The sequence below is a fragment of the Balaenoptera physalus genome, assembly GCF_965194825.1.
Source record: "Balaenoptera physalus genome assembly, chromosome: 4".
NCBI classification, from domain to species: domain Eukaryota; kingdom Metazoa; phylum Chordata; class Mammalia; order Artiodactyla; family Balaenopteridae; genus Balaenoptera; species Balaenoptera physalus.
In genome coordinates, this window is record NC_138891.1 from 32,192,386 (window position 1) to 32,473,294 (window position 280,909).

Below are 280,909 nucleotides of genomic sequence, written 5' to 3' on the forward strand. Positions count from 1 at the left end.
GCCGCGATAGCGAGAGGCCCACGCACCACGATGAAGAGTGGCCCCCACTTGCCACAACTAGAGAAAGCCCTCGCACAGAAACGAAGACCCAACACAGCCACAAATAAAATAAATAAATAAATAAATAAATAATAAAATTAAAAAAAAAAAAATTGGGTTGGCCAAAATGTGCCTTTGGTTTAAAAAAAAAAAAAAATGCAAGGAAAGAAAATGGATGGATTTGCTAGATTGCCTCAAACAAACCTGATTAAGGTGGTAGTTTCCCAAGTAATTCATGGTTCCTAGCAGTCTTGTTTGACTAGTGGTTGGGGCCCTAGCACATATTTTGTACGAGATTCTAGTCCAATTTTCTGATCTCCCTTTACCCATAGCCGTGGGCTCTGGCTACAGAAGTGGTAGCGTTCCATTGTTTCTTCTAATCTCATACATACATTGTTTGTGCACCAACAATGTGCTTGTCACCCTCAAGTAATTTACAGCCAAGTCAGAAGCAGACAAATTAAAGAGTCATTCAATTTAAAATAAGGAACTCTACAGTTCTTTAAACTCTATAGTTTAAAATAAAAAGCTCTAAAAAGGAAACGCTACTACACTGTTGGTGGGAATGTAAATTGGTACAGCCACTATGGAAAACAGTATGGAGGTTCCTCAAAAAAATAAAAATAGAGTTGCTATGTAATCCAGAAATCCCACTCCTGGGCATATATCTGGACAAAACTCTAGTTTGAAAAGATACATGCACCCTTATGCTTTTTGGGTTTTTTTGTTTTTGTCATTTAATTAATTAATTAATTAATTAATTTTTTAAATTTAATTTAATTTATTTTTTTATACAGCAGGTTCTTATTAGTCATCCATTTCATACACATCAGTGGCACCCTTATGTGCATAGCAGCACTATTTACAATAGCCAAGATATGGAAATGTGCTTATCAACAGATGAATGGATAAAGAAGATGTGTTACATATATACAATGGAATATTACTCAACTATAAAAAAGAATGAAATAATGCCATTTGCAACAACATGGATGGACCTAGAAATTATCATACTAAGTGAGATAAATCGGAAAGAGAAAGACAAATACCGTATGATATCACTTATATGTGGAATCTTAAATATGACGCAAATGAACTTATCTACAAACCGGACTCACAGACATAGAGAACAGACTTGTGGTTGCCAAGGGGGAGGGGGCATAGGGGAGGGATGGCTTCGGAAGTTTGGATTAGCAGATGCAAACTATTATATATATAGAATGGATAAACAACGAGGTCCTACTGTATAGCACAGTGAACTATATTCAATATCCTATGATAAACCATAATGGAAAAGGATATGAAAAAGAATATATATACATATATATGTGTATATATGTATATATATGTGTTTGTATATATATATTTATAAAACTTTACTGTACACCAGAAACTAACCCAACATTGTAAATCAACTATACTTAAATAAAATAAATTTTAAAAATAAAATAAAGAGCTCTACAGTGTCTGATTGAGAACCTCAGTCTTTGGGGCTCACAAAAAAATCTCTTGGAGGAAAAGACATTTAAACTAAACCCTTAAGGAAGAGTAGGAGACAGCAAGGGGAGGGGGTGAGGAAACTCATGTAAGAGGTGAGAAGGCAAAAGAGTGAGTTCAGGGAAGAGGGGTTGGCTCTGGAGCAGAGTGTGTAAACGATGGGATGGAGGTAGGGGAGAGGTGGTGAGAACAAGGCTGGAGCAGTAAGCAAGGGCCAAGATCATAAACAATCTCAAGTGCATACTAAGAGTTTGGAGTCATATCCAGAGAGCAATTATAAAATATTAATTTTATGTTTGCTTTGGCTGCTCTGTGGAGAATGGAGTTGAGGGAAACAAGATTGCAAGCAGGGAGGTCAACCTCAATGCAGGCCAAGGGTTAAGGCAGCCTTAAATAGAGTAGAGGGAGTGGAGATGAAGAAAAAAGAATTCAAGACTCACCAGGTCAGTATTCCAATGTTGCAGGCAGTTCTTGCTGGTCCCCTTCATCGGGTTACCATTTCCATGTTGGCTTTGCCCTGTTTCACTCACCCCTGAGCTGCAGGCACTGAGAACATAAGGAAGACCCACAGTTAGTAAGAACAATTGTTGGTTAAGCACCGTGAGTCTGCAGAGGGTATTTTTTAGGGTCTCAAGTGAAATCGCCAAGTGTTTGTAACTATGTTTCATTTCAGGCACCAATTCTGATGGGAGAGGCTGAGACAGGTGTTGGCTGTTTGTTTTAGGACACACAGGAAAACAGGGAAGCAGAGGGAACCATCTTGACAGTGACAAAGCCAAGCTTCATGGAGCACTAAAATGTTCCTCAAGACACCACAGTCCCCCAAGAGGCTCAGAGCAGTCTGGTAGCCAGGATTTCTCTGCCTCTGCTTTTATTCCACCATCAGCTGTAATACCAACTCCCTGGGTACCTCATGGCTTCTGCTTACTGCCTGTGTGTTGGCCTCGGTCTCTACTGCTTTTTCCCCCACACCTCGGCAGCCCTAGCTTATATCATTCCAGGGTCCCCAAAGGCCAGAGATCATCCTCTTGGATGGTTCAAGCAGAAAACTACTAGGGAAGATTATTAGTGGTTCTTTTTGGGTCGCATACCTATATCCCTGAACCAATCACTGAAATTAGGGGGACAAGAATACATGTGCAGCTGAGGACTGGGGGGTCCTACCGCAACTACATCTTATGGGGAGGAGTTCTTCACAAAGTGGTAATCCATTAGCAGCCCAAAGCAACTTTTCTGAAAAGAAAAAAGTGTCATTGGCAGGTACCTTGGGCTTTGTGGCCTGTCCTGAAGATATTTTTCTAAATATAGGTAACTGCTTTCACAACTTCGAGTTTCAATTTCTTCTGCTAGAGAACAAGAATTTGTCAGGTTAGATGTTAGTCAGTTTTTTAAGTAAATCTCAAATCTATAGATTTACCCATCAGACGTTGGGGTATGGGCAGAAAGAAACAAAACAAAGAAAAACTACTATATACTGTCTTTTTCTCAATCAAGAGTCTTTTAGTAACAGAGTGTACCAGTAGTGTTTCTTTGATTGCAAGCAACAGAAATCGACACTGGCAAACCTAAGCAAAATAAAACGTATTGGGAGAATATTGGAAGGTAACAGACAGGGCATCTCTGAAGGCTATGAAACAGGAATCATAGGATTGGTAGACTTTGTAGCAGAAAGAGTATGTCAGAGAATACCACTGGGATGAAGATCTCCAGATGCACACATAGGTGATGAAATTATAAAGAAAAGCAGGAAAATCATCTTCATAAAAGTCAGGATAATGGTTACCTCAAGAAGTGAAGATAGGACCAGCTACCTAATTTGCAGGGCCCAGCGCAAAATGAAAATGCATGACTGCTTGGTTAAAGATTATTAGGAATTTCGAGATGGCGACTGCAAAGCATGAAACGAAGCCTGGGACACTTCTGAGCATGGAGCCCTGTGCCACTGCACAGGTCGCATACCCGTGAAGCTATCTCTGAATGAAGGAGAGGGTTTCAATTGGTGAGGGACACACAGGAAGCTTTAGGAGGCTGATAATCTTGACAGTGGTTCTCGCTTTCAATTATTTATAAATCTTTCATGTAGTTTTATGTACTCTTCCCTAAGTGTCATTATATTTCACAATTAAAAAAAAAATCCAACCACATCTTCTGTCCCACGTCCACCATACAACATTCAACATGCCAGGAGAAAGAGTGAGTGGCAAAGTTCAGGTCAAATGCCAATGTCCCAGCTGCCATAGGAGGATAGTAATCTAATAATAATAACAAAAATGGGAAGGCAAACAAGAACAAGATGAAGAAGAACAATAATAGGAAGTAGACGAGCTAATACTACTGAGCAGTCACTACATGTTTCAGATGAATTAACTCAGTAAATACACATTACAACCCTATGAGATTGGGACTTCCCCCTACGGCTTCCAGAGTGAGAAATGGGCAATTGGACTTATTGATCACTAAGATCTCACACCTTGAGGGAGAGAGAATTCTCTAAAAGGAAAGTGGATATGTTGGGATATAGAATGTGTGTGGATAGCCAAGAAATGCCGAAGTCCATTACACAGGTCAATGAGAAAATAGGGCTTTGGTACAGGCTGTTCTTTTTTGCATTTAATAATCATCGGTTGGTTTTCCAAGTTTAATGCCCTATGGTAGGTAATATACAGAGAAAACAAAGCGGAACAAGAGAGTGGCCTTCAAGTTACAATACGTCACTTAAGAAAAAAAAGGGGAAAGAGGGAAAAAATACCTCTAAGGAAAGTTCACGTACATGGAAATAATATATAAAGTGCTCAGGCTCTAAGGAAGATGAGTGTTGGATGTGTCCAGAGGCATTATTATCATATGACTTATTGCCTTCTTAAGGTAGCTTCAGCCCTGCAAAGATGGACTCAGAAACCTAACCCTGCTAAGGAGGCCATTTCTTCTACAGTGAGTCTGCCTTCAGAGTTAACCTGACCACAGACATCATCACTTTTTTGCCAGACTGGAACAGCTGAAGAGCATGACTACACACATTAGATTCATGGATATGCAAGGCTGCCAAGTGGGGACTCATCAAGACACAGAAATCTGGAAATCCCATTAGCGACAGATGCAGCCCAGCATGCGTGTCTGGGGAGGCCTTGGCTACAGCTCTTGGGACAAAGACGGATTCATCTTGGATCATGACAGCCATTCCAGGCCAACCTGAGATCAGTGTGAGGAGGAGACATGTCACAAGGAGGGAGAGGATAAAGCCAGGCAGATCACAGCCATCCACATGCCCCAGGGCAGGGCAAAGAGGCCAGTTGTTGGAGACAAGGGTTCAAATCCCTGGAGGTCCCCTAACCCAGTGTTTGAATTAGGAACCTGAATGCCTGAGTTTGAATCCTACCTCTGCCACTTCAACTTGAGCAAGTTACTTCGCCTCTCTCTGCCTCGGTTTCCCATCTGCAAAATGGGGATGACACATCCTAGGGTTGTTAGGGTTAAATGCAATAACCCCTATACACTGGCAGTGGTGATTATTGTTACTGGTGGCCTGTATAAAGTGAGGGATGGAATAAAAGGGTCTCTAAGTCCCTGTCTAATGCTAACATTCTGTGACAATCTTAAAGCAAAAGTATTTATGACTTTGGATTTCTATTAACGGAACTTGTTCAATTGAAGGCACTACCTGTGAGTGTATTTTTGCTTCTATTTTTATGTCTATTCAAACCTCTGGTGATAGTCATGCACTGGCTCATGTAAAAGACGAGTATTTTAACCTAACCGCTTTAACATTTATAATCAGTGAAGCCAAGTGTTGAATAGGGAGGGAAACTTGGAGACCCTTATTTGTCTATTTTTACTCAGCCCTACCTTTTACAAAGAGTTCATTCAGGAAGGGCTGAATTGAAGCTGAAAGGGGCACACGTAAATGTGAAGATGGTCATATGACAGGAGAATTCTAGGTTTAGAAGTTCAACGTGGAGATTATACTTGCTGAAAATATTCTTAATGTATATTTTAGTGGTAAATTGTTAACATTCTTTCCATATTTCCTGACCTCAGTTATTCCCTTTCCTCCACTGTGGTTAAGGGTAAAATTCAGGAATGGATAACTTTCAGAGAACCGAGGAGACAGAACTTTGCCTGTGGTCAGAATAAAAAGCGGGGGGAAATTTTAGTTGCTTCGAAGTTGGTTTATGAAAAGTCAGGGGAAGGAAGGCAGTGGGAGGAGGCGTCTCCGGGGGCCCAGCTGAGGCTCCAACTCCCCATTTGTCTTAATTTGGCTTGTGGTTCTGAAGGCCCAGGGAAAACACAGACTTCCACTAATGTAGCCCAGGCAAAATATTGGAAGAAACAAAGCTTAGACATTTTGTACAAACTATAGAAAGTAAAAGCAATAAACTGCAAAAGCAGATGAGACCTTCCTGATGGAGGTACTGTAATATCTCAAAGCCAGTAAAAGAGTCCTTCAAATACATCCTCAAAGCAACTAGACTATTTATCGTGGTGTCACATTTATGACCCACATAAGTAGCAGTCAACTAATATCATTATAAAACTCTGATTTATAAGCACTTACATTGGATTTTTCCTCCTACTGGGACCTCAAATTTGACAGGACCACCTCCCTATTTGCATGAGGAATTCCTGTCATAATTGGGGACCGTGGATGTCCTGCAGTCAAGATGGTTCCTGTTGATGACAGTTTTACATATTCCATTTTTTTCCAGGGGCAAAAGTCACATGCATACGGTTGAATTCTTGGTAGGGGCTCTTTCAGTTTCCATTATGTTGATAATCAGATACAGAGAATTTCCCTGGGAAAAGATCTCTAATAAAATTATGAATAAATCACTTGGACTGATCCCAGATGGAGAACCCAATGTGATTTTTAGAAGTTGAAACCTTTAGATTCTTCGGCAACATTTTGGTAAATCCATTTTTTAAAACAGCAGCAAGTCACACATTGGTTTTGTGAATTATGTCTATCACCAGATTTGTGAGGCCGGGGACTAGGAAAAGATGACGACAGTAACCCCGCAAATGTTTCATTTCTACCCCCGACTCCCACCCCAAAGGAACAACTATACTTTCAGAGCCAAGTCCTGACTTCAAGGCTGCCCACAGTCTCGCTCTCTGAAAACCCTGTAGAAAACTACGGGGTGGAAGGCGATCATTTAAAAGAGATCACATTCAGTTTTATTAAAAAACCAAAACAGCTGGGGCATTGATTTGCAAGCTCTGTAATGCCATTGGTATGCCTGACCTGGCCAAGATATTAAAAAGATATTTAAGGCAATGTCAGTAAGTGTCTCAGGCACAAGCTTTGGCATATTCCAACAGCATTATGGAGCTGCGGGTGATTCGTCTTCCTTTATGTTTCGCTATGCAGAGAGAAGGGGAGGGAACATTTACAAAATGATTTACTGTGACACATCCATTCTAATGAAAGCCTGTGCCGCCCGCCAGCGCTCCTGGCCGATCTGCCCCCTCCCAGATGCTCGGCCATATGTCCCATGCTTGGCGTGAGCGACAATTGTGTTGGTGGAGAGCGATTCCTGGGATCTGGGTGTTTTTAATAACAATCCCAGAAAGCTCTGAGGTTGCTGGCTTGGGTAAGAAGGGCAGCAGGAAAGGGCCCATTCGTTTGGGGCTAAGTGTTTTTAAAGATGCTCCAGCGGTATAACCACAGGATGGAGTAAGATTTACTGTCTCCTCGGGGCCTGGAGGATTGCTGGCAGAGGAGTTCCGGCTTCGTTGGTACAGGTTTCCACCATTGCTGGCCTCCCCCGCTCAGGTTCTCCTCTTTCTTACCCTCCCCCCAGCTGGCTTCCCTCTGACTTCCTGCAGCAGCCGCATTCCTCAGTTGCCAGAAACTCACATCCTAGCTCTGTCTCAGCTGCACTGTTACTTACCGCTTGCTTCCTGGAAGCAGCTGCTGCTTTGACCACGTGCATTTCTAGCCCCCTGCCTATTGCGACACTAGCTTAATTGCCTTTGCCTCTTGGAAGGAAATCAACGTTTATTGAATACCGACTATATATAAGACATCATGCTTGGCCCTGTGAAAAATAGAAAGAAATCTGGTGTAAAGATGGGTCTTTGTCTCAAAAAGTCTACAGTCTGCGTGTGAATTAATGCTCCCAGCTTAGTCTTTGGGCAAGTTTCTTAACCTCTCTGTACCTTAGTTTCTCCATCCATCAAATAGGGAGAATAGTAATACATAGGACTGCTGTAATTAAATTAATGTGTGCAAAATGCTTAGAATAGTACATGACACGTGATAAGCATTTAATAAATGTTAGCTAGTTTTGAGCCCTAGTTGGAGGAAAGAGAAAACAAGAGAAGTAACATAATATTTATCTGCCATACCCTATAATAAGAGTTTTATAGATGTTAACTTAATCCTCACAATACTATGTAAGGTGGGTATTACTATTACCCTTTCATTTTGGAGTCAAGGGAGATTGCCAGGTTAATAACTTATGTGAGTTTCCACTGTTGACAGAGCTTTCAGTCAAGGCCAAAACTACTTGGTGCCAAAGCCCATGATTATGAAAAGTCAAATGATTTAAAATGTAAATAATGTTTCCAAAATACTAGAGGATGTATGGCAAGGTGATATGTCATTGATTTCCCAATAACTTGCACAAAAAGACATTCCAACAAAAACATCAGGGAGGAAAGACTAACTGGAAAAGGTGGGGCTGGAGGAGAATCTTGAGGGATGAGTGTAATTTTGGAAGCGGGCAGCAGAGGCCCGTTTACTGTGTGAGCAATCACAGGGAAGGAGAAAATTGCACCATCTTTCAAGAAATGGAGCACAAACCGGTTTGACCAAACCTGAGAGCTCTGGAAAGTCTAAAGATGGCATGTTTGAATACTTTCCTATGGAGGGATGGGGGCAAACTGAGTGTCTTAGCAGTGCTTTGGAAAGATTTGCTCCACAGACATAGAAATCAAACTTTTGGTTACCAAAGGGAAAAGGGGGGGAGGGATAAATTAGGAGGTTGGGATTAACATATACTCACTACTATATATAAAATAGATAACCAACAAGGGCCTACTGTATAGCACAAGGAACTCTACTCAATATTTTGCAATAACCTATAAGGGAAAAGAATCTGAAAAAGAATATATATATGTATAACTGAATCATTGTGTTGTACACCTGAAACTAACACAACATTGTAAATCAACTATACTTCAATAATACATACATGTATAATTTTTTTTTTAAAAAAGAAAGGTTTGCTTTACAAGAGAATACAAAATAATCTGGAAAATAAGAGTCAGTCGGGGGCTATCATAGTCCTCTTAGCAAGAACTACCAGGGTCTGCCTGAGGGTGGTAACAGGGGTGACAGGTAAGCAGGAGACAGATGGCATCCTCAGAAGGGGTGACTGAAGGGGGTGAACAAAGAGACTCTTTGCAGAGGGCCGGGTAGGGCTGGACTCTACCATCAAGGATAGCGTCATCCTCTCGAGCTAGCAACAGGGAGGAGCTCTTTCCATCAGGTTGCCTGAAGGGGCTGAGGTCAAGGAGCAATTCCTGGACTCAGGGAGAGGAGCTGGATGGGGAGGACTGCCTAGCGGGAGCTGTGGCTCTGGGCAGAGGGACACAGCCAACCTGCTGTAAACAGCAGACAGGCGCCAGGAAAATAAGTACCCCGTCCTTGTCTCCTCCCTCCTCTCTCTTGCCAGTGCCCCTGGGCAAGGGAGCCCTTTGCTGCAGTCCATACAGATCATGGTTCGATTGTTCCTGAGCAGAGAACAGGATGGAGAAGAGTAGAGGGAAAATTTGGGCATGCAGATGGAAGATACCCAACATGAGAGGTTTGTTACAGGATTAGGTAATTGACATGGCACTGCGCCGGGCACACAGAGGATACTGAACACTTGATGGTTAGTATTATTTCTTATTGTTTTTCCTGCTTTGGTTGGCTTGGTACCCATGTGTCCAGCTCAGCCCCTCTGGCCTCACCACAAAAGAAAAAGTTTTCAAATCCCTGCAGAAGCATGAGAAGTGACACACTAAAAAGTCAACTGAGTTTTTTTCCTGCAATCTTGGGCCTCTAATTTTTTTTTTTTTTTAAAGAAAAAAAAAAGGAGGCTTGGAAATCATCTTTTTTAAACACAACCATTGTGATTTGTTTTATTGGAAGTTCTTAACAGAGGAAAGGGATTTGTTTGTTTAGATTGCTATGCAACAGGAAGCATTGAGTAAATGGTTTCTCAGTTTTTATTATTTTAAACTTCACCCAGGAGAAAATCGATCCAAGTTTAAGAAAGAGAGGAGGAAGGGAATATAGGCTCTAGTGTTTTCAAAATTCTAAATGGCATTGCAAATAATAGAGGCTTGAAACAAACATTCACAGATAGAAAACTGCCTTCATAATTCTCACTTTCAAGGTAAAATCAATAGATAATGTCTTCATCCAGCCAAACATTTTTTTCCAGCCAATTTATACACTACCTGATAAATAATCACTGAAAACTGAAAATGTATCACTTTCAAGCAAATATCAGCAAAAGGTTAAGTGGCTCTAGAAGAATTCTTTTTCATCGCCTTTCCTGGCTCTTGACATGCACAAAGCACAGCTAGGCAGAAACAGTCAGAGGTCAAAAGAGAAGAGGGGCAGATGCCTCCTCAAATTCTCACCCTATTTTAAGCTCCATCTTCAGTTTTGTTTACAAAAGCTTCAAATTCCCCCCATTGAACTATTTCTCATTATGCCTAGAGGTTTCTGGTTGACATTCACACTGATGTTAACTCTATCAGATTGGCAGCCTTCATGTAGTTTCTGAATTTTCTGTACAAGCTAGAGGGGGAAAATGTACGTGAGTTGAATGCCCTGAACTTGGTTAAATCGGACATCTGGAAGCCCATGGTGAGGAAAGAGAGCAAAGGTTAGGAGAAAACTAACAGTAGCAACCAGCAAAACAAACTTTTGTCTGGAGCAACAAGAAGGCACTGCAAACAGAGATCAGCCCCTATGGCCCAGCTCATCATTTAAAACACAATGTCGTACTGCTTTATCTAATATCAGAATATACCACAAAGTATAAAGGAGTCAATAAAAGTATTCAAATACAGCTACCCAAAGACTGCCAGTACTGACACTTTGATACATTTCCTCCCAAGTTTTTTTAAAAACATGTATATATTCTACATGCATATGCATATAAGTTAAGATTGCAAAGAAACACAATGAATATTTTTGAAACTAAAAAACAGGATTATTTTACACATGCAGTTTTATGTCTTGCATTTTAGGCTTAACATTATATTTATGCATTTTCCCATGTCATTAAATATTTTCAGAATGGGTATTTTTTAAAATTAGCTACATAATAGCTTGTCTTGCAGAAGTAGCATAATTTATTTAACCAACCTCATATTGTTGGCATTCATGTTGTTTCCAGCTTTGACTGTTACAAATAATATTTTGATGAAGATCTTTAAAAGAACATTTTTTTTTTTTTAATTTATTTATCTTTGGCTGCGTTGGGTTTTCGTTGCTACGCGCGGGCTTTCTCTAGTTGCGGCGAGCAGGGGCTACTATTTATTGTGGTGCGCGGGCTTCTCACTGCATTGGATTCTCTTGTTGCAGAGCACGGGCTCTATGTGTGTGGGCTTCAGTAGTTGTGGCACGTGGGCTCAGTAGTTGTGTCTCGCGGGCTCTAGAGTGCAGGCTCAGTAGTTGTGGTACACGGGCTTAGTTGCTCCAGGCATGTGGGATCTTCCCGGACCAGGGCTCGAACCCGTGTCCCCTGCATTGGCAGGTGGATTCTTAACCACTGCGCCACCAGGGAAGCTCCTTAAAAGAATATCTTGTAATTCTGTCTAAAGGGATACATTCCTAGAAGTGAAACGACTGGGTGAAAAGCAATTAAAACGTAGAATCCAAACTGCCATCTAGAAAAGTTATGCCAACTCTTGGTCTTGTGGGCAGCTTATGAAAACACTCATTTCATTACACCCCACCATTCCTGCAAACTGTCATCTTTAAAACACTTTGCCTATTTGAGGGGTGGAAAATGGTGCCTCGATATTTTAAAATTTCATTTTCTTTCTAAACCTTTATTTGCCATGCCAAACCAACTTTTGCCACCTTTGAAAAATCTGATTTTCTTTTGAGTGGACTTTGGAATGCCAACTCCCTGGGAAAAAACTTCCATGAGACATGTGAATACAACCCTCTTAATATAAATGTCACCAAATCTCTATCAGCCTTCATTTTAATAATAATGCCAAACAATGGATTCTTTCCTGTCACGTTTGTAATATAGTCATACCAGCTTTCAAAGGCTGGTGCATCCTGGGACTGCAAGCAAGAGACACTGGCGGTTCTCCAATCCGGAATGACAAGTGAGCATGTCTGTCACTCTGAGCCCACAGGGTGATGGAACAGACACATGGGATCGAGTGACATGCGTACCCATCAGCAACCTGACACTCATTCACCCCTCATATGTCAGGGATTCCCAATCTTCATGCCAAGGACCCTTTTGACAGTCAGATGAATTCTACAGATCCCTTCTCGGAACAATGCCTTTAACTGCATAAAATAAAATACCAAGGATTAGAAAGGAATCTAATTATATTGAAATTTTGTTTTCAAAATACTTATAAAAATCTGTAACATAGCCAAATATGTGCTTATTTATTAAGCACTAAATAACAAACTCTAGTGGCAGATCGAGTAACTACCATAATTGCAAAGTGGTAGTGAGGGTAAGGATATTCCAAGATATCTACCAAACTAATATAATATGAGAATATTTATTATTTCTATTAGTGACAAAGTCCAAGTTCTGCAAATACTGTCTTGGTTTGTTGCCTACATTCATGATGAAGGAAATGCTGTCTTTCAATGAGAGGTTAGTAAAAGATGTAATTTTTTTTTCCCCATCATGGAATGCCTGAGCTCTCTCCATGGATCCATGGTTACATGAAGTGTTCTGAAAGTAGGAAATTATGTAAAGGCATTATCTGTACCTCCTCCCACTTCTAGAACTGTGACATTCTCTCTGGGCCCTGTCCATTATTTTTTTTGCTCTAATTACTACGGTTCTGGGAAGCTGTTGGAACAGGGCAGGAGGGTTGGCCACAGTGGAAGATCTTAGTCAAAGGGTTGAAGCCATGTGTGAAAAATACCGTCCTTGACGAAGTTGCAGACCTGCACTCCGATCGCATGCCATGTCTAGGACTGCTCCACCAAGCCTGGGAGCCAGGAGCTCAGGGTTCTAGCTACAGCTTTACCACTAACCTGTGTGTTACTATGAAAAAGCCCTTTGACATCCCTGAGCCTCAGGTTTTCTTAACTCAAAAAAAAAAAAAAAAAGATTTGGAAAAAACAGTCTCTAAGTTCCATCTCGCACAATCTTTGACTTTAAAACATTCAAAAACTTCCATTGTATTTTGATGATTAACGTAGCTTTCCAAAAGAGTTCTCTAGTATCCAGAACAGAAAGCCTTACCTGTTTTCTAAAATAAAGTTTATCTCTCTTTATCTGTCACTGTCAGTCCCTTTTTCCATTTCTTCCTCATCCTCCTTCTAAAACAGAGACTTTTTCTTTTCCTGAGAGCAACGGAACCTGAACTCTTGTGTTGATTCTAAAGTAGAACTAGAAGTTTCTCTGGAAACCACTTCTCCCCACCAGGTCTGAGTGCCTAGGACAGGCAGTCTCCATGTCAGCATCGGTTCTAATGGTCCCCAACCTCTGCTCATAGAACATCCTTCCTTCCCCAATAGATAAGTTTCCCTTCTGTGCTTTATCCCCTGAAGCACTAGGCAGGGACTTAACTCTCCCTGTGTTGTTGCAGTGAACAAACTGAGTAAAGTATTCTGTTCTCCTACTCAAACAGAGTTCACAGAGTAAATATTTCTCATGGATTTTCCTTCCTAATCGCCCAACATTTTAAAACACTTGGCATTCTGCTCCATTCAAGTGGTCGGGGCCAGATTCAGGGAGAGTCTGAGCTTCAGGTGTCCGAGTAAACAGGAGTGCTGGGTGAATGAGGGGGCCTGGTAGGAACATCCTGGGCCCTGTGGGCCCTAAGAATACTAACAAGGCTGAAGGGAAAGGCTCAGAGGCAGCCCTGCTCTTGGCAAGCCCAGGCAGGGTTCCCTTTGATGTGAAGTCTTGCTTGATATTGCTTTGTGTGTCTGCATTTGTCCTTGGCAGGCAGAAGGCAGTTCCTTTCCAACAATGAGGTGCCCTTGTGTATTGCTGCCTTCCACTGAAACAGTGATGCATGCAAGCAGCTCCCAGGGTGACAGGCAAGTGCAGGGGGGAGGCTGGGGCTGGTGGGAGGGGTGGGGAGGACGCTCAAGGAGAGCCCAAGTGCCAAGGATGTTAACAAGGGAGCTGAGACAGGCCTGGGAGTTTGCACCAGAGCTCTCAAAACATTTTACCTTGAAGTAGGAACAATTTGAGAGAGATACAGAGTAATTAGCAGCAAAACATTGAAAGTGATTTCCTTTGACTGAAACACAAAGAGGTTTAGAAATATGAATTGCAATTGCCTCAAGTTATTCTGGATCAAATAGTGGCTTGTGAATATTAATAGTCACAACTGACTAGACTTCTCTTAGGTTTTGTGGATAATATTAGTCCTGTTCTCTACATATTTCCAGTTCTCCACCCTTTCAAGCAAAGTGGATTGCACTTCCTGGTCTCCTTGCGGTTGGGTAGGGCCATGTGACTAGTTCTAGCCAGTGAGTAGAAGTGCCATGGGTCTCTTCCTGGCTGGAGTATTGAAATACTGATGTAAGGCTCTCTGGAATGGGGACCATCAGTATTTGAGATGGTAGTTTCTCTATCAGCCTGAGCCTTTAAATAACTATAATATCAGAGTCCCCCTGCCAACCTACAAGGGACAAGTAGCATGAGCAAGAAATCAACGCTTTTGGTTTAAAGCCACTCATATTTGAAGGCTGTTGGCTACAGCAACATAACCTGGACTATTGTAATTGCTGAAGGCACGGAAGATGCTCCTTTCCTTGTCCTGTTACATGGAGATTAGATATTGAATTGTATCAAACTGATCTTGGACTTCCATGAGAAAGCATCCTCACTTTATTTAGGCAATAGGAGCTTTCACAGCCAGGGAATTTCTCTAGGGAGTGGCATTGCAAGTCAGTTGTCTATGGATGCATCTCTAAGCCTTAAGCTTGGGAAGCCCAAAGTGTCGTAGATAAGAGCCATGATAGGTCCCAGAAGGTGCAGAAAGATGTTCATTGGGTCTCACTTAGCTCAAAGAGAGCCAAGAGAGAAACTTTATCAACGGAATGCATGAATTAAGTGTCTCTTTTCATATCTTTCTATGGTCAGAGGGCTTCAATCCCTGAGCCACTTTTAATGTAAGAGTAGAAAAAGTGGAAAAGGAAAAAATATGGCTGGAGAAAACTCACAGATGAAAAAGAACTCTGAAAGAATACTGGCAAAACTGGAAGAGATGTAATTTACATTACAGAAAATAGTTTACAGCCCTGGTAAGGCACAGAAGAAGGGAGATTGGTTGGGGCTTCATGTGAGGTGTACAGAGGGCTGCAGTTAGTCCAAAAAAGCTTCAAGGAAGTTGTTCTCAAGAACTACTGGACTTTTGGAAGGAAAAATAGAACGGAGGGTCAGGAGAAGGGCGATACAACCTGAAGCCCTTCTAGAAGCCAGATCAAGGTGACTCTACAAGAAGGCATTATAGAAATTTGGCCTGAAGGGTCTGGTGGGGTGTTCCATTTTTTGGTAGACATAGGAGAGGGAAAATTCAGGTGGTCAGAGGTAGGCTGATAGAGAAAGAATTTTAAAATAATTAATGCTAGGAGAAGTACTCCAAGCGAAATACTCCAGGTAGGGGGAGAGGGTAAAGTGACAAAAAGTGACAAAAGCAGTAGCATTAAGATTATAACCTGGGATGGGGATGGTGTTGGGGCCTGAGGCAGCAAGAAAAGGGAAACCGCCAGCCTCCATATGAGGGAAGACTGAATGTTTACAGTGATGTGACTGGGAGCGCTAACTCTCCTCCTATATCCTTCCTTGCCCCCTTCCTTAACGGCACTCCCTGTTTTTAGCTGAGTATACAACCGTGCAGAATAAAGATTACCTTGCTTGCCTTCCTCTTCAAATAGATGTGACCATTTGAAACAAAGGACATTGGTGCCCTTAGTAGTGCCAAAGGACCTCCAACTTCAATTTCTTTTCTCCCATCCCACAATGACTTATCCTTGAATGACTATTTCCCTCTGCTATGCAAGTTTCTTCATCTCTTGTTCCTGTCAGCGTTCAGTGCAGGAAACAGAAACCATTTTAGGTACCTCAAGTAGAAAGGAATTTAATACAGGGAACTGAGTGCTACAAAATTATTGGAAGAGCTAAAGGTAAGTGAGGAAGTCCTGTTAGATGGATAGCTCGTGCCTCTGCTAGGTTTTGAGGTTATAACCCTGTAGCTCTGAACCAGAGGTCAGGAAATCTCTGTCAACACCCAGAGGTCAAGGAACTGCTGCCAATTTTACAGTTGCCCCATATCCGTGAAGCTGGTCACAAGAAAGTGGGATGTGAAGTCTGTCCACAGCAAAAACTCATTTCTGCCAGAACCTGTCACTGCTGCAGAAATAAAATTGGCCTTCACCTGTATTTCACCTTCCAAATCTTATGGGAGGCATCTGAAACCCTGGCAGCAAGGGAGCCTGAGAAATGTAGCTGTGCCAACAGAGCATACCTGATCCACCCCTTGTTTGTTCCCCTGGAGATGTCAGACATTCTCAGTAATTTTCTTAGATGGCTTCCCTGCTCATGTATTTCTCTAATAGCCAATTAAAAAAATATTGTCATCTATTTATTACATGCTAAGACTATGTTGGGCACTTCAAAGTGAACAGAGTGATAGCTTGGTTCCTATCATCTGAAGCCTCTTCCACTCGAAAAACATGTGTTCCGTTTCTGTCAGGTACTCAAGAAGCATCGATAGCTTCTCATTATCTACCAAATAAAGTCCAAGTGCCTTCATTTAAATCTAACAGACTCTCTAGAATCTGACCTCAACTCTTGTTTTCATTTTTATCTCTCATTTTTCCACTTAATGAACTCTTATGGACCAGAAAAACTGGATTGTTTTCTATTCTCTATACATATGCCTCTCTTTTCTGCCACCAACACTTTAGCTACACTGTTTCTCCTCCTTAGAATGTTCTTCTTCCCGATGTCTCTCTAGGTCAAAGCACCACTGATCCCTTAGTATCCAGCTCAGATGTCACCTCTTCTAGGAAGCCTTTCTCGATGCCGTACAGCTGGGATACTCCTTCACATAGCAGAATCCCTGGAACTTGATCTATATTCCTGCCGTGGAACTTAAAACAGTTCACCTTGTATTACAGCTTTTTTGTATAAATATCATTTCTTCTCTAGTAGACCATGGACCATAGAGGAGCAAGGATTATATTTCTTATTTATTTTTGATCCCCCATAGAGCCACAGAGTTTACTGAGTGAATAAATGTAAACCTGGAAGACAGTCATTATTCTCAAAGATTTTATAATCCAACAGTCAGATATTTTTTAAAGTACCTTCACTCTCTTTTTCTTAGCATGTGAAATCTGAAATTCTTTGCTCAGAATTTCATGCTCTCCAGCTAATTGGCACCCCTGACATCCCATCTCATAATTCTTTAACTTTCAGTGACAATAAATAAGCTTTTTTGTTCTCCCCACATGTCTTGTTCGTCTTTCATTTCCTGTTATTCCCGCAACTTAGTGTGTAATTTATATGATGTCATTTTCCATTTTCTTCTAAACACCAAATAAGATGGGAATGCCTCCTTAATGTCTATAGCAATAAAAAAACAATTAGCAGATTGTATTTCTAATCTAAACCAACAATTAATGCAAAAGATGTAGCTTGATTATACATGATGAAGAATATATTTCAACAGTATATTTTAAAATTCCATGTCAGGTACCTCTATTCACCAACTCTTTTTATTTATGGAACACCTCCAATTATAAAACAAGTCATAGGCCTTAATCTTTTTTATCAAACAAAAGACCTTAGACATGGAATTAGACACAAAAACATTATAATTTAATTGTACCTTTTTTCTGCCTTACGTCGAATTTACCCTTTATTAAAACAACAGCGTTTGTAAATGTTTTGGTTTCCTTTCTCAGATGCAATATGCCCATCCCCACAACTAGTTCACAGGTTCTTCAAGGGAAAATACATCTTCCTTCCCTTGAACTTTTATCCTCTAGTGTCTAACCCATTGCATCTAGTATTCCAGTCTTTAAACAATAAGAATTCAAATAATGCTTATTTCAAGCCATTACTACTAAAAACAGAATGAAGGAAGTTGTCATTGATTTCTTTGTACAAAGTTGTCCCTCCAGATATTATCTAAGTAACCTCTACCCACTGTTCAATAAAAGAATACTTTTTCTAGATATTTCTGAGAACATACCTGTCTATTATATGAAAAATAACATGGTCTTGGGCTACAAAATGAGTAGGCTTATAACCAGTAATAGAGCTACATAAATCTGGACTATACACGCTATCATGGAGATGGAGATGCAGCGCTAAGGGAATAGAGTGGAAAGAATGATTACCTCTTCTTCTTGGGACTCATCTTCACCAGTCAGAGAACATTTATCCATCATGCATACGTGCTGGTTATGCTTCTGAATTTGTAGAAGGAGCACTTAACCCTCCCCTCTCACTAGCAGGTTGTTAAAGCACCTATGTCTGCTCTTATCAGCAGTGTAGGCTTTTATGTTCCAGGTAGGTTTGTGCTGGAGATTACAGCCTTTAACTCCCTGTGGTCTCATTCTAATTCAAAGTCCAGTTGTGAGAAATAATATTTACAAAGGAGCGGTACAAGGACATCGCTGCCCATACATTACACTAGCTAGGCTAAATGTTGCCCTTGGATTAACCGAGATCATAACAGGGCTGTGAACTTGAGTTCTGATTCCTTGTAGACCTCCCTTTTCCAAATTTGTGCCTTAGCCTAAGCCATCAGCCTATAGAGAGAAACATGAAGTCTCATGGAACGTGATAGTGCTTGCTGCTGCATTTTCTGCATGCATTGATGTTTAGGGCATAATCTGAGGAATCACACAGTATCCTCCTTTTGAGGACACCCAGAAGTGAGGCTGCTCTACATCAGGAAAAACTGTTCATATTGTCTGTAGAAGACACTAACCCAAAGCCATTCCCAAGGCCCTTGCTCGCCCTCCTTTCTCTGTAAAGGCCAAAAAGTCAGATGTTCACTTTTCCAGTCTCTCTTGTAGTGAGGGGGAATTCATATGATCCAGTTGTGGACATGAAACATAGAAGGAAGTCTGCAAGGAAGCAATGGCAATTGGCAAAAGGAAGGGATGGCAATTACTTTCCTGATGAAAAATACATGTGGGAGGAGAGATCTCTAGCCTGTCCTTACATCTTCTCTCTACCTTGGTCATGGATGTGATGTCTGGAGTTGTAGCAGCCCACTTGAGGCAGTGAGGCTACAGAGTGATAAAAATCAACACCCTAAGGATAGTAGGGAAGACAGATAGAAAAAGCCTGGGTCTCTGATAACATGACTGAACAAGTGCCCACCTCTGGACTTCCTGTTAGTGAGAAAAATAACCACTGATTCATGTAAAGCATTATTAGCTGTGTTTTCTGTTACTCGCAGCCTAATATATAATTAGTTTTTGTTTTATAAAATGTTATAAGTCTTGTAATTAAGCCTGTCTTTGTCTTAGCTTTGGCTACCAGAAAGTTACAAAATTGTAACTAACGTCTACCATGACATATGTTCTGCTAATTTTTGTCTCCGGATTTTGTGGGCTTTTTACTCATGTTTTTATTTCACCCTGATTCCTCCAAGTACTTATTTTGTTATTTTGTATTATATGCATTTTACAAGTCAAAATTTTTTTCTAGAACACAGCAACATATAAATAATACATAAACAAAAAATCCAACTCTGCCGGAAGATTGAAGAAGTCATGTTTGAATAAAGATTTCCCAGAGGGACAACATCTGTGCCTCACTCTTTAGTTAAATTCAGTAATTACAGTAATTCCTAAGGTTGTAACTGAAGTGAATCAGTAAGTAGTTTAAATAGTGGCCTATTAAACATTGTTCTCTATTAAAATTCAGAACTCTAAGATCCTAAAGTAGGGGGAACACAGACTTCAGGAGATCTATAAACCTTTTGACATAAACACAATTTTGTTTGTACACACAAATGTGCGTTTTCTGGGGTAAAAGCCTGAGACTTTCATCAGATACGCAAAGTCTGTTATTCGGAATAAGGTTAAGAACTTCTGGGTCAAGTTACATTTACTCTTTTTGAGTCTTCCTCCCCCTGAATCACCATTGTGGTTCATTTGGGGTTTTGCATTTCTGTCAAGACCCTGAACTTCTGTCACGATGCTGATGCCTGCTTCATCCTGAGAGTACACACTCTCCATCAACGTTAGTTGACTTGCATTGATATGTAATTATTTACACTGCATTTGGTGTCTGGAATGGCAATCTCTTGTTGATCATTCTGGAGGCTCTGAATCCATCGGCTGCATCCCAGTGGGCTCGGTGTGTTGTAGACACACAAATCAAAGTAGTGTGAGGGAGGAGAAAATCATTCCCTTCCAGGATAATGCATTTTTCATGAGAAACAGGTCATTAAGAACCATTGCCTGGTGCTTGCTCTCATTCTATCTTTTCATCCTTCCTCTCTTGTCAAATTATTTGGCCTCCTTCTTCTTCTCTCTGTGTTTCCCCTCAGCTTAATTCCTCTGCATTTGATTATTTTACCATCTCCTTCTTTTTAATATATTTAAATGATTTCTACCTGATATGCATCTTTGAACTATTTTCTTGCCTGACTTTTGTTCCTTTTCCATCACGTGGCATCTGTCTCTTCATTTGCTGTTGTGCATTATACTCACATTCTAGCTGATATATTGCACAGATTTTCCCAAACTTATAATTTCAGTTCCCAATACATAAACAGACAATGCTCTTACCTGTTTTTCCATGATACTTTGATTCTCCCTGAAGATTTAATTTTACTGCCCATTGTCATATTTTTCTATTCCCTTTTACACCTGTGAATACAGACTCAATAATTTACTTGTGCCAATTTTCTATGCTGTCATACAAATTCTGTGGCAGTTTCCTCCCAAATGATGGACTTGAAGTGATCAATCCATCACATGTCTTAGAGCAACTTTCTCTTTTCCGGTTAAAATCAGGAGTGGGTTTAAGTGAGCCAGAGATTTTTGAAGAAGGAGATTTCTGTCATGAGAGGAGTGACTACCGTGAGGGGAAAAATATCTCAGTGAAAACTTCTTTCATGTTTCTGTTGACAGTTCTTTTTTTAAAGCAACTGAGTCAGTTATAATTTTTAGCAAAATTTAATTACATGCAGAGAGTAAACATCTGGAAATCATCTTGGGTAATCAGTGTGAACTTACATGGTAAATCAGAGACTTATATGCCAGAATTTAGAGATTATAATCTTAATGATCATTATTCATAAAAACCTTTGTTTTCAATCTGTCTTTAAGAAATAATTAGAATTCAAGGCATTCATGAAACAGGAAACTTGCCACTTTATTTCTTACTTTATGTATATCTATCTCCCTCAAGACAGTGGGGTTTTTGGAAGAGGGAGTTAAGTACTGGTTTGTTTTTGGTGTGTAAGCTTTTTTCTTTAAGTCATTTATTTGTGAAATTTAAGAAGCAGTAGGGATTCTAAGTCAAGCAAGTAAGCTGGAAAACAATAAAACTTGAAAATTACCCAGGCGTGAAATCCCCTTGAACTAAGGAATGCTTCCAACATTAAGTTCTCCATAAGCATGAACTATAAATGATAACATTCCAAAATTAGTTTTTGAAGGAAGGCTCATAACAGGAAACTTGATCATCTGAAATTAACCCAACCTACCTTCTTACTAACCTAAAATAATAGCCTCCGCCCCTACCCAATATGACCTAAAAATAATAGATTGCATCTCACCCCAGTGTAACTTGGCTTGAGCCCAAGGATTAATACATACATGACACTCAGAATTGCATCCAGAAGAAGAAGCAGCATTCTCTTTCTTGTGAGCTGTCACAGGGCGGTAAGCCTCCCTGGCTCTGTAATCCTAATTAATGTTCGTCATCTACACTGTGTTCCAGTGTGAAATGCAGAGCGGCCACACTCTTTGCTGGGAATCGGTCTCTCAAGAGGCTGCAGTTTCAGAAGGTGTGTCTCAAACTCTCTATTCTGAGTCTTCCATTCTCAAAGGGATTATGTGTCTTCACTCTGAAAGCTGATAACCCAAGGAATTAAAAGGCTGAGACAGGAAAGAAACACCAGGAAAATGCTTGTTTTTATTTTTTCATTTTACACGAGATGGTCATATGGATATAGACCAGAAAATGCTAGAGGTAGGAGAATAACCGGTTTAAAATAGTAAAGAGTGGGGAGAGGCAAGGAAGAGATGAAGGTGTAGAAAATAATGGAAAAGAGAAAAAGTGACCAAAGGGGAGAAGCAGATAGCAGGGCTGCATTCTGACTTTTGTGGGCCTTGGGAACTTTTGCCTTATGGGTTTCATTCTCCATAAGAAAATATTAAAGATTAGATTTTACTACAGCGTTGGAATAAAGGTGAATATACTGATATTTGTATTAAATTGTTTTAACCTGAAAGGTCATTTTTTTCTTCTGATTTTAAAAGAAATGAAAACATTTTTGTGTGCTTCTAAATTATTATGGGCCCAAGGCACCTTTCCCCTCTGCCTAGTGGAGAGGTGGGCCTTATAGGTAGAGTGAGGGAGAGGGAGTTAGCAAGAACTCTGCTCAGAAGTGAGGGGAAGAGTTTAAACTAGCAATGTAAAAATTAAATAAATACAGATATCAGTGCCTCACCATAGTCTAGATCTAAATTATGTGTTATTCCGAATCACTCCAGCTAACCGGTATTGAACAATTACCATGCGTTAAACACGTCACATGCTTTATCTCACTCATTCCACACAACAACCTGAAAGTTAAGCAGACAAAGATGTGCCTTGAAACCTTAGGGCCCCTCACTTGCTCTGCTTCCTTCCAAACCTCTGTACCCAGTTTTTAAGAGGGTCTCTCAAGATTGTATATGCGTCAAGCCCTCCAAACCTGAACCTGTTCGTATAGGTGTATATGTATAGTCGGCGTATGGACAGACAATATCCCCCCAATTCACTGTTCAGCTCACTGAAACACAGAAAGGCTAAATGATTTGTAGATTGTTCAGAGTCACAGGGCTACTTGTTAAAGGATAGACTTAGGGAGATTGAGTTTGGCTAAAAAAAAAATCTTGATTCATAGGTTAGAATCAGATTGGATGCAAAAATAAGTGTAAGGTGCCCAGAAGTCCATTCTCAGCCTACGTTTCCCAGGTAATCTCCTTAACATCTCCGGCTTTAGCTGTCACCCCATGGCTGGTGACCATCAGATGTATAGCTTCAGCCGTTTCAGTTAGGATGCTTTCAACTGCCATTAATAAGATCCTCACCCAATGATCATAAAAGATACGAAAACGCTCATGTGAGAGGCCATCCAGCGGTAGCGTGAGCTTCCAAGATGGCTGATGCACAGATTCAACAACATCTTCAAGGAAACAGGTTTTCTCTCTCCACTCTGCAGTCTTCAGTGTTGACCTCATCCTGTGGCTTAGTACCTTTGCGTCTATAGGAAAGATGTCAGGAGTACCAGAGCTATAGGCTTCCTCATCCAAATCCACTGAGAGAGAAAGCCTGGCTTCCCATGCATTTCCAGAAGCCTCCTTGCCTCTCATTGATGGGAATTAGATCACAAGCCTATTCCTGAACTAATTTCTGGCAAGTAGGATGATTTGGAGATCAATACTTTTAGGTCAATCAGGCCTACCTTTGAGATGAGGTCAATTTCCTAAATCACTGAGAAAGGAGTGGAATGGGTATTGCAGAGTCGGCAACAACGTCGGCAATATCAGCTCCAGAGCTGGTCTGGGAAGTGCCCAGCAAGCATCTCCCAATCTTACCATCCACAGTCATATTTGGTGCAACATGTCCAAAGCTGAACTCATGGTCTGCTTCTAGAAACTGCTCTTCCTCCCATGTGCCTTATTTGGAAAAATACAAAACCAGAACTCAGAAAATAACCTTCAACTCCTCTTACTTCTTCACCCTCCCCATTACCCAGTCAGTCATCAAGGCTACCCCTCGCCAGTATCCTCGGCACCACCCTATTTCATCCCCTCAATACTCCTTACTTGAATTATTGTAATATCCTCCTACATGGCCTCCTTTGACCCATAACCCCATTGCTACCAGCAGTTTGTTTCCAGATGGAGTAATAAGGGAAAGAAAACTCATGTCATTACTTTAAATAACTTCCATTAGTAGCTCCCCATTAGCTTCTGGATACGACTCATTTATTCATTTATTCAATATATACTTACTTGGGGTCTCCATAAGTCAGAATCTGGGCTCAGTGAGATGGATAAAAGGATGAATAAAATCAGTGGGGTCCCTGCCTTCACTGGGGTTTACAGTCTAGGGGACTTTGGAGGGCATGGATAGGAGGCGCCTGGAGGGAAGTCCTGATACAGTTTTTATAGGAAATCAGCACTTTGAGCTTGCACGTGGGAGGGAGCTGGGAAAAGAGCAAATAGCAAGCAGTGTCCCCAGCTCCCAGTGTCCCCAAAATTTCCTGAACCTTAATAAATTACTCATTGTATTGTCCTCATAAGTGTTTGATTATGTCCCCATCTCTCCCTTTAGACTATTGTCTTGTTCAGCTTTATATCCCCAAAGACTAAAATGTCTGTGCAGCTTCTTTTTTCATTTCATCAACCGTTTATTTATACCCTGCCTTGGTTCCCCCCCACCAAAAAAATATATGGGGCTGCCTGATCCACAGTAGAAATGCAACAAATATGGAACACTTTTACAAGTAAAAAGACCCCGAGACCCAGAAAGCTTAAACCTGTTGACCAAAGTCAACCAGGTAAAATTCTTCTGAAAACTTTTCCTGTGAAAGTTGGAAGAGTTATCACGAAAGGTGAGTTCTCAATCACAGGAAGTATCTGAAGACAGGCTGGATGTTGTGCGTCATTGGTTATTCTTAGGTTCTTGTGGTCTTGTCCAGGCTGTGATTCTACAAAGCACAGTACAGGTAAGTGATTTACAATCACTTAGAAAATTTCTTAACTTTAAATAGGTTTTACAGTGATTTTTATCTCTCAAGTTCAAGATTTTAGATATTTTAGGGAATTTTTGGTTAATACCTATAAATAATATTTATATAAAGAAGTTTAATAGTCTCCAGGCCAATACATACTCTAATGAGAATCCAAAAGTATGTTTACCTATATAATGTAAATTTACCTTTTAGAATATGAATGTGTATAATAAAGATAGCACATTTTGAATTTTGTCCACGAAAGCAGTTTCAAGTGAGTGAGTTGTGCTGAATACCTTTAAAGAATAATGCAACTTCTGGAAATCCTTGGAGGCAGCCAAAGTTGTCAATGAAACAAGAATTAACCTTGAGGGATATTTTAATATACGAATGCTCCTAATGAGTATGCTAAAATCATGTGAAATATCTCTCATCAGTATCAACAATTTGTGAGGCTTATCACGTGGATGGAATACTGAGGATATGAAGGCATTACATGTCCAAAGGCATTGCCTTAGGATGCCCCTTGGATTCTTAAGTACAATTTTTACTTAATTGGAGTTCATAACTTTTCACTGGACATTCTACCTCCAAATTATAATTAAAATAATTGTGAAAATTATTGTTCTTATTTTGACTGTGTGACCAAAATTTCTCCATACATCTTGTATGGAGCAGGGTGAAATTATTCTTTAAAAAAAAAAAAAATTAAAAAAAAAAACTTTGAAAACATTTTGATAGAATTTACCTCTCCTAAAAACTTTTTGGTCTAATCCATGATATCTAGCTGAATAGCATTGCCTACATTCTTCTTTATAAGTTAAAGAGCTATTTGTAGACTCTATGATGAGCCTTCTCCTACCTCTCTAGAAACGCCAGAAATACTACTAAACCCATTAGATATAGTAATATTTTTCTAAAAACCACCTAATCAAATTCCTCCTTTCCAGGCGTTTTCTGCTTTGTGGAAATGAGCTGCAAAAGACCTGGCAATTCAACTCTCAATTATAAACAAAGCCTACTTATCTTAAAACTTGGTCAAGGCAGAACTCAGTCCACAAATCTCTTTTCAAATTGTGCCTAGTAATTTGCCTTGTGTTTGTGGAAAGACACAGCTTGTTAATAGTAGGGCTCAACTGCTAAACTTAGAAAGAGAGTCCAAGAGGAAGAACCCAAGGTAAACAGAAACTTCCAAAGTTGTAAATAACAAAAGACACACAGATGATGTGTGTTTCATTGAGTTGCCACATCATAGGCTCATAGTAAATGAGTACAACATGGCTCAAGATCTATGTGTACAGTTTCTCCTATTACCTAACGCAATGTAGACACACTTATCACACTCCAATCCTTGCCTTCAACTAAGAAAAGTAAACAGTGTCATGACATCATTCACAGCCAATCACAGCACAGCCACAAGGACGAAGGAAGTGTTGGGAGAGTCCTTTTGCAACTGAGAGACAAGGTGAGAGACAGTATGTTTGATAAGTTGTTCTAACACATTCCTGGGGGTTCTGAGCTGTATTTATAAAGTAACATTTGTTGGTGGCTCAAAAACTGTCCTAGGAGGCGGGCAATATGTCACGTTCCACAAGAGGAGTGGTTGTGGTGATGGACCTAAGGTGACCAGGAACAACCTTTGTTCACTGTTCCATCACATGGCTCTATAATAAATATTAGTCATCCAGTGTACACATAGGATGTGGTGAGGCTTCCTGTTGAGGGCAAAACCTTCTTCCAGAGATCAGAGTACACTCCCTGTTCTAGGCAGATCCCTAATCAGATTTACTATCTTTACCTTGGAAAAAAACCACAGCTTTCCATTAAGTAGAAGCTGTCACAGAGCAGCAGCGTTGGCGCCTGTATATTACAGTTGCTTTCAAGTTCTCCTTTTTCCTTCTGAGTCTCAAAGAGTTCATGGTTTCCTGGTTTTGATTAAACCAGATTGTATTTTAAAGTTGTGCTTCTCTCCCTTATCTAGCCTCCCCTAATTTAATGTAAAATGTTCCAAATGATCTCACCTTGTGGCTTCATTGACTAGAGATACTGCAAAATCAGAAGGCACCTCTATTATATAAGGAGGCACACGCACATTTTATCAGACTCTATCTCTTCTGTTCTCTACGAGAGCACAGTTCTCTCAACACAGGTTTGTAGATCCTTTACCGGACTTCAGCAGAAGTTTAAAAAAAAAAAAAAATAGACACTATGATATCATCAACAACACAAAATATTGTATTATTTCTTTGGCTGATCTTTACTTAAAAATATAAATATAATGTGGTTTTGACTTTTTCCCTGCAATAGAATAGCCCATTACCTTAAAAATTCTCAATATATAGGACACATCATATGCTATCTCTTCCTATTCAAAAAAGCAACAGTGAGTTAGAACTGACAGAAAGAACTGACACTTGATACCTACTTGGGATTTATGGAGAAAAAAAAATAACTTGGTATATACACAGAGCAAATCCTCTGAACAGCTTTACTGACCAGCAATACACCCACTTTATAGATACTGCCTCATAGAGGATGAAGCCTGATCCAAGTTAGATCCTTTCGTTGTGACTGTTGCCTTTCTAAGAAGGATTGTAGAGTTTTAAGGAAGGCCAGCACCCTGTTTGGGCAGCCTGGTGACTGTAGCAAGACTTTCTCTTAGACCCCAGCCCATCCTTCACTCTCACCAAGCACTTCACACTTGCTCCAATCCTCCTAGATGGAGCGAAATATTAATAATTAGAACTCATTGGGTAGCTGGAGTCTCTTGGTATAGTTTAAATTCCTCTGCCTTCAATGAAAAGCTCTCTCAGTGACACTGGCATTTAATAAGATGTACAGCTGGTTCTGCATATAAGGTGCCTGAAAGTTGCCACTGTGTCCTAACAACAAGTAAAAAGCTGAACAGACTGAAAAATCAACAATTCTTCTTGGATCCTTAAGAGCGGGGAGGACACAGGGCTAATCACTGTTCCCAAAATTGAAGAGAGAGACATGCAAACACAGGGAGCTGCTGATTACCAGAACAGACTCAGGAGTACCTCTGGGTAGGAAAATTACCTGATCTGTAATTAATGAATTACTGGAGGCTGAGTGAGAACAAATCTGAGAGTTAAAAACTTTAGGGGCACCCAGTCATACGGGGACCCCAACAATATTGGAAGATTTACCTCCAGGAGCTTGACCAGTTTCCCACAGTAAATTTGGGGGGAAATCCTCTTGTGCGCCCTGCAGGAGGAGGGGAAAAGAAACCATTTTGAAATATGCCAGAGCATTTTGTTCCTAACAAGGCCTGCCCTCAGGGGGCACTATTTAACCAGACCCTACCTGCTAGGGTATTACCACAACCTAACTGACATGGGGAAGGGAAATACCCAACTCCAGCCCACTCTAGCCATCCTGCCCCACCTAAGAGGGGAGAAAAATACAGAGAAACATTTGTGAAGTCCATAGTCTAGAAACATAGGCTCACTGAAAGACTGAGACCTAATCATAGGAGTATAGAGCACTTCCCCTCTCCCCACACTGTCACATTACTAAAGGTTTATTTACAGTAGTTCCTTTTATCTAGCACATTATGCCTAGCTGTCAACAAAAATATACAAAGCATACTAAAAGACAAAAAATTTGAAGAGATAGAGCAATCATCAGAACCAGAAGTGGCAACTGTATTGGAATTATCAGACCAGGAATTTAAAACAACTATGATTAACATGCTAAGGGATCTAATAGATAAAGTAGAACAGATGGGCAATGTAAGCAGAAAGATGTGAATCCTAAAAGAAGAACCGAAAAGAAATGCTGGATATCAAAAATATTGCGACAGAGATGAAGAATGCCTTTGATGGGCTTATTAGTAGACTGGACACGGCTGAGGAAAGAATCTCTAAACTTGACGATATCTCAGTAGAAATCTTGAAAACTGAAAAGCAAAGAGAACAAAGACTGAAAAGAAACAGAACAGAATATACAAGGACTGTGGGATAACCAAAAAGGATATAACACATGCATAATGGGAATATCAGAAGGAAAAGAAAGAGAGATAGGCACAGATAAATATTTGAAATAATAATTTCAAATTACTGAAATTCAAAACTGAGAATTCAAAAACTGAGAATTTCCCCAAATTAATGTCAACACAAACCAGAGATCCAGGAAGCTCAGAGAACACCAAGCAGGATTAAAAACAAACAAACAAACAAAAAAAACCCAAAACTATACCTAGGCGTATCATTTTTCAAACTACAGAAAATCAAAGAAAAAGAAAAAAAGTCTTGAAAGCCAGAGAGAAAAAACCTTGCCCACAGAGGAACAAAGAAAGATAAGAACTACATCCAACCTCTTTAGAAACCATGCAAGCAAGAAGAGAGTAGATACCAACCTAGAATTCTGTACCCTATGAAATTATCCTTCAAAAGTGAAGGAGAAATAAGGACTTTCTCAAACAAAAATTGAGAAAATCTGTTGCTAGTAGACCTGCCTTACAAGAAATGTTGAAAGAAATTTTTAGAGAGAAGAAAAATAATATAGGTCAGAAACTTGGATCTACATAAAGAAAGGAAGATCATTGAAGAAGGAATAAGTGAAGGTAAAAAAAAAACCCTTTATTTTACTTATTTTTAATTGATCTAACAGATAACTGTTCAAAATAATAATAGCAACAATGCATTCAATTATGTATGCATGTGTATATTGCTCATGCATATATATGCTTATGTATGCTTATATATAAATGAAATGAATGACAGCAATGATAAAAGGGATGGGAGGGAGGAATTAGTATTATTTTGTTATTATAAAGTACTCACACTACCCATGAAGTGGTAGAGTGTTATCTGAAAGTAGACTTGGATTAGTTGTAAATGTATATTGCAACTCTAGGGCAATCATTAAGAAAATGGAAAAGAAAAAGCATAACTGATATGCTAAGAAATAAGAGAAGATGAAGTCACATAAAATGCTCAATAAAACCACAAAAGGCAGAAAAAAGTGGAAGACAAAAATAGGAACAAAGAACAAGGGCAACGAATAAAAAACACAGTAACCAATATAGTAGATATTAATCTGACTATATCAATAATCATTTTGAATGTCAGTGGTCTAAATGCACCAATTAAAAGACAGAGATTGTCAGAGTGGATCCAAAAACAGGACTCAACTATATGTTTTCTACAAAAATTCCACTTTAAATGTAAAGATGCATATAGATTAAAAGTAAAAGGATAAAGAAAAATATACCATGCTAACATCAACCAATAGAAAGCTGGAGTAGCTGGAATTCCCTGTTGGCGCAGTGGTTAAGAATCCACCTGCCAATGCAGGGGACACAGCTTCGATCCCTGGTCTGGGAAGATCCCACGTGCTGCAGAGCAACTTAGCCCATGCGCCACAACTACTAAGCCTGCACTCTAGAGCCCATGAGCCACAACTACTGAGCCCTCGCTCCACAACTACTGAAGCCCGCACACCTAGAGCCCATGCTCCGCAACAAGAGAAGCCACCTCAATGAGAAGCCCGCACACCACAACGAAGAGTAGCCCCCGCTCACCGCAACTAGAGAAAGCCTGCATGCAGCAACGAAGACCAAACATAGCCAAAATTAAATAAATAAATAAATTTATATTAAAAAAAAAGAAAGCAGGAGTAGCAATATTAACTTTAAACAGAACAGAAATCAAAGTGAGGAAACTTATTAGCAATAAAGAGGGGCATTACATAATGGTAGGGGCCAAGTCTCCGAAAAGACCTAACAATCCTTAGTGTGTACGCACCTAACAGAGCATCAAACCTCATGAGACAAAAACTGATAGGAGAAATAGATGAAACTACTATCATAGTTGGAGATTCAACACCCCTGTAGAAGAAATGGACACACCTATCAGACAGAAAATTAATAAGGATATAATTGAACTCAATACTGCTATCAACCAACTGGATATAATTGACTCTTTCATAAAACAACAGCAAAATATATGTTCTTCTCAAGCTCACATGGAACATTCCCCAAGGTAGACCACATTCTGGGCTATAAAATACACCTTAGCAAATTTAAAAGAATAGAAATCATACAATATCTGCTCTTGGACCACAATGGAATTAAGTAGAAATCAATAATAGACAGATAACTGGAAAATCCCAAAATACATGGAAATTAAACAACACACTTCTAAATAACACATGGGTCAAAGGAGAAATCTCAAGAGGAATTAAAAATGAAATTTACATCTACCGCACACCTAAAATCCAGGATTGTTCTTGGCCAGAAGTCACTCACAAGCCTGAGCAGTTCAAAGATCACTGTGATCCATCTATGGACAATTCCATCTTACCTGTACCTTAGTCCTCAAGCTAGCCACCACTGTTTCCTTTACCTTGGCTTGCCTACTTCCCTCTAATCTCTGGGAAACTCTTCCTACTTTACTGATCTCCCTCTGTTCTCTATAACGCGAATGTCATGTCTCAGACCTCCAACCACATATGCTATCACAGTCAGGACCAACACCAGGATGCTAGGACGCCCAGGCCTAACTATCAACCCTCATCTCCTCCAGCTTTATAAGCACTGCTCTGAGGCCATTGTAGATTTGCCCATTTGACTTTATTCTGATCTTGTGTCCAGAGTTTAATGGGGGGAAGGTGAAGGTACCTTCTGTCAACCTCAAAGCCTATGGTCCTCAGTCAAAAGGATTTCAGGGACAACTGATCCCAGAGAGCATCCACTCTTTTCCATTCTTACTCCCAATCCAAGATTTTATCTGAGCATCATAAAATAATATCAACAGCCCTTCTCTGTTTCAGTCAGTTCAAGTCAGTGATTTAGTGATTTTGCACTTCCTGATACTTTAAAGGACTTTTGAAAGAGAGTCCTAAAATTTCTTTTGACCTTGTTAAAAGAGTTGTTTTGGAACAACTTTAGAAAAGATTCCAAGATGGGAGTGGGAGAAAAGAGCTATAGGCATAATATGTCTTATATTCAGAGTTTCTTCATATCAGATAAGATTATTTTATAGAGAATTTCTTTTTCATATGCTTATTTTTTAAACCACATTTTGCTTGCTGAGATGTGTCCAATGGAATTATTGAGCCCTAAACTTCTTTCCTACAAGGGGCAGAAAGTGCACTTCCTAGAGAGAGATGACATCTCCGAAATGGAACTATTTGTGGAAATTCCTAAGTCTCTCAGGGGGAATTTTTCTTTCACTCAGAAGGATGGACCACAAAGCAGGTGGTCCATGCTCTGGTGAGTTCCAGGGCTAGCCTTTGACAAAACTGAGTAACTGGCAAAGTTAGACTTTGCCAAATCCTCCTATACATCCACACCCACTGCCCAGACATACACCAAACACCACAAACCCTAGTCTGGCCAATGTCCAGAAACCTCCCACCTTCCTTCTCCCCTGTCTGTGAAAATATCCCCTCAGGAGGCTTACCTACTGTAAATAGAGAAAATAGGATCACATTACAGAATGTTGAAAGTCATTGGAGGTTTTAGAGTTTTAAAAACACTAAAAGTCATCTAGTAGAATTATTTTCAGAGTTGTTCATTTGTAATATTTCAGCTGCAAAACTCTTTCTTCAAAAGAAAACTTGAAAGGAAGAAAGCAATATATAATACAGATTATGAATATATATCAAAGAAAAGCAATATATACACGAAAAAATCAATACATAAATAAGATAATCAAGAGCTGCTAGAGCCCTCTCCTTTCCTAGAGGGGAACCTGAACATCCCCAGACTTAGAAAACTACCAATCTAATCCAGTCTCTTCAATTCACAGATGACGATCTTGAGCCCCAAATTGAACCAACTTGTCCAACATTGCCCAATGAAACGATGACAAGGGTCAAATTCTCTTCAGGGGCATGTCCTTACTATCACCGAGCCTGACACAGGCACTCAGGGATCCTGCAATAAATGTTAGTTATCTGAATTCAACAATTTATGCTATGGTGTTAATGGCTGGCACCATCTTTATACATTACCCCTCTTAGCAGTGTTTGCTTTCATTTGAACAGGATTCCGTTCCTTAGATCAAAGAAAGGAATATCTAAGAGCAAATATGCAGATGTCACGATAGGCTTGTTGGTGCAGAAAACTGAGTGTAGAATAACAAAACCTCCAGAGAGGGCTATGCTGTCATTTGAAAATCATGTACAATTTTATAATATAATTTGTGTGCTGGGTCAGGGGCAGGAGAAGAATCAAAAGCAATACTTGTTGTTTTCATAAAAGTATCTAAAATAAGAAAACCTAAACCAAAGCATACTGACTGGTCTGATGGGCTAAAGTTAGAATGAGGAAGTATTCAGAGTTGGCCCTTCAGGGTAGGACAAATTTGTTAGCTCCTTGTGATATTAGCACCCATGTGGTACCATATACACTGTTCTATGTCATAACATGAGCAGAATATTTTCTGTTTCAAGATGAGTGTAAGTTTTATTTTAAAGTTTGCCTTGATATTACAGTAATAGAGTACAAAAATAAGGCTTTCAGGCCTTCAAAATGTATTTCTGTCTCTTATTCTACTTCTTCCTGCCCATAAATTGAGAAAGTTGCAAGAAATAAGTGGGGGTTATCGAAGTAAATGATGGCAGGTATTATACTGTGAACAAATGCATCAATGGAAAATCAACAAAAATTCAATTTCTTGGAGATTTAGAAAAATTGAGTCTTTGGAAAAAAACCAACTATACTACCCATCACCACCAGCAGCCTCATTCATTACTCAACCAAGCTGACTATGTACTTTCCCTTCAGTCCTCCTCCTTTTTACGTTGTTACTATTATTGGAGTGTGGCTTGTTATAACGGGAAGAAAAAAAGAAACTCATGTCAATTATGGTTTCTCATTTTTGCAAAAAAAAAGAGATTCAACTTCCCAGTGTGTTGTAAATCCCAACACTCAACAGCTCTGTGTGACTATCATCTTGATAGTCAAAATCATGCAAATCTAATATAAAATGCTATGAAGTTGTTTATTTTTCTTCAAGTCACCAGTGTCGGCAACACATGAAATTGAATAAGGAAGTCACAAGAGTGGTGAAAGTGTTCTATCTTGAAGTTAGAAGTTAAAAAGAAAAATCCATTTTACATTCTGTGTTCTGTCAGAAGTATAGCTGGTGAGAAAATTAAGAAGAAATTCCAAGTTATTTTCCTGTCCAATTCTACCATCAAATGACGAACATCAGTTTTTGCCCTCAGTCAAATCATTGTCCTTTTCAGCCATTTTGATGGCTCCATCAAAAGGGTGTTCTGTTCAACTGTTTGCTCATGTGTCCAAAGATGGTGGGGAGGGAAAAATGCTATAGTGGATCCTTAGACAACATGGGTTTGAACTGCATGAGTCCACTAATACTGGATTTCTTTTCAAAAGTAAGTACTACAGATTACAGTACTACATGATCTGTGGTTGGTTGCATCCAGGGATTCGGAACCACGGATACAGAGGGCCGACTGTGGAGTTATACTGGATTTTCAATTGCCCTAACCCGCACCTTGTTCAAGGGTCAGCTGGATTTTGTGAACTATGCGAGACTATCATTAAGGCTTAAAGTAAAAATGATTAGAATGTCCGCGGAAGGTGCTGTGACCATCAGAATTCTTGCTGAAAATCCAAGAACAAACGTTAACTTTTGTTGCCAAATATCAGCCTCCAAATGTGGCCAAGGCATCTGCAGGAAGACCTCAGCCTTGCTTCCAGAGCACTAGACTGTCTAACTTGCTTTGTGAAGATCTGCATACTTGTCACATATCTCTAGCTTTTGTTGAGTTCTAGATTTTTTGAGAAATATGATTGGCCGCATTCAAGAATTGAAAGATTCAGTTGCCCTATTTTTGGAATGCAGAGAAAGGGCTAGGAATAAGTCTTCAAAATACTTAATAATCAGTACTGCATGGGCAAGGACAAGTGAGGACTCAAGCTGGCCACAAATAATAGGTATGGCTGCACTGGACTGTGTGTAGTGAACACCTATTTTTTCACCCTTCAAAAATAACAATGAGATCGAAACATAGGTATCAACATGGAAAGATGTCCAAGTTAGAGACAAGTGAGAAAATAAAGTTGAATGACACTATGTATAGCATGGCTCCATTTATAAATGTTTAGAAGCATCTAAAGAGACTTACAAAATACTCCCATAGAATTTTTTTTTTAATTCTTATTTATTTATTTATTAATGGCTGTGTTGGGTCTTCGTTTCTGTGCGAGGGCTTTCTCTAGTTGCGGCAAGCGGGGGCCACTCTTCATCGCGGTGCGCGGGCCTCTCACTGTCGCGGCCTCTCTTGTTGCGGAGCACAGGCTCCAGACGCACAGGCTCAGTAATTGTGGCTCACGGGCCCAGCTCCTCTGCGGCATGTGGGATCTTCCCAGACCAGGGCTCGAACCCGTGTCCCCTGCATTAGCAGGCAGACTCTCAACCACTGCACCACCAGGGAAGCCCTCCCATAGAATTTTGACAAACATGTGCAGAACCTTGGGCAATAAGATCTCCTGAGTCTGATTCCTAAATTCTAGTCCTGATTCTACCATGTTGCTTAAGCCTTTCATGCCTCAGGTTCTGTACAATCAAGGAGTTAGATTAGAAAATCATTACACCTATCTACAGTTCTAGTTTGCTGTGAGTGTAAGAGTATTCTTCCTTAGTTTCTTTTTGTGAAATAAGGGGTTAAAAATAGCTTCCTCAAAGATTATTGTGAGGCTTTAAACAAGCAGGTTTGTAAAAGTCCTTGGTAAACTTTATTATATTATATTACATTATATTATATTATCATATTATATTATATCAATAATAATCCATAGCCTTAAAAAGCCTCCACTACAATTTATTAGTTGTTTGTACTAGTTCTTCCTAACTTCAGCTCAGTTGGGGATATTACCTACATATATGCTTCATCATAAAACAAAGAGCTTTAGATTTAAGGTTATTTCAGGGGCTGAACCATATCAAATGTCAGCCTCAGGAAGAAAAATCTATTGCAACAAAGTTGACAATTAACCTCTGAAAAGTGAATCCCATTTTCCCACTGATGTCCTTAGTGAAATCAGAATCATGTTTCCTAGAAAATATTTCAGTGGATTAGGTGATAAACTCATTTTCCTATTTGAAAAATTATAGAAGTCAGATTAATCTTTGCAGGGTCTCTGTCAACTAAAATAGTCTATGGTTCTGATTCTATTTTAGGATTCAGTCCAGGAGGTACTCTCCCTCAAACTGAGATGCCAATGAATGGGAGCCGCTCAGATTTCCATAGTGTCTTAGGAATGTGTATCCTTTCTTGATGTCAATCCAGTAAAGTTGAGTTTATTCCAAATTTGCTTCTTATTAAACTGTGTGAGAACAGAAATAGGATTTGGTGATGGATGTCACTGAGTAAACAATTTAATGTAAAGAACTTCCTAACAACCAGAGTTGTCCTATATACTGGGTTGGCCAAAAAGTTTGTTCAGTTTTAAGTAAAAATAAAAGACATTTTTCATTTTCACCAAGAACTTTATTGAGCAATGTATTCATTAACCGAATGAACTTTTTGGCCAGCCCAATAGAACTACCCTGCCATTGGATGAATTGAGTTCCCTGGGAGGAGAAACAGTCAGGAGAGGGATCTCACTGCTTGTTGGGGAAGATTGTCTACTTTGTGTAGGGTACTTGCGTTCATCTTTCAGCTCCTCTAATGAATTGTCATCATGCTGAGAACAAGTTTTTTCCTTTGGCTTGTTTCTGGATTTCTGGACACATTGTAAACTTGCAATGAATATATCTTTAAAGAATGAAGAAATAACACAGAGAGGAAATGTGCATTTATCAAGAGGGGTATAGAGAAAGTTTAAGATCTCTTAATTGTGAAATTCTTGGAAGGGTTCATCGTCCCTTGGAAAAGTAAATTCAGTAGTAAAAGTGCAATGTCACAGTGACTGTTTTGAAATTTTTCAAAGTATTTGCTACCTACAGACAGTTGTCCATTTTTTCTTTGAGTTGTCTGCTTAGACTATTCACTTTCTTTATAATTTCAGGCCCTAACTTTATACTTGGACCTTCTGGAACTAAGAAATCATTCTTTTCACTGCACCATGTATAATATTTAAAGGAGCTGTACTGCCAAATCATCTTTTACCAGTGGAAGCCACATATTGATAACAAAAAACACTTGATTCCAAAAAACTTTGAAGTCTTACATTATGCCAAATAAATCACAAAGTTGGTAACTTCTGAATTCTACAAAACTTGTCTGATTCGAATAAAATATTCTTGAATCTCATGTTTTTCTTGAGTCCATTCAGTACCCTGATTTGCTCATGTCTGTGTTTCACACCCTGAGTCTCAACTCTTTAGTTGGTGGTAAAATCAATTTAATGGGTTACAAACCAGAATTTTTGAAAAAAAAAAGAGTGAAATGGCAAATATCAGAATGCATCATATCTAGTAAGAAGAAGTATTTTTTCACAAAACTTTTATTTTAGTAATTTAGATTTATGTGTATGTGTGTATATATGTGTGTTGTGATGTAGAATAAATTTCTTACAATGGATCATGAGTGAAAATCGTTTTGAAAACCACTGGTTTACAGGCTGCTCCAGGACCCTTAAAATAATGTCAACAGTATGTCTCTGGCTTAAAAGGTCTACTCACTATTCAATTTTCTCAGAAGATTCTTTTGATAGATAATCAGGCTTATACATGGTAAAATTACTCAGTTCAAAATTTTTTATCAGCAGTAGGAGGAACAGATGACCCAGTTCTCAAAGTTCATGCACGTGAGCCAACTGGAATGAAAATAAGAAGTGTAAGATGTTATTTATTTTACATCATCCACAGATGAACGGAAGGTCAAGTGCTTCATAGCGCCAAGGGTCTCGACATTTATGACCTGCTTCCTTCTCTGGTGTCTATACACAGGCATCCTTCCTTCCCTGGATTTATCTTTGTTGCCTTTCTTCTTTCCATCTTAATAGCCCACTATCACAGTCTCCCTTATATCTTTTTCTCAGGCACTTGGCAAATATGGGAGGCAAAGTTTACAAGAGTTAAATATTTCCAAGAATCTTACTTTTAAAAGGTTGTTAGAAAGGAGCCCTTTCATCTACCCTCCTGACTTTTTTTTCCTTCTCTTCCCCCACTCTCCCAAAACCACAAGAGAAGTGGTTAAGGCCACTCCTGTTGTTTAAAGTGGGCTCTGTCTCCTCTAGAGTGGAAAAGATTCTATGTGTGCTGGCAGTAGTTGGAATAAGTCAAAATTTAAAAAAAGATAAGTGAATGTAAACAGTTTTAAATTACCTTTTTAAATTTTCTTTCAGTAGCTTTACATAGCTATAAATAATATACAGTTCATAAGAAGAAGAAAGTTGATTCTTATAAATATTTTATTCTTTCAACAGAACTAAAATGTTGAACACTTTTCACTTGGTAATATATTCTCCATTTAGTGGTGCTTTTCAAAAAAGCTTTTTTCCCCCCATTTCCATCTTATCAGTGTGGTGCACAAAGAATATTTTACTTGAGGCTGAATCTATTTTCCCAATTTTTTTTGGAGTGTCTATTCTCTAAAGAAAGTATTATTAAAAGCAGACTTCTTCAAAATGGACTTTAACAGTAATTATTTTCTTTGAATTTGAGAAGGATATTTTGATTTCCCAAATGCACGTTAACTGAATTCTTGAACTGGATCCTTTTGTGGCTGAATTTTCTCTATTTTTTTCTGTAATAGAAACATGACATTGCCTCCGAGAGAATGCTAAAGCTTAAGACTCCTTGGTACGTGTCTTGCATGAACTAAAGCCGAGGATATCAACTTCATTTTTCTACTCTGCTGTAACTTCTAGAAGTCACCAGTAACTTTTGAACTATGGACATGCTCAGTTTATCTTCTTGTCAAGCTCCATGAAACCGCTCTTCAGAGACAGCAAAAGCAACTCAAGTTTTCTGTGAAGGGACCTCTGATGGTGGAAAAGACATTTTGCTTTTGGGGGTCTCAGTAACTGCCACTGTATAAAGTAAGAAAGTTAGCTAGAATAAACTCCAAGGACTTTTTTTTTTTTAACTTTCTAGCTCTAAAAACGCTTTGATTCTGTTAACCAATACTTAATCGTCAAGTTGACACAACCAATTTTTACATTATTGTTGTGCTACAAATACATTAGCCTATTTTTACGCTGCCTAGAGTGGACTTCTTAGAAATATATTGAATTTCATTGTATTTTATGTAAATCTGAGCATTTGTCAATGGGAGAAAAAAGAGGAAAGCTAACACTGGCTCAATTATTAAATAAGCAAAGCAAAGACACTGGAGGAGTGTGAGAAAATTTCACAAGGCCAGAATGAAGACAACCTTTGAATTTCTTCTCTCTTTTGTTGAGACAGATGACCTGTAAAATGTTCAAGATCAGAAAAGACTCACAAATCAGATGCTCAGGACAGTGGCAGCCCACGCCCACAGGACACAATACAATTTGGTCAAGGTACAGTAGCTCGGTTGTTAAGAATCTTATCTTTCTTCTAGTAGCTATATAAACAGTTTGATGTGTTTGCTTTTTTTCAAAGGCTCAAAGAAAGGAAAAGTTGCCAACATGATTCCCAAAATAATTAATGAAAACCCGGCTCAGTCAGCAACAGCTGATTTGAGTTGACCCGCGTGTACCTCGAGGCAACAGGAAAAAAGATCCTTGCAGCCCTCTCCTCAGGCAGGAATGCTGCCATTATCTTGTTCCCGATGGAGAACCACCTCCCCACACATTCCCATGGATTGCTGAAACTAAAGGTCATTTTCCTCCAATCTAGAAAACAAGGTAAAGGGAACTAAGGTAGGGAGCTCAAATGTAAGTTTTGAGAAGCTTCCAGAAGCCTTCACTTCTGCCTAGAAACTCCTCAAGAGGAGGCCTAGGGCTAGGGAGATAAACAGTACTATCACCTTACTGATCCTGGAGATGTTTTCCCCACTCCCATTTGTCTTTGAAGTAAGGTACCCAGAAGCAAAAAAAAAAAAAAAAGAAAGAAAGAAAGTAAGAAAGAAAAAGAAGACAACAACTTGGGAAAGACTCAGGAACTATATTACATAGATCCCTATCTCCACCTTACCAATCTTTTTTTTAAAGCTTATATATTGAAAATTTTCAATATACAAAAGTAGAATAGTATAAAGCATCCCCATGTACCCATCACTCAACTTCAACAATTGTCAACTCCTGGCCAGTCTTGTTCATCTCTACCCTTCCCACTACCTGCCCCCCTCCCAGATTATTTTGAAGCAAATCTCACACATCACATTATTTCACAGATTTTAGAGATGACTTTTCTTGATGACTTAATTCTAAGTCTTTCATTTTTCGGAGGTCGGGAAATCCAAACGAAGGAAGCAAAATGAAAACTTTAGGTAAAATTATGACTGTGATTAAAATAAATTATATAAACTTGTTATAACCTAAGGGGAATTTTCATTATATCCAAGAAATGGATGTCTGTTAACCATCAGTCAGTCAACAAATATTTATTGAGTATCTCTTATGTTCCTGGTTCTGAAACCATGCACCTCAGATTGGGACTTGAACTCATGTGCTGGGACTCGAATCCAGCCTAAACCTTGACTGGGACTCGAACCCGGCCAAAACCCACGGTCTTCCAACTGAGATCACACACCTGGTTTCAGGACTTAATGAAGTTCAGGTTCTTTTTTTTTTTTTTTTTTTTAATTTATTTTTGGCTGTGTTGGGTCTTCGTTTCTGTGTGACGGCTTTCTCCAACTGTGGCAAGTGGGTGCCACTCTTCATTGCGGTGCGCGGGCCTCTCACTGTCGTGGCCTCTCCCATTGCGGAGCACAGGCTCCAGATGCGCGGGCTCAGTAGTTGTGGCTCACGGGCTTAGTTGCTCTGTGGCATGTGGGATCTTCCCAGACCAGGGCTCGAACCCGTGTCCCCTGCATTGGCAGGCAGATTCTTAACCACTGCGCCACCAGGGAAGCCCGAAGCTCAGGTTCTTGATGTCTCATTGCAGAAAGAATTCAGTGAGAGACAAAGTGATAGGTAGGAAGTAGATTTACTTAGAGAGAAACACACTCCACAGAGTGTGGACCATCTCAGAAGGTGAGAGAGACCCGAGGGTATGGGGTTGTCAGTTTTTATAGGAGTGGGTAATTTCATAGGCTAATGAGGGGGAGGAGTATTCCAGCTATTTTAGGAAGAGGTGGGGATTTCCAAGAATTGGGCCACCACCCACTTTTTGATCCTTATGGTCAGTCTTGGAACTGTCATGGCGCCTGTGGGTGTGTCATTTAGCTTGCTGATGTGTTACAGTGAGCGTATATTGAGGCTCAAGGTCTAGTGGAAGCTGACTTCTCTGCCATCTTGGACCCATTTGGTTCTAATCAGTTTATGTCATGTCCTTGGGCTATGCCATTCTTTCAAAGGTTGTACCCTGCCCCCTTCCCTCCTGTTTCAGTTCTGTCAAATCACAAAGCCTTTAAAAAAAAGACCAGTGGCTCTGATATATGAATATACAGTTATTTTCCTAGGAACAGACCAAAGGGGGGGAAAAGTGGAAGTACACGCACATCATCAAAGAAAACAGGTCTTTGTGGTCACAAAGTTAATGAGCTTTTATTATTTATTAGAACTCAAAAACAACATGAACTTAATTTATTAGACATTCTCAGGGATAATAAATAGAAGATCTGAGATCACCCTTAGACATTTGGTAAGGTTTTTCGGTAGATTTTTTATCTAGCAAAAATAAAATATCTCAGAAGACAAGGCCCTCCTGATTTTAATAGGGCTACCTTTTCCCAGCTAGCCTGCCAGGAGCAAATGCAATCTTGTCCACACAGACTTACATGCACCTACATTCCTGGAAAGAGTGCAATAAAGGTAAAGATGGGACTTCCCTGGTAGCACAGTGGTTAGGAATCTACCTGCCAATGCAGGGGACACAGGTTCAAGCCCTGGTCTGGGAAGATCCCACATGCCGCGGAGCAACTAAGCCTGTGTGCCACAACTACTGAGCCTGCGCTCTAGAATCCGCGAGCCACAACTACTGAGCCCACATGCCACAACTACTGAAGCCCACACACCTGGAGCCAGTGCTCCGCAACAAGAGAAGCCACCACAATGAGAAGCTCGCGCGCCACAATGAAGAGTAGTCCCTGCTCGCTGCAACTAGAGAAAGCCCGCGTGTAGCAATGAAGACCCAATGCAGCCAAAAATAAAATAAATAAAATAAATAAATACAAATTTTTTAAAAACCGTTTCTTTAAAATAAATACATAATAAAGGTAAAGATGAAGAAAGGCCTCATTATGGGGCCACTTTACATCTTTACATTTCAAGATGCAGTTCTTTATAATCTAACAGCCTGTCTTTACAAGCTAGTAGTGAGGTTTTCTTTCAAAAAAAAAAAAAAAAGCTTAAGAATAAAGATTCTCTTATCTAAAAAATTTATTTTTCTTTCCTTTCCTCAATATCAATATTCTATTTTCTGATGAGTTGAAGATTTCTCCTGTCCTAAATTGGCTCATTAAAAATATCCATAGGCTTCCAAATTTACTTTAACTTGAAAAAAGTTTTACTTCAGTTTTGAAAGAACTGTCTCCTCCAAACATTCCCACTTCTTCTGAATGTTCCCTACCTCAGGGAGACCAAAGTTTCAGTAACTCTGAGCACAGCTCTCTGCCTCAGACAAGACCCAGGTTCTCACAAAACCAAAACAGAGACGGGATGGGACAAGGAATTCTCATGAGGTCTTACTGAGAAACTCATATGAGACCCTTTCTGATGTCTTCTAGATCTTAGACAGTTTGGACACAGTTTTGTTTTATGGCAGAATCTGTATTAACTGTTAAAGTTCTTAGATTCACAATCATAAGCATTTTTCAGTGTTCATTCATTGAACCAAAGTAGAAATTTAAAGCTTTTGGGGGGAAAGTTTATTTATATTATAAATAATATATTTTCATCATCCTCAAATGTCTTGAACACAAACTGAATATTTACTAAATAATGCTTTGTTGTCCTTGAGTCAAATATTACTAAAACTTGATATGTTGAGAAAATTGAGTAAAGGAAGCTCCAAGTCAAGGGGAAGAAATACTTCAAGAATTTTCCATGAGTTGGTATGTCTTCAGATTGAAAAATATGTAAATATGAACATCTTTGACCTCTTCATGAAATAGATGTTTTTCTTTGAAAAAGAATTATTCATCCAATTAGTTATACCATAAAGAAATCTCTTTAATTCCATCTTTGCTAGTAATTACAGGGCTATTTTTCATTCCCACCTCCAATACTGACATACCATGACATGCAACATGCAGCCTTATAAAATCAAAATGTATTCAAAAGCCCTACAGAGAAGGACCTGGTAGTCAAAAGGGGAGCAATCCTTGCAGAATATTCTGATGATAAAAATAATGCCAGACTCATAGACTCTTCAGGGACTTAATGTCCAGTTTATATAGTTTATAAAGTCTTACATTTATAAATGAGATAATTGGGACCCGAGGCATTATGCTGTCTACCTAAAGTTGTAATGGCAAAAACCACTTGTTTATACCAACAAACCTTTACTGAACATCTGTTCTATAGCTGGCGCTAGAGATGTTTTGGAATAAAGAGATGCAAGCCACAGTTCTTGCCCCTACCTTCCCTGCCCTGCCCAAGGGGTTCACAATCCAGCAGAGGTGACTATCTAGGAAGCAGAGGTGACTATATAGGAAGCAGACATACAGAGTGATAGGCGTCTTGATGGAGGAATCCACAAGGTGAATCCCAAGACCCAAAGAACAAGAAATCAGGTAAAACTTTCTGGATGTGGTGGGCTTTGAGCTGGAAGTAAAGGAACTGGTCAAGAAAGGAAGAGATCACAAGAAGAGGGACCGGCTCCTTGGGTCTTTCTGCATTCACATCAGACCACATCTACTATTAAAATATTTGGAGTCTGAGTTTGATTCTTGTCTGTGAATGATTGTTTCTCTAGGTCAGAATATGGCGCTAAAGGAGCGAAAGCCATAAAGGGAAAGAAACCCAAACTAGCCACTTAAAAAAAGTCTCCCACTGACCACAAGGGGGAGAAGATTAGAGATGGCTGGGTTCGGGCAAATCACTCATCACTCTTGCTAAAAACTACCAGCAAGCAGCTTACATGGGCAGAACCTTCCTGTAAATGACAGTTTGCTTCCTGACTTATTCATTTTATCAGTCTGCATTCTTTTCAACAATCACTTTGACATGTACGTAGAAAATAGGAAATCTTCAGGATAGAATGTGTAAACCACAAATTCATTAATTCAAGCATTTATTGAGCTCCTGTTATTTGCCATGTCGATTTTTTAATGATATTTTAAAAACCTTTTTAAAGGGGTCTTGGTCTTCGGATTTTCCCCATTTATTTATGTGTTTATCCAGCCCCTACCTTGAAGGCATTCCTAGTCTAGAAAGATAGTTGCACAAAGAACTCCAGGACGATACTGTGAAAATTACATTGCCCTACGGAAAAGAGTGGATCAACATATAGAGGACGGAGCCCTGTGGATTGAAGGAAACCAATAGACTAAGTACTGATGAAAGACAAGAAGAAGAGTGGTTGCAGAACACCCTCAGAACAGCCATAAATGACACAAAGTTACCAAAAGTGGGATTTCTGGATATTTTAAATTTGTGTGTAGTGCCAGAATGTGTAGTGTTGGAGAGTGGTGTCAGAAGTTTATTTATTCATTTATGGAGGCTGTGGCCTCTTCCCTGTCCTCTAGGCTCTAAACAACTGGCAATCTTCTGGACCTCTGGAGGAGAAATCTCATTTCTGACCAAAATTTAGGACCCATGGTCTGACAAATATATGAGGAAAATACATCAAAGATTTTAAGTCAGGATTGTCACAGAAAATCCAGGGTGTATGGTTGCAATGGCCAGCAAAATTTTGTGGGCTTCCTGAGGGGGAAAAGAATCGGGAATTCCCTGGTGGTCCAGGGGTTAGGACTCAGTGCTTTCACTGCCGAGGGCCAGGTTCAATCCCTGGTCAGGGAACTAAGATCCTGCTAACCGAGTGACACTGCCAAAAAATCAAAACAAAACAAAATAAAACATTCCTCATGGGCAAGGAAGTCCTTTGGCCTAAAAATAAATGTGATAAACAGAAACTTATGAATCAATACTGGGTCACTTCAGACCTAGTTCAAACTGACTCCCTGTCAGTTGCACTCATTAGGCTCAACTGAGCAAAGTAATTTTCCAGTGTCAATGGATCCCACATTAAGACAATATTATAAAGACTTAGCAAAGAGTTCTGGTTGCTGGAAAATCTAGAAGTTGCTTTTGCTTGTTTTTCTCTAATCTATCCCAGTCTAAAAATATTTATATTTTCACCAGCATTTACTAGAGGAACTATTCACCAGATATTTCCAACTCTCTGCAATCTGACATGTGGTCATATTGCACTTTCTCGGCCCTTTCTGGTTGGCTCAGGCCATGTGACTATTTCTAACAAACAAGATGAAAAAAATGAAATAAATCAGAGCATTTAATTTTTGTTTTGAGAGTCCTCAGATCACTCTTCTTTTTGGCACAGAGGTCAGCTATGTTCAAGATGGCAGCTGCTCTGTTAGCCAAGGTCAATGAGAGAAGACAAAAAATTTAACCTTTGTCTCGGCGTCTGCAGCCAGACCTAATTTCCTTCAAGACACATTCCCACAGCCTGGTGTTTTCAGTGACTGCCATTGCCTTTCTTATATCACCCCAAGACTGAGCAGTCTCTTCACCTCACTTCTCTCCCTTAAAATGACAGGCTATCATCTCCAAAGATCAAATTCATTTATGTCCCCAGTTGATTTCTTAGAAGTGTCTTTACCTATATGGGAGATACTTTTCCTTCTCTTTGGTCTACAACATTGACTAAATGTCAGAACAGAAGCTGTACTAGGCAGTAAAATGACAGCCAGCGGGGGTAGCACAGAAGGAACACGAGAACACTTTAAGTACTACTTTGGTTCTGAATTCTCATGACAGAAAAGAAAAAAGTAGAGAATTATAATTACTAAAACTTACTGAGGCCTTACTGTGTGTCACGCACTGTTCAAAATGCCTTTCATTTAACCCTCACAACAACTGTATAGATAGGTATATTACTACTGATTTAACAGCTGAGGTTATCAAGGCTCAGAGAAGTTGGGTAACTTGCTCAAGATCACCCAGATAGTAGAATAGTGTGACAGAATTTCATCCAAGATAGCCTCGCTCCGTAGTGCATGCTTTTGGCCATCACTCTACACTCACCACCTCCTTAGGAATTGGGTGGGAGATGGGGAATATGTTTTTTATATTTTGGTGTAGCATTATTAGGCTTGAAAAGTTATTGGGCTTGAGGAGAGGCTGTGTTCTAACTCCTTTGTGAATGATTTTTATTTAATTCCATTTACTTATCTCACAGTTTTGTTTTTACTTAACTTCCATATGCTTTTTGTCTTGTCTCTGTAACAAGCTTTTAACCTCCTGAAGACAACCTTTTGAAATCCTCTAGTGCCTAGAACAGTGCCCCTTGCATAGGTCAGGTATTAGTTGCTGATCTGAGTTTCAATGAGCACGATTCCATCACAACTTCCTTTCCTCCCTCCCATCTTGCCCTGGGCTTTTTTTTTTTTAATCTTTTTTTTAAAGGCTTTACCTTTTTAGAGAAGTTTTAGGTTTACAACCAAATTGAGAAGGAGGTACAGAGATTTCCCATATACCCCTTGCTTCCATAACCTCCCCCATTATCAAAATGTACCATATCACTCACCAGAATGGTACACTTTTTACCAAGGATGAACATACCTTGACACATTATAATCACCCAAAGTCCATTGTTTACATTAGGGTTCACTCTTGGTATTTTATTTCTTTGGCTTTGGACAAATGTATAATGACATATATTCTTCATTAGAATATTGTACAGAGTATTTTCGCTGCCCTAAAAATCCTCTGTGTTCTGCCTATTTATCTCTCTCCACCGTTCCTACCAACAACAGCACACCCACCCCATCCCTGGCAACCACTGATCTTTTTCTTGTCTCCAAAATTTTGCCTTTTCCTGAGTGTCTTACAGTTGGAATCAAAAAGTATGCAGGGTTTTCAGATTGGCTTTTTTCTGTTAATAATATGCATTTAAGATTCCTCCATGTCTTTTCACGACTTGACAGCTCATTTCTTTTTAGTGTTGAATAATATTCCATTGAATGGATGTACCACAATTTGTTTATCCATTCACTTACTGAAGGACATCTTAGTTGCTTTCAAGATTTGGCAATTGTGAATAAAGCTGCTTTAAACATCCTTGTGCAGGTTTTTGTGTGGACATAAGTTTTCAGCTCCTTTGGGCAAATACCAAGGAGCATGACTGCTGGATCATATGCTAAGACTATGTTTAATTTTGTAAGAAACCACCAAACTGTCTTCCAAAGTGGCATTTTGCATTCCCACCAACAACATATGAGAGTTCTTTTTCTTCACATTCTCGCCAGCATTTTGGCTATTCTAATATGTACGTAGTGGTATCTCATTGTTGTTTTAACTTGCATTTTCCTGATGACATATGATGTGGAGTATCTTTTCATATCCTTATTTTCTATCTGTACATCTTCTTTGGTGAGGTGTCCGGTAAGGTCTTTGGCCCATTTTAAAATTGAGTTGTTTGTTTTCTTATTTTTGAGTTTTGTGTTCTTTGTATATTTTGGATAACAGTTTTTTATCAGATGGGTCTTCTGCAAATATTTTCTCCCAGTCTGTGGCTTAACTTTCCATTCTCTTAATGGTATCTTTTGCAGAGCAGAAGTTTTTAATTTTAATGAAATTCAACTTATCAATTATTTCTTTCATGCATCTTGACTTTGGTGTTTTACCTAAAAACTCATTGTCAAACCTGAGGTCATCTAGATTTTCTCCCATGTTATCTTCTAGGAGTTTTATAGCTGTGCATTTTACATTTAAGTCAATGATCCATTTTGAGTTAATTTTTGTAAAGGGTGTAAGGTTGTGTTTAGATTCATATTTTTGCATGTAGATGTCCAGTTGTTTCAGCACCATTTCTTGAAAAGACTATCTCTGTTCTATTACATGGCCTTATTATATTGCCTTATATTCTTTGTCAAAGATCATTTGACTCCATTTATGTGGGTCTATTTCTGGGCTCTTTATTCTGTTCTACTGTTTCTATTTGTCTATTCTTTCACCAATACCACACAGTCATGATTACCATAGCTTTAGAGTAAGTCTTGAAGTTGAGTAGCATCAATCCTCCAACTTTGTTCAACTTCAACATTGTGTTGGGTCTTTTCCTCTTCATATAAACTTTAGAATCAGTTTGTTGATGCACATAAAATAACTTGCTGGGATTTTGATTGGGATCTGGGACTCTTTTTAACTCATCCTTTAACCTCCTGGGTAGGGAGACTTTGGGATAAGTGCTGTAAACATATTTTAGAGAAGTCCTCTCTTCTCTTTTCTCCTCCCTTCCTTTCCTTTTCTCCTTCTCCTCCTCCTCTTCCTCCTTTCTTTCTCTCTCTCAAACTAGTTGTAAGACCAAGAAGAGGGTAGGACCAAAGGGACCGTAAAAACAGTCCATGCCTGCTAGACTTAAAATTTTAGCTGCTTTCTCAGGGATAGGATGTGGAGGTAACTGCAATAGAGTGAAAAGAGAAATGATCTAGGAGTCAGGACACAAGGTGGAGTTTTGCTAAATATCAGGATGTGCTGTACAAGTCACTTGGTCAACACAGGCCTCAATCTTTCCATCTGTAAGAAATAATGATAGCTAATATTTGTTGAACATCTATTATGATTCCTGATACTGTCCTAAGAGGTTTAAATGAAGGAGGATGAATAGATCGGTGTTTTTCAAACTTTACTTTTATTCAAGGGAACCCTTTCTTAAAATAAAGTCTCACATGGCTCCCCAATACATAGAACAGCTAAAAGGGGAATACCACTTTTATTTATAAGTTGAAAAGTATAACATTTCCTAATGAGACAACTGAAGAGATCACAATTTGTGACCACCACTGCATCCAGCTTTGATCTATAACACATTTGAATAGCATGCATATTTTTAGTTTTAAACATAACTAAAAATAAGTTCACTCAAATGCTTGTGGATCCCTGAAAGCAGTTTTGTGGGATCCTTGGTTTCCACAGAGCACAGTTAAGAAGCCGCTGGATGAGTTTATCTCTGAAGTCCCTTCTGAATTTCATGTTCTTTCTGCATCTGAGCTTGGCTCAGATGGCAAAAAACGCTGCCAAGAATACACACAGACCAGTCACTTTTCTCCGCATGAAGGAAGATGCCTCCTTTTCTATTTCCCCGTAGACCAATGCCCAACACTAAAAAACTATCACTATGACTAGTCTTAATTTAGTCTCCCCTTTAACAAGTGTTGGTGACCAGTAGTAATGCTATAGCTGTGACAGTCATGACTGCTTTGGGTTTCAGCGTGGATTCCGCCTGTATAAATCTGGATATTTCCAGAGGCATCAATTCAAGCTCAATACACTTTTGGTTGCCGTCAGACCTGAAATCCAGGGAGGAGGAAGCTTGAAATAATATCGCATCATGAATGTCAACAATGCTGCTGGGATGGAAAGAGGAGTCCCCATCCCACTATTTACCTGTGGGATCCTGGCTTGTCATTTTATATTTGGGGGCCTAGTTTCTTGAACCAGAGATCAACTCCATGTCCTTTGCAGCTGAATCCTTCTTTATTCTCTAAGTAAACATCCTTCTGTGATCAACTGCACTGCCTTGTATCTTCATTGCTTCTCAGTTATCAGCAGGGCTGGCTTCGTGGACAAGCATCCTGTGCATACAAAGGGCCTCACAGTCAGGTGGCCCTGTGCTTGGTTTAATGCTATGCCGTTGCCATCTTGAAATTCTTTTTTTTTTTTAATATATTTATTTATTTATTTATTTTTCGCTGTGTTGGGTCTTCATTGCTGCACGCGGCCTTTCTCTAGTTGCGGCAAGCGGGGGCTACTCTTCTTAGCGATGTGCGGGCTTCTCATTGCAGTGGCTTCTCTTGTTGTGAAGCACAGACTCTAGGCATGCAGGCTTCAGTAGTTGTGGCACACAGGCTTCAGTAGTTGTAGCACGCGGAATCAGTAGTTGTGGTTCGCGGGTTCTAGAGCACAGGCTCAGTAGTTGTGGCGCACAGGCTCAGTTCTTCTGCAGCATGTGGGATCTTCCCGGACCAGGGCTCAAACCCGTGTCCCCTGCATTGGCAGATGGATTCTTAACCACTACACCACCAGGGAAGCCTGCCATCTTGAAATTCTTAATAATTTAATCTTTCAGCTGTGTTTTGTAAGTGAAGTTCAATGCACATAAGCAGAAGGGATACAGGAAAGATGTATGTCCACCACTGTTCCTTGCCACCCCATTAGCATAGCCTTCAAGATGCCCACTGGCACAGAATCCCAGTGAACCCACAACGCATGGGAGTTCAGTAAGACCTGATGCAAGTACAAAGTGTGTTATGTCTATGACTGAGTAAGCAGGGGTGCTCACAGCTCTGAGAAGCTAAGCTTTCTATTCAAATCAGAACTTGCTTTAAATGCAGAAAGAAGGAAATGCCACTCTAAAGCACATAAACGATCAAGGAATACTAACATATTTGTTGTTACTCATGTTATTTCTCTGCATTAGCTAACCACTTATGCTGGAAATGATGACAAAGAAGGAAAGGGGAAGATAGGGAAACCCATTATGTCTTTTTTCTTTCAGTCCTTCCTTGCTCATCAGTAAGAGGAAGGCAGAGAGTGTTAGTAGAATGCGTGAGTATCAAGAAGTGAAATAAAAGCAGCTGAACTAATTTTGTAAAGCTTTTCCACTGGTCTGGCAAGAGCAAAATACATATGCAACCATGAACTATGAAATACAAATTGTATAATTTTGGTTATTCCACGTATGAGTGAAGTGTTCTTATATTTGCATTTAAATCTGGCATTGCATGATATAAAACGAATGTTAAAATTCATAATAACATTTTAATTTTTCTTTACTTAGAACATTAGATAGCAAATAAAAAACACAAAGATATGAAATACATAGGTATAAAGCTAACACAATATGTATAAGATCTCTATGAGGAAAACTACAAAATTCTAATAAAAGAAATTGAAGTAAGTAAATAAAAGGAGAAATATTCCATGTTCATGGATAAGACTCAATACTGTTAAGATGTCAGTTCTTCTCAGATTGATCTATAGATTCAATGTGATCCCAATCAAAATTCCAGCAAGTTACTTTGTGGTGATTGACAAACGGATTCTAAAGTTTATATTGGAAAGACAAAAGACCTAGAATGGTAAACTTAATACTGAAGAAGAAGAAGAAAGTCAGAGGACTGGCACTGTACCACTTCAAGAGTTACTATAAAGCTACGTTTTCAAGAAAGTGTGGTGGTGTTGAAAGAACAGATAAATTAAATAGAATAGAAAGCCCAAAAATAGACCCACACAAATATAGTTGACTGATCTTTGACAAAGCAAAGGTAATTCACTAGAAAAAGCATATTCTTTTCAATAAATGGTACTGGAGCAAGTGGACATCCACATGTAAATTTTTTTAAAAAAGAATTTAGACCCTGACCTTATATCTTTCATAAAAATTAACTCAAAATGGGTCATAGACTTAAATGTAAAATACAAAACTACCAAACTTCTAGAAGATAACATAGTAAAAAAAAAATTAGGCATACAGAAAATCTCCCCTGGATTATCCTTTATTCTCACACTACTACCACAATTCACTTCACTTTTGAAACCAGATGTGTGGGTTTTCCACACATCAAGCAGTTCTCTGACAACTGGGCATCCTACAATTTAACTCAATTCTGACACTATCTACCTGGAGACCGCATCAGATCTCACAGGTTAAGGACTCAGCCCTACAAGACTGCCCTTGCCCCAACTTCAGATGTCAATTGAAATTCCCAAGTTGTCACCTATACTTCTGACTGACCTGCTATAAATCGAGGTTCCCACAACCCCCTTTTTGGGTTCAGTAATTTGCTAGAATGGCTCACAGAACTCAGGAAGACACTTACTTACATTTACTGGTTTATTATAAAAGGATACAGATGGAAGAGATGCATAAGGCATGGTATGTGAAGGGTCCTAATCAAAGGAGCTTCTATTCCCATAGAATTGGGGTAAAATACCCTTCAAGCATACGGATGTGTTCAACCAACCCCACTTTGGTGATTTTTATGGAGGCTTCATCATGTAGGTATGATTGATCATTAACTCAGTTTCCAGCCCCTCTCGCCTTCCTGGAGGATGGGGGTGTGAGGCTGAAACTCCAAAACTTCTCATCATGGCTTGGTCTTTCTGATAACCGGCCTCCATCCTGACATTATGAAGGAGTTAACCAAGAGTCAGTTCATTAGAACAAAAGACAGGCCTATCACCCAGGAAATTCCAAGAGATTTGGGAGCTCCATGTCACAAACTGAGGTCAAAGACTAAATATTAGAACTAATACTAGAAATACTAGACAAAAGAGTTCCTAGTGCTCTTATAACTTAGGAAATTACAAGAGTTTTAGGAGTTCTGTGCCAGGAACAGGGGCAGAGACCAATATATATATTTTTCTATTATTTCACACTAGATGACCTTGGGTTTGACAATGAGTTTTGTTTTTGTTTTTGTTTTGTTTTTTTATTTTTGGCTCTTTTGGGTCTTCATTACTGAGTGCAGGCTTTCTCTAGTTGCAGCGAGTGAGGGCTATTCTTCGTTGCGGTGCACAGGCTTCTCATTGCAGTGGCTTTTCTTGTGGAGCACTGGCTCTCGGTGCACAGGCTTCAGTAGTTGCAGCACACGGGCTCAGTAGTTGGGGCATGCGGGCCCTAGGGCGCGCAGGCTTCAGTAGTTGTGGTGCGCAGCCTTGTAGTTGTGGCTCGCGGGCTCTAGAGCACAGGCTCAGTTAGTTGTGGTGCACAGGCTTAGCTGCTCTGAGGCACGTGGGATTTTCCCAGATCAGAGATCAAACCCGTGTCCCCTGCATTGGCAGGTGGATTCTTAACCACTGTGCCACCAGGGAAGTCCCGACAATGAGTTTTTAAGGTGTAATGCCAAAACAAGATGAAAAAATAATTGTTAAGTTGGATTTCATTAAAATTTAAAACTTCTGCTCTCTGAAAGATACCATCAAGAGAATGAAAAGACAAGCCACAGACTAGGAGAAAAATATTTGTAAAAAACATATCTGAGAAAGGACTTGTGTCCAAAATATTCAAAGAACTCTTAAACCTCAACAATAAGAAAATAAACAACCTGATTAAAAAGTGCATACAATATCTAAACAGAGGGACTTCCCTTTTGGTGCAGTGGTTAAGAATCCGCCTGCCAATGCAGGAGACACAGGTTTGATCCCTGGTCCGGGAAGATCCCACATGCCGTGGAGCAACTAAGCCTGTGCACCACAACTACTGAGCCTGCGCTCTAGAGCCCACAAGCCACAACTACTGAGCCTGCGAACCTAGAGCCTGTGCTCCGCAAAGAGTAGCCTCAGCTCACCAAAACTAGAGAAAGGCTGCACGCAGCAACGAAGACCCAACGCGGCCAAATAAATAAATAAATAAATTTTTAAAAATATATATATCTAAACAGACACCTCACCAAAGAAGATATACAGATGCAAATAAGCATATGAAAAGATGCTCAATGTCCTATGTCATTAGGGAATAGCAATTTAAAACAACAGTGAGATACTTCTACATACATATTGAAATGGTGAAAATCCAAAATACTAACAACATCAAATGCTGGCAAGGATGTACAGCAATGGGAACTCTCATCCATTGCTAGTGGGAGTGCAAAATGGTTCAGCCACTTTTGAATACAGTTTGATGGTTTCTTACAAAGCTAAACATGGTCTTACAATAGGATCCAGCAATTGCATTTCTAGGTATTTATCCAAATGAGTTGAAAACTTATGTCCACGCACAATAAAATGCTGCAAATGAATGTTTATAGCAACTTTATTTATAGCTGCCCAAAACTGGAAACAACCAAGGTGTCCTTCAATAAGTGAATGGATAAACAAACTGTGGTACACTCACACATTGAAATATTATTCAGCAATAAAAGGAAGTGAGATATCAAGCCACAAAAAGTCTTGGAGGAAGAATCTTAAATGCTTATTGATAAGTAAAAGAAGGCAGACTGAAAAAACTACATTTTGTATGATTCCAACTATATGACATTCTGGAAAAGGTCAAACTAAGGAGACAGTAAAAAGATCAAGTGGTTGTCAGGGATTTGGGGGAGCATGGAGGAGGAATGAATTGATGGAGCACAAGCGAATTTTAGGGCAGTGAAATTACTCTGGAGAATATTGAAATGGTGGATACATAACTATGCATCTGTCAAAACCCATAGAACTGTACAATGCTAAGAGTGAACCCTAATGTAAATTGTGGACTTAGTTAATAATTATGTGTCACTATTGATAACAAATGTACCACACTAATGGAAATAAATACATTAATAAAAGAGGAAACTGGGGGTGGGGGAGGGGTATATGGGAACTCTCTGTACTTTCTGCTAGATTTTTCTGTAAACCTAAACTGCTCTAAAAAACATAAAATCTACTAGTTAAAAACAAGAACAACATCACAACCAGTCAAGAAAGAGAGGGCAGGGAATAAAAGAAATGCTTTATATTTTAACACCTTCAATAGTATTTTTCCCTGCTTTTTGAACAAGGGACCTGACATTTTTACTTTGCCTTGGGGCCTGAAAATTATGTACCTGGCCCTGTTTATCACTTTGTGTGAATAATAATAACTAATGTTTATTGAGCACATACTATGCACCATGCACAGTGCTAGGTACTTTTAATATATAATTCCATTTAATTTTTACAACAACCCTATGAGGTAGGTCCTATCTTCATGCCCCCTTAGAAATAAGGAATTCAAGGCTTGAAGAGTCGAGTGTCTTGATCAAAGTCACTCAGCTTGTAGGAGAAAGAATCAGATTTGAACCAAGCTTTCTGATTCCAGAGTCGGTCCCAGGTCCTGACCACCAACTATAACCACTGCCATCTTAGATTTCAAGCTTTCTGAGCTACTTCTTTAGCTATGCCATTGACTGCCAAATATAAACCTCACTGACTGCAACGCTCAGGCATCTGCCAAGATGACAGTCTTGCAATTTTAATCATCTTGGGCGTAATGTGAATATTCCCAACCAGCAGATACTTTTAACAAAGCCCCTTAAATTCTTTGGATGATGCAAGCTGTGTAAATGCACAGGAGTCTTGTGAACATCTTCATGGACGGTACTTCTTTAGACACATAAATCATGAAGGATTTAACTTTCTCTAAGAAAACATGCAATAGATACATGCTTTTATAAAGCCGACCTCGACAATTTTGATTCTGAACTGAGAAGACACCCGCAAGATTTGAACAACAAGAAAAAAAAATCAAAATGAATCCTCTCAGCTTCTTTGCATAAGTTTTTCCCATACTTACTCCTGCTTTTTTTTTTTTTTTTTAACTGGCTCAGCACATAATTATGGGGTTAAGCAAATGAGAACTTGTCATCTGCATGGGTTTTGAGGCACAGTTGTCTGTACAAAGTTCAGGGCTATGACCATCCCGTAGGCCTCAGCTGTGCAACACAGATGTGTGCCTCAACTTACCAGATCAGGTCAGCTCTGCAGAAACCAATCTCTCTCATAGTAACCGCTGATCTTTAAAGGATCTGATATGAACTGGTCTGCTGAAGTGGGTTCTGTTCTTCTGATAGAAAGCCAGATATAACTGAACGGTCGAGGCTATCGTGAGAGCCTTTAGAAGTTTGAAGTAGATGTGTTTAATCCTGCTGTGATAGAGTGAGGTAGCCCATACATCTCTGCTTCTTTGGTGCATGATGGAAGCATGGGGGATATGTTATGATAAAAATCCCAATTATGCCTTCCACCATCTGTTAATAGCATGTGCTTGTGGACACGTTGCCAGGAAATATCGAGAACAAAGGAATGAGAGGCTCTCATTCCACAGAAATGAATCTCAGCTCCCACTGACGCTTGCTGGTTTGGTTACAGATGTGTCCGTGGCCTCAACGCCCAGCCCCACACAGCCCAGAAGGCCGCCTTGGGGAAGCTAAACCAGGCCAGGTCTGTTTGCAAGATGGATTCAGTGGAAGGCAACATTGACGTTTTTCTTACAATGTCTCAAAAATACAATTAAAACAGAAAGAAGCAACTAGCTCCCACTTCACATACGTATATGACTAGCTCACTGATAAAGTCATTAAACAACCACAGCACTCTTTGAGGAAAAGGCATGCACATGGCATGTTTTGAATCAAGTTTTATAAAAAGATTAAAATGTACTATTTAAAATATGTAGTCTAAAAAAAAAAATATGTAGTCTGGAACCGTCATATCTTATTCCATCAAGAGAATTTTTTCTTCCAAATGATTGAGAATAACTGTAATAGACATAAAACAGTCTATAGAAATAAGCAAGAACTTAATATAACTAATATCTATTATATTATAGATATATAACAACTAATACATTATTAGAACCCATATACAAAGCAATGCACCTAACTATTAGTTTCCACCTCTATCTAACTAAACTGGTATCAGAGTTAACCAGTAAAAATTCTACTATATTTTTGAGATTTGTCTATTTTATAATGTGATCCTAGAAAATACCTGGATTTTTAAGAGATATGTCTAAAGTACTACAAGATGGAAATTATTGAGTTCCGGGAAACCGATAGCACGTATGAGATGTTAGAAGATGCGCGATTTGCTCATTATAACATATAACCAGGGATCTTAGAATGCAGACCACATGCAGAAATTCCTTGGTAGAAGTTAGAAATACATCTGTGAAAACACGAACTCTTCATCTATGTATAAAATAAAACAAAACTGAAATCTTATTTTTGTCCCCAAAAATCCCTTTGATAATACCTTTGAAAAGTTTTTTAATTAGGAAAAAGTTTCCTTCTAACATCATCACTAAATAACACCTTCCTACGCTCCCTTGCCAAAATTCACTTCCTTCCTCTCCAGCAAACATTCCTTCTCTGGAGTCTTCTGGTACTGCATTTCCCTTGTCAGGGGAGCTGCATGCTGCCCCCCATCTACCCTCAAAGCTGGCTGTCCTCAAGAGGAAGGTCACACAGAAGATCTTGATTAGAATGAAATTCATGCATCGTTTTCTAGTGTAACCTACTCACTTTAGAGATGAAGAAATTGATGCCCCCAAAGTTAAACGATCATCACGTGGCTTCTTACTTTAGCTGCTAGAAATAGAATTTCTGATTCTCATTATAGTGTTTCTTCTACTACATTTGCTGCCTTTCTTTATCCATTTGTCTTTCCACCTCTCTACTCTTCCCCTCCCCACTCCTAACAGAACCCCTAGCCCGAATCAAACTGCGATGGTTACTCTTCAACGCCATTCTCACTGGACTGAAAGGAGGAGAAAGGGAACGCCCTCCCCTTCCATTCTTTCTTCCTGTGTCCCTTCCCTCTGTTCCCTCTGTAAACAAGATTTTAAAAGGGTTAATACCTAGGCACATCATTTTAATGGATTTTTAAATTAAGAAATTAACACCTAAATCTTGTAGAATACTTGAAGGATACAATTATAATGAATAAGACAAAAATCACCTCTAAATCCACATCGCAAAGATAACCCCTGTGAAGATATTGATCTATTTTCTTTCTAATATTTTTTCAACACATAGCTCTGTTTTAATATTCTTGAGACTATCTTAGAGATAAGGTTTTAATTCCAGCTTTTTTTCTCATGTCACTAAAAATAATTTAAAGCATAATTGTTAACTATTGCTTGTATTTTATTATACACTCCATATTGAAAGGATTGCTGACTCCTGGTTAATCATTATAAGGGACTCTGTCTTAGTGGAGTGCTGGTAAACTGGCTTTCTGGGAAAAGAGCCCTGATTTGCAGCATTTGCCAATTTCCATGGTGTAAATACTCCTCCTATGACTGATTTCAAGCTACCAAGATTTAACAAATGACTCCCAGACATTTCTGAAATTTTAACAATAGCTTTTTTTTTTTTTTTTTTTTTATTTATTTTTGGCTGCGTTGGGTCTTTGTTGCTGTGCGCGGGCTTTCTCTAGTTGCGGCGAGCAGGGGCTCCTCTTCGTTGTGGTGCAAGGGGTTCTCATTGTAGTGGCTTCTCTTGTTGCAGAGCACGGGCTCTAGGTGCACGGGCTTCAGTAGTTGCAGCACGCTGGCTCAGTAGTTGTGGCGCACGGACCTAGTTGCTCCGCGGCCTGTGGGATCTTCCCTGACCAGGGCTCGAAACAGTGTTCCCTGCATTAGCAGGCAGATTCTCAACCACTGCGCCACCAGGGAAGCCCTTTAACAATAGCTCTTGCAAGCTGGTATGAGCCAGGGAGCACACACCATGGACTGGGTGTCATATCTCTGCCCTCAAGACACCAACACTTAAGTAGGGTGGCAAAGAGGTCCTTGATAAGCAAAGAAATAGCCTTAAACCCATGGCTGTCTTAGTCTTCTCCTTAGTGTTTTCATCTAGCTGTGTTCCCCGCTGATGGTCTTCACTGAGTAATCCGTCTCTACTAATGACCTCAGAAAAAGACTGGCAAACAGCGTGGAATATCCTTCTCTACTTCTTTTCACATTCCTTTCCCTGGTTCCTCAAAATCACCTTCCCTAGGCTTTGCTTCCTACTCTCTGTTGCTTTTCAATCCTAATGGTTTCCAGCTGTGTAACTTCTATTCAGGTGCCGTTACATATGTTTTAAACATGGAAGAACACAGTTAATCTGAAATGAAAAAAAAACAACTGACATGTAACTAACCTTGTGGGTAGGTGGAATAAGCTTTCAATCAGCTTTTTTTTTTCATCTATTCACTGACCTGTTCTTTTTAAAAAAATAAATCTTAAGACTGTGACATTAGGATCAAATGCAGAGCTTTTCTGAAAGTTTGATTGCCTAGAATGGGATTCTGTTGTCCATGAGCTTCAGAAAAAATATGCTGAATTTGAATTTGAAATGTTTCATGTATCATCATATTGTTATTACTCTTGGTCTTTTTAGCTAAGTAAAAAATTAAGTAAAATCTTCAGATATTATCTGAATTCATCTCATTTCCCCACAAAGCTTAAGTGCAGAGCTTACGTGCAATAACATTGGTTATACACTTGTTAACTGTTTGTTAATAAACATTTGTTAAATGAATGAAGACTGACATGGGGCATAAAATGAATAGCAGTAGAGGACTTCCCTGGTGGCTCAGTGGTTAAGAATCCGCCTGCCAATGCAGGGGACACGGGTTCGAGCCCCAGTCCAGGAAGATCCCACATGACTACAGAGCCTGCACTCTAGAGCCCGCGAGACACAACTACTGAAGCCCGTGCGCCTAGAGCCCGTGCTCCGCAACAAGAGAAGCCACTGCAATAAGAAACCCGTGCTCCGCAACAAAGAGTAGCCCCAGCTCGCCGCTACGAAGACCCAACGCAGCTAAAAATAAATAAATTAATTAAAATAAATGAATGAAGTAGCAGCTCTCTATAAAGTAATATCTGCCCTTTAAAAAAAAATGAATAGCCGTAGAGAAAAGGTCAAATATTACAGTGTTAATTGTGTCATAAATAAAGCTTAGGAAGTGAAAGGACCTGGGTTGAAATCCCAGTTCCCTATTTACCAGCTGTGTGACCTTGAATGAGTCATTCAATCTTTCTGCGCCTCTGTTTCCTCATCTTAAATAGTTGGATAATGCTTATTTTTGTAGGGTAAGATTGTGAGGTGTTTCAGTGATTTATCTCCATGTAGCCAGCTACCAAAACTTAGTGCTTTAAAACAGCCATTTATTTTGCTTTTAATATTGTAGGTCAGGAATTTGGGGAAGGCTCAGCTGGGCAATTTGTCTCTGTTCCACGTGGCATCTGTTGAGTTGGCTGGGCTGGCGGTCAGAGATGCATGTCATAGGTATATATATATACCTTCATGTGCATTAGTGCCTTAGTGCTTCCTGGCCTTTCCCTCTCATCCTCAAGGTTGGGGGGTGGTGGATGGCAAACCTTTCCTGTAAAGGGCCAGACAGTGAATATTTTAGGCTTTGAGGGCCATATGTTCTCTGTCACAACTATTCAACTCTGTCATTAGTGTAAAAGCAGCCATAGCCAATAATGTAAACAAATGGCTGTGTTTCAATAAACTTTATTTATGACATTGACATTTAAACTTCGTATAATTTTCACATACCACAAAATATTATTCTTTTGATTTTTTCCCCCAACCATTAAAAAATTAAAAGCCATCTTAGCTCAAAGGCCCTGCAACATAGGCATTGGGCTAGATTTGGCCCATGGGCTATAGTTTGCTGACTCCCTATGCCTGGGCCTTTATATACAGCTTGGGCTTCTTGCCGCATCATGGTCACACTTCTTATATTAATATAATGGCGGGCTTCCAGCAACAAGTGTTCCAGAGACAGGAAGTGAAGGCAGCCAGGCTCTTAAGGCCTGGGTCCTGAAACTGGCACAATGTCACTTCTGCCATATTCTCTTGGTCAAAGCAGTCAGAAGGCCCATGGAGATCGAAGGGGATGGAGAAATTAACTTCTCTTGATGGGGAAGTAGCAAGGTCACAGTGCGGAGGAGCAAGTGGAAGGAAGGGAGAGGTATTGTGGCTACAAATACAATCTACCACATGAGGATCAGGAATAATGTTTATAAACTTCCTTATGATGTGCACGCAGTGTATGATGACTCACGTTACTATTAATAGTATCATTGTTAACTCTGAAAGGAGAGCAATTAGCGTTGAGATTCACACTGAGTTTCTTATAGGAGAAATGTAGTGAAAATTGTCCAAAATTAGGCTTTTAAGAATTTCTCACTTGTATTTTCCTCATCTGCAGTAATGGGGCTTATAAGAAGAGTACCTATATTGCAGAGTGGTTTTGAGACGCTAATGCAATAAAATATGAATATTGCTTAGGTAGAACAGGCCTGGTATGAAGGCAATTACTGTTGTTATTATTATTATTGTTATTATTATTTTACGGTTTGAAAAAAACGTATTGTTTTCAGTTATCTAGGCTTTTCTAGGACTTCTAAAACCTAGACTTTCCAATGCAGCAGACTCTCAAATGCAAATGCAAGGTGCCAAATCACCTTGCTAATAACTTCAGGGACTGTTAACTGATACGTTGGGGAAAAAATGTTTAAAAACTGGGTTTGCCTTATTGAAAATTACACATATAAAAATACGATAGTTACAGATATACACACCCATTCATGTACACATTGCAGATTTCGAGATAAATTTGCTTTACATTTGTTTAACGACTAATAAACATGTTTTAGATGCATTTTACAGAAATGAAGGGCTCAGCAAATTTGAAATATTGACATTGATCACTGTAGTAGCAATGGCAAAGGAAGAGAAACAACAACAAAAAAAGAAAAGAAACTGATTCAGAATGGTAAATAGGGTGCAAACTGAAGCGTTTGGGGTTTTGTTAATTGGTATTGTTTTCAGTTGGTGAGCTTCTAAAATAAGGTGGCAACTGGGTAAAGGGATCAGGACACAAATGAGAGGTCTAAACAACTGCAAATAAACTAGATTCCTGAGTAATAAATCTTGAATCTTGCTGTTTGATCACCCTTATCAGGCAGAAGCCTGAGAAAATAGAAGAGCTCTCCATTCCGCCCAGAAGGTCAAGGACGCACTTATCATCAGCTCCACATTCCTAAGGGGACGACCCTTTACCGAGAATGCAGAAAATGGCTCCTTGATCTGGATCAAACCCTGGCTTATGGGGCTGGATTTGCACTGGACCATGGCAAGGCAGCATGCAGCAGCTTATGACTTGGACTTTGATGCCATTCAGCCATTGAACAAAATCTTTGTTGATGTGAGAAAACAGCCCCAATAAATTAAGTGAGAAAAATATGTGCAAAGCTACGGGTATAATGTATACAATTTTTATCAAGAAACACACAATGAATATATGTGAAAAAAAAATCACAAGGCCTCACCAAACATGACACAGACTGTCTCTGTGTGAAAGGATTTAGGATGACTTATATACCTGCTTCCTTGGAGTTTTTCTTTGTTTTCCAAGTTTTCTGCTGTATGTTACTTCTAAGACAGGAAACAGTTATTTTAAAATATAACTAGAATAGAAAGAAGTAAAACCAACGATTAAGTGATATTGAGAGTAAATAAGACAATCTATTTGACAGTGCTTGCTAAATAAATCAATGCTCTATCTCAATACATAATATCTCAATTCAGTCACAATACACTATGTTAAAGATTTAATTAAAATTGGTATGTGGGGCTTCCCTGGTGGCACAGTGGTTGAGAATCTGCCTGCTAATGCAGGGGACACGGGTTCGAGCCCTGGTCTGGGAAGATCCCACACGCCCCGGAGCAACTGGGCCCGTGAGCCACAACTACTGAGCCTGCGCGTCTGGAGCCTGGGCTCCGCAACAAGAGAGGCCGCGATAGTGACCGGCCCGCGCACCGTGATGAAGAGTGGCCCTCGCTCGCCGCAACTAGAGAAAGACCTCACGCAGAAACGAAGACCCAACACAGCCAAAAATAAATAAATAAAAATGCTGTGAACAAAATCAATCATAAAAAAATAAACAATGAATTGTTTAAAAAAAAAAATTGGTATGTGAGTGAGGCTCAATTAGGAGGTATTATAAATACTGTGTAGCTATCAGGTACTACTATACTTAATTAAATAATAAAAACTTCTCAAGAAAAGTGCATATGAAATTGCAGTTTCCAACAGAGAGACTTAGAGCAAACTTGATCCATGTGACTTACATCACTTAAGGATCTTCAGCAAAAATACCATCATGTTGGAGACCACGACATCATCACGTCTGAATCATGGGTCTATTCGAAGAGGTTGTGGGTGGAGTGAGGTCAGGGGTGGGAGCAAGGGACTAGACCAACCAACACATGTGTTACCCCTTCAGGGACAAAAAAAAGATCATCGTAGGACTGAATTTCTTTGTTTCCCTTAGGTTGTGATGGCATCACAAAATCCTCCTTCCACAAGGCAGTTGCTTCATCCTTTATTTCTTTATCTCCAGTACCTAGCGCTTGGTGCATGGTATTGCCCACTAAATAGGTGTGTGATGAAGAGGGCACATTGTTACAGGTAGGGAATGTGCTAAAAGCAATCCCAAAGTCGGTATTGTAGAAATACTGCTTTCAATTACAGTTGTGCCGACACACAGCACACTTAATTACTATTCAACTGATATGATTATCCCTGTTGATAAGAACTAATCCTCGTTTCCTTACACTTGTCTGTGCTTGCTTAGCCACTGACCAGTCATCAGTCACAGGCTACACAAGTCAAAAGGAAAAATGAACTGCTTGTTCATGCTGTAAATTCTCTACCAATACCTGTGTCGTATTTTCATCTTGTCCCCTTCACCTTTCAGAAACTCCCCATTTAACCAATCATGAAAAAGAGAAAGTCTTTTGGTTTAGCCTTATAGTCCCTGACTGGACGGGGAAAAGAATGGTTTTGTTTCTAATCAGATCTGTATGTCAATTTGGGAACACAAATTCTCGAAAAGAGTGATTTTGCTCTCTTTGTATCTGATTTTGTTTGAACCTCCTGCGCTGCCTCGCCTATACGGTTACTGACCCAGGACTGTTCTGAATGCCTGGCTTGATTGCTGAAGGCCCTTGATAAGTGATACACTTTTGTCCTTAGCGAGTTTGCTGTTTGGGAGCATTCTGTAACCTGGGAACTTGGCTTGTGAGTGTCAATTCCCCATGGATCCTCAGGAATTAGGGACTGACCCTGTGGTTCCTATATTAACAGCAAATCCAGGAAGAAAGAACCCTTCATGTGCACGCGTCCCTTCAGCTCATTCCAGAAGGGGAAACATGCAGATCACTCAGGGTCCCTTCCAGCTTCACTGAAATTTGGGTTAATTCCTTTGTGCACTGATTCAAGAAATATTTAAGTGCTGACAATATACAGACCTCTGTGCTAGGTTCGGTGGGGATATTCAGTTGTTAAAAGACACACCTCTAACCCTCAATAGATTTATATGCCATGCCAGTTTGCAATCTTGTTGGTACAGGCAAATTCTCTTCCAAATAAACAATACAAAAAGGAACGCTTCCATACCGAGTCAGTGGCCTACCTATTTCAAGAAATACTTGAAATTGTGTAACATCTACATGATTCTTTTTTTTTAAGTGTATTGGCAGGGTGCCATACAGAATATGTGAATCGTTAATGCCTAGGCACAAATTAAAGTTCCTGCTGTTCTTTGTTAGGACACTAGGTGTCTGGGAACCTGGGGCCAGGTTTTATAAAGGGAAGCTTGACCCATGTGGACAGTGTGATGTGGCTTCTCTACAGTAAAATAGTAATTCATCAAAGGAATGCAAGACGTCATTTAACACAGCTATTAGGGATCTTGAAGACACGGCCCCTGTGTTTTTCACTCAGATTTAGATTTCCTTAACCAGTAGGATATTTCAGTTCCTTCTTTGTTTCTCCATTCCTTAACCCTCTCTCTGTGACATCCTTACCCTTTGACTCAGACTGCTGCACCATTAGTTCTCTGATGTTTTTGGCAACACTGTCTAATTTCCTTCACAAATCATTAGAAGCTATTAAATGTCTATTCCAGAAACTCCTCCAATGCACATGTCATCCAGGCGGGGAGAGAAGTACATTTGCAGAGGACATCCAGGAAGAAGAGCTCTGAGAGCCAACTTTCCAACCCCACAAATGAAAGGGGAGAGTAGGTCCTCTAACAAATGCAAACAACTGTGGTTAATGATCTTAGCCCAATTGTTCTTACCATCTGGGTTTGGTCTTGTCCATCCTGTTGATTAGATTAGGCCAAGCCATTAGGGCGGATTATAAAATGAATAAATGATTGCGCTAACTTCTCTGAAAGCATCAGGGAGTTGCCGTCACCTCCTCTTCTCCTGACCACCTCCCAGTTCAATATAGTAGAGTCAGTGTAGGCAAAAGTCTACAGCTGTCAATACTTTGACATTGACACCCCCTTTAAAAGCTGTCACTTTCTCTTACCATTTGATAAAATCATTCAATACAAAGGATGAGGGACTTATGTGTTTCCCCTCATGTGTCTTTGTAGAGCAGTTTTACGTTCACAGCAATATTGAACAGAAGGTACAGAGATTTCCCATACACCCCTGCCCCCACATCGATATCTCCCACTGAGCTGTACATTTGTTATAATTGACAGACACACATGGATATGTTATTATCACCTAAAGTCCATAGTTTACATTAGGGTTCACTCTTGGTGTCGTCCAGTCTAAGGGTTTTGACAATGTGAAATGACATGTATCTATATCTACCATTGTAGCATCATATGGAAAAATGTCCCTGCCCTACAAACCCTCTGTGCTCTGCCTATTCATCTCTCTCTCCTCCCTAAGCCTGGCAACCACTGATCCTTTGACTGTCTCCAAAATATTGCCTTGCAAAGAATGTCAGGTCATTGGAATCATACAATACGTAACCATTTCAAATTGACTTCTTTCACCTAGTTACGTGCATTTAAGGTTTCTCCATGTCTTCATGATTTGATAACTCATTGCTTTTTAGTGCTGAATAATATTCTACTGTGTAGAGGTACCAGTTTATTTATCCATTCACCTACTGAAAGATCATCTCGGTTGCTTCCAAGTGTTGGCAACTGAAATAAAGTTTCATAAACATCTATGTACAAGTTTTCGTGTGGCCATAAGTTTTCAGCTCACTTAGGTAAATACCAAGGAGTGTGATTGCTAGATCGTATGGTAAGAATAATGTTTATCTTTGTAAGAAATTGCCAAACTCTCTTCCAAAGTGTCTGTACCATTTTGCATTCCCACCAGCAATGAATGAGAGTTCCTTTTGCTCCACATCCACACCAGCATTTCACGTTGTCAGTATTCTGGATTTTTACAATTCTAATAGGTGTGTGGTAGTATCTCGTTGTTTTAATATGCGATTCCCTAATGACAAATGATGCCACGCATCCTCCCATATGCATATTTCTCATCTATATATCTTCTTTGGTGAGATGTGTGTTCAGGTCTCCTGCCCATTTTTTAATCAGGTTGTTTGTTTTCTTACTGTTGAGGGGTTTTCTTTAATATATGTTTTGGATAATAATCCTTTATAAGATGTGTTTTTTGCAAATATTTTCTCCCGGTCTGTGGCTTGTCTTTTCATTCTCTTGACCCTCAGGTATCTTCAAATGGAAACCAGAGGACAGACAGTGCTTAATCCAAAGCAGAATTTCTCAACCTCAGTACTATTGACATTTGGGGCTGGATAATTCTTTGTCATGGGAGCCTATCCTAGGCATTGTAGAATGTTTAGCAGCAACCTGATCTCTACCCACTAGATGCCAGTAGCCACACCCCTCCCAGTTGTGACAGTGAAAAATATCATGACATTAGTAAATGTTCCCTTGGGTGGGGAATGGGATTAACCCCTGACTGAGGACATCTAATCAAAAGGAATGAATCAGTACTGATGAAATTTAAGTCATCAATGAGGAAAGGGAGGTACAGAAATATTTTGACTCAGAGGCCTTCCCAGTGCCCCAGGAACCATTGCTAGTGGGTTCCTACTAATCCCATCCTATTAACTACAGTGATCATACATCTTGATTTATTTAGGATATGTTGACACCTATGGCCCCAGCAAAACTATTCATTGTGCCCCCTTTCACTCTCAGAGATATCTCAGTTCAGAAAATAAATTATAAATAAAGCCCATCTGGAATCTACAGGAGCTATAATCCCAATGTGGGCCCTCCTTGACTGTCCTCTGGTCTGGGGTGTCTGGAATAACTAGTAACTATCGGGGTACGGATAGGGATCCTGAAGAAGTAGACAATCAAGAACTTTCCCATAAAGCCTTGACTATGTTTTGTTTGTTTATTTGTTTTGTTTTTTCATAAATTTATTTATTTATTTTTGGCTGCATTGTGTCTTCTTTGCTATGCATGGGCTTTTCTCTAGTTGCGGAGAGCGGGGGCTACTCTTTGTTGTGGTGCACGGGCTTCTCACTGCGGTGGCTTCTCTTGCTGTGGAGCACTGGCTCTAGGCGTGCAGGCTTCAGTAGTTGTGGCACGCGGACTCAGTAGTTGTGGCTCACGGGCTCTAGAGCACAGGCTCAGTAGTTGTGGTGCACAGGCTTTGTTGTTCTGTGGCATGTGGTATCTTCCCAGACCAGGGCTTGAACCCGTGTCCCTGGCATTGGCAGGCGGATTCTTAACCACTGCGCCGCCAGGGAAGTCCATTGGCTATGTTTTTAAACAGCACTGGAGTACCAGCAAAAAAAGGAAATGTCAATCAATATTTTGTGTTTGTGTATCTGATTTCATGAGTACTCATTAGTGCCTAAATGTTGATTTTCTTCCTGTACACTAGCAGCAAATTCACCATGGTGTAACTCTACAGTGTGAATGGACAATTACTGTGTAATTTTAACAGCTGCTGAAATCTGTAACATTAGGCTGTACTTTCATCCAGTTTATATCAGGAGGATATAACATAGGTCATAGGGCAGAAATAAAGCAAGTGGCTCAAAAAGACCCTGTCTATTAATTTCAGGTATATTTATTAGCAATAATAGCCCTTCTTTCATTTTCCTTTTGGAGCTAGTACAAATAATCAGACAATAACACTCAAAAATGCTTAAACTTTAGCTTTTTTTAATGAGCGTTATTATTTAGCTATTATTATTATTAAACTCAGGATTACTACTGCAACTGAGTATAAACCATGACTTCCCGGCAGCCAAAGCAAAAAATAAAATAAGAATTAAAAATCAGTCATTCACCTGCATTTACCTCATTAAAGGAAGCCTGCCAGTTCATCAGGAGACATAAGTTGTTTTTCTAGCTTGAATGATGTCACATGAATTTAACAAAAGAGTATTATCCATAAGGGACATCGAAAGGCAAAGCAAGTGGTGTCTCCAAGAGCAGTTTTTACAATAATTGCAAAAACCTCTTCCTGTGATAAAGCAGTTTCTTTTATTGCTCCCCAAAAGTGCCAAGAGCAGTGTGCAAAAGCCTAGAGGTGACAGCTAATGTGGACTCAGTGGTGACAGTCAGGCGTTGCATTCATTGTTTTGCCTGTTTTAACTCAGTTAATATTTACGCCACCTTAAGAGCATAAAGATAGGATTCAAACACAGGGTGTCTGCCACACAGCCCATGAGTTCAGCCATTCAGATGAGTGGCTTCCAGGTGATGTGACTTGCTACGGAGTCAGAGCTTATTGATGCTAGAGAAATGAATGGTTAGCACACACCGCGGACTCCTTCTAGATTCTAAAATGTCAATGCTCTCACATGCTTGTGTGAGAGAAGGCGTTAGCTCAAAATTCAGGGCTAAACTTTCTTGGCATTCACCTAAATTGCAAGTTGTGTACATATGTATGTGTGTGTGTGTGTGTGTTTAATTGGATTTTCAATTTAGAGTGAGAAAACATTGCTTCCCACTTCGGAAACAGAAGACTTCTAGAAGCTCACGAAAAAGCTCATGAAATGACACGTCTTCCAGGAGAAGACTTCTAGAGGCTCAAGAAGGCTATTTGGAGGATTTCTCTAGTGGTCCAGTGGTCAAAACTCCACAGTCTCAATGCAGGGGGCACGGGTTCAATCCCTGATCAGGGAACTGAGTTCCCGTATGCCACATGGCAAGGCCAAAAAATTTAAAATAAAAAAAGAAATAATGCTTAGGCTTGAGCAGGTGATTTCAGGGAAGGTCAAGCTATGGCTAATAACCTTAAAAAAAAACAAAAGAAGAAGGCTGTTTGGACATCACATGACTCACGTGACTCTTTCCAAAGAGAGCTTTCTTAAATCGAGTGTAAATGAGATATAAAAAACATAAGGATTACATTTCCTTTAAAAAAACAAGTGTTTAAAAACCAGTAGAATGATTAGCACAAGAAGAAATCGATACTACCCCAGATGGCTGGTCTTGTCCCACTCCTGAGAGAAAGCCCATCTTGGTTCTCTCTTAACTCTGGCAGAGGGAGGCCCTGCCAGGCAAAGTGAAATTTCAGGACACAAGGCTGACTAAAGTAGTAAAAAGGAATCATGAGCAATCAAAATAAATTTTTAAAAAATTGGTAGGAAGCCACGGTATTGTTGGAGATCTGGTATGAACAGAGTGAAGCTACGTGAATCCTGGGGCAGGGACTAGCTCTCTTTTGGTGGATGTTTTGGTTGTCCTTGAACGCTAAGCACAAGAGAGGAAAGCGTAGGTGACAAGGGCAGCTCCCCTCCATAAATATCCCCAGGCCCCTTCCTCTGCCATAGCGTTTTGCGGAACGACTTTTCTGTTTATCCCCCAAATTAGCTGTGAATTTTTTCCTGCCAACTTTAAGTCTTCCTAGGCTTCTCCGTTCTGCCTGTCTTCTTGGATTAGATTCTCTCCAAGGCCAGGACCCCTGGAATCTCAGCTCCATTTCCGAGGTAATTTCTGCAGGAAAGCAAGTTTGGCAGGTCAGCTTTTAATATATTCAGTGGCAGATTGGGGGGCGGGAAGGGGAGAGAGAGAACACAATTCTATTAGCCTTGGAAATCCAACTGGAACCCCTGTTAGTTACATTTTTTGAAACTTATTCATTATCCAGACATAGGACAGACCCCAGTGAAACACTAATAGTTCATATAATAGACTTCGGAAGACTACCAAAACAGAGAATCTCTCCTGGGCGGCCAAGACTCCAAGATGTTCCCCTGGGACTCCGATGATTTTTCAGGAGGGTGGTCCTAGAAGAACTAAAGAGGTTAAGTCTGGGATGTGGGCAAGGAAGTTCTCCGTCACTTTCCTAAAGCCTCAGAATGAAGCCCTGGGTTGGCAGAGGAACAGCAGTAGCGATAGCCTGGCAAGGGCCTAGCAAGGACACAAAAGACTCTCAAGGAGACCTTTAATTCCTAAACAATAAATGGTCACGGAGTTACAGATAGGCTTTGTGAGGGAAAGAAATGGAGCGCTAAATCCAGCTTGTCCCAGCTGAGCCCGGCCCAGGGGCAGCACCCGGGTTGGGTCTCATCTGTCATCACAATAGGGGCTAATCCGTGGGGCAAGGCCAGGCAGGATTTGGCGAGGAGGTCGTGGACGCCTCCTGTGAACGCTGCGTTCAGGCCAGCACACTCACCAAGGCAGATGACAGGTGTGAGGTCTTGGTGACATTTGCTCAGGTGAAAAGTGCAGGGCATGGTGTTATCAACGCTTTGTTTGGCCGGGCAGTCATAATTCTCCCGAGGTCATAGGATCTTCAGTGTCAGATAACTTGGTTGGGAAAGGCAAGGGGATAGAGCTGCCCCTTGTTTGGGAATGTCTTTAAGGGTCACCTTAGCTGCTATGTAAATATAGTATCAGGAAAACGTTCATTTGTACTCATTGTGCTATTAGTTAAGCACCAAAAACAGGATTATTCTGGGTAAAAATTAAAGCTTCATGATTAACCAAGGGTAGTTCCTGACCAGTTTTTTCTTTCACCTTCATTACTCGCAGAACTTTTTTTCTTTTTCACTTCACATACAGTAAATTAACTACCCCCGACCCCATTTCTTTTTTTTTGTTTGTTTTTTTGGTGTACAATTCTGTAAGTTTTAACAAGCGCATAAAGTCATGGAACTATTACCGCAGTCAGGATACAGAACAATTTCCTCACCCTCAAAATGTCCCTGATTCTTCCCCTTGGAAAAATCCACCTGCCCTCAGGCTGTAGTAACTCCATACTATAGTTTTGACTTTTCCAGAATGTCATATAAGTTGAATTACATATTATGTAACCTTTTGGTTCTGGCATCTTTCACTTAGTGTAATGCATTTGAAAATCATTGATATTGTAGTTTCCAGTTGTTGGCAATTATAAATAATTATAAATTATAAACGTTTCTATAAACATTTGGATATAGGTTTTTATGTGAACTTGAGTTTCATTTTTCTAGGGTAAAAGTAACTAGGACTGGGACTCCTAGTCATGTGGTTTGTGTATGTTTATTTCATAAGAAATTGCCGAACTGTTTTGGAGAATAGCTATACCATCTCACATTCTTTTTTTTTTTTTGAATATTGATTGATTGATTGATTGATTGATTGATTGATTGATTGCTGTGTTGGGTCTTCGTTTCTGTGTGAGAGCTTTCTCCAGTTGCGGCAAGCAGGGGCCACTCTTCATCGCAGTGCGCAGGCCTCTCACTATCGCGGCCTCTCTTGTTGCAGAGCACAGGCTCCAGACGCGCAGGCTCAGTAGTTGTGGCTCACGGGCCTAGTTGCTCCGCGGCATGTGGGATCTTCCCAGACCAGGGTTCGAATCCATGTCCCCTGCATTGGCAGGCAGATTCTCAACCACTGCGCCACCAGGGAAGCCCCCATCTTACATCCTTACCAGCAATGTCTGAAAGTTCCAGTTTGTCCACATCCTTGTCAGCACTTGGAAGTGTCAGTTTTGTTTTTATTCTTAGCCGTTCTAATAAACGTGTAGCAGTACCTTGTAGTTTTAATTTACATTTCCCTGATGACCAATATACTTTTTTTTTTAATTTATTTTTTATTTTTATTTTTTTGGCTGTGTTGGGTCTTTGCTTCTGTGCGAGGGCTTTCTCTAGTTGCGGCAAGTGGGGGCCACTCTTCATCGCGGTGCGCAGGCCTCTCACTATCGCGGCCTCTCTTGTTGCGGAGCACAGGCTCCAGATGCGCAGGCTCAGTAGTTGTGGCTCACGGGCCTAGTTGCTCCGCGGCATGTGGGATCTTCCCAGACCAGGGCTCAAACCTGTGTCCCCTGCATTGGCAGGCAGATTCTCAACCACTGCGCCACCAGGGAAGCCCTGACCAATATACTTTTGAGCATATTTTCATGTACTTATTCTCTACCTATGTATCTTTTTTTGGTGAAGTATCTGTCCAAATCTTTTGCCTAGTTTTATTGGGTTGTTTGTTTTCTTATTGCTAGATTTTAAGAGTTCTTTATATATTCTGGATACAAGTTCTTTGATGGATATGTGATTTCTAAGGATTTTGTCCCAGTCTGTAACTCGTCTTTTCATCCTCTTTAGCACGTCTTTTAAAGAACAAAGTTTTATATTTTTTTGAAGACCAATATATCAGTTTTTTCTTTTGCGGATCATGCTTTTGGTGTTTTATCTAGGAACTCCTTGCCCAATCCAAAGTCATGAAGACCTTCTCTTATGGTTTCTTCTAAAAGTTGTATAGTTTCACTTTTTACATATCTATGTATGATCCATTTTGAGTTAAAAATTTTTTAGAACTTTTTGGAAGGGGTTACTTGTTCATGGAAACCACCATGCTTATTTACATTTGGTCCCTGGTATATAAGCTTAGAGCTACAATATATCTTTATCAGAGGTAGACCCAGTATTCATGTTCTTTAACCAATGAACAAATATTTATTAACAATGGCATTTCACTTTCACTGGTGCCTTCTGAGCAATTTAGAAAGATCCTGGTTGGACATCCTGTGCTCCTAGTTCACATCTCTGGATTTCATCGTCCTCACCGCTATTCCCATGGAACCGAAGCTATTTGCATTAGCAGCCCACTGACCGATATCAAGGAGTCAGAGTCTGAAGGGGAAAGTAACTGTCTTATATCTCTCCTGAGTAAAATTCCATTTATTTTTCTCCTTGACAAAAAAAGACTCTATCTACACAAAGTGAAAAACAAAACAGAGATAATTGGTCGAGTAATTCAAATTTCCAAAGTTCTACTGATCTTCTCCATCTTGACCACGTGCATATTAGCATTCTACACAGAATCAAAAGCAGCTTGGAGGTCACCTCATCTTAGTCCTTCATGCGACCACTTAATCGAGCCAATAAGTATTATTGCTGAGAGCCTCCTATGAGCCAGAGGCTGAGTACATGCCAAATAAGAAAATCAAAGCCCAGCCAAGTGAAGGGAGCTGCCCACAGCCTGGGGCGTATCCAGGGGGCACTAAATCATGGCTCTCACATATCTCTCCACAACATCTTCCTCACCTTTCTCCACATCCTCCACAGGTCATAACACGCTGAGACTTCTCTCCCAGAGAGAGTCCCAGCCCCGTTGGTGAATGACAGGACATGTGTGTCTTTTGGTTTCAGGGAGTGGACTGCAGCTCAGGGATGTAGATTTTGGGAAAGAGATAGTGTTTGGGAAACGAGTTTAAAGAGAAGTCTTGAAAAGGAGGGCTGTGGTTTGGGGGGATGAGGTAACTAGAAAGAAAGGGGCAGGGGCTGTGGTTTGGAAAGAGCGTGTTAAGAAGGGAGGCTATGATTTAGGAACATTTTGAGAGGAGGTTCTATAGTTATTGAGAGGGGAGTATGGGAAGAGGTATGTGGTTAGGACAAGGGGGTTAAAAGAAAAGATAGGAGAAAGAAGAGTAGTTTTAAGAAGTGATCTGTGGACTCAGGCCAAGAGTTACTTATCTTAGACTCAAGTTTACAATTAGATACATTTCAAAATAGTACCTAAAAGAACAAAAGTACAGTTTTGGGTATTATGCAGTGAGTTTTGTTTTTTTGTTTTTGTTTTTTTTTAGTTTATTTTTGGCTGCGTTGGGACTTCGTTGCTGTGCATGGGCTTTCTCTAGTTGCGGTGAGCAGGAGCTACTCTTCGTTGCAGTGCGCGGGCTTCTCATTGTGGTGGCTTCTCTTGTTGCGGAGCATGGGCTCTAGGCGCATAGGCTTCAGTAGTTGTGGCTCACAGGCTCAGTAGTTGTGGCTTGCGGGCTCTAGAGCACAGGCTCAGTAGTTGTGGCGCATGGGCTTAGTTGCTCCGTGGCATGTGGCATCTTCCAGGACCAGGGCTCGACCCCTGTCCTCTGCATTGGCAGGCGGATTCTTAACCACTGTGCCACCAGGGAAGTCCCAAGTTTTTGTTTTTTTTTTAAACAATAACTTTGAATGTTTCCTCGTTTAAAATAAGTGTTTAGGTAACATTCTCTTGCATTAATGATGGTTTAAGAATGCCACAGGATTTGAATTTTTTCTCCTCTGTCGTGGCCGGGTGGAAACCCTACCTCTTTAAAGACAACCATGCAGGCAGAGCAGTATGCACTAGAGCTGGGATCACACCTGTCAAATAACAACCCAGCTGGGCACAGAGAGGTGGCAGCCTGAGCCTTGTTTGTACGTGGAATGAGAAAGAAATGTTCGGTCTTAGGTTAAGAAACTACCAAGTAGGAACTCAGATATGGATTCACTCCAGAGCCTGCAAAAAGAACAAACCAACAAGTTGGCCCTCAAAAATTTATGTACGTTCCTGGACTTCCCTGGTGGCACAGTGGTTAAGAATCCGCTTGCCAATGCAGGGGACACAGTTCGAGCCCTGGTCCAGGAAGATCCCACATGCCGCAGAGCAACTAAGCCCGTATGCCACAACTACTGAGCCCTCGCTCCACAACTATTGAAGACCGCACACCTAGAGCCCATGCTCCACAACAAGAGAAGCCACCGCAAGGAGAAGCCCGTGCACCGCAACGAAGAGTATCCCCCCGCTCACTGCAACTAGAGAAAGCCCGCCCGCAGCAACAAAGACCCAACGCAGCCAAAGAAAAAAATAGAATAAAATATAATGTTTAAAAAATAAATAAATAAATAAAAGGGATCCTTGCTTTAAAAAAAAAAAAAAAAAATTTACGTAAGTTCTTGAGGGCCAAGCCAGAAGAAAGACCTAGGAAGACCTCCAGATTCTTTGGTAGAGAAGAAAATACTTGGAACTTCGGTCACTCAAGTGAGTGCTCTCATATATTTATTTAAGATGCTGTTATGAACTGAATGTCTGTGTCCCCACCACCAAAATTAATATGTTGAATTCCTAGCCCTCACAATGTGATGGTTAGGAGGTGGGGTCTTTGGAAGGTGTTTAGATCATGAGGATGGAGCTGAATGGGTGAATGGGATTAGTGCTCACATAAAGGAGAGCCTGGAGAGCTCTCTGGTTCTCTTTCTGCCATCTGAGGACACAGCAAGAAGACGGCAGTCTGCAACCCAGAAGAGGTCCTCACCAAAACCCAAACATGCTGCCATCCTGATCTTGGACCACTAGACTCCAGAACTATGAGAAATAAATTTCTGTTGTTTATAAGCTAACCAGTATATAGTTTTTAACATAGCAGCCTAAACTAACTAAGACAAACGCCTGGTGGGTAAACAAATGTTCATAGCAGTGTTATTCACATTAGCCAAAAGGTGGAAACAACCCAAATGCCCATCAACTGATGGTAGATCCATACAGTGGTATATAATTTGACCATAAAAAGGAATGAAGTTCTGATAGATGCTCCAAAATGAATGAACCTTAAAAATATTATGTTAAGTGAAAGAAGCCTGACACAAAAGGCCACATATTATGTGATTCCATTTAGATAAAATGTCCAGAATTGACAAATTCATAGAGACAGAAAGTAGATTAGCAATTGCCAGAGGTTGGAAAGAGAGGAGTGAATATGGCGTTTCTTCTGAGGGTGTTGAAAGTATCCTGCAATTAGATAGTGGTGATGGTTGCCCAACTTAGTGAATAAAAAACTACTGAATTGTACACTTAAAAAAAACTAAAAACAAAAAAGGTGCCCATGGGACATATATCTCTTTCTGTTGTTTAAAAAAACAAAACAAGACAAAACCAACTATTCGTTCTGTAGCTGGCACTTCCCCTGCATGAGCACACTGCGCTCACCTCTACCCTACACTCCAACAGACAGGCGCACATAACGTTTCCCAGCTCTGGGCTTTTGCTGAGGCTGGTACGTCCATTGGTAGCCCTCTCCCTTTCTCTGCCCGTCAAAATCTGTGATCCCTTTGAATGCCACCCAATCCAGGAAACATTTTCCTCCCCTAGGAAGGCTCCTCTGTATGTTCAAACTCTCTGTTCACCCTTCTCTCTCTCACCGCCTTCAGCTTACTCCCTCCAGCATCATGGGATTTGTGTACCTGTATAAGCTTTACCTTGCCCTGCCCTGGAAGCCACTTGAGAGGCACAACCCTTGCACCTCCCATGCTAGCCCAGTGCCCGCCCCGTGCTAAGAAATGAATAGAAATGACCTCTAATGGGCATACCAGGTCACTCTTCAAGGCACACGAGTCCTAGTCTACCTCTCCTCTCTACTGCTCTTGGTTATAGGGGGACCCTTGTTTCTATCCTTCCACCCCTTACTGTTTCCATTCCCATAGGAGTAGAGTATGGGGCCTCAGCACCCAACACACCCCTCACTCCCCCCAAGGCCTCCTGCAGCCTCTTGGACCACATAAAATCCCCTCTGATTAATGCTTGAGTCCTATGATTAACTCTGAAAATGGTGAGGTCATTTTATTCTATTGTTGGTGCACTAACGTTAGGCCATGTCACCAGGCTGCACAGCGTCGTTCCTCTTTCCTCGCACCCCTAGCAGTGCACCAGCCTCTGATGTGGCCAACGCACCTAAAATCCGAGGGAAAGCAGCAAGGCTTACAGGAGCGGGAGAGGGGGTGCGGTTGGGGTAGGAACCCGGAGGCCCTGCAGCCAGCTCAGCCTGCCGAGCCTGTCGGTGGGCAGGAGGGCAGCTCTGCTAGAAGCACGGGATCTGTGTCTCTGTATTCCACGGACGGCAACGTTTCATCAGCAGAGTTTACTTTCCTCATTTCTTGGTTCCAACTTGGATTAACAAGCTAAACCTAAAGGCCTGTAAATAATTTTAGCCCAATTTACGAAGTTTGAATTTACATTTTCCTCATGATCGAGGCAAATTATTGCGAACTGAATCAGGTATTGAGTGTTAGAGAGCATTCTATTTAAATGAACCATGTGGTGAACTCATCTGTAGAGCCAACGGTCACTTCCTAGTTTATTTGGATGTAAGTTGGGGATTTTTGTGCATTGGAGTTCCTTCCAAGGAGGTAAAAGTTTTCTTAATAGGTACGAGGTGGACTTTGAAAAGTAGCTTATTTCTTATTACAGAAGAAACAGATGTTCCTATATCATGTGTGTTTTAAAACATAAAAGAAAAGACTGATTGAGAATTTATTATGCCTCAATCACGCTAACCACTCAATAAATAATGTTCAAATGAAAAATAAAATGAAAAAGAAATCACTCATATTCCCACAAGCCAGAGGTAACCACTGCTAACTTGGCGGTATCTGTCCTCCTAGCCTTTTCTGTGCGTATTTCCAGTGTATTGCTGTTTTATAAGCTGCTGTTTTCACTTAACAAGGCGCCGTGAACATTTTCCAGAGCACTAGCAAGTTGCAAGGTATTCCCTTGTTCAGTTGGATGCAATCTAACTGTATCTCAAATGCTGACCCACAGGCATCCTAGCCTAGGGAAGGAAGAGAGACCAACCAGAATTATCCCCTCTCTGTGAAGCTGCATGACACTACATTAACACTTTTCTGTCCCATCCAAAAATATTAAGCTGAGAGAGTAAAATACACAACCCCCAGCGAAAGGGACGCTGGAGCCAGTCTGTGAACATAGTACACGGCAGAAGTGTGTGTAGGTAGGTCACCTGTCTTGTGCTGCCTGCTGGGTGACATAGCTTGCTGGGTTTTTTTTTAAGCCTCTGGCCATGGGAGGAGCTGACGGCAGCTTGACTGGTCTCCTGCCAACCACGAGGAAAGAAAAAACCCACTCGTACTGTCCCTTATCACTGGGCCTGAGCCCCACAGATAAAGTCATTTCCTCCCTCACTATGTGTCATGGATTATAGACTCACAGTGTTTCCACTGACCTCTGTGATTGAGGAAGGATGGTTCTTTCCCAGGAGCACTAAATCTGCTTTGAAGTTCCCGCAAGGGGACTCAGAGGGTACAGAATGCTAAGCAGGCTGCCGTCTGCACAAAAGGGGTGCATAACCTTCCAAGTCAAAGCTCTCCTTCCAAGGTGATGTTCAAGAGTAATTTATATTCATGGATAAAGATACCAAAAGGAAGCTACAATTGGTAAATGGATCCAGCTCGCTCCTTGAGTCTATTAAGGGTTAGGATTTGATTTCCTTAGTTGGGGATGCAGTATAATAATTCTGCCTGGGAGTCAAAATGTCTCGGTTGCCGCCATTTCCTAGCCCGGTGACCATAGGAACCATAGTTCCTTGACTTCTCAATCATTCAAGTTCTTCAACTGATAATACAGATAATAATTACAAGTCTACATCAATTTCAAAGGGCATGTTGTCCAGATTGCATTAGGCAATGTGTACAGGCACTTAGCACAGTTTCCAGTTCACTGTAATGACTTCGTGAATGTTAACTATTTTTATTGTTATTGCAATTGAGCTCCGGTCTTGTATAATGGTAAGTGCCGTGTCTTATCGTGGTCTGGGATTTAACCTCAGGGTCTATATCTTCGAGATAAAACCACGGAGACTACACTCAGTCAACCAGGGAATCATCCCACAGACGTACCGCTCTTACTCCATTTTGAGGAATTGGAGGGTGGGAGGGAGAGACCAGTTTCTGTGATAGGAAATACTCTTGTGAAAAAAAAAAAGGAAAGAACTGATGAGGTAATTGAGATCAGTCCAATGTTATTTGTAAACTGACTCAGTTTAGCAGTTTCACAAAGATGCTAGATTGTGAAGCTTAAACAAAATGTGAAAATCACAGGGGCTTTCTGTGGCTTGACTTTACCACTTTATGTTACCGCAGTAACTCAGAATAGCTTGCCCCAAAGCTGCTGCCATCAATAGAGAATTTGGCAAATAGTTGTGGCTGCCATGTACCTCCTCCCTTATCCACCTTCTCGCACATGTGTGTAAAGTTGCCCTCCCACCTGACTCTCTGCTCCTACCAGCCCTACGAGGTCTTATTTTGCCTGAGACCTTCATGGACTCAACAGCTGGGCCCAGGCTGGACTCAGTGTTATCGAGACTTGGCAACTTCGCATTAATAGATCCAACCCCTGCAAGCAGCTCAGGATAGGAGTCCTTGCAGACTCTGAAGAGTCTGGAGCTGTCAGAAGGAGCCGGAGAGCTGGGATCCACAGGCATTCAGTTCTCACTTTCCCTCTTAATGGGAAAGTCACAGAAAGCCAAGCAAGAGTAATTCTCTTTGTTAAATACTGATCGCTATCTGTATTGGAACCATCAAATGTATGCCTGCCAACTGTCAGAGTCAGGAATTATTTTGTGGGATTTCAGAATCTCTAATCAAGAGTTTGTCTCTTTCATTCTCTTCCAAAACCTCCTTCCTTGCCATCACCAAAAATAAAAACAAAAAAGCCTACTTTCATAAACTCATGTGTCTTGTTCATAAAGATATTCCCAAAAGATGATGTACTTACCCTGAAAACTCCAGGTAACCACTCCTTCTCTCTGTAAGATTTTCCTTACCTCTTCCTTCTTCATTCCTCTCACCTTTGCTCAAACCCTCTCTCTCTCTCCTTCCTTCCCTCCTTCCCTTCCTTCCTTGCTTCCTTCCTTCCTTCCTTCCTTCCTTCCTTCCTTTTGATCTAACTTAAACTTTCTTGATGCTATTTAGGCCTATGAGATTAACCCATGCTAAGAGTTTTGTGAGATCCTTACCCAGTCTATGTACATCATTCCCTCGTCTCAGCTCAGTATTTTCCTTTAATTATTCACTATTGACGGCCTTTACAGACACACTGTGTAGTTCCAGTTTAAACAATGTGACGTGCAGTATAGATGTCTTCTTAAATTAGACGATCCACAACTTATAAGATAGCTAACTACTGAAACTGTTATTACTTGTGCCTACTTACAGATGAAGTGAAATATCTTGTTTAACATCCATTGTACAGCAATAATTATACCTGTTTGAAAATATCTCGATTTGGACTTGAGAAAAAAATAATTTTACGGTGCAACCACACTCAGTGACTATAGCAATTTTATGCTGGATGTATCCTAAACCCATTTTATTTCATTACTTGGAAGTATATATGTCAGAGTTAAGTTTTATAATTTTCCAAAATCTATCAATGATATGGAAATGATCAGACTATATTTTCAATTATAATTCTTTATCTAATGGTTTGTATGCTCATTGGGCTTAGCTCATCAAAACTTTTTTTCATCATAGCCAAATGATCAACTATGCTTGAACTGTACTTATATTTTAAATCCTAGGGCTAATTATCAATATAAATTTTTCATTATCCTTTTAATATGATGAGCCCTAGCAATAATATCAGTTAAATAAAGGACTGAAGAATCAGTTATATAAAGAAATGTTTAACTCTGAATTATCAGGGCAGCTGAAATCCCATAAGGCATTTTGAGCTTGTATAGGAACTATTTCCTCTGGGTGAACTCTGCCCTGCCCTGCTTGGACCCAGGGCACGGGTTCTTCGGCAAGTGGAACACAGACTAGATGTCAGTACCCACTTGCCCAGGCAACTGCACAGCCAGGCCCAGGAACAGGGTGTAAAAATTAGCTTAATTTACAAAGCTACTGATCTTTAATGTCCTCCATCCTGTTCATATCCATTTCTAGGGCCTAGGTCAGAAATGGGCATTCTGAACAGATGATAATCACAAGTTCTCAAAAAAAAAAAAGGGGGGGGGCATGGGAGATGGTAGAATCATGAGTGAGCCAAACTCATGAGGATATCTGAAAGGGTAAAACCAAAATTAAACAACACACTTCTGGGGTGAAGACCAATTGGGTATAGGCACATTGACTGTGTCTTATATGAGTTTCATGGGACTCCTGTTTTTGACTACTTTAAAAAAAAAAAAAAATCTCATGGAGATATAAGTTGATAAAGTCATCTCACAATATGATTTGGCAGTAACAGTCAGAAATTTGAGTGTGCAAATTCAAAGAATGTTGACTCTTTGACCCAGCAATTTCATTCTTGGACTCTATCCTAAAGAAATACTCACATATACCTATGAACTGTACAAGGATTGCAGCAATGTCTCCAACAGCAAAAAATTGGAAACTAGACAAAAATATCATGAATAATGGGTTGGTTAAACAAATTGTGGTATGCCCACATTACAGGATACAATGTAGCCATTCATTAAAAATAGTAAGACAGTTCTATTGAACTGACAGGGAATTAGATGAAATACATATATATTTATATATTGACGAAACCAAAACAACAAGTTATAGAATAGTAGGAATCCCATTAACATAAGAAATGTGTGTGTTGCATGTGCAAATGCACGTGTGTGTAAAAGCTGACAGAGGTATCTGGGAGGACATATTCCTAAATTATCATCTCTGAGGAAAGAAATGGGATCTGATGGGAGGAAATAGAGATAGGAAAGTAGAAAATTGGAGAAGGGGATTATTGGAAGACATTTACTTCCTCTTTATACACCTCTGAAATGTTTACCTTTTTTAAAACAATTAGCATGCATTGCTTTTGTGATTTAAAAGTCACTTTAAAGAAACTTGAAAGGACTAAAAAAGAAAGAAAGAAAAATGATCACTTGTAATTGGATCACCCAAACACAACTATTTTTATTTTTGCGTACTGTTTTCCAGGCTTTTATTATGGGCCTAAATATGTGTAAAACATACAAAATTGCAAAATTATATAAGAATGTCTGTACATGATCATCAAATTTAAAATTTTTAGTATAAACTACATAACTGTAGTCTATGAATTGTCATTTTGTTGCAAATAACTATCATCTGGTATTTGGTATTGATACATTTACATTCAATCATTGTACCAGAATGTAAGTACACATATTGGCTGCTTTGGACTTTATACAGTTCTCATAAATAGTGCAAAAAAAATAAGTTTATAACATGTTAGCTCTTTGAATTATATCTTTGAGGAAAATTCTAAATAGCAGAAGTATCAAATTAAACAAGAATTTAAACATTTTATGGCTCATAATATACATTGCCAATTTTCTTTTCCAAAGGATAGTTCTAATATTATTGCCACAAAATAATGTTTTGCTTTTACTCTATCCTCATTAGCATTAGGTATTAAATTTTAAAACTATTTTGGAAAAAGTTGAACAATATATTTTTGGAATAAATTATAAATTTGAATTTCCCTTGTGCTGATTTGTTAATTGCACCTGGTGAATTGACCGTTCAGGTCTTTTTTCTATTTATTTATCTAAAAATTTTTTTATTAGTAAAAATAATAACAAATCCTACTGAGTGTTTATCAAGTGGCACTGTTGTAATTACTATACAGGCAGCTCACATTTTAAGTTCACAAAGCCCCAGTAAGTATTACTATTGCCACTATTTTACAGATGAAGAAATTAAGACCTAAATAGTTTCACATCATAGGAAGTCCAACATCAGGGCTAAGGCTCTTGTTCTCACCACACTATATGACCTCATATCAATATGTTAATTAAGATATCATCCTTTTATCTGCCACATTTGTTAAAATATTTTCCCAGTATCGTGCATTTTTTGTGTTCTCATGTTTTTATATGCAGAACATATTAATATTCTTATAATAAATTCAATTTGTTTTTGTCTTTGTAATTTCTTCTATCATTTCTAAGCTTATAAAGATATCCCTGCTCTAGAGATGTGAGAAATTTTCCTTCCAGTGTATATATGTAGTATGTATGAATATATGTATTTGTATGTGTATATACACATACACATAAACATATACATACATGCAAATTCTGTAACCCACGTGGACATTATCTTGGTGCACAGTATGAGACATCTAGGGATTTTTTTTTTTTTTACCCTGACACTGCTGCTGGGCAGAGAATTCCTCTGCCACTGTCCAGATGAGATACTGAGCTACCAGGATTTAAATCTTCAACTTACCTTTGCTCCAAGTGATATGATTAAGCCAAGATTATTTAACTCAAGCCCCAGTGAGTCATTCCAAACCCTTGAATCATTCTGACAGACCTGACAAAACTTCTGCTGAATTACTGCCTTGGAGAATTCTTTGCATGACTAGTTGAACATTGGATGTCTGCAAGCCTTATGATTAATAGCTCTTCATCATCTGGGCACACGTCTGACCTAATGGGCACACCCATTTTATTTCCAAAGAGAAGAAATATTTTCAGTGTTAAATTAGTAGGTGCCAGTTGGTGCTAAAATGTAGATCATTAGAATAATGCATATAGTGTGTTACCATATGCATGTGGGGAAATATATATCTTCCATATATAGAAAAAAGGATAGATATATGTTAAGATATAGATATGGGTAGAGACCTAAGTAGACATTTGATATAAATGTAGATATAGATGTATAGATACATAGAAAGATACATACAAATAACTGGTCCAGGGGGGTTGCCTCTGGGCAAGAGAATCAGATGTCTAGGGCTGGTGAGGAGTGACTGAGATTTTTCACCACTTAACCTTATGTAACTTTTGAGTTTTGTTTCATGTGCCTATATGACCTATTCACAAATAATTTTTATATTAAAAATAATGAAAGTTAAGTTAAGGCATTTCACTGGGGATGTGGTAACATTTTCTAGTTACCTTATAGAAATAATGCAGGGTCGATGATATGAGAGCTTGCTGATTCCAAGGTGGTTGGTAACATCCTGCATTATACAAAATTTAACATTCAGTATGCTCTCATATGAATCCAGCAGTCTGTTTTGGTTGTAGGGAACTACATTTCCCAGGTTTCTTTGACCTCTGGTTTCCATCTAGGTTCAGCCCATGGAAGGCTAGGACACTAGAATGAAGGATGGAAGGAAGGAAGAAAGCAGGGTATTTTTCTCTATTTCCTGGGTTATTTCCAGCACCAGTTATATGGTCTCAGCTCCAACTGGGAAGCCTCAACTATGGTTCTGGGTCTCACTGGAAGACCCTGATTTCTGGGCTCTGATAATGCCACTTCCTATCGTCCCTCCGGCATTAAGCTGGGAGCAGCTTCCTACTGTTGCAACCTCTGGAATCCTGCTCTGGATTCCATGTTCGGCTTCTCAGTCCTTCCATTTCCTAGGGAACCAATTCTCTATATTAAATTCCCTCTGTTGGAAAAACCTGGAATGGCTTCTGTTTTTCTGGTCAGAGAGCCTGACAGATCTACTTCAGAAGTACACATTTTCTAGTTCTTGCTTTACAATCCCTTGCCCTCAGGACTCTTTCATATAATATACGATCTTGGGTTCAGATAGCAGAACTCCAAACACATGGAGCATGTCGTGTTTGGCACTCCACCCCTATGTTTCACAACTGCCATTCTTTATCATTGCCCAATGTTGTAGATGGCTTTTTCAATGACACTCTTAGTAGATACACATTTAAGAATAACAGCCTCTGCATTCTTTTCAGAACCAGAACACTTAGGGCATTAAATGTGGAAACTCCTCTGGTCAGACTTTTCCTTCAGGCTCTGGCTGAGCTATGGAAACTCGGATTCAGAGCTTCTCCCTGAGAGAGATTTTAGGGGGAAATGACAACGTGGTGCTCAAATACAGACACTTCCTTTCTCAGCTGGCTTTGTTTCAAGCTGCTCTAGCATAAGGAATCAAAATCCCATTCCACCTGTTCTTCAGGAAAGACAATTAATCTTGTCCAAGCCAGTGGCCTTTATTTAAAGATCATGGGTCTATCTTCTGTCACCACAGGGTACTTGCTAAAGTTTAACCTAAGCCTAACTACCACAGATGATTTATAGGTTCATGAGAGTTTGCTAACAAATTGTTGTAAATGATTGGGTTTTCTCAATTCATAAGTTATCCAAATTATGTTCTGGCCTGGTACGAGCCTTACCATTCTTCATGATGACAAGCAGTGCCTGACTCAAGCCTTCTTACTTATGCAAGGCTCTCACATCACTGCCCTTCTGGACTCAGTGGGACCCCGCCCTTCCTCACCACCCCTGCGCCTGTCGCTTCTTTCCTCCTGCTGCAGGTGAGAATGTATTTCCCTTCTTCCCTCACAATCCCCTTCCCTGATGCTGACCCAATCCTTCTACCCCCAATCACATCAATGTGGAGCGAATCTGAACTCCTGCACCTCACCCCACTTCAGCCGTAGAAACTGTCCCCATGCCCATCCCTCTACTTTTAGCCTTTGGGCCAGTGCCACCCGTTCTTTCACTGATCCTGTTAATGTCCCCATGCTGCCACCCCAAAGGCCTGTCCCTCCAACAAGATGCCCTTAGCCCTGACACTATCCCTGACATAGAAACAAACAACCCCAGCTGTTAAACATCCCATCTGTGAAGGTCCTGGTATCTATCTCTCTTAGTCTTTTAACTGCTCCCCACTAATCTTCACCTCCTCTCTCCAATATCCCGTCCATCAATTGTTACCCCTGGCCTGACCTGTCAGAGGTGAAGGAGCAGATTTGCAGGGATGCCAATGAAGTTTAATCTCCAGGCGTCCTCGCACAGCTCCCTTCCGAGGTCCCATGTCTAATTTGGTCTTCCTAATTGTGTATTCGTCTACTTAGAGAAGACCCCCATATGTTATAACCTCTGGCCACCACAAAACCTGGCCCTGCCCCTGTGTGGGTGATCATTCCCTTGATTATCTTGGAATTAGGGGAATGTTCCCACTCCATCTGCCTGCTGCTTCTAGGAAAAAAGTGCTTCTAGAACCACAAGTTGAACTTTGCATGCCCTCAACCTTAGACACAGTGTTAAACCTGGTGGTTAGTTTTAATTATATGGCCAGTGCTTTGTTACAGCTACTTTTTTAGATTAAATAGGTTTTAGCTGATTGGCTTTGGAAACCAACCACCGAAAAAGTGACTTGTAAACAAACTTCTGGAATGTAAGCCATTTCTAAATTGCGGGCTTCAGGGACTTAACATTAACGAAAGCCCATAAACCACGTGTGGAAATCTATGTATAAATACTGACATTTTGTCACATGAAAAAAGTTACTCATTAAATTCAATCAAAGGACATAGCAAAATTTGCAATATCCAACAAGTCATGATGTGTAATTATAGCAATCAGTCATCTGTATTTTCTGGGGCAGTTTCCATTTTAAATGTTCTGCTCTATGATCACCCTGGATGACTCTCTAGTTCATCATTATAGACCCAGAAACTAGTACAGTGCCTGGCACACAGCAGGCACTCAAGCAATGCATGCAAAATGAATGATTGTATAATACTGTTTGGCAGAATATGTGCTTTGCTATGGGTTTTAAAACTACGGTCACTGACTATTTTTATAATGGGCATATACAAGCAACTTAACAAATCTTTTTATGACTTTTAAGTCTATATGTTGGCAATTATGCAAATGTATTTAATTTTCCAAATCTCATCTGCAAAACAAAATGGCTTGGATTTCAACGGAAGACGTAATATATACATTAATGTCTCTATCCTCAGTGAAACAATTCTTTCCCAGACGATTATACAGCCTCTTCCAGAATATTGTGTTTATTTTCTTATTCATGCGGAGGAATGCTTTTGTATCAATTTTGGCATGTAAATAGTTTTATTTTTAAATAATCTGTATAGTTACAGCATTCTAACCTCCCACATAGTTCTGCTAAATGCTACAATTCCGTTACACACACTCCAATTTTTAGTCTAAGAACTCATTAACTTTCAGTGAACCTATGGATTCCCTCCAGCAAGTAGATTAACAAGGTGAGTATGATGAAGAAAAATTTTTATGTAAATTATCTTAATCCTTCTAAGAATCCAAAAGGATTAATTATAATAGAGTGATGACCAGGAATGTCTTTGATTTCTGTATTCCTGGACCACACCAGGATTACAGATTGGTTGCAGCTTCTCCACTGCCTCTTGTCCCTCCTTTTCTACCCCTTCACCCCAACGAGAGAAGTTAAGAGTCAACTGTTGGTGTTTGGGGAACACATTTGGAAAAAAAATAGCAAGCAGTTTTTTGTTTTTTTTTTTTTAATTTCAGATTGAAAATAACTTCTTGGGTCTAGGAAAATTTATAGCTTTGGAGCTAGTTTGGGGATGGAACCATTCATTTCTCCATCAGAATACCAGTCATTAGCACACAGATATGTTCTCCTGATACCATTGGTCCTTCTCCCCACCCCGTCTCCCACCCAGCCAAGAACACTCCAGAAGAAAGTTCTTTTCCTGTCCTCTTTTATTCACTACAAGCGAATTTTCATCCCAAGTCATACAAGAGCATATCAGCAAATCTCTTGGTCCTGTATTGCAACATATGTGGGTGTCCACTTCCTTTCCTAACTTTTAAAATAATCCCTTCCACCTTTATTCCTGATCTTTGACCAACAGAGTGAGAGATACAGCCAACTTCCTTCTCCACAGAGCATGACTCATGCCTTTCATGGCTGGGAACTTACCTGGAACAGACACAGAATGTGATAGATCTTACAGATTATTATTTTTATAAGTACATGAGTGGTCTCCACACAAGCTAGGAAAGTTGCTGAAAATCTGGAGAGGTTTTCAGAATACCTGAAAACCAGATTCCACTTAGCCATCCTTTGAAGAAAAAAGCTTCAGGCATTTCAAAGGAGCAGATCTTTCAGACAGCTGGCTGCTCCTTCTGCAAAGCAGCTCCCATCCCTGTCCCCCACCCCCACCTCCCCATCAGAGGGCTATTAGAATACTGTTTAAAATGGTGGTGGTTTTTCAGAAAATACCAGGTTCTCCCACTTCAAAGAACAGCCAGCAGAGCCGTGAGTTATTGCTTCTTCCTGGGGAGTTCTCCCTGCCGGAGTGTAAGGAGACATTCTCATCTTTCCCTATTCTTCCCAGGCAGAAGGAGAGGATTTTCTTCCTTCCTAGTTCTCTAAAGTAGCCCAAAGAGAATTCCTTGCGAAGAGCACTTAAAGCAAGATTTCAGAAGATCTCAGGTCTACGACCTTGTTTTATGGTTAGAGAGGAGGAAAAGTGGGAATTGTGGAGGAGGAGGGCAGTGGTGAATTTAGTGCTTTTAAAAAACCATAATTCAAAAAGAGTCATGTGCCACAATGTTCACTGCAGCTCTATTTACAATAACCAGGACATGGAAGCAACCTAAGTGTCCATCGACAGAGGAATGGATAAAGAAGATGTGGCACATATATACAATGGAATATTACTCAGCCATAGAAAAGAAATGAAATTGAGTTATTTGTAGTGAGGTGGATGGACCTAGAGTCTGTCATACAGAGTGAAGTAAGTCAGAAAGAGAAAAACAAATACTGTATGCTAACACATATGTATGGAATCTAAAAAAAAAAAAAAAATGGTACTGATGAACCTAGGGGCAGGACAGGAATAAAGACGCAGACGTAGAGAATGGACTTGAGGACACGGGAGGGGGAAGGGTAAGCTGGGACGAAGTGAGAGAGTGGCATGGACATATATACACTACCAAATGTAAAATAGCTAGCTAGTGGGAAGCAGCCGCATAGCACAGGGAGATCAGCTCAGTGCTTTGTGACCACCTAGAGGGGTGCCATAGGGTGGGTGGGAGGGAGACGCAAGAGGGAGAGGATATGGGGTATATGTATGTGTATAGCTGATTCACTTTGTTGTACAACAGAAATTAACACAGCATTGTGAAGCAATTATACTCCAATAAAGATGTATTAATTAATTCGTTAATTAAAAATTAAAAACAGAGCACACTAGTGAAATAGATCATTTTCTCCCCTGCAGGAAGGGGGTGGGGGCAGGGCAGGGAGTGAGGCAGCCTCTTGATGACCTTGGTGCCTGGGTACTGGAGGAAGAGGAAGCAGTTCCATCTAGTTCCACAGAGATGGCCATGAAACTCTTTGCTCACTTACTTCCAGCCAGTTGGGGTCTTTAATTATCAGTCTGTGCTCACAGAAAAGGAGAACTCAGCGAGAGGCTGGGAACCAGAGCTCTAAACACTAAATCGTTTTGCCTAAGGCTTGCTGGGGCACCTGATGAATTCTTGACCTTGTTCATAAAACTTTTTTCCAGCAAAGTCAAATGGAGCAACTTTAACACTTTTGAATATTTGACTATATTAACCATCTTGCCTTTTAAAGCAACTTTCCACTTAGAGCAGGAGCCTCCATCCTTCAGCCCTGGGAGAGACAACAACAATCTCTGTTACCCAAGTTGGGAAACCAGAAGCAAATTGTCAGTGGACTCAGAACACCTCCTTTCCAATTCTTCTTGGTCCTTCTCTGAATAACTGAGCACAAGCTCTGTCTCAGAAGCCATGCTGGGATGCAGTAGGGCTTGTCCCCTCCCTCCCTCAGTAGCTGCTTGATCTCCATGCCATTTCCTAAAGAAGGATCTCCATGCTCTTAAGAAAAGGTAGGGATACTCAAATCTTTAAGCATCAGAGAAATGACAATCAAAACCAGTGAGGAGGTACCACTTCAGAACCACTAAATAAAAAAGACAGACAATAAGTCAGACAGAGAAAGACAAATATCGTATATCGCTTATATGTAAAATCTAAAAAAATGGTAAAAATGAACTTATTTACAAAACAGAAATAGAGTCAACAGATGTAGAAAACAAACTTATGGTTACCACGGGGGAAAATGGGGGGAAAGGGATAAATTGGGAGATTGGGATTGACATATACACACTACTATATATTAAATAGATAACGAATAAGGACCTACTGTATAGCGCAGGGAACTCTTCTCAATATTCTGTAATGACCTATATGGGAAAAGAATCTTGAAAAGAGTGGATATATGTATATGTATAACTGATATACTTTCCTGTACAGCAGAAACTAACACAACATTGTAAATCAACTATATTCCAATAAAAATTAATTTAAAAATAAAGACTAGCTTTTTGGTGGGGATGTGGAGAAATTGAAATTCTCATATATAGTGGTGGAAATGTAAAATGGTGCAGCCATTGTGGAAAACAGTCTGGGATTTCCTCAGAAAGTTAAACATAGCGGTACCATATAACCCAGCAGTTCTATTCCTAGGTATATTCCCAAGAGAAATGAAAATATGTCCACATAGAAACTTACACATAATGCTCATAACAATGTTCTTCATAACCACCAAAAAAGAGTGGAAGGACCCTAACTGTCCATCGACTGTTGAGTGACAAATAAAATGTGGTATATTTATACACGGGGAAATTATTCAACCATATAAAGGAATGAAATACTGATACATGCTACAATATGATAAGTGGAAGTGATAAGCATTATGAGAAGTGAAAAAAGCCAGTCACAAAAGACCACACATTGTGTGATTACATTTCTATGAATTATCCAGAATAGGCAAATCCATAGGTACGAAAAGTAGATTAATAGTTGCCAGGGGCTAAGGGGTGGGTAGGAGAATGGGGAGTGACTACTGACAGGTACAGGTTTTCTTTCTGGAGTGATGAAAATATTCTGGAATTAAATAGTGGTATTGGTTGCACAATTCTGTGAATATACTAAAAACTGTTGAATTGTATATTTTAATGGATGAATTTTATGGTACATAAATCATATATCAATAAAGGTGTAGGAAGGAAGGAAGAAAGGAAAGAAGGAAGGAAGGAAGAAAGGAAGGAAGGAAGGAAGAAAGGAAGGGAGGAAGGGAAGAAAGGAGGGGAGCAAACTGGTTGGGATAAACACTGACTTTGTTTAATCTTGCCCCCTCAATATATGTTTCCCCAACAAGCCCCTCCCAGAAGTTATGCGGAGGGAAGGCCCTCTTCCTTTAATTGATCAAATTTGCCCCCAGGAAATGAAGTCTTTACAGCCAGTCAAGACCTCCAACCTCCTTGTAATTCCTGAGGCTGACCTCAGTCACATCCCCCTGCCCCATCACAGCGGCTCGGCCACCCTGCTAAAGGCTTCCCCCAGAGCCCTGCCCTGGGCGCTCTGCTTGCAAGACCCTGTCAGGGTTTGCCGGTCACCTCCAGGCCGTCAGAGCTTACCATTGCTCTCTGGTTGAGAAAAGTCCAGCCTCCTGCCTAGACAGGTAACCAGTCCTGTTCAGACTCACCTAGATAGCTGTCTCTGACTCAGGCAGAGTGGAGGGTGAACTGGCTATTAGACTTCTGCTTCTTTTACTGACCTGACCTGGCCTGCGTTTGGCTTTCCCATCGAACCTCTGTGTTGGGGTTTTTACTCTCCTCATCATGGTTACGTGGCCCCAACCTGCTATGCGTGAGCCAGGAGAAGCTAGCTCAGCAATACACACCCAACATCTCCAGTTTCTCCTACTCAACCCCAGGTAAATTCAGGGTGGCTCCTGATTAAACTTTGAAAGAATTGCTCCTCTCAGCCAGGCGCTTAGTATCTACAATTCCACTTAATCTTCACGACAGCCCCGTAAAGAAGGTATTATTATCCCCATTTTTCAGGAACAGGAAACAGATTCAAAGAGGGTAAACAACTTAAAGTCATGTGGATTAGAGTCAGGATTCCAACACAAAACTGTCAAAGCCCATGCTCTTTCTGCTTCCTCAGATAACAATTCCTTTCCTTGGTTGAGCACCTGTCATGTGTCAGGTAGTGTTCCAAACATATTAAAAATATTATTTCATTGATCCTCACAACTATCCCATGAGAGAGGTATTAGCCTCCCATATAAATAAATGAGGAAACTGAGGTTCAGAGTGATTAAGTAACTCTTTCGAGATCATATGTATTTATCACTCACTGAATGCATGGGAGCTTGGAAAGATTTTTGCTGTTCTTGGTTAAGGTGAAAGATGCAAATGGTGCTGTCCTTTTTCCCCTTCCTCTTGCCTTTGATCAGCTGTCCTGGGACCATGAAAGAAAGACAAAAAAGAAAAAAGAAAAAGTCAGAAATATTTTCCCAAACATCAACCTGCTCAAGAAAAACCTACCTTCAGATCTTCTGTTATATAAGAAAATTAAAGTTCTATTTGTTTAATCTGCTGTGGGTAGGTTTTCTGTTAATTGTAGCTAAACATATTCCTAACTCACACAGGAGGGTCCAATTACCACCTTCTTACAGATTAAGAAATAGATTAAAGGGGCACAAAGAGATTAAGTATTTTTCCAAAGCCACACAAATAGTGACTGATAGTTGACCCCCCTATTCTTCTCTTAATAACTTAACTTCCAAGGTTATAGCTGGGCACACCAGCAGAAGGTCACATTTTCCAGGCTTCCCTGAAGTTTTGTGGGCCATATAACTATATTTTTGTTAGTGGGATGTGAGCGGAAGGGAGGCATGTGATTAATTTCCAGGTCATGCACTCTAGTTCCTTTTTTCTTCTTCCCACGGGTGGTGATGATGAACCATCTTCAATCACAGGGACCAGGTTAATGACTCGGGAGATGGCAGAGCAACAAGATAGAAGGAACCTGGGTTCCTGAATGACCTTATGAATTAGAGCTGCCCTACATCCTGGGATCATCTACCAAATTAGACTTTTAAGTGAGAGAGAGATAAACTTCTATCTCATTTAAGCCACTGTGTTTTGCTATCTCTTTAAATCACCACCATCTTAAGTAATACCGCGGCTAATAAATTTTCAAACACAGGCCTGTTTAATTCCAATTTGGGTAATTTCCACTACAACTCCCAATACCTAAATCAGAGACTGCAAACCCCAATGCCTACACACGCTAGGTAAATAACAAATCAGTGAAGAAGTCTAACTATGACTGAGTTCTCACTATGGGTGAGAACTATGGTGAACTAGAGAATACATCTGGGGTTGCTATGTGGTTACCAAACTATTTCCTTTCCTTCCTGATAGACCATATTTCTCAGCTTTCCTTGTAATTAGTTGGGGCCATATGACTGAGTTCTGGCCAATATCATGTGGACAGAAGGAATGAAAGCTACATCCAGGCCTGGCCCATGAAAAAAGTTTCTGTTCAATCATGCACTCTTTTCTTCCCCAAACTGAAGTGGTGAAGATGCCCAGGGAAATCTTGGGAGCCATGCAATGATGCAACGGACATGACAGAGCCATAGGATAGAAGAAGCTGGATCCCTAGGTCACCACTTAGAGAGGAACTACCTAAATTACACTGACATGTAGATTTTGACATGAGACTGAGAAACAAAGTTTTCTCAGGTTGATTCATTACACGCTCAGGTCTATTGTAACCACAGCATTGGAGAGCGTCCCCTAATACACAAAGGCAGCCCCTGTAGGAATATCGGCCTAGTACTGCCAGATGGTTGGACATTTTTAAAAGAGAAGACAGAAATCCTTATATTATTAGAAAGCTGCTGATTATCAGTGTTAGCTAATACTGTGAAGGTCAAACATGACAAAGATCCAGATCTATCCCAGGGACTACATGTTTGTCCCCTCTGCCTCAGTATAAGAGTTGGGTCCCCTAATCCTGGGACTTCAGGCAGCCTCCCCACTGACCCCAGGCTTCTGAGGTACAGATTCAACTGTCCCTGAGAATCCAATGGAGGTTTCCAATCCTTTCCACTCAGTTGGTTATGTGGGCTTATTAAGCTCTAAGTCAATGGCCTTTGGAATATAACTGTGGAAAGCAGGAAAACACCTATTATCTACAGCTATTCTCTCAATGGATACAAGTAATTTTGCCAAACATTCACCTGGATCTCCAGTGTTTCTCTTGCATCCATATATTCTTTTTTCTTTTTTAACTTTTTTTTTTAATAGATTTATTTTACTTATTTATTTATTGGCTGCATTGAGTCTTCGTTGCTGCGCACGCGCTTTCTCTAGTTGAGGCGAGCGGGGGCTACTCTTCGTTGCGGTGCGAGGGCTTCTCTTGTTGTAGAGCACAGGCTCTAGGCACGTAGGCTTCAGTAGTTGTGGCACGTGGGCTTCAGTAGTTGTGGCTCGCAGGCTCTAGAGCGCAGGCTCAGTAGTCGTGGCTCACGGGCTGAGTTGCTCCGCGGCATGTGGGATCTTCCCGGACCAGAGCTCGAACCCGTGTCCCCTGCATTGGCAGGCGGATTCTTAACCACTGCACCACCAGGGAAGTCCCCACATATTCTTAAAATTAATCCTGATAATGCCTACAATTACATTCACCAACATGAAACTATTTCTAAATGTTTCTCTATTTAGCCACCTGCCATAATTCTTTCCACTTAGTAAGGTCCAATTCAAAGGTTATCTCGTCTATGGAGTCTTTTCCGTAAAGGTCTTTGCCTCTCCCCAGGCGAAATTCACTCACCTCTCCCCGATGTACTCCAGCTCTCTCGCCCTGCCGAAGGAACATGTTTCCCTTCCAAGGTTTGAACTCCCGAAGAGACCACAACATTTTCCTCTTCATAGAATCAGTTCCTGGAATGACACCTGACTCATAATTAGTGCTCAATACAAGGGCTTAGTATTTGTTTTGTGGTTGTTGTTATGTTACTTTATTGTTGTTTTGTTTCACTTTGTGTGCACCTTAAACAATGGTTCATCATAATGGTGCCCTGCATTGTGTGGAAAAAGCTTGTCAAGGAACCAAGAGCATTGTCTGCAATAATTGAATTCAGAAACGTTGACTATCTTAGCTAGTTAGAAGAGCAGACTCTGGAGCCAGACTGCCTGCGCTCCTATTCCATTTACCAGCTGTACAACTTTGGGCAAGTTACTTACCCTCTCTGTCCCTCAGTTTCCTTAACCATAAAATGGGAGCAATAGTAATAGTGCTAGTGTATTCATTTGCTAGGGCTGCCATAACAACATGCCACAGACTGAGTGGCTTAAACAACACAAATTTATTGTCTAACTGTTCTGGAGGCTAGAAAAGCCTACAATCAAGGTGTTGTCAGGATTGGTTTTCTCTGAAGGCTGTGAGGGAAGGATCTGTTCCCAGCATCTCTCCCTGAGTTGTAGATGGCTGTCTTCTCCCTGTGTCTCTTCACATTGTCTTCTCTCTATGTGTGTCTGTCTCTGTCCAAATGTCCCCTTTTTTTAAGTATACCAGTCATATTGGGTTAGGGCCCACCCTAAAGATTTCATTTTAACTTGATAACCTCTATAAAGATGCTATCTGCAAATAAGGTCACATTTGGGGTATTGGGGGCGTTAGGATTTCAACGTATCATTTTTTGTGGAGCGGGACACAATTCAACCCATAACTATATTACCTGATCAGATTGTTGTGAAGATTAAATTAGTTAATACAGGCAAAACATTTAGAATAGTCCCTGGCACACCACAAGCACTCAAAAACATTAGCTGATGGTATTAGGCATCTTAAAATTTTGTTATACCAAGGTGACCCACCCTTAAAAATACATCGGTAAAAATTCCGCTATTCCAGGATAGTTTTAAGGGAGTAGCTGAAGAGAGGTAGGGGTGATTTCCGTTCTTGATCTTAGAATACAACAAAATGAAAGAAGTGCCAGTTCCTGACATGGATAATACAAAAGAAGATAGGACAAGAGATAGGAAATCATTGCACTCATCATAAGCTTGAAAATGACTCAATTTGAGGGATATGTCATACATTGAGAGGCACACCACAGTTAGAATTTGTCCTTTGATTTATTATTAAGTATTATTAATTCATTTTTTTCAATAATCACTAGATCAAAAGTACAATAAAAGACTGTAGTTTGAATTTTGCAATCTTGGAATTTGACCTCTCTTAAACAGAGATTGGTTTCAGAGTCTTCTTAGATAGTCTAGAGTTAGAATTTTAAAATAATCTCTGAGGCCAGTTGATGGTTGTGTGATTCAAACAGACGGAAATATGGCCCAACAAGCCACTCAACGTACAAGATTTATAACTGTAAGAATTTTCTAATAATGCCCAGGAATGCAAATCCCTGAATTGTAAGCATCCCCACAAAAGAGAGAACTTTCCCTGTTGGATAACACTGATCCTTCTTTTAACAAAGGGGAAAACATAAAAAGCCAGGTCCCAATGTTTTGCTCTCATTCTCTTGAGAATACACCAAAATTTTACTTTTAGTCCATCTCCTAGATCATTCATGAATGCAGTTCTGTGATGATGTGGTTTATACATTCCGTTCAATTTTGACAGCATTTTAAAAGTCTGGCCTCTGAGTAAAAGTTTCAGTACAGGTCCCGTTGCATTTGTTGACTTTACAGTTGAATAGATGTTCAGTAGGGAGAAGTCAGCCTCCTCTCAAAAGCCCTCTTGAAAGCAGAGACTGCTTGGGTGGTGTGGGTGACCTGAATATTGCCTGTTTAAATGAGCAGTTAGTGATGCACATACCATCCAATCACATGGATAACTTACATATGAATTATTACACCAGATCAAGAAACCTAGCTCATTAGTATGCACCACGGTGATCCTCAAAGTTCAGATGTTGAATTTCAATTATATTCCATTTGCAAATCCAGACTTTTTTCCAAAGACATGCTTCCATAATTCTTGAGCTTTGAGAAAGTCCCAAGAGTACGCCTGAGGCCTCTTCTCCTCTCTGTTCCCACCTCCTTCCCTGTATCCTCCCAGCATTCTCACCCCACTCACTTCTTCATCACATATTTTGTCTAAGGATGCTGGACCAAGCCAACTGTAGAATTCAGTTTTTCACCTTATGTATAGCCATTAGCTCTGGGGTTAAAATTGTTTTTGGTTTTGTTTTTGTTTCACTTTCCTTTGTTTTATTTATTTTGCTACTTTTAATACAGTAAATGAAGATTCAAAAGAAAGCCTTACATATACTGAAAAATAAATTATTTTCTTATTACAGAAGTAATTGTGCTTATTGCAGAAAGTTTAGAAATACAGATATGTATTTTTTTTTAAAAAAAGGAAATATAGGGCTTCCCTCATGGCACAGTGGTTAAGAATCCGCCTGCCAATGCAGGGGACACAGGTTCGAGCCCTGGTCTGGGAAGATTCCACATGCCGCAGAGCAACTAAGCCCATGCACCACAACTACTGAGCCTACGCTCTAGAGCCCACGAGCCACAACTACTGAAGCCTGCACGCCTAGAGCCTGTGCTCTGCAACAAGTGAAGCCACCACAAGGAGAAGCCCATGCACTACAATGAAGAGTAGCCCCTGCTCGCCACAACTAGAGAAAGCCCGTGTGCAGCAACAAAGACCCAAGGTAGCCAAAAATAAATAAATTTTAAAAATAAATTTAAATAAATAAAGAGTTCTTAGAAATTAAAAATATGATAGCTTAAGCAGAAATTTCAATACACAGATTAAAAGATCTGTTTAATCTTTGATAAAATCAGAGAAATCTCTAAGAAAGTAGAAAATACAGGTAGATTGAAAATGTGAAAGGCTAAATTATAAAGTATAATCCAAGAGGCTAATGTCCGATGAATAGAATCTCCAGAGAGAACAGACAAAATGAGAGGAGAATATAAACAAAGAAACAATAAAGATTTCTCAACTGAAAAGCATGAGGCTCTAGACTGAAGAAGGAAGGAAGAAAAAATATTACAATGCCAGATACAGTGAATGAAAAATGACCGACAGTCACAGAATGGTAAAATTTCAGAAGATCAAAGATTATTTTAAAATGCAAAAACTTTTCAGAGAGAAAAAACAAATTGTATTTTTAAAAATTCAGATTGGCATCAAACTTCTCTTTAGCAATACTGGATCCTATAAGTAATGGAACAGTGCTTTCAAAGTTCTAAGAGAAAGTTTGAGAGTAGAATAAAGATATTCTAAGTCATGGAAGGACTCAGTAAGTTTACCTCCCACATCCCCTTTCAATGAAAGTGATTCAAGGATGTGTTCCAGCAAAGTAAGAGAGTAAACCAAAAAATGAGAAGTTCAAGAAACAATTAAGCCAGTCAGGAGAAAAATGGAAGGAAGACCTTTGGTGACAGCTTTTCATCAAATCTAGAGCACAAGGGTTCAATTTAGAGCTTGTGGAAGGAGGCCTCCAAAAGATAGTTGTCTGGGAAGAGAATGTATTTGAGCAGAAAGAATTCACAGATTTGATACTATCTTTAAGAAGTTGAATATCAAGTTGTGGAAAACTCAGCAATGCAGGAAATGGGGTGGGGAGGAGGAAACAATTAGAAATTCCAAGAAACACACAAGACTATGTAAGAAGGATATGTAATCATAGCATACTATGTGGCTGAGTTGTGAACAATCTTTACATAGTCATAATGTTGTAAACACTGTTGGTCAATTTTTAACTCCTGGAATCAACACACAAACCACGCAAAAGGAAGACTTGGATCTGGTTGCAGAACAAGATCCATTTTTCTTTCTTGACATCATAAGTTAAAAGTAAGCATTTGATTGTGATAAGAAAGCATACAGCAATGAAGAAAAGGGTAAGGACATTTGTGTGTTCACCTCACAAAATGAAGAGTCAAGAGATACTGTCAATGGCTGATGGAATTAAAAATAAGGATGTGAATATATAAAACTATATTTTACATAGCTACAAAGGCAACTAATAGAAAGAATCTAAAAATAGTGGCATAATCTTATTGAAGTGGAAGAAAGGAAAGCCAGAAGCTAAAAGATCGGTGAGCTAAATTCAGATCCATCACCAGAGAAATCAACAGATAATGTCTAAAATTGTTAAATAAATAGGAAAATAATAATAATGCACTGAAGGATTTATAATAGGTAGAAGCAAAATGTATGACCATAACACAAAGGCCAGGAGGGAACAAATGGAGTTATCTTGGAGGTTCTTACACCATACATAAAGTGGTGTTGCATCACTTAAAGGAAGATTATAACATGTTAAAGAAATATACAGTACTTCTGCTTCTAGTCAAATGAAGTAAAGGGGTCAGATTTACTATCCTGTCTGAAACGATTAAAATATCAGACAAATTATATGAAACAATGGCACTCAAGACATTGGACATTAGTCAATAAAAGACAGAGATCACTGAAAGAAGGAAGAGAAGAAAATATACGTCCATACAAGCATTGTGCACAAATGTTCACAACAACTTTATTTGTGATAGCCCCCAATGTCCATCAAAAGATGAATGGATAAACAAAATTATGTTACATTCATACAATGGAATATACAACTTAGCAATAAAAAAGAATGAACTCTAAATACACACAACTACATGGGTGAATCTCAAATTAATTATACTGAGTGAAAGAGCCAGAAAAAAACTAGTACATACTGTACAATTCTATTTATCTAAAATTTTAGAAAAATGGGGACTTCCCTGGTGGCGCAGTGGTTAAGAATCCGCCTGCCAATGCAGGGGACACGGGTTCGAGCCCTGGTCCAGGAAGATTCCACATGCCACGGAGCAACTAAGCCCGTGCACCACAACTACTGAGCCTGAGCTCTAGAGCCCACAAGCCACAACTACTGAGCCCATGTGTCACAACTACTGAAGCCTGTGCGCCTAGAGCCCGTGCTCTGCAACAAGAGAAGCCACCACAATGAGAAACCTGTGCATCACAACGAAGAGTAGCCCCAACTCACCGCAACTAGAGAAAGCCCGCGCGCAGCAGCGAAGACCCAACACAACCATAAATAAATAAATAATTTTTATAAATAAATAAAATAAAATTATAGAATAATGAAACTGATCTGCAGTGACAGAAGCAGATCAGGGACTGCAGAGAGGAGGGGAAGGATGATTTTAAAGGGGCATGAGGGAACTTTCAGGGGTGATGGATATGTTCACTATCTTGATTGTGGCGGTCGTTTCATGGTGTATACAAATGTCAAAACTTTTCAAATTGTTCACTTTAAATATAAGCAGTTTAGGGACATCCCTGGTGGTCCAGTGGTTGGGATGCGGCACTTCCACTGCAGGGGGCTCTGGTTTGATCCCTGGTTTGGGAGCTATGATTCCACATGCTGTGCAGTGAGCCCATAAATAAATAAATAAAAGCAGTTTATAGTATGTCGGTTATACCTCAATGGTTAAAAAGGAAAAAAAGTTACAGCATAAACATTATGACAATAAACAATAATAAATAACTATATTACATATAGTTATCTACATATACATATAACACATAAACATATAACAAATAAATAACAAAAATAAATCATAAACAATATGGCATAAACATTATTTTAGAGACATGGAGGTAACTGCCAAAAGAGCTAAAAAGTTAACTTAAAAGTTGTTGCCCATGTAAGGAAATACAGGAACAGGGTTAACCAGGGGGAGGGGGCAGGGGACTGTGGTTTCAAATATAAACCCTCCTGGATTAGTTCATTTTTAAGAATGTACACGTACACCAGTTGAGATGCTCACGGAAGCAGATGCTAAGATGGGCTTTGATATTTGAGAGATTTACTGGAGGAAAGCCTGTGAAGGGAGAGAGGGAAGAAAAAAATTGGAGAGAAAGAGCCTCAGAATCCGGAAGGTTCTAAGACCTGCCGGGCTGATGGGGAGTGTCCCAGGAGAAGTTCCCCATTCCAGGAATCCCGTGTCAGGCAGGGTGAATCTGCACTCACACCCTGGTACCTCAGCAGTGTTTAGTCATTGGCTGCCCAGAGGGCTGGGGCTCGGCCTGAGTGAGGCAGTGGTTCGAAAGTTGTGGCAGCTGGGCTTGTCACTCTGCCAGGTCCCCGCGGCAGGCATTGATTTGATTTTTAAATTTCAAAAAGTCTTTTAAAAGAAGGATAAATTCCTCTGATCAACAGGTGAAATGAATAAACATTCAGAGAGTAGCACAGTCCTTTATAGAGCCAATCACCCACCTGACTGGTACTATAATTTTGCATTCCTTTTTTGTCCAAAAGTGTTGTGTTGAATAGACTAAATTTATTTGATTCTCTCTTAATTGAGGGGTCAGGGTGGATGCTGGAGAGGCAGTCGTTTTCTTCAAAAAGTGTCCATAAGTTAAGGAATAGTGTTCCTGAGCACAAAAAGGAGGGCCTCTTGAGAACCCATGGATTGTGATGAAATAGCCCCAGAAATTACATACGACTATTTGGAACAGATTGAGCCACTGGATACCCTCTAATTCTGTAACTTTCACAGCTCTGAGTTTCCCAATGACTTAACAGATAAGACGCATAATAAATAAGTTAGGTTCACGGTACAAAGCAATTGTTTTATTTTATTTTTTTAATTGAAGTATAGTTGATGTACAATATTATATAAGTACAAAGCAATTTTTAACAACTGTTTAACTGTATATGTTCTGCAACTCAGAAACCAAGAGATATATCCAACATTTTAGGTCCTGAAACCTACATAATTTTGGGGGCCATCAAGAAAAAGAATACAAAATGTATAAAAAATAAAATGCCCACCATCAGTGGACACCACCCTGCGTGAAGGAAAGTATTTGTGCTGCTGGGCAGGGGCAGAGTGGAAAGAGATGGCAGTCTTTGCCCATTGTGATTAAAGTTTCTTACTTTTGCAAATCTTGTAAAAATGTATGACCATGTGAACACTTTGCTAGCATCCCTCTCCAGGACTTGGAAAACGCCCTGCTGCTTATTCTTCATCAGCATCCCAGTAAATCCACGTCTCTAACCAGCCCTCTTTGAAAAGGAAGAGAAAATAAAGGGGTATAGATTCCCTTAGGAAGTTGGTGGATATAAATATGAGTTGGGGGCAGGGAGTGACGCTTTACACACGTTAGTACTGGAAATAAAAAGAAGACTCACAGAGACAACTGCTAGTTGGTATAAATCACCTTCCATGCATCTGGCACCCCCAGTCCCTGATCACTGCCTGTCAGGGCCTGGTTCCAACCACAGGACACTCTTCCGCACACTCAGGGCACAGTCACATCTGATTTCCCTGAGAACTTGTCACCCCGAGCAGGGAGCTGAATGACAAAAATGAACAAGGCATGTCATTGGATTTTATTAAGGAAAATGAATTTGGTTTGTCAAAAGCATGGCATGTAGCATATGGTCACAACTGCTTTTAAATACTCTGAAAGAAAGACAGCGGGAAATACACTCAAATGTTAACAATAGTTCTCTTTGGGTGTTAAAACTAGGGGTAATTATTTTCTAACTTTCCCCTCCACATTTTCTTTAATAAGCATGTAGTGTCTTTAAAATAGAAAATGAACTTCAAAAAGTGTTTAGAAAAAAAATGCATTAACTTTGTCTATATATGCATATAAATGGATATGTATATTAATTAATGCATGCAATGTACAGGGAACTAAGGAGATTTAAAACTTCCCAAGACACCCAGTAAGAATATTTCCCATGGCAGATATTACCAGTGTGATATGAGAATCAGAGAATCAACAAATCCCAGGTTTGAAAGGGTCCTTGTATTCGTCATCTATTGCTGTATAACAAATTACCCCAAAACTTAGCAGCTTAACCCAACAAACGTTTATTATTTCACTCAGCTTCTATGGGTTAGGAATCTGGGTATGACTCAGCTGAGTGGTTCTGGCTCGGGTTCTGTCACGAGGTTGCAGTCAAGCTGTTGGCAGTGCCTGCAGTCATCTGAGGCTTATGAGGGCCAGAGATCTGCTTCCAAGATGTCTCATTCATATGGCTGTAGGTAGGAGGCCTCAGTATCTTGCCACGTGATGATTCACAGGGCTGCCTGAGTGTCCTCACAACATGACAACTGGTGTCCCTCAGAGGGAATGATCAGAGAGAGATTGAAAGGCAGAAGCCAGAATGTCTTTATGATCTAGCCCAGGGAAGGACATACCATCACTTCTGCCAGATTCTTTCTTTCTTTCTTTCTTTCTTTCTTTCTTTCTTTCTTTCTTTCTTTCTTTCTTTCTTTCTTTCTTTCTTTCTTTTTGGCTGCGTTGGGTCTTCGTTGCTGCATGTGGGCTTTCTCTAGTTGCAGCGAGCAGGGGCTACTTTTCGTTGTGGTGCGCAGGCTTCTTATTCTGGTGGCTTCTCTTGTTGCAGAGCACGGGTTCTAGGTGCGTGGGCTTCAGTAGGTGTGACACACGGGCTCAGTAGTTGTGGCTTGCAGGCTCAGTAGTTGTGACTTGCGGGCTCTAGAGTGCAGGCTCAGTAGTTATGGCAAAAGGGCTTAGTTGCTCCGTGTCATGTGGGATCTTCCCGGACCAGAGCTTGAACCCGTGTTCCCTGCATTGGCAGGCAGATTCTTAACCACTGCACCACCAGGGAAGCCCTCTGCCAGATTCTTTTGTCACACAGACCAATCCTGATACAGCGTAGGAGGGGACTACACAGGGCATAAATACCCAGAGGCAGTGAACACTAGGGGCCCTTTGTCCCCTCCCCATGGTATCCTTGAGAAACTAAAAATGTTCAATACAGTGAGAAATATCAAGACTGTTAGTCAAAGTAGTTTAAGCCTATCAGGGAAATAGGTACTTGAATCCAATTTTATATTCTGTCTGATCAGAAATGGCTCTTCTAGATATACAGATTGCCAACAAACACATGAAAGAATGCTCAACATCATTAATCATTAGAGAAATGCAAATCAAAACTACAATGAGATATCATCTCACACTGGTCAGAATGGCCATCATCAAAAAATCTACAAACAATAAATGCTGGAGATGGTGTGGAGAAAAGGGAACCCTCTTGCACTGTTGGTGGGAATGTAAATTGATACAGCCACTATGGAGAACAGTATGGAGGTTCCTTAAAAAACTAAAAATAGAACTACCATACAACCCAGTAATCCCACTACTGGGCATATACCCTGAGAAAACCATAATTCAAAAAGAGTCATGTACCAAAATGTTCATTGCAGCTCTATTTACAATAGCCAGGACATGGAAGCAACCTAAGTGTCCAACAACAGATGAATGAATATAGAAGATGTGGCACATATATACAATGGAATATTACTCAGCCATAAAAAGAAACGAAATTGAGTTATTTGTAGTGAGGTGGATGGACCTAGAGTCTGTCATACAGAGTGAAGTAAGTCAGAAAGAGAAAAACAAATACCATATGCTAACACATATATATGGAATCTAAGAAAAAAATAAGAAAGGTCATGAAGAATCTAGGGGCAAGACGGGAATAGAGACACAGACCTACTAGAGAATGGACTTGAGGATATGGGGAGGGGGAAGGGTAAGCTGGGACGAAGTGAGAGAGTGGCATGGATATATATACACTACCAAATGTAAAATAGCTAGCTAGTGGGAAGCAGCCGCATAGCACAGGGAGATCAGCTCAGTGCTTTGTGGCCACCTAGAGGGGTGGGATAGGGAGGGTGGGAGGGAGGGAGACGCAAGAGGGAAGAGATATGGGAACATATGTATATGTATAACTGATTCACTTTGTTATAAAGCAGAAACTAATACACCATTGTAAAGCAATTATACTCCAATAAAGATGTTAAAAAAAACTTAAATTATATTAACATACACATAAATAAATTCTATTAAAAAAATAAAAACAAAAACAAAAAAACAAAAAAGAGAAATGGCTCTTCTAAAAACTTACTGTACTGCTGGTAATAAGAGTAATGTAACTTTTTAAAATGTTCATTGGTTTTCACTTCCTGGAAAGTTACGGAAGGTTTTCCCCCCTCCCTTCAGAGAAGATTGGGTAGGACAACACAGAGATTTTTTTTTTTCAAAAAAAATTTTTTTGGTTGTATGGCTGTCAGTTAATATTTTCATAGGCAAAACCAATAAAACAAAAACCCTATAGTGGTTGTTTTGAGACTGGCTAGATGTCTAACCGATAAAAAATAATCCATCTCCCTCAGCAGATCAAATGTCTAATACTATCCATGGATTCCAACATGTAGGAAGGGAGGCTCATGATATCAACAGAGAAACCATATTGTTAAAAAACAACAATCAGAATGGAAGGGCTGTCTGACTTGGGATTTTGTTTTCTAATGAGTTGATTTATTTAGGTGAAAAAGCCTTATAAATAACATAAAAATTAAACCCACTTTTATAACTTTAATGAATTACCTTTATTTAAAAGAGTAAAATGCTGTGAAGTGAGCAATGCCTTTAAGTTAGAGACATAAGGGTATAGAAATATGGGGCAGTGCATCCCTCCTTCAGAGCTGCTCCTCCTAATGAGAATGGGGATGGGTCGTTGGCCAGTATTTGAAAATACCTCCAGACTCCTTAAGAGCAGGAATTCTCCTGTATTCATCTTCAAATCCCAAATGCCCAGTAAAATGCCAGGCACCGAGAGGTCATGAAGTATTTGCTGAATGAATGAGGAAGGGAAAAACAATAAATATTGGGGGAAAATGATACAACTACAAAGACAGTTCTCACCCTAATTCCCATTCTCCTCTTTGCCCCGTGTTCCCAACATCGCTTGACTTCAAAGAGAGTCCCCAGGAAGAGAACTGGCCTTGGCATCAGTAAATCACCAGATTCCGTGATGACTCCTGACTTGTCCTTCCACCAAGTCCAGTGAATACCCTGTTCAAACTGATATTTTAAATTCTCATCCATAATACCAAAGGAAAATGAATCTGCCCAACTTCTTGTTTTGGCATCTATTTTCAACACCATCCCATACATTTCTCTGCATATACCTCTTCCGCTATTGTGAGAATTGAACACGGATTCTGGAGCTGATGGATTCTGTCTCTTGCTTTTTTGTTCAGCTGGAAAGCTACTTACTAGTTCATCTTCTTTTAGTAACAGATTCTCTCCCAGGACTCTGCGCTCTTGCTGTTAAACTTCCCAGCAAGTTCAAAGGCGCTCTCAGCTCCCCAGGATCTGCCAGTTAACTTACTGCCACTACATGGTACTGCCTTTGATAATTTAGCCCTGCCCAGAGTCAGGTTTTTCTCTATCTCAGGATAAAATAAGGTTTTCTCAAGCTGTCAAAGCCCTGGATTTTGGCATTGCTTCCAAAAGGGTGTTAAAACATTCCCAAAGGATGAACCCTCTTGAACTAGGAACCACTGAGAGGAAAGGAATGCAAGCAGGTCTGACGGGCTCTGCAGCTTTCCCCTGATTAATTGCACATTGCTTTATAGGGACTAAATGTTCATTGCGCTGAGCTCAGTAAAGATGAGACACTCTCTGTGGATTGAGGGTTTCACCACGTGCAAGCGGGTCATGCTTATCAAAACTCAGGTGTGCTCATCACCAAGTTAGTAGTCTCATTATTCACTTGCTTTCAAAATGTTTATCCCAGCACGTACTGTACCACTCCAGTATTTTTCCTTTTCAGAGCTGAGATTTTATCAGGCACCATTACAGCTTCTGATGAGCTCTTCAGAGTTTAAAGTACATTTTTTTTAAATTTATTTATTTATTTTTGGCTGTGTTGGGTCTTCGTTTCTGTGCGAGGGCTTTCTCTAGTTGCGGCAAGCGGGGGCCACTCTTCATCGCGGTGCGCGGGCCTCTCACCATCGCGGCCTCTCTTGTTGCGGAGCACAGGCTCCAGACGCGCAGGCTCAGCAGTTGTGGCTCACGGGCCCAGCCACTCCGCGGCATGTGGGATCTTCCCAGACCAGGGCTCGAACCCGTGTCCCCTGCCTTGGCAGGCAGATTCTCAACCACTGCGCCACCAGGGAAGCCCAAAAGTACATGTTTTTTAAAAGTCAGAGTTCTACATCTGCAAGTACAAGGTGGTCCAGGATAAATCAGACCCACTAAAAAACACAAGGATTATGGTTGATCTTTTTGTTATTGTTGTTGTTAGAAAAGTAATTTCCCAAATTACAGAAAGAACAAAAACAGAAGAAAAATATAACACATTATTCTAGGCTATTCTTTTGGTATGTTTTTTAAAAAAACATAACATTTTGAATTCTTTTTTTTCCCACTTAACCTGTTATCACAAGCGTTTTGCCCCCATTTTGCTACAGACGGCTTCATCTATAACCCTAGGTTTTATAGGGGTGGCTTTTGACAAGGACAGGTTTTAGTGAACAAAATTAGCCTAGGAATTACAAAAAAAGAAAAGAAAGAAATCCAGGTCATCACACGTTTTTCATTACATTATTTTTCATCATCACAGTTCATCATCAAATTATTTTTCATGTGTATTTCAAAGTATTGCAGTTCCAAGCAATATTTGATAGTACATTGTATACATTTGAAGGGAAATCCTGAATTTGTTTTAAAGTTTATTTATTCAACCACGTATCAATGGCACTTTTTAATCTTTTTTCTTAGAAATTAAAGAATCCAGTGACATCAAGGAGGGTGAACTCCCAGAATTCTGAGTTCTATAGGAAACTAGTTAGTTTGAATGTGTTTCCCAAGGTATAAAAATGTTTAGCCTGTCCCAATTTTTTTTATTAAGGTATAGTTGACTTACAATATAAGTTTCAGATGTACAACAGAGTGAGTCACAATTTTTAAAGGTTATGCTCCATTTATAGTTATTATAAACTATTGGCTATATTCCCTGTGTTGTACAATACATCCTTGTAGCTTATTTTATACATAGTAGTCTGTACCTCTCAATCCCCTACCCCTATCTTGCCCCTTCCCACTTCCCTTTCCCCCCACTGGTAACCACTAGTTTGTTCTCTATGCCTGTGAGTCTGTTTCTTTTTTGTTATATTTACTAGTTTTATTTTTTAGATTCCTCATATAAGTGATATCATACAGTATTTGTCTTTTTCTGTCTAACTTATTTCACTGAGCATAATACCCTCCAAGTCCATCCATGCTGTTGCAAATGGCAAAATTTCATTTCTTTATGGCTGAGTAGTTTTCCATTGTGTGTGTGTGTGTGTGTGTGTGTGTGCGTGTGTGTGTATATCATACCACATCTTTATCCATTCATCTGTTGATGGACACTCAGGTTGGTTCCATATCTTGACTATTGTAAATAATGCTGTGATGAACATTGGGGTGCATGTATCTTTTCGAATTAGTGTCTTTGTTTTCTTCAGATATATACCCAGGAGTGGATTGCTAGGCCATATGGTAGTTCTATTTTCAGCTTTTTGAGGAACCTCCATACTGTTTTCCACAATGGCTGCACCACTTTAAATTCCCACCAACAGTGTAACAAGGGTTCCCTTTTCTCCACATCCTCAGGGTAAGAAGATCTTATTAGAATCTAATGAATGACACGATGCAGATAGCCCATCCCAAGTCCCTCGTGCCCTCAAAATTCAAATGCAGCATTCCACTTTCTCCAGTTTAAAGTTTAATGAAGAAAAATAAGTGATGTATTGGAAGATTTGGGAAAGCGAACAAAGATGAAAGGAGCAGTGTTTTACGTTTGTATTTCTTTTATATTTGATATCCTCCCATATTAAAAAGGGAAAGAAAATATGCAAGACTACGAAGGGCAATGTTTTTAATAAAACCTTGGCTGCTTTTCTGTAAGAATCAATGCAAGTAATTTTATCTCTTTGTGGGTCACTTTCAAAGCAAGGGGAAGAAATAGGTTGACAGGATCCCATAAGGTACTTGGAAAATGCACTCTTGTTGTGCTTTATTTAACTCAGCTAGGGGGAAAAAACTGAGTGAAAAGGCAAGATTCCACTCAGATCTAGTTCTGCTTCCTGTTACTTTTAGGAATGAGGGAAGGAAGGAAGAGAAGAAGAAAGGGAGGAAGGGAGGAGGGAGGAAAGGAAGGAAGAAGGGAGGGAGGAAAGGGGAAAAAAACCCTTTCAAACCATATACCCTGTATTACAGCATTCACAGTGGACTTTTAAAAGGGTAATAACATAGCTCAGTATTTTTGCAACTAACATTTGACTAACTGTACAAATTTGGGTTATGGGTTTCTTTAGTGAGGAGAATTGTATATAATTACAGTTTTCTGACATGATTTGAAAACTTAAGTCAGCATGGAGACCCTGCTGTCAAGCTGAGCTGCCATTTGAGCTCACAAGGAAGGAAATCCTTGGAAAGGTATTTTATAGTCCTGCCCTCAGCAATTCAGCTGTGCTTCATTTCAACATGCATTTCTGCCTCATGTGTTGTAATAACCAGCTAATCTTCTTGCCTCTTGGAGTGGCACTTTTGGAAGATCAAGAGGAGAATGTACTTAGGCCACATTCTCTCCTAGGACAGCTACAAGGCAAGCTGCCATAGAAAATGAAACAGGACACATTTGACTGGTTCTGGGTTTTCTCCTGAAGGCAGGATGTAGACAAAGCTTTCTGAAAGGGTCATTGAAGTTTGCAAAATCCTCTCTGCCGCTGGCTGATTGAGTGAAACAGAGCCAACTCATTGCTCTGATTGGAAATCATGTGAAACTTATTTATGCCATTTTTTATTTTCTCTCTTTAACTCCCTATCAGACATTGAGCAGAGGTTGCATCCGAGTCTGGAGCTGGTTACAATCATACTGAAAGTAAAATTCAATATGGGGTGAGAAGCCAGGTGAACCAAAGTAAACATGGGCTCTTTGTGAACCAAATCACCGCTGTACGCCCCTCTTCAAAGCCTACAAGCTCCGGAGTAGTTCCCATAAATCCGAGCTGCGCTGAAAGGATTCGCTCCAAGCCTTCCACCAGTAGCTTGCACCCACATGCGTCAGATTCAGCTGTCTCTTAAATCTGCAAAACGTCATCTGCCTCACAGTGCACAAAACTACTGTCTCGAAGTGTATTCAATCCAGATGGGCGACTTTTCTCCTTCCTGACTTCCCTTCTATTACAAGTATGAAGATTTTGAAACCAGGCAACTAGGAGACCAATCTCTCGACTGAATGGGCTGCATATACTGTTCGGGGAAAGATTTCTATTGGCTTCCAAAAAAATGAGGAAATAATGCCCCCCTTTCCTCCTGGATGTCTGAAATTTTCAGTTCCCCAGAATGTGCACCAGATTACATTCACAAAAGGACACACTCTGAATGTGCCCAGGATCACACACAATTCTCAGTGAACCAGCGTGATCTCCACACCTTTTGCTTTCACTCCCAAAGGCAAATTAGAATGCAAAGGAGGGTAATCGTCACAGGAATAAGCTCTAATCTATTCTTAAAAATAATTTGCAAACACTGGCACTTCACTGTTAGTAACAACCATTCACTTGTGACGGCTGATCGGGCACATAGATATTTCAGCCCTGATCCACTCAGCCTACCACCACTCCCAGAAGTACCTCCAACTGGGCGCTTATCAATCATATATATGGTAGCAATTGGTTTCTGTGTCTACTTCAGCCCCAGGGGTAGGGGCCAAGTCTTGGCCATCAGCTTATATAAAGCAGTGCCCAAGCTGTAGCAAGGATTCAATAACAATTATGAAAACCAAGAGAAAGGTACATTTATGCCTAGAATGTCCCTAGAAGGATCCCTAAGAAACTGGTAACAGTGATTGTCCCTAAGCAAAGGAACTGGGAGACTGGGGATGAGAAACTTGCTTGTCACTGTTTATTATTTTATACTAATTGAAATTTTTACCCTGGGTTTTGTATTTAATAGAGTAGATTGGGATAGATATTTATTAAATGAATAAACAAATAGATGAATGAACAAGCTACAATCCAAGGTTGACACCTGAATATTTTTAGCTGTACCAACTTAATGGCAGTGGCTTTTCCTAGCCCTGAGTTTTGAATCCTTCTAGTGACTCATGGTAAGTTGTGTGCCAGGTCAAAATGGTACTGACACCCTGACTGACTCAGTGTGTCCAGACATTCTTGGCCAAGAAGGAGACAAAGAACTGACACAAAGACTAGACTTTACTGGTCCCATTTTGATTCATTCAGCAGAAATGGAAATGCTCACTGCGTCTCTCAATATTAGATGTTTCTTCTCTTGTCTGCAATGAGCAACTATGGTTATTTCTTTAAGATAAAGCTCTAATCCAAGTTCAAGGAAAACTGGAATTCTTTAGGAAAAAAAAAAACATTTGTTTCATGAAGTTTTTTCTCCTTTTAGCCCCAGAGAGGCATTTTAATACAGTGAATCCAAAAGCACTGGCTCTGGGGTCAAGCAGAACTTTCCTAATTGCCCTGGGCTCCAGAATCCTCAGTTTTATATAAACTGAGAGACGATATCTATCTGACAAACTTCCATTAGGTCTAAATTAGCTAATGTGTTTAAAATCCCTGGGACATAGTGCTCAAAAAGTAGTAGCTATTATTTTTATCCTCAAGTAGTCTCATGGCCCCTTTCACCCTCTAAATTGGCTGGGAATCAATACCAGCCCTTGCTATGAGACAGGCTTTGAGGCTTACCTCTGATGTCTACCTCCATTGTGAGTTGAAGGATGTTTTGCTCCCTCCTATAATGAATATATGCTATGCATGATGTTTTTTGACCTGTCGCTTCTTTTGCCTAAAGTTGTAGAGATTAGCAATAAGCTTGCTAGTTCCAATAACGCCCCATGTTATCTGTCTGCCTAGCATAAGCCCCAATCACCTTTGCTACCATCACTTTTTATTCAGCCATGCCAAGATTATATAGTTTGGAAGATGGAGCCAGCAGCAGCAAAAAAAAAAAGATTATGTAGTTTGATGGCTGCCCCAGTACTGTTGGAAATTTGTCAGCCCTGCTGCTTGAAGGGTGTTAGAAAAATGCCAGCGCTGGATCAGACTTTCTAGCAGTCTGCCATGCCAAGAGAATTTTTAATGAGGGTTTTGTTTTGGGACGTTTTTTGGAGTTGGGGGATGAGAGAGCAGAGACTAGACTTTTTGAAACCACGATCCCAAATTCCTGAATGTTTGGCAAATTTGCCAGCGGGTGTAAGCTCTCTTCTAGCTAGTCTGGCCGCTGCTGTTGTCCAGGCCATCTGATGACTGGCTGGGGCCGCCAGGGGCCCTGCCTTTCCCAGCATGGAAGTGTGTGGCTCTCCCCACACTCCCTGCCCTGACAATGCCAAGAATCAGAAACAAGGGCCCAGAGTGTTAGTCGGCCCCGAATGAGTGGCAGCTTAGAGGGCCTTCATTGTGCTTGGTGCGCCAAGAGCAGATTGTTATTCTGCAGGCATGAATTAGAGCCTGGGCAGAAAGCGCCACGCTCACTCTTACCCCGGCCGTGTCTTGCTGCTGCAGGGGAGCGGAGGGGGCTGCCATTGTACAGCGCTTTGGTGGGCCATGTTCCAAGAATTGTCTGCAGAGGGCCCATCAGAAGGGGAAAACATTTGTTTTCTGACTTCAAAACACCCTCCAATTCCATTTGTCTATTATTTCCCCCCACCTTCCCTATCTCCCCTGCTGCAAAAGCATCAGTGTATCAACCCCACTTCAGTATGATTATATTCTCACTACTTCCATTTATCATCGCTTGAAAATTTATAGTTGCATAAAGCTTTATTAGATAAAGATCTAAGTTGGAAACAATTCTTCCCATTGTCTGTTGGATTGTCATTCAAACAATACTCCTTGGCAGGTTAGTTACTATAGATTTTAGCCCAGTTGCTGGAAGAATAAAGATACTCTGTTTTTATAGACCTTTTTCCAGACTCGAGGGTTCTGAGGCATCAGTCCATGAAATGACTCCCTCTTTCCTTCAGGAAAGGTATTGAAATCCCACCTCTCCATGCTTTCTCACTGGCATGAATGCATAACAACTAGATTTGTGTAAAAGATCTCAACTTCGGAGTGAACTATGAAGGTCTACAGAGTCATCCATTATACTGCAAAGTTAAATGACCACTGTTTTTAAAAGTCTTCTTGATTTCTCTTCCAACAGAGATGTGCTAGAATCAGCATCACACTGTTCTGGTAATGAGGTACTGAATGGCTTTGTAACAATCAAAAAATGAAGAAAAACATCTGGACAAATTGAATGGCAGGACATGGTGACCAGGGAGATTGGCAAAGGCCATTTTGGGGACAAATTTGCAAAGGATTCAACATACACATTTCATCTCCTCTACCTCACCTGTCCCCCTCCCTCTACCCCCATCCCCTCGAAGTGGAATACATCAGCTTTGAAGGAGTGAGAAACACCAAGTGCAAAAGGATCATCTAGGATGGAGTTTCCAGCATTTTCCACTCCACTTCTCCCACTCACTCCCCTTCCATCCTGAGCTTGGAGTACCAAAGACACCAAAGGTCTTAAAACTCTTCTCTCACTGACTTAGCCTCACCATCGTGGGTAGGGACGGCAAGGAAATGTGCATGAATTTCTCTAAGCCATTTTTCTGGTTCAAACAAAAGGCAAAGGAAATGAAGGAATCTGTGTGATGCACAAAGCACAGACTATGATTCTCCTCTAAGACATGTGCCCACAAGTAGACTATCATTATTTGAGGCAACTGAGAGTATAATTAAAAACCTTTCAGCACTCCAGTAATATTTCCTGTCAGAAGGGCAAGATGACACACTGAGAAATGATCGGGCTTAACTCTTTAGGCAATGAAAGTAGAGGGGTCATTGTATGAACATACCCTCGTCCACGTATGTATGTATCGGCAAAAATGAACGTCCTTCAACCATTCTTGAAAAATATTACATTTTATTCAAATAATTTTTACAAGGAACAGAATTGGGGGATGTAGAAACCTTTCATTCATGCACTCACAATAAATATTTTTGAAATACGTAATAGAGGGTATGTATTATTGAACAAATGAACCAATTGTTTCTGTAACTCTTTAGTTTTACTCTTAAACTCATGTACTTTTAGTGGTGCATTATTTTAGAATGACTTTGAAAATCACTCTCAGTCAAAGGGAATGTAATCACAAGGTGGTAGTAGATTTCATTCTCTTTTTTCCCTCCTACTTAGCACAAGAAAAATTAATATGAAGACTAGGAAAAATACTGTTCACTTCATGAGGTTTTTGCCTGAATAGCCTGATGCCTGTTTCGGATGGTCTTCCCTCCAAAATAAGTTTGATAAAAGTACACTCTTTTGAGAAAACTCACTCTCCAGAGCTCTGATGCCTACGCTTGTAAAAGGAGAACATATCACAGGTGGAAGATGATAGAAGAAAGTTAGTAGGAGCACCAAGGGTTCCAAAGCTTCTTCCCTCCTCTGCCCATCTGGAATCCAAATCTAGACTAACATGCACTTGCTTGAAGTTTCTTCTCTTCAAAATATCAAAAGTAAGACCCAGGAAACCTAGTTTTAAAAACAAATGAACTAATCAAAGGTGAGATTTATTTATCTGCCTCCGAAGTAAGGGGTAACAACCGTTCCTTCCCCCAGAGTATGAAAAATTGCAAACAATTTTAAAAGGACACTTATTTACTTCTTTTGTACTTTACTTAATTGTTAATGCCAAAACTTGTGAAATCTGGTAGCAATGACTACTGCTGTTGTGTGATGTTCACTGAGCATTCAGTGTTTTACTAGTTGGAAATAGAATTTTTTTAACTGAAGTATAGTTGATTTATAATGTTGCATTAGTTTCTTATATACTGCAAAGTGACTCAGATATATATATTTTTTCTTTTTTCCATTATGGTTTATTACAGGATATTGAGTATAGTTCCCTGTGCCATACAGTAAGTCCTTGTTGTTTATTTTATATATAGTAGTTTGTATCTGCCAATCCCAAACTCCTAATTTATCCTTCCCTTTCCCCTTTGGTAACCATAAGTTGGTTTTCTATGTCTGTGAGTCTGTCTTGTAAATAAGCTCATTTGTATCATATTTTAGATTCCACAGCTACGTCATATCATGTGGTATTTGTCTTTCTCCATCTGACTTACTTCACTTAGTATGATAATCTCTATGTCCATCCATGTTGCTGCAAATGTCACTAGGAAATAGCATTTTTAAAGCATGGTCTCTACCTTGAAGAATTTTACCTAATCAGGAAGAAAAAAATATTGTTTGCTAGTTAGATGTGTGATTAATTATGACTCACACTTCTATTCTGAGCTCTGCCACTCTACCCTGGGTAGCCCTGGGCAAATCATTTAAATCTCCCCATGCCTCAGTTTCCTCATCTGTAAAATAGAACTAAGAATACCAGTCTTCCCCAGCCATTCAATGAAAATTAATTAATGCTTGAGATCCTCAGATGAAAGATTCTCTGGATGTACAGAGGGCTATTACACAAACAATAAAACTGCATCTATACATAGCTGGGCATGATTCACGTGAGAAGAGACAAATTCCTGTAAGCTCTGCATCCTGTCAAGACCAGGATGCATATCTACCCCTTGATGGTGTAGGGCTTAGACTCTGTCCAGCAGAAATATAATGTGACCCACATATGTAACCTTAGGTTTTCTCATTGCCAAATTAAAAACACATAAAAATAGTTTTAATAATCTATTTGATTTAGCCTAATATATCCAAAATATCATTTCAACCTGCAATCCATGTAAGCAAGTACTAATGAGTTCTTTTACATTCTTCTCCTTTTTTTTTTTTTTTTTAACTAAGCCACTGAAATCTGGTGTGTGTTTTGCACTCACAACACACCTCAATTCAGACTAGCCAAGTTTCAAGTGCTCATCAGCTACATGTGGCAAGTGGCTCCCATACTGGAGAGTTCAAGTCTAAGAGCTCTTGCAGCTCCAGGTTGTAAGTAATGTCCACTGATCCATGTAACTTTGGTTTCTCTTAGGTTATAGGTCAACACAAATATATTCTACATTTACCCTCTGGACTCTTGGGCTTCAGAGAGGATGACGCTAGAAAGTTCTGCTTCTGGTAGCGCTCAGAAGAGTGGCATGATGGAAGTGGGAAATGCTCCAGAAACAAATAAATAAATCTTCCCCACTTCTCCTATCCTCACAGAGGGGTGTCTTGAGACATTTGGGGGCAAGTTCCCTGTGTTTTCTACCATGATCTCCAGAATCATGGCAACCCACAAAGAGCACACAAACTCACAGCATTACCCCCACAAGTCTCCGTTTAAGAACATGCAGGCAGGACTTCCCTGGTGGCGCAGTGGTTGAGAATCTGCCTGCCAATGCAGGGGACACGGGTTCAAGACCTGGTCTGGGAAGATCCCACATGCCGCGGAGCGACTAGGCCCGTGAGCCACAACTACTGAGCCTGCGCGTCTGGAGTCTGTGCTCCGCAACAAGAGAGGCCGCGACAGTGAGAGGCCCGCGCACCGTGATGAAGAGTGGCCCCCGCTTGCCGCAACTAGAGGAAGCCCTCGCACAGAAACGAAGACCCAACGTAGCCATAAATAAGTAAATAAATAAATAAGATAAAAAATTTAAAAAAAAAAAAGAATCCGCCTGCCAATGCAGGGAACACGGGTTCAAGCCCTTATCCGGGAAGATCCCACATGCCGCGGAGCAACTAAGCCCGTGCGCCACAACTACTGAGCCTGCGATCTAGAGCCCGTGCTCCACAACAAGAGAAGCCACGGCAATGAAAAGCCCACGCACCGCAAAGAAGAGTAGCCCCCACTAGTGGCAACTAGAGAAAGCCCGCGCACAGCAACGAAGACCCATCGCGGGCAATAAATAAATAAATAAATAAATAAATAAATAAATTTAAATAATAAAAGAATAAGGTAGTTTAAAAAAAAGAACATTCAGTCAACTTTAAATGACTCCCACTAGAGTTGACGAGAAGTTGAAGTGCAATAAACAGAATCTGTTTTGTTTTTCTTTTTTCGTTTTATCTCTTTGCAGGGAAATTATTGTTGGAGTTTTCTTTGGTTAGTTGGTTGCTTCCTAATATATATTATGAGGGAACTAAACCATTGTTGATTTTAAACTTGAAACACATTTGCTTTAGACAAATCCTAACTCAAAAACTATAAGGATTTTTCAAAGTCAATTTCAAACATCCAAGCCAAAATGTAATATTATGTAATGGCTGGCATAGTGCAAAATGCTCAAGAAAAGATATGCATTATGTGGACATGCTGGCCATTTCACTCTTCCCACTGATCTTTGGGAAACTCTATCTTTTCTTTCTCATCTCCAAATTTCGTATTGAAACTTTAGTTTCCACCTAAACTCCAGTCTTGAATTTTGCCCCAGGATTCTGCCTACTACCCCTGCCCCAAGCACATTCTCTGTGATCCTCTTCACACAAATTGCTGCCTGACCTTGAGTCTTTCCAAGCTGACCTCAGGTCATCAGATGTTTATTGAACATCCACCAGGAGCAAAACCTTGTACAGGGCACTGCAGGGAACATAAGTATGACAAAGGACTTGCCCTCAAGCTGCCTATAACTAAAAGGAGTACTAGAAAACATACATTATTAGAGGAAAAGAAGGGCCGACCCATAACGGAAATACAAAGATTCCTTTATACAAGAATGTTTTAGTCAGCTCAGGCTGCTGTAACAAAGTAGACCAGGTGGCTTAAACATCAAAAATTTACTTTCTCACAGTTCTGGAACCTAGAAGTCCCAGATCGGGGTCCAGCAGTGTTGGTTTCTGGTGAGAGCTCTCTTCTTGGCTTAGAGATAGCTGCCTTCTTACTGGGGACTCACATGGCTTTTCCTGAGTACACATGGAGAGAGAGCAAGCTCCCTGGTGTCTCCTCTTATATGGACACTGATCCCATCAGACCAGCACCCCAGCTTCAAGACCTCATCTAATTCTAATTACCTCTCAAAGGCCCCATCTGTAATACCATCACATTAGGGGTTAGGACTTCAAAATATGAATTTGGAGTGGACATAAATATTCAGTCTATAACAAAGGGTCTCAGAGTAAAGAGACCCTACCCAATGGGTTGATCAGCAAAGACTTTATGAAGGAAGTTGTACCTGACATAACTATTAAGGTGCCCTCCCTTCTGGGCACTAAGAAGTCATGCATCAAGGGCCAAATAGATGAAATAACTTTTGTACATCAGTGCAGCTATTTCTGGTCAATGAGTCTGTTACCCTGGCATTCGGCTCATGTGGCTTTTACCTCTCCTTTGAGCTCCAGACCTGCATGTCCATCCACCTTCTAGACATCTCCACCTTCATGACCCACAAGTATCTAAAACTCAACATTACCGAAACACATTTCATTATCTTCCACCACCCAACTTGTCCCTGCTCCTACCTTCCCCTACATTTTTGATACCAACACCCTCCACTAAGTCATTCAAGCTGGTAACCTCCTCCTTTCTTAATTAAACTGTCAAATCCACTCTTTATCCTTCTCATCTACATCCCCCTCCTCACAATTTCCACTGCCTGTAACTTGGTTCAGACCATCCTTATCTTTCTTATAAACTACTGAAAGATAATTATTGTTATATTTTAATAATAAGTAGCATGTATTGAGAGCTTTCTATATGGCAGGCTCTGCCCTGAGTGCTTTATAGGTATTGTTTCCTTTAAACTTCACAGCTATTACGGTTTGCATTTTACAGATGAGGAAACCAGGTCAACAGAGAGGCTAAAAAAGCTTGCCCAAACACACAGCTGCTAAGATAGAGAAGTAGGTGCTGAATCCCAGCAGTCTGAATTCAGAACTTGCCCTCATCATGACCCTAATGTATTCTACCTTCTCAGAGGTGAACTCCCTCCTTCCAGACTACTCACCATCAGTTCTTCCTCTGTTGCCGTAATGATCTGTCCAAAATGCAAATCTAATGTTCTCATTCCTGGCTTCAAACCCTTCAACGGCTTCCATTTTCTATAGGATAAAACTCCATGGGACCCAGGGCCACAAAGCCCTCCAGACAGCAGCTCTTTCTCTCCAGCTTTGTCCACTTTTGCTTCCCCACCTCACTCTTTTTATTTTAGCACTTCTAAATACTTACCATTCTCAGAAGATGCCTTTCCACTCCATACCTCCAAGATGACCCATGTGCTGTTCCGTCTTCACAGAATATCTTTTTTCATCAATTCTCCACGTTCCTTCCCCTTCAAACTCCTATGCATTCTTTATATCTCAGCCTGAACAGAGCTTCCCCTCAAGGAAGTGAGCCAGCTAGTTAAAAATCATTTGCTGAAAGGGAATTCCTGAATGATTACTTTGTCAAGTGACCAATTACCCAAATTTATCAAAAAATCTAAACTATTTAGAAAGTTTACAACAATTTATCTTGGATGGAATGGTTTCTACGCTTTTGAAGATTTCTGTGGGTTATCGTTGGCCAGGTTAATCAACTGATCCCAGGACCCTGATCTGCAGGTTTTTCCTTCTTTCTCTCTGCGGCTTCTGTGCCCGAGTCCACAGTTGATTGATGCACGTCATCATGTCTGAGATCCCAGGAGATTGTGAGCGTCACAAGGGTCTGGCTATGTATTCTTATCTCTCGTCCCTGTACCCAGTGGAGTGTAGAATATGGTAACGCTTTAACAAATATCATATTAAGTTGAAACTTAAGTAGTCAATAAATACGCACTTATAGGTACTACTACCTTTCATTCATAAGGAAAAGGTAAATTATTAAACAAAACAAAATATACATTCTAGAAACTTAGAAGTCATAGAGTATGCATATTCAGGCCTGTTGTTAACAGATTTGGGGCCCACCTCGAATACAAATGGAAGACCACATACCTACCATGTACAAAATATTTTGATGTTACAAAAGCAATCAAACAAACAAATATTAAATTAAATATATTCTACCTTTTTACCTTGAAAAAGGTAGCTTCGAAATTATCTGGAAAACAGGATTGCATTCAGAACTGCCAATGGTAGTGTGCAGATATCCAACCCCAGACTCTGGCCCTTGGTCCCTGGTCCCTGGCCTGTAGTCTGTACTTCTTTCTGCCCCCAGCTCCGTTTCACACTATGAAGTCACACACACACACACTCACGTGGACATCCAGCCACCTGAAACAACTGGCCCTTGGCTACCTTTCGATGCCACAGTGGTGCAGCCCATTCCCCTCAGGAGATCAGGCCCTGGAGTGAGCTGAGGTCTTTGGGGCAAGGAATCCCCAGTCCCATGTAACTAGAATCCCCTTGGCTCACTGTCATTAAATATTATGTTGGAAATGGAAAGGTATCTATGGTATATTAAATTTTAAAAGCAGGGTTTGAAGGTTTTAAGACATCTGCCTGATACTCTATTTTTGTAAAAAATTACATATGTATATAGAGGTACATAAAAAATCCAAAGAAGTATACATCAAATTTATTATGGTCGTTATTATCTCCAGGTGCTGGGATCAGGTGTGATATTTTTTTCTTTTTACTTACTTGTATTTTATGTTTTCACTATGAACATGCATTACTTATGTCATTTTTTTTTAATAATAAAAGTTAAAATCAAAAACCTTAAAAAATAATATACATAACACTGGGATAATCCCTACACTGTTTAAGTGAAACATGATATTTTTCAAAACCTCAGAAATTTAGTACTTCCTACCCAGGAATAGTAGAGGATTTATAAAATATACCAGAGAACTCACTGGCTAGTGAGCAAAATGCATGAGGCTATTGAGAACCTCCTATTTACAGACGTGCGCTCATGAGGCTATGAATGTACACATTTATACTGAGTCATAGAAAAATACTCAGAGTATACAGTGCATATGTGTTCTTCCTGGTGCCGGAATTCTTCGGACAGAGAGCTACTCTGTTCTCCATAGAGCCTGTCACTAGCTCACTGTCTGAATGTGGGCGAACTGCTGTGGGCCCCAAACAGTGGAGTCAGGATATAAAACTAGTCATTAGCAAGATGCTTGCAGAGTCTCACAGAACGACCATCTACCTGACTAATATTACTGCACTAACATGGAAGGGAAAGATATTATTTGTTACTAATCCATGTAATTTTAAGGAGTGTGTGTGCGTGCACGTGCACATAGATCATACCCCATATGCATATGCAAATTGCAAATGGAGCCTGGATGCTTATATGCATGGCATTTTAATAACCTTAGATATTGTTGGGGTTTTTTTCCATTCAAAGTAAACTTCTGCCTAGAGATGGAATCAAAATAATCATCATATAAATTTTCAACAGTCTCAGTGAATAATAAATGGACCGAAATATTCCCCCAAAGTTTTCAAGCTATAAATAAATTCTAAACTAAGCTCCTCTGAACTTATTTTTCAGAGTTAGTTTTAAATTAGCATTTCCTGCCATTTGTAATTTTTAAAAAGTGTCACATACAAACAAGAATGTGACAACATTTCTATTTTCAAGGGATTCTATCTAGACCATAAATATTCACTTCAGGATAAACACCTGGGGGGAAAAAAGTCCATTCGCAAAAGAACTGCTTATTTTCTTCATATTCTAAAAAATTGACCGGTACAAAAATAAGAAAGTATTATACATTCAGAAGGTTTATGCATTCTGTTATCAATTTTCTCATGATACTAAAATAGAAATATAATTGCCTTCTTGAGCTACACTGATAGCAAGTGAGAAATCAAAGAAACATTCTATGGTGAAAGAAAATGAAAACCATTGACCATATTGCCATAACATGCCACATTCACAGTCAAAATCCTGTATCTATTCAAGATTTACCTGTCTAGGCAGTTCTCTACTGATTTGGAAGGATACATCCCCAAAGCTGGGCATTTGGACACTGGAATATATATATATATATATATATATATATATATATATATATATATATATATATATATATAAACATACATATATACACACACTCTTGGGATCAATATTAAATTTGGTAGGTAGGTATACAAGATAGCCTCAGAAGCCTATATCTAACCTACAATAGAATAGGCTAGCCTTCGAAATTCACCATGATTTATAACATTGCTACCATGGGAAATAAATTACAAAACACAGCTCAGGAAATCATTTAACCATCCTCCCTCCCCACTTTCTTGCACTTTTGAACACAAGAAGAAAGGAGCATAGTGGCTGAAAATGGCTTCTGGTACCTCAGGGTTAGAGGTGGTCTGTCTCTCTCTGTTTGCTGTTTGTTTGTTTGTTTATTAACTGTGTTTTGTTCTAATTATAAAAGAAATCTATGTCTGTTGCTATAAAAATTAACAATGTAGAATATAGAACTTAAGAAGTGAACATCTCCCATGATTCTATTCTTCAGCTATACCCACACTAACAGTTTGGCGCACAGTTGTCTTGTGCTTTTTATGTAATTGTTTATGAGTGTTGGTATCTTACATTTTTTTAAAAATCTATCATATCATACATAGTATTCTGTCAATAGGCACGTGAAAAGATATTCAGCATCATTAGCCATTAAGAAAATGCAAATCAAAATCACAGTGAAATACCACTTCACACTCACAAGAATGGCTATCACCAAAAATAGTACATACTATTATGGATGCAGAGAAGTTAGAACCCTTATATGCTGCTGGTGGGAAGGTACAGTGGTACATCCACTGTAGAAAATAGTCTAACAGTTCCTTAAAGGGTTGAAGTAGAGTTGTCATATGACCCAGAAATTCCACCTCTAAGCTGTACTCAAGAGAAATCAAAACATATGTCCACACAAAACTTGTACACAAATGCTCATAGCAGCATTATTCACAATAGCCAAAAGGTGGAAGCAACCCAAATGTCCATCAATTGGACCGTCAAACTGATAAATGTTTAACTAAAATGTGGTATATCCATATAAAGGAATATTTTTTCACAATAAAAAGAAATGAAGTACTGATATATGCTACAACACGAATAGCTCTTGAAAATAATATGCAAAGAAGCCAGACACTAAAAGGCTGCATATTGTATGATCCCATTTGTATGAAACGTCCAGAATAGGCAAATCCATATAGAAAGAAAGTACAGATTGGCTGGGACAAGGAGGAATGAGGAGTGAAAGCTAATGTGTACAGGGTTTCTTTCTGGGGTGATGGAAAGGATCTAAACTTAGATAGTAAGGAGTTTGTGACTCTGCAAATATACTAAAAACTACTGAATTGTGCACTTTAAAAAGGTGAATTTTAGGGCTTCCGTGGTGGCGCAGTGGTTGAGAATCTGCCTGCCAATGCAGGGAACACGGGTTCGAGCCCTGGTCTGGGAAGATCCCACATGCCGCGGAGCAACTAAGCCCGTGAGCCACAACTGCTGAGCCTGCGCGTCTGGAGCCTGTGCTCCGCAACAAGAGAGGCCGCGATAGTGAGAGGCCCGCGCACCGCGATGAAGAGTGGCCCCCGCTTGCCGCAACTAGAGGAAGCCCTCGCACAGAAACGAAGACCCAACGCAGCCAAAAATAAATAAATAAATAAAATAAAAAAATTTTTTTAAAAAGGTGAATTTTATCCTGTGTGAATTATATATCAATAAAGTGTTATTAAACTACATATATTAGCTATATGACCTCTGAGGGTTTTTTTTTTAATATTTATTTATTTATTTGGCTGCACGGGTCTTAGTTGCAGCTTGTGGGATCTTTTAGTTGAGGCATGCGAACTCTTAGTTGTGGCATGTGGGATCTAGTTCCCTGACCAGGGATCGAACACGAGCCCCTGGCACTGGGAGTGTGGAGTCTTAGCCACTAGACCACCAGGGAAGTCCTAATCTCTGAGTCTTCATTTCTTATCTCTATAGGGTTCTGTGAGGGTTTATTAATATATATATAAGTTTAATAAATATTGATATATAATCACTCATATTTATGCATACATATACATATATAATCACTATTTTAAGTGATATCTATATATATATAAATGTATATATACATTTATATATATGCATATATTTATGTATACATCACTTAACACCATGCCAGGCACAGAGCAGGCCCTCTGATAATGATAGTTATTACATTAAATTCTTTATGCTACATCAAACCTCCTTTTTAACATCATTTTTATGTATTCTCTCATGTAAAGTAGCTAGCCAATCTCCATATAATTTCCTCATCTTATATTTGAAAATTATAATTATTAAGCTACTTCTCAGTTCACCTCTCTTCTTGATGAGTAAATCTAGATTTATAACACTTACCTGACTGGTGAGTTTACATTTATCAGCTTGATTTCATTAATGTGTGTCTTGTACTAAACCATTCCAAGAAGGCAGGGCTCATGCCTGTTTTCATTCAACCCTGAATCATCAGTGCTAGCCCAGGGCCAGACACATGTTAGAGCTTAAGAAATAGTTGTTGAATGAATGAATGAATGAATGCATGGGTGGATAGATATTATATCTGCTCAGTGAGTGGCCTTCCCGGAAGTGGGTGGTTCTCAGCAAGGGTTGGGGTGTGGAGAGAAGGCATGTTGTCATACAGGATACAGGTTGTCATATCTGAATCACCTGGGGTGATTTTTTTGAAGTTACCTGACACCTTCTCTCCAGAGCTTCTTCTCTATCAGAGCTTACAGTGTGCTATTTCAGGGGCAGGAAGGCCCACTCCACCCAAAATACAACTCATACAACCAGTCACTGGTGACAGAAATTTCTTTCACAGGATACAAAACCTTTCATTCATAATCAGAGATAAATGTTAAGGTACAAATAACTTTGGTCACTGTGATACGGTAGAAACACCATTGACTAGACCAGGAGTCAACAAAGCTGGTCTTTAGACCTGCCTTGACTTTGGATATGGGTATATGACGGGAAGGGGAATAAGTACACAGGCTGCTGAGTGTTCAAAGAAGTTGTGGAGAAGCAGAGCACAAGCAGGGGACAAGAACACATGGGATAAAGTGTTTAAGGCTTCATCTTCTTCGTGGTTGTGTTGGAGTCAAGCCTACCTTCTCTTGGGCTCATCTGCTTTCTGCTCTCAAGGGGAAAAGCTCATATGTCATAATGCCCAAGTTTAGGATCTGCCTTGGCAATTGGGGATCTGACCACTGGCCCACCCAGTGATGCTGCCACACATAAGCTGGAAAAAGTTTCTTGTCTACTACGCTCTTATTTTCCTACATGTGTTCATTGTTTTTAACAGAGCCCTAATTGCTAGTTCATGTTCACCTTTGATGCAGCCTGATTCCCAAGATCCTCTGCTGTACTCAAACTCTATTTTTACCTTTTTAAACTGTAAAATATAGCACATTTTTTGCATAGAACACAAATGTACAGTTTAATGGGTTATTATAAAGTCAACATCTGCATAGGTAACATACGGTTTACATTATACATTATATACAAATATACATACACTATGCATGTGTAAAGTGTTACATTAATTTTATTAAATGTGAGTTAAACCTCAATAAGAATGATGTTTAAAGGAAAAACAAAACAAAATAGTATATTGTAAACACCTCAGAAAGTCCCCACCCATAGTCCCTTTCTAATCACAACTCTTACATTCTTCCCTAAAGAAACCATTATTCTGACTTTTATGGTATTCACTTTTCTTGCTTTTCTTAATGGATTTATCACTTAAATATGCATCTCTTAAAAGCAATTTAATTTTATCTGCTTTTGAATGCTCCATAAAGAGAATCATATAATATATGTTACTTTGTGAGGGATCTCTTCCACTTGACATTGTTTTTAGGATTTATTCACATTATTGCCTGTAGCTATAATTTTTGATTTTTATTTAAATGTAGTATTCTAGTGAATGAATGGTCCATAATTTTTTTATATACTCTACTGTGGATGGATACTTGGTTTGTTTCCAGTTTCAGGCTATTATGAGTAATACTGCTATGAACATTCATGTACGTGTCTTTCAGTGTCCATGTGCACCTATATCTGTTGCATATATGTCTAGGAGTAGGATTATGATAACTTATCTGGTGGTAGGTGCATCTTCACCTTTATCAGATAATATCAAACTACCTTCTGAAATGACTATCAATTTGCTTTCTGACCAAGAGTGTTTGACTTCTGGGCTTAGAAACTCTTGAATACTGACACCAGCTCCAGTCAATGCCCTTTGGATATTCAATATTGGATTACAAGTTACACCCCTTCAAGGGCCAGCCCTACTGCTGGACCAGGTCTCCTGCTACAGAACTGGTTTCCTCTCTTTCCCACTGTATATGAGTTCAAAGGATACCTCATGGCCTACCTCACTCCAGTGATGACAGCTGGACCTTACAAAATGCAAAGAATTCCCAATGCCTGGTATTGTCAGACTTTAAAATTTTAGCTGATCTGGAGAGAAGTAGGCTCTCACCATCATTTTAATATGCATTCCTACCCCACTTGGGGGGTACATTTTCTTTCCTAGTATTTGCTCTTCCTTAGCATTTTCTGATGATTTCTCTCCTATCTACTAGCATGAATTCATTATCTGTTCCTGTGTAGCAAATTATACCCAAAATTAGTGGCTTAAAACAATAAACTTTATCTCGCACACTCACTTGTGTAGCTCAGGAATCCAGGAGTACCTTAGCTGGGTGATTCTGGCTTAGGGTCTCTCCTGTGGTTGCAGTCAAGGTGTCTACCAGGGCTGCAGTCATCTGAAGGCTTACCTGGGACTGGAGGACTCACTTCTAAGGTGCTCACTCATATTCCTTGCAAGTTAGTGAAGGCCATTAGCAGAGGACCTCAGTTCCTCTCCACGTGGAGCCTCCATAGGGCTGCTCGAGTGTCTTCATAACATGGCAGCTCACTTCCCCCAAAGTGAGTGATCTGAGAGAGGGAGAGCAAAGAGGAAATCACAATGCCTTTTATGAAACTGTCTTGAAGTCACTTCTGCCATTTTGTATTCATTAGAAGAGAGACCCTAAGAATAGCCTATATACAAGGAGAGAGGAAGCAGGCTCCATGTCTTAAAGGATGAAATACCAAAGAACTTGTGGACATGTTTTAAAACCACCACACGACACAATTTAAAACCTCTCGACCTTCACCATTTGGCAAGTACCAAAGTAATTGTTATTTCAGGTATCAATGAATGTTAAAATAACCGAGTAAAAGTTTGATTTAAAAAACAAACAAGAGGGAGTTCTCTGGTGGTCAAGTGGTTTAGGATCCGGCGTTTTCATTGCTGTGGCTGGAGTTCAATCCCTGGTTGGGGAACTGAGATACTGTAAGCCTTGATGTGCAGCAAAAAACAAACAAACAAACAAGAAATGTGCGTAGTTTCAAAGTATCTTCTCACGAGACAACTTAATAATTACAAAGGGAATGATAATAACTTTACAGTGGAAAGACTTAGCAAACGCGACCTTGACCAAGTTATCAACTTTAACATCATCAATAATGAGATGTATCATGTGACTTCCAATATGATGCACTTTCAGTGGTATTCTTGCCAAAAATGCATAACTTAAATTTAATCATGAGGGAACATCAGATAAGCTAAACCCAAGTTGGCAAACATTCTACAAAAATAACTGGATAGTATTCTTCAATAGTATCAAGGTCATGAAAGACAAAGAAGGGCTGAAAACTTGCCCCAGATTAAAGGAAACTAAGGAAACATAACAACAAAAAACAAGCTGTGATTTTTGAACCAGAAAAAAAAAAATACACTAATCAGACAATTGGTGAAATTTGGATAAAGTTGATAGACTAGTGAAAAGTATTAGGTCAATGTTAATGTCCTGATTTTAATAATTGTACTGTGGCTATAGAAAATGGTAACAATTGTGGAAGCTGGATGAAGAGTATATAAGAATTCCTTGTATCCATTTTGCAACTTTTTGGTAAATCTGAAATACTTTCAAAATGAAAACAAAAATTAAAAATTATTATAACAAATATGTATCTAATTAAAGGATCAGTGAAAAACAATATAAGTGATATCCATCAGAAGCTCACTCGTCTTTAACAGGAGTAGCTACTGAAAAGAACTACAGTCGTTTTCTATATGGCCTCTATCTCTCCCTGTTTCTAGTCTTACTATGCCCTCCTGATGAAATCCACAACAGCTGCTTTTTTAAAACACATATCCGATCATGTCAATTTTCTGCTTAAACCCTGTCAATGGCTTCTCATATCTTAGAATAAATCCATCTTTCCTAGCAAGGAATCCTCACACAAATCCTTGGCCATAACTGTATGGAATTGAACACACTCCCTAAGACATGCCAAGGGTCTCCCACCTCCAGGTCTTTGCATATGTTATTCCTTCTTCTTTGCTAGAAAAGTCCTGTTTTTTCTTGTATATTAATCTCCAAATATCTGTTTGGAAAACTTTTTTGGACCCTTTTTCTCTCCAAATAGAGGTAAATGTTATATCTCCTGTCCCCTGTGGCATTTGGTAAGGGATCTCCTTTGCAGCGTGTTGCGTTGTGTTGTTAAGTAGATGTTTATGCATCTGTTGTTGTTATTGGCATTGCCCTGCTGTTTTTCTGCGTACTATTAGCTTCTAGAGGGCAAAAATCTAAGCTATATTCATTCCCAGCACCTGGCACAGAAACAAACAAATGGTAGGCTTATTAGTTGTTTACTGCTCTGTAAAAAATTACTCTAAAAATTAGCATCTTAAAGCAACAGTTTCTTTACTATTATCATACAGTTTCCAAGGGTCAGGAGCCCGAGAGCAGCTTAGGTGGGTGGGTTCAGGCTTAGGATCTCACAAGACTCAAATCAAGGTGTCAGGCAGGGCTGCAGTCATCCAAAGACTTGACTGAAGCTGTTGAATCTGCTTCCAAGATAGCCTACTCACAAAACTGTTGACAAAAGGCCTCAATTCCTCATCACATGGGCCTCTCCATAGGCCACTTACTATCCTCATAACATGGCATCAGCCTTCCTCCAGAGAAAGTAGCCCAAGAGAGAAAGGAAGGCAGATATCACAATATTTTTAATAATCTATCTCAGAAGTGACCTACCATCACTGTTGCTGTATTCTGTTGGTCACAGAGAACAACATTGGTAAATGTAGAAGAGTACTACACATGGCATGCATACCAGGAGGCAGGGATCACTGGGTACCCTCTTAGAGGCTGACAGCCACAGTAGTACTTACTCAATCTAAGGAGATGAATGAATGAATGAATGAATGAAGTGACCTCCTCTGGACCATATCCCAAAGCACTTAGTCATCGAAGAACCAAAATGAACTCATTTATCGTAAGGCAGTCTTGGCTATAATAAAGTCATCTCCAGATACTGACTAGGACCACAAACAGCACTTGAGAGAGGTTCCCATGTATAATTCACCCAATCTCTGAATAGAAGACCTTGTCATTTTTCAGGAAAATGAACTCAGACCAGGGAAGATGCGGTGATTGACCTGAGGTCACTGAGAAGGTCAGGCGACCCAGGAATAGACTCCGTGTCTACTAAGAATTACCAGCGTGAGCTTTAGATGATCACACCTTCCGGGTGCTGTCCAGTTGTTTAGAATGCTGAGTGTTCTCCTATTTTCATTAAAAGGTGAATCATGGGTCCAAGAAATGGCCAACTCCTAGCACATCAATATGTTAAAATTTTTCCTTTTCTAATTTTGGTATAAGACGCACTTTCCCACTAAATCCTAATCTCTGGTATAAAATCTGCCATCCCTGCAGATTTTTATAGAAGATTCTCACATTACTTAATAGCTGTGTACCCTAAAGAAGGATTCATGAACTTATACCTTCACCTTGTCTTTTTGAGTCACGCTAGTTCCCTATATGGACTGTCCTTTCTTTAACTTCTCATATCAACCTATTGTAATTCTACCAGTTCTAGCTCCAGCCAAGTCTCTGCTCCTTCAAGAAGTTTCCCTGATTATTCCCATCTAGAGAGTTCACTTCCTTATTGGACCAACCCTATCTCACAATTTGTTTCACTCTATGGCATTTGAGTTTGTTTTATAAGTATTTAGGTACATGCAGGACATGTCATACATGCTTTTATTCTCTGGTTCCCCCAAACTTTATTATTTAAATAAATAAATAGATACATTTGATTTCCTTTAATAGAATAACATTTTTAAAAATCTCTTTATTCTTGAAAACTCTAAGGTAAATATTTTTGTAATAGTCAAACTCTTTTTCAATCTTCTGCTGTTTTTTAGATTGTTTTTGCTTTTTGTTGTGATTTCAGATTTTTTCAAGTTGTTAGACTCTTGAAGGCAGGACAGATTATACATGTGCAGTGTTGATACGCTTCTCCTTTAACAAAATTAAACTCACTAATCACATGCATTTCTAAAGCCCTTTGAAAATATGTGTCATGCTTATGGGTGGCCGCATTCCAGAGAACTGAATATGTGCTGCAAAACGAAAGGAGGCTGGGGGTAGGGAGGAAACACTTACAAGGCAAGAGAACTGAGCATGTGCAAAGCTCTGCACTAAGGGAAGGAGGGCATGGAAGTGCAGTTTTGGAAATACCGGGGGGGAATGGAAAGAGAAAGGGAATTTAAGGGAGAGAGGGGAGTTTGGCCACATTCGGGAGATTTCCCCCAGAACCCCCAAATGGAGAGAGTGCATTGAAGGAAGGGTACCTCTTACTCAGAGCACTGCTGACTTCCAGGCCCCTTCTGGCATCTCTTTACCAGCTCCCACACTTTGAGGATGCTCAGACCAAGCTCTGGCTCCTCACGCTCAGTGACTCCTGAAATTCTAGCACTTTCCCTGACATGTGATCTGTCACTCTGCAACAGACTTGTAGCCTTGGATTTTTGAGGGGTAGTGTGGTATGATGGAGTCCGATGGACTTGAAAAACTCCTAGCTCTGCTACTTAGAAGCTGACAGGTTATCCGATCTCTTGAAGCCTCAATTTCCTCATCTATAAATTGGGAATAGTAATACCTACAATGCAGGTATTATTGTGGATCACAGATATCACAGGTATCACAGGATTGTTGTGAAAATTAAACATTAGTAGGTACTCAATAAATAACAGCTGTGAAAAGCAGTGTAACCCAGTTGTTAAAAGCAAGGAATCTGGATCTAGACCATCTGGGTTTGAATTCTTGTTTCATTACCTACTCTCAGTGTGATTTGTTTTCTCTGTGCCTCAGTTGCCAAATCTATCAAATGGGGATAATAAGAGTATAGTTTCTATCTCACATAGTTGATGAAAGGATATGATGGTTATAATATAGTGCCTATCACATAAAAAGCATTCAGTAGATGGAAGTAGTAGTAGCGGTTGTTTTTGTTGCTGTTATTATTATAAAAGATGCAGTGGAGGGCAACAGTTAAGACTGTGTACTCTAGTGCTGACCGACCTGGGTTCAGATCCTCATTCTACTCTTTACCAGCTGCATGATCCCAGAGTCTTCATTCCCTCACCTGTAAATTGGGAATAATAATAGTATCTAGTTCATAAGATGAAATAAATTCCTATATGCAAAGTACTTAGTGCTTGTGCATAGTAAACAATAAATGTGAGCCATTGTTAGCATAAATTCCAATCAGCCTTAGCTCAAGTTTTTATGCACGTCTGTGGGTAATTTTAAAGCTCGATATTTTGTACAGTTAAATAAACTTAAAAGTTTATGTATTCTGTGGTGATTAACCTGAACTACTAGTTCCCTTGGAAATAAGCCAGGCTTTTAACCATAAAAGGTTTTCAACTGGGTCCCAGCTGACCATCTCTTCAGTGTCTATGCATCTAGCAGATGGTGAGCTGCATTTTTTAAACTATTCCTTCCAAAGAGAAGACTGTAAAGTTCTCAGAAGAATTAAATGCCCTCATTACAAAAGAGTGCCATGGTCTCAGCCCTCTCACTCCACTCCGTCATGACTGGTACACATAAACGGACAAGACCTCATAGTTAGGCTAGTTGGAGAATCTCCTCGTGTGCTGCAGACTGTGATTTTCAAAGACACACCAAAAGCCAGCCACTTCAACGCACATTTTTACTTCGCTCTCTGGCTGTACTGCAGTCACAGTACAAGTTGTTCGTTCAGATACCGGAAAGGCTGACAGTCCAGGAAACTTTTTTTTTGTTTCTTCAGCCTGTAATCTTGTAGGCCGGTGATGTCACTCAACAATTATGCAATATGACTTAACTGTTGGAGAGGTGACAGGAATTCCACTGACACCGAGATCACAATGAAACTGCTTAGCTACTAAATTAGTCATATTGTATATTACCGATAAGTCACTTTTAAACTGTGATTAACTGTCAGCTCAAACAGCACCATTGTTTAATGAGAAGTCAGGGCCCCATCACTCATAGTTTAAATGATCACATCCAGTTATTCCAGTGTCTGAATAATGCAAATGAGGTGGTTATCGAACTTCACAACATCAGAGGCCACTTAAAAAGGAACACAATGTAAAAAGGAAACACCTTCTATCCCCTATATTTAGGGGAAAATTTGTACCATATCTCCTTGACTGTACCCTAAAATTAGTCATTTCAATCTCTTGATTTCCCCAATCCAAATAGGATGAGAATAGGATTTTGTTCCTCAATGAAGACAGGAATTATTTAGTGTTGTTTTCTGTTCTAACACAAGTTGGCTTCTGTCCTACAATCCAGCTACGCTGTGAAAAGGGACTTTTCATTGACCTCAAGCCTCAAGGTAGGTATCACTTATTGCATAATTCAGTTGTTAAAATAATGCTTAAATTTTCCCATTCAAAAAGTAATAGATGCGTGTTAGAAAAAGTTGAGGAAATACTGAAAAGTACAAAAAAAGAAGAAAAGGCCCCGCAATCTCACCCTCCCCAAAACAGCCATAACTAAAACTCTGTAAATTTCTTCCAGTCTCAGTAAAGAATGAATACAACAGCCTAACAAAAACTCCTTGCCTGGCAGTGTGGTAGATGCTGGGTGTAGAAAGATAAATAAGATTCAATCCCTCTCCCTTAAGAAGCACACAGCTTAATGTAATGGGGTACCTGAACACAAAAGAGGCATTTAGTGCACGCTGGAGAGAACGGAATGTGGAGTGGGGGAGATGGAAGGGATTATCAGAGCAGATTAGAGAAACCCTAGAGCAGGGTGACTCAAAGTATGGTCCACAAAGTGACACCAGATCTTACAAGCTACCTACAGAAACTGAGAGATGGCATGTGAAACTTTTGGAGCAATTTGACAGTAATTGTATGTCTTTTAATCCAATAATAATTTTTTAAATTGGTCCTGTATTTTGCATATGATTTTTATTTCACTTTTGTTGTATTTATTTATTTATTTTTTTAAATCAGTCCACAGTAGATTAGAAATTAAAAATGTAAATCTCCTCTGTCACTATAAATAGTTTGAAAACTACTGTCCCCAGGGACACAGTAGCTTAGCTAAGTATAGGGTAACCAACTGTCCTGGTTTGCACTAAACCTGGCAAAGTCCCAGGCAAACCAGGATGAATTGGCCACCTTACAAGTGTTTAATTCCAAGAAAAAGTTAGCTTCATGAGAGAATAGATTAGATGAAGGGGAAGCAATCAGCAAAGAAATAAGAGAAGAAAATTTCTCTGGGGTAAAAGAGGTTTTAGTCTTTAGGTCAAGAGGGTTCACTAATAGCCAGGTAAGATTATTGAAAAGAGAACCACACTTAGCTACATCCTGTTATTCTTTCTAAATTTCAAGGATCGGGAGAGAAAAATCCGATGGAACTACATACACACAGCAAATTGAAATGAACAAAATAAACTAGTAAGGTGGCAAAACACAATATTTATATTATATTCGTTTAACAAAAAGATATTTGCTTTAGCTCCCTGAGCTAAAGAGAGAAAAAAAATAAAGAATTGTCCTTTAAATACAAATATAACAATGAGGGTCATAAAATAGAAATAAAAAACAATACCACAAAAGAGGAAAATGCAAACATGTTGACATTATTAACATAATTTATTTGATTTGGCATCAAATTTGGCTCTAAGCTTCCTGGTTGGTCATGGGGAGGTTAGGAATTACAATCATTCAAATTGCTGTTATTACGAGGAAGGAAGAAGTATATGAGTTTCTCAGCAAGACATTTTTTTCCTGGAGCTGAAATTTAAAACAAATTCTCTCAAAGAGTTTAATATTGGGGGCATCAAGTGGGGTGGTAGACTGTACTCAATACTCAACAGCATTTCTACAGCGAATATAGGACTGGATTTCACATACAGCCTTATAAGAATCCTCATTAAAGTCAGTGAAGGGTTTCAAGATATATAAATACATTATAGCCTAAAAACGTAATTTGATCCAAGGATAGAACTTTGAGTGTCCTTAGAGGAGAAGATGAACAGTATATTACTTAGTGTTCTCCGAATATTATTTTTCTCAGCCAGCCTCATATAATAATATAATTTGAGGTCTCATAATGTCTGAAAAGAAGTTAACTCTGCTGTTCTTTATTGCTGATTGAGGGTACATAAAAATTCCAGTTTCAAAGGAAATACAGTTAGACCTTGTGTACCCAGACCTTTCAGCACTGTTATTAGCACTAGACATCAAATTTGTGTGAGATTAGGTTATTATGCTTCACATAATGAATGTCATTTTAGGGGATATTAAATAGCATTAACACTCATTCGTTTTCCTTCTCCTCTGGCACTCTTAATAAATTTAATAAATGTTGTAACACTTTCATTAATGCAAATGGAATTGTTGATCAAAATATTGTTATAATAATCCGTCTTAATAATTTTAAGGTAAAGAAACTTGTTTCACATGCCATCCGTTGAAAGAGCAAAAATCAGTTTGCAAATCAAGTATGTACATTATGATCACTTTTTGTAAAATATATATTTGTATAAACATAATATTTATAAATTCAGTTGACTCTTGAACAACACAAGTTTGAACTGTGCGGGCCCACTTATATGCAGAGTTTTTTCAGTAGTAAATACTACAGTACTACACCATCCCAAGTTGGTTGAATCCACAGATGCAAAACCTTCCATATGGAGGGTGGACTATAAAGTTATATGTAGATTTTCAACTGCTCAGAGGGACGGAGCCCTAACCCCTGAGTTGTTCAAGGATCAACTGTACATAAGCATACAAAAAAGCATTAGAGAGATAAAATAAAAATATTAACCCTATTTATCTCTGGGTGGGAGGATTTGGGTGACTTTTATTTTCTTCTTTTTACTTGTCCATAGGTGTGAATAACTTGTATTATCTTTGCAAGTGGGAAAAAAAAACAAAAAACTATTGTTGCTTTACTTAAGGGCATGTAGTGGGACAGCAAGGGACGTCTCTACTCATCCCTAAAGCACATCAGCCAGGACAACTTTCCTGTACCAACATCTACCTCTTGCATCATTAAAGTTACCCTTTAAGGAATTACATGATGATTTTAAGGGTTGGATAGTTTAAGAAAGAGTGCAATTTGGGTTGGCGACAATCCTCAACTTTGCTTCATAAGCAGCTATGTGATTTGGGGCAAATTTTCACACTTTTGATTCTCTGGTTCCTCATCTTCAAAATGCAGAATGGACTGTTGTGAGCACAAAATGAAATCACTTGCACGTAGTAAAGTGCCTGGAACAAAATAGGTGCTCAACAAATACTATATGCTAATTTGCTTGCCTCATCCCTCAGAGAATTTGTCCTGGGTCTACAGACACTAGTTCTCTTCTCTGCGGTGGTTTCACGTGAACCTGGTTTCACTTCAATAAAAGTGTTGGAAGAGTAAGGAAGTCTCTCTTTTCCCGTGTTCCCTAGTTAAGAGCAGAGAAAAGGAGAAAAAGGAAGACTTACTGAGGATCTACTGAGTATCAGACACTACGTTGTCTATGTTACTTTGCTTAAGGAAGGCTCCATATTTTCCTAAACACTTAAACATCTGTGAAGTCTCAAGTTTCTACCTTATTATTAATGCATTTGCTGCTTGAGAACTATCATCCATTATATCATCATTCACCCTAAAACAGCCTCTTTATTCCTACTTTTATCTTCCAGACTTCTAGTTGTGACATAGAACTTTGGTTGGTCATGTCATTATCACAGGTCACATTTTCAGAACTTCATTCCATAGCATTTAGGACCTTAGAAATGTAAGTTAGATTTTTCCATCACTTCACCTACATGTCAAAATGTCTCCAATTTTTATTTTTTACGTTAATCAGTTGTAATCAGTTCTTCAAATATATGTTAAGCATGGCTTACTTAGATGAGCCTGATTCTATACGGAGAAAATTAGACAAAGAGATAGTGAAATGGGTATCTCTAATCATCAGGCCTTAGTATTGAAAGTTTGACCAGCTTGACCCTTCTAAAAAGAACTGAATCTCATCAAATTTATAATGCAGAAAAGCATTCCAGTACAAGAATGTTTCTGGGTCTATGACAACTTGTTCTCTTTATAACTTTGCTTCAATATTTCAGACAGAGACAGTTAAGCAATTGTAGAGAGGCCTGCAAGACTTGGGAATGGGGCCTCCTTCCTAATGATCTATTGCAGTTGTATTACACAGTGCTTGCACAACAAAGGTTTCTATTTTCCTACTTTTTTTCTGTATCATGTGCCAATGAAGCCTTTTTTTTTTCTTCACTCCCTTAAAACCTCACCCTTTCTCATCTTTTACGCTTTTGTTTCCCTGACATGAAAACTCTAAGAAGGCAAATTGCTAATTGCATCCCTCAAAAACCCCAAATAAATGCAATTAGCCACACAAACATGACCTGCATCTTCTCTCCTGAAAGCTTTCCCAGCAATTTATCTACTAAAGCTCGGATTTTCTCCAAACACATATCCTAGGAAATGTCCCCAGATGGCATGTGATCTTTCCATTTTAGACAAGCTGCCTTGATCAGGTGTCACCCAACTGACCTGTTTTTCTCCACCTTTATTCTCAACACAATGTTGTCTCAACAGACTATCCGCTAAGTCCTGGTTTTTCTCCACTGAATTCCATTCTCACCTCTCTCCCTACACCACACCTGCCACATACACTAGTTGCTAATGTACCTTGTGTTATTCCCTCATGATTTTCACAGGGCCTCTGAGTGACCTTGAAATTTCGTAGCCATTTCTCCAGTGTTCTCCTCCAATACTTCCCCTGTATGGAGCTTGGCTTCAGGTTTTCATCTCCTTAATTCCATTTTTAGTTTCCAATTGGTTGGGGAACTACCTCATGCTCTCTACCCCATGCTCACCTTGCAAGTTACCTATCCAGGTCATCTTTATTCATATTTCCCTCGCTACTCAAAAGAGTAAATCCAACTCAAAGCAGTAAAGGTGAAGAAAGGGGAAGAAATCCATGGGGGGCCCCAGGATGCTCTTAGATCATAGATCATAGAGTTGAAGGGATTCTAGATGCCATCTAGTCCAATTCTACCATTTCACACATGATAGGGCTGGGATCTCAGAGTTTAAAATCACAGATCATTCAAATGATTCAGTACCAGAGCTGCCAGGAAGAACATTTCCAAGTGGTTAAAATTGTTGACTTTGGAATCATATGGATCTGGGTTCAAATCCCAAGCCACGTGGCCTTGTACAATTAATTTAAACCCTCTAATCCACAGTATCCTTACTATTAACATGGGGATGATAGCACTTGTTTTACTGGATTGTCGAGCTGGATATATATGTTGAGCTATTAATTATCAACGATAATCCTGCTCTATTGACTTTTAGTCTAATGCTCTTTATAAGATAATTATTATGTTTCTAGTGCCAATCTTCCAAGATACTATTTTTAATCTTACTAATAGTGGTGTGACTTTGAACACCTTATTTACAAAACTGTGTTTCAGTTGATTAATCCGTTATGTAAAGCTAATCATAATACCTAGTGTAAGGTAGTTGTGAGAATTAAATAGATAATCCTTATAAATATAGCATTTCACACACTATCTGGCACATAGGAAACACTGAAACATTAAATGGTTCTATATAGTCCTAAATGCTCAGAACAAATGCATGAATGATGAGGATAATCTCCTGCCATGTGCCCTCAAAAACAAATGCAGGGTTATATATTTTGTTCTCTTTGGCCCACAGTGCCCATATTCATTTGTTCAAGTAGGGCATTAAACAGAAGGTAGCATTAGAACATGAGAGATGAAAGAAAAGATGTTTTCCACCAAAGCAACAACTCTGAGCAAAGGAGGGAAAGGGCAAGGTCTCAAACACTAATTAATTCTATTTGGTTTCAAAGGCTTCAAATTGACCTCCCACCTATAGTTTCATGCCTTCCTATCCAACAACTTTGCTGCTGCCAGAAATAAAATACTAATTCGAACTTGATTATAATCCTTCCAATTTTACTGCTGCACATCAAATTCAGAATAAAGACCCAACTCCTTAGCCCAGCTTTCCAGTCCCGTCACCATCTCTTCCTGCCATCTTTGCCAGCCTCAATTCCCCCACTCTGCCAAATGCCTTCCCTCAACCACTTGCATTTATCTGAACCATCTGATTCACCTTCAGCCCTTTGCATGGGCTATTTCCTTGGCCCCAACATTATATGTCCTACTCGGCCTTTAAGATTCAGTTCAGAGGTTGCCTGTAGGAAGTCTTCTATGACATCCTTTGCCCACCCTCACCACTGCTGTCCAAGAGCAGAGTTCCTTTTTGGAAGTCCCAGAGCAGCCTATGTTTACGTCAAGCACAGCTGGTAGCACGTGGGATTCCATATTTGTACTTCTCTCCCTTCAGAATGCACGTTCCCTGACCACAGAGGCTAGGCCTTTTGGAGAGCCCACTCTGTGTCAGGCACCATTGTAGAAACTGGAAATACAAAGAACAAGAGAGGGAAAGTTCCCAATATCTTGGGACTCCTAGTCCAGCGGGGTAAATCAGACAATTAACAAATACATAAGGAATTCTCTGGCGGTCCAGTGGTTAGGACTCCATACTTTCACTGCCAAGGGCACAGGCTCGATCCCTGCTCAGGGAACTAAGATCCCACAAGCGGCGCAGCATGGCCAAAAGAAGGGAAAAAAAAAAAACCCATAAATACATAAATATTTTCAAATAGTGACAGGTGCTATGAAGATAATAAAACGGCATAATGTGCTACAGAGTGAGAAGGGAGGGGAAAGACAGCGTAAGATAAAGTGGTCTAATTGTGGCACTTGAGCAAAAAACTGATGAGGAGCCAATCATCCCTGGGTATATTAAAGGTAAGATTGTTCCAGGCTGAGGGAAGAGTAAGAGCTTGTCAATGTTTTTTTTTTTTTCTTTTTTTTTAAAAAAAAATTATTTATTTATTTTTGGCTGCGTTGGGTCTTCGTTGCTGTGTGCGGGCTTTCTCTAGTTGCTGAGAGCGGGGGCTACTCTTTGTTGCGGTGCGCATGTTCCTCATTGCGGTGGCTTCTCTTGTTGCGGAGCACAGGCTCTAGGCACACGGGCTTCAGCAGTTGTGGCACGTGGGTTCAGTAGTTGTGGCTCACGGGCTTAGTTGCTCCGCGGCATGTGGGATCTTCCAGGATCAGGGCTCGAACCCGTGTCCCCTGCATTGGCAGGCGGATTCTTAACCACTGCACCACCAGGGAAGTCCGAGCTTGTCAATGTTTGTAGAAGGAAAGAAGGGATTGGTTGAGATCAAGTTCAAGGACGTAAAGGGTACTCAAACTCCTCCCGTATAGAAACCAGGATATACTAACTTTTCAGTAGAGGAATAAAAGGCAGACAAAAGCACCAAAATTATCAGATCCATCTTAGACTTGGGGTTTTTTGGGGGCTAAGGGAGGAGTGGTCAGGAGCTGGCTGAACTGGTGACCTTAGGGTGAAGTAGGTTTCTATAAACCAACATTTCCTGAAGAATGTTCCAGAAACATTGGACTAGATCCTGGAGTCACCCTAGAGTCACCCTGAAGTCTCAGTTTGGTAAACACTTCTCCTCTTACACTGCTTCTCCCCACCCACTACGTCCCCACCACCTGGGCACTCACAATGCACATTAGCATATTAAAGGCTCTGAATAACTCAGCATTTGGAAAACCTGGTTAACTTTTATTTCTCAAATTAATTTAACCACTGTATGTGTTTTGTTGTTTTGTTTTGTTTTAACACAATACTACTTAAATCCTGCAGACCATTATTTTGTAAAACACATTTTGGGAAGCTCTGGTCTAAATCACTCTCCACAACCACAAGCCTTGCTGTGGTAATTTCTAGCTTCCAGTTACATTTTGCGCAGTGGAAGCAGTAAATAAATAAGGGGATATGATTTTTGAAAAGATACAATAGATAGTTTGTTTGCAACTGTGAAAGTAAAGAATACAAGAGTCTCAGTAAATTTAAATTTCACTACATTTAGTCACCTTAAAATAATTTCAACAGAATTTTAAAATGGTTAGTACTTGAAAGGATAAATACGTGTAATATATACTAATATATGTTCTACGAAAAATAGGAAGTTTAATTACTAAAGGTTAAAATTCAGTTTGAATGCTTTTTTATGCACTGCAGCTTAGACTTTTTAAATTAAAATTAATTTCTGCTCAGCCAAGTGCAAAAAAAATTAAGTGTACTCATCACAAACCCATCTTGCTTATTTTGATTACAACCGTTTTAAATGCCAGAATTATTAAGCACTTTAAGATTAATTTTTAAAAATCAAATACATTAGACTTCATAATAATATAGATACTTAATAGAGGGAAGAAATCCATGTCATAAGCTAATTAACAATGCTGACACTCTCCCAGTAGCTAAAAATAAGACTAAAAGCAAGTTCCTCCAATATCAGGCTGTATTATAATATATTTAAAGTCCATTTGGGAAACTGAATTTGTTTCATGATTAGATTTTTTCTAGTAAATCTAATTGTGCAAAATGGTTGTTCTAAACATATGAAAATGTTAAATTTCAATCATAAAGTTCACCTATATATCATCAGAATATACAGAACCCACTTCCTAACTAGTATCACTATCTTTGTCAAATAAGTCTTCATAAGTTTTCATTTTCTAATACCTTTAAAATTATGAATCATCTCAAATAAAAAGCCTCCACGTCAAAATAAGTCACTGAGGGAATGAATGCTAATAGTGTAATAACAATAAACATTAGTAGTATAATTTATTCTGAAAGGAAGTTTCCTCTGGTAAATATCAAATAAGTTGTTACATTTTCAAAACTGGTCTTCAAAATATAAAAGAGAAGTTTAATTATTCAGCTGATTAAAATACATCTAATAAAATAAAATCAGTACATTGTTAGCTAGAATTAACCCAAGCCCCCTGAAATATTGATTTATACAAGCTTCCAGTCAAAATTCACTTTTTAAAGTCTACCTTTTATTTGGTTCGTAATAGTCAATTCAGAATTAGAACTAAGAGGTTTTTTTTAATCGTATTTTAACAAATGCTTCGCTGTTTTCAGCATCTTGATATTTATTCTTTATAGAATAAAGTACTTTAGCACTTATTCCAGTAATTTTTTTTGGAAGTGACTCAGGCAAGGAAGAATATGTAAGAAAATGCTCAATTAAAATGCTCTCTCAACTGGTTAAATAGCATATCTACATATGGCATGCATGAACCCATGTAAAACTCACATTGTTTAGGGAAGGAATGGTATCTTCAATAAATGACACTGGGTCGATTAGAAACATAGATAAAAAATGGAAAAAAAGTCTTGATCCTCCACCTCAAACTACACATAAAAATCAACTTTAGATGTATTATAGATCTAAATGTGAAAGGTAGAATAATACAACTTTTAGAAGAAAATATGAGAATATCTTCATGACCTTAAAATAGGCCAAGATTTCTCAAACAGAACACAGAAAGCACTAACCATAAAAGAAAATATTGATAAATTGGATTACATTAAAAATAAGAACTTCTATTCCATAAAAAGTCACCATTAAGAATGAAAAGGTAAGTCACAGAGTAGGAGAAGATATTTGTAGGACATATCCAACAAAGGACTCTTCCAAAGATATAAGGAACTCCTACAAGTCAGTATGAAAAAACAGTCAACTCAAGAGAAAAATAGGCAAAAGACTGGAACAATCATTTCATAAAACAGAATATTCAAATGGCTGGTAAACATATGAAATGAAAATTAAAACCACAATACGATATTACTATCCACCCATCCAAGTGACCAAAATTTTCTTGGATTTATTTTAAGTGAACATATCACCATTGTAATTAAAAAAAAAAAAAAGATACTTATTATGCATATGCTTCTGGAGAATTTATACAAAAAGAACAAATACATGGGCCTTATCTGTCTAGGCAAAAGAAGAGTCTGCAGAAATTACATTCAATGGCCTGGAATTTTTACATTGAAAATACCAAGTATTAGCAAGGATATGAAACAAGTGGACCTCTTAGACATTACTGGTGAGAGAGTAAAATTGGAAGAGCCACTTTGGAAAACTGTTGGCATTATCTAGTAAAGCTAAACATATGTCTCGCCTATAACCCAAAGATCCATTTTTTGGAGAGAAAAGAGGCATATGTCAACCAACAGGTATGTACAAAGATGTTCAAAGCAGCACTATTTATAACAGCTTGGGAGGGGCAAATGACACAAATGCCCATCAAAAATTGAATGGTTCAATAAATTGTGGTATAGGCATACAATGGACTACTACACAACAATTCCAATGAGCAAACTACAGCCATACACAAAAATGGAATGAATCTCACAATCATAATGATAAGAAAAGCTAGATGAAAACAAACAAAAAAACTACATACTGCAGTTTTCATAAATACCTTATAATATACCATATATTTTATAAATATACCATTTGTATAAAGTTCAAAACTGGGCTGGGGTGAGAGAGGGATCTATGGTTTAGAAGTCAGGATAGTGGTAACACTTGAGATGGAACACAGTACTGGAAGGGGACAAGAGGGAGGCTTTGTGGTGCTGGTATGTTTTGTTTCTGGGGTGCCTGTTGTGTTTTCTTGGTTACATGGGTGTGTTCACTTCGTAAACATTCATCAAGCTGCACACTTAGAATTTGTGCATTTTCTGGATGCTATATTGCAATAAAGTTTATACTTTAAAAATCCTGTTGTGTACATAGGAATGGGTCCATGGCATAGTGTTAAATAAAAAGAAGGGTGCAGAGTAGAATAACACCATGGTCCCTATTGGGGGCGAAAGAGAAAGGAAGAAAATGCATGCATGGATAGTGGCTGATTGGATGATAAGCACAAAATATTAACAGCAATTCTCTCTAAGGGTTGGTCCTCTTATTTTTATTTTTGGTACTTTTTCTGGATTTCCTTAAGTAAACATATCACCATTGCGATAAAAAAAAATAAGTGTTCTCTATACACTCCTGCCAGGATTTATACAAAAAGAATAAGCCAAATTTATCAACACATAGGCTTTGTCTATATAGGCAAAAGCAGGAGTTTTAAGCAATTGCCATTAATGGCCTGGAAAATTGAGTCAAAACATCAACCTGATGGGAAATATGTATTATATGAAATATATTATTGAGAAGCTGGGAAGTAAACTTGGATAAACATGGTCAAGAAATGACTGTCTCTTCAAAGTCAGGAACTTCTCTCTTTAGGAAGTATCTGAAAAATTGCCTCATTTTGCCCATAAAATCCTAGCACATCAATAGCTCCCCTACCATTTGGGCATTTCAGATATCTCATCAGAGGTCCAGTGAAATGCATTTTTATTGCAAAAAGGCACAGGATAATCCAGCTGCCTTTTAACAGAAGAACTAGATGAAAGAGTAAATGTTTCCCCCTCCTCACGGTCCTCCTCCTCCCCCTCTGCTGTCTCTTCTCTCACGGCTCCCTCCCTCTCCTCTCATCCTCCTAGGACTGATTTGCTCTGCCCTGGTGCCTCCTCTTTTTCCTCCCTTGCCCAGTTTGGTCTCAGTCCTGTGGGTGCAAATGGGACTGACAGGTCCTAAGCTTAGTTCTCCTAGCGTCCTTGAAACACCAGCTGAGTGAGAGATTTGCCTCTGTCACTCTAAAATTGAAAGTGCAAAGAGATAAGAGAAAGTGAACAATTATCGGTTCCTTCCCGCTCTCCCAGCTCCAGCCCCTCCCCCTCAGTTCCCCAACCCAGGCCCTGCTATGGGCGAGATGAATGCAGCTGCTAGCGCTGAGATGCTAGCTGTTCACACGGCCCAACACTTTTCACGTGGTAGGTCACAGAGCAGTAGGGGAAAGGGAAGTGGTGATGCAATATCTAATGGCCATGCTAGGGGTGGGGGTCTAGAAAGTTAAGAAGAAAACAAGATGCAGACAGTGGGATGGAGCTTGTACCCAAGTGGCTGAGAGTGGACCTTCCCACTACAGCAACAGAAGGTGCAAAAGCAGGTGCCCTGCACGTTACAAAAAGAAAAAAGAAAAACAATAAATGCTTGTACAAGTGAGATTACATATATCTAAGTTATCTGAAAACCCTGAAATTCTCCAAATATCAGGGATTCATTACAATGATGAATATAAATGCTTTAGGGACTTTCAGAGCAACTCATATATTTAAAAAGAGTGTAAAAACTCAGGAAAATAAATAGGCATCCCAGAAATTCCCCCAACAGAAACTCTGAAAGCTGCATCTAGACTTTCCATTTCACAGAGACAAGGAGGTACGGTGGTTTCCGCTGGGCCTCAGAGAAAGGAACAGAAAGGTCACCTCCTCTCAATCTGCAAATATCTGAAATCCCCCCACTCAGGATTGTGATATGAGGCTAGAAGACGCAGAGCACACAGGATGAGACTTCAGGCTAGAGCCAGGAGATCAAGAATCTGCTCACAGAAGAAGCAAGGGAAGCTGCTTTTTTGGCTCTGTTGGCACCCCAGCCCCCTGGAACAGAAACACAGTAGACTAGGATTGTGCTGTGGCCAGTCTGCCTGGCAGAACTAGGTGGTGGGGTGGGAAAATGGCCTGAGACACTGACTAGATTGGAGCATTTGATGTCTGAGGGGGTTTTGGCGTGAGGCAGAAAACAAAGCAATTTGATAGGAAAACCACGAAGGCAGATGAAAATGACAAGGTGGAAGAGGGGATGCCAGCTGCAGGGAGGTGATGGTCAACAGGTTGAGAGACAGACTTTAAGGGGTAAAGGAAAAGAGTGGAAGGATAGAGGAGAAGGAGGAAAACCTCCCCAGAAAGAACAGAATTCATTGCAGAACACAATCTGAGGCCTGTATCTGAAATTGTTCAGGCCCAAGAGCTGTGGTTTGAGATGCCCTTGTTATACTGGGCAGAGAGTTTTCTTTTTAAATAAATGAACCAGAAATGACCCAAAGGACTTTTGTAAACTTTTTCTTATAGAAAATTGAACGTGCGAAAAAAGCAAGCAGAATATAATAATGACTTTCATGTACCCATTACTCTGAATCAATAATTATCAAATCCCGGCCAATCGTGCCTCATCTACTTCCATCCATTTCCCCCCTTCACATAGGTTTTTTTTAAAATTATTGTGGTTAAATATACTGACATATTAGTTTAAAGCACATTCCACAAATATTACATTATGTATCCCTAAAAAACAAGGATTCCTTTTATTCTTTTAAAATAACCACAATATCAATATTATACCTTAAAAACAATTTCTTAATACCAGGAGATGTTTCTTTTTTTTCTTTCTTTCTTTATTTATTTATTTTTGGCTGCATTGGGTCTTCGTTGCTGCGCACGGGCTTTCTCTACTTGTGGCATGCGGGGGCTACTCTTCCTTGCGGTGCGCGGGCTTCTCACTGCAGTGGCTTCTCTTGTTGCGGAGCATGAGCTCTAGGCGCACAGGCTTCAGTAGTTGTGGCACACGGGCTTAGTTGCTCCGTGGCATGTGGGATCTTCCCAGACCAGGGCTCGAACCCGTGTCCCCTGCATTGGCAGGCAGATTCTCAACCACTGCGCCACCAGGGAAGTCCCAATACCAGAAGATATTTCTAAGGCATTTCTACATTAAAGTCTTCTCTCCTGTTGCTGTACACAAAAGCACTTGTGCATTTCAGAAGAGCTTAGAAGAGTGAGAACAAATTTTACCAAGAGAAGGGGCCAGGAGATGAAGCTGTAGCAGGAACTCTGGGAACAGCAAAGATCCAGCAAAAGAGACTGTATTTGATGGTTTTTCATATAATACTGCTCTCTCTGGGGCTGTGAAATGGGGGACAAACATCTTGCAGGACTTCATACATCGCTCTAGAAAACTCTGCAGCAAATCAGTAGAAATGAAAAGCCAACATTTGAGCTGTTTTGATGACCATAAAGAATCAAGAGACCGAAGTAATGGGAAAAAGGGTCTTTTCTGTTCTGCCTATCTCAAACGTTGTGAAGATTTTGATGATGCATCCCCAACCTAAAAAAAAAAAAAAAAAAAAAGAAAGTCTACTGTATTAAAATAGCATGTGCACCATAAAATATTTTAAAAACAGATATCGTTAGAGGATGAGATTCAAAAATAAAGATAGAAGTTCTCATATTTTTCCCATAGCCTAACAAATCATCTTAGGCCTCTCCCTTTTAGACCACTGCACTTGGCTGTCAGTCTTCCCAAGAGCAGTCCTTGAGTGGGTGATAGGGAAGTCAAGGTTAGCAGACTGAAAATGACCCTGGGGATACCTGTACAGAGAACAGTAGAGGTCAGTGGTCTCAACCCTGCGGTACATTAGAGTGAGCCTGGGAGATTTTAAGAAATGTGGACACCCAGGCCCAACCCCATACCAAGCAAATCAGTAATTCTGGAGTGCAGTCTGTGTTTTTTGTTTGTAGGTTGGTTTGCTTGGTTTTTGTTTGTTTGTTTGTTTGTTTTGGGGTTTTTTGTTTTTTAGGTACTCCAGGTGATTCTAACGCACAGGCAGTGTTGGAAAAACCACTGCTATCGGTGTTTAAAAAAAAACGGTTGCTTAATGTGAGAATATTGGCTCTGATTTTAAAGCATTCTATTCACTACTTCCCATTTAAGAGTGGGGAAAATATTTTACTGTACATTAAAGAAAGGGTACGGGATAGTGAGAAGAAAAGAAATGCAGAGAAACTTTTAAGTAAAAAAGCATACCTAATAAAATAATAGTGAGGTTCTCTCAGAAAAGGGTGGTTTCCATTTCCATATCCCAGATTCTAATTTATTACATCTTAAACTGCTCCAATTTTGACAGACCTTATTTTCATTTAACCCAAAACACTCATCCTATTAGATTAATACAATTATCTAATGACTATTTCAAATTGCAATCATGGTTATTTCATATGTCAAAATAATTAATTCTGGCTACTTAAATCTTTTCTGTTTAATCAAGTTTATCTCTCAATTGGGAAGGAAAAAAAAAAAAAAAAACCTGACCTTAAAAAAATAAAAAGACATTTTCTATCTCTGAGGAACTGACTTCATCAAATTATCCTGAAGGGAAAAGCAAGTACAAAAATGTGAACTACAGGCAGCTGGAAAGCAAAATTGTGTACAATGAATGACACACCAAATCCTGCAGGGAAATATGCCCCACAATACATTATTTCCTGTGGCTTCCTGCCTGAGGAACTCTGAAGAACAGTAAAAATTCTTCCAGAAATTATTTCCTCAGCTGTCTCATTGATGGATTTAGCATAGGTGTTTGGTCAAAATGTTAAATCATGGTCAAATCCGAACATGCATATTTACCAATGTTTATATATCTAATCACAAGGGTCACTTGGTTCCTTAAAATGGAGGTGAAAAGAAACTTGAACTGGATTCCATTTTATCACAAGTCTGGAATGCTGCAATGCTGTGACAAAGCTATCAATTCATTCATCTGAGTGAAAAGCCTGTAAAATCACAGGCCTTAATTTTCACATCCTTAAATGTCACCATTTTACCAATTCCACAAAAGTTATGTAGACATGATTGTACACGCTAGAAGTAAAGTTAATTGTCGCCTGCAGGATACTTAAAATCAAATGGGCGATCTAAGTTTATCTTATGATGTTTAAAGAGACTAAAACGAGCTGGTTCCACAAATTGCTGACACGATCAATTCTGGGGAGTCGCGAGAGGACCGCCTGATGGTAGCACATACCTACTGTAGGTGGTATTGTGCATTAGACTGGCCACAGGGAATCTTCATTTAACTAGGGATAGCTTGTCACAACACACCCCAAGTTATGACAGATAATCATTCCAATAATTAATATCTTTATACAATATGATATAGTGCTTTACATTTTTAAATGACTTCTGAGTCCTTACCATCCCCTCCTTGAAATGCTTATTGCCACAGTTAAAGAACTCCATAGCTCTCTCTTGGACTACTACCTATTCTCGCACCTCACTCTAGCCCATTCTCATTCTCATCAGTGTTTTCTTGACAATCCATCTTGGAGCCTGTCACTCATGTTACTTACCTATAGGAGGTCCTACCTCTTGTTTCTTATCTCCACCACCCTCCCATTTTTACTCCTTACCCTAGCCACATGGAGCTTCATGCCATTCCCCAAACACACTGTTTGGTTCTTAACTCTATTCCTTTACCATATACCATTCTTCTGTCATCCTTCACAAATGTCTTCAAGGTCCCCTTTGCTTGACTCGCAAACTCTCACAAGGCTTTCAAGACCAAGCCAAAGCTTCACCTCGTCTGTGGGAGCCTTTCTGAAGAGCCCCAGGGTTAGTCTTACTAGTTTTTATGCTGTCTTAACCTTTGTACACTGTTTTATTGTCATCTTATCATCATTGTCTATTTCCAAATCTAGGTTCCTCTGCCTCCACCATCATCTCTAAATAGAAAATGAGATCTCCAGGCCAGCTACCCTGTCACAGTCATCGGGTGTCCCCAGATTGCAGCAGGTTCTCAATTCAAGGAACCAATGAATCTAGTTGATAAATTATTGAAAGGATTTTTGTTCCTGTTTGAGGTAGAGACAAATGGAATAATACAAAGTAGAAACTCAATGCTCTTTCACCCAGCTCAAAGGTGAGAAACCTATTTTACTGTGAACCAATTCTGGAAAGATTAAAATGGTTACTGGCTGCTTTTTTAAAAATGTATATAAGATGAAAATATTTTTATTGACTGAAAGAACCGCAGTGTGAAAATAGGCACTACTGTCATAGGCAGTGAACTGTTAATACCTGTTAAGAGCATATTTGAGAGACAGCAACACAGAGATGGTTGTTGTTATTGTTGTTGTTTAATCTTTCAACTGGAAATCCATTTCAGGCAGAATCACAAAGCTGAGGAAGTGGCAAGTGGCTCTTCATCAGCCAGGATCATTTATTCTTGGCATCTGGATTAGGAGGACCACAGGACTGTGTGGTCCTTATTCCTTAGGAGGACTTTTCTTCAAAGGCTGACTTTTCTTTGCCCTCCTCTCTCTATAAGGGGCCTCTTCAGCTTCTCTTCCCAAGTGGATTCTTCTCCACCATTCCACCCCGCTGCCCTTGTGAGGCAGGTGCTAGAGTTAATACTTAACAAGGCAAAAAAAAAAGAAAGTTGCTCTTTAGCTACCTCACATAAATAATACCCTCAGGGAAATACCTGTATCTATGAATAGTTGTATATAAACTATGATTCACAGGTTCTCCAGGGGTTATGTAGCAATTTGGGAGACTGGTTGGATGGGACAAGTTTTGACTATTCCATCACCTACAGGCCTTGAGCATTTCTGAAGTCTTCTCACGGTACCAGGTCACATGTAACACACAAACACTCAAGTTGTATCTACAAGACATCAAAATAGCTATATAATTTGAACAAATCAGTTATTTTCAAAGCATATCCATTTAGAATGGGAGAACTGGTTGTTTTGCATCATTTTAAAGGTAAAACAAGCATGTGTGTGTGTGTGTGTGTATACATGGGACTAATAATCTACATTCAACAGTCTGGCATGGCTTATATGCAGTGATGGAGTAAGGCCCGAGTTGCATTGCCCTGGCTCATCTTCTGGGCTCCGTATTGCTCTATGGGTCTCTGGCAGAGGTGCGGTATGAAGGGCAAAGCACTGGCTTTGTAGACACACAGACCTAAGGTCAACTCCAGCTCAATCATATGCTACTTATGTGACCTCAGAAAAGTTACCTAACCTCTCTGAACTGTAATTTCTCATCTGTAAAATGGGGCTATGTGATACCCACCTCATAGCAGTACTGAGTGACTAAATGAAATTATGTTAGTGAAGCACTTGGCAGATATTCAAAACATGTCAGTTCCTTCCCCTCAGAGGTAGTAATCTCCTCACAGGTGCAGAGGAATGATAATTTGAATATTTGTGTGTATATATATATATTTTTAATTCTATACTTGATTGTATTAGAGTTGAATAGGTGCCATCATAATATGTTTCGAATTATTATTGCTCTGTCCTTCACACCACACCTCTGCCAGAGGCTCACAGAGTTCTAAGGAACCCAGAAGATGAGCCAGGGCAATGCAACTCAGGCCTTACTCCATCACTGCATATAAGCCATGCCAGACTGCTGAGTGGGATTGTTAGTCCCACGCAGCTCCGGCAAAGGAAACACCTCGTTTGTTCAGAAGCTCCTTTAGATCAACCTTTACTAGAACACAGCATTAGCCAAAATCCTGACCTCACAAATACAACAAGCAGTTAGTTATCACTATAAGAAAAGACAAATTTCCCCACGTTTGGATATTATTAGGTAACCTCCTAACTATATTTTTATGTATTGAGAGTTAATTTGATTTCTTTTTTGTTTGCTTGTTTTAATCAAAGTGATACATGCACACAGTTTGAAGAATCCAATTTGTACAGTTTGCTGCAACAAATAGCAGCCCCTTGTGCCTCCCATCAGCACCTTTCTCCCTACCTCAAAGGCACCCGTATTCAGTGTTTTTAGCTATTTTATTTTATTCGTTTGATTAGTTGGTTGGTTGTTGGTTTTGGTGTTTATTCCCAGAACTTTAAGTATGCTATATTTGCCCATATTGCTAATTCGATTTTTTGAAGTACAGGCATATGCTAAGACTTCTCACTGTGGAATATAATACTTAGCTTTCTTCCACCACCCTCTCCCTTCCCATCACACACTTCTCCCTCCTCGTCTCTTCATCATTCCATATCACCAGATCATAATTTTGGTTAGATTAATACTCAGTGTTTATGTTAGAGTCGGTATATAAGGGTTATTTATTGGTAAGTTCTACCATTTACATACTATCATGCTTCTTCCTTTCTTTTTGGCTCCAACTTGTTTCCTTGCAGTTGGTTTTTGTTTGTTTTGTCAAATATTCTGTGTACTATCATAAACTGAACCTCAAACTCTCCATCAAGTTGTTGAGCCTTTTTTCTGAAAATGTTCAAATGCATTAGAAATTTTTTCATTTTCACCTTTTTAAAGAAGACTCTCCTTGAACCTTGTAACCCGCATCAGCGAGATGGATGGTCTCGCTGGACCAGGTGCACACTGGCCACCCAGGTTGTCCCTTCCCTATCTCCTGGGAACTCCCTTTGCCTGGATGCTGGATCCATTGTCTTATCCTATCTTGCTTCATCCTCTCATTTTGGTGGAGCACATTTGGAGTAGCTTCGGAGAATGGGTGTAAGAGTGGTAAACATTTTTCGGAACTTACATGACCAAAAGTCAACTTGTTTTCTGTGTTTACATTCCCAAATTTCTAACCTTTAATGATTTTCTATATCCTCTGAATCTCATCCACTTTGTTAAAAATCTCTTCACCTGGTAGGCCCAAGACTGACAGGAGTATTCCAGTAACAGTCTGGAGAATGTAATGCAAGAATTACTTTGTGATTCCTGAATGTGTACTCTAAATTCCTTTCTGCCACAGTTGCACATCGCAGTTATCGTACATTTGTCTTTCCTGCCGACATGTGTTCCTGTTTAGGATTATCCACTCTCAATTTGGCCAAGGTCAGTTTGAATTCCATTCTTATATTCTGAAGTGTTAAAAACCCTGATACTTAGCATCAGCCATAAACTGAGCTTCATAAATATCATCCAAATCACTAATAAAGTACACACGGTACTTCTAGACCCTCAAACTTGCTGCCTTCTCTTCTAATGGCGAATTCCAACAGATTCCAAACCATTAAACAATGGCAAAGCTTGATACATGTGACATAATTGTTTCTTCATAAAGAAAAGAATACTTTGATGGTTGAGGTTTAAATCTGGGGGACTTATCCTGGCATTTTTGCAATGGTGTTCAGCTTCTGCTTTTCAAAGGCAATCTCTTCCCTTATTTAAAAAACTAGGTGGTACATAATTCTTTTTCCAGACCTGAAGCATTCATTCTGTTAATACTAAACAGATATAATTAAAGAGGCAGCAAGGCATAGTAAAAGAGCACTTACTTGAAGAGTGAGAGGACTAACGTTACTAGTGTTTCTCTGTGATCCAATATTTGTTGGATGTACTAATAATCCAATACCTATTAATCCATCAACTGTGTATTGAGCACCCATTATGTTCAGGTACTGTGGTAGGCACTGGGGCTACAGAGTGAAAAGGACAGACATGGTCCCAGCCTTTGCTAAATAGAGCCACAGATACTGAGCAAATAATAACAAGTTGACCATTACAATAACTTAACCTCTATGAGGCTCAGTTTCCTCGTGAGTAAAATAAAGAAAATAATAGTACCACCTCATCAGTTCAAATGAGGTAATGCAATAGAACAACTTTATTAGCTCTCTTTTTTTTTCCAGACAAACTACAAACATCTACTAGCTATGATTTCCTAGGGGCAGGGAGCATATCTTACTCATCTTTGTAACCTCAGCAAGTAGGCAGCGCTTGTCAAGTTAGCAGGAACTCAACACGTGTACAGAGCAAACGACAACTCCGAAAGAAGATGAATCTATATTTTCACGCAGTTACAGGTCTTTTCATTTTCTCACCAAGGTTATCCACCCATTCGTGAACTAACGAACTTTGTGTAGTTCAAAAGCACAAGGTAATTTTATAGTAAAATGTTTCCACTTAGCATGTATTCATCATTAATGTATGTATGTTTGAATAACTGAAATAATATAACATTTAAATTTTCGTCTATTCCATTTCATATAGCAGGCAATTTTCCCTAAAATAATTTCTGAGGGCGGAGTGCAATTTCGGGGGTGTTTGACAAAATTATTTGAGATTTTAAAAGCACCTAAATAGGACACTCAAAACAAGTCAATTACTTTAAATTTGAAAATGAAATGCTAGAAAAAATTTTTTAATTTGACTCTCAAGCAAAGTTTCAGCTTACAAAAAAAATTTTTAACTTCACTAAAACACATTCAAATAAGTGTATGGAAATGTCAACTGACCTGCTTCCCAGCAAGTCTTCAGGATTAATGGACTTTAAATCTTTGGATACTAAAATGTGTATAGCAGACAGAGAGTTTTACCATGGAAGGTAATTCCTTCCATATTGGCTTTATTCCCCCAAAAGGCCTAAGGGATAAACTGTGATTTCTGTTCTTCTCATGCAACCACACAGTGGAAGGGCTGGAAGGGGGTCTAGGAATTGTCCGGTTCAGCCTACTTATTTTTCAGAGGAGGAAAAACAGAGGCCCAGAGAGGTAAGATGATTTGCCAGTTGCACAGCTGGGATTAGAACCAAAGTCTCCTCTTCTCTGGGACAGGAAGTAGCTGAAAACATTGCCTGGTATCCAGGGAATCTGCTTGTCTGCCGTGTGGAGATAGTCTGACCCTGGAGAGTCTAATTCCAAGACAGTTACACATACATTCCAGCTAAAGATGCATCTTCATTTTAATTGAAATAGAATGAGAGACCCAACACCTACAGTTGTTTTGTTCAAGAATAGAAAAATAAAATTCTTTATCTCGTATCATAAAAGCTCTACTCCTTAATATAAGTGCACAGAAAGTCCTCCAGGGAGCCTTATTCAACCACAGCAGAGGTTCTCAACACATCAGCCTAATTGACCGGCGTAACCCAAAGCCTGCGCTGGTCCACTGCTTCTTTCACATGGCAAGGAACTACCTCCTGCCCGCTTTCTTCCGCACTCAAGAACCTCACCAACAGCAACCCTTCTCCTCAAATTCACCCATAACAGGTTTAACCCCTTTCTCTTGGCCTCTCCTTCCACTGTCATGGGATCTCAAAACAAAACAAAAACCCAGAAAGTAGTTCCTCTTCACGAGTTTGGGAACATCTAATCTTGGTGGTTCATAAATTATCAGATGGAGTCATGGTGGGAACATGGACCTGGGGAATACTCAGATTCAGTTCAAACATGGCTCTGATTCTAAACTCTTGAGGAAGCCCTCAGTCTCTCTCAGGTTCACTGCCTTCATCTCCAAACTAGAGGTGATAATACTTATACCATAGCGTTGTTGTAGAGATTCAATGAAGACACATTTAAGCGTCTACCACACTGCCTGGCACATGTTAAACACTCATTCTTTTCCATCTCTCTCTGTTGCTCACTTCTCCATTTTCAAGGAACCCCGCTGAATACGCAAGTATTGTCAATCGTTATACAATTCTTTCTACTTTTACGTATATCGGAATTTTCCATTATAAAAAAGTTTTTAATGAAATAATTTAAAATGATCTTTTTTGGAGGTTAGCAATGTTTAGTAAATACAAATACTCTTTCAGTCACGTACATTTGGGTAATAATACATTTTAAAAAGAACAATAATGTAGAAGCTAGAGAATATCATGTCATTCAAACTGAGACATCTTATAAAATATCTGATGTTCTTAAGGAGGTTTCATTCTAATACGTAAGCTATATGGTAAGGCTATATTAGCCAACCAAGTTAACTATTACGTATGAAATATTATTCTGATTATGTGTATACATATTTGGAAAATATTTTTATCAAAAATATTACCTATTTCTCCTTTCAGTTTACGTAATTCAGAATAATTATGGGATTAATTACCCCCAAGTTGGGTATCTTTTCAAACAAATTGGTTTTGTCATTAGTTGTCATATGTATGTAGCCTGAATGTTGATCAATAACTGATGAAATCGTATTCAGTTTGATACATTTAAATAAAATTAGTGGGTTCATGGTTCAGAATAAATATTTGTTTTTATTTTTTGGAAAGTACTGTTCTCCACTTAAGAGGCAATATTTTTCCCTTTGTGATAAAAGCTCATGCTTTTTATCTAAGCTATAAAATATAAACATTTTAACCCATGGTTCTATGTGTTTCTTGGGAACAATGCGGTTAAATACTTAGGGCCAACTCACTTGTTCTCTCTAAATTTCAGTTTCCCAAGTTAGATAAATAATAATACCTTATATTTATAATAATATCTTTCTTTTAAAGAGTTCATAATGCATAAGACTACTCTATTTTTAATTCTGGAACATTCCTGTAGACTTAGTTAAGGGCATCTATTAAATGCAGCTTACCAAATAGGAACCATGGCCATGGGCTGAGTGACTTGTCCAGGGTCACACAGATATAGGGTTATAAGGGTCAAATGATATGACACATGGCAAGAGTTTGACAACCATAAAGTGTTACATGAATGCAAGTTATGATCAGAGATATGAACAGATTCGTAATGAGTTCTTACAGTTATTGACTGCCATTCTCAATACTCTTTTCCCTTGATTTTCTAGCCAAAACTAAAATAATACTTGCCACCAAAAAGTCTCTAAAACATAGTGAGGAATAAGGAGAAACAGGGAAGTATACAGAACTCCGTGGAAATATGGTGCCATGTTATTTTTACGGATATTAATAGTGACCCTGCTATTGAAATAGCCTCCATGATTCATCTATTTATTTTTTAAGAATAAAACAATTAATATACTTCAATTTTTTTAAAAAAGAATGAAACAATTAAGTTTGGAATTCTGACCAAACTCTAACTTGGGGCTTGACTTTCAGTACTTCTGAATGTCTCTTGCTGCATCTACTCAATTTCCTAATTGATTAGAGAATTATTGAGAAATCTTGTAGTGCATTTTCAGTATTTGCTACACGATGCTCTCTACACAGCTACAGAATATCAGCAAAACTTGTGTATTATTCTCCCTTATTCTCAGAACTGTTTCAGAGTATAATGAGCTGCTTCAAAGGGGTCCGAAAGCTTCTAATGAAAGGTGTTTAGGACATGCCAAATACCATGGTTGCTATGAAAATTATCAGCCAACTAGAAACATTAGCTATTTTATGCCAAAAACAGTGTTTTAACAATGATTCATTTTTAGTCATTAGATGATTATTCTGAATTCTCATCATCTTGAAACTATATTGGCACCAAGAAAAAAATATGTTTTCAAATTTGGCTTCTTTTATGTGATGGTTTCATCTCTCATGTACCAACCATAAATTCTTTGCCTCTGGGACTGCAAGTGCTTCAGGATGTAATGGAAAGTTGGTATCACATGGCAAGACATTTGTTCCCATTGCAGAGTGAGGCCAGCTCTGAAATTCAAACCCTAATGAGAACAAGTATGTAAATGAGAGCAGCCAAACCAAACATGAAGAAAACAAAGCCCAAGGATTCTATAAAAGACATTTTTTCAGCCTAGGTATTCATTAATCCATAGCACTTAGACTCTGTGAATTCAAAACAGAGCCTTTTTTCCAAAGTTTGTTACTATAGTGACATATCTATAAGACCTACGTTTTAAAAAAACAAATGATAAGGACTTTTTAACCCCTAGATTGGCTCTATTTATTTAATTTTCCTGTGTAAAGGAAGTGTTATTTAAACTTGACTATTATACCAAATATTAAAAATATTTCAATGTGCCTTGAATTAAATATGATTAAGAATGGCTAGTGTCAAAGAGTGCGTATTCTTAATCAAAATTTCAATCTTATGGTTTCTACAGAATACTAAAGATACTGTATTCTCAAGGACTTCTGCATATGATCCAATATACATCTTGCATATTTTCTGAAATTTCTGCAAAAAATAAAATTGCTTCAATAAAAATGTTTTTAAAATCTTTGCCTAATAATTTAAATAATTTCTTTTTCCTTTTATAGATACATGTTTTTGCAGGGAATTTCCCACTGTTCCATAATTTTAGGCATATTTATTGTTTTACTTTCATAATATTGAATGAAAATATAAGATGTTGTAAAAAATGGAAAATTCATTCATTTATACAATATCTATTGAGAATCTAATATGCCAGGCTCTATTACAGATCTTGGAAATACAAGAATGAGCAAGACAGGTAAAAAGCCCTTGACCTCTTTGGAACAATCCATTTTAGTGTGGGAAGGTAGACAACAAATAAAAGAAGTAAATACATAATATATTAGAGGGTAATAAGTGCGATTGAGAAAAACAAAGCAGGAAAGAGGGATGGGTGTGGGAGGAGCTTGTAGTTTTAAATAGTGTAGTCAGGGTAGTCACATTGAAAACGTGACATTTGAGCAAAGATTTGAAGAAGGTGAGGGAATTAGGCATGCAAATATCTCAGGTAATGAGCAGCAGGTACAGTAAGTGCAAAGGTCCTGAGGCAGGAGGCTTCCTTGGGGGAATCAGGCAACAACTAGCATATTTGAGTCTTACCAAAGCTAAAGCTAAAACGTTTTGTGGACCCATTTATATGTTGGCTGTTGCACACAAAACCAAGACTCCAATCTTGTCCTTTGGAAATCTAGATTTATAAAATCTTAAAACCAAAAATAGTCATTCTTTCATTCAACCTCCTTATTTTACAGATAAAGAATATGAGACCCAGAGAGGTTATGACCTGTGCAAGGATACATAGCTAGATAGAATGCTGCAGTGTGTACAACAGAACAAAGGTTTCCTAACACACCACTTTCTTTCAGCTTTACTTCTCATATTTTAATTATTTTTCTGTTCCTCATGTCCTTTTAATTCCTTTACAAATTCCTCTTTTATTTCATAAATTTATTCTTTAAAATGTCTCTGCATTAATTTGAGTCAACTGAAAAAGCACTAAACATTCCTAATATTATCTCCTGATGGCATTCAAATATATACTGATCCTGAGAGGCAATTTGTCTTTGGACAGCAGTTATGAAGTGTCACGTATCACATAACTAAAATTGTAGTCTCATCTGTTGTTATACCTTTACGAAGTTACTTTTGGTTTAGGTGGTGTATGTGAGTACATTTTTAAAATATAATAGTAATGCATTCAAATTATAATTATATGTGATCATTGTAGAAAAATTGGAAAACAGTTTTTAAAATTAAACAAAAAAAGCCTATAATCTCATCACCCAGAGATAGCCACCATTTAAGTGCTGATATATTTTCCCGCAAATTCTTCTCCTATGTGTACATGTAATTTTCTCCCAAAGATGAGATACAATTTTGTTTAATGGTCTGTAACTTGATATTCTACCATATATAACGTTTTTTTAAAATATCATCAAATGATGACAAACGTTCATCTTTAAAATGGTTTTAATTTTTGAAAACAGTAGTCAACCAGAAATAAAGTTCATTAATAGAGTAGGCTAAAAAGTCTGGGTGATATTTTTCTACTCATAGCAAAGTGCTATTGTAAAGTAATATGATCAATATTCACAAGCTTCATAATTAAGTTGTGAAATAATTTAAGAGCTTTAGAATAATACTTAACAAAAATGCGACACTGAAACGTGAAACCCTTTTAAAGAATTTACACAATATGGGCTTCCCTGGTGGCGCAGTGGTTGAGAATCTGCCTGCCAATGCAGGGGACACGGGTTCGAGCCCTGGTCTGGGAAGATCCCACATGCCGTGGAGCAACTAGGCCCATGAACCACAATTACTGAGCTTGCGCGTCTGAGCCTGTGCTTTGCAACAAGAGAGGCCGCGATAGTGAGAGGCCCGCGCACCGCGATGAAGAGTGGCCCCCGCATGCCGCAACTAGAGAAAGCCCTCGCACAGAAACGAAGACCCAACACAGCCATAAATAAATAAATAAAAATAAAAAAATTTTAAAAATTAAAAAAAAAGAATTTACACAATAACCTTGGCATGCTACTCTTTTCTCAGTCTTCTTTTTCATCACTTAAACATTTTTTAATTTTTTATTTTATTTTTCAGATTCTTTTCCCTTATAAGCTATTACAAAATATTGACTGTAGTTCCCTCTTTTTAGTCTTAAGGCTTTATAATCATACTTTCTAAAACACCAAATTCTAGAGACTTCCCTGGTGGCGCAGTGGTTAAGAATCCGCCTGCCAATGCAGGGGACACGGGTTCGAGCCCTGGTCCAGGGAGCTCCCACATGCCGCGGAGCAACTAAGCCCGTGAGCCACAACTACTGAGCCTGTGCTCTAGAGCCTGCGAGCCACAACTACTGAGCCCACGTCCCTAGAGCCCGTGCTCTGCAACAAGAGAAGCCACCCCAATGAGAAGCCCGCGCACCGTAACGAAGAGTAGCCCCCGCTCAGCACAACTAGAGAAAGCCTGCACACAGCAAAGAAGACCCAACGCAGCCAAAAATAAATTAATTAATTTTTTAAAAACCCCACCAAATTCTATATGAGATGATGGATGATCACAAAACTTATTGTGGTAATCATTTCATGATGTATGTAAGTCAAATCGTTATGCTCTACACCTTAAATTTAAAAAACAAAACAAAAATTGCCATCAAATAATAAACGATATATTTCAAAAGTATTGGATAAGGTAAGCAAACCTTTTTCCTTTTTGTTTGGAATTTATACCAGTCTGTTCACACTTACATAAAGTCCTATGGTACAAAACATCTAGGTGTTTCTTCTCCCCTGTTCAACTAGGAAGATAAATGAATTTTGTGTGCTCCAGAGAAAGTAATAATGGCCTATGCATCTATCTCTGCTGAAGCTATCAGACTTGATGGCCCTGCTTTGGAGTTTACCTCGGTAAGAACTAATTTAACCTTCGTATACAAAGGCCTGGAATTGGGAGAAGATAAAGGAAGGGGTGAAGAAAGTGGCCAGGCCAGTTGTCACCACCAGTCTACTAGGGCATAGCCTCAATTAAATAATGCTATCTTAGCATTCTCTTGCTAACAGAGAAATAGCCCATGAAACTGAGTAAAATTCCCTTAAAGGGAAATACGAAGTAGTAATCTCTAAAAGAAACTTAACCCACCAATACCAAACTGTATGGCCTTGCCTCCTACCTCTTCCATAAAGGTTCCTCCTCTGTGGCTCTTTTACGACTCACTGAATGCTTCCAAGTGTCCCTAGATTTATCTATGTATATTTTTATCTCACTGGAAAAATGAGGCTCAGCTCTGAGCCTCCCTAAAATTAGCTCTACTTGTTAGAAGTTCTTCTTGTCAGGTGGTTCTATCACACTTATCTAATAATTGCATTTAAGCAAAACGGTTTTTTTCGCTGTTGTTCAGAGCTGTTTTTTCTCTTTCTTTTATTTTTTAAATGGGGCATTTCACATTCTTCTTGAGTAATCAAAATCACTGCCATTAACTTAGTTTAGGGTTTCACTGAGAAAAAGATTTCTCTCTTACAGGTATTAAGCTTTTGTTTTGCTATAAAGTTATTAAATGTCTATATAAGAACTGTCACGTGGATTCTTAGATATTTCTACCACTTTGGTATGACAAAATTATAGCCCTATAAACTTATCTTTGACTATATAATGAGAAGTTTAGATCTGTCTAAACATAATACACAACATAGTCTAAACTATGAGAGACTAAGAAAACAAAAAGGTTTCTTTTTAAATGTAAATCAGATCATGTTAATCCTCTCCTTATAACCCTCCTGTGGCTTCCCATTATACTTAAAATAAAATACAGGTTTTTTCACTTGGCCCTGCTCTCTCCAGATGCCTCCCGCTCCCTCCCCACCACACACTGGTTTCAACCTCAGGGTCATTGTCTGCACCTGTCTCTCCTCCTTAAATGCTGGCTATTGACAACGAGCTTGCCCTTGGCTCAAAGAGCCTTTCCTAGGGCCCACCTGGCACACACCTAAGGTGCCCTGGCTCCCACCTTCCATGATTGCTTTGTTTCTTCTTAACACTTATGAATATTTGAAATTACAACTTTTTTATTTGGTGTCTCTTTCCCTACTAAAACATAAGACCTATTAGAACAAGAGGTATAAGTGTTTTCCCCAAGTCTAGCAAAGAAGCCAGCATATAGTGGGCTTCTAAATATGTTTTGAATGAAGGAACAAGTAGATATTTAAAGCAGTTTGCTCAAAATATAAGGCTGGTGCTACTAGGAGATTTTTTTCTTTCACCAAAATATAATATTTCAAATGAAATATTAAAAAGCAAAATTATTTTAAACACAGTAGTTAAGCTGAAAGAAATTCAGTAGAGAATATTTGGATAATGTGAATGAATCATTACCACATAATTTCTTTCTTGAAAATATGCATTTCTGTGGAAAGGGTTGATTATTTTTTCCTTCGAGGGTAGAACCGTTGTACTGATGGAGTACCTATACAGAAAGTAAGAATGAAATTTTTATAAACAAAAAATCTAGAATTAGATCAGTCAGTGAGTAAACATTTGCAGTATGCAAAAAAAGAAAAATTAGTATCAAAATCCAGAAAAGACAGTGTGAAGATGGAGAAAATATTCTAAATATTTGAAGATGAAAATATATTTTTATCTAGTCAATTTAGGTTAAAAATAGGTAAGTGCCACAAAATGGATGTCATAGTAATAATACTATTATGATTATTCCTTAGGGATTTGACGGCCGCAACTGGAATGACCCTATGGTTAACATTTCACCTTGATTTTGCATTTTTCCTTTATTTCCCTTCTTTTCCAAAGATCCCAGGCAACAGATGGGGAAGGGAAGTGAGTATTAATTTGCAGAGAAGCAGCTCATTACATGGACATTTTAAGTAATACCCAAATCCTTGTGCAAACATGGATCATGAGTTGAGATTTTAATGAGAATGAATGCTGTCAAAGTAGGATTTCAAGTATTCTAAAGTTTAAGCTAAAAGTGTTTTGTTTCCAGTGAGGAAAGAACTAGTTAGTTTTGAATTAAAATGTAACTTCAAATACAAAGTAGTCAAGATTCTATCTGTGCCTTTCAACCCTTTGTTCCTATGAATTAAAAGTAGTCCAATTAACCAGGTTAGAATGACCAACAGATTATCAGTCAACAACACTTAGACCACCTTCGTGTCCATATAAAGCTTATACAAGTTTCTACACTCAAACACACTTTTTAAAAACTTTGTAAGATGATAGTAGTAACATACATAGGGAACTATAACCCAGAAGTCTAGAAATTGGCAATGTCTTTCAATGCTCTTTTATTATTTATTTTTTTATTTTTGGCTGTGTTGGGTCTTCGTTTCTGTGCGAGGGCTTTCTCTAGTTGCGGCAAGTGGGGGCCACTCTTCATCGCGGTGCGCAGGCCTCTCACTATTGCTGCCTCTCTTGTTGCGGAGCACAGGCTCCAGACGTGCAGGCTCAGTAGTTGTGGCTCACGGGCCTAGTTGCTCTGCGGCATGTGGGATCCTCCCAGACCAGGGCTCGAACCCGTGTCCCCTGCATTGGCAGGCAGATTCTCAAACACTGCACCACCAGGGAAGCCTTCAATGCTCTTTTGTGTTAAAGTTACAACTTAAAAGTAAAGGTATGTCATCACTTGAAATGATACATAATCACATCTGTGCATATACCAAATTCATATACACAAGAAGGACAGAATAGATGGTGATGATTTCACATTACCAATGATAGGCCATTAAATGTCTGTAAATAACTAGTTCATCTATGACAGAATATGGCTTCTTCCTAAAATCATGTACACTTTGTAACTTTCTTTAATTAACAAATTGTATTGAAAACATTACTGCCAATAGCATCACATTGAGTTCTATCTTTCCAAAGATGCCAAAACACTGCCATATGTTATTTTTTTCCATCCATTCTGTCTCTGGGGTTGGTAGTTTAACGGCCTCTTTACCACAATGGTGCTTCTTTTTAGTAATGGGGAAACTGAGGGATTAATATAGACTTGTCAGCAGTCAGAAAACAAGTCTATAGCAAAACTGGAGCTTACTCTTGATCTCAAGTTCTCTCCAATTAGGCAACTCAGATTTCTTTTATACCAAATGGTAACATATAATGTTAAAAAAAAAAAAAAGGAATATAGTCATTAATAGATTTTCTATTGAAGTTGCCCTACACTGCAGCATTTAAGCTAGATTTCAAAACCACAGAACTAATGTTTTAGATTCTAAGTTAAGTTCCATAATAAAAGAAAACAAGCTTTAATAGGACATTGTATTTATTATTAGTTCAAAATTCACCCTTTTCTTCCACCAAATTGCTCTATTTTGCCTGAAGTTCAAAGGTCTTTGGAACTCAAGGAAATCTTCACTATTAAAAAACGACATCATTGTTTGATAGTATATTGAACTCTAGAAGAGTAGCTATAGAACTTTTCTTACATGTGAAAATTTTACACACTTCATTCTCAAAGTTTGTACATCTCAATCAGATTATGTTTTTCTTTATAAGAGTATTCATGGAATTTCATTAGCCTTAGTCCTCTTTTGTTACCTTTTTTTCCCCCTTTTTGGATAATATTACACAACAGCTTCACTGCAGGGGGTTATTAATAAGATATTGTTCCAGAAATGGAACCCCAGGTAAATCATAGTAATAAGTCCAGTACTACTTGTTCAGACAACTGATATTTATTTCCAGCAAATGTTTTTTGGAACCTGAAAACTAGTCCTCCACTTTGTATTTTTCTAACAATTTAGTGATAAAAATATAGAAAATAAACATGTTATTTCTAAATCCCAGAAAAATTTGTTGGCTGGGATACAAGCTGTCCAATTCCTAATGCACACAAGGGAACGCTCAATAAATGTCACCGTCTGACTGACAGTACTAATTCTAAAGGTTACTTCTCTTAACCTAGACAGTTGCTTCATTTCTACTGAAAATATGATTTTCTTTACTCTATCCCAGAGTGTTTGGATTAATGTACCATTACTAATTTAAATATGATACGCATTCATTGAAAAAAAAAAAAAAAGTCAGGTTTTCTTGAGTATTTCTGCAGTTTACATTCCAGGATCTTGTGACTATGAAACAGTTTTCCATCTGGTAACTGATATGGTTAGATGATAACCTAGCAGAATTTGGGGATAGGATGCTCTCAAATGATGAAAAGATCTTGCTGCCATAGTTGTTTCTTGCTTTGTTTTGTTTTGTCTTTTTCCAATCGGCAGAAATAGTCCTTAGTTTCTAAGTCATTTTTCCCCCTGCATTGTTCTTCCTAAATATGCTTCCCATACATTGCTTCAGATTAAGTCTTTGAGGGAAGAACAAAGTGTAGAACAAGTCAAGTTGGAGGTCCTTGAGCAGTAACCAAGGATTCCCACAGTTTCCACCTACAGTTTCTGGGTGCAGGCAGGAAGCCAGGATAGTTGCAGTAAGACCCCTAGTCTTGAGGTATGGAACTCCAGGGATCTCCCCAGTTCCAGTGTGTTAGACTACCGAGTTACTTATTATGAACTCTCCACACACACATACTTGCATGTACATCCTGCTTTCTATCATTTTAACTAGTTACGTGACAGCTTTTAATTTTTTGTGGACCAACCAGAAATTACATAGCTTTTTGTAGTTATATGATTTTTTGCTCTCTATAAAATGATTTCAAACTTATTTGCAACAACCAGAATTCTTATCATTTCTTAATAGAAGTTTTATGCAATAAGTTCCTAACGTTTTTAAAGAGCAAATGTATAAAAGAAGCTAGGGCCTTTAAAGCTTTTGGAAAACTTACTTTCAAGAGAACTATTTTATTAGTTGAAACACACACAAATCCTTAAACAGATAAATAAAACATTTTAACTTTATAAATCTTATTTTTTTGCTAGATGTCTTTTAACATCTTTAACCCCATCCTTACCAGAAATATAGCCCATTACTGATGTGTTCTAAATTATCTTTGCCATCATTTTCATTTCATAATAAATACTTTACATGTTCTTTAAGGAGAAACGGTCTTACAGATTACTTTAAGATGATTCCTTTAAATGTGTGATTTAAGAGTATCATAACAAGTAATCAAGAAGTTGATGTTATAAAATAATGTAATGGGACAAGCAGGCATACAATGCTTATTTTTCCAAAAGCCACACAGGCAACATCACCCAATGGTCACCCCTTTTAACAATCTGGGAAATCAATCCAAAATGAAATTAAGTTTTTATAAATTCATATTGGATGTAACCAGTTGATCTAACTTACTGATGGAAAACTGTCTCTAACAATTCCTGAAATTACAGATTTAGAACTGAAACATTCCATTAGCTATCTCTGCCACAATAGCAGCATAATGTTACTCTCTCACACCTTCTTAAGAAACAGGGATGTTATTATGTGGTCTTATTTCACATCCTGACCTCAGTCACTTGGGTATGGAGGACATGGGTTCTACTAAAGTTAAACGACAAATCTCTGTATATTATTTACAACTAAGGACCCAAAAAATTCTCTGTAAATTTTAATTACCAAAACATACTTTGGGATAAAAAGTATTTCTATTCTTCAAAGATTAGAGAACTGAGTACAGTGATTAACTGATTTATGTCAGTCATCATGGTATGACAGCTAAAGCTGTAATAGATGTGAAATTTTGAATTCCATCAAGACATTTTAGATTTTACCTAAATGATATATTAGTATGTCAAAGTTCAAGAGCTGCCTTCCTCTTTTTTTTTTTAACTGTTTAAAAGAATGGCCTTACCATTTTCTTTCACCAGAAGGCAACTAAGTGATAAATTCTCCAGTACTTTCATAGCTGCTTTCTGGACAGGAAAGGGTGCTTTCTAACTTGTTCTGATTGTTCATGGCCCAATCCAAAACATCTAACACTCTGGCTCCAACTAGGAGTTTTAGAATACACAAAAGAAAGAGCTACAACTATTTAACGCAGTAGGTTCTACATTTATGGAGCCCATAAGCTGATTTCATGCTGAAAGTAAAAACAATCTCAAGATGTTTAAATGAACTCTTCGATGCTGGAATCACAACAAACTCAGGAAAATTAGGAATATGTTGGTAACCTCCAATCTTTTTTTAAACTGACCTCACCCTGGGCAAGAAACCATCTCCTGATGCCATTGTTGGAGACAGAATTTCTGGCTATAAGATCCTTTTTCTGATTCAATCTGGCTTGCTATTCTTGGTTAATCATCCCCATTTCTCTCAACGTTTCACTCCTCTGACTATAGTGGATAACATTTATTATCAGGAAAGACTTTTTTAAGTGATTCGGTTCCTCCAGCCGTCTCCCTCCTTATCCTAGCTAAACCCCCCCCCCAACCCCCATTCCTATCGCCTTGTTTCACTAAGATTTTGCTAAACATTAGACACAGCAAGCACATGACCTCCAGTCTTCCAGTGTCTCGGAATAAACCGATATAAAACCATTCGATTGGCGCGGCTGTAAGTTTTTCTAGGCTTGGAATTTAAGAGTCTTTAGTTCTTCAACTCTTAAAGACCTATAGCGCAAAATTTAAATTTAAAAAATTTTTAAATTAAAAAAAAAAACCGCTCCCCTTTTTTAACCTTTAGCCCCGCCCATCGCCCCCCCCCAGCCTCCACGCGAAACTCCGCAGGAAACCGGAGGGGGCGGGGCGGTGACGTCACGACGCCGGTGCGTCACGGAACGGCGGCGGCTGCGGCGCTGGTGGTGGCTGCGGCAGCGGCGGCATTTTAGTCGGCAGCGGCGGCGTTAGCGGGGCTGCTGCTCCTCCCAGCATCCCTGGCGCGGCCATTTCAGCCCCATCTTGGCTGAGGGGAGGGAGCTGCAGCCGCCGCTTCAGCAGTTTGAATTTCAGTTTCTCCAGAGCCTGTGAACCGGTCGCACCGAGGAGGAGCCGAAGAAGCTACCGCCGCTACCTCACACAGCCAGAACGCCGCCGCTTGCCAGCCCGCCGGCCGCCGCCCCTCATTCTCTCAAGAGCCGCGAGGGGAGGCCGAGACCGCCGCCGCCGCCGCCCGCCCGCGGGGGTGGCTCCCCCTGTAAGGGGAGGACCGAGCCGGCTTTCCCCTCCCCCGGAGCGGGTTTCCGCCAGAGACAGTCGACATGTCCCTGGGGCTGAGCTCCGGCTAGAGCCGGGGAGGGAGGGCCGCCCGGCCGCACCGAAGCTCCGCCGCCCGCCCGCGGCTCCCGGCTGAATCAGGAATCCCTGGCTCCGGACTCGCCACTCCTCCTTCTTCCCTCTCGGCGTCCGAGAGCCCGGAGCTGACGCCGGCACTGGCTCGAGGAGCGGGACAGCACCGCCCCTCACGCCGCCGCCGCCGCCTCCTCCCTTTCGCCCTCCCACTCCCACCCCCCAGCCTAGGCCTGCTGACCGCGCGGAGCGCCGAGCTGGACTGACCACGGCGGCCTGGAGACGCGAGGAGGAAGCAGCCGGCCCGCCCCTGGGATCAAGCTTTCGCCGCCACTGGGGGCATTGAATTGAGGTGCCGCGACTGCGGGAGGCGAGAAGGAAGGAGGAGCCGCCGCGCGAGTGAGACGGGGGCAGAGCTGAAGAGACCGACACGGAGAAGGAAACGGGAGGAGGATGTCTCGCGGAGCGGCCGACGCACGGATCAACCCGTGACTCTTACAGCGGCGGGCCTCAGACCCCAGCGCGGACGCGGACTTTGTCTTTGGGGGCCCTGCTCTGCCCTTCCTGGTTTCCGGCAAGATCGCAGAGGAGCCGGCGTGCCTCTCTGCCCTCCAGCCTTCCTCACCATGTCCAAGATGCCGGCCAAGAAGAAGAGCTGCTTCCAGATCACCAGTGTCACCACGGCCCAGGTGGCCACTAGCATCACCGAGGACACCGAGAGCCTGGACGATCCGGACGAGTCACGCACAGAGGACGTCTCCTCCGAGATATTCGACGTTTCTCGGGCCACGGATTACGGCCCCGAGGAGGTCTGCGAGCGCAGCTCCTCCGAAGAGACGCTCAACAATGTTGGGGATGCGGAGACTCCCGGTACCGTCTCCCCCAACCTCGTCCTGGACGGACAGCTGGCGGCCGCGGCGGCCACTCCCGCCAACGGAGGAGGAGCCGCTTCGGCCCGCAGCGTGGCTGGGGCGCTGGCCAGTACCCTAGCGGCGGCCGCCACCTCGGCCCCCTCCCCGGGGGCCCCCGGAGCCCCCCCGGTAGCGGGCCCCTCCGCCGGGCCAGGGACTGCCGCCCCCTCGCAGCCCCCCACCACTTGTAGTTCCCGTTTCCGCGTGATCAAGCTGGACCACGGCAGCGGGGAGCCGTATAGACGCGGCCGATGGACGTGCATGGAATACTATGAGCGGGATTCCGACAGCAGCGTCCTGACGCGGTCCGGGGATTGCATTAGGCACAGCAATACTTTTGATCAGACTGCGGATCGGGACAGCGGCCTGGGCGCCACCGGAGGGTCCGTGGTGGTGGTGGTGGCCTCCATGCCGGGGGCGCACGGACCCGACTCGGGAACTGACAGTTCCTTGACTGCTGTGTCACAGCTACCCCCGTCGGAGAAAATGAGCCAGCCCGCCCCGGCCCCGCCGCAGAGTTTTGGCGTTGGGCAGCCGCAGCCGCAGCCGCCGCCCGTAGGTGGGGCTGTGGCTCCGAGCTCGGCTCCGCTGCCGCCGTTCCCGGGAGCCGCGGCCGGGCCGCCGCAGATGATGGCAGCCCCGCCGCCCAGCCAGCCCCAGGGCGCCGCGCCTGGCTCCGTCCCCCCGGGGCCCAACGGACAGGGCCTGCCGCTGACGAATGTAACCCTGGCGCAGCCCGGCCTGGCCCTGCCTCCGCAGCCCGGCCCGGCCGTGGGCGCTTCTGTCGCGCCGCCGCCCCAGCAGTTCGCGTATCCCCAGGCTCAGATTCCGCCGGGCCATCTGCTGCCCGTCCAGCCCGCTGGCCAGAGTGAGTACCTGCAGCCGCACATGGCCGGCCTGCAGCCGCCCAGCCCGGCGCAGCCCTCGTCCGCGGGCGCCGGAGCGGGCCCCGCCGCGTTGGCCGGCCTCCCCGCGGGCCCCGGCCAGAACGCCTCCTCCACGGGCGCGCAGATTATGGGCGCGGCCTCCCTGCCTGGCGAAGCCGTGGCCCCGGGGCCGGGCCCCGCGCAGGGCGGACCGGCCGCCCCCGGTCAGCCGGCCGGAGTGCCCCCGGCTGCCGTGGGAGGCGCGGCGCAGTCGGGCCTGGTTCCCGCCGGGGCCGGGCAGCCGCAGCACGCGCCTCCGCCGCAGATGGGCGGCAGCGGCACGCCCTCGGCAGTGCCCGGCGGCCCTCACGCCGTGGTGCCCGGAGTTCCGAACGTGCCTGCAGCCGCGCCCGCTCCCAGCGTGCCTAGTGTGTCTACCACTTCTGTTACTATGCCAAATGTACCCGCGCCCTTGGCCCAGGCGCAGCAGCTGAGCAGCCATCCTCCGGTCAGCAGGAGCGGCAGCATCATCCAGCACGTGGGGCTGCCTTTAGCGCCAGGCACGGCCAGTGCACCGACGAGTCTACCGCAGTCTGACCTAAGCCAGTTTCAGACTCAGACCCAGCCTTTAGTCGGGCAAGTTGACGATACTAGAAGAAAATCCGAACCCCTACCTCAACCACCACTTTCTCTCATTGCTGAAACTAAGCCTGTTGTGAAGCCTCCTGTTGCAGATGCCCTGGCAAACCCCCTTCAGTTAACACCTATGAACAGTCTCTCCACCTCTGTATTCAGCATAGCTATTCCTGTTGATGGTGATGAAGACAGGTATGGAAATTTTATTTGAAATATTTGATGGGAATGCTTGACCGGACTTTGTAGTTTAGGATGCAACTGTGGGAGATTCTTTTCTCAATTTGAGGCTCTTAATGTTTCTAAATATAAAAGTTAGTTTGTGTTTAGTAAAATTGATTCATCGGTTCTTGAAAAGACATTAATTTTAGATTACTGATGTTAAAAAAGATGTGTAAGGAGAGAATTGGCGTCACAGTTGTTTAGAAGCACTAAATTGGATAGGAATGCAACATCGTTGATTCAAAAGGGCGGATTTTAGTTTAATCCTCTCAATTTAGAAGTGGTGGCTAGTAGGTTATGCCGTGTAGGGTTGTCCCTTTATTAGATATCAATCACACTTGAACACTTAATGGCAGAGTGTTTTGTCAGTGTGAGTTTTGAGACTGAGAGATAAAATTAAACATTTCCCATTCTGGAAAACCAGAAAGCCCTCTAGTAGAGAAAGAACCACGTAAGGTATCTCCTCCAATGTATCTGGAAAGGCTGGAGAGATCATGGTGAAATGTCAGATCCGGCTTTGAAGATCGTATCTTCTTTAGCCCTTTAGTAAAAGAGGATAGAAGGTCAGGAGGCGTCCCAGTGACTTCTTTAAGATGCTTTTTTTTTTTTTTTTTTAAAGCAAAAAGTGTATTGGAAAGATGTTCTTATCTTCCATCAATCTTTTTACTACAGGCAAGGGAGGTAGGAGACTCTTGACAGTAGTGAAAGCTGTAGTTCTTGAAATTAGAGTAATTTTATAGTAAAAGTATAAATGTTAACAATTGGCTCCCTGTATTTAGGGGGGATGCTTTTAAATAGTTTAAGGGAAAATTGGTGTATTGCTATACCAGTTCCAGTACAGTTGATGTTTGGTTATGGTTTAATGAGGATTTTAAGTGGTTTTGAGGAAATGTCACATGAAAATTTGATGTAGTGTGTATAATACAAATGTTTAAAAACTGACTTATTACCAGATATTACATTTAAAAATTACAGAGAAAGTTTCAGGTACTTTACAGTTAGAAATTTATTTTCTGAGGTTTTTGTTTTGAGAGAGGTTAATTTTAGATGTGTTGAAAGAGCAGAACTGTTTTTATAGATTTCTTGAATAATTGGTATGTAGACTACAATGAGAGCTGTTAAAGCTTTTTCTTCCTATTTTCTTCTGAGTTCCTTCACATTCTTTTCTTTTTCCTTTCGAATTAGCCTTGTATTTTTGTTATATACTTCTGTTGGTTTGAAAAATGCTCACTGAAATTCATCTTCTTTGCCTTTTGTAATTCAAAGTTCATCTTTTTTTTGTAGGTGACTTGTTTGTGGGGAGTCTTTCTTCCATTTGAGAACTCTTAGAGGGTACCACGTGTCCATGAGTGAGCTCAGCTAGCTAGTCATGGAGAAATTTTATATGGATGGGACTACCAAGTAAAGACACTGATTCCACAAGCCACTCAAAAATCCCTCTTTACATTTTCTGCCATATTTCACTTCTCACACGTAGGGGCACACCTGAAATGCCACTTGAGTTTATTTGTTCACCTTTGGTAATAGTCAACATGGTAATAGTCAACAGGCATCTTCCCGTTTCTAGCTGCCAGAAGCCAGTTTTTTGTGATGGGTTCGTAAATAACCATTTGCTTACTACCTCTCTGTTCCTGTTCACACTGTATCTCTTCAAGAAATGATGACTGGTTTTCTCAACCCCTCACTACCCCAAAAACACATGCACACCTATGAATGAAGGATGTGTTTTCTCTCCTCTTCACACCTCTCAGTTTACAGCATTTGTAATTACATTCCCCAGAACTTTTTGGTGACGATATGGTATGAAGCAGAGAGATCTGTTGATAAATGGAAACTCTGGGATGTATTCTTTAGGGTATGACCTCAAAGATGCATTTATTTCTTCTCTTACTTTATTAAAAGAGTTGAATTTCAAGAATCTCATTTCCAAATTTGTGACTATTTGAACTACAGATACTACTGTATCAGTGTTCTTATCAATTGTAACAGTTAATCCAGTGCAGGGGTTTTCATGTGTGTATAGTCCTATTTTAAATGTGGCGCTTCCCTCCCCCACCCAGTCTTTTAAAATCTTCATTGCTTATCAAATGTGCATTTCTAATTTTTGTTATAACTTTTTCATTGGTTTCTAATTTAACATGCCAGTTTCCAAGTTGTACTCTTACACATTTGACCGTTTTTGTCACTGGACCAACACACCTGGTGAAGGAATAAATCCATTAAGTAGAAATCATTTTGGGGTCTTTTTAAATTTGTTTTTTAATGGCAAGCCTTTGTAAAAGAGAGAGCATTTTTAAAGTTGTATTCTTGAAATTAAGTAACAGTTTTTCCAGGCGTATGTTTAAATTACTGAGATGACTACTTTTGAGGAGATAGTACTAACAAAATCATGATTTTAATGTGATTTTAGGTTGCCTTCTTAAATTAAAATCTTCATACAATTTTATTTGCAGTCATTCAGATGTAAAATAAAGCATATTGGAGTGAGAGGTCTTGAGTAATTATTAATAGGCTGACAAATTTCAGATCCTTAGAAAATATTTGTAAAAAAAGATGTTTGCCTTTTAAAAAACCATTAAGACATTAGTAAACACAGTCTATTTTGTTGAGAAAAGGAAGGAAAATGGAAGATTAACAAAAAGATCGGGTGTTTTAAGTTGATATATTAAGCACTCTATCTTGTGATTTTGTTTCCGTCACTTAATACAAGGATCTGTATTGGCTCATTCTGAGACCATTTATTTTAAAGAATCAGACCTTATATACTATCATACCTTTAAAAGGGCTGATGGTTGTGTATACAAAATAATTAAAGTGTTAAATTTCTGAGTTAACATTGCCAATTGACCATATGGTATTAATTAGCATGAAGTTTATATATCATTCTAGTTTATGGTCAGTTGTTGAGATTCTTCAAATTGATTTTGTGTAAACTGGAGGATATAATAATGGTTGAAGATATAGTTCATAAAAAAATGCATAGACACTTTTACAGTGAACGTTACAAAATTTGTTTAAACTACCTACACGCTTAACAGACTCCTATTTGGTAAATAGGGGGAGGTGCAAAATATTACTGGCCCTTTTGGAAAAGGAACACGGTACAGATCATTTTCCATAGATAGCTGACCAATGTGAACTCTGTAGGCCACATGCCAGGAACTCTTATGAATGGCTGCAATTGTGGACTGTCAGCTGCAACCAAAAGACTGTTGAAAACCTGATTGTAAGGATCCTCTAGTGGCAGATATCTTTATATCTTGTTAATAGTTTTATTTGTGTAGTTTGCTAATGATTGCTGATAAAATATTATCAATTGTGAGTGTTAAGTGGTGTGTCATGGTATGTGCTATAAATATAGATTGTGCTTGTACACTTTATATATATCTATATAGACATATGTATGAGATATACATATATACACACTTCTTTTAATGGAGTTTTCTTTCTTTTAACTTGACGTTTAAGAGAGGATTATGTAAATGTATATCAGGAGGCAGAACTGTCACTCTTACTTTGTTTCAAAAATCTATAGGGAACGTCTTAGAACTCTGAAAAAGTCTTACTGCATTTAGTCTTTAAAAATGAAAGCTCCTTAACTTGAATCTGTATTTCTTTGGGAGCTTATGGTTCTTTATCAGTATTGAAGTGTGGAGGTAATTTTGTCTTGCAGCTTTACAGTTGATGCTAAAATCACACGCCAGGTACCATCTTAGGCCTATCTAAGTTAGTAAGGATTTTGTAATCAAAGTGTAGTATCTCCTGTGTATGAGTGACATCATTATTTAGTATAAAAATGATACTGATGCATTCATCAGAGTGCCATGTTGATATGCTTTAGTCATAAACCTGGCTCTAAGTTAAGGAAATTATCATAGATTTCCAGAAAGGCCGATGATCCAAAAGAGCCTGAAATTCCTAAAACCAAGAGTTGTATAAGTGGGAGCATGGCCTTTTTTATTCACAGTGATACACCTTTGTTTAAAATTTTGTGTGAACTAAATTGTATAGGCTGAACATTGGTTAACTTTTTAGAAAATATAAGGGTTTTTATGTGTGTGGATAAGACACACTCCAAGTAACTAATTTATTAATACTGTCTTTTTCTTGTAAGGGCTGGAGGGTATCTTGAACTAAACTGCCTTTATGAGAAGTCATTTTTGTTTTTTCACAGTATTGGTAGTGGGATATATGCTTTCTTCTTTATGAGAATAAATGTAATACCAATCTATTTGTTCTTTGAGAATTCTGATAGCACTAATTTGGAAATGATAAAACATGATACTGGATTTATGGATCTGGTACTTGGTAATTTAGAATAGAGTTTAGTCTTTCTCAGCACCGAAGGAGGTTGGAAGCAGTCATGCTCTATAGAGTCCTCTAGTAACAAAGAGCAGCCCCACCAATCAGATGGTAAAGAAACCAGTGAATCTCTTCCCTGAGGAATGGTTGATAGGGGAGTGTAAAAGGATCTTGACTTTTCTCTCCCAAAATGGTAGAAGCTGGGGGGTTGTGGGAGTAGGGAGTAATGGCAGGTAACCAACACAGAAGTAAAGGTAGTGAAATGACATGAAATATGGTCTCAGAAGGAACAGGAACACGTGTTACTAGTGAGGAATAGTGGTCTAATTCCTTCTTTTAAAAATTGTTTTAGACCAGTATGTATTTCCTCTTCCAAACAGATACCGTTTATTTCTTAATTGCATAACTCTCGAAATACAAGAGAGGCTTTACAAAAACAGGTATGTCTGGTTAAATGTAGCCTGAACCATGATGTTTCTAAGTAATTTTTTATTAATGGGAAGAGCAGATTTTTAATAAATCTTAATTGATGACAGTATTTAAGGGGTCTGTGTAGAGAATTTCCTGAATTGGAATAAATCCTTTAAGTTTGTTTTTTCTTTATACTAAACCAGTAGACTTGTGATTTGAAGCTGTTCTTTTAAATGGTGTAACACAAATTACCGCATCACAAAGAATATGCATGCCTGAATCATTGGTATAATTTAGGCCTTTCCCACAGCAATTCTGTTGGTTTTTTTTGGCTGCATTGGGTCTTCGTTGCTGCGCTGGGGCCCTCTCCAGCTGCTGCGAGCAGAGGCCACTCCTCACCACGGTGCACCGCGGTGGCCTGTCCCGTCGCGGAACACGGGCTCCAGGTGAGCGGGCCTCAGCAGTTGCGACACACAGACTCAGTAGCTGTGGCCTGAGGGCTCCAGAGCGCAGCCTCAGCAGCTGTGGCGCGTGGGCCCAGCTGCTCCGCGGCATGTGCAATCCTCCCAGACCAGGGCTCGAACCCGCATCCCCTGCATTGGCAGGTGGACTCCCAACCACTGCACCACCAGGGAAGCCCTCCCACAGCAATTCTTGAACATACCAGATTGAGATTACTCAATATTTGTTATATTCTTAATCTGGCATTGCTTAGGGTAAAAATTGGGACTCCTCCATAAAGATTTAGGAACAGTAACCAATTTGTATCATTCCTATACATCATTAGGTGACTTTCATAATATAATGTATACACTTCAAACTTGGCTGGTAATATTAAAGGTATATTGATTATCTGCTTTACCTCTAAAAAGTATGTGCGTAATTTCTACTTTTAAATCAGGTGAGTTCAATTTCATATATGCTACTCTAGATTGCTTATCTCTCAAATTTAAAGCCCCAAATCAGATTAAAGTATTTAGTTTTATATCTTTGTACTCAAGCTACCCTTTGTTAAAAAGAATGAACTCACATTCTTTAAGTTGTACATTTATATATGGACAGTTAGGTGAAAATTCTGTAGATGATTGAGTTAATAATTTTAAGTGTTCACCTCGGACATAGACGATTAGTAAATGTCTTGATAATTTATACTCATCAGAGTAGGCAAGACAAATAAGTGAAGTCTGAATGTTAAATTACTTAAAGCCTCCTTTCCTATAAGCTCTCACTATAATTTGACTAAAGAGTATTGACGTATAGAAGAGAAACTACGATTAATGTGTCAATTATTATAAATAATGCTGGTGTGTTTTAAATGTTCTTTGTAAAGGTTTAGGCTATCCATCTTCATTATTACACAAGTAAATTGTTTAATCTGTGCATGAAAGATACCCAAAACAAAGTTTAAGGCCGACTAATTTCTTAAGTAGAATTAGAATTCAGTTTTACTAACAGGTTTTGTAAGTTAAACCAAAACAAATCCATGTTATATGGTCTACCTAACTTTTGAAAACAAAACAAAAGCAAAAAAAGGAGAGGGGGCTCCTGATCAAATAAATCAATAGTGTGTTTAATTATGTACTATAGCATATCATATGAGTAACCATTATAGACAGTGGAGTCAGGCATGCCTGGGCTGAAATTCAACTGTGCCTCATACTTGAGACATTTGACCTTGAGCTAGTTATTTAGCCCTCTAAGCCTTGTTTTCCCATATGAAAAATGGGGATAATACCTACCTTGGAGAGTTTGAGAGGATTAAATGAGGTATGCAAGTGATTTGTGAACAATCATGCATAACCTAAAACAGTATGTATGGCAAACATACATCACAGAAACATCAGTGTTTCAGTGTCTACACTGTTTTCCCAGATCAACTCTTGACATGCTAGAAACCATACCAAGAGTGTTTAGTTTTGATCCAAAAATGTAATTGGATGGCATGGATATAATCACAGAAAAGGAGACATTGTTTCAGGCCAGAAAACTCGTGATGTAGTTAAGTGGTACAGCAAATTGTGTTCTAATCCTGGCTCTTCCACCATTTAGCTGATTTCTTTGGTCAAGTCATTTAACTTTTTTGGTTTTCCTCATTGGTAAAATTAGAATTTGAGCCTTTGGTCAGATTTGAAGATTCCCTGAGGATGAGTCCGTACACAGACATGTTTCATGAGAGAGCTGCCAACTTAAACCTTCCTCTTGGTCGAACCCTTTTCCTGCCCCCAGACTATTGTGTGACAAAAAATGAAGTTTGCAAATACTCCTTAAGTAGGTTGAATGCCCAGGAAAACATTTCAAGTGGCAATATGTGAATCATTCAGCTTTCTTTGTGGTTTCTGAGTAGTAAGTACTGGGATACAGAAATAAAACTATCCTTCCCTCCAAGATCTCCGGCTATATGAAAATAATTACGATTTGAAGTTGCATACTTTGATATACGTTACAGGCTGTGATGGAGTAAATTTAAGTTATTAATGGGAGCAATTTAGGACATCAGGTCAGATTTGTGTGGGGAGGAAGTAATTAGACTGATTTCTGTTTAAAATTAACTTATTCTCTGCATAGGCAATACATTTATACAGTTCAAAATTCAAAATATATGAATATAAATTGAAAGCCATTCTGCTACCTCTGTCCTCCAGCCACCCAATTTCTGTCCTCAGAAGCAACCCATTATTACTTTTGCTTTCTTCTGAAGCTAACTCTAGAGTTGAATCTTAAGAGTCATTCAGATTAGGTCACTGATGAGAGAAGCAGATGATTTTCCAAGTAGAAGGAGAAGGCAGTTTTGTGTAACAATATGGAAGAGTGAGAATATGTCAGATTTGGAACATGATGTGATTAATTTGACAGTGATCAGGGTGAAGGGTTTAAATGTCACGGAGAGAAATGGAAATTTTTATCATTTAAGTCTATGGTTGCTGTTAAGGTGTTTCTTGAAGCTTTTATTGTTAAAGTAGCATGTATCTTGGAACCGGTTCAATACGCTTTTTAGTGATTATTGTATTTTTAATTAAAATCTTGTGGTACAGTTGTGTATAAGGAAATCCTGGGGGAGCTCTGAATCCCAGAGGTGGAATCCTCCAATGGAATGTCCTAAATAGCTTGGTATACCTGGCTCTAAGTTTATGAATTCTGTTTGCCTTAAGTGTTCTGTTTGCCTCAGTAGTACCTTAATAATGATGAAATATTTGGTATATGTTAAGATACTGTACCAAAAGTTGATCTTTATACAGCATATTTGGAAATCATAACCCTATGTTAAACACAGACCAGGCCTAATTGTTTCAGACCGTATGTATACATAATCTCATTTTATCTTTTCAGTAACTGTAATGAGTGTTTTTCTCCCCTTTTTTATGGATTAAGGAAACTGAGGCGCTGAGGATTTGAGTCACACAGCTATTAAGTCACACAAGGCCTAAGGTCAGATTCAGGCCTTCTGACTCCAAAGCCAGTGCTCTTGGATATTCCCGGAGTTAGTTTTGTTTTATTACTTTCCTGACTGTAAGATAGGATGCAGGAAAAGCTTCTGTTGCCCTGATCTGTTGTGTTGTAACCCTTTACCTAAAGGATATTTTTTAAATCATTTAAAATCCGTAGATGATAATGTTGGAGATGGCCCTTGTTCCTCGGCTTACTGTATTTCCCTGGTTTCTATTTAGAGATTTCTGAAGTTGAGTTTTGACATAAGAGAAGGAGAAGGTATTTGCTGAGGAGAGGGCTCATGTACCTCATTCCTTAAGCTTCAACAGTTTTTTAGCTTAGTTTTGAGGTAGAATATATACGTATGTTTTTCCTCGCTATTATAGTTAGTTACCCTACACAGATAGTATCTTAGTTTAGCAGGTAGACATATGTCACATTTAAGTTACTTTCTCATGTACTACTTTCATGTACTTGGTGATTATCATGACAGACTGTTCAGTATATAAAGTCAGAGAGAAAAGAAGTATTTTGTTCGTTGGTTTTGAAAATTTTCTACAAATAGGAAAACAGTGTTTTAGGTGAGTCTTCCTAAGAAGTGCTTGATTGGCTTTAGTTTAGTAGCTTACATTGACATCAAATATGTTGTTAGAGAACTGTTTCAAATTTTAAATTTTATTTCTTGAGCAGAAGAGAATTTGTGACCAAAGCTGCATAAAATTCAATATTTCTAACACATTTTTAATATCATTTGCCTCTTGGTGCCTTCAGATTTCATAGACTGTAAACTTGAAATTATCCCCATTAACAGTGTTTTCCATGAACTCTTAATTTCCTCAATTTTATGCCATTCCAAAACAGAGAAGTCTTTGATGATCAGGCCCTTCAGTATTTACAGATGGCTGTTTTGAAGTTCTTGATCAACTAGGTTTCACAGACGTGACTCCTTTAATCTGTGCTGCTAATCAATGTTTTGAGACTAATTGTTGCTATTTGCGAAAAATCAGTTTATGGATAACATCCCAGCTTAAGTATTCCAGAAACGAAAAATTTCATATTTTATAATAAGACTATCTAAATGTTTATCCTTGGAATCTCAAGTATTTAAAATTTTTTATACTACATAGATTGTATAACTCCATATGGCTTATTCATTTTGAATATATATGTAAAAAGAGATTGTTAACTGCCAGCTTTTGCAACCTAAGTGTATTTGTTGACATGTTCTAAAGACTTTAAGTCCGTTTATAGTACTGTGTTTTATTTCACAGTTATTTTTCTCACCCCCAAGATACACGACTAACTGCAGATATGTTCTCTTTTCACTTCTACATTTGACCTATGAGAAACATTTCGTTATTAGTATCTATGCTGTAAAAATTCTGGAGTTTCATAACTAAAGTCATGTGACTTTATTTAAAACCAATTTATTTGGCATTTGAATTTGATTCAAATTAAATATATATGTATATATTTTTCCAAAATCAGGGGATCTGAAGTTCTTCTAAAGAATATCTCCCTTAAAAATATATTGTAAATGTTCTTTAATGAATTTTGAATTCTAGACTTGCAGAATAACTTCCAAGTTTACTCTTTGTTATTTTCTTGTATTTACTATCTTCCTCTTTGTGTCACTCTGTTTATTTTAAACCCAAAGTCTCCAAACAGACCTGTGTGAATAGCAGACTTATTCCCATATGGTCTTGGGTGAGCCTGGTAAAAAAGCCAAATTGAGTTTTCAGTTGGTTTAGTTGGCTTTCATTTAATTCGGCAGACTGATTTTCTAAGTACAGTGAAAAAAAGGGGCCTGGCAAATATATCTTGAGAGGATACAAGCTGTTAAATAAACCATAGTTAGCAACCTCTTAATTCTTTCTTGATATTAGTAGGTCCAATCAGTGCCTTTAATTGCCTTAGACCTAGTCAGGAGAAAAGTAGAGAAACAGTTAAAAGAACAGAAAGGAGTTGAAGTAGGGGAAGCAAAAAGAAGTACACACACTGAAGACTCCTAATTAATCAAACAGTTGCTTTGGTGACATACTGGCATCTAGTGTCTATCTGCCTTTCCCAGATTTGGATCGTCTAAAAGATACCCTACTGGTTAAAATTTAAAATGCCTTCTAGAAAATATTTTTTTTTACAATTCAGTAGATTAATGTATGTCTTCTTAAAATTTTATTTATTTATTTATTTTTGGCTGTGTTGGGTCTTCGTTGCTCCATGCAGGCTTTCTCTAGTTGTGGCGAGCGGGGGCTACTCTTTGTTGCGGAGCACAGGCTCTAGGCACACAGGCTTCAGTAGTTGTGGTGCATGGGCTTAGTTGCTCCGTGGCATGTGGGATCTTCCCAGACCAGGGCTCGAACCCGTGTCCCCTGCATTGGCAGGCGGATTCTTAACCACTGCGCCACCAGGGAAGTCCTGATAATATATGTCTTGATGTCCTATGAGTTTTGAAATCATGGAATTCTATTGAGTGAGTATTTTATTTGATGATCATTGATACTTGATTGCTATTCCAGTTGAAGTTGGAAATAGTTTTCTTATTGTACTAATAATACTGCAGACTCTCCTAAGGCACTAGTTAGGGTCTCAGAATTGCCATGTTGTATCTGAACCTCATTTTGACGATAAAGATAATAACTGTCATTTATTGAGCATTGACTAAATGCCAGGAGCACTAGTTACCTATTACCCTGCAAGGCTAGATGGTAATATCACCATTTAACTGATGGAGACAGACCTAGAGAGGTTAAAATTTAACTCTGTTATATGCTTAGCATAGTGGTTTAAGAGCATAAACCCTGGGACCAGATTGCCACTTAACTACCTCTGTGACATTGGGCAAGTTACTTCTGTCTGACCCAGTTTCCTTATCTGTGACATGGGAATAATAATAGCACCTAGCTCTTAGGGCTGTTGTAGTATTGAGTTAATAAATGTAAAGCACTTAGAATAGTGCTATATATAGTGGTATATAATAAGCACTTATATTCTTAGCTTGCTACTGTTATTCTGCTACAGCACCAGTCAGGAATTTTAGAAGTGATGTGGCAAGTTTTTGTTGACTCCCTATTGTATGGGTTGGGAGTGGCGGAGACCATGGAAATATGCTGAGGTGGAGACAGAACTGTTAGAGAGCAGATTTGTCAAAAGGTTAGTCTCCTGAGAACTTCTGAGATGTGAGGTGAAACCAGCATGCTGAGAGCTTGCCCCATTAAGATTCTATAGTTATAGCCCTAGGGAATGTGTCTCCAGGTAAGAGTAGAAATGGATGGTGGTAATGGTGTATAAGCTCTTACCCCTTAAAGGGGCACTGTACAAATGCAAGAAGTTAGAAGGCGGCCCTGCAATTGCAGCGCCATTTTTTGCCTTAACCCAGAGAAACCACCCATAAATAAATGAATTCTGAAGGTGGAAATCGTGTCAAGTCCAACCCAGAAAAGGACTCATTGGTCACCATCAAATCCTGTCAAATAGGTCCTATGAAGAATTTTCATATCATGAAGCTATTGTTTAACTAATTTTACATGAATACTGTACCTGAGAACAGCTTTGTTAAATTTATAAAGGCATTGATACAGAGTAGTTGTTGATTTAGGCTATGAACTGGTCACATTCGTATGTATGTAAATGTATACACACACACACAACTGGGTGCTAGTTAGTATTTCATTTTATCTGTATTACGCCTTTTTTTTTTTTAAAACATCTTTATTGAAGTATAATTGCCTTACAATGGTGTGTTAGCTTCTGCTTTATAACAAAGTGAATCAGTTATACACATACAATATGTTCCCATAACTCTTCCCTCTTGCATCTCCCTCCCTCCCACCCTCCCCATCCCACCCCTCTAGGTGGTCACAATACGCCTTTTTTTTTAGAACTGTGATCCTGAATTGTTGTTAGGGTCTGCTGGATTTTGTCCAGTTTTTAAATTTCTTTCGAAATGTTTTTAATCAAGCTTATGTGGGTTTTTTTTTTCTTTTTATTAAAGCAGTTGCATTGTATTAGAAATCTAAAGTCTTTTTTTAATTTTTTGGGAAATGAGTTTATTTTATTTTTTTAATTTTTATTGGAGTATAGTTGCTTTACAATGTTGTGTTAGTTTCTACTGTACAGCAAAGTGAATCAGCTATACGTGTACATATATCCCCTCTTTTTTGGATTTCCTTCCCGTTTAGGTCACCACAGAGCATTGAGTAGAGTTCCCTGTGCCATACAGTAGGTTCTCATTAGTTTTCCATCTTTTTTTGAAAAGTAGTGATTTTACTGTACTTTCTCAACTGCTTTTCCATTTGATTCTTGGATCTCACAGGAATCCTTCAACTGCTTTCTTCCAAGCGTTCCATTTGAACACGATTCAGGAATCAAAGAACCTCTGGGATAGGTATGAATACTTTCATATGGAATGCATACATGCAAAAGTGTATGCATGAACTGCTTTGCACTGTAATGGTTTCTCATCATTAAAACTGATCTTTATTATTTTAGGAGGGGGGAAAATCACATGGTATCTAGCATGGGACAAAGCAGCAAAATAAACCAAAAGGACAAACTATATTTTAAATAGAATATAGACATACTTTCCTTTTTACTGCACTTAAAAGTGTATTTTTTGAAGGACTTATTCTATTGGATTTTATTACATGAAATATCCCCTTACCCATGTGTATTTAATGTAAAAACATATTTTATAAAATAAACTACCTACAGTTATTTTAATTTTGTGCCATTTTATATGATTTCTCTGTAAAAGCCGTAGTGACTCAGAGCAAAATGTTATTTCATATTAAGAAATTGGAGGAGGGAAAAGACTAAGGTATCAAAGTAGTAGTCATTGTTTAATTCTCGGCAAGAAAATTTAACCTTAGGCTTGTTTGCTAGAATTCACCAGATCTGCATTACTGTTTTATAAACCCCTAAAACAGTTTGTTTTCTCACAGAAATGTTGTATAAATTTTATTTTTAATTTTTTAAAATATAGACTGAAGTCTTGGAATTCATGTATGGCAACAGATACTTTGGTTTATCTTTCTGCTTAATACACATTTTAAGTAGCATATGCTCTTGTTCATTTATTTTGCTGAATATTATTAGCACTCCATCATTCTGTGTCTAATTAATAGAAGTTGAGTGCAAACAATGTTTTTAAAACTTACACAAAGCTTTGTTAGATTCTTTTAACTCTGCCTGGCAGCGCATTTGTGTCCTTTGGCATATTTTGGATAACACTCCTGGACTCAGCTGCATCTCTTTCATTAGAATAGCATATTGCTATGTGCATGTACATGTCATGTGAAGACATGGTCTACATTGCTCAGAAATGATAACAGTGTTTTAATTCTTAGGCTTGATTTACTGTATCACTCAAGAAATTTTCTAACAAACTGTCTTTTTGGTGATATGTTCCTTACTTAACTTAAAAATGTTTTTAAATGGTTACTTGTAGAACAAGAAGTTTTAAAATGTGTAGTGCTATGTTTATAAATTAAATTTTTAAATTGTATAGCTGTAGCAATATAAATTGAGACATAAATGTAAATTGTGGCATGAAACAAGCATGAAGTTTTAATCATTCAAATGGCTTACCAGATGTAGCCAGGGTGAGTACTTTGGGGTGTACTTTATACTTTTCCCTTATAAAAAGGAAAAATAGCACTCTTTAGAAATGTTATAAAATAGTTTCTAGATATATGGTAATTTATTTCAAATAGCTAACTTTCATGAGCTACCATGACATCAATATGAATAATACCTATTATTTTCATCAAAACAATGTAGAAAGTTTTGAGCTTTATTTTTTATAATTTGGATCTAATTAAAAGATTTCTTTTCATTATAAAGCAGCCGTAGAAGTTGCCTGCTCATCATTTGTTACAGCTAAATACTCCTTATCTGTTTTCTTTTTTTAGATACCAGAAACGTTTAAGGTATCAGAAATCAGGCAAGCTGCTTTATCTATAGTTTCTCATGGGTTGAAAATATTTTCTCTTCTCCTTGGAGCCTCTTGTCCAGAACCAAAGAATTTTAACAGATACTTGGATACTTGTCTATAGTGTGTTAGTGCCAAAATATAATCAGAACTTATATTCTATATCAGCCATTCTTCACTGTAAGTTGGCATGTTGGTACCAAGGTGACAAGCCCAACGCAGTAGAAACTGACTAGTGGCTTCCTTTTAGCTTAACTAGCTTAATTAATTTTCAGTTGAGAATAGCAGTAGTGGCTGGCCTTTTTAGTTCTAACCATCTACAACTTCAGTTGGCAGGTATCTGCAAACTTTTTAATAGGTTATGAGCTAATAAAGTATTGTGGGACTGTTTATTCTTTTTCTTCACAGACAGGGTTTGAAGATTAATGTGTGTTAAGCTTTGAAAAATATCTCACCAAGCTGCCTTGTTCATTTTTGACTATTATAAATTTAAGATTTTTTTAATATTATTAATAATTTGGCAATTATCAGTATTTTTCAAGGATGAGTCTATTAAATAGAACCATTCAGAGATTTAAGGGACTATAAATTCCTTACATTATCTACTTAAGAGGTATAAATTTGCCTATCAATGTGGATATATACCATATTTCAGGCTCCTGTTTATGAAATCTTAGAAATCATTTTCAGTAGGGGCAGCTTTTAAGCCCTGTGCCAATTTTTATTAAACCTGCCCTAGATAGCTGAAGATTCTTGGTTTTTGCCTTACTTGAAAGACTGGTATCTTTTTTTCCCAGAATTCTTTCAGCAGACTATCTTTTAATCAAAATATAAGTAACTAATATACCTTCCTCACATTGACTTAGAGCTCTCTAATGGCCCCTTTGTTTTCTCCACTATTTAGAGTTAGCAAGTTGAGAAGCTTTCCCTCAGTCTGCTTCTGCCTATATTTAGATATTCTCTCTTTCCATTGGCACCCAATGTTTTATTCAGCTATTGTACTAAAGTCAAAGCTCCTGTCAAGCCTCCCTTTCCCTTTTCCTGTAGGTGCCATCATTTCTGTCTTCCGCATTTGTCCTTTGCAGAGTCACCAGGGAATCAGTCAGCTGAAATCATCACCAGATATAAGCATAATAGATGCTGATAGCTAACATAATACAGGGAGCCCAGGTTATTTGCATTGACTGTTTATTAAAATGAATAATGTAGCTTTCTGGAGATTCTCTTACTCTCCAGAAAGCTCTTAAGCCCTGTGCCAATTTTTAGTGATAGCCTAGCCTGTTGGCATTTCAGAATAGTGACTTGAAAATTTGACTTCCTGTTTTTTCTTCTTTAAAAAACAGCTTTCCAGACTTAATCATTATTGGCATTACTTTGTTAAATCGACAGAGTTAGTTTAGAAACCTATCCTGATGATCACTGGGGAGCAGGCTCTCATTGGGAGTCCTTTGTCTGTAAAAGCTAAGGGTAAGAATTTATAGCAAACAACTTTACCCTCTTGTAAATATCAGGTCAGTAAGGTAAAGGAGTACTAGAGCGAAGAAACTTTACCTCAGGTAGACTAAAGGAAGAAATCACGTAGCTTGTAAGGATTTATCCTTATTGATAAACACTTAAAAGTGTTTCTGCCTCAATGAAGAAAATACTTAAATGTAGTTAACAAATGAGAGTAACAGTTGCTAGGTGCACCATCCCCTTGAGTCAGCTTGTCCTTCCTCATGATAGCACCAATATTTAAAGAGAAATGAATAAGGAGAGTAGTACACATGAATTATTAACTTAAAATGAATGTCTGAGTAAGTTTATGTCTTTTTCTGGATACTTGATGATTTCAGTTAAATTAAGTCTTTATAGTGATTACTTACATCTATTTACATCTAGTTTCACAATTGTTGCATTAAAATGTTCTTGTTAAATAACCTCAAGTATTTTGTGTTAGAAAAGGCATCCAATATTTCCTGTCATTGTGAGATTTCATTTTTGAAGTTAGGAGTAAATCAGAACTAAACTACTCCTATGACACAATTTGTTTTGTTTCACTCATACTCCAGGAAGCTTGGATACATCATTAACACCCACTTGTTAACCCAGATGGTAAAAACTCAGGTTTCAGAATTTGGATAATCTAGTTTTTGAATGCTCGGTGCTAATGACTTTTTAAAAATCTTTTTATTGAAGTATATTTTGTATCAGAAAAGTCCACCATTCATAAATGTACAGCTCAAACTGAACACATCTGCGTGGCTAGCACCCAGATCAAGATACAGTAGTATAAGCTCTTCATGACCCCTTCGTGCCCCCTTCCTATTATTTCCCTCCTCTATCTTAACTTGCAGTAAGTGGAATCATACACTATGTATTTTGTGTCTGTCCTCTTTTACCCAGTATTATGTTTGAGGTTCATCTATATGTTTCTGCATAGTGGATCTGAACTACATAATTTTAAAGAATCACCATGGTGGGTTACTTGTTAGAGATTGTTACTGGTTAAATGTTCTCTCCTAATAATTATACTCTAAGTACCTTGAGGATATAAGCCCAAACTGTTATGTAACCACACCAAATATATTTCCTAATAATTTGTACCTAGTACTTACATAATTTATTATCTGATTATATTTTGACCAATTTCAGTTAAGGGTATCTAGTAGAGGATAATCGGAGATGCTAAAAATTAGAGGAAAAGTTTTTAATGGCCTGTCATCTTTTTAGGACTGGATCTCAGATTTAGATGAAAACCTAAGAACATGCTTATCAAATGTTCAGATGACGTTAAAGCAGGAAGTCATAGCTATTACTGGATGATAGCATTTGTGAATTTAACAGTCTAAAGTATGTGCAGCAGTTGAGAAAGTGAAAGAATGTGTATGTAAATTCAGGGAGGTTGAAACTTCAGTTGAATAGGTAGAGTAAAAAGTACCTAGATACTAGTTGGCTGCATTTTTTAGTAATTGGTTAGCAAGTGACAAGCCTGCCACAAAAGCTAATGTAATTTGAGGCAATATTTATCTAACTAGAATGAATAGGAAAAGATGGTGACAGACCTATTGTACTCCATTTCTGTAGGATAGTTACTCTAAATACAAAGCTAGCTAGAAAATCTTCTTTCTTTATATTCCACCTGGACAGCCAGGTGGGTGTTTCAACAGACAGGCTTGAGCTTACTTTCTGAAAGGAGATGGGCCCCCAGGGAAACAGTCTTGCCAATCACTAGAAATAATAAAGCCGTCATCCTATTAATCAGGAATGTTTGACTTCGAGGTTTAGAGCCAATTACTTTCAAAATCCCTACCTTGTGGAGTTTTATTGCCCCACCACTTAATTCTAAAGGAAAAAGAAAAAGAGGTAAGAAAAGTTTTGAAATTGATCTGCTTTACTTCTGTTTTGTCTTTGTTGCCCATGATTTTCAGAAAACCTCAGAGAGCTGTGAATTTGCTTAAGGAATGGAAGGCTAACAAACTATTCTCTATTAGGAAAGAATTCCCATGTAAGAGACAATTAAGTGGTGGCCACAAATTGGGAAACCAATGATTGGTTAGAATTTGGTCATGCAGAGTGAAAGGACCGAGGGAAAAGGCACCTTCCAGTTAGAGGAAATACTGTGAACCACTGTGGAAGTACAGGGCATATGTGATAAGGATGGTTAAATTTGATTGGTGCATAAAACATTTGAAGACAACAGAGAAGAAATGGTGGATGGGATAGAGATCAAAGATATTAGAAAGGTAATGAAGGCCTGAATTAGGCAATGGAGATGAGGAAAGAATGGTTATCAGAAGGTTAGAATTAAAGAATTTTGCTGCTGATTGGATATGATAGGGAAGCAGTCAAATTTGACTCCAACGTGATTGGATATGATAGGGAAGCAGTCAAATTTGACTCCAACATGTCAGACCTAATTGAGGGAATGGTGGTACCATTAGGAAGTATTAGTGAAATAGTTGGTTTGGGAAGGAGAAAATAGTGATGAGATTTTGTTTTGAGTCGAAGAGCCAGCGGAAAGTCAAGGTGGAAGTAAATACTCAGGGTACAGCTTTAGCTGCAGACTTGCAGCTTGGTAGAGAAGTTAAGGCTAGAAGAGATTGAAGAATCTTTTATTTATTTGTTTCTTTGTTTATGTTATTATTATTTTATTTTAGAGTTCAAGCTTTAGGAAAAGCTAACATTTCCTAGGAACGGAGTAGGGAAAAAGGGTCAAGCCAGGACCTTGGGCAGCACTACCTACATTTAGAGAACAACAGAAACTTTGAAGAAGATAAGTGGTCTTAGAGACTAGAAGATTCTAAGAATATTATTTCCTAAACAAAAAGAAGGGAAAATCTTTGACTCTCTCTTTTGAAAAAATTTTAAATTTTCAATAATCTTACCAAGTTCAACATTTGTTAACATTTAGTCATACTTGCTTTATCATCCTAACATATTATTTAGGAACCATTTAAGAGTAACTTGCAGATAGCATGTCTATTAACCCCAAAATACTTTAACATATGTTTCCTATTATGTAAAAAATAGTATAATTACCAAATTCAGATTTGTTAGACTATTATCTAATACGTAACATACAGTTCATATTCACATTTTTGCCAGTTGTCCCAATAATGTCATTCATGACCATTTTTTACCTGATCCAAGAGCCTAAACAAGATCACAGATTACATTTAATTATGAAACACCTGTCTTTTTTCCTACTGTCTTATATAAATAAAAAAGTACTTCACTTCTATTAGCCTCCTTTAAGATTGTTTAAATAGTCACCAGAAAAGGAAGTGCTTATGTTCTGGATGAAATACTGGGAAAAAATGCATCTGCTTAACTAATCTGTATTATAGGGGCTGGGGAGAAGAGAGAGGAAAGGGAGTACTGCCTAAAATCCAGCTAAAACAACTACTGGGATTAGAGAAATTTTTAAGAGGAGTCTTATTTCTCAAAGTTTAGTAGGGGGTGGCAAGAGAAGAAGAACATGTGGATATTAATGTGGGTATATCCCTTAGAACAGAAATTGAGGTGTATTGTACTAGTTTTTTCTGTACTGTGATTTTTATACATATGTATTAAATTGGGATTTTAATTATCTTGAGTTGAGAAAAAGTCGTGTAATTTGAAGACATTTTTACTCACCACTTGGGTTCACAAAGTATGTGACTGCTATCCTTTATGGTCTGTTGTATCCTCCTAGTTTTATTGTGATAGTTGCCTAAGGTGGATTGTCTGCTGCCAGATTTTTAACCATAGATCTGTATCTCATTGTTTGAAGTGGTGTTTCAGTGGATCCTAAGCATTTCTTCTCTTAGCTTTTCTGTGGCTAGCTGAAATGGGACACCTGACATGCTGATATTATTTTCAGCACATGACGGGGCTTCAGAATTGGTGATGAGAAATTATTAACTGCTCATCCACTGTTACATGCTTCTGTTCATGTGCTTACCACCTTCTTCTTTAGTTAGTAAATCTTCTCTACATAAGTCACCACAGCCTACCTCCTCTGAGAGGTCTTGATAATTATTTTCAGGATGAAATTTGAGAAACAATTAAAAAACGCGGAAATAGTTGGTAAGGTCTCTGTTATTGTTGTATTTTAACTTTTCACCAGATGGGTTTTAAGTAAACCAAGCCTTTGAACAGAACAGAAACGTGTGTGTATAATTTGCTAAACCCATCTTATTTTTTTCCTGAAGAATCTAGAACTCTGTAGCAAAGCTTTTTAAGAAAAGACTCTTACTGAACTTGTTCAGATGAGAAGGAAATTTAAATATAGCCTGAAATTATTGAACCAGAACAAACATATAACATCTGTTTGGGGGGTTTTTCCATTCTAGTTCTTCAACAATTTAAAAGTATGAACTCATACCTCTTCTATGTATTTAAACCTGCAGATAGTTTTGGCAGCCTATTGAGAAGAAAGAAATACTAAGTGGAATTATTTTAATATTTTGTTTTCATTAATATTTGGGTTGGTAGGTAGTTAGATGAGAGAAATGACTGATTCTATTCTAGCTGACATTCTTTGTGTGTGTGCGTGCACTTGTACCACTTGTACTAATATTCTAAATCACGCAAATCAGGAAATGTATTAGATTTTTGTGATGGATATAGAGCATTTAAATGCATTTGCTTACCAGAAATTAGCTTCTGTGTTTAGGCTTCACTTGACAACTTCTAAAATATTTTCCACATTTGACAAGTAAATTTAAATAGGTGGTAATAATTTAGAATGTGTATTCATTGATAAATATCCTCAAGAAATAGCATTTTTATGCTGTTTTGTTTCCCGGTTATTGTCAAAGTTTGAAGATCCTTGGTTATAAATACTAAAAAATTTGGAAGGTGCTCATTGTATTTTTTTTGGTTTTTAATTGTGATATTTGGCCCAGAAATAGTGGTGCTGTAACCTGTGTCCTGGAAGCCAAAAACATCTTTCTATTAATACATGTCTACTAGTGGTAATATCAAGATAAAGAAGGTATTCTCTTTCTAGACCTACACACTGTTAGAAGGAGAACAGGAAGGGAAAAAGAGTTATTGTGTCTGACTAATCCCACTCATATTCACAGTGACTATTAACCATTAATCTTCAGAAAATTTCTGTCTTTATTTACAGCAGCTGTTTCTTAGATATTGCTAACTTAGTCCAGAAAATGTTGCTAAATGTATGTCTGGGATGGTCATAACATAGTTTGTTTCAAGAAATTAGATGTTAACTCTTAGGTGTAACACGTGATGATATTTTAAATTTTACGAACAGTTACATTTCTTTTATGTTAACTGTTATTAACAAGAGCTCAAAGTCAAATATATAGCTCTGTGTTAACAAAGCCTGCAGGACCTTATTGCATATATTTGAGTAACACACAACTTGCTTCCGCTTACTTTGTTTTTCCATTTTTATCTTCTCCCACCCCCAATTTCAATTTCCTTTTTTTTTTTTTTTTTTTTTTGGTATCCTCTCTATAAGCTGTTTCTACTCCTTTTGAAAGAAAGAAGAGTATGAATCATTTGTGAATAAACATGATCTGTTAAAAATATCTATCACTATCTTGTTAGAGCTCTTTTTCAAAGCTGCATTAATGAAATTCTTGCGTATCTTCCACCAGTAGGTGCATCTGATACAATACATAAAATGCTAAACATCTTTTTTTTAAGTTTTTAACATAACTGATCATTGTCTTAAATTATATCTTGGCTCAACCACAGGTACAAGTTTCCTATAATTGTGTATGTCTTTTTATATGTGAGTTTCTTGGAACACTGTTTGTCAGTGTTCTTATTCTGTTAGGTACGTTTGGGCTAATTTTTTTCTATAAGTTTATCTTTGATATTTCTAGCCTCATTTCTCCAATACATATGGAAAGACTATATGTAATTATCAGGGGCATGCAGGGTTGCCCCATTTTCCCCTTTTCACCATTAAAAAATAAGCATTTCTGACCTTTACAGAAGCAAACATTGATCTATATAATGTCTAAGAATTCTCAAAACAGTGTAGTAAACTTTTTAGAGAAATGTGTTTTACACATTTGGTACAAAAGTGTAAACTTTGTACCAAAAGAAGCTAAGCACATTCATTCAAATAGCAAGTTCCTTTAGGAACTCTTAGGTATAGGTTTGTCTGATTTCACATATCAGTTTTCAAATAATGACTTGGAAATTTCAAGTCATCTACCTCTTTGCCCCTGTGCTCACTCTTTTGTTCTATTAATATAAGTTTGCCATAAAATAAGCTAAATAATGGTAAACTTAAGCCTAGTTCTTGCTGGACTATACTATAAGAACTTTCAATAGCACATTCTCAGTTAAATGGGATTTTTTTTCCTCAGCAATTAAAGAAGAATGAAATGATATCTATAGGAAATGTTCAAGATTTGTTTTTGATAGCAATCTTGCCAGAGATTCAAGATTATGATTTATATAGTAGAACAGCTTTCTAAATAAATATTCATTTTTAGGAGAATTCTAATTTTAAGTTAAATTTTAAAGGATATCTAATTAATCTTAACTCTGTTACTCATCCACATGCACTTCAGTTACTCAGTTTTATTTCAGATTTTTAATAAGGATTTCCTACATGTTGGAATTTAGTGATTGAAACTCTTCAGTTGTGAGCCTTTTACTCGGTAACAGCTAATTTTGAAAATGCATGCTCGGGAAAAATTTGGTACAGAAGTTTTACATACTTTCAGCGTATACAGCTCTTATGTCCTAAATTTCCTATACATTTGTATGGTGCACACACCCTTAAAATTATCTTTTTTATAAGCTTCACAGTAAAATAACTAAGTCTGCTTTATATGGCTGGTTTAATTCTGTCTTCCAAAGATTTCTTTTTCCAGGCATTTATCATAACAGTGCTTGTTGTTGGCAGGTCCTTTAACAAAGGACCGAGTAGTCTGCCTTTTAAATGACCAGTTCATCAAAGCCTTACAGACAAGCAAATTACCAGCATTACTGATAGATATATCTCAGGAAGCATTTACTTTGCTAAATAAGTATTGTATCTTCTCATGAGACTTGTCCCTCAAAAGAGTAAATCATTAAAGTAACTTCTTTTGTTTTTTAAATTATGGTAGTATTTTGGTTGATAGGAGACGAGTTGCATAAAAACTTTCTAAAAACATTTTGGTAATAATGTTGATGAAACGACCATAACCTTAAACTATTATTTATCCTAATAAATATGGATTTTTACCTTCACCAGGTGATTACTGTCTTTTCAAAGCACAGCCTTATAATGTAGTTGTGTGGTTTTATTGAAGTCAAATGTGTTGTGAGATTACGTTTGGAAAGATTATATTTGTAAATTGGAAAAATTCTAATAGATCTTCAGATTGTATAGAAGACTTTTAAATGACCGTGTGTATTTAATAGAAAATTTCCATTAAAAGTTAAAATCTATAACAACGTAACTCCATCCCCCTGTATTTGGGTCAAATATCTCTGGAGAGATGGCTGCAGAGTTTCCTTTACAATGCTGTCTTTGAGTTTTCTATAGCTTTGCACATGTTAATCTTCTTGAATAAGGGCCTCCTCCTTTCCCCCTCCCCCTTACCCCATTATGCCATTTTATTTAGGGGGTTAATGTAGGTAAAAATATGCCCATAAATATGTGGGTTGCCTTTTCTGTGGATTACTGGCAACGAAAAATACAAATCAGCATTCTTATCAAACAGAAAATGTTATTAATATTACCTTCCAGCGATTAAAATAGGTGCCCAATTGAAAGCTTTTTTAAAAAATTTAATAAATGTAAGATTATATTCTTAAGGAAGTAAGTTTTACCATTATTAAATCCTCCCACCCCCAATTTTCTTCCATGCCCATATGCAGATGAGCAGTAGGATTACTCCTGAATAGGATACATTGTTATATCTATTATATAAAACACATAATAAAATTTCATTCTTTCCATCATGTTCTGTAGTTTTAAAATCGGGGATGATAGAGATAGACTAGGATTTAGGTATAAAAATTGAATGCTGTCTTGAGCATTTAAATGAATGATATAGATTATTACTGATCCAGCCACCTGTGCTGTATAAGTCTAGAAATTCATATATGGATGTGGACCAAACAGTAGAACTCAAGTGCCATTCTGCAGGACTACAAAGCTGTCTATACCAAGTTATGGTGTTAAATCATAATTTCTGGATCATGATCGTAAACCTTTGATTGGTTCCATTTCTACTTGACTCTCTACTAACAAGTATTCTGATGGCCTGAAAGTCCATGTTATTTAAAGTTTGAAGTATCCATATCAAATATGAAATTATTTTACATTAAAAAAATAAGTACAAAATATCAGTTGCGTAATCATGGTAAAACATACAACTTTGCTATAACAGATTTCTAAAGGCTATTTGATTAAAACACTTATTTACTTAAACTCTTTGCTAGAATTTTTTTTAGAATTCAGCATCGGAGGAGGAATGTGACATAATAATGATCGAAAGCCGAAAGTTTAAAAGTTGTGATGCCCTCACATGGTTGGAGGGTTATTCTAGCTTCTAAGGACTGAATGTTGTCCACAAGAGTGTCTCATCAGGTCATAAATTGGTAAGACTTAATGGATTAGATTTTATGTATTATACCTGATGTTATTGTATTGAGATGAATATTTATGAACAAACTGAGCACATTGTATAACTTAAGAGTACAGTATTAAATATATAAGTTAAAACTTGGAATTTTAAATACTTGTAGTATGTAATTCTTTCAGAGTCTCATGAGGCTCAAGACCCTGTCTTTGCAGTGGTGTTTAATAATCAGTTTAAAAAATAAAGTGACATCCTATATTATAGTAAGATTATTTAAATATTGCTATTGCATCTGCTGTAGATGCTTACAATATAGTTAGGGGCCCCATATACCTTCTAGTTAATATCCCAAGAGATATTTGAGAAATAATATATTAATCTTTTATTTTTATAAAAAAATTTTCATCCATTTTCTCCATGAAATATAATTTAAATAGTTTTATTACTTGTGGAATTTTATTTTTCTCAATAAAAGGCATTTTTCCTGCTGTCTCTAAAAATAAAAGCCAAAGAAATGTTCTCAATTCCTAGTTTGAGAACACCTAAGATGACAATATCAAATGAAAATGATATATTTGAAGACAATATACATTTTTTGTGTGCCCTGAAAAAACATTTCCTTTCAGAACTGTATTCTGCTTAGAAAGCAAAAATTTTCAAATTTGTTTTGTATACTTTCTTATTTTGCTTTGTTTTACACAGCTGTATTTTGTAGGGGGACTCTCAGAATAATACAGTTTAGATTAGGATATCATAATCTTCAATCTGATGATCATCATATTTTGTGTATGAAGAAAAAGAATCTGGGTTAAGTTATACTTCCAAGGTTATACAGAAAATATTAGAATTAATATTTTCATTAAAATATGGTGCACATATCCTACAACTCTATCAAAGTTATTTGAAAGTATAATCTAAATAGGCTACAATATCTATTTCTGACCTTATTCTTTACCAGAGATATGTTATTCTCTTATATACACACACATACCTGTTCTATCTTTTAAATAATATTCTAAATTGTTTCAGATAATAGTATTCCATGACTTTGTGTTGATCATATTCTGTATATAAACTTAAGGTTCTTAAACCAGTAATAACAATCAGTGGTAGTCTGGAAGGAAATACAACAAAACTGTTGTCCCATATTCTATATATATTTTTCATTTTTATTTTTTTATTTTCTACAATATATCTGTATAACTTTGGTAGTTAGGAAAGTATGTTCTAATTTCTTTAGTAGGATATCCATATTTAGTAGTCAGTGGGTGGCCTTCAGGGGATCCTGAAGCCTCTGGAATTTTGGATAGAACTTTATGTATGTTTTCAGTGAAAAGTTCAGAGCATTTGCCAGGTTTTCAAAAACAGTTGAGTAACATTGCTAGTGAATGTTTGTGTCTAAGGGACAAGCCTTGTTAGACACCCAAGTATGTGACTTATGAAGAAAGTTTTTAATGAATACACTGATCTGTTAACTCCTACTGAAATTTTTCCAAGGCTAGTTTATTGTAAGTGACCATTAGACTGATAGAACAAATCAGAGCCTAATTGCTTTTAGTTTAGAAATTGCATTCTGTCTGTCTCTGTGCTCAAGTGTTGATTGGATTTCTCCACAGAGTAGTTGTTTTTTTTGCTACTTAGTGGTTACTGTGTGTCAGTGACTGCTAAGTAAAAATACTTAGCATGATACCATAGTAAGTATTTTTGACATGTTATCTCATTTAATGTTCACAGCAGTTGTATAGATACTATCAATAGCCTCAGTTTATAGAGAAGAAAATTGAAAGCCTAGAGAGATTAAGTAACTTTCTTGGGTCACATAGCCATTAAGTGGTAGAACTAGGATTCAGATCTAGCTTTCTAAGTGGAGCCTGGGCTCTCAATTGGTATGCAGGTATAGAGAGTAACCCTGGAAAACTTGAAGGATAAGATAAGGGAAAATTTCATGTTGTATGAAGATGTGAATACATAAATTTGATTTCCTTTGAACTTAAGTATTAATAGCAATGGGTCATCCTCATTATAAAACCATCTTTTAAATCACTTGCCAAAAAATAAATTTGGTAAGTTGCTTACTATCTAAAATCATTTATTGTATTATAAAATAACCTCCATTCAAATTTAATGATTAAAAAAAAATTTAATGCTTATAATTATAAACAAGTATATATGTATTAGAAAAGTTTTAGTACTTACTAGAATAGTATTGTACTAAGTGTAACCATTAAGGAATTCACCCTTTAATATTTAGGATTTATAAATAGCAAACACTGGAAGCGTTTTAAAAAGCTACTTCAAGCCGCGAATGTTTCTTGGGATAGGGACATGAATCACATGTAAAACCCCCTACTAAGCCACATCACATTTGCCCTTAGTTGTGAATAATTCTATAAAGAAACCTCTTTTATGCCTACTTTTAAAACATTTTTGCAGCAAAATTTATTTGGGGGGTGGGGGGGAAAATGGATTTTTTTATTGAGCACGTACTTTGTGCAAATCCTTTTCATTGGTTGAATTTTATCCTCAGATGAGCTCCAAACCTTATAACCTTTTCCCTATTTTTAAGTGTTTATAATAAAGTTCCTGAGTCTAAATATGGCTTAAAGGTAAATCTACAATAATAGTACTGCTTAAAACAAAGACAAGTAAAACTATAAGAATTTTTTTTCTTCAGTTAAATTGAAATAGACTGCAGGTCAAGTATAAACTTGATTGAAAATATACAAACAACATAATAGGTCATCAGAATATGAGAATCCTATATTAAAAGTCCCCTTTCAGATAATATATTTGCACCCCAGCTTTTTTAGTAGTAATATATGTACCCTTTCAAAATTAAGCTATGGAAGTTTGGGAAATAGAATAAGAACAATTACACCTAATCCATGTTTTAACACAATTGCTGTCTCAGTGTTTACATATTCCCTTCCAGACTTTGAGCACATATGCATGTATATTAATAGTTGCAATCATGGTTAAGTAGCTTTTAAATAGTTTTTAGTGTTCCAAATATTTGTCCATTTGTACAAAGCTTATACTGATATATATAAACTTTGAATTTTGGACTGATACTTCGACATCTGTGAAACCGTCCTTTCCAGTTTTTCTTCCTGCCTCTCTGGTTGTTTCTTCTCAGTCCCCTTGGCAGACTTTTCCTTTCTTTTTGTCCTTTTAAGTATTATTGGTATACTCAGGATGGTGTCCAGACCCATTCTTCATCATGCTAAGAGCATATAGATGGCTTTGGATGTCCTCTATATGCTTTAGGAAGCCATGTATATGCACTTGGCACTCAAACTCATTACCTGTGCATCTGCCCTTACGTTCAAATTTCCCTGATTTTTCACAGCCAACTTTCATAGCTATCTGATCTTTCATAACCAGTTAATGACAAAGTGCTGCCATGTCTACCTCCTGAGTATTTCTTCAGCATATTCATCTCTCTCATCATCTATTCAGGGCACAGTCCTTTCTTAATTGGAATTGCAACAAACTTCTAACTGGCGTTCATTATTTGAGTTTTCTAACGTGGCTAACTGTACCTGCTCTTCTTTTTACTTGGAACATTTGTGTGTGTGTATCCTTTTCTTCTCCACCCAACTGTGGCACTTCCTCTACTAAACATTTTTCCTTGACCCTGGATCTTGATTATATGCTCCCAAAACACCCTCTATAATCTTGCCCTGTCTGAGCATTTATCACACCTCTAACTTGTCTGTCTCTTTCATTAAACTGTAAACTCTGGGATTATGTTTATTTGATAGTGTATTTCCTTAAAAAGCAAGAGTCAGCTGTAAAAAGTAAATCACCTAACTCCTAAGGCAATATTCTTTGAGTATTTTATGACACTTAGATTTAGGCTGCTATACCTTACTAATACAGATGACATAGTTAACGTATTAAGTGCTTACCATGTGCCAGACATTCATGTGTTATCTCACTGAATCCTAGCATCTGGTCCTATTATTATCCTTTGGAGAGGCTAAATAACTTGTGTGAGGTCATATCGTAAAAATGATGGAGTTGGGATTCAAACCTGGGTATGACTCCAGAGCCAAAGCCCTTTTATTTGATACCACCTCCGAGTTTATCTTCTGAGTCTAGAATTATAAATCTGAGTTGGAGGGGAATTTAATGGTCATTTATTCCAACCACTTGTCTCATACTTGAATCATGTCTGCAACACACCTTCCAAGTTGTCATCTAGCCTTTGAACACCTCCAGTGATGTTTATCTTAGCATCTTGGTCTTCTTTGTTTTTCCATTTCATGTTTAAACCTTTTATAAACCCTTCCTGTACAGCAGAGAATCTAAAATGTAAAGCAGAAAAATATCTTGCCATCACTTAAAGATTTAGGAAAGAGATTAGGTTCATGTAAAAATGTAAGCTGCAGTACAGTCTATGGAAACATTGAACCGAGCATATTCTCTAGTTAGTTCTGTTAGTTTTCATATCTGCTATAATCAAGAATATGGGTTCTAGTTCATGGCCTTAAGTCATCGGTTTTAGTTCTAAAGCTCTTTTTCAAAATGGATAAGGAGACATTGCTTAACATCTTAGAGATCGCAAGGATGTTTCCCCTCTTCGAAATTATTGATTCTAGTGATGATGTAGGAGTTTCATGGGACTCCTTTATATGTGCTTTGATCCACCAGTGTAAAAAGAGTGAAGTACATCTGAATTTCTTCAGAATCCTGGATCTAGTTCACTTAGAAGTTTTACTTGTTCATGACACATGCTTAAAGACATGACAGTTTGAGTTGTCTTCTTTCTGTGACTTGACCAAACCAGCAAGTCTTTGGCCTCCTCTTTCCACTTTCAGGATAGCTGTTGGTTTCTTTTACTTTTTCCCTTTAGATTCAGTTCTGTCTGTCTATAGAGAATGATATTGGGGAATACCCCATATAGATGGATATTTATGAAGTGTGATTATACAATTAAGCCTTCACTAGGTTTACAAAAAGATTTTCCCCTGAATCCATGATTCTAATGTAAAAAGACGTTTGTCAAGATTTTTATCCAAAAGATCATTGAGGTTTTAAAGTCCACTTTATTTTCCACAAAGTCTACTATGACTTTGTCATCACCATGTTCCATACATGGAACTGCTAAGTTTCAGTGGCATAATTTTGTCAGAAGTAACCTGAAAATCCATAGAGCTCTGACTTTTCTTTTCCTCAAACTTAGTTTCTCTACTTACTTCAGTTGCCTATATTATATTAAAAAATGTTATACTTTCTTCCCTCTCAGTGAGAAACAATCAATCAGATGCTTTCATCACAAAAAGGTTTATCGGCTTTTTATTTAAGCTGAGTTTGTCAGGGAGAGGAAAAAAACAAATTCTCAGGAAGTCTTCCTATTTTCACTGTGTTCCAGTGATACCCTTAATTAGTTTCTAATAGTTTAAGTAGCCGGTTAATTTCTGAACTCTTTTTCCTGGCACAGTAAGCTCAACTTGACATAAGTTCATGTTGAATTTACAAAATATAATTAGATAATATATTAAATACTGTATGTTTTATTCCATCTTTTTCTTCAATTAAATGTTCAGTATCAATTATATGCAGAGTGTTGCAATAAGTAGACCCTTGAGATGGACACAACTCCTGCCTTTAAGGTTTAATTCAAGGGAGAAGAACATTCAGTGAAAACAACAAAAACAGAATTATTTATGGAAGAGTCAGAGGGATGGGGCCTGTTGGCAAGAAAGGAAGAGAGCAAAGATTATGTTGGTAAAGCATCCCATTTCATTTCATTCTTATCTCTAGAATCTAAATTGATTTAACAAATTTCAAGTCATGATGTAAGTCTAGAAATCATCATAAAATTTTTATGTAAATTGATGCCTACAAACTATTGTAAAGTTCTGCCATTAACCATGTCTATCTTACAGAATTGTTATTGCCTAGAATAATTCAAGGATGTGGATTTAGATTGAAATGAGAAAAAGTAGGGAATTCCTTGGTGGTCCAGTAGTTAGGACTTGGTGCTTTCACTGCCGGGGGGCCCGGGTTCAATCCCTGGTTAGGGAACTAAGATCCCTCAAGCCGAGCGGCCAAAAAACAAAATAAAGAAAGAAAGAAGTGAGAAAAAGTAGTTAGCTGTTAAAAACTTTTTGCCACTGAAAATGTACGTATCTGAGTACAGTTCTCCTTGAGTAAAAAAAACCTTATAACCCTTTTGATTTTATAATACTGCTACTTTATACTTTTCTTTATTGTCCTATACCAGAATTCCTTTTTGAGTTAGGTAATTCTAAAGCAGTGATTCTCAACTAGAGTAAATGTGGTTTAGAAGCAAAACAACACTTTATCCCACTCCTTTGAGTTGTTTTTAGTAATATTTATTGTTGTAATGTCATGTAACACTAAAGAAAGGCATGAGATAGTTTCAGCTAAACAGTTTTTTGGAAGTTTTTATGTTGAATTAAACCAATTCAGTTATATCTCAGTGGCCTTTGGAAAAATTTCCCCCAGTAGGTTAAGATTATTTATATTCTGAACAATGAAATTTTGAGATTCTATCGAGGATCAATAAGAATTTTACTAATGTTCAATCCACAGAATGCTGTGCTTAATAAATAGATGTAAGTTTAAATCTCAAGTCAAACAATTTTTATTAGCATATATTTTGTGACTGCATTGAATCTTTAACATTTGATTGAGTACAAAGAAATCAAGTAAATTTAAAGCATAACTAGGATTATTTCTTTATTTGGGTGAGACATAAATACAAAGGTTGTTTCTTAATACTAATCATAATTTTTATTTGTACGTCACTGCTTCATTTGTAATCCAAGATACACTGGGATAGTAGACCTTATATAGTGTCAAAATCCAAATTGATCCAAACAATAGAAGGAACAAAAATTTTTTAAGTGTCTACTATTGTAAAAAGTCTCATATAATCCTCACAGTAATCCTTTAAAGTAGTACAACCGTGACCCCATTTTACAGATGAGGAAACTGGTTTCAGTATGTTAACTTGGTAGGATCACTTCATTAGTAGGTAGTGGAGTTGGGATTTTAAAACCAGCTTGTCTAATTCTAAAGCCTGTATTCTTAAACCACTTTATTACTCTTTTAGAATTCAACCTTTTGTTTCGGCAGCTGCTGAGAGGTAAGCTGTCTCACCCCCACAGTGAAGTAGAGAGCAAAAGAGAGTTAGGCCAAGTGGTAGTAAAGTGATAACCTAGACAGTTTTAACTCTTTAGGGCATTTCTTCACAATACTTTTCTTGTATTTGTTGAAGATCAGCAATTTAATTCTTTGCTCAAACCCAAACCAACCTAAATTTTTAAAACATCGCAAATGCAAAACATTCATTGATTTATTAAAAGTAAAATAGACCAGATTTTTTCCCTGATAGAATATTCTCTTCATTTTATTGAAGGGTAATGACCATGCTTTGGTGCTGTCCCTTAATGAAGCAACTATCTCTTTAAAAAAACCTCATGATACTTTTATTCTTCTGGGTTTATCCCTACTTTGAAACAGTTCCTTGATAACCTCCATTTTCATTTATTACTATCCTTGGACTTTGGGGACAGATTAGGAAGGGACATAAGGTGGCAAAGAAAGATTAATTATTAACCTAGGAACAAAAGCTGGGTTTTAGTCAGATAACTCTAGTGGCTAATTTTGCTTTGTCAAGTATATTGTCCATAGAATTATGTTTTTTCTGTGAAGCTATTTTAAATAATATCTCTGCATCTTCAAGAAATGGACATAAATGAAGAGATTAGCTATAACATGAGCAAAAATTATCTGTGTGCGCTTCACTGGTATTTGGCATTTAATATTCAAGGGGATAGTCTCATTTTGACTCATTTGGTTAGGCCTCATCATGGAAATGGGATTGAGAGGATTTGTTCAAGAATAGCTGCTGAGTGGAAAAAAAATAGAACGTGGAATGCTTGAGAAAGAAGAGGCAAATGTGAGGCCATTCAGCAAAAGAAATAATTAGCTTTCCCAAGAAAGGGTAGTTTCTTCCCATCCCATCTTCTACAACTCTTTACCTGCTAGTCTCCTCCAGTTTTTTGGCCCTTATTTGTCTTTACTCTTTAACCAAACTCATCTCTCACAATTTGAGCTACCTACCACATTCTGATAACTCTCAAATCTAGACTCGTCACCAGCGATTAGAGTTCTAGATGCCTATTGCTAGCAACCATTCCTTATTTCTCAACCTTCTTTCTTTATTTCTCCACCATGATCTATAGCCCAGATGTCTCAAAATTCAAAAGTCCCAAATGTAACTTCAAATTTCTCATTTTCATCTCACGTTTCTCTGCCACTCACTCCCCATCCCTCAAGAAATCTAACCATCTTCCTGTGACACATTAACCATTTCCCCACTCCTTAGTTGCTCCATGCTAAAAACTGCAGTCATCCTTGGCATTTTCTTTGTTATAGATGAGTCTCTTTCATTTATCATCCCTCTGATTTCTCACAGACTCTCTGTGCTTCAGTTATAAAACCTTTCATTTTCCCTTGCTTATTAATCCCTGTGACCAAGCATTTGGCAGTGTCCTGCTATCCCTTATTCCCCTTTGCTTGCTTAGGTAACTTTTTTAAGACCTGTCTTGAGTGTTACTATCCTTCCTTCTCACTAACCCTGCCCCCCCTACACACACACACACACACATAACACAAAACACCACATTTGAGTGGTTACACTAAGTTTCATAAAAAGTCTCTAAAACTAATGATGAAAGAAAAAAAGCCCAATGAGAATAACTTACCTCTGGACACAGCAAATCTGAGGTGAGGCCAAGTTGCAATGTGTATTTGCTAATTCCACATCTAGTGATCTTCCAACTGGTGGACACTATCTAACTTCATGTTCTTCCACCCAGTATTTGTTGAGTATTGGGCGTGTGCAGAGGCGACAGATTGGAACTTTTTTTTTTTTTAGCAAAAGTGTCACCTAGAAAGGTAAATGTTACTGAGATTTGGCTATTAGGAAATAAAAGGCAAAAGTTTGTTCAGGATTTATGACCTGTTACTTCCAAAGGAATTTGGATTACCTAGATATATGGATTAGATGTTAATATTAGGCAGCAAGAACATATGGCAAGTGTAGTTTCAGACTGAAAATGAAGAATGAGATTAAGGAATGTTTCCCCAATCATTTATTGAGTTTAGTTAAAATAATAGCATTACCCATGTTTATTAAATACCAAGGAGTGCTTGGAAAAAGTCAGTTTTGCCATTAAGTGTAGGAAGTGGCTTTGATCTAATACAGCTACCTCATGTTATAGCTAAAAAAAAAAGGGGAGGGGGTCCCAGAGTAGCAAGTATATATTTAGGACTCAAATTCCAAGTATACAGTTTTTGAGTCCAAGTATCTGTGGCATTCTTTATTAAATGGCTGCCAGCCTCATGGTAGATTTTTGTACAGCCAGTAGAGCTTTGTCTGGTAGGAGACAGATGCAACTGTTAAAACATAGCCTATGTGGTTAGTGCCATAAGTGTAGTGTGGAGCATGACTTACTATACTACTATACTACTTCTGGAAGGGTTAGAGAAGCCTTTACAGAAGAGAAAATATTTGAGCTGAAATCTATAAAAGAATGGTAGAGTTTCCACAGAAGTACTTAGAGAGTGAGAAACAGTATGAACAAAGAGAGTAAAAGTAAACCATGGAGGGTCGTAAAGGAGTTTAGGCTATCCAGTTCAAAAGTTGAGCAGGCATTTGGAACTGGGAGGAAGTGGGGTGGGATAATGTAAAGGTTAGCATTAGAAATTTATAGTAAACTAGTTCCTGATTTTTCCCCCCTTTGGCCCATTTGTATGTCATTGCTGAAGAATTCTGCGTTACTTTAGAAATGTTAGATGAATTTAGCTACATAGGTTGTTTTTATAATAGGCCCACTGCCAAGTGAAAATTTATTCAATGCTTGTTGGTCTCTGAAATGAAATGCAAATCTTAAGAGCTTTACGTTTTTGTTTTTATTTCCCTTGACATTCTTTTTTTTTTTCTCTTTGAATTTTATTTTACTCATTTTTTTATGCAGCAGGCTCTTATTAGTTATCCATTTTATACACAGCAGTGTATACATGTCAATCCCAATCTCCCAATTCATCCCACCACCACCACCACCCCCCGCCACTTTCCCCCCTTGGTGTCCCTTGACATTCTATTTTATTATGTTCTTTCTCCAGTTTTGTTCATTTTTATATACTTACACCATGAACATTTCCTTAGGTGGTGAAAGTGCTGTGATTTCCTCATAGTCAAAGGGAAGGAATACTATATTGTTAACCTTTTAAAGGAGAACTGATCTTAACTACAAAATGGCTGTTAAACATAGTCCTTTCCCTGGAAGGCTTTTTCTTAATCTTTATCCTTTTCCTAACACAGCTGGAGAAATTTTTGAACTCATGTGTTTTTAATGTCTTCATTCATATTAAGAATTTTCATTGAATTTTTCTCTTCTATTAAACTTTTGTAGTTCGTAGGACAGATAGTCCTTAAAATAGTATGGAAAACCATAGATCTTTTACTAAAGTATACAGTACTTTAATCGCTAAATTCTGATGTTTTATTTATTTATTTTTAATTTTATTTTTTGGCTGTGCCGTGTGGCATGTGAGTTCTTAATTCCCTGACCAGGAATCGAACCCTCGCCCCCTGCATTGGAAGGGTGGAGTCTTAACCACTGTACCATCAGGGAGGTCCCATAAATTCTGATGTTTTTAGAAGTTGGTTAACCATCAGCTTCTATCCCAGCAGACTAAAGGAGTGGTTTTAGAATATCTAGAATGAATATATGAAACTATCAGTACATCCACTATATTACTTTTCAATATAACTATGTTATTTAGGTTTTTGTCAGTTATTCTGAACTAGACATCATTTGGCAAAATTCCTTTCTAATCCCTCTCCTTTTTTTTACTCTCAGGTACCAGTGTACATCTCAGTCTAGATAATTGTCAATCATAATACTGTTTTCCCAGTCTCCAGGAAGTAAATTAAAGTAGCCAAGACTATAGTGTCAAATTTTTAATTTGGACTTAAGCCCCTTGGTTATGTATCCTTCACTCCCCCATAATTATGCTATCATCAAATTACCTGTTGCTGCTGTGTAAACAGTAAAATGAAATCTCTTTCAAGAGAGTCTGCTCTAAATGTAAGCACTCCAACATTGGGGAAAATGCCACCCCCTCCTCCTACCCCTTTCTCACACCCTTTTGTTTTTCAATCTGACTCAGAGGAAGGAAATAACTTTTTCGTTGTGTCAAAGCTTGCCTAATGTTAGTCTAATAAGAAATAACTAACTAGTGTATAAGCTCATTTATCTTAAGTAGATATGATTCCATGTTCTTATTACATTTAAGTATTTAACTTGAGGTAATAGAATATTAAACAAACTTCCTGAGTTTATTGGACTGTTTGGCCTGTAATGGTAAAATTGCTGTGCTCTTTTACTTTTGTGTAAGTCTCCAGTTTTTCCAGACTAAATTTTTACATCTTCCATCTTGACTGTTTTAACAGAAAAAAAATGTTTAGTTTGGCTAGTTTTTAAGTTGTTTCCTTAGAGTAGCTCTTCAAGAAAAAAAAAAAACATAATTATATCAGAATTTTACTACCAAATACTAAAATAATTCTGCCAAAATATCATAACTTTGAAGTGTAAAGAGATCTGGAAGAAGAAGGTAAACTTAGTATTAATCTTATCTGTACCTTCTTTGGAATTCATTTTTAATGCAACATTGTGTAAGGTTATGTAGCCTATTGTATCTTAGATATTTATTGGAGAGACTTTTACTATTTACTTACTAGCGTCACTTTGAACAGAAATAACTATACTGGGAGTTATAAACATTATTTACACCATATTTTTAAGTGATTTTAATTCACCCTAAGCTAAGGAAATAAATTTTACAAATCAGAAATGTTATTTATATTGATTGTTATTTTGTATGTTAAACATAGTACCTAATCTTTCAGAAGGAAATAGTTCCAAATACAAGTGGAGTTGTTGATCCTCTTCCCTTTCTTCCTTTCTTGTTTCCTGTCTGCCATTTGTTCATGTCTTGAGTTCACACTGTACAGGGAAATAACTCCTTCATGAGTCATTTTCATTTTGGAATGTGTTTTTCAGTATTCTTCAAAGTGTAGAGAAAGTAGTCTTCTATCCCTGTTGCCCTTCTGCCTGCCTTCCAGATAAGCACTTAACTAAACAGATAAGCACTTTCTTAGTGTATGTGTCCTTCTAGTCTCTTTATTGTATATACAAGCAAATACAATGTATATTATCTCCCTCTTCACACAAATGATAATATACACACATCTGTACCTTTACCTTTAAGGATCTTCAAGATACATTGTTTCCATCTCAGTACACAGAAAAGCATCCTTGTAGGTATTTTTTAATAAATGGCTAGTATTAAATTGAATGGATGACTATACTGTGATTTATTTAACCCCTTCCCTATTGCTAATCAAAAGCCTGCTGTTATCGAGTGTTGTAATGAGTAGTTTTGTAAATACATTATTTCCTATGTATGCAAAAATATCTATAGGATAAATTCCCACTTTTAGGATTGCTGGCTCAAAGAGTGAATGGTGTGTTGTGTGTAAAATTTATTAGATATAACCAAATTGCTCTCTATAAGGGTTATACCATTATACCACTTTGCACCAGCACTGAAGAGAAGGCCCATTTTCCCACAGCCTCACTAACTATGTATTAAATTTTAGTATGTTTGCCAGTCTGTTTAGGGAAATAATATCACATTATAGTTTTAATCTCTATTTTTATTATGAATGAGATGTTGAGTATTTTTTCATGTCTTGTGAACGTTCATGTGAATTCTACCCGTGTTTCTGTTTGGGCTTCTTGTCTTGCAGATTCCTAGAAGTACTTTATATTTTAGGGAAATTATTAAAGATGCTTTTTTATTTTATTTTATTTTAATTATTTATTTATTTTATTTTATTTTTGGCTGTGTTGGGTCTTCGTTTCTGTGCGAGGGCTTTCTCTAGTTGTGGCAAGTGGGGGCTACTCTTCATCGCGGTGCGCGGGCCTCTCACTATCGCGGCCTCTCTTGTTGCGGAGCACAGGCTCCAGACGCGCAGGCTCAGCAATTGTGGCTAACGGGCCTAGTTGCTCCGCGGCATGTGGGATCTTCCCAGACCGGGGCTCGAACCCGTGTCCCCTGCATTGGCAGGCAGACTCTCAACCACTGCGCCACCAGGGAAGCCCTAAGATGCTTTTTTAAAAATATATTTATATATATATTTTGAGGCATATAGTTAGAAAGTCCTCTCCTACTCCTCTCCAAAATAGTAAAGAAATTCTTCCTAAATAGGCTTTTTTAAGGTCATTAATACAGATGATATGGTTGACTCTGGACAAAGGGGGTCTGAGGTAGGAGAGGGACTTTGTATTGATGGTATACTTTTTTGTGTATACTCTCTGAATTTATTCTTTACCATGTATATGTATATTTTTTAAAAGTTTTATTTTGAGTAATTATAGATTAATAAGTTGCAAAAAAAAAAAAAAGTGCAGAGAGGTCTCATGTACCCCTTTACCCAGTTCTCCCCCAGTGATAACATCTTGCATGGCTATAGTATAATACCTGAAGCCAGGAAATTGACATTGGTATAATCCACAGCATGTGTCCTTTTTTCCTCTTTTTAAATATTCTTTTCTGGTCAGGATTTTGACCTGAAATTAATTAGATGAATGTGAAATATGCTGAGGGCATTGGTGAGCAAAGTTTTTATAGATGATAAAAACAAATATCAATCTTTATATAAGTATTTAGCTCAGTTTTTAGTAGTTCCTTGGTAAAAGCTTTTTTCACAGTAAGATTGGTTACTTGAGAAAATAATAACATTTAGTTTTGTGAGTAGCCATTTTCCCTGCTTGTTTAGCATGAATAATAGCTTTTATCATCCACAAAAATCACTTATTTTGTGTTACTGATAATAAAAATCTCCATGGGGCCTTTTTGTGAGTTTTTAAATCATGAAATTAAACAGGTTGTTTTTACATTGGTAGAACTTACGGTTAATAATTAGAATATGTACAATTTTGAGTTCTTAGCTTAATTTACTGTTAACTTTGTCTAATAGTTTTATTCTTAACCACAGAGGTTTGCATTTGGCCAGAGATTGTCTACATGATTTTTATCTATTTAGGCTCTTTTTTGGAAGGAGGATTGTTATTTGCTCTTAAATTGTGTTAAAGTGTAAATGTTTTTTAAATTCGTCTTACAGAAGGGTGATGGATTTTTTCCTTTTTAACCTTGATAGGCTTGCTGAGCTGTAGATTCATTAGATTTATTTTTTTGCAATCAGTGACTTAACAGTTTCTTTCTAAAAAGCAAAACATACATTTCTTAGAGAAGAGGCAAAATGTTGCCCAGATTAGAATTAAAGCATTTTTAGCACTAATGATGTTATAGAGCTTATTGCAGCAGGGCAAGGGGATTAAGGTTGTAGATGATTTACTGGAAACAGTACCTGATTCCTGAGGACTGGCCTCCAAGAAAGATTGTAGCTTCAACTTGTAAGTTTAAGAAGAATTGATTTTACCTGGTTTGGGTAAGGGAGCTTTAACATAAGTATTGATATACGAGATTTGCCAACTCAAATAAGTTCTCATCACAAAACATTTTATTTTGTAATTTGGGGAATTCCTGTAGTGGATTTTTAATTGTGTTGTGATTCAACAGAGAAACTTAGGAGGGTCTTGGAGTAAAGCAAGGTAAATTTTTTTTTATAATATTCTGCATATAGATCCATATAATCTTAAGATATCTTCATCTTTCTAACAAACCAAAAGAACGTTTTAGTCCTTAGCCAGTAGGTGAACTATACTGGCTGTCTAAAGATCACTGAGCAAGTCCCTTTTCTCAGAGCTGAACCTCTTCTAGGAATATGCTAGATAAGATAAATGGCATATTATGAACATAGTTTAATCTTTGGATCCACGGTTATGGTTTGACAACTAACATTTGGTGCTTGGTTAAAGCACTTTTCACAATGTACACAACGCTGGATTTCTTTGAGGTCATTATAGATAGTTGCTTTCTTCCTTTCACAATCTGACTGTTATGATAGGAAAAGCATATGTTTTGACATTAATTAGGTTAGGTTTTAATCCTCTCCCTAGGGTTGTGTCTGAATAAGTTACTTGGCTTCAGTTTTCCTCAACTGTAAAGTGAGAGTGTTGCTTGTAGTAGGCTTGTAGTAAAGACTCACTTAAGCGGTGTGTGCTGCCATGAAGTGGGCAGTCGTTTGTGTTCTTTCCCTCTACCCTGTTGCTCTGTTAATAAGCATTTGTGGGATTTCCCTGGCGGTCCAGTGGTTAAGACTCAGCGCTTCCACTGCAGGGGGCACAGGTTGGATCCCTGCTCAGGGAACTAGGATCCCACATGCTGTGCGGTTGTGGCCAATAAGTAAATAAATAATTTTTTTTTTAATAAGCATTTGTATTGAGGAGAAAGGAGAAGAAAGACAACGTAGCCAAAATGTAATAGAGAAGAAATTTGCACTATTTTTATCTTAAACAGTAGCCATGATGTCTCTGTCCACATTAATAAAGAAAAAAGTTGATTTCTCATAAAAAATTTTTCTTAAATGTGAGATCAAGTTAGCCTAACTGTGCCCTCACTGGTTTTAATTTTTAGAGAGGCAAGACGGGATGATTTGCAGAGTCACTGAGCTGAGAGCATGGATGAAACAGTTAGCCTTTTAAGAAGGATGCAAATGTAAGAAACTTGTGATGCCGGAGCAGAGGTTCCTATCTGGCCTCTTGTCTTCTCAGTGAGATTGCAAGTAATCTATTGTGATGAGAGTAAGCAGGCCTGGGAAGAAAAGCTGTGGTGGGGAGCCAGTTGGGATGAACTAAAAGATGAACAGCATGGAAATCCAATCTAGCTTGGTGTACCATTGATACTTTTAAGTTTTACTTTTCTTAGGAATGTGATTGTAATTTACTTTATTTAAACACTAAATTCAAGCTCATTTGGTTCTTTCAGGAGCCGCAGTTCCAGTAAATGAAAATTCATTATATAAAAAGTCATTTAGTCATTCTTTTTTTTCCCATAGTCCTGTATTTCTGTCCGTTCCCTCCATACCCACAGTTTTTTATTCATCTAGTAAATGCTAATCCAGTTACGATTTTATTCTAAAAGAGAGACCCATAGTAACAGAAAGTTTCTTTCTTTTTAAAAATTATCCCTTTTTATATAGCACTCTGTAGTTTAACAGAATAGTTACAAAGTCTTAGGAAGCCTTCCCTTAAGGAACTTAAGTGCGGAAACAGGTTAAGCATCTAGTTATAGTGTGGTGAATACAATAATAAGAAAGAAAACAAGGCCTAATACTATAACATTAGGTCAGGGAAACAAATGAAAGAAAATTATTCATTCTGCTTTGGCTGATCATTCTCATTTTAAAAGAGCATAAAGCCCAAACCACTATGTTGACTTTGAACACAACGGAAAACTTGTTTCCCTCATTGAAACAGCAATCTTAAACCATGCTCTGGGATCTTGAAATAGAATACACTCTTATTTGTTTATATTTAAAACTACCATATTGGTATCTTTATTAAAAATCAGGCTATTTAAAGCAGTGGTTCTCAAACTTTAGTTTCTTTCAAATTACCTGGAGGAGTTATTAAAATAGATTTCTTGGGTCCCACCTCAAAAGTATCTAATTCAGTAGGTCTGAGTGGACCCCGAATACTTACATTTCTAACAAGTACCCAGATGAGGCTGGTGGCTCCTGGTCCAGGGACCACACATGGAGAGCTACTGATTTATTCAAACTCAAAAAAATGTAATGGCTTCCTAACATGAACCAGTAATCGTTTCTAATCCAATTACTATCATATTGACTCTTTCAGTATGCATTTGAGCTCCTATGTGCCAAGCACTGTTCACTTCTTCACAGAGGTGAAGAAGATAATCCACCTCCCTCAAGGAGCTCAGTCTAATAGAGTTAACAGTGGTAGTATTATTTAAACTCAATTAATCCTCACAGGAGTTTTGTGGATTGGGGTATATAATCCTTATTTTAGATTTAAAAAAAAAAAACGAGGTCTAGAAAGGTTAAATAATTTCCTAGAATTCACAGTGGGTATATGGAGGAGCCAGAATTTCCTGGTTATGCGCTATAGAAAGTTTGTGATGATTTTAGTGGACCACAAAGGGGATGGAATATTTGGTTCTACCTTAGGAAATCAGAAGGTGTTGCAGAAGAGGCAGCGCTGAGCATCTTAAGGAACAAGTTAAAGATAGCCAGGTGAATTGGAACTGTGAGCGTTTCCAGCTGAGGGAGCAGTTTCTGCAAAGCCATGGAAACCTGAGAGGACATGTGTTCCACAGACTGCAAATAGCTATGAAAGACCATAACACAGTATACCAGATGGGGTATGAGAGGAAAGGAGACCATAGAAGGCTGAGGTCAAGGTCGTAAAGGGTTTTGCATACAAGGCTAAGAAATTTTTTAAGTAGAGTTAGGTGTTTTTTTATTATTTCTCTTCTAATTTTCATCTCTAAGCCAGTGGTTCTCAAAGTATGATTTGTCTGGCAGCAGAATTGGCATCACCTGGAAACTTGTTAGAAATGCAATTTCCTGGGCCCGACCCCAGACCTACTGAATCTGAAAGGTGGAGCCCAGCAATCTGTGTTTTAATAAAACATCTAGATGACTCTGGTACATGCTAAAGTTTGAGAACCTCTGCAGTAGGTTGTAGGATTCCTGATAACAGCGTTCAGAGTGGCCAAAGGTGACTATAGTGATAGTAATTGTATCTGTGAATGATTTGATTCTGTTAAAGTACAGTGTTTAACAAAATTGGAATAGTAATACCTTTTAAGAGACACATATCTTCAACATGATCCATTTATACTTTGCAAACCTGTTCCTCCGTAGCAGTAAAAGAGATCTGAGTCAGGACTAGAGGTTATTATATCAGCAAAGAATAGGATGCTAATTATTGTTCCTTAGCTGAGGGAATGGTTTGGAAACTGACTAGGTTTTGTTTTAATTATCAAAAAAGAAGAAGAAGAAATAAACCTTTTTTTAAGGTTTTTGAGGTTTATTTGGGTTTTTTGTTTTGTTTGCTCATTAATATGTAAAACTGGTGTTAAAGTTAGCATTTAAGATATTCTATTTAAAACTGATGTGTTAAAAGAATTGAATGTATTTAAGTCATGAAATGACTAAAACTATTTCATTTTTTCCTTGACAAAGAAGTAAAAAATAAAGTATAATCTAGGATTCTCAGGCAAATTCTAATCTAAATGCCTATCACTATCTTTTTTGCCAAATTATGACCAGTGTTTGGTGAATTTATCTATATGGCGTCTGAACTGAACTTTACATTAAAGTTTATACAGTTCTGTAGTTTATAGTTACATGAAGCCATACTTTGCTCTCTACAAGCATTTAAAGCCTAACATATATAAGTATTTATTAATGATCTATATATCCTTTCCAGTTATTAGGTATACAGAAGCCCCTTTTCATCTTAGCAACAGCAGCAAGAAGTGAAGTAGTATCTGTAATTAATGTGGTTAATGCTCAGATAAACAAGCTTAGTGTTTTCCACACATTGACTCAGGATTTAAAAGTTCAAAGTCCACTGAGGCATTGACACCAGCCCCTTCATTTTACAGATTAGGAAACTGAGGGTCCAGGGAAGTTAAATAGTTGATTACTGAGTAGCAGAACCAGGATTATAACCAGATCTACTTAGATTATAATAAAAAAAGGCACCACTACATCAGACAGGATATTTCTGAGGTTCAGTCTGATAGAACATTGAGGGTCCACATCATCTAAAGCAAAATAGTCTTCAGATATATTAGCACCTAAATTTAGCACTACATACTAAATGAAGAGCATGTAGTAAAAGTTTTGTATAAAAATGGTTTAAAGACCTCTTTTTGTATTGATACAGTAGATTAACATATCCGATTTATATTTAAAAGAAAATCTAATAACTATTCTTTAAAGTTTACAAAAACACCAAGAAAAGGATATAGATCCTTGCTATATACATGGGAAAATATAAACTGCCAAAGAGAACAATTATTCAACCTCCTGTGTCATTATCACAGAAATGCTAAGGTGATATTTAAACTTGGGATGTACTTACCAGCTAGACTATTTCCAATTTTTTCTAGGAAAAATTGGTCTAAACCACATACCTTAGTAAGGTGATTTTTGCCAGCTAGTAAACTACAGTCAAAGCGTACAGGTCTGCCAGAATGTTGAGCTCCTTGTTAACCAATCCTGCAAGTACTGCTTGCCCAAAAGCCCTCTGAATCGTTTTTATAAGCCAGTTTTTAAAATTTAAAAACCAGACATTAAAATATAAAATCTATAGTAGAAAAATCATCATCTGAATTTAATGCAATAAGTAACCACTGGAATTTCCACATGAAAGGCAATTAGAATATATAGTTGGTAAATGAAGAGATGTGGAGAGGGTACTGTTCATTCAAAATGTATCTTAAGTTCACTGAATTGAGAACTCCTGAATAGAATTGGGAGTTACTTTTTAAAGTAGCATATATATGTCATTGGCAAATTAGAAATATTGAAACTACAAAGATTTTTACAAGCCATCTGTTTATTGAGATCATTTTCAAAACGAGAGCTCTGAGTATGAAATTGTGAGAATAGACTAATAACCTACTTTAAATTACTATTTTTGGTTTTAAGTAAAACACAATTGTTTTTAATTATTTTAAGAGTTGGAAGGGAGCTTACATTTTTTAGAATAATTTAATGAAATATTCTAATTTTTTCCAGTGCATCTGGGGGAGGTGGTGTAGCCATTGACAACAAAATAGAACAAGCGATGGTAAGTAAAACTTTATGTCCTCTCATTTCAGAGATTGTTGGGTTTTATCAATTCTAAAAAACAAATACCTAATTCCTTTAAACCAAGATGACCAAAGTGTATTTTTTGATAATGAGATTTGGTTGAAAATGCTAGAATGTTGAGAATTTTTAGTCTAGAAATACCAGTGGAATAGATATTTCCCCTGTTCCCCTTGAACATGTTACATTTCATGCCATTTTTGGGAATATACATAATCAACATGCATTTGATCCCCTAAATATCTCAGCATCAAAAATAATTTAGAGACAGAAGACTATTAAAATGAAAACTTCAGCTGGAAATCTTTTCCATCCTTTGGTTATTTACAGTGACTGTTTTACTCAGCTTTAATTAATAGACTTGTTTCTGTTGATTCTGATTCTGATTTCTGCTATTACTATCAATTTTTTGGTTTTCTTAAAGATATTCTACTCATATTATTTAAAATATTTTGATTCAAGTTATTAAAACCATAGATAGATTATAAATAAAGGCCATTGGTCTCAAACTTTTTTTTTTTTTAATCCTGAGGTTTTAAAGTTGGAAATTGCAGGTCACTTCATCTCTTAAAGCAGTACTATAACTAGTTTATTATCAGACAGTTTAATATCCTTTGTTCTCTTCATCTGACGTCTGAATATATGATTTTAAACTTTTTTTTTTAATTCTAAGCTTATATTAATTGACAATTTAAGGAGCTGGTATTTTTTGAAATCACTCCAAACTTTGAAAATAAAATCCTGGGCTTGCTGCCCTAGTTGGGAACTAGATTTTTCCACCCCATCTTCCTTAGTGTCAGTCAAGAAACAGTAGAAACATTAAAAGCAAGAGCAGGAAAACTATATAAATGTAGTTTAAATAAACTATATTTATAGTATAAACTATGTAAAACTATATAAATATAAAACTGCCTAATGTTTATAAGGCACCAGGTAGGCCAGAACCAAATAGCAACTCCTTTCCCTTTCACTCTTTTTGACATTCCTAATTTTGTTCTTCACAGGATCTGGTGAAAAGCCATTTGATGTATGCAGTAAGAGAAGAAGTGGAAGTTCTAAAGGAACAAATAAAAGAATTAGTTGAAAGAAACTCTTTACTTGAACGAGAAAATGCACTGTTAAAATCTCTTTCAAACAATGATCAGTTATCCCAACTCCCAGCCCAACAGGCCAATGCTGGTAGCACTTCTCAACAGCAAGCAGTGATAGCACAGCCTCCGCAGCCAACGCAGCCTCCGCAGCAGCCGAATGTGTCCTCAGCATAAAGCTTTCTTGCCTCATTAAGAAAAAAACTGAAAGCAATCTATCCTTGTGTGCCACTGGTGTTCTTTCCACTTTATACGAAAGCAAGTAGCCATGCTTCAGTTGTGTGTTTGGCCTTTTCAGTATTAGACAATCATTCTGCAAGAGCTTTTCCTCTCTTTGAGATGTCATGCAGTGCTGTTGATGTCCAGTTTATGTCATCAGTACACAAGGAGAATAATAGATGGGGTGTATTAAAGAGAGCAAAGTTAGCGTTTTACCTGGTGCGCACGAGTGGGGTCTTTTAAGAGCTTTGGTGGCTCTCCCATGTTTCCTATTATCCACGGATTTACCCTGAGCCTTCCTATCGCATTATAAGTAACAGTTCATCTAAAGAGCCACTTTTCTTTCAATATCAGTAACATTTTGCCTACATAAGTTTTCATTTATTTGTGTTTTATTTATTACAGGGCTGCTATTTTCATAATGTACATGAACAATGTCACAGAACTTTTTTAATTTTTTTGAATAATTATAAGTATCAGTAAAGGAATTGAAAGACAGGATTGCATTTAATAGATGAAACGTTTAGGCAATAATTGAACAAAAGAATCCTGGCATATTTCTAACACTAATGGCAATTTACCTTCGGTATTTATTTTCAGTAGTAAAGACCCAGCTTGAATGTAAATTTTGTATAGTGTAAGTATGAAGAACATAGTGCAACTGTACAGGTAGTCACCAGTTATTGTGATATAATAAATAATTGGGCTATTTTGATGAAGAAAACTTTGTTCATTTGTTTCTACTTTCTAATAGAGAAATTGCCACGATTCCTCTGCTTTTTGACATTTCGTATGACTTTTTTTTCGGGTGGGAATAAAAAGCTGTGAAATTGTTCAACCTACTTTGTAACCAAAGAAGCAAAGCTGTGTAATGGAGGTTTTTTTGTTTTGTTTTGTTTTTGTTTTTTTTTTTTATAATGCACATTCTTTATGTATTTTTATTTAGTGTTCTCTCGGTCACAATTTTCTTTGCTGTCTAGCATGATCTGCATGACCTATAATCTTTGAACCACTTTCGTACCTCATGTTTTTATCCAGCACTCTTATTGTAATATGTACTAGTCTGTGAACAATGTCAAATAAAAAAAAGAACGAACAGGTAGTATGGTGGAGCTGAGCTAGTGTACTATACACTAGTTGTAAAAAAAAAAAAAAAAAAATAATGAAGTGAGCCATCTTTTTGTTCATTTAAAATGGTGTTTTGAATTTCGTATGCAGAAAACGTTTTGTTACATTGCAGATTTTAATGTATTTAATAAATGCAACATGCAGATTAAGTGCAGTGTATACTGAGTATTTAAATTAAAATGTACATTTCATAAATACAGTTTCAAGAGAAAGCATCATTTTGTGTATACTAACACATTAAGTATATGTCAGAAATTGATGTATAAATATATATTTTAACACATTTTCTGAAATTAAACTGCAGTTTTGTTGAAATATTTGGCTCTATATGTGTTCAAAATTTAATTTGATTAGATTTGTATTTTCAGAGTTCCAAATATTCCTTCAGTGAAAACCTATGTTATTAATGACTTAATGATGGTTCTGAAATTTTCAAAGTAAAATAATTTAAAGAATGCAAGAATGGTGAGCAATATTTGTACTCAATATTCATATTATGTCAATGACATTTAAGTAGGAAATCCTTGTCTACCAGAACTTTTACTTGAATTCAGAAAGGTGCCTGTAGAAATTAACATGCTCTGTATCTATAGCCAGCTAGCTAATCAGGAGTTAATAAGAATCAATAGTTAGGTCTTTGCATTAAAAGAAGATAAGTAAGTGTTCTTTATCTATCTAAAATTAAAACTTAAATAAATCACAAGCTAAATGCATAAAATCAGAGTGTACATGGGATTTCCAATTACTTTATTTTCTAGTTATGCTGCAGGATATATTCACTAAAAACGCAATTTTAATGTTAATAGAAATAACTAAAGGAACTAAGTACTTAGGCTTGAAGAAGCAACCTAAAGATATGGAGTAAGATTTTTTAATAGAGCCATCCCAGGTGAGCTAGAAAGTGAAACTTCCACGTTGGAATGTTAACCAAAAAGCTCACCGGGTGCACCCCTCAAGTGCGAACAGTGTGATATTTAATACAGGTGGAAAAAAACGTATTAGAAAAGGTTGGGGTTTATGTGAAAATATGAATTTTGGAGTTGGGGGTAGAAAAACACATTATAAATGCTAAAGTAATAGTCACAAAGGAAATGATTAATATGCTTTAAATGGTAATTAAAAGCAATTATTACTACTTCTACATTAAAAAAAATCACGATAGAAGAGAGAACATGAATAGTTCACAGAAGAAATAAATCGGCAGTTTCTAAAGGTTCACCCTCTAGTAACCTAAGAAATATAAGTTAATATTTAACAAATTATTTGTCCTTTAAATAGCAGGACCTAATGTAGAAAGGCAAGCTTTCCTGTGAACTTCTAGGAAGTAAGATGGCAAAATGTATCGAGCCTTAAATAATAAACTTTTCAACTTAATGACATGAGAAGATACTCAACTACTGGTGCCATGTTCAAAAAATGCAAAACTATAGTAGTGCCTGTCCTCTGCTTTCCCAACTCCCCCCCCTTCTCTTGTATGACCCATCCCCCCCGTACATCCCCAAAAATAGCTGTGAAAGGAAGCCTGTATATCCAAACCTACTCTCATGAGGCATGCCCCCAATCCAAAGTCAGGGACAAACTTAAGGGTGGGAAAGCTATGTGCTTTTCAGCATCAGATATACTGTATATTTGAAAACAACATCAAGCATTCCTCCAAATGATTAGTTGAGGATCTTAAGTAAATTTCAGTTTTTCCTCAGATATTTAGGATCTCTAGTTAGCTGGAATATTAATTTATTGAGATGCCAATGTAGGAGCACAGTCTTGTATGAATGCCATCTGTAACTTTCTCGGTGAAATGCTCATAGACCAAGGTGCCACATAAGTGTTCTGTTGGTTTACTTCAACCAACCACAAAATCATAGGTAGAAAATGTTGTTTCTGATATGGCAATGTGTCTTCAGTACAAACGTAATTTTCCCCAAAGAAAAATCATTTCAAGTAGCTACAATGTGATTTTATAGCTTGATATACACCTCCCTCCCCCCAAGAAATAGAGGGATTGTGAGATATTAAATATATGGTTACTCTAACTCATAATTTTTCGTTCAAAAATAGCTGGATATTTCCAATGTTCTGAGCTAAGCATAAATAAGTATAAAAACAGGAATGCTTTACCATCAAGCCCTCAGCGATGGGTAATTAAAACTGCCATTATTCACAAAGAATTGTCACAGGTCAGAGATTAGGGTATTTCTCCAAGATCCAAACCATAGTCACTTCTGGACCTTTAAAAAAACGGGAAGTGGGGAGGGTGGGCGCAGTATCCTTCCGATTAGAGTAACCAAAATACCTGTTCATGAGAATTCATCCTTGTAGAACCAGAAATAAAGTATCACCTAATTTTCTGGAAACAAATTTTTAAGATGATCTGAAGTCACATATTTTAAAGGAAGGTTTATAGCTCAGTGCCAGGCACTTAGTGACATGACTCAATTCTCTTCAATAATCCTTTAAAAGGACAAAGCCCAGCCCTCAAGTTTCAGAGTTTAATTAAGGATATAGACAAACTAATAGATATGATGCAATAATAAAGACTTGTTATACACAGTCAAGGATGGCTTTGTTAGGGAAGGTTTCTTCAAGGAGGTGACACCTGAGTCTTGAAGGTCACAAAAGTAAAACAGTGCTCAAAGGCTTAAAGGAGAGCATAAGCAAAGCTCCTTGAGAAGCCACAGAACTGTTCCACAGGAGGCACGCAGGCAATGACTGTCTCACTCACCTGAGTAGTTTGGCATCAGTTTGGAAAACAGGAATGATTTATTGAATGATTTTAAGCAATGGGATTGTAACCTGAATTGCATTTCAGAAAAATTAATCATTCCAGTGGCACATGAGAGGTAGTTGGAGAGCTAAAACTAGAAACTGAGAAATAGTTTAGGAGAGACAATGATAATCCAGAACAGAAATGATGGCTAGGCAAAATTATATAGGCAATCTTGGTTCGTGAAGGAAGTTTGTCTTGAGTTCTTCTGTACCATTTTTCTCTCCACGGTGAACATTCCATTCCCAGCATCGGGTGCCTGTTATTTCTTGCTCCAAGGAAAGATCAGAGAGCTCCAAGTCTTAGAAAGTTCAAGACTTTTCCTTCCAACAGCCATATATCTCTATGAAACGAAAGCCTTTGTTTCCTGTTAAAGGAATTTCAAGAATTTAGCAAAGGGGTAGACTAGAGGAGCCTTAGCTGTCCCTTTATGCCTCTGTGTAAATCCAGCCCTAAAGGTAAACCAAATTTAGTCCTTTTGTAGTGGACTAGGGTTAGAATGGCCCAGAAGCATGAATTCAAAGTCTGCCCCTCAGAGCTAGCCCTTCCTCCCGAGAAAGGATAATAACGGTTCTAGCCCCACTGCAGATATTGACAGCCCGTCAGAACAGGTTTTGCTAGGCTTTAACCTTTCATTCTTTGACACAATTCAGAAGGTTTCTTTCTGTCCTATAAGCCCCCTGCGTAAGCAAAACTGGACCTTTTCTCCCACTTCCTCCTGCCTAGTAATCCATGTTTTTATTTTCTAGCAATACTAATAGTGTATTATTTAGTGATGTGTATTTGCATCCTATTTTTCCCTTTTTGACATTCCAGTATGCATTCCTGTTTCATATATTTCTCTACCAGTTCACAGAATTTTTAATGGTAAAATCTGTTCTTTAAATGCAAGTATTCCTTTCGTCAGTAGAGAGATTACTGTAAAGTGTAGTTTAACGATTTCCTTAGTGGTCTACAATTAGGCTGACATGCTGTGTTCACAAATAAAAATGCTAAGTGAGGCACTATACAAAGTAAGTTAAAGGTCAGAGACATCCTTTTTTTTTAAGAGAATCATCAAAAATAAAAGTAAGACAGTCTTTCAGGATTGGTAATTGTAAGGTAAGGAGTTGGTATTTTGCACTGGCACGATTTACTTGGTCACAGAATTTGTTCAGCATACTTGGGTGGTGAGTTAGCTTTATTTTTCCTTCTCCTCACCAGAGGAACTGATAGTTTAAGTAGTTTGGGGAATTTTCCCATGGTCTAATGTCTTGTGTTGAGCTGTAAAACAGAGCAGTGAAGTTTATGGGCTAAGGCATTACCCATGAAAGCCAAAGCTACCCCTTGGAAAGAAGGAAGGAAAAGGTGTGCTAACTCAGATCATAAAAATAACTGAATTTTAAAATACGGCAAATGTCACACTTCTACTTTCCTATAAAAAAAGTTGAGTTTACCTTCTTTATTTCCTTCTTTTGCATGCCTAAGATATTTCTGTATAACAACTGTAAAGTATGCTTGCCCACTGCAATCCAAAATGTTTTCCAGATCACAGTTCTTACTGTCATTTAACAGGCAAGCAACATATCTATACATAGATTATACCTGAGGAAGTCCACGAACAGCAAGGGAACATTTTTCTCACACTTGGGCATGAATTATCAGGTCAGTGTCTAAATCTAGCGTTCCTCCTTCTAAAAAAGAAAAAATATATATATATATAATTTAATCAGATGGCAGATGGACAGAAAAAAATAAATATGTATAATTTTGTGATGCCCCTAAAGTAAAGGTTTTGTTTTTGAGAAGCTTGAGATTTATTTTTTACTTTATAGAAACATTGTTGAAATGCAATTCAATTCTATTTCAATTCAGGTGCTGCACCCTGTACTGGATGTTTGGGGATAGAAAGATGAATGAGACATGATTTGTGCACTCCAGGAGCTCATGGTCCAATGTGAAAGTAAAAGCTAGAGTGTCACATTGTTTTTATCAAAGTATATGTCACAGTTTGTGGACCTCAGATCATTCGTTGAATGAAAGGTTCTTATAAATGAACAGTAAATATTGCCATGCCACGTGATACCATTTGACATTGCCAGGAAAAAACTTTAAATCACCAAAAAGCTTTAACATCAAATACTTCTAGAAAGAGGGGAGCTGGTAAAAAGGATTCCATCTCTATATTTAGCCTGTGAGGTGTCCCCTAAAAAAAAAGAACTAATCTGAAAGAGAAGTTTACACATTTCTTAATACTCTGTTTGTAGATAACAGAACTGATTTAATTGAATAGAATTTGTGTGTCATGAATTACATCATCGACTGTCTCATAAGGAATACATTCATTATCTTGGCTGATAAAATCAGCTACCGTTCAGTGAACCAAGTTAAGAATAACTCAGGTACCTGATGCCAAAATTAAATCTGATAAAGCTGAGAATCCAGAAACAAACACAAATATATATTGAGTAAATGATGAAAGTGACATTTCAAATCAATAAGGGAAGAATGGATTATTCAACAAATAGTATTAAGACCACATAACCATTTGGGAAAAACAATTTTAGATCTCTAACTCACAAAAATTAAATTCAAGCCAGACTAGCAGTGAGCCTTATGCTTTTTGGTCACATACTCCTTTTAGAAATATCCTTGTGAAAACGCACGTGAGCAAAAAGTTTTACAAATAGGTTATGAAGAGATGCCCAACTTTAGCAAAATAAGGGAAATGCACATTAAAACACAAGAGACTATCTCAGATCCAATTGGCAAGTATTTAAAATAAATATGAATCATGAGTGTGGGGAAACAGGAATCCTACATTGCTGGTGAGCATATAAATTAGCATGGCCACTTTTAAAGGCAGCTGGGTGGTATCCATTACAATTTTAAATTCACATGCCCTGTGACCCAATAATTCCAATTTTTAATGAAACACACTTTACACATTTTTGTTCACAAGGTGGCTTGTATAATGATGACTGTTGTACCTTTGGTTGTAATAACATAAAACTGGAAAAACCAAACTATGCATCAAGGGGACGGAGCATGGTACATGTTATAAAATACTAGGCATCAATGAAAAAGGAGAGTCCTACATGCACTGACATGAGATGATCTCTAAGATACAATGTTAAATTTTTTTAAAGTTTAAGGGAAAATGGAAGGACAATACATGAAATCCACGAGATACCATTGATGTTAAAAAACATACCACATCCATTCACATACACAAATACTGTATAGTGTACATCTTAAGTACCTAATTGTGTATTATAAAAATGTACAGAGAAGCTCTGGAAGGGTACTAACCAAACTGTTCACAGTAGTTTGGTGGAGTGCATTAGCTTTACCTGTAATGTCTGATGTTTTTGAGTATGCATTCATGTATTGTTTGTGTAATGACAAATTAATAAATTAGAAATAAAATCAAATAGAAGGTGTTTTCTTCTTGTCGTTGCTAAAGTCTCCCGTGGTACTCTGGATCTTATCATCTTCAGCCTTCTCTCCTTCCCACGATTGTCTTTCCCCCTCTCTCCCATTCCTTCTACTTGACTCTCTCTTCTGGCTTCATCGCATCAGTACGCACGCAGGCTGGGAATGTGCCCCCTCCACTTGCTTTTTCTGTTCCTTCTGCCTTTCTACTTCTTTCTCTTCTGCTCACCACATGTGACATGCAATCTGGTTGGGGTCCCCATTGTGACCCCAACCATTCTTGTCATAGTCACCAATGGTCACTTTTCTACTACAGTCATTCCATTCAATACGTTTCATTCTTATCTTATTGAACTGTTTGACCTAATTTCAGTTTCTTATCACGTGTTTAATCTAGCAGATAGTTTTCTACCTCTTCGTTTTCCTCCTTTGTATTTTTTTAGGGGTTTCTCTTGTATATATATATATGGCTGTATTTTTTTTAACCCAATCTATCTTTGTTTTTTTTTTTTTTTTTTTTTGGCAGGGGAGGCGGGGCCTGCTCTGTGCAGCTTGCAGTATCTTAGTTCCCCGACCAGGGATCAAACCGGGGCCCCCTGCAGTGGAAGCGTGGAGTCCTAACCACTGGACCACCAGGGAAGTCCCCAATCCATCTTTTAATAGATTAATTATGTGATCCCATCTATTATCATTATTGGCGCATTTGGATATATTTCTGCCATCTTGTTTTGTGTTTTCTCCTTGAAATGCTTTTTAGATTCCCCCCTCTTTTTTCCCTTTTCCTGTCTTTTAATTGATTGTTTTCTTATTCATTTTTTATCTCCTCTAATGGTTGGGAGTTATACATTCTATGTCCATTCTTCCAGTGGTTTATCTTACATTTTTTTTATCATTTTGTTGTGGAAATTTTCAATTATGTACAAAAGTAAAGAGTATAATGAATTCCTACGTACCTATCACCCAGCTTAAACAGTTATCTAATCTTGTATTATTTACACTTGCACCCATTTCCCCCATGATCCTCTGGATTATATTGAAAGAAATTCAAGATATCATAACGCTTAACATATTTCTAAAATATAAGGTTTCTTTTTAAAAAGAAATAACCATAATACTATTATCCCACTACAAAATTAACAATAATTCATTAATATTATTAAAAATAGAGTTAATGTCTATGTTTTCCCCACTTGTCTTAAATTTTTTCATAGTGCATTTGTTTGAATTCTAATCAAAATAATGTCCATACATTGCAATTGGTTGGCATGCCTTTTAAGTCTCTTTTAACGTACAGACTCTTGAAATTCTTTAAAAATCAGAGTTTTTTGTCCAATAGCTTTCCCCAAGTCTGAGTTTTCCTGATTGCATTCTTGTAGAGACATCTACCCCCGTATTTCCGGTAAATTAGTAAGCTCTAGGAGCTTAATCAGATTTGGGTTCATATTTTGTCAAGATTAATTCATCAGTGGTGGTGTATACTTCCATCACATAATGTCTGGCTGTCTCTATTTTGTGATTTTGGTGGCCTTGATAAGCATTACCTAGACCCATTAGCCTATTAATTCTCTCATTCCTTCTCACTCATTAGCAAAACACTTCTCTAAAGAGAAAATTGCCCTTTTCAGTTATTCAGTGACCCTGAGGTACAGTTCATATAAGGAATGCAGGGACTTAATTCTTTGCTTTTATTTCTCAGTTTTCAAAATAATAAGCTGAGTGTCTAGAAAGGAATAAAGATAAATAAGGAGTGATTGAGGAAGACTTCCTCAGATATTTTATTCTGAGAAGAAGGAAGAGAAAATAAAGTGAGTTGATTTGGGATGGTATATTTCAGGTGTTGGTAGGGAGAAACCAGGAAATAATAACCCCAAAAAGTTGAGGATGGGAAATGGCAACCTGAAGACTTGTCTGTTTACAGCTGAGTCTGGAAGTAACTTCTGAGTCAAGAGTACCTTGAGGGAATGCGGGAAGGAAGCCCATATCTGGGCAGAGTCGGGGCTGGTTCAGAAGCAGCATCAGCGGCCAGAAAAAGCAGGTCAGGGTGCCCTGAGGATCCAGGGGGTAAAGAGTTACGCAAACGAGCAGTGGATTATTGTGTGCTTAGTCTCTGCCAAATGGAGACTGGAGATACTCCTCTTACAAGCTGACAACAAGCCAGGAAATTTCCTAAGAAACACAGCATGGGATGGGTAACACTTGGCTTATGCAGCACTACTTCTAAGCAAGGCAATGAAGGTCAGCAACACTGGTACCCAAGTGCTCTATTTATCGCCTTTGTTAACCATGTCTTGACTCTTCTCGAAGATCAGCTTCTTTATCATTTTTATGGTCTTGCCCTGGACCCAAGAAAAGGCTTCAGTGTTGAGACCTGAGCTTAAGAACCTCCTAGTAACCACTCCTCCCATCCACCTTTCTTCAACCCACCTTCCTCTCCCCTCTCCCCACCCCACCTTGCCCCCTGTTGACTGTCCTTGGTAAACACTCATTGGGAAAGATTGAGAAGGAACCTCTTCCCAGGAATATCAGCCTTGTTTTTAATTGGACTCTTGAAGTCTACCCTGTCCTGCTCTCCAGAGAGAATGAACAAGTGAAAACAGCACCAGCTGCAGAAACACGGCCAGCCCCTGGCTTCCAGCGGCCTTGAGTTCCAAACCTGTGAGTCTTGGCTTTTTCCCTGCCTTCAGCTTCCTGAACCCATCCAGTTCAGCATTAGGTAACGGCTGTGATGACAGCTGACTCATCTGGGAATGCAGTTTTTCTGGAGGTTTCCTCTGCTCAGATGATCACACCTTGGGAGAAAAAAACTGGTTAATAGAGGCTTCTACCGCTGGATATTCAAGAATGTTGGCACAGGGTGAGGAGTCTCAGGGGGAGGAGGAGAAAAGACATCAGGGTTCTGGGACCAACATATGGGACATAAAGTAAATAGTCCAAAAAACGTGGGGCAGGAGGGTGCCATTGCTTAGAGCCAGAAGCTGACTGAATGAGAATCCCTCCTTTGCCTTTGATAGCTGGGGACCTTCAAACCCGGTTGCCCTCAAAGGTAAGATCTGCGAGAGCAGGGACTCCTGCTTTTTTATTCACAGTTGTACTCCTGGTACCTGATACTATTACTAAATGGATGAATGAGTGAGGGTTCGCACTTAGGTTACACATTCTTTTTTCTTGAGTTTTCTGATCTGTAAATGTGGCCTGAGATACCAAGTCATAGGTGTGTTGTGAGGATAAAACAAGATGAAATATGTACATCGCTTAACTGGGACCTGGCCCATAGTGAGTATGCAGTAAATGCTTACTCTCGTTTTCATTTTTTCCTCCTTCTAAGCCATGCTCTCTTTCCTCATCACTTCTTGACCAAAAGCTCTAGGAAAAAATTGGGTGATTTTTAGGACCTGGGAATAGCACCTATGATAATAGAGGTCACCTAGATAAGTTAAACCACCTTCTCCAAAATCTTTTTCCCCCTTTATCTCGTTAGATCCTCACAACTATCCTCGTAAGTTTTGGGAAAGCAAATATTTTTCTCATTTGACAGATAGGGAAACAGGTTTAGAGAATCCAGAGAGGTTGGAATCTGCCCAAGATCTCAGATCTGGTTAGTGGTAGAACTAGATTCCAGGCTCTGGAACAAAACCATATCCCATGTTTTTCTCCCCATTGTACTCAAGTGAGTTAGAGGTCACAGGAAGAAAAAAATTTTCTAGAACAAATTATGTTAAAGATTTACACAAATTATTCCTATTCATTGATTCATCTATTTGATTTCATTGAGGCAGGTCTGTGATCACAGCATCTGTGATTCAAAAGATGGCCATGTGGGATGGGTAAATTGAACAATATATGACGATATATCCTCCTTGGATGAAGAAAGGTAAGTCACCATCCATAGAATACCAACCACTCTGCAATCGGCTTACTGATAGCTGATTTCTTCAGCCTCAGTGCAGCGGAGGGGTGCTGACTATTGTTTATTTGTTTGAAGTGTGCATTTTCTTAAGTAGCACATACTCATTAAAAAAAATTCCAATGAAGAAGCTTACCTTTAAAAAAAAAAAGAGCCAAAATATCCTCTCCGTACTCATCCTCAACCCCACTCTGCAGAGTTAATCTTTGCTAACGGTTTTCTCTGCATATAATTAAGATACATATGTGTACACACATTTTGTGGGTTTTTTTTTTTTTTTAACGTCTTTACTGGAGTACAATTGCCCCACAATGGTGTGCTAGCCTCCGTCCTTGTGGGGTTTTTTAACGTAAATGGGATCATACTAAATATACTCTTCTTCAACTTGCTTTCTACAAATCTACAGTAATCACGGACATCCTTCCATAACAGCACAGAGATCATCTTTATTCTTTTAAGTGATTGCGTAGTATTGTATAATAAGCCATACCATGGCATTCCCCTATTAATGGACAATTAGACGGCACTCAATTTTTTCCTATAATCAAAATTGTTTCTCCATATATCTTTGTCCAGTTGCATGAAAATTTCTTCAGAATAAGAATGGTATTGGCAACCTGCTGTATAAAATATATATATAAATAAATAAAATAAAATTCAAAAATTCAAATTAAAAAAAAAGGAATGGTATTGGCCAACATTTCTTGAGTCCTTTGCCTTCACATCATGTGGATAAGAGGACGTCTGAGCTGTGGGTATAAAGTCATTTCACTGTAAAAAAAAAAAGTAGGAAACTAAGGTTCAAAAAGGGTAAAATGTAGAGTTTTGTTTCTGTTTTTGTTTTACAACTAAGTAAGTATACACTTGTGCTACTCCACATTTTTTGACTTCTGAGGAATTTTCCCTTATGTGACCTTCTAAAAAGTCTGTTGACATACTTGCCTGGGACTTATTAGAGGCTGATAATGGGAGAAGACTGCCTTTTGCTCTGATTTCTTCTTATTTGGCTTGTACGTATTCATGCTACACATAATCATGCAGAATTAAACAATAAGATAAATTTTAACCTATGAAACTGCTAACAGTTTTCTCTGCATATAATTAAGATACATATGCATACACACATTTTGTGGGGTTTTTAAAACATAAATGGGATCATACTAAATATACTCTTCTTCAACAAAGAAGCATTTTATAAGTAGTAACTATCAAACCTAGCACAGATATGGTAAATAGTCATCTTCATTTATATATGGTGGGAGTCAAACATCATAAAATACCTTTTTATGTGATTCTTTTTATTTATTTGTTTTTAATTGAGCTGTAATTGATATATAACATTATATTTCACTGATTCGGTATTTGTATATATTGCAAAATTACCACCATAATAAGTCTAGTTAACACCCATCACCATACATAGTTACAAAATGTTTATTCTTGTGATGATGACTTTTAAGATCTACTACTCTCTTAGTAACTTGCAAATATGCAGTACAGTATTATTAACTACAGCTATTAGATGTGTTATTAGAACAGAAACTCAGTTCCCTAAAACCAAAGCCCAGATTTCCTTTATGCTCCGAATATATTGCTATTCTAATGATAAGATATCAAAAGGCTATATTTCTTTTATTTGAACCCCTTCCCCTCTATTCCACTTAGCTACACAACCACCTGCCTCCAGGTGAAAATCTGAGTGGATAAAAAAGCACAAATAGCGGGAATCTCGGTGCTCCCGGGAGACTACTCAAAGCATTTAAAATAGTTCTAACTTTAACACCTTTTAACCAACTATACTGAAGTGTAACCTGTACAATAAAATACACCCTTTTAAATAAAGAGTTTGATGAGTTTTGACAAGTATACATCGTCATGTAACCACAACCACAGTCAAGATGAAGAGTGGTTCTCTCACCATAAAAATCCCTTCCTGTCCCTTTGCAGTTGAGTCCCACCCATCTCCTGCCCCTGGGCTCTTTCTTGTTGTCTGGGTTTTAGGAAGGTTGTTTTTGTTGTTGTTGTTGTTTTGTTTTGGTTTTGGTTTTTTGAAATTTTAGATTTCCCATATGTTAAACTTCATATAAATGGAATTATGCAGAATTAATCTTTTGAACCTGGCTTCTTTTGCTCATTGCAGTACTTTTGGAAATTCGTATGTGTTGCTCTATCAGTGATTCATTCCTTCGCATCACTGAGTGCATACACCACAGTGCGTCCATTCAGTGATAATGAAAAATTGGGCTGCTTCCTATTTGGAGCTGTTATGAATAAAGCTGCATGAACATTTGTGTCCAAGTCTTCGTATGGATATATTGTTTCCATTTCTCTTGGATAAATACCCAGGAATGATTCATATGGTGAATATACAGTTCGCTTGATTTTTAAAACGGCAAAATGTTTTCCAAAGTGTTTACATGTTTTACTTTCTCACTGAGCGTTCCAGTTCTCCACATCCTTGCGAGGACTTAGTACTGTCACTCTTTAATTTTAGACTTCAAAGAAGTATGTAGTGGTATTTCATTGTGATTTTAATTTGCATTTCCCTTATAACTAATGATGCTGAGCATCTTTTCATGTGTTTATTGGCCATGAATATATCTTTTGTGAAGTATCTCTGCAAATCTTTTGCCCATTTTTACTAGTTTGTTTGATTTCTTATCATTTAAGTTGTAAGATATCTTTGTATATTCTGTATACAATCTTTTGTTAGATATAGGTATTGCAAATACTTTCTCCCAGCCTGTGACTTGTCTTTTCATTTTGAGCAGAACATTTTAATTTGATGAAGTACAGTTTATCAAAATTTTCTTTTATGGTTCATGTTCTTTCAGTCTAATCTAAGAAATCTTTGCCTACCCCATAGTCATGTAGATTTTCTCCTTTGTTCTCATCTAGAATTTTTATATATTTAGCTTTTATATTTAGGTCAGTGATCCATTTTGATTTAATTTTTGTATATAGTAAGAGGTAAGAGCTTGAATTTACCCTTTTGCATATGGATTCCAATTGAAAACATTATCCTTTCCCTATAGAATCTCAGCATCTTAGTCAAAAATTGGTTGACTATAGATGTAAAACCCTTACAATGTAAATATAACCCTTAATTCCGTTCCATCGATCTATATGTCTATCTTTGTGCAAGTACTGCACTCTCGATTTCTGTAGCTTTATAGCAAGCTTTTTTTTTTTCCAAAGGCCATCCTTGTATTGTTGGTTTATAATGTATTAATTGAACTGTACAGCAAAACGATTCAATTATGCATATGTATACATTCTTTTTACATATATATTCTTTTCCATTATGGTTTATCATAGGATATTAAATATAGTTCTCTGTGCTATACAATAGGACCTTGTTGTTTGCAAGTTTTAAAATAGGATAATTTAAGTTCTCAAATTTCTTCTTTTTTTTTTTTAAATCATTTTGGCTATTCTGAGTTCTTCACATTTCCATTTAAATTTCAGAATCAGTTTGTCAATTTCTACCCAAAAAAAAAGTCTGAGGAGATTTTGATGGGATTTATTAAACATGTAGATCAAGTTAGGGAGAAATACCATCTACGAACATGGAATTCCTCTCCATTTATTTAAATCTTCATCTTACCAGTATTTTGTACTTCTCAGTGTACAATTCTTACGCTTCTCTTGAAAAATTTATTCCTAATTACTTTTTCTGAGGCTTTTGTGAATGGAATTTTTTTCAAGATCAATTTCAGATTGCTCTCTACTATATAGAAATATAATTAATTTTTGTTTATTGATCTTATACCTTGTAAACTTGTTGAACTCATTTATTAGTTTTAGCAGTGTGTGTGTATGTGTTTGGGAGGTGGGTGGGTTTCTTAGGATTTTCTACATACAGGCCTATGTCATCTGCAAATACAGACAGTTTTACTTCTTCTTTTACAGTCCGAATGCCATTAATTAATTAATTAATTAATTAATTAATATTATTTCATTTATTGCACTGACCAGAACATCTAGTAAAATGTTGAAGAGAAGAGGATATCTTTGTCTTATTTCTGATCAGAGGGGAGAAACTTTCAGTCTTTCATGATTAAGTATATTGTTAGCTGTGACTTTTTTTGTAGACGTCCTTTTAAAAAAAAAAAAAAAGCCCTTTATATTTTCTATTTCCCTCTTCATTATATTAACATTCTCGCCAATCCTTGTGCATATTTGTAATAGCTAAAGTGCTTGCCTGTTATTTCCATTGTTCATCCTTTCTGGGTTTGATTCTCTTTTTTTTTTTTTTAATACACGTTGTTTTTTTTTTTTTAATTTATTTATTTTTGGCTACATTGGGTCTTCGTTGCTGCGTGCGGGCTTTCTCTAGTTGTGCGCGAGCGGGGCTACTCTTCGTTGCCGTGCGCGGGCTTCTCATTGCAGTGGCGTCTCTTGTTGTGGAGCATGGGCTCTAGGCGCGCAGGCTTCAGTATTTGCGGCGCACGGGCTCAGTTGCTCTGCGGCATGTGGGATCTTCCCAGACCAGGGCTCGAACCCGTGTCCCCTGCGTTGGCAGGCGGATTCTTAACCACTGTGCCACCAGGGAAGCCCTGGGTTTGTTTCTATTTACTTATTTTTCTCCTAATTAAGGGTCACATTTTCCTCCTTTTTCACATCTAGTAATATTTGACTAGATGCTAGACATTGTAAATTTTACATTCTTGATGACTGAATTCTGTTGACTTCCTTAAAAGAGTGTCAAACTTTGTTCTGACAGTTAGTTATGCAAGCTGAGGATAAGCTTAATCTTTCTGAGGCTGATTTTTAACCTTTTGAAAGGGCAGCCCAAGAGTAGCTTTTCCTCTGGAGCTAGTTTAATTTAGCCCCCGCTTTTAAGGTGTGACTCCTGTGTGGACTCTACAGAAGGCCTGGGTGTTCACTGAGGGTTTCACACTCTGGCTGATCGGAATTCAAATAAGCTCTGAGACGTCCATCTTTCAACCCTCTGGTGGTTCTTTGCCTAGTTCCATATAATCTTGCCCTACACATACATGTACAATTGGGTATTGAGCAATATACTCACTGGGAACCCTATGCAATTTTCTGGAGCTATGTCTCCATTCAGCTCCTTCCTCTGCAGCACTCTGCCCTGTAAATTCCAACCTCCTCGGCTTTCCCAAACTCCCATCTCAGTCTTCTCAATTCAGTGACACTGCTGTGCCCTATTGGAGTTCTCCCTCCCTGTGCAGTGACCTAGAAATGACCTCTATGCAGAAATCTAGGGTGACTGTAGGGCTTATCTCATTTGTTTCCCTCCTGTCAGGGAATCACAGTTTTGCATTGTTTTTTGTCCAGTGTTTGGAAACAGTTGTTTCATAATCCGGTCTCAGTTACTCCATCATTGCCATTGGTAGAAATCCAATTTTTTTTAATTTTGAAAATTTACAAGTTTATCCAAAACTAAAACCTGTATAGGCCCATTACTCAAATTTCTCAATTGTCAAGATGAATAAGTTCTGAGAATCTAATGTACAGCATGGTGACTCTAGTTAACAATACAGTATTATATACCTTAAAACTGAAAATTGATGAGAGTAGATCTTTAGCATTCTCTCCACAAAAAAAAAGAAAAAAGAGTTAACTACGTGAAGCAATGGATGTGTTCATTTTCTTGATCTTGTAATCATTCCACAATGTACAGGTATATCAAATCATCATGTTCTACACTTTAAATATGTATAATTATATCAGTTTTTCCTCAATAACATTGGATAAATAAGTAAATAAAATTTAGAGATTATCAAGATTTTGTGGGCTGAATGGTGGCCCTGCAAAAGATATGCCCGCATTCTAATATCCTTAACTTAATCACCTTTTCTTTTTTTTTTAATTAATTCTAAAGTCCTCTGATTCTACTTTCAGAGAACTACTTTGTGTTTGGTCTGTTGAGCTAGAGAAGAAAGGGCGTGCATCTTAAATTTATTTATTTAATTTATGTATATTTGGCTGCGTTGGGTCTTTGTTGCTGCACGCAGACTTTCTCTAGTTGTGGCGAGCAGGGACTACTCTTCGTCATGTTGCGCGGGCTTCTCATTGCAGTGGCTTCTCTTGTTGTGGAGCACAGGCTCTAGGCACGTGGACTTCAGTAGTTGTGGCACGTGGGTTCAGTAGTCGTGGCACACAGGCTCAGTAGTTGTGGCACACGGGCTTAGTTGCTCTGTGGCATGTGGGATCTTCCCAGACCAGGGCTCGAACCCGTGTCCCCTGCATTGGCAGGCGGATTCTTAACCACTGCGCCACCAGGGAAGCCCTAATCACATCTTTTGCCATAAAAGATAATATTGCCTTACGTGGCAAAGGAGTGGATATTATCTTATATGGCAAAAGATGTAATTAAGTTAAGGATATTGAGAGGAGGTACTTATCTTGAATTATCCAGGGGGCTCTAAATGCAACTGCATGTATCCTTATAAGAAAGAGATATAGGGAGTTTTGACATAGAAGAAGGGGAGGCAATATCACCATGGAGGCCGAGATTGGAGTGATGCAGCCACAAGCCAAGGAAAAGCTGGAGTCAGTGGAAGCTGGAAGGGGCAGGGAATGACTCCTCCCCGGGAGCCTTTGGGGGGAGTGAAGCTTTCCCAACACCTTGATTTTGGACTTTTGGCCTCCAAACTTACAGAGAAAGCATCTCTGTTATTTAAAGCCACCAAGTTTGTGATAATTTGTTATGGCAGCCACAGGAAGCTAATGCACATTCCTTTCACTTTTTTTTCCTTACTGAAGTATTTTACAGCAAATCTCAGCTCAAATGTTATCATTTAACCTTTTCTTTTCTCCCCCCTCCCCCATTTCCTGTAAATAGGAGAGCACCTCCAGAGGCCTCCTTAGACTCAAGTCCTCGTTCCTGGCTAGAAGCTTCCTACGAGGTGCTCTGTGCCGCAGACTACATCACATTGGCAGACACACAGTATCTGATTGTTCCTTAATGCATTTTTAACGAGGCCCAGCTTTTAAAATAACTTATGCAATCCCTGCTTAAAGACAATTTCCAAGCTAATTTTAAACCCACATTTAAAATGTCTTCCAATCCACCCATAAAAACAGTGTTTCAAATAATATTTGGTCTGAAAATATTCCACTATTCCCATTCACACTTAACAAAATTGTTCTCACCTTTCTTGCTTCTAACTCTGGATTAAACGCCTCTAAGCTTGTGTCTCCAGTTATCACTGAATCACCCGTGCTGCAGTTCCCCAGAATGATCAATCAAAACAGGAATAAAATAGACAACTATCAAATAACTGCAGTTTTCCAAGAGGCCTACATCATGCAATTTTCCAGCATGAATCTTCACTTTTCCCCCTCAATTGCACTGTAATGAGACCGTATTTATTTTTTCTGGTCACTGTCTCTCTCTCCTCAGCTCTTTACTTTTGCTTCAAAGCTCCCTGACCTCCCCCTGGAAACTCAACCATCCAAGAGTTTCTTCTTTCTCTCTCCTTCACCTCCGAATGCTTCCCTGCCAACCACCAACCTAACAGAGGGCACCAGGCTCACAGTTTATCCCCTGGTCCAACACCTAAGGACCAGGTGTTATTATTTCAAAATAAACTTCCTTTGTGTTACAAGGAAAGTGTGCTAGACTGAGTCAAAGGGCTGAGTTCAAGCCCTGTCTCTGGCTCTGTATGTCTTAAATCTTTTTAGGGAAGTTAACATGTTGTAGGATAGAGTTTCCCACCCTGTGAGATGACCTTGTGCAGACATTTATCCAGCAAAAAAATTATATTGACTCACATAGAAAGTTATTCGAATTTCAATTAATGTCCAATTTGTGTGAATAGGTCACCTCGATTTTGTGTTATTGTGCCTTTGCGACCTCTTTTAACATTAGCTATTCTTTTTTTCTTTTTAAGTGTGGTAAAATACACATTATAAAGTTGGCCATTTTAACTGTTTTTTAAGTATACGGTTCAGTTGCATTAAATACATTCACATTGCTGTGCCACCACCACCACCATCCATCCACAGAATTCTTTTCATATTGAAAGACTAAACCTCCATACCCATGAAACAGGAACTCCACATTCTGCCTTCCCCCCAGCCCCTGGCAACCAGCATTCTACTGTCTATCTCTATGAACTTGACTACTCTAAGTGCATAGTATAATTGAAATCATTTACAGTATGTGTCTCTTTGTGACTGGCTTATTTCACTTAGCATAATGCCCTCAAAGTTCATCAGTGTTGTAGCATGTGTCAGAATTCCCTTCCTTTTAAAATGTGAATAATATTCCATTGTGTGTATACACCATATTTTGTTTGTTCATTCATTTATCGATGGACGCTCGGGTTGCTTCCACCTTTTGTTTATTGCCAAAAATGCTGCTGTGAACACGGGTGTTAACATTGACTATTCTTCCTTTTAATAAAAAGATGGTAAGGCTCAAGCCTGTCTTTAGTACATTCCTAAGCATTTAGCTGGAATTTAATAACATTTAAGAGCATCGTCTTGTTTTTACTGTATTTGTTTTTATGGTTTTCTATTTATGGCAAGTATACTAGTTTACGAGGGGTGCCATAACAAGCTGGATGACTTAAAAAAAAAATTATTACCTTATAGTTTTGGGGGCTAAAAGTCCAAAATCAAGGTGTTGGCAGAGCCGTATCCCTCTGGGACTCTGGATAGACTCCTTCCTTGCCTCTTCCTAGCTTCCTGTGGTGACCAGCAATCCTTGACATTCCCTGATTTGCTGCAGCATCAGTGCAATCTCTGCCTCCATCAACACGTGGCCATGTCCACACTGTCTTCCTTTTGTGCATGTCTGTGTCTGTGTCCAAATTCCCCCTTTTTATAAGGACACAAGCCAGACTGGATTAGGACACATGCTAATAACCCCCATTTTAACTTGATAATCTCTGTAATGACTCTATTTCCAATTAGTGCCACATTTTGGGGTGGCAGGAACTAGAATTTCAATATATCTTTTGGGGGGGGACACAATTCAACCCATAACAGCAAAGACAATTTCGTTTCCATTTGTATGGTGATACAGAGCAGTAGAATCAAAATCCCTTAGTGACTACAACTAAAACTGAGCATGCTCTTCTGTAACAAGTGGAGATTGCACGATTCCTTTTCTCCTTGAATTTCCATTTTCTATTAACTCCCCCACAGAATTATAACCTAATGTAGTGGTTCTCAACTGCAGGTGATTTTGCACCACAAGAGACCTTTGGCAATATCTAGATCATTTTTGGTTGTCATAACTTGGGGCTGGGGGTAAGTGTGCTACTGGTATCTAGTTGGTAGAAGCCAGGAATGCTGCTAATTATTCTTAAGAACACAGGAAAGCACTCCCTGAAACAACAGAGAATTAACTGCCCCATAATGTATTGTGGTTAAGAAACCCTGACCCCATATAATACATTCTTAAGCCTAAAAGCCTTTATAACCCTATTCTACCTACTGCAATAAAAATATGTTTATAAGAACCAACATACAGGGCTTCCCTGGGGGTGCAGTGGTTGAGAATCCACCTGCCAATGCAGGGGACACGGGTTCGAGCCCTAGTCCGGGAAGATCCCACATGCCGCGGAGCAACTAAGCCCGTGCGCCGCAACTACTGAGCCTGCGCTCTAGAGCCTGCGTGCCACAACTACTGAACCCGCGTGCCACAGCTACTGAAGCCCATGCGCCTAGAGCCCGTGCTCTGCAACAAGAGAAGCCACCGCAATGAGAAACCCGCGCACCACAACGAAGAGTAGCCCCCACTCACCGCGGCTAGAGAAAAGCCTGCGTGCAGCAACGAAGACCCAACACAGACAAAAATAAACAAATTAATTAATTAATTTTTAAAAAATAATAATAATACTGTTTAAAAAAAAAGAACCAACATACATTTTTGCTATAGACTGAATGTTTTTAATCACCCCAAAATTTCTATGTTGAAATCCTAACTTCCAATGTGATGCTATTAGGGGGTGAAGCCTTTGGCAAGTGATTAGGTCATGAGAGTGGAGCCTCATGTTCTTATAAAAGAGACTTCAGGGAGATCCCTCGCGCCTTCCACCATGTAAGGACACAGCAAGAAGACGGCCCTCTATGAACCAGGAAGTGGGTCTTCAGCAGACTCTGAATCTGCCAACACATTGATCTTGGACTTCCCAGCCTCCAGAACTGTGGGAAATAAATTTCTGTTGTTTGTAAGCTGTCTAATCTAAGGTATTTTTGTTATAGCAGCCTGAACAGACTACAGCGATCTTCATTACCCATGACCATAAAGTTCGAGGTGTTAAACTTTTTTTCCCTCAATTAAGTTATAATTATACCAGTACACATTGATCAAAAAACCTAAATATGTTAAAATTCATGATGAATTTCAAACTTAAAAAGAGAAGCTGAATTGAAAAAACACATCTTAATAAGATGAATATGGCCGATAATTTTTTAAGTTAACTGATAAATATTACATACCGGTTGAATGAAACAGATTTAGCTCCAACTCTATTTCTGTTTTTCATTTTTATGGATGTCAGCTCTGAAAAACCTTGTTGACATAAATAAATGGGAAAGGGAGTTTTGTTACAGCAACATCAATCTTTGAATTCATTTGAGTTCTATCCCAAAATCCAAAGAGTGATCTTTCCTCACGTATTACTCTTACTGATCAATAAGCTGAAAACACCATGAGGTCTTTCTTTAATTTTGCCGAAATCAAAAGGATATTTCAAAATATCTGTTTGTTTGGACCCCACAGATTTTTATCCCCCAGGGTAAGGCCACCCAGTAAGAACAGGATGGGGGAGGGGACAAGGGAAGTGCAAGTTCTCAGGCAGAGTAAAGAGGACCCACTGAAGTTGAGGATCTGAAAACGATTGCCTTAAAACTATCCTTGGGGGAGTTCCCTGATGGTCCAGTGGTTAGGAGTCTGTTTTCACTGCCATGGCCTGGGTTCAATCCCTGTTGAGGAACTAAGATCTCGCAAGCCACACGGCACGGCCAAGATTTTTTTTTAAATCCTTGCCTGGTTCCTTTCATAAAGTCTTCACTCCCCACTTTGAAGATCACCATTATAAAATTTCCTTTTGTAATATGCTGATGTAAAAAGCAAACCCCCCAAAATGAGTCAATTTAAAAATAAATCTTGGGGCTTCCCTGGTGGCGCAGTGGTTGAGAATCTGCCTGCCAATGCAGGGGACACGGGTTCGAGCCCTGGTCTGGGAAGATCCCACATGCTGCGGAGCAACTAAGCCCGTGAGCCACAACTACTGAGCCTGCGCGTCTGGAGCCTGTGCTCCGCAGCAAGAGAGGCCACGATAGTGAGAGGCCCGCGCACCGCGATGAAGAGTGGCCCCCACTTGCCACAACTAGAGACAGCCCTCGCACAGAAACGAAGACCCAACACAGCCAAAAATAAAAATAATAAATAAATAATAAATAAAAAAATTTAAAAAAATAAATCTTAAGAAGTAAAGCAGCGGTACAGGGGGCAAAAATGTTAATGGTGGGTACATGACTGAAGCATTGGGAATCTTGCCACGGTGGATAAAACATAAGCTTTGACACCAAACACAAATTTGATTTCTAGGGACCTTGTACAAGTCGCCTTACCACTCTGAGCCTCAGTTTCTTAATCTGTAAAATGACAATAATACACTGTTTCACAGTGTGTTTCTAAGGGTTAAATGAAATAATCTATACACAATGCTTTGTAGACTATAAAAGAAAGTTATAAAGCCTTGATGAAAGTGATGGAAGGGTGTTTCCTTTCCTCCTCACCCTCAATATTAATTGAATTAATGGCAGATGTCTCACTAGAGGGATATCCTCCCTTAGGCCTGAGTCTTGGGCTGAAGAATTCAGATTCAGGAGTTTTATTCTGATATTAGAAAAAAATGACCCCGAAGTTAAATCTATAGCATCTTTTTAGCATTTATTTACTCCCTTGCTAAATATAACAATTGGGTCTTAAACCATAAAGCTTCATCAAATTCTAAGGTTGCTTCCTACCTCAGAATGCGAGGAAATTGCAGGAGAAAAATACCTAGTGTGTAAGTCTATGCCTGGGAAACTCACTCCTCTGACCGCCTCACCGCACATCCTCTTTTGGATGATGACTGCTCTTCATGCCAAGTGTCTTATCTCATAACTGACACATACATTTGAGGCTATTATTTGATGTTTATAGTATTATTAAACACATAATATACAAACTTGCTCCTCATAGACTGAAGCCTGAAAGAAAAAAGTTTCCAATGAAAAACAGTCCTGTAGTTCAAAAGCTTTGTGCAAATTAAAAGAGCAGAATTATTGAACAAGTCAACATAAAAATGAATGATCGTACCCGTCAGTTTCCAGAAAAATCAGCAGAGAGCTATCAAACAGGATATAATTAAGTTTTAGAGGATCTAAGTCAAGAATACATGAAGACCATAAAATGTTTGTATGGTTTGTGTACGTCTTTCTTTTGTTACAGTGTTCTTATATTAAAAATGGGATTTTTAAAAATATTGTGCTATGAGTCAACATATAGCAACAGATCTGATATTTTACCACATATAAGATTTTTACCTCCATAAGAGTATTGCAGCTATTAAGCTATGTGATAAAATAACCCCAAAATGCTATTTTTATTTTGAGTTTGCTTTTATGTCACATTTTACAACAAAATATAAAATGAAAACATTTTACTTAATCTCAACATAATTTGTTCTTTGTAAAATATGATGAGTTAATTTTTTCACTCATTATTCTTCCTGTTATAAAGATTTTTAAACGCCATAAATTAAATTTATATCATTTCTTGCAGCATAAGCTGTTCGGGAGACACTGTTTTACTGTCTACTTTAATCCAAGCACACATTGTCTGCCTTGAGTACTTGTGGATAGCCAGTCAAAATACATTCTTTTTTTAAATTTTTTTATTTTTTGGCTGCATCAGGTCTTAGTTGAGGTACATGGGATCTTTTGTTGTGGCGCTCTCTAGCTATGGAGTGCGGGTTTTCTCTCTCTAGTTGGGGCGTGTGGGCTCTGTAGTTGTGGCACACGGGGCTCCAGAGTGCATGGGCTCTGTAGTTTGCGGCACATTGGCTCTCTAGTTGAGGCATGCGGTCTCAGTAGTTGTGGCGTGCGGGCTTAGTTGCCCCGTGGCATGTAGGATCTTAGTTCCCTGACCAGGGATCGAACCCGTGTCCCCTGCATTGGGGGGCGGATTCTTTACCACTGGACCACCAGGGAAGCCCCCAGTCAAAATACATTCTAATTTTAAGTGTTCTGAGGTCAAATACGTTTCATAAAGATTAAACATTTAAAACCTGCTTGTGTTCTAAAGAATTGGCTAGATATATAATGACATAGAAAAATAGCCATGATCTATTGTCTACTGAAAAATTACAGAATAACATCAGTAATAATTTTGTTGTTTAAAGGTTACATGTATGTATATCAAAAAGCATGCATGTGTATCAAAAAGTCAGAAAATATTCTCCAAATTGTTAGCAATGATGACGGGGGCGTTTAGGGCTGAGAATGGGAGGAGGGTGTCAGAGGATTTTCAGATTTTTATACACATTTTTATTGAATATATTTATAATATGCAGACATTATTTTTCTAACTTATAAAGATTTTATTTTTAATTACAATCAACTGGGAATGTAGTTTTAGCAGTAGCAAAACTAAGTCGACTTTGATAGTTAATTATTTTTTTAACATTTTTATTAGAGTATAATTGCTTTACAATGGTGTGTCAGCTTCTGCTTTATAACAGAGTGAATCAGCTATACATATACATATATCCCCATATCTCTTCCCTCTTGCCTCTCCCTCCCACCCTCCCTATCCCACCCCTCTAGGTGGTCACAAAGCACCGAGCTGATCTCCCTGTGCTATGTGGCTGCTTCCCACTAGCTATCTATTTTACGTTTGGTAGTGTACATATGTCCATGCCACTCTCTCACTTTGTCACAGCTTACCCTTCCCCCTCTCCGTATCCTCAAGTCCATTCTCTAGTAGGTCCGCACCTTTATTCCCGTCTTGCCCCTAGGTTCTTCTGACCATTTTCTTTTTTTTTTAGATTCAATAGTTAATTTTTGAAAGTGGGGTCTCTACCCCACCAAGGTGTTTGAAATTGGCCTGGTCCAGCTGTAAAGGAATTTGAGAACATCTCCTCCAACATCTGCCCCAAACTCCCTGAATCCAGGAGCTGCCTTTCACACCCACCCCAGGGCTAATTATTGTAGGCATGCAAGGCTCATTCAATTAGCACTTCTTGAGCACCTACTGTGTGCTAGTGTGGAAGTGCCGTGCAGGACTCCAGAGCTAGGTTTTCAGAAGAGACAATCTCAGCTGAGGCAAAATGAAAGGAAGGTCATTCAGTTTATGAATGTTTAAAAAATTTTAGCCTTTTGGGTTCCGGTTTGAAGGGCTGATTTCCCTTGCCTTAGACTTGGTTTCTCTATAACACTGTTTCTGCTCAGTAAAATAGTTACCTTCTCCAGACTCTTTTTTTTTTTTTAATTTATTTTATTATTTATTTATTTATTTTTGGCTGCGTTGGGTCTTCGTTGCTGTGCGTGGACTTTCTCTAGTTGCGGCGAGCGGGGGCTACTCTTCGTTACGGTGCACGGGCTTCTCATTGCGGTGGCTTCTCTTGTGGAGCACAGGCTCTAGGCGCACGGGCTTCAGTAGTTGTGGCTCGCAGGCTCTAGAGCACAGGCTCAGTAGTTGTGGCGCACGGGCTTAGTTGCTCCCCGACATGTGGGATCTTCCTGGACCAGGGCTCGAACCCGTGTCCCCTGCGTTGGCAGGTGGATTCCCAACCACTGCACCACCAGGGAAGCCCCTTCAGACTCTTTCTCCATATCTCTTGGTAAAGTAGCTCCCAAACTTGTCTGATCACAAGAATCACCAGAGATGTTTGTTAAAAACAAGATTCCAAGGCGCCACCCCAGACCTGCTTACTCTGAGGTACTTTGAAATCACCGAGTATGATGACCAGGTAAGTTTGGAAAACATTGCCTTAGTTAAATGAATAACTCCAGCAGAGTCTTAAAGTCTTGTAACCAGAGGAGTCCTAGAGATGTTCTAGGCCAGTGGCTCTAAATTCTAGGGTTCAGCAGAATCACCTAGAACACTCGTTAAACCCCGATTGCCGGGCTCCACCCCGACTTTCTGCTACAGTAGATCTGGGGTGGGATTGAAGAAATTGCCTTGCTAATAAGTTCTCATATGATACTGCTGCTGATCCGAGGATGAAACGTCAGTATTCTAGTCCAGTTGCTTTCAATTTTCTTTTAAGCACAAGCCACACAGTAGGACATACATTTTACATCCGAATCCAGGACTCACACATGTGCTCATCTGAAGAGTTTCACGGAACAATACTTAATTCTTACTACAAGCAATGCACTCTGATATTTTACTTCATTTTATTTTACTTTTTTGAAATTCCCTAAGTGGATTGTACAGTCCAACGACAGGTTGCAACCAGCAATTTGAAAAAGCACTGAATGTAGCCCCATCTTGGAAAGGTGAAGGTCAGTAATCTCCACACTTCTTTGTTCATATGCCATTGAGCGAAACATTTTTGAGCATGCACTCCCCACTTTTGTATATTTGTAAATTATATACTTGTGCTCTCTTGATCCATATATCAAATATTAGTAAAGCTTCATATTTTTTCCTACATTTCAGATGGAAAAATGTAAATAAAGCTTCTAACATTTCTTCCAGCTCCCTAATGGATCATCTTAACCCAGGCTTCAGGAGGACACGCTCCACCTTCAAGACTCAGACACCCTGAGAGGTGGAATGAGCAGCCCAAGGTCACGAGGCTGGCTCCAGTGAGGCAATTTGGGGTTTTTTGTTTGTTTGTTTTATTTTGGCTGCTTTGGGTCTCCGTTGTTGCACACGGGCTTTCTCTAGTTGCGGCGAGTGGGGGCTGCTCTTTGTTGCGGTGCATGGGCTTCTCATTGCCGTGGCTTCTCTTGTAGAGGAGCACGGGCTCTAGCGCTCAGGCTCAGTAGCTGTGGCGCACGGGCTTAGTTGCTCCGCAGCATGTGGGATCTTCCCAGACCAGGGCTCGAACCCGTGTCCCCTGCATTGGCAGGCGGATTAAAGTTCTTAAAAAGTAAGTAGATACTTGTTAAACAGCAGGACAACATTAGCTTTCTTTTGTGCTCCACTTTTTTTAATCCCCAAGTGGTATAGGAAGAAATATGGGGAGTTCCCTGGTGGTCCAGTGGTTATGACTCAGCGCTTTCACTGACGTAGCCTGGGTTCGATCCTTGGTTGGGGAACTAAGATCCTACAAACCACGTGGTGCGGCCCCCCCACAAAAAAAAAGAAGAAGAAAGAAATATGAATACTGTCACATTTTTGTCAAAAGGCTACCAACTTTCCAGTGATGTAATTTCACAGGAGCCTCAAAACGATGGTGATTCACAGTACCTATGAGACAGGCTTTTCTTGAACAAGGAAACTGGTTCCAATATCCCCGTGACTTTCTAGTTACAATGACAGCTATGCCAGACAGTCGGCACAACAAGACCCTCAGGGAGAAGTTCTGCTGCTAATTTCATTGCGTCCAGTTCCTGGTAAATAAGGAGAAGTGAGCTACAGACACAGGGCTATTTCCCCCTCTTTGTGGTGAGCTGTAGTGACTGAAATTTTTGGATCCCCAAAGACGCAGGAAACAGGGTCTGCTGTTCCCCAGAGGGCAATTTTGTCTCTGTTCCTACCATAGAACATCTTCACAAGGCTCAATTAGGCAGCAGGCCCGTGACCCACGATGGCTCTCACACACACATAGACAGAGGTTTGATTGGCAACAAGGTTCAGAACAATTATATGGCCACTAGAATGATTATAACTTCCAAATACTATGGAATGAGAAACCCCTAACTTAAAAAAAAAGACATAAGGCTAGCTGACGGCTTCTGAATAGTAAATATCTCGCCCCCAAAGTCAGCACTTGTAAAATTACAAAAAAGAAACTTTAAAAACACAAGTGATTGCTTTACATGGGGTGGAAAAAATTTTCAAGTTGGATGGGAAAAGAAATCTTCGTTTTAATATTAACCTTGGAATTTTGCAAATAAAAGCAGACCCAGTTCCTAGTTCAGAAAGGGGGATGCTTGGAGGCTAATCAGCCTTGGAAAGAGCTCTGTGGGATTGCTACCCTCGGGGCCCAGGAACAAGAAGGAGGATAAAACGGGCGCTTGCCCCAGGACAATCAGACTAGGCTCCGTCTTTGTTTCTCTCTCACACTCCAGCCCAACTTTCAACCACTGGTGTTTCACTCTGCGTAGGCCTGTCTGTGTCTGCTTTTTCTTTCTTCCTCTTTTTTTTTTTTATTCTTTTTTTGGCTGCTGTTTTTCTCTAGTTCATCTCACTCACCCTCTAACTGACCATAAGGTGACAGGAAAATATATTTACTTTTGCTAAACTTATTTAAAATATACAGGTTTTGGAACTTCCCTGGCAGTCCAGTGGTTAAGACTCCACGCTTCTGCTGCAGGGGACATGGGTTCAATCCCTGGTCAGGGAACTAAGATTCCGCATGCTGAGCGGTGCAGCCAGAATAAAATCAAATAAAATATACAGGTTTCCCAATATTAATTTTAAAAGTCATTGATCTGAACACAGTAGGTTCTCTTGTGAAAATTGTGTTTGTTTTGAATTTGCATGTGGTCTTTGATCTATGGTTTTATGCCCTAGAAGGTCAGTGGTTCACTCACAAGAGAAAAAAAATTCTCCGTGCCCCTGATTAAGTTTAAGGAATTGCACAAATTCAGTATAAAGCAGACTTAGGGAACACTTTAATTAGTTCTGTGTGGTCTCCACCTGGTGGTCGGAAAGCAGAACACAAACCCTGAATGGAACTGGAAAAAAGTACTCATTTCAGTTCCTCCCTGCAAGTACAGAATCCACAAATAATAAGCATTGACTGTGTTTCTTCAGTGTCGGTCTCCCTGATGAATTGTAAGCTACACGAGGACAAGAACTGTGGGTCTACCTGTTCACTGCTATTTCCTCAGGGCACAGGGCCTTACCTATAAAGTAATAGGTATAGGCCTTACCTATAAAGCAATAAATAGATCATGAACAAACCAATAAGTGAAAAGCACTTGATATAGTTTAACTTCCAATGTCTTTACTGGCCCTCCTGTTGCTCTTGTTCTTTTAATAGACCATAATTACACTTTTCGTATATTCTTTTTTCATATTTTAATATTGCAGAGAAATCCAGATGAGTCCTTCAACTTGGTGTCCTGTGTTCACTGTCACCCAGGGGGCAGCTGTGACATGGCTGTCACTGCCTGTGCGTCCGTGTACTTGGTTATGACTGTCCATATGATCTTCTCTTCTGCTGAGTTGTATGCATTGTCCTATTGGATGTGTTAAGCTTTACTGCCCTTTAAAATGTCTTCAGGGCTTCCCTGGTGGCGCAGTGGTTGAGAATCTGCCTGCCAATGCAGGGGACACGGGTTCGAGCCCTGGTCTGGGAAGATCCCACATGCCACGGAGCAACTAGGCCCGTGAGCCACAACTACTGAGCCTGCGCGTCTGGAGCCTGTAGTCCACAACAAGAGAGGCCGCAATAGTGAGAGGCCTGCGCACCGCGATGAAGAGTGGCCCCCGCTTGCCACAACTAGAGAAAGCCCTCGCACAGAAACGAAGACCCAGTACAGCCATAAATAAAATAAATAAAAATAAAAATTAGAAAGGTTGAGTAACTTCCAGAAGGACACATAAGTTTTTTTTAATAAAATAAAAAAAAAAAAGAAAAAAGAAAAAAAAATGTCTTCAAAGTGTTTACAGTATGATTCAATATTGAAACAAAAAGTCATTGTATACAAAGAAAGCCCTAGTAGCAAAGGTGTGGTACTTAAGTTTGATATTTGTAAAGCAAATATATGTTGTTGAAAGAATTATTGCAATTAATTTTTTTTGCAAAGCAGCAAGCGCTCTGCTATCTCTCCCCCCTTCCCCTTTGATAACCATAAGTTTGTTTTCTATGTCTGTGAGTCTATTTCTGTTTTGTAAATAAGTTCATTTGTATCATTTTTTTAGATTCCACCTAAAAGTGATATGATATTTGTCTTTGTCTGACTTACTTCACTTAGTATGATAATCTCTAGGTCCATCCATGTTGCTGCCAAGAGTAGATGAAGAGGAATTACATTTTGATATATGTAAAAGATTGCCTGTCACCTTGCTACTCAAGAAGTAGTATGCAACCAGCAATGTCAGCAACACCTGGATGCTTATTAGAAATGTAGAATGTTAGCCCCATCGCAGACCTACTGAATCAGGTTCTACATTTTAACAAGACCCCCAGGTGATTCATGTGCCCAGTCAAGTTTGAGAAGCACTGCCTGCCATATCACATGCCAAGAAAGGCACCTGCATGAATCTGGAGACCTTGCCAAAACCTTCAGAAGAGATGAAAGAACTGCCAAAGACATGAGAGATTAGTGTGACCAATTATTGCATAAGGACTTCAGCTGAGACACTGTGTCATAGTTTAAGTGGCAGCATTCTTTTTCGTTCCTAGTGATACATAATGTAATGGTTCTTCCTACAATTAGGGGCATCTTGGACTTGATGAAATACAGTCGTATTGGTTCAAGACCTTTCTTTTGCTCTAAATTATCATGGTCACGGGTGTGGAGACCCAAGAGGAGCGAATTTGTCACAATTTACAGTCATTCTAGCAGCAAACTCTCAAATCAATAATGTTTTTCAGTTTCAGCTCTTGGGAAAGCCCAGATTAAAGCATCAGTGGAGCAGAGAGAGAGAGAGACAAAGGGCCCTTCTTTGGGGAGAAGAACAGTAATAAGCTACATCTTCACAGGTGATCAAAGTGAGTGAAAAAGTACTACAATGGCTGGAGATTGATGCGGGGATTCAAAAGGAAGGGAGCTAGAAGAGAAATAATATGCAAGAAAGTCTTCATTTCGAGAGGTAAATCTTCTTTATACTTTTCAGCTAAAAATTTTTGATATTACTCATTCTTCATCATTCTGGTCCACAATGGAGACAGTAAGTAAAAATGAATAGAACTGGGGAGAAATGCAACAACTGGCTCAATGTTAACAACAAGGATTGTTTTTCTTAAGCATCTCTGAGCTTTTATAGGTGCATCCATAAGTAATTGTAAAATGTATGCCAATATACTCATTTCAAGCCGTTAAATATGTTACTTGATATTATAGAGGTTAACTTAAATGCATGGGCTCTGAAACTATCAAGGTTCATACCAGCACCAGCACTTACTCTCAGTGTGACTTGGGGAAAGATAGTTAATTTCTCTGGGACTCAGTTTCCTCATTTGAAAATAGGAAAAACAAAAGCTGCTTTAAAGACATAAGGAGTAAAGCACTGAGAATAGTGTCTTGTTGGATATAATACATGGCCAGTAATTATGAGATGTGGTTCTGACATTAATAGTATTACCATTGAGCTTTAATTCTCAAAGTGTAGTCCCTAGACTAGCAGCAATGGTATCACCTGGGAATTTGTTAGAAATGCAAATTCTAAGCCCAACTCAGACCTACTTAATCAGAAACTCTGGGAGTCATGCCTGCAATACTTCGTTTCAACATGCCCTTCAGGTGATTTGACGTGGGCTACAGTTTGAGAACACCTGCTCTTTAGTAGCAGTGATCTGAAGTTTGGGTTCCTGACTCTTTAGCTGTTATGGAAAGAGCCAATGGAGGCACCAAGTCTATTTATAATCTTGTGCAGGTCCACTCTGAAGGCTTGTTAACACTGTACTTAAATTGGAATGAGCGAGCGATTGAAGAACAGGTCGTAGTAAGGATCTGGCTACACAAAGAAGAGAAGCCAAATGAACAGGAAAGCAAAGTCCTAGACAAGGTACTCAAAGCACAGCTAGAGGAGAAGCTTGGATGGCAAGATTCTAACACATGAGCATAGGGCACCTGCTACAGCAAATAATCAGTTAGGAACAAGAAGGGAAATTGTGCCAGAGAAAAGATGAAACGGCCAGAGATGACAAGGTGGCTGAGTTGCAAAATATCACCCTTCACTCGGGTGCAGTGAGACACTGGGAGCTACTGTGAATTCTGTTTAGTTATTCCTTGGGGACGGGTGCCTTTAAAATCTAGGTTACTGACAATCAAGATATTGACAAGGTCTGCAGCTAAGTGCTAAGGCCAGCTGCATTTGTTACCTTCTGGGGTTGAATTCCTTCCTGGTAATTTGGAGCTAGTTTTCTTGGCTATTTGACCAGGGATGCCTAGGCCTTGGCTCCCATTCTTTTGATGCATCTGATCTTGATTTACTCCTCTTGGCAATGATGAAGCATGACCACTACAAGTGCTTTAAAGCAGTAAGGTATGGTTTACCGAACTTTAGACATTGCTGAGGAGTAGATTAGAAACTCAGTCACGTGTCCAAATGCTGCTTTTTCATTTTTTGTAGTCTTAGAGAAAATTTTGCTTTGTAGCATGTCAGTTTCACTAAAAGAAGTGAAAAGCCTCTCCCACCCCTTTTCTCTCTTCCCCTCTCACTGCCCCCAGGCCAGGAATAACCCTCTTTCCTTATCTCCTATTAGATCTGGAGATTTCACTGATTAAAACATAAATCCCAGAGGACTATTAAAATGCTTGCCTGATTAAATTGATCACACAATACTTTGCAAACATGTAGTGTTCCATAAAATCTCAACTAGAAAGAGATTGTATCTCTGATAAGTGGCTATATTTGATGCTACCCCATAACCCCCTACTCTGTTCTCATGTGAACTAGCCAAGTAATTCATATTGAGTTCTGTATGAGTCCCCATACAGAAGAACTGGGGACCATACAAGGAGGTAATGCAAGTGATCAGAGGGTTACAAAATCTGACACAATGTACTAGGAAAGACTTTCTTCTAAGACTGTATAGCTGCTTAGAATAAATACACAAATACCTGAAGTGGCCCATAATCCCTTTTCTATTTACTTCTCCTTCAAAATATATGTTGTCTTCAAGTCACAAAAATATTTAATATAGCAAAAATAATCCAAAAAGTCAAAAGGTGGAAACAACCCAGGTGTCTATCAATGGATGAATGGATAAAAAAAATGTGGTATATATACACAGTGGAATATTATTCATCCGTAAAAAGGAAGGAAATTCTGGCACATGCTACAACATAGATGAACATTGAGGACATTATGTTAAGTGAAATAAACCAGTCACAAAAAGACAAATGCTATAATGATTCCACTTATATGAGGTATCTAAATTTGTCAAATTTATAGAAACCGAAAGTAGAATGGTGGTTGCCAGGACCTGGGGGGAGAGAGAAATGAGGAGTTATTATTTAATAGGATAGATTTTCAGTTTTGCAAGATGAAAAATTTTCACAACAATGTGAATATACTTACTGAACTGTACACTTAAAAATGGTAAAGATGGTAAATTTATGTTGAATGGCTAAATGGCAAATTATGTTATTATGTGTATTTTACCACAATTAAAAATAAAAAAGAAATGCAAAAATTATAGAAACAATCCAAAAGGCTAAAGTGTCACTCACATAAGAACCCTACATTTTTTTCTTTATACTTGGCACCTAAAACAAGTTGGACAGTGGCTATTAATGAAATAATACTGTTTTAATTTAGCTGAGAAAAAAACGAAGCCCAGAAAGAGTAGTTGACCTGCCTGAGGTTGTTACCAAACCAAACTTGGGTCTGCTCGCCTGCACACAGAAAGCCAATCTACTAACACTGAGTTGTAGTGAAGGAAATGTGCAGCATTTATTGTAAAGGAGCCAATGCAAGGAGAACCGGTGGCTCATGCTCTAAAACCCCCAAATCCCCAAGGGGTTTCAGCAAAGCATTTTTAAAGGCCAGGTGAAGGAGGGGGGTGTCTCAGGGTATGTGATCAGCTCCTGTACAATTCTCTGATTGGTTGATGGTGAGGTAACAGGGTGGTGTCAAAAGGGTTAACATTATCCATCCTTAGGCTCCAGTAGGCCTGGGGGCAATGTGCTCATGGTCATCAAGTAGTTAACATCTTCCATTCGGTGGAGGTTTTCACATCTGGAAAACAACTCAGGAAATGTGCATCAGATATATTATCTAGGTACTTCAGAGAGGAGCTAAAGCAGAGGATATGGGGAAGGGGTCTGCCCTGGGAAGGAAAGCCCTGTAGGGTTTTGCTCGGTTACAAGATCACCCAAAATAAAAACTAGGTAGTCTGCCTCAGCATCTGCTTTCATAAATGCTGAACTAAACAGCTCTCTTTCAACAGAAAGAGAGGAGTTTAAGAAGAAAAATCTCCTTGTCAGTCCAGGGACACCACTGCTGTCCTGCAGATCAAGGGAGACACTGCCACTGTCCCCATGAGTACATCTAATGTCTGGACGTGTGAGCAAGATTATCCTGTGAGACATGGTAAGCAGCTGCTGCCTGTTAGATCTGAGAAGGGGACAAGGAGAGATGGGCTTGAATTTCATCAGAAGGATTTGGGCTAAATACAAGAAATTTCTGTCTGCAGAATTAACACGTTGAGGGTTCTGGAGGGAGATGGTAGAATTCTCCGGAATAGTTTTTCTGGAATGTTGTTGACGCAATCCTGTGCAAGGTAAAAGGATGAGGGAAAACCACTCATCCAGGGCTCGTTTAACTCCATGATTCTTTAAACTAAGATTATTCACATTCTCAGGAGTTGAAGCTGAGGTCAAGAGGAACCCCTGTGGTTACCAACTCACCTGAGAACAAGGAAGAAGAGGTGAAGTTGTGGTCAAGAAAATTTACCACAGTGTGTGTGTGTGTGTGTGTAACACATAGGAGTGGAGCCAGGCCTGAGACTAGGCTAAAGTAAAGGCAAATATAATACCCCCTTTTAACTTTAGGTTTTAGATATGACTATGGTTCCAAATTTCCCACAATGAACAAGTATTACCACCTTAATCAGGAAAGAGAAAACCCTTCCAAATAATCTTATAAGTAATAACAGAGTGGAGATGAACACGGCCCCTGCCAAAGTGGATGAAGAGTGACAGGCTTGTATAGTCTTTCCCTTGTCTAAATGTACTTTATTTTAGCACCGTATTAAAGAAAAATAACATTAAATCTCCACTTCACTCCATGCATGAAAATCAATTTCAGTTGCATTAAAGAAAACATGTTTAAAAACACACAGAGAGGAATACCAGGAAAAATATAGAATATTTGTATACCTCTAGATGAGAAAGGCCTTTCTTAACATGACACCAATGGCCCAAATCCTATAAAAGCAACTGGCAGCTCTACATCCATAAAAATGAAAAACCACCAAGATAAACAGTGGTTCTGGAAAATTTTTGACAAACCATATGTCTGACAAGGGACCTATACGTAGAATATTAAAGGAACTATTACAACTCAATAATAAAAAGACAACTCATGTTTTTAAAGTAAGCAAAGGATCTGAATACACATTTCTCCAAAGAAGATATATAAATGACCAACCAATACATGAAAAAATGCTCAACATTTTTAGCCATCAGAGAAATGTCAGTTAAAACCAGAATGAGATACCATTTCACACCCACCAGGTTGGCTAGAATCAAAAAGGCAAATAATAACAAGGGTTGGTGAAGATGTGGAGAAATTAGAACCCTCATACACTGCTGGTGGGCATGTAAAATGGTGCAGTTGCTTTGGAAAACAGTCTGGCAATTCTTCAAACAGTTAAATGTAGAGTTACCATATGGTTCAGTTAATTCCACTCCTAGGTATACGCCCAAGAGAAATGAAAACTTATGTCCACTGTTCATACAAAACTTGTACACAAATGTTCATAGCAGTGTTATTCACAAAGGCCAAAAGATAAAAACAACCCAATGTCCATCAACTGATGAACGGATAAATAAAATGTGGTACATTGATACAGTCGAATATTTTTTGGCAATAAAATGAAATGAACTATTGATATACACAGATGAATCTTGAAAACATGAAAGAAACTAGTCACAAAGGACCACATATTATGTGACTTCATTTAGATGAAATGTTTGAAATAGGCAAAGCTATAGAGACAGAAATTAGATTAGTGGTTTCCTAGGGCTAGGAGAATGGAATGACTGGGGGTAATGGCTTAGAGGTCAAAGTTTCTTTTTGGGATAATGAAAATGTTCTAAATTGATTGTGGTGCTATATGCACAACTGTATAAACATACTAAAAACAATTGTACACTTTAAATGGGTAAAGTATAAGATATGTGAATTATATCTCAGTAAAACTGTTTTTTAAAAAGAATGTTCATAGCAACTTTATTCATAATAGCAAAAAACTGGAAATAACCCAAGTGTCTACTGACAGTACAATGGATAAATAGAAATTGTACTGTACTCACACAGTAGAATAATACATAACAATTTAAAAGAATAAACTCTTGCTATATGCAACAATGTAGGTGAATTTAACAGACATAAAGTTGAGTGAAATAAGCCAGACATAGGGTGAAAGCGATCAAGTGTATAGTGACGGATGGTAACTAGACTTTTAGTGATGATCACTTTGTATTAAACACAAGATGTCGAATCATAATGTTGTACACCTGAAATGTATGTGATGTTACATACCAATTTTACTGCAATAAAATTTTTTAAATTTCTTTTCCTTAACTGAAGTATAGTTGATGTACAGTAATATTATATGTTACAGGTGTACAATATAGTCATTCACAATTTTTAAAGGTTATATTCCATTTATAGTTATTATAAAATATTGCTATATTCCCCGCATTGTACAATAGATCCTTGTAGCTTTTTTTTTTTTTTAATTTTTTTAATGTATTATTTATTTATTATTTTTATTTTTGGCTGTGTTGGGTCTTTGTTTCTGTGCGAGGGCTTTCTCCAGTTGTGGCAAGTGGGGGCCACTCTTCATTGCGGTGCACGGGCCTCTCACTATCACGGCCTCTCTTGTTGCAGAGCAGAGGCTCCAGACGCTCAGGCTCAGTAGTTGTGGCTCACGGGCCCAGTTGCTCCGCAGCATGTGGGATCTTCCCAGACCAGGGCTCAAACCCGTGTCCCCTGCATTGGCAGGCAGATTCTCAACCACTGTGCCACCAGAGAAGCCCCTTGTAGCTTATTTTATACCAAATAGTTTGTACCTCTTAATCTCATACCCCCTTTATTGCCCCTCCCCACTTCCCTCTCCCTACTGGCAACCACTAGTTTGTTTTGGCTATTCTCTGTATCTGTGAATCTGCTTCTTGTTATATTCACTAGTTTGTTGTATTTTTTAGACTCCACATGTAAGTGATATCATACAGTATTTGTCTTTCTCTGTCTGACTTATTTTACTTAGCGTAATGCCCTCCTAGTCCATCCATGTTGCTGCAAGTGGCAAAATTTTGTTCCTTTTTATGGCTGAGTAGTATTCCATTGGATATACATACCACAGCTTCTTTATCCATTCATCTGTTGATGGACACTTAGGTTGTTTCCATGTCTTGGCAGTTGTAAATAATGCTGCTATGAACATTGGGGTTCATATATCTTTTTGAATTAGTGTTTCTACTTTTTTTGGGTATATACCCAGGAGTGGAATTGCTGGATCACATCGTAGTTCTACTTTTAGTTTTTTGAGAAACCTCCATACTGTTTTCCACAGTGGCTGCACCAATTTACATTCCCACCAACAGTGTAGGAGGGTTCCCTTTTCTCCACATTCTTGCCAACATTTGTTATTTGTGTTCTTCTTGATGAGAGCCATTCTAACTGGTGTGAGGTGATATCTCATTGTGGTTTTGATTTGCCTTTCCCTGACAGTTATTGATGTTTAACATCTTCTCATGTGCCTGTTGGCCACTTGCATTTCCTCTTTGGAAAAATGCTTATTCAAAACGTCTGCCCATTTTTTAATTGGGTTGTTTGTTTCTTTGATGTTGAGTTGTTTGAGCTGTTGGATATTAACCCCTTATCGGTCATATCATTTGCAAATATTTTTCTCCCAGTCCATAGTTGTCTTTTCATCTTGTTAATGATTCCCTTTGCTGTGCAAAAGCTTTGAACTTTAATTAGGTCCCATTTGTTTATTTTTGCTTTTATTTCCTTTGTTTTAGGAAGCAGATCAAGAAAATATTGCTACGATTTATGTCAAATAGTGTTCTGCCCATGTTTTCCTCTAGGAGCTTCATGGTTTCTGCTCTTACATTTAGGTCTTTAATCCATTCTGAGTTTATTTTTGTATATGGTGGTAGAGAATACATTCTTTTACATGTAGCTGTCCAGTTTTCCCAGCACCACTTATTGAAGAGACTGTCTTTCTCCATTGTTATTCTTGCCTGCTTTGTCACAGATTAATTGGCCATAAGTGTATGGGTTTATATCTGGGCTCTCTATTCTATACCATTCATCTCTATGTCTGTTTTTTGTGCCATACTGTTTTGATGACTATAACTTTATAGTAGAGTCTAAAGCCAGGCAGCATGATTCTTCTAGCTCTGTTCTTCTTTCTCAAGATTGTTTTGGCTATTTGAGGTCTTTTGTGTTTCCATGTGTTTTGTGTTTCCAAATTTTAAGATTATTTGTTCTAGTTCTGTGAAAAATGCCATTGGTATTTTGATAGGAATTATATTGAATCTGTAGATTGCCTTGAGTAGTATGGTCATTTTACCAAAATCAATTCAACAACATGGTATATCTTTCCATCTATTCCTTCAATTTTTTTCATCAGTGTCATAGTTTTCCAAGTACAGGTATTTTACCTCCTTAGCTAGGTTTATTCCTAAGTATTTTATTCTTTTTGATGTAATGATAAATGGGATTGTTTCCTTTATTTCTCTTTCTGATAGTTTGTTGTTAGTGTATAGAAATGCAGCAGATTTCTGTATATTAATTTTGTATCCTGAAACTTTATCTAATTTATTGATGAGCTCTAGTAGCTTTCTGGTGGAATCTTTAGGATTTTCTATGTATAGTATCATGTCATCTGCAAATAGTGACAGTTTTACTTCTTCCTTTGCAATTTGGATTCCTTTTTTCTTCTGATTGCTGTGGCTAAAGCTTCCAAAACTATGTTGAATAAAAGTGGCGAGAGTGGGCATCTTTACCTTGTTCCTGATCTTAGAGGAAATGCTTTCAGCTTTTCAACATTGAGTATGATAGCTTTGGGTTTGTCATATGTGGCCTTTATTATGTTGAGGTATGTTACCTCTACACCTACTTTCTGGAGAGTTTTTATCATAAATGGATGTTGAATTTTGTCAAAAAATTTTTCTGCCTCTACTGAGATGATCATGTGGGTTTTATTCTTCAATTTGTCAATGTGGTGTATCACATTGATTGATTTGTGGATATTGAGAAATCCTTGCATCCCTGGGATAAATCCCACTTGATCATGGTATATGATCCTTTTAATGTATTGTTGCGTTTGGTTTGCTAACATTTTGCTGAGGATTTTTCCATCTATGTTCATCATGATACTGGCCTGTAATTTTCTTTTTTTGTGTGGTATCTTTGGTTTTGGTATCAGGGTGATGGTGGCCTTGTAGAATGGGCTAGGGAGTGTTCCTTCCTCTGAAATTTTTTGGAATAGTTTCAAAAGGATAGATGTTAACCTTCTCTAAATTTTATAGGATTTGCCCTTGAAACCATCTGGTCATGGACTTTTGTTTGTTGGAAGTTTTTTAAATTACAGTTTCAATTTCAATGCTTGTGGTTGGTCTGTTCATATTTTCTATTTCTTCCTGGTCCAGTCTTGGGAGAGAGTACAGGCTCAGTAGTTGTGGTGCACGGGCTTAGTTGCTCCACGGCATGCAGGATCTTCCAAGACCAGGGATCGAACCCGTATCCCCTGCATTGGCAGGTGGATCCTTAACCACTGTGCCACCAGGGAAGTCCTCTTTTTCTTTTTTGTGTGTATATCTATTATGGATTTTTGGTTTGTGGTTACCATGAGGTTTTTGTATAGTAGCCTATATATAAAAATGATTGTTTTAAGTTGCTGATCTCTTAATTTCAAATGCATTTTAAAACCCTGCATATGTACTCTCCTCCCCTCATGATTACTGTTTATGATATCATATTTTATATTTAGTTTTGTGTATCCCTTAACTGCTTATTGTGGATATAAATAGATGATTTTATTACTTTTGTATTTTAACCTCCTTACTAGCTTTGTGTGTGGATTATTTCCTACCTTTACTGTATGTTTGCCTTTACTGGTGAGTTTTTCATTTGTAGTTTTCTTGTTTCTAGTTGTGGCCTTTTCTTTTAAAGGAACTTAGAGAAGTGAGAGGCCTGCCGTGAGATGCCCATGCACTGCAGTGAAGAGTAGCCCCCACTCACCACGGCTAGAGAAAGCCCATGCGCAGCAACAAAGACCCAACGCAGCCAAAAAAATAAAAATTAAATTAAATTAATTAACTTCTCTAGTTTCCTTTAACGTTTGTTGTAAAGCTGGTTTAGTGGTGCTGAACTCTTTTAAAGATTTAATTTAATTTTTATTTTTTTGGCTGCGTTGGGTCTTTGTTGCTGCGCATGGGCTTTCTCTAGCCGTGGTGAGTGGGGGCTACTCTTCACTGCAGTGCATGGGCATCTCACGGCGGTTGCTTCTCTTGTTGCAGAGCACAGACTCTAGGCACACGGGCTTCAGTAGTTGTGGCTTGCAGGCTCTAGAGCACAGGCTCAGTAGTTGTGACACACGGGCTTAGTTGCCCCGCAGCATGTGGGATCTTTCTGGACCAGGGATCAAACCTGTGTCCCCTGCATTGGCAGGCAGATTCCCAGCCACTGCACCACCAGGAAGTCCCTCTTTTAGCTTTTGATTGCCTGTTATGCTTTTGATCTCTCCAACAAATCTGAACAAGAGCCTTGCTGGTAGAGTATTCTTGGTTGTAGGTTTTTCCCATTCATCATTTTAAATACATTGTACCACTCCCTTCTGGCCTACAGAGTTTCCACTGAAAAATTAACTGATAGTATTACGGGAGCTCCCTTGACGGTATTTGTTGCTTTTCCCTTGCTGCTTTTAATATTCTTTCTTTATCTTTAATTTTTGTCATTTTAATTACAATGTGTCTTGGTGTGTTCCTCTTTGGGTTCATCCTGTATGGGATTCTCTGCACTTCCTGGACTTGGGTGACTGTTTCCTTTCCCATGTTAGGGAAGTTTTCAGCTATTATGTTTTCAAATATGTTCTCAGCTCCTTTCTCTCTCTCTCTTCTCCTCCTGAGACCCCTGTAATGCAAATATTAGTGCACTCAATGTTGTCCCAGAGGTCTCTTAAACTGTCCTCATTTCTTTTCATTCTTTTTTCTTCTTTGTTCAGTGGCAGTGATTTCCACTAGTCTGTCTTCCAGATTACTGATCTGTTCCTCTGTATCATTTAATCACCATTGATTCCTTCTAGTGTATTTTTCATTTCAGTTATTGTATTCTCCATCTCTCTTTGGTTGTTGTGTGTATTTTCTAACTCTGTTAAAAACTTCTACTTTTTGCTCTGTGCATCCATTCTTCTCCTGAGTTCTTTCATAATCTTTACCATTATTACTCTGAACTCTTTATCAGGTAGATTGCCTATCTCCACTTCCCTTAGTTCCTTTTCTGGGGTTTTATCTTGTTCCTTCATCTGAAACATGTTCCCCTGCTCTCTCATTTTGTCTAAGTTGCTATTTGTATTTTTATGTTTGTGGTAGGTTAGTTACATTTCTCAACCTTGGAAAAGTGGCCTTCCACAGGAGATGTCCTATGTGTCCCAGCAGTGCATTCCCTTCTCATCACCCAAGCTATGTGCTGTAGGGGTTCCCCCTAAGAGGGCTGCACAGGCCCTTCTGTTATGGCTGGCTGACTATGTTGGTGGTCTGGTAGAATTGGTTGGCCCCTAGCCTAGTTGGTTGTCTGGCCCTGCCTTGTGCGAATGCTTGTGTGTTGGTTGTCTGGCCCTGGCTGCTGGTTAGTGTGTCCTGGCCACAAGGTGGCTGACTGCAGAACCCCAGGGGATTCCGAGGCTAGTGCTGGCTCACCAGTGGGCAGAGTTAGGGTCCAAAGACTCCAGGGCTGTTGCCTCCACACTGGTGGGTGAAGCCAGGTCCTGGGGTTGGTGCTGGACTCCTGGCAGGCAGAGCCCGGTCCTGGAGTCTGGATTCAGGACCCAGGGACCCCAGAGCCGGTTTCAGATTTCTGTGGGTGGGGGGCAGGGGGGGAAAGAGTGGTGGCAGATCCTGATGCAGTAGGGTATGGGGTCCAGGGTGTCATGAAACTTGTGTTGGCCTGCTAGTGGGCAGGGCTGGGACCCAGCTGGTCCCAAGGTACAGTCTGGCCTGCAGTAGGCAGTCTGGGTCTGAAGGCTGCAGGATTGTAGTTTTCTTGCATCTGGTGTCTGCTCCCTGGTGGGAGAGGCTAGTCTAGAGGCTAGTGTAGGCTTCCTGGAGGGCCAGGCTGGTGCCAGTCCGCTGGTAGGTAAAGCTTGTTCTTGGCCCTCTGGTGGGCACAGCTGTGTGTAGAGGGTCCAGGAAGTCTTTAGGCGGCCATTCTGCTGATGGGTGGGGCTTTGTCCCCACCCAGTTAGTTGTTTGGTGTGAAGCATCCCAGCACTGGTACCTGCAGGCTGTTGGGTGGGGCCAGGTCTTGGCACTAATGAGCTAGAGGAAGGATTCCAAGATGGTGGCCACTAGTAGCAGTGTCCACATGGTAGAATGCTCCCAAATATAGCTGCCACCAGAGTCTATGTCCCCAGCATGAATTTCGGCCACCCCCTCACCCCCACCTCTCTGGGAGTCTTTCCAAAACCAGCAGGTAGGTCTGGCCAAGGCTCCTATTAAATTATTGCTTTTGCCCTGGGTCCCAGTGCACATGAGATTTTGTGTGTGCACTGTAAGAGTGAAGTCTCTGTTTCCCATAGTCCTTTAGGACTCCTGAAATTAAGCCCTGCTGACCTTCAAAGCCAAATGCCCTGAGGGCTCGTCTTCCCAGTGCAGGACCCCCAGGCTGGGGAGCCCTATGTGGGGCTCAGAATTCTCATTCCTACGGGAGGACCTCTGCACTCTATTCTCCAGTTTGTGAGTGACACTTGATTATATCGTGAGTCTGCCCCTCCTACCCATCCCATTGTGGTTCCTTCTTTATATCTTTGGCTGTAGATCTTTCCTGGTAGGTTCCAGTCTTTTTCATCAATGGTTGTTCTGCAGATAGCTGTGATTTTGGTGTGCTCGTGAGAGGTGAGCTCAGGGTCTTTCTATTCTGCCATCTTGGCTGATCAAACTCATCAATAAAAATTTTTTTAAAAGAAACCAGGCAGGACTTCCCTGGTGGTCCAGTGGTTAAGACTCCATGCTCCCAGTGCAGGGGCATGGTTTGACCTTTGGTCAGGGAAGATCCTGCTTGCTGCATGGCACGGCCAAGAAAAAAGAAAGAAGAAGAAACCAGACAAAAAAACAGTACATATTCTATGATTCCATTCGGTGGCAATAGAAGTCAGCAGTGGTTGCCTTTGGGGTATTTCCTGGGAGCAGGCATGAGGCAGACTTTTGAGATATTAGAAATGCTCTATATCTTATACAGAGTGAAGTAAGTCAGAAAGAGAAAAACAAATATCGTATATTAACACATGTACGTGGAACCTAGAAAGATGGTACAAATGAACCAGTTTGCAGGGCAGAAATAGAGACACAGATGTTGAAAACAAACCTATGGACACCAAGGGGGGAAAGTGGCGAGGCACGGTGTGGTGGGATGAACTGGGAGATTGGGATTGACAGATATACACATATATATACAATACGTATAAAATAGATAACTAATAGGAACGTGCTGTATAAAAAAGAAATTAAATTTAATTAAAAAAAAAAAGAAATGCTCCATATCTTGATCTGAAAGATGGGTACAAGAGTGTGTGTGGATGGATATATATGTGAAATCTCATTCAGCTGTACAACAAATATTTGTTCACTTTATGTAAGTTAAATCACTATTTTTTTATATAAATGTATTTATTCTATTTATTTTTATTTTTGGCTGTGTTGGGTCTTTGTTGCTGCACGCAGGCTTTCTCTAGTTGTGGCGAGCGGGGACTACTCTTCGTTGTGGTGCGCAGGCTTCTCCTTGCAGTGGCTTCTCTTGTTGCAGAGCACGGGCTCTAGAGCGCAGGCTCAGTAGTTGTGGCACAGGGGCTTAGTTGCGCCCCGGCATGTGGGATCTTCCTGGACCAGGGCTCGAACCCGTGTCCCTGAAGGGAAAGGAGGGGAGGAGAAGAGAAGGAAGAAGAGACCCTGGAAGTTGAAATATCTCTATGCCCCGAGCCCAGCTGCTCTCCAGGCACCAGTTTTGTTTTTCCTTCCTTTCAAGTCATTTCTCTTTATATTTCAGAGCTCAGACAGTGCATGAAATTGTAGAATTGCCTTCTCCTGAGGCTGAGACATGCAGTTTTCTGTCAATCAAATCTCAACTTTTTCACACTTGCTGGCCCCCCTTTCCCCACATATGCTCTTTCCCTCCACTTGTAGAGAAGGCCAAACATTGTATGTTTTTGTCCACTCCAGGACTGGAGTGTAGGCTTCTGTTTCTACCACTCAAGCAGGTGAAGAGGCAAAAGTTAAGATATGAGAGACCTGGGGCAGGAAATAGGGTGCCCTGTGGCCTCAGGGAATGCCCTGAATTACAGAAACAGTGGTGGGTCCCACTCAGTTTTGGAATATGGTCCTTTAGGTGTCAGAATATAGGTCCTTTAGTGCTCTGTCTCTTTCCAATTGATGAGTTCTCATTACAGAGTCAGATGATTAACATTCCTTTGCTGTTTAGGGGTTTTCCCTTCATTATTCCCTAATCACACCCCTTTGTAACATCATAGGTGTTACACCTACACATACCTGCTAGGAGGCAGTGTGGAGTTAATCCCAGTTTTGTGACTAACAGAAAACAGAAAAAAATATTCCTGTTTACCTCACAGGACTGCTGCTAAAAGATCCAAAGTCATATTTTTGAATATTTACATTAAGAGAAGTACCCTGATCAGATAATATATGTGAAAACTTTCTAAACTGATAGAGGTTACACAAACGATCCTTTTACTTCTATTATGGAAATCTCCTAAAAAATTACAGTCTTCTATAAAGTAAGTGAAAGCACTGGGACAACTTCTGCCTAAGGGGCCTTTGAAATGAGTCTAACAAATTCCAAAGGCTCCATTCCTAAATCTGAAAATAAACGAAGCCAAAGTCAAGGGGATGGTAATGTTGGTGAAACTGACATCACACCACATTAGATGGGGGGGAGTGGGCATCAAGACACTTGATAGGGCTTCCCTGGTGGCTCAGTAGTTAAGAATCCGCCTGCCAATGCAGGGGACACGGGTTCGAGCCCTGGTCTGGGAAGATTCCACATGCCGCAGAGCAGCTAAGCCTGTGCGCCACAACTACTGAGCCTGCGCTCTAGAGCCCGCATGCCACAACTACTGAAGCCCATGCACCACAACTACTGAAGCCTACGCGCCTAGAGCCCGTGCTCCGCAACAAGAGAAGCCACTGCAATGAGAAGCCCGCGCACCGCAACGAAGAGTAGACCCCGCTCGCTGCAACTAGAGAAAGTCCGCGCACAGCAACGAAGACCCAATGCAGCCAAAAATAAAATAATTTATAAAAAAAAAAAAAAGACAGTTGATAACAAAGTATCTGAAAAACACATTATACTGCCAATTACCAAAGTATTGTCTGAGAACCAGCAGCAGCCTCACTTGGGAATTTGTTAGAAATGCAAATTCTCAGGCCCCAACCCAGACCTGCTGGAATCAGATCAGAAGTAATGGGACAGGGGCCCAGGAAGCCATGTTCAGGGAGGCTTTGGATGATTCTGGGGTGCGCTTGAGTTTGAGAGCTACCGCTGTGCCCAAGTACTTTGTGTAGGCAAGGGCTTTACAGATGATTAACATTTCAAAACACCTGGCTTTAGCTCCCAAACACTGGATGTAGACTCCGATTTTAACTCACATTTCTCTTCTTTGCCGGGGTTATTTGCTTAGCAGTATGAATCTCAGGGCGCAGACTAGAGCTTATTTTATTTTCTATCACCTTAATTTGGACAGCCCGTCCCAGAATGGAGGGAGACCCATTTCGGTCTTGACGTGCTCTTTTGCGCTCCCAAGCTATGCAGCTCCAAGGAGGCATGCATGGAACAGGAAAATGGGTCTCGCTTCTGGTCCATCACACCCCGCTGACTCCCTCGGGGTCCTCGCTTGCCGTGAACCTGTGGAGCTCTCAGCCTCCACACCCTGCAAGGGGTCAGGGAATCTCCTCCTCAGGTCCCTTCCAGCACCTACCCAAGTCACTTCCAGCCCCAGGGGACCCGCTGTGCCTCTCCGCTCTCTCACACTCCACGACTCCCGGCTTTATCTCTTCTCTGGCTTTTAAGGCCGGCGGGGAAAAAACATTTGACTTCTGGTTGCTTCTGCGTTTAATCCTGCAAGAATCCCTGAAGCCTCAAAGCCCTAAGGACCTAAAATGCAGGGAGAGCAAACACAAATTTTAAATTCCGTAAGTTATCTAGCCATAGGTATTTCCCAATATCCCTTAAGTAATCTGATATGTATAATTTGTTCCACTTCAAGGTTATACATAAGGGTAAAATGTGAACGTTTGCAATTAAGTCGTAATAACAATAAGCAATTGCATTGTTTTTTCCTCTTGCTTTACTTTTGCTTTTTTTTTTTTTTTTTTTGCCGTGCCCCTGGGCTTGCAGGATCTTAATTCCCCTGACCAGGGATCAAACCCTTGCCCCCTGCAGTGGAAGCAGAGTCCTAATCACTGGACTGCCAGGGAGTTCCCATACTTTTGCTTTTTAAAATTATCCAAGTATTTTGGACACAATGATAAAAATATGGAGAATTTTAAAAACACACACATGACCCTACAATGGTTAAAAAAAAAAAACCCACCAAATTAATATTACCCATATTCCTTTCCCATTTTCGCCTGCATATATCAGTACACCTATTATTTTATATCCTGCCCTTCTCACTTATTACTAAAGATTTCCATGTTACTAGACAAACTTTATTAAATGAATATATAGGAGCTACGTAAAACTGATTAAAATATGCCTAAATCCTTCAACCTAGTAATTTCACTCCTCCGAATTCTACTTAACACAAGTGTTCAGAGCAAACTTATCAATCTTTTCTTCCTTGTAAATTTCTCATTCCTCCCCACATGGGACAAAATAGAATGCTTCCACACTTTACTCCATCCCCTTAATCTCTTCTACATGAAACAGCAACTGCCTCAGTCAAGTGCCTCTGTGTAGGACACTGTTGTTGCCTCACAGAGAAAGACATAAAATGAGTGACAAGCAGAGCCAGCTGCTTACCCATGGCTGGAGGAAGAGGTCATCTTTCCTACCTATTATCCCACCCGAGAAAGACTTTTTGTCTAACTCTCTTAGAGTTCCCCAGGCTAGGCACGCGGGGCTATCCCCCAAGTGCTTTCAGACCTATGATAATATATGAACAAAATCTGCTCAGTCTTCCTTCCTAGAAACAAAAGTGATAAGGTGCAACTCTGAAAGCTAAAGGAAAATCCTGAATGCAACTTCACCTTTCAAATTCCTGCAGTGGTTTTCAAAATATGCTTCACAGGTAATGGTTTGGAGTACTAGGAGGAAGGAGAATGGATTTTCTATCCCTGGAATCTAAAGCATCTATATACCCTGTGCATATTCCACAAATCAGCAACGGCCCCCTTCCTCCCGTCACCCACTCCTCTACCAGTAAAGAATCTGATTAGACTAAGGTCCCAAGGGGGACTAGGATCGAATGTTCATTTATGGCCCCTTATAGTTTCTCAAAATTTAAGGAGGAAATGGGGGAGACGATACTAAAATAATTCCTTTTCTTTCTTTATCCCCTACTCACACCCCCAAATTAGGCACTATTTATTTATTTATTTAGGCTGCATTGGGTCTTCATTGCTGCGCACGGGGCAGGGGCTACTCTTCGTTGTGGTTGCAGGCCTCTCACTGCGGTGTCTTCTCTTGTTGCGGAGCACGGGCTCTAGGCGTGTGGGCCTCAATAGTTGTGGCACGTGGGCTCAGTAGTTGTGGCTCACGGGCTCTAGAACACAGGCTCAGTAGTTGTGGCGCACGGGCTTAGCTGCTCTGCGGCATGTGGAATCTTCCCGGACCAGGGCTCGAACCTGTGCCCCCTGCATTGCCAGGTGGACTCCCAACCACCGTGCCACCAGGGAAGCCCAAAACTGGCACTATTTAGAGCCCACCTTTTCAGGTTACCTGATTCTAGCCTTTCATTGTTTTTTAGGTATTTTACAACTCTGTAAACTATGGATAAATGATAGCAATGCAAGGGAAGTCTTGTCTATAAACATGCAAATATATTGTCTGATGGATGTTTAATTGACTTTTCTCCTCCCCATGGAAAAGCCAATTTCCCTATTCATTTGTAAATTCATTTCAGCATTCCTTTATTTCATATGTTTGTGTTTCTTGACTTCCTGTTTGAACTGGTTAACATCTTACAGGTTCCTTCATTAATAATGAATTAAATAAATATTTAATACATGCTCGTATATCTAATTGAGAGTTATGATTTTAGCCTTTTTTGAAAATCATCCTTTAACAAGATCAAACCTCCCAATTCCAATAAGAGTACTAGAAAAATCTAGTCTTCCAGTCAAAGAATTGCTAAATAAAGTATAACAATTATCTCCTTAAGTGAGTGGCTAAACTCGCAGATTATAAAGGAGAATCCCCAAGTGCCAGAGTAAAGAAGGAATGGAAAACCAAGGTGGTAAGTACAAGAGATAATCCTGTGGCTGTCCTAGAAGTGACAAAGGGACTAGAGACAAACCTTGGTTTCACAAGGGTTAGGGGAGGTGGAAGTGAATAAATTGAGCCCTTTGAAGGTCTATGACCTCAGTAACAGAGTAGATCAGAATGAAATGTGTCCACCAAGTCCGGGAGATGTCAAGGAAGCTTGTCTATCTCTGTTCTAGACTCTGGTTAAAAACAGGTTTTGTTTTTTGTTTTTGTTTTTGTTTGTTTGTTTAGAAGGTTTAAACCCTGGGCCTAATACCTCACTCAGTTTTGGTGTAAGAATTTCATGATTCAGGAACTCCATCCCCACCCCCTCAGCTGATAAATTAATATAAAATACTGTGAGATTAGTGATATCTTCCAGCTCTGTGAAAACTCCAATGCTCTTCTGTGGAAGAATGTTTCCACAACTCAGGCCACTAACTATTTTCACAGAAAACACAACCCCCACTAAAGTGAGTTAACTCTAAAAAATTGTTAAAGCATGAGGAAATATTCCACCGTAAGTGATTCAGTGAACACAAGTACCAGAACTTGAGGTAATTAAAAAGATAAACTAGGACTTCCCTGGCAGTCCAGTGGTTAGGACTCCACGCTTCCACCACAGAGGGTGTGGGTTCAATCCCTGGTCGGGAAACTAAAGATCCCACATGCTTCGTGGTGTGGCTAAAAAAAAAAAAAAAGTGGTAAACTGAAGGAATAAAATAATTATTAAAATTATTTAAAATATTTTTAAAATAATCAAAACCAACCAAAGAAAACCAGAAGACCCTATATTTTTTTTAATTAATTAATTTATTTATTTATGGCTGTGTTGGGTCTTCATTTCTGTGTGAGAGCTTTCTCTAGTTGTGGCAAGCGGAGGCCACTCTTCATCGCGGTGCATGGGCCTCTCACTATCGCGGCCTCTCTTGTTGCGGAGCACAGGCTCCAGACGTGCAGGCTCAGTAATTGTGAGTCACGGGCCCAGTTGCTCCACGACATGTAGGATCTTCCCAGACCAGGGTTCAAACCCGTGTCCCCTGCATTGGCAGGCAGATTCTCAACCACTGCGCCACCAGGGAAGCCCCACAAGACCCTATTTTTAAAGGCAAATTTGAGGAGAAAATTTGAAAAAGAATTAAATAGAAACTTTAGAAGTAAAAAGGAGTTATTTGAACTTAAAATAAGCACACACACACACAATGGATGAGTCAAAACCCATTAAACAAAACTAAAGATAATTATCAGGCTAGTAGATATGAGAAAATGATCCAAAATACTAAAGAGAGATAAAGAGAAAGGGTTATGGCCAAGAGATTAGGAGACATAGAAGGCAGTATGAGAAGGTTAGCCGTACTTAGAATAGGAATTCTGGGAGGAAAGAGTGAAGAGAGAGAAATTTGAAGAGATAACTGGCATAAAAATTTTCAGTCTTGGTGAAAGACATAAATCCCCAGATTCAAGGATCACTATGATCTGGAAATCAGGAAAAGTAAAGATAGACTCACTGTCCCAAACACCTTAGTGAAACCAAAAACAAAGAGAAAATCTTCTAAGACTTAAGAACCTTGAGAGAAAATACATATAATGCACAAAGAAAGGACAGTAAATTGATAGCTGACTTTATAACAGCAATAATAGAGAAACCAGGAGGTAATAGAATAACATCTGATTGCTGAAGGGAAATAACTGTCAATCTGGAAATCAATATGCAAGCCATTCAAGACAGAAGACAGAATAAAAACATTTTCATGCAAACAAACAAAAAGAGCAATTATCACTCACTGTTAGTTGCTGAAAGAAGTACTAAGGGATGTACTTCTGGAAGAAGGAAATGGAACCCAGAAGGAATGAGATGCAAGAAGAAATGGTGAGCAGATACATTGGTAAACAGGGAGCAATGTAAAAACAACACAGGCTCATAAAAGACAACAATAATAGCTAATTTAGGCAAAGAAAAATACTAGACAACATTAACATACATTATGGAAGAAGAGATGATTGAAATCAAAGCATGTTAAAGTCTTTGTTCAAGAAGGTAGAAATAAACATTAATTTTAGACTTCATCAAACATACCTAGTTAAGTTTTAAAAGTGTTCATTGAGAGAATAGGTATAGAATGTATAACTATGAAAAAAAGATGGTGGGCAGGGGGTGATAAAGAAGCCTCAGTTGGATGCTCTCCCAAACACGGCACCCAGTCTCCCAGGACTGCTGTGTCCCATGCACCAGGGAAGGAGACACAAACCCAGATCCCCATGGCAGCCATGCCCAAGAAAAAAGGTAAAAATAGGTACAGAGGTAAGAATGAGAATGAATCTGAAACAAAGAACTAGTGTTCAAGAATGGGCCTGTAGCCCAGGTAAGTAAATGTTGGGAAATGGACAATTAGAAGCAATGTGTTTTGATGGTCAGAAGAAATTGAGGAAAAAATGTTTCAATAAGAACTTAAGACGCTATATTGTTGGGCTTGCAAGACTACTGGACAGCAAAGCTACATAATTTTTCATTACATTTCATACATAAAGGCATCTGCAGGCATATGTTGAGCTTCCAAGACAAGCTACAGTCGAAGGCAGGTTACATTTGTTCCCAGAGATGATGCCAAAATCCAGTTAAATGTTGGAGATGATGATGAAGACACTGAGGATATCTAAATTGAACTCAACGTTTAACATCCTGATTTTTCTGAGGATTCTTGCACAATTTGGATCTAGCTGCAATCCGTGAAGAAGACTAAAACATCATTAGCACGAGTGAAGTGTGTTAAAGCAGATAGATTTTTGATATTTGTTTTAAAGTATTATATTTCTCCTTTTAAATAATATTTATTTATTTATTTGGCTACACTGGATCTTAGTTGCTGCACGCAGGATCTTCATTGCAGCGTGTGGGTTCTTTAGTTGCGGCATGCAAGATCTAGTTCCCTGACCAAGACTGAACCCAGGCCCCCTGCATTGGGAGCACGGAGTCTTAACCACTGGACCACCAGGGAAGTCCCTAAAGTATTATATTTCTTTAAAAATGTATGATACTAAGGGACTTCCCTGGTGGCGCAGTGGTTAAGAATTCGTCTGCCATTGTAGGGGACACGGGTTCAAGCCCTGGTCTCGGAAGATCACACATGCCGCGGAGCAACAAAGCCCGTGAGCCACAACTACTGAGCCTGCGCTCTAGAGCCCGAGAGCCACAACTACTGAAGCCCACGTGCCTAGAGCCCGGGCTCCGCAATAACAGAAGCCACTGCAATGAGAAGCCCGAGCACCGCAACGAAGAGTAGCCCTCGCTCGCCACAACTAGAGAAAGCCCGCGTGCAGCAACAAAGACCCAACGCAGCCAAAAATAAATAAATAAATAAATAAACATAAAATAAAATTTTTTAAAAAAATGTATGATACTGAATTATCTTAAGTCAAATGTTAAATCCACTTTGTTCTTTTGTTATGATGGAATTTACTTTGCTTTAAAAAAAAAAAAACTACATCTGCTGTTCAGAGAAAAAGAAAAAAAAGCTACTAGTTTTCTGCTGTGACCAGTTCACTCCAGTATGTGGATGTTCTGAATAATAAATTTTATGCCCTGTAATTATTATGGATTATGTGTAAATCCCTAGTTTTGACTAGTCTGTGAACTGATCAGAGGCTTCTTGTATGCTCCAGCTACTTTGATGTCCTCTCACAGTTTTGGTAAAATTCAAGGGAGGCAGGGACTTCTCTGGTGGTCCAGCGTCTAAGACGCCGAGCTCCCAATGCAGGGGGTCCGGGTTCAGTCCCTGGTCTGGGAAGTAGATCCCACATGACTCAACTAAGACCCGGCGCAGCCAAATAAATAAATAAATATATATTTTTAAAAAGTTCAAGGGAGGCAGAAATCTGCATTTGATATCACAATGCATGGCTCTTTTTTTCATATTTAATAGATTTTTTTTTTTACTAATTTTGATCACATACATTATTTTTATAGTCTTAGGTTGCCAGCATAAAGAAATCAACAAAAAGTCATTTCCAAGTGCAGTTGGGTTTAAATTTGTAAGATTAGCAGTTGCAGAAATTGAACACTGGGTGGCACCAAATCATCATCAAAAATATTAATGTATTCACTTTTTTTACTTAATACGGAAATTTTCACACAAAAAGAAACTTTCTTTTAAATATTTTGCTAAATATAGAGTTTTAAATTTTTTTCTTTATATTTATAGTTCCCCAAATATAGAGTTTTAAGTATTTTTTCTTTAAAATAATTTCAAAGTTAAAAAATGTTGCAAATATAAAAATAGTATCAAAACAGTCATATACCCTTTACCCTGATTTACCTAGTATGAACATTTTATATCATTCACTTTTATCATTCTCTCTCTCTTTCTTTCTAATAACTCTTTCTATCTATAATTATTTTCCTGAACCATTTGCAGAAAAGTTACATACATAAGGAGTCTTCACCCCAAAATATTTTAGTGTATATTTCCTTATAATAGGGATATTCAAAAGAGTCTCTCTTTTGATGGTATTTAGAAAATATTTTTACAGTACAAAAGATTAAGATAAAATTTTTTCCAAAAGCTTCATACATTGTAAGCTACAGTTGTGTGTGCTTTACATGTACTTAAATTATGATTTAGAAATAAAAATAGTTTTATACTAACTTCTACAAAATAAACCCCTCTCAAGTTATCCCTAACCTGGGAGGAAAGGAAAAAACTATATGGAAAGATGGTCTCCAATTTCTGAAGAAAAAAAAAGGTAAAAATTATACTAAAGAAAATATCATGCTGCTGAGATAGATTTTTTCCATAAAAAAGCTCAGAAATTTCATAACCCAACAGTCCAGTAGAAGGCAGGAATAGGAGTTAAATATAAGCAAAATAAAATAATAAAAAAATGATAAAAGTTAAAATACATGGTAAACAGAAAATGATAAATATGATAGTAGAAACAAATTCCAAAACATCACTAATAATAATATATATAAATGAACTAAACATAGTTTTTTAACTACATAAAAACATATTCAAATTTCAAGTATATGGTATTTAAAATAGATACGTGAAACATAATAACATAGAAAGATTGAACGTAAGGAGATAGAAAAAGATACCAGGAATTCCCTGGTGGTGCAGTGGTTAAGAATCCACCTGCCAATGCAGGGGACACGGGTTCAAGCCCTGGTCCGGGAAGATCCCATGTGCCTCAGAGCAACTAAGCCCATGCACCACAACCACTGAGCCCGTGCTCTAGAGCCCACGTGTCACAACTGCTGAAGCCCACACACCTAGAGCCCATGCTCCGCAACTAGAGAAGCCACCACAGTGAGAAGCCAGCATACAGCAACGAAGAGTAGCCCTGCTCGCCACAGCTAGAGAAAGCCCACACACAGCAACAAAGACCCAACGCAGACAAAAATAAATAAATAAATAAATAATTTTTTTTTAAAAAGACACCACACAAACAGTACCCAAAAGAAAGGTGAATACATATATATATGAATATATATTCCACATGAAATATAATAAAGTCAGAAAGCATTAGCAGAGATTAGAATAGATACTACATAGTGTAAAAAAAATTATCAGAAAGGGTATAATTTGAATATGTATATGTATAACTTATATACTTTGCTGTACAGCAGAAACTAACACAATATTGTAAAGCAACTGTACTCCAATTTAAAAAAAAGCAAAAAAAAGTAAAAAACAAAAAATTAAAGTTAAAAAAAGTAAAAAAAAAGGCATAATTTGAATACACCTAAACATAGTCTCAAAATATTTAAAGCAAAAACATGCAGAAATATTAGAAGAAACTTAGAAACTTACAAACCCATAAACTTCTATCAAGAAGTTTAAAAATTAATAAGAATCTAGATTTAAACAACATAATTAACAATTTGATCAAGGTAACAAACACAGAACTGACACCACAAACTAAAAAATACACATTATTTTTTTTTAATCATATATAGTACATTATCAAAAGTAACCACATAGGGATACTGGCTAGGAATATAATGTAGAGCAACCTCAGTGGAAAGGAATTTGAGAAGACTGCATTTATCCTTTAACCCCAAAATCTCAGTTCCAAGAATTTATCTCAAAAATACATGCGCAAAAATATGAAACAATAAGGAATTCCCTGGCGGTCCAGTGGTTAGGACTCAGTGCTTTCGCTGCTGGGGCATGGGTTTGATCTCTGGTCAGGGAACTAAGATTCCACAAGAGACTGTCAAACAACCCAAATGTCCATGAATAGGTTACTGGTTGAATAATCATGGCACATTCTGATTATGCAACTGTAAAAAGAAGCAAGGAATATCTGTATACTGAAATGGACTGATGCCTAGTATATGAAATTTTTATTTTGTTTTGCAGGATATATTTTAAGTGAAAAAAGCAAAGAGAAGAAAAAAATATGTGTGCAGTGCTACCATAAGAAAGTGCTTGCCTAAGAAAGTGATGATATCTGTATAATATTTATATCTCTACCTCTATCTGTCTATGGAAGAACAAAACAAAAACTTTTTCAAAAAGGTTATCTATAACCGAGCAATTCCACTCCTAGACATATACCCAAAAGAAAAGAAAATACGTATGTCCACACAGAAACTTCAACATGAATGTTCATAGCAGCACTATTCATAATAGCCAAAAAATGGAAAAAAACCCATCAACTGATGAATGATTAAATAAATTGTGTTATATCCAAACAATGGAATATTATTTAGTCATTAAAAAAGAAGACATATTGATTCATACTACAAAATAAATGAACCTTGAATACATTGTGCAAGTGAAAGTAGTCAGTCACAAAGGCCATATATTATATTATTCCATTGATATGAAAAGTCCAGAATAGGCAAATCCAGAGAGAAAGAAAGAAAAAAAAAACTTTTTTTTTTTTTAATATATATAAATTTATTTTGGGCTGCATTGGGTCTTTGTTGCTGCGCGCGGGCCTTCTCTAGTTGTGGCGAGCGGGGGCTACTGTTTGTTGCGGTGCACAGGCCTCTCATTAAGGTGACTTTTCTTGTTGTGGCGCTCAGGCTCTAGGTGTGCGGGCTTCAGTAGTTGTGGCACATGGGCTCAGTAGTTGTGGCACACGGGCTTAGTTGTTCCGCGGCATGTGGGATCTTCCAGGACCAGAATAGGCAAATCCAGAGAGAAAGAAAGTAGAAGGAAGAAAGAAACTCTTCCCCCCCAGAGTTAGGGGGAAGGGAAAATGGGGAGTGACTGCTAACTGGTATGGGATTTCTTTTGGGGAAGATAAAATATTCTGAAATTAGATAGTGATGATAGATGTCAACTTTGTAAATATACTAAAAACCACTGAATTGTACACTTTAAAGGGTGAATGTTATTGTGTATTAATTATATCTAATATTTTTAAATGTTTCAACCTTATCAGTAGGCAGAGGCAACAGAGTAGAAAGGATAGGAATAGACACTGGATTTCTCTGAATATACATTGTTTAATAGATTTGACTTTAGAATCATGTAAATGTGCCACATAGTTATAAAATCAAACTAAAAAATTAGAAAGAAACCCCCAGGGGTCTATTTCTGGCATGGTAATGTGAGGATCTTCATGGTCCACTCCACAGTAAAACTGGTGAAAATCACTTTAAAATATTCAATTCTCTAGAGATGGTCTTTAGGCCATGTAGCAAATGCAAAAACATTTATTCAGGAAAACTTACTAAAATTTGGTAAGAGCAATGAGAATCTGTGGCCTCTGAACCCACTCCCTCCCTTCTCCCAACTCAGGGTGATGGAACCTTCACTCCAGATGGATGCTGCCAAGACATAAGGATCCCACCCCCCACTCATGGGACAGAGGCTCTACCTTGGGTTTGGCACACTGAGAATATTAAGGTCTGATTCCCTTCGCTCCAGCTCATTCATAAAGCAAAGTTTCCATGCTCAGACAAGCAAGCCAAGAATACCAGTGGCTATACAGCAGAAATTAAAGGAGTAGAAAATAGAAAAACAATAGCAAAAATAAATGAACTTGAAAGTTGGGGACTTCCTTGGTGGTGAAGTGGTTAAGAATCTGCCTGCCAATACAGGGGACATGGGTTTGATCCCTGGTCCAGGAGGATCCCACATGCTGCGGAGCAACTAAGCACATGCGCCACAACTACTGAGCCTGCGCTCTAGAGGCTGCAAGCCACAACTACTGAGGCTGCATGCCACAGCTACTGAAGCCCACGCAACTAGAGCCCATGTTCCGCAGCAAGAGAAGCAATGAAGACCCAACACAGCCAAAAATAAATAAATAAATAAATAAATAATTTTTTTTTTTTAAAGTTGCTTCTTTGAAAAGAACAATAAAGTTGACCAACCTTTAGCTAGATTGATCAAGAAAAAGAGAGAAGGCTCAAATGTAAGAGGGACATTACTACTCATCTTACAGAAATAAAAAGGATTGTGAAAGAATATTATGAACAATTGTATGCCAATAAATTAGGTAACTTAGAAAAAATGGACAAATTTCTTAAAAGACATAAACTGAGTCAAGAAGATAGAAAAGCTAACAAGTAAATAGATAGAATTTGTAATTTTAAAAAACTATCAATAAAGAAAAATCCAGACCCAGATGGCCTCACTGGTGAATTCTTTTTTCCCTGCAGCTTTTTTTAAAAATTAATTAATTAATTAATTAATTTATTTATTTATTTATTTTTGGCTGCATTGGGTCCTTGTGTGCGGGCTTTCTCTCATTGCGGCGAGCGGGGGCTACTCTTTGTTGTGGTGTGCAGGCTTCTCATTGCGGTGGCTTCTCTTGTTGCGGAGCACAGGCTCTAGGCACTCGGGCTTCAGTAGTTGTGGCATGCTGGCTCAGTAGTTGTGGCACACGGGCTTAGTTGCTCCATGGCATGTGGGATCTTCCCAGACCAGGGCTCGAACCCATGTCCCCTGCATTGGCAGGCGGATTCTTTTATTTATTTATTTATTTATTTATGACTGTGTTGAGTCTTCGTTTCTGTGCGAGGGCTTTCTCTAGTTGCGGCAAGTGGGGACCACTCTTCATCGCGGTGCGCGGGCCTCTCACCATCGCGGCCTCTCTTGTTGCGGAGCACAGGCTCCAGACGCGCAGGCTCAGTAATTGTGGCTCACGGGCCCAGTTGCTCCGTGGCATGTGGGATCTTCCCAGACCAGGGCTCGAACCCGTGTCCCCTGCATTGGCAGGCAGATTCTCAACCACTGCGCCACCAGGGAAGCCCCGGCAGGCGGATTCTTAACCACTGCACCACCAGGGAAGTCCCTTCCTTGCAGCTTTATTGAGATGTAATTGACATATAACATTGTGTAAGTTTAAGGTGTACAATGTAATGATTTCATATATGTATAAATTGCAAAAGGATTACCATTCACTGGTGAATTCTACCAAACATTTAAAGAATTAATACCAGTTCTTCATAAACTCTTCCAGGAAATAGAAGAGGAAGGAACTCTTCCCATTTCATTCTATGAAGCTAGTATTATCCTATCCTGGTTATACCAAAACCAGACAAATACATCTCAAGAAATGAAAACTCCACCCAGATCTCTTATGAATTTAAATGCAGAAATCCTCAACAAATGCATTGCAAAAACCCACAGCTAACATCATACTTAATTGTAAAAGGCTAATGCCTTTCTCCTAAGATCAGGAACAAGACAATGATGTCCACTGTTGCCACTTCTAGTCAATACTGTACTGAAGGTTGTAACCAGAGTAATTAGACAAGAAAAAGAAAAGACATTCAGATTGGAAAGGAAAGAACTAAGATTATTTTTATTTGCAGAAAACAATCTTGTATGTGGAAAATCCTAAGGAATCCAAAAAAAAAAAAACTGTTAGAACTAATAAATGAGCTTAGTAAGTTTGCAGGACACAGGGCAATATACAGAAACAAATCATTTTTCTATATAGTAGCACTGAGCAAACAAAAAACGAAAGTAAGAAAACAATTTTGGGAATTCCCTGGTTAGGACTGGTTAGTGGTTAGGACTCGGAACTTTCACTGCCAAGGGTGCAGGTTCAATCCCTCATCAGGGAACTAAGATCCTGCAAGCCCTGGGGTGTGGCCAAAAAAAAAAAAAAAAGACAAAAGAAAACAATTTCATTTATAATGGAATCAAAAAGAATAAAGTGCTTAGGAATAAATTTAACATAAGTGCAAAACATATACGTTGAAAACTACAAAACATTGTTGAAAGAAATGAAGGAAAACCTAATAAATGAAAAGATATCTCATGTTCATGGATTGTAAGACTTAATATTGTTAAAATGGCAATGCTTCCCAAGCTACAGATTCAACACTATCCCTACTAGAATGCCAGCTGACTCCTTTGTAGAAATTAACAACCAGATTCTAAAATTCATATAAAAACTCAAGGAACACGGAATAGCCAAAATGATCTTGAAAAAGAACAAGGTTAAATGGCTCACACCTCCTGATTTCAAAACTTACTACATAACAAGAGTAATCAAGACATTCTGGGACTGGTGTAAAGCTAGTCGTATAGATCAATGGAATAGAACTGAAAGTTCAAAAATAAACATATATATATAAACCACCTGAGGGACTTCCCTGGCAGTCCAGTGGTTAACCCTAACCCTAACCCAATGCAGGGGACACGAGTTCAATCCGTGGTTGGGGACCAAGATCCCTCATGCCCACGGTGCGGCCAAAAAAGTAATCAATCAATCAATCAATTAATCACCTGAAATTCCTCTCTGTGATTATGCCACTAATTTGTTACACAGTTAGGTTCATTTGTTCCATTTGATTTTGATTTTCAGGCTTTTCTTTCTTTCTTTTTTTTTTTTTTCCTAACAGCTTTATTGAGATATAATTCACATATCATACAATTCACCCATTTTATTAAAGTGAAAAATTAAGCGGTTTTTAGGATATTCAGAGCTGTGCAACCATCACCACAATCACAACATTTTTATCACCTCAAAAAGAAATCTAGTACCCTTTGGCAATTACCACTCAATTATCCCCCCTCACTTTATAGCCTAAAGCAATCACTAATATACTTTCTGTTTCTATATACTTGCCTATTGTGGACATTGCATATAAATGGAATCATTTGATATGGGATATTTTGTGACTGGCTTCATCCATGTTGTGGCATTTATAAACACTTCATTCCTTCTTACAGCTGAACAATATTCCATTATATGGATATACCATACTTTGTGAATCCACTCATGAACTGATGGAGATTTGGGTTGTTTCTACCTTTGACTATTGCGGGTAATGCTGCTATAAACATTTGTGTACTAGTTTTTGAGTGGACATACGTTTCCATTTCTCTTGGATATATACCTAGGAGTAGAATTGCTTGGTCAAATTGTAAGTCTTTGTTTAACTTTTTTGAGGACTGCCAGATTGTTTTCCAAAGCGGCTTTACATCCTCACCAGTGTATGAGGGTTCCAATTTCTCTAAATCCTTGTCAACATTTGTTATTATTGTCTTTTTGATTCCAGCCATCTTAGTGGGTGTGAAGCGGTATCTCAGTGTGGTTTAAATTTGAATTTCCCTGATGGCGAATGATTTTCATGTGCTTATTGGCTGAGTGTGTATCTACTTCGGTGAAATATCTATGCAGATCCTGTGCTTATTTTTATTTTATTTTATTTTGGTAAGAACATTTTAAAAATTGAGGTATAATTGACATACAACATTATATTAGTTCAGGTGTGCAACATAATGATTCAATATTTGTATATATGCTGCAAAATGATCACCACAATAATTCTAGTTCACATCCATCCCCATACATAGTTACAGATTTTTTTTTCTTTGCGATGGGAACTTTTAAGATTTACTTTCTTAGCAACTTTCAAATATGTAATACAGTATTATTTATAGTGGCCATGCTCTGCATTACATCCCCATGACTAATTTATTTTATAACTGGAAGTCTGTACCTTTTGACTCTGTTCACCCATTTCACGCATCCCACCCACCACCCCCTGACTCTGGTAACCATCAGTCAAAGAACATTTAATATGAGATCTCTTTTTGCCCATTTAAAAAAATATTTATTTCTTATTATTGATTTGTAAGAGATCTTGATATAATTCTAGATACAAGTCCTTTATCAGATATATGATTTGCAAATATTTTCTCCCAGTCTATGAATTGTGTTTTTAACTTTCTTGATAGTGCCTTTTGAAGCACAAAAGTTTTAAATTTAGATGAAGTCCAATTAATCTTCTTTTGTTGCTTGTGCTTTTAGTGTCATATCTAAGAATTCATTGCCAAATCTAAGGTCATGAAGACTTATGCCCATGTTTTCTTCTAAGGGTTTTATAGGTTTGGCTCTTGCATTTAGGTCTTTATCAATTTTGAGTTTATTTGTATATATGATATAAGGCAAGGGTCCAATTTTATCCCTTTGTTTGTGGCTATTGTTGTCCCAGCACCATTTGTTGAAAAGACTATTGTTTTCCTATTGAATTGCCTTGGTGTCCTTGTTGAAAACTCAATTGACTCTATCTCCCTCATGAAATATTGCCCAAGGACAAAAAGAACTGCAAAGGAATTTTTTATTCTTTTTTGTTTGTTTGTTTTGTTTTTCCTTTTTTAAATTTTTTTCTTTTTTAAATTTTTTTTTGCAAAGAAATTTTTTAAAACACTTTTCAGTAATCATAGTGTTAATAAAATTCTTACTGTATTTTGAAGCTAGTGTAGATTTAGTAGGATAAAGTAACTAAATAATTACATTAATGTTGTCAGGAGCCAAGGTTTTCAATTTAAGAAAAAAAGAATACAAATATAAAATTTAAGAAATATGTGAAAGCCTGTAATCTTAAATTTGAGTTGGAATTATCGATATAAATTCATGTTGTATTTTCTCTTTAAAGTATGTATTTTCTATCTCTGTTCACTAAAAGTCTTAGAAGCAATGAAAACACAGGGGCAAGGAGCAGCCACAGACTTTAGGTTGTGATCTCTAAATACCGTATCCTGGTACAGAGAACTCTTTGAGAAAATGGCCAATTCCATATCTAGGGCAGGAAATATCTCAGGTGAATCTTGGGCATCTTGTTATGCCAGTCTCTTTTCTACGTGCTTTACATGTGTTGGGCTGTACCCCTCAGGCCTAGAGCCTGGAGTCAGCAACAGAGACATCAATGGTTTAATGGATAAGGGGGAGCTTACACGTCTGAAGCAAGGTCCTGGAGTGACGTCCCACCATGTGTGGCAGACAGTGAGTGGGACATGGTGGCAGTCTTTGCTGGGTTGGGGGTGGCAGCAAAATTACCAGTTATAGGGGAATTGACATCAGGTAGCCTCATTAGTTACCAGGGAAACGAGCAGAGGAGCAAGCCCTTATCACACCTTGATCAGCTATCACTGGGAATTCCGTGGAGGTCCAGTGGTTAGGACTCTGATAAGCTATCACTATCTGGGGCCAGGGGTGAGTACTAGGAAGGTCAGTCATATGGGTAGGGCAGAGGTGAAGTAGGCACTGGTTGGGCAGGGGATGTACAGAGGGCAAGAGAATATCCATCTTGAGTGGCCTGATCATGCAACATGCATTAGCTCATGTAATTTCATTTTATAGTTGCAAAACTGAGACTTTAAATAGATTGCCCAAGGTCACACAGATACAAAGTGATAAAAAATAGATACAAACCCAGGCTTCAGAGCCAGCATTTGAAAAGTTGCTCAACCTTGCTAGGAATCAGAGAAATGCATATTACAACAACACTGAGACTATTTTCTTATTAGAAACGCAAAAGTTAATGTCAGATAAAATGACATTTTAGGGAGCACTTGAGGATATAGGAACTCTTACACATTGCTGGTGTAAATTTAATTTTTTAGAACCTATTTTGGAAAATGATTTCACCATACTTAATATATTTGAAGATGTACATACCTCATACTCAGAAGTTCCACTTCTAGACCAGAGAAATTCTATGTACATCTGTACAAGGAAACAATGTATAAACATCCACGTTCTTTACAGCCCTACAAATTTTGAGAAAAAGAAAGCTGGTGACTTCCTGCCACGTTAAGTATGGAGGTTGCCTTCTTTTTGTTTTCGATGAGCCAGGCCCCTTACCCTATCAGAGATCTCTTTGCTTTGCGGTTCACGAAGTAGGGGAATGTTATTTGCATAGAGTATTTTTAACTTTTCAAAGTACTTTTACCATCATTAGGTTTCATAACAGTTGCGTGTGACAAGAGGGTTAAGTGTTTCCTTTTCCTTAGGCCAAGAAACTTAGGGGGATTTAAGGCCATAGATCGAGAACTCAGAGCCCTCTTCAAAACTTCTCAAAGTTTAATTTGCATACAAATCAGCTGGTGGTCCTGTGAAAATGCAAATTATGTTTCAGTGGGCCTTGGGTGAGGCCCGAGATTCTGCATTCCTAACAGGTTTCCAGGTTACTGTGGGTCCCCTGGCCACACTCTTGAGTAGTGGGAGATTAGACCATTGACACAGGCTGGATATTAAACTCCACTGGTCCACTTTCCCTGTCTGTCCTTCGCAGTGCAGATGGATTTAAACGTAATGTTTAGCAAAAGAGAGGGATCTCACCTTGAAAAAATCCTGATGTTGTTCTCAAGCAAGCAGAAATGACTTTAAGATTTCATGTTTTCATTCTCTCTGGCACCTTCCTTCTTTGTGTAATCCATTTGTAATTAATAGGTGGGCCATGCATGGGTAACCAAGACTGGAGCTAGGCAGAAACATGCTTGGGTACTTCCAGTGTTTATTTATCTTTATGATTCAGGCTTTGTCAGAAATTATAGTCTGTCTCAGTCCTGGATGCCTTTCCACCTTAGAATCTACAATTGTTTATTAACTGATGCCCAGCGTGTCAAACAGAAAACAAACTTGCAGCACCTTCGTGCTTCACCCTGGTTCCCCAGCACTCCTGGGTGACAGGAACTAAGTGCTCTTCAGGAGCCCTGAATGGGAGCACGGCTGGCATTTACCCAGAGGGGCCCTGTGAGTCTCCTCTGCCTCAAGTATGAGATCTGATTTGGTAACCACACCACACCCTAAATGCTTAACAATGTGGTACAGGCCTTGCTGTAGGGAATTCCTCTGTGAAGAGAAGCAACTATTCTCCCAGGGACTGGGTCTGGTTTGGGGGGGTACAGAGCCATTCTGGGTTCCCAGTCTGGTGTGGAGAAGGGCGTCCCAGTGTGGCATCCTTGCCCCTTCCTGTGCCCTAGAATGGGGCTGGGGACAGAGGGCAGCTGACAGCCCATAGGCACCTGTCCTAAGCAGCAAGTGTGGTGGTTTGACTCTTTCCTTATAACTGGACAGACTGGTATAGTGAAGTTATCAGTTTTCTTTGTGAAGCATTTTTTGGTTTTCTCAATTACAATTATTATGAATGGTTCTCAAATGTGACTAAAGGACAAATACGGCTATTGATATATTTCCAAATATCAAGCTTCTCTTGGGAGAGTTTGTTTCTAAGGTAGTCTGAATTCTAATGCTGAGCCCAGCCATTAAGCAGAGGTTGCCAGGATTGGAAGTATCTGGGATGCATGTTATTCTGGGGTTAGATGATCTTACAAGACACGTTCTTACTTTAAAGATGATTCTGATATAATAGCGTTCTCATTGCTCTCCTTCACTTTATCACTCAACTAAAATGTTGGGCTCAGGACTTCCCCGGTGGTCCAGTGTTTAAGGATCCACCTTCCAATGCAGGGGAAGTGGGTTCGATCCCTGGTCTGGGAACTAAGATCCCACATGCTGCCGGGCAACTAAGCCCGAGTGACACAACTAATGAGCCCGCCTGCTCTGAAGTCCATGCGCCACAGCTAGAGAGAAGCTCCTGGGCCGCATCAAAAATCCCTCGGGCCGCAACTAAGAACACAAAGATAAATAAATATTTAAAAATAAATAAATAAATAAAATGTTGAGCTCCCCCTATGTGTGTAAAGTTTCACACTAGCCTTTGTGGTGGTGAGAGTAAAGAAAAAAGAATGAAAAAGAAAGATATGGCATTTGTTCTTTTTTTTTAAAAAATATATTTATTTATTTAGTTTTGGCTGCGTTAGGTCTTTGTTGCTGTGCGCGGGCTTTTCTCTAGTTGTGGCGAGCGGGGGCTACTCTTCGTTGCGGTCTGCAGGCTTCTCATTGTCATGGCTTCTCTTGTTGTGGAGCACGGGCTCTAGGCACGCAGGCTTCAGTAGTTGTGGCACGTGGGCTCAGTAGTTGTGGCTCACGGGCTCTAGAGCACAGGCTCAGTAGTTGTGGTGCATGGGCTTGGTTGCTCTGCAGCATGTGGGATCTTCCCAGGCCAAGGCTCGAACCCGTGTCCCCTGCATTGGCGGGCGGATTCTTAACCACTGCACCACCAGGGAAGCCCCTGGCATTTGTTCTTAAGGACTGCATACACAAGCTGAGAAACTAAGAAACAAAACTAAGAATCATGGGAACATAATAAACACTAACTGGTCCAGAGTCATCAGTTCCAAAGAGAGTGTTTCTGACTCCCATAGCAAGGGAAAACTTCACAGAGGAGGTAAAATTTAAGCTAGACTTTGAAGGCTGTGTAGTATTGTAACGTAGGAAAAATGAGCAAAAACACTTAAAGTGCAGGTTATCTAGAGAACAAATAGGTGGTTGCCAGAGGGGAAGGGACTAGGAGGAGGAGAGAAGTAGGTGAGAGGTGAGGTGGTACAAAATTCCAGCTGCAAAATAAATGAGTCACAGAGGTGAAATGTGGGGAAAATAGTCAATGGTTATGTAATGTCTTTGTATGGTGACAGATCATAACTAGACTTATCATGATGATCATTTTGAAGTGTATAGAAATATTGAATCACTATGTTGGGTACCAGGAACTGACATAGTGTTGTAGGTCAACTGTACTTCAAAAACAAATCAACTAACTAACTCAGAGAAAAAGAGATCAGATTTGAGGCAGTGGTGGAGCTGGGGGGAGGGGGAATTGGATGAAGGCAATCAAAAGGTACAACTTCCAGTTATAAGAAAAATAAGTATTAGATGTAATGTACAACCTGATAAATATAATGAACACTGCTGTATGTTATATATGAATGTTGTTAAGAGAGGAAATCCTAAGAGTTCTCATCACAAGGACAATTTTTTTTTTTCTATTTCTTTAATTCTGTACCTGTATGAGATGATGGATGATCACTAAACTTATTGTGGTCATCATTTCTTGATGTATGTAGGTTAAATCACTATGCTCTACATCTTAAACTTACACAGTGCTATATGTCAATTATATCTTAATGAAACTAGAAAAAAACACTTAGTAAAGTGAACAAATGTTGTTGGAAAAATGGTGCCTATAGTTGATACTGGGTTGCTGCAACCTTTAATTTGTAAAAAATGCAGTATCTGTGAAGCACAATAAAGTAAGATATGCCTAAGCAGATATTGCTTTCTTTTTTAAAAAATAAATTTATTTATTTATTTATTTTTGGCTGCGTTGGGTCTTTGTTGCTGCGCGTGGGCTTTCTCTAGTCGAGGCGAATGGGGGTTACTCTTCGTTGTGGTGCATGGGCTTCTCATTGAGGTGGCTTCTCTTGTTGCGGAGCACAGGCTCTAGGCGCGTGGGCTTCAGTAGTGGCACACGGGCTCAGTAGTTGTGGCTCGTGGGCTCTAGAGCGCAGGCTCAGTAGTTGTGGCGCACAGGCTTAGTTGCTCCACGGCATGTGGAATCTTCCCAGACCAGGGCTCAAACTCGTGTCCCCTGCATATTGGCAGGCAGATTCTTAACCACTGCACCACCAGGGAAGTCTGCTTTTTTTTTTTTTTTTTTAAGACAGATCGAGTTTTTGTGGCAACCCTGCATTGTTAGATGATTGTTATCATTTTAAAAAATATTTATTTATTTACTTATTTATTTTGCTGCACTGGGTGTTAGTTGCGGCACGTGGGATCTTTAGTTGTGGCATGCGAACTCTTAGTTGAGGCATGTAGGATCTAGTTCCCTGACCAGGGATTGAACCCAGGCCACCTGCATTGGGAGCTCAGAGTCTTAGCCATTGGACCACCAGGGAAGTCCCAATAAAGTATTTTTTAATTAAGGTATATTCATTTTTTAAAGACCTAATGCTATTGCACACTTAATAGACTACAGTGTAGTGTAAACATAACTTTTATATGCACTGGGAAATCAGACAATTCCTGTGACTCGCTGTATTGCGATATTCACTTTATTGTGGTGGTCTGGAACTGAACCCGCATTATCTCTGAGGTTTGCTTGTATATGGGGATCAGTTTTCTCTTGAAGTTCATTCTTCCTTCTAGAGGAAAAAAAAAAAGATTTTAATGCTAACCAATTCCACTAGTCAAAATAAAAGTAATGCAATAGAGCTCATGTACATTGAACCTGGATAATATGAGCCTTTCACGTACTTGTGATCTTAACAGAACCCCAGGGAGAAGACAGTACTCAAAATGGTAAATTTTGAGCCAAAAACCAAGAGTTAAAGAATACGTTTTAGTTGTTTTCGCTTTTATAACTTCCCTCAAGTCAGAGTGTGTAGGCAAATCGCCATTTTATATCTCTATTTAAGGTCAATTCTGTGTTTGTTCTTTTTCCACATAAATGAAAAGAATTAGTTACCA

General features: G+C 38.8%; 1 protein-coding gene and 3 long non-coding RNA genes across 10 annotated transcripts; 2 read left to right on the forward strand and 2 right to left on the reverse strand.

Annotated features, from left to right (window-relative positions):
• Positions 1-2,076: 2,076 nt before the first annotated feature.
• LOC309659737 lies at positions 2,077-41,879 on the forward strand. The gene is made up of 3 exons (XR_014262927.1): positions 2,077-9,413; positions 38,398-40,349; positions 40,656-41,879. It is a non-coding gene; the product is annotated as an uncharacterized lncRNA (long non-coding RNA).
• Positions 41,880-70,814: 28,935 nt separating this feature from the next.
• LOC309659726 lies at positions 70,815-164,926 on the reverse strand. 3 transcript variants are annotated; one of them, XR_014262912.1, is made up of 5 exons: positions 158,556-164,926; positions 144,119-144,878; positions 125,204-125,474; positions 93,641-93,762; positions 70,815-91,258 (listed from the first exon to the last, which is right to left on the reverse strand). It is a non-coding gene; the product is annotated as an uncharacterized lncRNA (long non-coding RNA). The 3 variants fall into 3 exon arrangements; XR_014262911.1 differs by having other exon boundaries at positions 70,815-93,750; XR_014262913.1 differs by having other exon boundaries at positions 70,815-93,762.
• Positions 164,927-165,133: 207 nt separating this feature from the next.
• TSC22D2 (TSC22 domain family member 2) lies at positions 165,134-214,581 on the forward strand. 5 transcript variants are annotated; one of them, XM_082459538.1, is made up of 5 exons: positions 165,138-168,121; positions 172,831-172,890; positions 180,603-180,674; positions 212,040-212,091; positions 213,116-214,581. In XM_082459538.1, the coding sequence occupies exons 1-5, from the start codon at positions 166,143-166,145 to the stop codon at positions 213,374-213,376; spliced, it is 2,424 nt and encodes an 807-aa protein (XP_082315664.1). In that variant the 5' UTR covers positions 165,138-166,142; the 3' UTR covers positions 213,377-214,581. The 5 variants fall into 5 exon arrangements, 4 of the variants coding, with proteins under 4 accessions (XP_082315667.1, XP_082315664.1, XP_082315665.1 ...); XM_082459539.1 differs by lacking the exon at positions 172,831-172,890 and having other exon boundaries at positions 165,139-168,121; XR_014262907.1 differs by lacking the exons at positions 172,831-172,890; positions 180,603-180,674; positions 213,116-214,581 and adding an exon at positions 192,108-192,266 and having other exon boundaries at positions 165,134-168,121; positions 212,040-212,090.
• On the reverse strand, positions 214,262-242,628 carry LOC309659757. Its single transcript, XR_014262947.1, has 2 exons — positions 228,932-242,628; positions 214,262-228,393 (listed from the first exon to the last, which is right to left on the reverse strand). It is a non-coding gene; the product is annotated as an uncharacterized lncRNA (long non-coding RNA).
• Between the last annotated feature and the right edge of the window lie 38,281 nt (positions 242,629-280,909).

Coding starts and splice junctions, on each gene's coding strand:
- TSC22D2 (XM_082459538.1), top strand. CDS start 166,143: ATGTCCAAGATGCCGGCCAAGAAGAAGAGCTGCTTCCAGATCACCAGT. Junction 172,891..180,602: donor GAGAGGCTTTACAAAAACAG/GTATGTCTGGTT, acceptor TGGATCTCACAG/GAATCCTTCAACTGCTTTCT. Junction 180,675..212,039: donor TCAAAGAACCTCTGGGATAG/GTATGAATACTT, acceptor AATTTTTTCCAG/TGCATCTGGGGGAGGTGGTG.